The 288,358-nt window shown below is 41.4% G+C and overlaps 10 protein-coding genes across 14 annotated transcripts in view; 3 read left to right on the forward strand and 7 right to left on the reverse strand.

The window, feature by feature from the left end:
• The first annotated feature begins 5,094 nt into the window (after nt 1–5,094).
• On the forward strand, nt 5,095–191,346 carry LOC115401135 (cell adhesion molecule 2-like). Of its 3 annotated transcripts, XM_030109323.1 has the most exons (11): nt 5,095–5,646; nt 129,812–129,838; nt 155,072–155,221; nt 168,240–168,392; nt 170,268–170,405; nt 180,199–180,357; nt 180,702–180,792; nt 181,875–182,053; nt 188,505–188,531; nt 190,723–190,845; nt 190,934–191,346. In XM_030109323.1, the coding sequence occupies exons 1-11, from the start codon at nt 5,586–5,588 to the stop codon at nt 191,050–191,052; spliced, it is 1,227 nt and encodes a 408-aa protein (XP_029965183.1). In that variant the 5' UTR covers nt 5,095–5,585; the 3' UTR covers nt 191,053–191,346. The 3 variants fall into 3 exon arrangements, with proteins under 3 accessions (XP_029965183.1, XP_029965184.1, XP_029965185.1); XM_030109324.1 differs by lacking the exon at nt 188,505–188,531; XM_030109325.1 differs by lacking the exon at nt 129,812–129,838.
• Nucleotides 191,347–206,816: 15,470 nt separating this feature from the next.
• Nucleotides 206,817–210,201, reverse strand: rwdd2b (RWD domain containing 2B). The gene is made up of 4 exons (XM_030108609.1): nt 209,816–210,201; nt 209,653–209,723; nt 207,914–208,282; nt 206,817–207,847 (listed from the first exon to the last, which is right to left on the reverse strand). The coding sequence occupies exons 1-4, from the start codon at nt 210,014–210,016 to the stop codon at nt 207,595–207,597; spliced, it is 894 nt and encodes a 297-aa protein (XP_029964469.1). The 5' UTR covers nt 210,017–210,201; the 3' UTR covers nt 206,817–207,594.
• A 324-nt stretch (nt 210,202–210,525) lies between these two features.
• On the forward strand, nt 210,526–217,124 carry usp16 (ubiquitin specific peptidase 16). The gene is made up of 18 exons (XM_030109363.1): nt 210,526–210,734; nt 210,853–210,919; nt 210,999–211,183; nt 211,258–211,361; nt 211,514–211,626; nt 212,639–212,871; nt 212,948–213,037; nt 213,142–213,272; nt 213,363–213,450; nt 213,678–213,759; nt 214,004–214,095; nt 214,178–214,231; nt 214,304–214,465; nt 214,543–215,158; nt 215,274–215,365; nt 215,478–215,564; nt 216,587–216,734; nt 216,823–217,124. Exons 2-18 carry the CDS (start codon nt 210,859–210,861, stop codon nt 216,942–216,944), a joined length of 2,460 nt encoding a protein of 819 aa, XP_029965223.1. The 5' UTR covers nt 210,526–210,734; nt 210,853–210,858; the 3' UTR covers nt 216,945–217,124.
• Nucleotides 217,125–217,284: 160 nt separating this feature from the next.
• LOC115401076 (transcription regulator protein BACH1-like) lies at nt 217,285–223,871 on the forward strand. Its single transcript, XM_030109235.1, has 5 exons — nt 217,285–217,390; nt 219,810–220,067; nt 220,250–221,413; nt 221,501–221,707; nt 222,784–223,871. The coding sequence occupies exons 2-5, from the start codon at nt 219,828–219,830 to the stop codon at nt 223,123–223,125; spliced, it is 1,953 nt and encodes a 650-aa protein (XP_029965095.1). The 5' UTR covers nt 217,285–217,390; nt 219,810–219,827; the 3' UTR covers nt 223,126–223,871.
• Nucleotides 223,872–230,639: 6,768 nt separating this feature from the next.
• On the reverse strand, nt 230,640–264,905 carry LOC115400338 (glutamate receptor ionotropic, kainate 1). Of its 2 annotated transcripts, XM_030108145.1 has the most exons (16): nt 264,672–264,905; nt 256,083–256,250; nt 255,729–255,986; nt 244,691–244,872; nt 244,111–244,164; nt 243,570–243,743; nt 242,324–242,467; nt 236,507–236,614; nt 235,912–235,953; nt 235,473–235,586; nt 235,172–235,375; nt 234,873–235,096; nt 233,341–233,459; nt 233,024–233,241; nt 232,305–232,530; nt 230,640–231,000 (listed from the first exon to the last, which is right to left on the reverse strand). In XM_030108145.1, the coding sequence occupies exons 1-16, from the start codon at nt 264,760–264,762 to the stop codon at nt 230,711–230,713; spliced, it is 2,616 nt and encodes an 871-aa protein (XP_029964005.1). In that variant the 5' UTR covers nt 264,763–264,905; the 3' UTR covers nt 230,640–230,710. The 2 variants fall into 2 exon arrangements, with proteins under 2 accessions (XP_029964005.1, XP_029964006.1); XM_030108146.1 differs by lacking the exon at nt 235,912–235,953 and having other exon boundaries at nt 230,711–231,000.
• Nucleotides 264,906–265,049: 144 nt separating this feature from the next.
• LOC115400340 (claudin-8-like) lies at nt 265,050–268,048 on the reverse strand. Its single transcript, XM_030108148.1, has one exon. It carries the CDS (start codon nt 267,920–267,922, stop codon nt 266,873–266,875), a length of 1,050 nt encoding a protein of 349 aa, XP_029964008.1. The 5' UTR covers nt 267,923–268,048; the 3' UTR covers nt 265,050–266,872.
• A 140-nt stretch (nt 268,049–268,188) lies between these two features.
• On the reverse strand, nt 268,189–270,805 carry cldn8.1 (claudin 8.1). Its single transcript, XM_030108150.1, has one exon. The coding sequence runs from the start codon at nt 270,768–270,770 to the stop codon at nt 269,991–269,993; it is 780 nt and encodes a 259-aa protein (XP_029964010.1). The 5' UTR covers nt 270,771–270,805; the 3' UTR covers nt 268,189–269,990.
• Nucleotides 270,806–271,601: 796 nt separating this feature from the next.
• On the reverse strand, nt 271,602–272,996 carry LOC115400341 (claudin-8-like). The gene has a single exon (XM_030108149.1). The coding sequence runs from the start codon at nt 272,917–272,919 to the stop codon at nt 272,047–272,049; it is 873 nt and encodes a 290-aa protein (XP_029964009.1). The 5' UTR covers nt 272,920–272,996; the 3' UTR covers nt 271,602–272,046.
• Nucleotides 272,997–273,456: 460 nt separating this feature from the next.
• LOC115400343 (claudin-17-like) lies at nt 273,457–275,297 on the reverse strand. The gene has a single exon (XM_030108151.1). It carries the CDS (start codon nt 275,247–275,249, stop codon nt 274,563–274,565), a length of 687 nt encoding a protein of 228 aa, XP_029964011.1. The 5' UTR covers nt 275,250–275,297; the 3' UTR covers nt 273,457–274,562.
• Nucleotides 275,298–279,907: 4,610 nt separating this feature from the next.
• Nucleotides 279,908–288,358, reverse strand: part of LOC115400337 (T-lymphoma invasion and metastasis-inducing protein 1-like) — a 43,220-nt gene continuing 34,769 nt past the window's right edge. For both annotated transcript variants that reach the window (XM_030108142.1, XM_030108144.1), the window contains 12 exons: nt 288,093–288,278; nt 286,092–286,160; nt 285,628–285,753; nt 285,436–285,544; nt 284,337–284,516; nt 284,125–284,243; nt 283,919–284,027; nt 282,821–282,879; nt 282,288–282,393; nt 282,114–282,201; nt 281,867–282,039; nt 279,908–281,603 (listed from right to left, as the gene is read on the reverse strand). In XM_030108142.1, coding sequence (XP_029964002.1) covers nt 281,065–281,603; nt 281,867–282,039; nt 282,114–282,201; nt 282,288–282,393; nt 282,821–282,879; nt 283,919–284,027; nt 284,125–284,243; nt 284,337–284,516; nt 285,436–285,544; nt 285,628–285,753; nt 286,092–286,160; nt 288,093–288,278 — 1,863 coding nt within the window. In that variant the 3' untranslated portion in view covers nt 279,908–281,064. The remainder of the gene's footprint in view (nt 281,604–281,866; nt 282,040–282,113; nt 282,202–282,287; nt 282,394–282,820; nt 282,880–283,918; nt 284,028–284,124; nt 284,244–284,336; nt 284,517–285,435; nt 285,545–285,627; nt 285,754–286,091; nt 286,161–288,092; nt 288,279–288,358) is intronic.

Below are 288,358 nucleotides of genomic sequence, written 5' to 3' on the forward strand. Positions count from 1 at the left end.
GATCCAGCTTTGGTCGTTTGAGCGTTGCGGTGTCAATTGTTCCCTCCAGTAACAGTGCTCTTTCTCTTGCCATAAACAGCCACTGTGAGTGAGACATGCTTTTGATTCCCAATTTTAATATATTTTTTTTTCAAACACACCACATGTTGAGGACCATTGTATTGACTTGCTTTCATTTTTCCTCGAAAGCATTGCTTTTGACTTCTGTGCTGTGGGCCACGGCTCGGCTCAAATGATTATACCTGTGACCATCAGGAATTTAAGCGTTGGAGCTGTCAAGGAATGAAATCTTGAAATTTTTCAATTAATCCCACTTTTCTGCAAATTATGAACCTGTGGTGCTTGAATGAAAGGAAATATGCTTTTTGTGATGTCTAAAACAGGGGTGTCTAATACATGGCTTGTGGGGCAAAATCGGTCCGCAAGAGGATGAAATCCAGCCCGCCACACCACCAAGCAATATTAAAACATTTTAAAGAAAACACAGATTTTTCAACAAATATCTTAAGAGAAGAGAAGCAGACACGCACAACACTGAGACTCGAGCAGAGATGCTGATGCTGCCATGAAAGCTAGCTGCCTCGTTTGCTATCAAACTAGCCTCAAAGCCATGCTGTCAGGGTGAGTTTGTAAAAACATGCATAATGCAGCAGCAATAGGAGAAGTTTTCAGGACATTTCACTGAATTTTGCACCTGAAGGTTTCATTAAAATTGGCTTCAGGTTGAGATTGTCATCATTTTATGCAGTAATCGCCTGGTTTTGTGAAAATATAGACATTTTCAGCACATTTGCACTGCGCCAGTGTTAAAGAAAAACTTTAAAAGTTGAATTTTAAAGCTTGTTATTGCACTACTTTGCCGGCCCGGCCCGCTCAAGATAAAATTGGACTTTATGTGGCTTCTGAACTAAAATGTGTTTGATGCCACAGGTTTAAAATCTGCCCAGAATCATGAAATATTTGCCTGGGGCACAAGCGATCTTTAAATCCAATATTTTTACACAAACTGCCCCATGGACGAGCACAGCAGACTTAACCTGTGTGTGGTGATGATGAGTAGCAGAGGGGGATGCAGAGCAAAAAAAAAAAAAAAAAAAAAAAACAGAACTGAAGATGAACTAAATGTGTAAAAATACTATTATGGAATATAAACTGTAGCAGATAATTTTTGGAGTGACATTAAGTTGAACATAATCACAGGATCCTCAAAGTAAATTAGACTTTAAAAATGTTGATGAGAATGAGAAATGTTGATTTACACCTGCAGACTTCAGGTGATATCGCTTGTTTAATCTTTTTAATGAATTTCACCTGACAGATGAAATGTGATAAGCGGCAGGTTAACTCAATCTAAATTCATTCAGGGGCAGTTATCACCCAAGGAGGAAACAAAAACAGAAATGTAACTCCAGAAAAAAATCAATTAACCTTTCAAAAATAACACATTTTAAACACATTAAAGCAAAAACATATCAAGTGAATATTAACCCTCAATCAAGCAATTCGTCACATTTATCAAGGTCTGCAGTTGTTCTTGTTTCTTCTAAACTGATCATTCTTTGTAAATGACAATCATATCAGCATGTTGATGCTAAATATTGAATTTGGAACTTGCACATTATCTTTTATTCCCTTTAATTTCACCTGATTCATATATTTAACTTGCAAATATGAAGATTTCTTCATTGGTAGGAATAAGTATGAATTTGATCAATACAGAATTCAGTTTCCTATCACGTATCTAATCATGCATAAATGCAACACACACATTGAAATAGCAACACATCAACCTGTGGGGTTTAGTAATATCATGAAAATGAACACATCTCATCAGTTTTTCAATTGTAACACTCTAAACTTTAATTTAAATTCACAAAACTTTTCATCTTCCATCAATTGAAACATTGCTTTTTTTGAGAAATATAACAATAATAATTAATGCTCTCTTCAAAAATACATAAAATTTGAGCAGTGACTATTTATAGCGTTGAATTATAATAGAAATCTAATTTCTCTTCATCTCTGTGAGCCACATACAAAGTTCTGTTCCTTCTGATTTGACGTCTTTCCTTCTCCTGACTGATGTTTTGATGTGTTGTTTCAGCCTCATTTCGACAAATTACAATAATCCATCGTCAGTCTTTTAATAAAAACGTGCAACAGTGACACCGTACAGAACAGGAAATCTCAGCGATGTTTGAGTGACTGCTGCCGTTGCTTCGGAGAGCCGACTCGCATGTTGGTGGAGGAAACCCAGCATCAGAAGTAGAGGGTTCCCGGTGTCCCATCAATAAAGCAATAACCAGATGGAACTGTATTCCCAGCAGCGGTCAATAGCAAATATTCTAGAAAAAAAAAATCAGAGAGAACACAAAGCTCCCATTGTAGCACATTGTTTAAGTTCAAGCTGTACAAAGCTTGAGAGGACAGCTGTTATTTCCACAGAGAGCACTGACATGTAGAGAGAAACAGTCTATATGTATCTAACTCACCAGATTATACGTCTGTTTCATCCAAAATTGTCTATATTCTGTCAAGATTTTGGATTTTTTTGTTGGAGTTGGAACATATTGTCATCCAGAATGACCTCTGATCTTGCGTTGCTGACTGCTGCCGCTCGCGTCCGTCCTGAAATGACTGGATTATTTGTGCACAGAAGACTCAGTGCTGTCAGACAAGTCAGCGCATAACAAGGCAATTCATCTTCACTTCTTTGTTTTAATTTCTTTTGTGTGCCTTCAACTGGAATTAAAGCCTTTTTTTTTCCCCCTCCGAATGGTGTTCTGTAACATCAGAAGGTTGAATTGATTCAATGTAGCTGGTGACCTTGTTGAATCTGTCAATGCACACAATGGAGCATTTTAAATGATAAAGAGCATGGGGTGGTATGTAACATAATGCCCCCAGAGATGAATGCAAAAAGGGGAACATGCTCCTCTGCATTACAGATCTGTGTCAGCAACCCCCCCCCCCCCCCCCCCCCCCCCTCCTTCCCCCTCATGCTTTTCTGCTGAACCCACATGGTCAATACATTCCCGCTGTTTAAAAGGTGCATGAGTGGAATTCCACTCTCAAAGATCTAATGAAATGACGAGGAATTGACCTTCAGGAAACATGGGATTGATTCTTTACCACCACCCTCATGGTAATTGGCTTTGTATAGTTCTGCTCTGAATTATAAGTGAGTTGCATAGAGAGTGTATGTCACACAAGAGCACTCAGTCCTTCAAGGTTTACAGTTCAGGAAAGCGTTGATGGCTCCGTGGGGAGCGGAGATGTGCGTGGTTCCCAGCTGAAAGGCGAAAACGCAGCGTCAGCATCCAAAAAACACTGAGTGAGTGCACATCTGAGTAAAAAGGTTCCCATTCGACCCCTTTCTAATTAAAAGCTGTAATTGATTAGAACGAGCTGGAAAAAAACCCCATTAATTTCATGTTTGGCGAAGTAAATTAGTGATGCAACTGATTACTTGTTCAGATAATGAATTTTGGAGATTTATGTGTCATTGCGAGGGAAAAGTCAATGGTTTAAAAGCCTGAGCTGTATTTTATTTTATTTTTTTTTTTATTTTTCAGTATGGCAGTTTTTCTCAGGTGGGCCAGCACTTTGATTTGAAGTGGGAGTGGCGTGGAAGGCCACTGTGCAAAATTGAACCAAATTCGCCCAGCAGCATGTTAAACCATGTGTAAAATCCTTGCGATCGGCTTAGAAAACGATCCCCGGCTGGAGCTGCCACCCCCCCTCCGCCGACCCACCTCTGTCTTTAGGGATGGTCACACTCGCTTCTCTGCTCCACTCATACTAACCTTTGAAGGAAGGAGGATGTCCAGGAGCCCATTAACCTCCCCTGTGCCCGTGCACTGATTCCTGACACGCACCCAGACACCAGGTCGCAACCTCTGGGAAAAGCACGCCGCCTTTTTTTTTTCTTTTTTTTTTTTTTACACAACACGGGCAGATCCTTCTTTTGTTACTACACGCTGTAGCTGCACGTCATGTTCCAAATAAGACACTCATTGTGAATTGTAAACACCTCCGAGTGATAACAAGTGTCATTTTCGCAGCAGCGTTTACTCTGAGGTGCTGACATGCCTGCTCGGGCTGACATGTGTGAAACATATTTCAGGTTCAGACATTTCCAACATGACTGGAACAGCCATACCTTGAGTTTTCTAACAGGTGACTGGTGTTGGAGGAGGGAACTTTGATTGTGCCTGAAGTCTATAAATGCTCTCAGCATGTGTGGGTCATTATGCAATAAAGACATTTTGTGCCTAATGTACTCATGATTTGCAGCCTACTAAAGGAGGTGCAATGCTGAGATGCAGAAGCGGTCCATTTCAGCATTTTCAACACATAGCTGAAGTAGATAGCTTTTGGGTACATGTGCGAATAGCTGGACAACAGCAACAATGAGTCCTCCAGAGTATCATGACTCCCCGTCCATATTCTCCTGGGACTTGGTAGTTTTAGTCAAGTCACTGTATTAACAATCCCACTCGGTTGTAGTAGTTTTAAATGTTTGCTACTCACATCATAAACGTGGATAATGGCTCTCTCTGGTTTCATCACAAAAACAAACAACAGCCCCTACTAGTGGCCCTACAAGAAAACTACATTGCTTCCAGTGTTTCTGCTATTTCTCATTTTTTAAATGTCCTGTAAATTCAAACTCTTCTGACATGAAAATGTAAAAACAAAGTGTTTTCATTGGAAATGTCACCTTGTAAATGTGGCTGTTTGTTAGTTAACCCCATCAGTCCTGAGAGGAGCACATGGCACCCACAAAAACACCATCATCTTCATTCAATTCACAAAAAATGTGCATTTTATTGAAAATGATTCATTGTTTTAACCTTAAATGATGAGTCCCAAGCTCTCTGGTAGAGACAGCAGCTCTGCAACGCTTTTAATTCCCGATCCCTGCATGAATTTACAACCCGTTTTTCAAACATTAAGCATGCCAGTTGCCCATTCCTGACTCCTGGGGATCCCACCATGCTTCTTGAATCTTCACCACAGAGACTCATTGTTCACCTCCTCCTGATCACCAGGATTACCGATGTCCCCCTCTCTCCAGATGGGTGCGAGAAAGTGATCGCATTTGTTTTGACAGTTTCTGAGGGGATCGGGACTATTTCTAGGTGCTCTCCATTGGTGAAGCGTCTTCATTAGTCAAGAAGCGTGGGCGGGACTCTTGCTCTCTGCAGCGAGTCAAAGAGAAAGGCAATAAAGGGAGGCAGGAGCTGCACTTTGCCGACGAGCATCTCTGCCGTCCTGCTTCACTATACGGTGACCACTGTCCCCCACCCCCTCCCACAAAAAAGAAAAAAAAAAAAAGAAAGAAAGAGAAGAAAAAAAAGGAAAAGATCCGGGACTTCTCTGGAAAGGACAGAGTTCATCAATGTAACTCCGGTCAGTGCGAAACTGCGCCGTTCACCTGGATAAGTCCATCTTTGACAAGAGGAGAGATAAAGAGAGAGAGAGAGAGAGAGAGAGGAGGAGGAGAGAGAGAGAGAGAGGAAGACAAGAGTCCAACGCGAGTGGAGTGTTGACGTGAATCTGTGAAGGGAAAAGAGAAGAATATGATTTTCAAGCAGCACTTGATCTTCATCCTTTACAGCCTCTGCGCGAGCGTCTTTAAAGGTGAGCGCTGCGTGTTGTTGCTGTATAGACGGGCGTGGTGTGCGGGGAAGGTGGTGGCTGCGTAAAGTCCATACATCATGCGTGATCCCGCAAGTCTTCAATGCACAGGAGAGGTGGCGTGGCTGGCTTGCTGTGTTATCCCCCCCCCCCCCCCCCCCCCCCCCCCTCTCCTCCTGTATAATGTTGCGTGCTTGCAGTTTTGTGGCTGCAGGACGTGTGTCGGCGCGTGCCGCTGTCACAGCCGAGTGTGCAGGAATGCCTGGAAGTTGAATGGTGTTGCGGCTGCGATGTGAGGAGCAGAATGCGGCTGCACAAGTTTTTTTTTTTTTTTAATTATTATTTAATTTCTAATTTTTGCATCGCTGATAACTTGAATATTCCCCCTTTGAGATGAAGTGGCAGACGAGACATAACGCTGCGGATGAGTCGATTGCGCCCCCCCCCCCCCCCTTCCCTTCTCACCCCTCGTTACCCCCCACCACCCCGAGGCATCCTGGAGCTGACACCTAAAGGTTACAGCAGCCGTGCCGCCGCTGGTGCGTCTTTCTCCGCTCCGGTGTCATTGAGTGGATCATTTAGAAGTCACGCGGTCGGATTTCTTTCTTCGGGGAGTTTTAAGAACCACTTTGCATCCGTGACTTTGCATATAGGCGACAATCTCTCACATAGCAATGGCTGCGTCTCAGTTGAGCTTTTTTTGTCTTGCGTGCGCGCGGTGTTAAGTGTGTGCGTCCTTCACCGGAATGGATCTGGCACCGACTTTTGCCACCCTAAAAGCATGCAAACTTATAGCTTTCCTTCCGGACACGGGTGAGTTCGCGTGCGCGGTGTCTGCATGCGGCTCGGCATCACTGTCCCCTGGTGACAAGTGTCCAACTCCCCGCGGACCGTCCCGCTCTTGGACCTGCTGGCGCAGCCACCGCCCTGTAGGCGACCAGCACGCAGAACGCGTCCCGGGGGGGGGGGGGGGGGGGGGTCATGACAAACAATAACCTAATTACTATTACATTGTATTGCCCTTCATGTAGATATGTCACCCACCCCACCCATCCCAAAAACTCTTAACTTCGTGTCTCATGGAAGATGCTTCAGCAAATCTTTTTTTTTTTTTTAAGTATTTGCTATTTTAAAATGACACTGCATTTTAATTTATTCTAAATAAATCACATTTTTTTATACAGAATATTAGTTTTTTTAATACATGTGAACCACATCAAGATAAAAAAGGTGTTTCTTATAGGAAACTTATGGAAAGACTAATTTTCCAGATATAGAAATATTATTGAATGAAACAAGCAGGGTTTATATTGTCATTGTATTTCACTGTATGATCCAGGAACCACATCCTCACTTCAGATGTTTGCCACCATCACATCTTCCGAGGATAGTCGTCTTTCATGGATCCTGCCACGTTGCACCAATTATGGTCCATAATGTATAAATCGAACATGAGCTGGGGAATTTATCGAGACGACACTCATTCATATCGCAGTTTACGTTAAGCTTTTGTCTTCGGCACTGGCAGCATGCACACTATGATAACTTCAGCCACACTCGAGTGTGTGCACGCCCTCTATTTGAATGCATTTGGCAACCAAAGCCGCTCATGCAAATGGTGTAATCTAAGCAGTTTCTCAGCTTTACAGAAGATTGTCACCTCCAAGTCACATGTGGAGAGATGTGGAGCTGCAATGTTGCACCGATGTGCAAACTACTCACAGGATCTGTATAGACTCAAAGGATTTGGAATCACCATATAGATTCCGCAACATCTGAGTTATATTGAGAGAGGTCTGAACTGAGGCTCCTGGCTTCAGCAGAGATATGCAGATTAGTCTGTAATTCAGGTCATATTGCTCCAAACATTTAGCCAACAGAAGGAAATCAAAAACTGTGACTGGTCGTATTCTCCCTCGTCCTCCTCCCTCACTGATCATGTCTCATTTCTTCTTCTTCTTCTTCTTCTTCTTCTGCTTGCAGTAATTCCAGTAAAAATCCATGCTGAGCAGTATTTCTGAGCTTCAACTTCCACCTGTTCAGTGATAATCACTGTTGTTTGAGAATGAGGACAAGTGACATTGTCAACAATGAATACAAACATGGAAGATGCTGCAGCGTCACATAGTAACGTATAAACAGGGAACATTCAGATCACTGTGAGACTCAGGGCATATTTTCCACAGCTGGATTTATTTTGAAATGTAACATTTCATTTACATCAGTTTCTTCTGATGAGAAGAGAAAAGATTGATTAGAGTGTTTAATCATGTAGAAATACTTTTGTAAATTGTTGAATCCAGTACTTGACTCTGTGCCACCATTGTGTTAATTAGAGAAACATGTATGGAATACGAAGCCGTGTCCCTCTCTCCCTCCCGTGGCTCTCTTTGTGAGCATGTCTGCCTGATAGATATGTGTTTGTAATGCCATACTGTGAAAACTAAAACAGGCATGTGGTTACATGGATAGGCGGTCAGGTTGAATGCTAATTAATCCGCTGAAAATCCTGAGGTATGCACACTTCAGTTGGATCAGATTGGTCCTGGTTAAAAAGGGTGGTCTCCCAGTGTTTTTGAGCCCATCAGATAACACAAGTCAGATTTTTTCAAACTATTACGATTTTGTGTGCAGTTTCCCATGTGAAGCTTCAGGCATGGAAAATAAGTAAATCATGTAATACAGGCATCTGTTCTTGATGAGGCTCCGAACAAGGACAATTATTGGAGTTTCTGTTATGAAAGAAAAGCAGCAAGCATGATTAGGCCAATGACGCATCAATTCTGAATTCTGATTACTCAATAAGAGAGACTGGGCAAAAATGACCACGTAAACACACTGTGCAGATTCAAGCTCTGTTTACATTTTTCAACTGAAAACACGTCATTTTTGCATTTTCGTTTCAGAAAAGTTTCACATTTACGCAGTGACATTTTGAAAACGATGTCCGTTTACACAGAAATGAATGAAACTTGCAACAATGTAGTTTTCACGTAGTCCACTAGTGGGTGCTGTTGGTTGTAATGAAGCCACACTCGTATGCTCAGAGTACAATATTAACATTATCAGTGGTGAGTGCAAGAGCATTCATATATCAGTGTTTTCGGAAAGTTGCCTTTTCCCCATTTCCAGGGAGAAAGGTCACGTTTTCAGTGGCTTTGAGCTCCATGACCGTGACAACAGGCACCCAAAGCACAGAGAAAGCTTTGCGTTTTAGAAACCAATCACAGCTGACCAGGTTATTACACCTTCAACAGATCGCTCGTCTTTCACAAGGCAAACACAGAGTGACAGATGACCACACACACTCATATAAGAAAATTTAGAGTCACCACTAACTTCACAGGCATGTCTTTGGACTGTGGGGTGAAACTGGAAGACCTGGAGAAAACCCACACACATGCAGGGATAACTTGCAAATCTCAGCCCCCCTCAGCCTTCTCATGATCATCTAGTAATGTCTGAGCTGCGTCGTGACTCAACAGGATTATGAATTTGACTGTATTTTCACTGACAAAGATTAATGAAATAGTCCATTTTGTCCAGCTTTACAATCCTCATCATATTTTATTATATATGAATGGCATCAATTGGTGTGTGTGCGTTCAGGCTTTTGAACATATCACAAAACGACGGCCTTCAACAATAACACACATTTGTTTTCAAAAGTCACATTTTTTAGCAAGTGCTTAAAACATTTTTAAAGCTAACAATGATTAAGGGTTATTAACGCTTTACAGTGAAGATCCAAATGACAGCACACGTTTTCAGTGGCAGAGCATGTCATCATATTCATGAGAAACCTGCGGGTTTATCCTCCAGAGGCTCCGCTCGTATAATTTCCAGAAAAAAAAAAAAAAAAAAAAAAAAAAAAATCAGCTCTCAATCAGCTCCTATTTCAGTCTCCCGTTCTGTCGGGAACATCACCTCTTGCCACATGTCAAATATTTTTAGTGCAAGTGTCAGACCGTTCAGCGTTCAAGCGAACGCTCAGCCCAGCCTCGGTTTAGCTCCGATGCTGCACAGCGTAAATGGGTAAAATCTTGTGGGACCGACTTGCAATTTTCTCCTTAAATTACCAAGTATTTATCTATTTCGGATCAATGTTTGCCGTCTTTGAAATTCTTGCAGTGCTTTTACTTCAGCGAGTTTTCGGCTGCTCACATTTGCTTGGTGTCGGATGGAGATCCCATCGTGTGAATCTTAAAGATGTGATTGTGTTGACAGATCTGACCACGTTCAACCACTACCACGGCATTTTTCATATTTTAGAAAAAAGACATGCTTCTTTTTTCTGATAACTTTTCCATCGTGAGTTAATGTCAGTACGCTATAAATGCGATGCATAGAGCTTGCTTTTTCAAATGATTTCTCTCATTGTCACCTGGTGTTGCACCTGCAATCAACCGCCATTGTGAAAAACTTCCATTGATGGTGCGTTCAAGGATGCTCTGTTATTTGCAGCCTGACAATTGACCTCCAAAAGCCTTGCATTCACCAGCTATGCTGTAAGGCAATTGACATATCAATAAAAGTAAACATTGGCATTGGGTTAAAAGTACGTGAAAGTGAATTTGATTGCATCCTGTTTAAAGGTTGTTAGTGGCAGACCTTGAACGCCCCGGAATAGAGTTTTCCAGACAGCCCTTGCTTACAGAGTACTACAACATAATAAATAATAAGTAGAAAGATCGGATCAGGTGAAAAGTCATGTGAAGGTATAACTTTAAAAAGAGGACAATGAAATAAGTAATTTCTTTTTCAAATGAAGCGTGGTCAGAGAGCTTCAAGGGGGGCACAGCAGCAGTGATGGCAGTCGCAAACGACTTTATTAAATCAGTTAATCAAAGTTTATGTGTAGCACTTTGCAATAATCTAAAGCGCTTTACATCAATAAAGCAAATGTAGCATACAAAAAAACTGAACAAGAGATATAAAATAGGATATAATACTGCAACTGTACAATAGAAACACATGTAGATACAAAGGGAATTTCACAAATCTCTTACTGGTTTTTTAAAAATAAATACTACTTACTAGTAGAACAGTCATTCCTTTAATTGCCTATGCTTCCCAGCAAACATAGATATCTTATAATGGGAAATAATTTTATCCTGCCACTCCTATACTTTGCTCACATGACTGCGTTTCCAAGTAAAAATGGAAAACGTAATTTTTTCAGTGTCCGTTTACATGACAACTGTGCTCGGCACCACTGAAAATGCAGCTTTGTGAAAACAGTTCAAAACGGTGGAACGTTTTATTAATACTCTGATTTCTTCTCCGTGGAAAGAACACAACTTTTCAAAAACACTCCAACTCTATGTAAATGGTTGAAAACACAAACACGGCCGTGGTCGATCAAACCTCTGCACCAGCAGATGGACGGTAACAGCAGTGATGGCTTCCAGAGTGTCATGGCTCCCAGTTCAGATTCCCCTGGGAATTTTATGGTTGAGAATCCTCATATTAGCAATCCAACTTGGTCGCATGACGTCTCCATGGAAACTCCGTGGTTTTAAGCAATGGTGTGTAAACAGAAACTTTTTCTGAAACGCAAACACTAAAACAATAATAATAGTGCATTGGTTTTATATAGCGCTTCTCAGGACACTCAAAGATGCTTTACATTGCATTATTCATTCACACCATACTGGGTGATGGTAAGCTACTACTGTAGCCACAGCTGCCCTGGGGCAGCGAGGCTGCCAATCTGCACCATCGGCCCCTCCGACCACCACCAACCTTTCACTCTCACAACTTTCATACTAGGCAAGGTGGGTGAAGTGTCTTGCCCAAGGACACAACGACAGTTTTACGCCTGCGGGAGCAGGGATCGAACCACCAACCTTCTGGTTATAAGACGACCTGCTCTACCAACTGAGCTACTGTCGCCAGTTGAATATGGTGCATTTTCACTTGAAATGTTGTGTAAACAGGGCCTTAAAACCCCTGCATTCGTTTGTAATTGAGTAGCACAATAGCGTCTCCAAATTGGCAGTAGGTTAGAATTTGAATGTGTGTGTGTTTCTCTCTCTCTCTTTGTCTCTACACTGACTTTCAGCCACTGTCAGCCGGGATCGACCTCACACAACCCTCAGTTGGATAAAGTGGTATATATGGATTGTTAGTCATGTCTTCCTTACATAATTCAGAATGGACAAACCAGACATTGAATCTCCTCAGATCTTCTCGCTACCATAGGTTCAGAAACAGGAGATTTGTTTTGGGTTTGGAGTGTATTTTGAATCGATGCTGTAGGCTTTCAGCTCCCAAAAGATGTGCAAATGAGCCTAAACCCTGCTCCACGGCACAGCAGTCCTCTCCCACATGCTACAGCGATGTGGACCACAGATATTTAGTTTGCTAGCACCCTCTTGTCTGCTAGACCTTCTTCCCCTTGGTGATTTCAGAGGGAATCAATGATGATCAGCATTGATTGGCTCCAACTCTGATGTGAAATGTTCATTCAAAATGTCTGCTGCAGTTGTTTGAGGAAGAGCAGAAAGTATCCAGTCAACAATAAAGTAAGTGTACTGAAAAAACAAGCTTCGCCGCCCACTGGCATTTTGGTGGTTTAATTGTGGAACAACACACGCAGCTTTAGATACAAACAACGGGGGCACTTGTGAAGAGCTCCTGGTGGACTCGGGGTTGAAGCATAAACCTGCATGGTTGCTCAAAAGAGCATCGGAGAGGTCATTCACTGCAGTCTGCAGCCTCACTGTGAGGTCCCACTAAACCTTACACACTGAAATTAACAGAGACGGCTAAGAAAGAGGGAACTCCCTCTCAAATACACCTTATGGCATATTTTTGAAGAATGTTTTGGAGTATCTGTCTGCGAGTTGTGGTTAATAACTATGTGGGGAAACAGCTGCTGTTGCTGGTGTGAGCCAGTCTGGATGATTCGCCTCATAAATATTAAAAAAAAAATGTTTATATTTGAATGTCAAATGCAAATTATTGTGCTAAAAGTTGAATTATAATGCCAAAAGTCCGAACTGAAATATGCTGCTAATGCAGCTGGTTGTCTCTTAATGTGACAAGCAAAGTCAACTCAGCTAATTCCTTAACTTCATTCTTCTTTTTTTTTCCCAATCTCATGCTGTATATGATCACAGTTAACACCAATTCCACTTTTACAAAAGATGTGTGTTTTTACTATGAGTCTATGAGTCGCCAGTGCACTATCAGCCCCGAAACTAGCATCAGTATCGGTGCCTCCCTGATGAATTCCTTAATCAAGAGTTTGTAAATGTATTCACGTCAGTGTTTAATAATAGCAAACCATGTACCAGAGAGACAAACCAGCCCAGAGTTTGATCATCCTGTTCAAGAGGCCTTCTCTGGCAGTGGCCACTTCAAGGTCTACTTTAAACATTTATGAGCCAAAAGTTTAAAGCTTAAAAACCAAAGCGTGCCGCAGCAGGTGAGTCTGCACGGCCCCCCCGATTTGTTATTACAACGGTGAGAAATTTTTAATCTGCACTGGGAACAGAATCACATGCAAAATACACAGAGGTGACCAATTAAATTTGAATAATAGCAATGGTAGTTGCAAATATTTTGCAGTGTTAACAAGCGTGTCTTTCGAAGCAGAGCAGAGCAGAGCCAGTCCGAGACTTAACCTCGCAGTGCATTCCTCTGAAATCTACAGCCATTCAATTTGGAGATGTTGATATCGCGCTCACTTGACAGACAAACAAACAAACGGGACCGGAAAAACATAACCTCCTCGGCTGAGGTAATAAGGTGCAGCATCTCGCGTGTGATCACGGTCGGCCTAATCGACAGTTAAATTGCAGTGCGCCGCGTCGCACACTGCAGTGATTCTGTAGACAAGACTTCAGCCTCAGCAGCTCCGGCTCCATAACGCTGAGAGTCATTTCATGCAGACTCATCCTTCTCGGAACAAGCACACTATTAGTATTTAGCTTGAATGCATAGCTGCACCCCCCCTCAGCTGCAGCCGACGGAGCGCTGCACAGACGACAACAGAGGATATTGAGAGATACTGTAAATCCTTTCTGAGGTGCTGTTACGACGGCCCTTTGTGAGAGGCTGGCATCTCTTTCCACCCTCACAACATATTTCACTAAAGGCGGCTAATGAAGACACCAGGCAGACTTGTCACAGATAGTTATCAGGTACGATGGCAAGCGGGCTACATAGTAATGCTAATTAGCCATGTGCAGCGGCTATACTTAGTCTCGGAGCGGACCTGCGGGCTGCCGGTGTCACAGATGTAGGTTTCTATGATCTGCATTTTCCTTTGTCGGCCAGAGCTTCTCTGGTTCGGTCTGACATTCCCTTCTCTCAAGTGTTTCATCACTTTCCTTCTCGCGGAGCCCAAAAAGCTCCCGTACCACCAAGGGAACTTTTCTTTTGTTTGAGCGTGGAGCCTTTCATCATTTCTTATCTCGTCAGACATTTTGGCAAGTACAGCCTGCAGGTGACATTTGAGCGTCGGTGTGTGTTTGACCGTAATGTGTGGGGGCAGTAATGAGGGCAAAGCGGAGAATAATTGAAAGTGGCTCACTTTTTTTCTTTTTCTTTTTTTTTAATACATGCATTTAATCTAGTATCAAAACCACAGACATCAAAACTATAGAAGAGAGAGGACAAGGAGATCGGAGGCTCCAAATGAATAATTCCTTAAAAATGTAAATGAAAAATTTCATCTCTGATTAGAGGGGGGATTGAGGCTAGTCATTAAAAATGTAAAACTGTCTTGTAGTGTTTGATTTTTCTTTTAAATATTGGTGTAAGAGCAGAGCCATTAATTTCAGAGAGTTACAGACCCAGTTGTGAATTTGAAATTGTCCTTGTTATTATAATTTGCTAACGGTAGAACAGGATGTCACTTTATTTTCAGCTCAGTAATGACCAGAAAAATGAAAATAATAGAAAAATAAAATAGCTTTGCTGCCATGATGCATCATATTCCAGGTGTTGCTAAATATAAAGCCTTTCCAGCACACGTTAAGTAGAAGACGAATATCTAAATGCAGAGGTATTTAAATTGAAGATGATTTCCCATGTTTTATCATTTCAACTAGCAATTTAATATGTTGCAGAAAAAAACCTGTGCTGCTGTGCATTGTATTCTGCAATCTGAATGGCAATACAGTCTCGTCTAAGTTATAATTTTTTAGTTAGTACCAAGGATGTGTCTGTTTTCTTAATATAAGTGGAGATATTGCAGAATTTGTTATGTATTTTTGGCTCTAAAGACGGAGTCACTTAGGAAGTGAAAATGTAATGTATGTAATGTATTATTACAGTAATGCATTCAACTAGGCCTGCATTGTTATGCAAGCTTTAGCTTCTGTTTAAATCTCTTTTAATGTTCTAAAACAGGGGTGTCAAAGCTATGGCCCATGGGCCAGAATCGGCCCACCAGAGTCCAATCCTGCCCACAAAATGAAGTTTGTCAGCTGTGAGAAATGACAACATTAACTGCAACATACTTCCTGACCACCAGGGGTGCACTTTAGTCTGTATTGTGTGGTGAGTCAGTTCAGGTGATCAGGATCAAACAGATGTAGAAATGTGAACATTCAAGGTAATTTGGAGAATCTGACAAGTCCTAACATAAACTAACCTACTGATATATTATGACTTAGCTTTTCCCACTTGAGACTAAATGGCACTGTGTGTGGCCCCTGAAGTACAATGAGTGTAAAACATGCTTGGTGAACTTTCCCATCAGTATGCCTGAAGCAGTGTTGCACCCACTCATACTTGAATCTCTCTTAACAGAACTGTAACATGTTCCTCATGAGTGAAAACATAACCGAACACACGTGAGCATTTCAGAAAATTAGGAAGAAACCGAGCATCCGGCTGCATCCTTTGGCTTCTGGAAGAAGTGAGGACTGTGTTATTCACGGCACGCGTATGCATTTTAATGCATAAATTACATACTTTTCAAATCTTCTCATTTGCTCTTGTTTGCAAGGAAATTCCTGCAAACATGCCAAATAAATGAAGCTTTATCTCTTTAATCAGTCTGCTGTAATTCACTGACTTTCACTATAACAGAACTGTCGCATGTTCCTGATGCGTGGAAATGAAACTGAACACATATGAGAATTTGGGAAAATGAGGATTAAATCAAGCATTCATGCATTTCCTTTCTGCCTCGCAGTACTCTGTAAAGTTGTTTGGGATGCAGACCTGCAGAAGTCAGTGAGGAGTCGTCATTTCTACCATGAGGATGCTTGAATTCAGTGGGAGCCTGCAGCGCTCTGACAGTGGACATCGATATGAACGACCCCGCGCTGGATTTGTCATTTTGAGCGTGGCATAAGACGATAGTTGGTGCACCGCGTCTCATTTCTTTTCTTTTTTTTGTAAAAAAATTGAGTTCTGTTTCAGCTTGGATCTCAGCATATTGGAAAAATCTCTTGAGATGAATACATATTGGACCCGAGCAAAAAGTGGAACCCCAAAAAGACGTGGAGGGTGGCAGCGGGGGTGGAGGTGGGGGTGTGGGGGTGTGGGGGGGGGGGGGGGGGGGGGTCTGTGAGACTTACGCAAGGGTGCGTCTCCTGCGGGTCGGAATAATCAGCCAGCAGGAATAAGCCGGCTGAGCCGAAGGCGAGGTATACGGCAGAGGGACGGCGTTTTACATCGGAGGGGACCCCCATTCCCCGTCGTCGAGGGTTAGCTTATCCCCGCAGAAATGTGTCCCAGCTGCCAAGCGCCGCGCCGCATACCACTACAAATGATAATCCAGTAAAAAGGGGGACAGATGTGCTCCGAACAGCCGACGCCGGCCGGCCCGCCTGCTTCCTGTTGACAGATATACATCTGTAGGGATAAGCTTCACGCCACAGGCAAATGTGCTCAGACAAGTGGGGAAGGGGCTTTCAGATTAGCCGCCGGCTGCCTTAACTAGACGCCGCGCGCTGTCACTCTCCCTTCGCCATGCTCTTTGTCATGGCACTTTCACACGCCGTGCCCCCTCTGAGTGGGTATGAGCTCGGCAATGAAGTTGATAGTCAGCGAGGGCAATTACACCATTAAAGATTATTTTGACCCGTATTTGAACTAAAAAGGTTAAGAGATTTTTCCACCCGCCCGGAAGCCTGTCGCCAGATACTTCTGATAAGTTTAATGCCGCGATTGGTCACAGCGGAAAGTGGTTAAAGCAGTGAGTCTGAGCTCCTGAGGAGGCACCTCTGCTTCTTAAAGGGCTTTTCAATAGAAGTCAGTATTCATAGACTCTCATGATCTCAGACAGCCCGGGCAACGTGAACCAACCGCAACTTCAGACTTCCACTTCGAGAATTAGATGGATATTTTCCCAGCAATTTATAAGAGAATTTGAAGACTGTCCATTATTTCAGCAAAAACTCACATTGATTCATAACCGCTTTCATTTGGAGACCCCCAAATGCCCCCAGGACAGTCCGTGGTCCCCTCATGTGATCTGTGCTCACCCCACTGCCACAAAAATACAAAAACAGCAGACAGACTCTCGGGCCTTCTCCACGTTCTACAAAGTGTCTTTTTACGGTTTTCTTCAACATGGGAAAATCCAATTTTGAAAACCTCAGAGCAGGTAAAACCCCCCACTGTGATTTCAAAGCGCCCCCCGCCGAAGGGGGTCCTTGACCCCAGGCTGGGAACCGCTGGATTAGTTTACTGGTGGCAGATCTTTTCAGTGCTGCTCACAGAGTCCATTGCATAAGAGAGGTAATGAAAGCCGATCAAGAAAATGTGGCGGCCATAACAGCAGAGACGTTCATTCATTCAAGTGTCAATGCTTATGCCAGTGTGTTCTGTCTGCTACTCTTTAGACTTTAGAGCTTTAGAGCAGGAAATGATTATTTTTTTTGAAGCAACGCATATTAGAATAAAACATTTAATGTATCAAAAAGTTTTTCTTAAGACTCCATTATAAGTCACAGTTTTAAAAAGACTGTCCTATACCCTGCAGGTCTTGCTTTTTTCCAGCATATCATTTACACCCACTGAATATTGAGGGATTAACTCTTTTTGTCCCCCAAAGCTAATATGTGTTTGAATCCTAATGTTGCAACATTTTTTTTTTTTTTATTTTCACAATTTCTGCACTGCAAATGTATTTCATCATTAAACAGTTGAAGGTTGTCGGCTTGCAGCGAAACTCCACCGTTCCTCCTCTGCTTGTTTTGCTTCGTTTTCAGGTTCCATAACCCTTTTTTTTTTCATGACAAACCACATATTTCATTTGGTGGGAAAAAAGACAGAAAGAATTTTTGTCATCTTCAAAAAAATCTGGGAAAAAAAAGAGAAAAAAAACAGACGTGTCTTGAATAAATTCTGTGAAGAGTAGAATCAGAGGAATCCTCGCTGAATTTTTAATGAGTGAAACTCTGCTGCGCTGTTGAGAAGGTGGTGCGAGTGTGTTCTGACAGTAGTTTATGTATTCCCTACATTTCAGAATTGTGCCTGAAATAAAGCCTATACTTCATTTTATGCCCGTTTGCAGTGTTGACCTTTAGCGATCTCTCTTGGCCCTCATCTCTGTTGAAGTGGGCTCCGTGCCCGACTACGGATGAGCCTGTGAATCTCATTTACCCTGTGTGATGATCTTCCTTTTCTCTCCCTTTTTTTTTTTTTTTTTTTTAATGCAGTCTCTATGAACAAAGTTAATATTTTCGGGGCGTGTTTGGAAACGACCGCCACTCATCACACCGGCGTGTGATCTGTATCGCTAATATTTTCCGTGACCTTTGTTTGTTGTTGTTTTTATTTGATTCTTTTGCACAAAGTACAAGATGTATTTGCAAAAAAAAAAAAAAAAAAAAAAAAAAAAAAGTTGTCGCCCGCCTTGCTGACAAACCTTGAAAAAAAAAGGAGGGATCTAATGAAGCTGAGATATGTGCTGGATGCAGAGTGTCAACAAAGGAACGCGGCGAGCGTGGCTGCAATAATAAATGTGCCTTTCTGCTTCTGCTGGGGATGTTTGGGAGGCTTCCAAGAAGAGTGATTGACTGTCCGAGGTATCACACTGCAACCGAACACCTGGCAACCTGACCAGAAGTGACCGAGCTTGTTGGGAGTTCTGTCAGGGTCATTTTCACAAACAATGCGGACAATCAGCCGGGGAGGCTTTGTTTTGTGGCTGTGTGCATTTCGCTCAGATATAGCAACTGACACCTGTGTTTATTTCCGAGAAGCTTTTCTTCTCCGTGGTGTTGTTTGCATAAATTTTCAATATTAGAGAGCGGAAATCCAGGGGTGGATCCAGAGAATTTATTTTTGGGAGGGCTTCACATGAAATGAAAGTCGTTCTGCTTTTTGTACAATTGGTGTTGGCGATGAGTCACTTCAGCGGCTTCGCCTGGCGCGTTCAGAGTTTTGGTCCAGATCAGAACCTGCTGGTGCAACGTCCAGGTCCAGTTTATACAACAGTTTTCAAATGAAAACGCATAATTTCAACTTTAATGTTTATGCAGCAGCCTTTTGAGAACGATATGGAAATGGCAGATATGCTGCAAACAGTGTAATTAGCATGCCAGGCCACCAGTTGGTGCCATTGGCTGTTTTTTGTAATGAAACCACACACTCATATTAATAAACATTAACAATGGCGAGTACACAGATATTTGCATGCGCAGATAACCAAGCTGGATTTCTGTTGTCTGTGGTAGAATTTCTCAGGTGGAGCGCGAGATCATAATTCCACTTAAATATACTGTGTTTATAAACCAGATAGCGATGGGTGGTCTAAGTAGCGGCCATCTAACGGTGCTGGTTGGTTTGACTTGATGTCATTCATTTATATTGTTAATCACTGATGGGAGGAATCCCAAAAACCCACCTGTTCAGTTCGATTTTTTTGGAACATTTTTCCTGGATTGTCAGTTCATTATCATTTATTATGAGAGTTTATTTTGAATTTTTCTCTGTTTCTGACGACCAGGGGTGGAGGTGGGGGTGGGGGTGTCCGAGCGCCCTCTCTTGGCCAGCAGCCACTCTGGGTGACTCAACTATAAAACTACCAAGTCCCAGGAGAATCTGGGCCGGGAGTCATGCCATCGTTGTTATTGTCCATCTACTCACGCAGTGCAGAAGAGCGATCTGTCTCTGGCTACCAGAGGACGACAGCAGGGTACAGCCTGAGCCTGATCCTGGACTTTAATACCTCTGATTCGACACTTACTGTTCAAATTACATTCTGGGTTTTTTTGAGTTGTTTTTCCTTTTGGTAATAGAATGACAGGTGGAAACTGGAAGGAGGAACATCCTGACTCCCCGTTACCCATGGTAACCATGATGGAAAGTACCATCGAGAATTGATAGGTCTGATATTCGAATGTGGCGTTGTCTTGAATATTTCCATTGAAGATGTCAAGACTTGATCCTTTTAAACTCGTAATGCAATGTACATTTTCTTTCTTCCTCTTTTTTTTTCTTCATAACCTTGTTTATGTGCAGCAGTGAACTCCCTGAGGAATCCAACATCCGACGCAGGATCACTTTAATATGCAACTCTATATACATCATGTAAATCACCTGTGAGTAGGCAGATGTTTCCTACATACATAAATATAAAAGTATGTACAGAGCTGGAGATATATTAAAGTCTAAAATGCCCCCAGCCCCCCTCTTGACCCCCGGGTGGGATAAAGCCGCATTGGAGATGGATGAAACTCTGATGTGCAATTCTCGGCCCTTTCATTGTGATGTCTTAATTAGCTCATTGATCAGAAGAATTGATTATCTTCAAAGTGGACACGCAAGGACAGATTATTTTCCAATTTTGATGATCTGATAATAATAATCTCTGATTTGTTTCAATGCTTGATGTGCTCAAGGTTTAAAAATAATGAGGAGCAAAAACACGGTTTCTCAGAACTCCAGACGAGTGTTTGGTTTCCTTATTTCCTGTGATAAACAGTTCAAACTCAAAGATAATGATGTAAAAACAGAGAAAACAATCGAATCAAAAGCAGCAGCGAGTGATTGTTTTATTTATTTGTTTATTTATTTTTGCAAATAGCTGATTCAAATAATCATCCAAATAGCCGCAGGTTAATTTTTTTTTTCGTCAATCGCCTAATTAGTTTACTCACTAATCTCTTTATCCCCTGTTGTAGCTGTGAGGATTTTGCTTTCACACATCTTAAGACATGATATTTCTCTGGAATATGTATATCTTAAAAAGCAGAAAGGGAGTGTGAGGTGTAAAGATTTAACGTTTCAACACATTTTATCCACACAGGCCATCCATCAGCCTCACAGTCGATGGGATTTTGCATGAGTGAGTTGCTCATAAAGGCCCCTCAGTCAAGCCGTCTCAGCCTCAGATAAAGGACACTCTGTTGCTTCTTTGGAAATTTGATAGCAGCTCGAATAAGGGGGCGGATTTTCATAGACTTGCGTGCGGCGGAATTACAGCAAATGTAGGTATTTCCATCCAGAGTAATGTTTTTGTATTTTATGCTTTTTGTGGCGTGATATGGTTTGTTCACACACACACACACCAAAATTAAAGAGCGTGGAAAATAAACAGAAAACGCTGAAGAAGCAAAGCAGCTCGGAACCAGAATATTGACTTGCGAGACAGGTTTGTAAACATTTGTGGGGAGGAAAATGAAAAAGCCGTTCATACTGTGGCCCGTGCTGAATCCCTGGATGAGCCGAGGTCTGTTCCAGCTTCAGAGAGGAGACAGACAGGTGCGCCTGCTGCGTCTGTCTGCCGAACACTGACCGGCCATGATACTCATGACGCTGCCTTTTAAGCCTCCAAATCATTCAGGAGTCCTGAGGAGAAACATGCCACCGTAACCCCCGCACACGGCTAAAAACCAACAAAGAGGACTCTAATTAAAATGTCTTCATGTCAGGAAGGATTTCTTGACATTTCATTGTGTGTGTTCGCTTTTTTGCTTCTCCCTGGTGTTGTTGTTGTTGTTGTTGTTGTTGTTACTGCAAAATAAGTAAAACAGCTGTTTATATGCCTGAGAGCATCCTGAAGAAAGAAACCACACCAGTCCAACATGTTTATTTTCGTGCCGCAATTAATTGTGCCAGTTTTAACAGAGAAACTTGCAAGAAGTTCTGAGCAGATTAGCTCCATGTGAAGACAAAAAAATAACTGTTGCTTTGGTGATCAAGAAGTCTTTCAGTTCCATCCATCTGTCTTGGAAAGCGATTCAAGGTGCAGTTAGCTGGAGCCAGTCCAAGCTATCAGCGAAGGCAGGAGGTGCAAATTAGCTTCCAACATGTTTTTAGACTGGAGGAGGAAACCTGAAGGAAAACATGCAAACTCTATGCAGAAAGGCCTCGAGCCCAACCTTCATGAAAACCTCTGTTAAATAAGAGTACCAACAGAGAAAAAACAAAACAAAACACAGTTCTGTTCACGTATCTCACACACACAATATTGCCGTTGTCTAAATGAACCATGGGGTCAGTTTGAATCAAACAAGAAAGCAACCAGCCAACTAACCGACCCACCAAGCAACCAACCAATCAGCCAAACTTAGCATTAATCTAAAGAACTTCATACAAAGATTTATCATACAAACGTAACAAAACAAAACAGTTATGAGGGACCAAAAATACAAAACAAGACCATAAAATAAACATTGTAAAGATGCACTCAGTGAAGACTACAACTATTAAAACCCTTTTAAAAAAATGTCTAAATAAGATCAAATGTGCTAAGGACAAAAGTAACGTAAAACTAAAGTTAAGCTGTAAATCTAAAATAATACAAAATATGAAAAAACCATGAGTTAGGAGGAAAAATAGAACTTTTATCACCTCTGTTGGCTGAAGTGGTGTTGTTGGGTTTTTCTTTAGTGAAAGTTCCTGGAGATCACAGTGTTTTATTCAGCTCTGTATGAACAAAGTTGAAGTGAAGTGATTCTTTTTAAATAACTGAGACTGTATAAATTATAATAAATGACTAATCAGTAAAACTTGGATCAAATGAAAGCAAAGACATTTCAAGGTCGTTATGTAATGTATGGAATTAAACATTTATATATGCATTCGAAAACACACTGCCGTTCAGTTCAGAAGCGTGAACACCACTTGAGTGAAAACTGTCAAAATGTGAATTCACTGATGATGGTCAGATATGCACATTTGACCCAAAAAGTCAGAACACCGGCTGAGATATCAATTCACCTGTAAAAATCTATTTTCTTAAATTTGTTAATGAAATTTGGAATTTAAAAAAAAAAAAAAAAACAGCTTGTGAGAGTTTTATAATGATTTTGTTGCAAGACGATGCTTGAGTAAGACACCTTCCCCAAAACTCCTGAACACACACACACACACACACACAAATAAAAAGCACAAACCTAAGCTCATGCATGTTTATACCCTTTTATTGACTTCCTCTTTAAATGCTTCCCACAGGTCTCTAAAGCTGGAGTGTAGATACTGAATGTGGGCATATTTGCAAGTGAAGGTGGGGGATAAAAGCACTGAAACTCATGTCCTCATAAAGAGGGATCAGCAGTGTGAACGGGAGCTGCATACCGATGCAAGAGATGCCAGTGCTGAGAGCCAGAGAGCATGCTTTGCAGAAAGAAAAAAAAAAAAAAAGCCTTTAAGCTGCTAAGCTGAGAGCAAGAAGGGGAAAGGAAGAGAAAGTGTGAAGCAGGAAAGGCACACTAACGGTAAAAAGCGGAGAGAAGTGTCATTGTGTAAGATATATCTGCCATTTTCTTCACTTACTGTGGCTGAGAAATGTAAAAGGGGTTACCGCAGTCATGAAATGAAGGTTAAACCATTACATGTACCTTAATCGGGCGAATGGGTAATTCACAGATGAGCCTCTGATTTTTGGTGGAAATTCAGCATCAGTTCAAAGAACAGATTTAAAGACAGAACGTTTGGCTGAACGTCTGCTGTGAGGTACTGTCGTCTGCGTTAGCCCACCAGCACCTTCAGGAAACAAATACACAAAGCTAACAGTCTTCTAGCAGGAAAAATCTCAGCGTGGGGAGAAATGGAGCTTGTGGACATCTTACCGCCTTTTACCTACTTTGGAATCCGCAATTTGTTGTTTCGGTGGACCGGTATCGCTCTGATAGTCTGTCGCTTCCTGCTGCTTGTCGATTGGCTGTTAGCGGCTGTAGCTTGTAGCAGCAATCACACTAAAAGACGGCGCTAGTGAAATTTCTGACACTGTCTCAGGATTCAGGATGACCTCAGGTTTAAACCACCATCAGTTAGATTTGTCACGACGTCCCGTCTGTCCTCCGAGGAGGATGACATCGAACGCTGCATTGTTGCTTGAAGAGTGTAATGAGTGTTTTCAGTAAAAGTTGGAAATCAGTCCTTGATTACAGCTTTGAAAAGTACTTACTCCACAAGCTGCTGCCTATGTGAAGAGTTTGCTACGATATCTGAATATAGCTTATAGATAAGACACACCAGGCCCTGTTTCTGCGATAGTTGATTGCTGCTGACAGTGCTGCGTCACTATCAGTCACACGTTTCTTTCTAATGTTTCACAAAATGTTGATGTTTCAGAAAATACCGGAAAGATATGTCGCTTTAAAATTCCCAGAGTTGGCAGAAAGTTTTCAGTGAGAGTACCATAACTGCCGGAAAAGCTTTTTTAAAAGCAGAGACTATAATAATCACCACACTTAATGGAAGAGTAAATACTTAGAAACAGGGTGAGTAGCTAACAATGCCAAACAAAAGTCAATAGACTTCAGACAGTAGAAGCATCAGCAGAGGACAGCGTGAGGGGGCATCTGAGTCCGTTTACAGTGCCTGAACAGGTAAAGAGTCGTTCCTTTACATTCCCATCATCCACTGCAGCAGGATCAGGGTTTCATTGATCCTCTGATCCTGTGTGATTTAATATTGTCTTATTCCATGAGTGAATATCCAGCAACTTAAATTACCGTTTGTGATGTTGGACTACAAAGTGGACTCTGGCTGTACGTGCAGGGTAAAAATAACTTGGAAGCGGGGTGGGACGGCAGCAAATGTTTTACTAAATTAGCAATCATTGATCAGCGTGTCTTTAAAAAGAGAAGAAAGGCTAAATAGATTTCCAAAGACTCAGCTGCATTTGAGAATGATAATTATTCCTTAATATTACCTGAAAAGATGGAAATCTCTGGGGCGTAATCCTCTGTTAGGTTACTGATATACCGACGATGTGCATTGAATTAAAGAGTGAAGGGACGCCAATTAGTTCATTCTAATGTAGCAGTATAGCTCACTCAATTCAGTTAATTGTATATTCTCACTGAGAGTTCAGATATGTAAATGCTACCTGCTGATGTTTTGATCTGTGTGTGCACATGTAGATATTCTTTCTTTTTTTTTTCTTTCCATCACTAAGGGAGGGGGGCTCCCAGTATAATTGGTGATCAGGCAATTATATTAAGAGTCACAAGGTCTAATTTAAAAACAGATCATTGACCCTGTACTCTGAATGTATAAAATCCAAGCATACCTAGCTTTAGTAGGGTCATTAGCCTTTCATAACACTGCAAATTACATATTTTTTTTCCATTTTTGCATTTCTGCAATGATATGAACTGAGGATAACGACCAAATTACATAATAGGGTTCAACACCAAGTCATCAGGACATGTAAGGGGATTAAACTGTTGATCATGCTTTCACAACGTGGAGCTATAAAAGTGTACTCGTCCACAGAAATTAGCTTTTTTTCCCCCCTATTTATGCAGTGTTTACATGAAGAAACTGCATATATCGGCCCATATTGATCTCACTTTAATGGTGATGATATAGAAAATCATTAAAAAGCCGCCAGTGCGCCCGGTACGTTAAGATTAATTACCATCCAACCTAATCAGCTGGGATTACGTTCCACTGCTGGCATAAAATGCAAAAGCTGTTATTAAAAGTCTCTCGGTGGTTAATTATTTGTGGTTGTTCGTTGCAAACTAGCGCTCAAAGGGTATATTATTTCCACAATTAACCAATTAGGTTTTTATTAAAGAAAAATTAAAGTGATGTTAAAGTTCTTTTGAAACAATATTAAAACAAATTTTAGTCACATGAAGAAACGTATGCTATTGTTAATATTTGAATATTTTATCTTCAGGTTTGCAAGTAGTTAATGAATATACACTGATCAGCCACAACATTATAACCACTGACAGATAAAGTCAACCAATAAGACGAGGTGCTTGGTTAAATTTGTTCCCAAATATTGACTCAAATTTTTGCTGTAAAAGACCAAAAACTAACATTTTAGTGTCGTATAGGAAAGCTTCAAGCTTCGGGGGTCTCATGGGGGCCAGAGCTCAATGATTTAGACGTTTTCATCGGGTTTGACTTACAGAGGCACTGATAATATCAGACATTGCTGTGGGTGAAACTGAAGCTCTCGTTTATTTCCAAATAGCAAAAACTAAAAATCCCCCCCAACAAAAACAAAGAGCAAACATTTTTAACTTTGTTAGCTTTCTAAATAATTTGATATTTATTTGGTACACAAAAGAAAAAAAAAATTGCATGTTATTTGGTTTCAATAATAGAAAACAAGGACACAGACACACCATTCAGAACTGTAGATGCCGGATTGACCTAAAAGTACAGGTTTTAAGCTCAATAAGAGTCTTGCTTTCACTATAAGTAGGGTATTTCTGCTGTCTCTTGGAAAAACATAGGAAAAGGTGTTTTATTTGGGTTGGTAGCGCTGAAATAGGAGGATATGGAGCCGGGATAGACCCTACAATAGGTCCTGGTAATGGCTGGTCTGGATAGCCCCTGCCTTTATGGACCCAGAGATGATTATACATTTAGTATCCTCCAGTTCTGCTGGAGTGCGAGGACATCCGATGTGCACCGGGTGACCTTAACTATTGGCGCTGCAGCACCCCCCCGCCAGATAATGACCACTCTGAACCCCAGTCGCAGGCCTCATCACCTCATAAATACAGGGACCATATGGACTCTCGGCGGAAAGCTGCCGACGGTCACTTTTCAGATGGACGCATACTTGTAGGAGGCTTTAGTGCTGTGAAAAAAGACCCGGCTGGAATTCGCAGGTTCATGGAAACGTTGTTTTGTGGAGGCTGCAGTTCAGTTACAGCGGCCAAATGGCGCATGTCTGGAAAAAAATGTACTGCAGCTTTTGAGTGGTGGTCTCAACCACAAGAAAACGATGAGTCTTTACGGGTAGAAAATTGCCTGTCGGTGTGAAAGTGCTCCATCCAGGGTGGATTCAGGGGGTCAGCGTGGACTGAAAAATGTTGAGGTAACACATTCCCAAAGTTTTAACACTTTTTTTTTTTTTTTTTTTTTTTTTAAATGAGTGTTTTCTGTAATGCAAAAAAGTGTGAGGGAGGGCTGCAAATTATTGCTCGTTTTGCTTTCTGGTGAGTTGCTTTGAAATAATTAACTGATCTCTTGTAGATTATTAAAAATTTAGATTGCCTTTGTATAAAAGTGCTGTCTGTTTCAGTGTGGTTTTCTATCCTTTCAGCCCTGATTGAACTTTCACTCTGGAAGGTGTCTTGATGGAGAAGCAGGCAACATGGACACAATTGCTTTTTCTGGTGGAGACAGACCGACCGGTTCTGTGATGCAGAGCTACAGTCTTCATACCGTTCAGCCGAGAATTACCAATCAGCAGTCTGATGGTGCCACTTTGTTAAAAATGGAAGGAAAAAAAAAAGTGATACATTGAGTTTTGTGGATTTTTGATGAAACTTTCAACACTGTAATTAATCTGAAAACAACTCAAAAGGAAGGGAGCAAAGATGCCAGGGTCTCCAAGGCTAAAGTAGCAAATAAAACCCAAGTCTTTCCAAGCTCTGGCAGCCAGCAAAACATGAGAAAATGGGTTCGAATATGGTAGAAATCCACCAGGAGCTTCTTCACTAAGAGCTGTCAGAGACACCAATTAACATTTAAAATATAGGCATCCTGAGCTGTTGATATAAGAATTATGTTAGTGGGAAGAGATATCATATCTGCAATATCCTGCAGCTCCATATCCGTGTACGAACTGCTTTCTTCAAACCCCCATAACCTGAATCTCCAAATACACTTAAAATGTGATGACTCCACAATCATTGCTCCAATAATGAAAAACCACATGTTCACATCATCAATTATACATGAATATTTTGTTTACTGAGATAATTTTCATATCCTTTGACCGGCTAATGCTAAAATCCAATATCGCTCGCTGTCGTTTCTTTAGATTTTTGCTGCTTATCAGCATCTTTCATCCATTTCCCATCACGGCCACTCAGCTTTCTCCACGATTAAATTATGAAACTAACAAAGGGAGACTTGGTCTACAGTTTTCCAGTCATCCCTCTTCAGTCTGTTTATGACACAGAATCATCTGATTCAAGATTTAATATGGAGTTAACTTCACGGAAATTGATCCTCAGTTTGATCAGTGTAGAAAAGCACCATTCTTTCACATGTTTTGGTTTTGTCAAAAACTGAAATATTTTCTGATAAGTGTTTAAAATTTTTTTTTCCTTGATTTAAGGTTTTTCACAAAACTTTCTGCAGTTAATCAAATTATTTGCAAGTCATTAATATCAGTAACCAAACTGAATGTAGACTCGTGATGAGATGGCAGTTTTCTGCTTGTACTGGGTGCTGTTAGAGAATAGAAGAAGAGAAAAGGGTGCAACAAACAAGCAAACAGAGATGTCGACATCAGGCAGCGAGCCAATGCACACCCTGCAGAGCTGACGAGGGATTGAAGCAAAAATGACAAACGCCTAGTGAGAGATCCTGCGGGAAGCCACAGAGGGAGAGAGAGAGAAACGGTATTAGTGGCATGCATGGTGACCTTTTGATGCGTTGAGTCAGAGAGGGAGGGGTCGGTGCATTAAAGGTCTAAACCTAAAGCAGCGTAACTACAAAAATGCTCAAAGGTGACCTGAGTCGGTCTGAACTGAAAGCTCCCTCAAACAGCAAAGTTAGAAACCGGCTTTTAGAAGTAGCCTGTGTTCACCTCTTGAACTGAAAGTGCAAGCTGTTTGTACTTTCTGAGGGCTGCAGGGAGAACAGATGATGTCCAGGGTGGGCGGGGGCTCCTTTTAAAATACAGGTGGCCTCTCTTTTGATGTCAGCCGCTGTAGATGTCTTTAATGTATGATGCAAATCCAGCGGGTTGAATTCAGTGTGCGAGAACATCTGCAACGGTGTGTGTGTGTGTGTGTGTGTGTGTGTGTGTGTCCGTGTCCTTGTCAGAGTGTTGTTTCTTCAAGTGTGAGCAACCTGGATAACATCACAGCTGTAGCCAGGCGTCCATTATTGATGTAACCTTGTGCTCAACCGAACATAATGCAAACTGGATGCAACACGGCTCCAACTAAACTGTCCCTGACCTCGTTTATGCCCAATGTTAACACGCGATCCCTATCTCAGCGTATTTATTATCCGGCTAATATGATCTCATTGGGCGTCTTTGCGGCTCCTCGTGGCTTTAGGGCTGTGTTGGTATCGATCGCCTGCGCGTTGTGATGGGATCTCCATATTTAAATAATGTAGGTGGAAGCAAGTTGAACATGGCCCCAGTGCAGAACAGGTCATCTTAGCTGCTGTGCGGCGTTTGCTTGATAAAACTGGACGTGGTCAAGCTGCGTGGCCTTTCCGACTTCGGCGTCAGCCCATTTGCAAGACGTTCTGCGGCTGTTTCCGCCTTGCATTAACATGGCTTTTCCCTCATGCCGAGATAAGCTATCGCCGGGCAGATAACCCCGGTGTAAACAGGGTGTCTGTGTGAGGAACGGAGTGGAGGGTGAGGTTTGTCTCCTCATCACTTCCATCACTTTTTCATTTTAGTTTGCACTCAATAAAAAAAAAAAAAAAAAAAATCTGCTGCTTTTACAGAATCCACAGCCTTCCCACTGTATGCAGTGAACTTTTTCTGGGGGCGGATGAAGTCTCTTCCTCCTGGTGTAATTTTTTTGTTGCTGTTGTTGACGAAGCGTCAAAGGAGTTGTTGGAATGAGGATGCTCCACCTTCTGCTGTGTGTGTGTATGTGTAAGCTTTCAGTATGTGTGTAGGAGGAGTGCATTCATAACAATAGCGGGTTTTGATGAAAAAAAAAAAGCTGAAGAGCTGTAAGGCTCATCAGAGCAACTGACCATTAGTCATTTTTTTTTTCTCTGTCTGGCGCATAGGGATGCAGTGATACTACTCTTTTTGAAGTACAAGTACAAATCCCCGTACTTAGAAATGCAATAAAGGAAGACTACTTCATACTCCAGACGACGTGGAAAAGCTATGTGTTGCTGCGAACCACCTCCACACAGCCTCTGCGTCGACTTTACGTCCACCTCCAGCAGCCTTACAGCCTGCAGTCCACACAGGACAGTGTGTAGCGTCTATCTGTGCACTGGTCCGGGATCCAGACACCACGGGGGTCGAGCTTTATGCACACACACGCACACACACACTCCAGCTCACTGTGCATCAGTCACACTTTAATCATCTTTAGCATTTAGCATTGCTAGTGTGTGAGCCCCAAAAGACCCGATACCCGACGCTGGTATCGGCATCGGTGCATCCCTGATTGCACAGTGCTGCGGTTGATTTATTTAAAATAACAAATGCATTGCAAGTCGTGTTACCGTATGCACTTTCTATACGGCGGTTGCCTCTTTCATTAAATATCTATCTAAAAAAAAAACAAGTAGAAAATGGGAACTAAAACATTTCATCACCAGGTGGAAAAAGTAATAATGTGCACACTGCAGGTATAACGGATGATACTTGTAATTGTGTCTGACTTAAAACTATTGGGGCTGCTCCACTTTCCTTTTCTCTAAATAATCTCTGAAACCTAATCAGGATATTTTAAGATATTCCTTTCCAACACTGCACTGGGTTGATCCTGAATTACTTGCACTTTTGCCAGTGGCAGTGCAGGAGCAGTAACAAAAAAGTAGTTAAAAAAAATAAAACCCACACTAAAAAACATGGGTTTTCAAGATATTCTTAGCTTCTACAAAGTCTTTGTCAAATTGATCCCAGATTGACAGGCTCCAGTGGGGATTTTCACTTTCAGTTATAACACTAAAACTGTCACTTCTTCACTATAACACCAAAGTTACTGCAGAAAAGTTGTAAAGTCGATGCACATTTAATCAGTTGAGAATCAGAAAAGTTTACCTTTCAAAATCTATTACAGATACTGATCAGTTTGTTTTTCAGAGCAAAAACAAAACTGTGGCTTATCAAAGCTTGCTTAGATAAGTTATAAAGGGCTGAATCAGGAAATAAGGATTTTGATGATCAAATAGTGTGTCCTAAATTACAAAGATCCTAAAGTCATTGTATGCTAAATTTTATTCTCCACTCCCAGCCTTCAAGCATTTTACAGGTTATTTAAGTGACACACAGACAGAATAAATTCAAATGAGTGTTTTTGTGTGTCGTTAGTCCAATCAACGGAAAACTACTTTTCCACATTTGTGGAAGGACACAAAAACAAACCAGTGCATGCAAAGTTTTTTGAAGCATACAGTAAATACACATTTGACAAATGACCTGAAAGGAGAGTCTTGCAAAAGGCTGAGATTAAAACAAAAAACAGCTAAGAGAGAGAGGGAAAAGAGTACACAAGCATCAGATAATGATGGAACAGCAACAAATGAACTGGAAATGAACAAATGGGAAAGGAGGGAGTGACACAAACTGAACTCACTGTGTACCAACACAGTGGTACAATACAATACAATACGAGCCATTTAGGAAAGTTTGCAAGGCTTTAAGAACAGATACAACAATAATAAAGTCGACAGATAATAGTTGTGGGGAGCCAGTTGAGAAAATGACTGTCACCACAACAACTAGTGTGTCTGACAAGACTGTACCTCAGTCTCACATATATGAAAAACAAGCAGTGATGAAGAATGCAAATGGTTTCAAACACTGTAAATCACATTGTGCATGCTCATCTATAGTCATAAACTGTTGCAGCACTTTAGCAACACTCCTGATTTAATTTATTCATAAAGGTCATATTAACTCATATTCATATGCTAAATGAGCAATGAGGGATATTAAACTTCCCTTAACTTCTAAGGCCTCATTTCTATGACAAGGTTTTCAAGTGGAAAACTTTTGATGCATTTTATATGTCTGTTTACACGGTGGGTCAAGTGAAAATACAAAAACTGTGTTTTCACTTGTTGACATCAAGTTTAAACCCATTTTAAACACTCAGTCAGGCTTTGAGCCTGCAGCCATGTCAACTGTTTCTCTGAAAAGATGCAAATTACAAACGAAATGCAGTGAAAATAAAGGTTTAAATCCTATAAAAGATTTCTTTTCTAAAATTAGAAATCAAAAAGAAACAGTTTGGAATAGGATCCACTCGGATCCACTGATTTTCTCTGCTGCGCCTGTCTTCAAAAAATCCTGATGAAAAAGGTTGGAGGCTTCTTGGTCCTGTTATTGGTCTAGAAAAAGTCCTTGAATGCAGGATGACTCACCAGACAATTGTCAAACTTTTCGAAAAAGATAAAAAGAAGGAATTTGATGAAAAAAAACCCCCTCTAAAATAGCATTTCCTGCCAATTATTTGCTGCTGATGAAGAGAAAAGGGAACAAGAAGGTCATAGAAATAATAATTAAAAAAAACTGTAAAAATATATTTTCCAACTCATAGATTCTTTAAAAAAAAAAAAAAAAGAAAATGCTGCAAAAGTTCAAGTTGATGCTCTCATTAGAGGATTCGGACCGTAATGAGGCCGAGTGTTTGTAACCCATCTCGATATTGACCTGCTCTCCTCTGCACAGTTATTTGATATTCCTGGTAATGACGTGGCATTTCACCAGAGAATATTACATTTATTGCATGAAAAGTAACTAATTTTACCCCATAGTGTCAAATCGTGGGAAATGTGTGGCGTGGCATTCATTTTTTTCTTCATTTTTTTTTTCATTTTTATGGCCTTTGCAAATTATTAATAGCCTCCACGTTCTGTGCTTTAAGAGGAAATATGTTGATGCATTTTTGCCATGAATTAACAGAAACCATGGAAACAGTCCTCTCAATATGCTGCGATGAAGTCAAAGAGCACCGCTCTGAGAATCTTTTCCAATAATTGGCTTAATACTTCAACATTATAACTCGTCTCTCCACAGAACAGAGAACAGTGGCAGGAGCATGTAGCGCGCTTTAATCATTCTCTGTAACGCTTTTAATGTACACAGCGTGCACCGAGGTTTAAATCTCTCGTGTTCCAGTAATAGAAGACAAAAGGTGAAATGAAATTTACTTTTAAGTGATTCGCTAAGGAATAAAGGTCTGCGGAGAAGAAAGGACTCAGAAAAGAAAAAGAATAATAAAAAAAAAAAACATGCAGAGCTGCATAAAATCCACAGAGGTCATTCTCCTACACATCTTACAAGTATAGCATTATAATCATTACTTACACCTTCAAAAACCTCAAAAAGTGACATTAACCTTTAACGGGGTGAGCAACCATCACATTTCTTTTCATCTCTCCAAAGTGTTCTTCCAACTCCGAAAAGATCTGATCCCAAGCACAGAACAAATAAAACTAATAGAAGTGACATTATGCCAGTTTTCATGCTCATTTAGGGTCCCTTCTTGTAAATAATGTATCGCACTGTGGAACAGTAGTGCTTAATAGTATACAAACTTTGACAACAGCATAGAAAATGCTGAAAATAATTTACAATCATATTCCGGGGGTGTCAAACATAAGGCCTGTGAGCCAAAATGGATCCCGAAGAGGCTCCAGTCAGGTCCACCAAACCAACAAGCAAATTAAGAAAACACTGATTTTATAAGAATAGACACAACACTACACTGGTATTTAAATTAAAGATATTTAAATGTGTATGCTGTGCTTTTTTTTTACTCCATACAACAGATTTCTTTATAAATGAAGACCATGTCATTTTTCTTATCATGAATGACTTGAAAAAACACAAAAACACTAAAAAAAAAAAAAAAAAAAAAGCAGAGAATGCTCAGTTCCCATGTATTTAAAGGGACCTAAGCCAACTTTACAAAACTGACCTCAGTGCTGCTGCGATAGGCGCTGTGGGGAACTGCAGCCACCAGCCAAGGCAGCATGGGAGCGCGCACAAACGCTTTACAGACTGTCCGTCGGTCATAATTTTTTTTTTTTTGACTCACGAGATAACGCTGATAAAGTCCTTTTTTTCTTTGTGGCGACACTTTTTTGTGGGCTCTGAGTGGATGCAGGTCGTTTGATGGCTGCTGAAGAATCCATCGTATCCCAGCAGTGTTTGAGTCCGTGTCCACGGCGGCCATGTTCTTCCTGTTCCAGAGCTGTCGGCACCCCGCATACAGCGTCAATTTACGTCACATCCCCACGATTGCACCGGAAATTCGGATGCCGAACTGCAGCCAATTCTGTGGCACACAGCCTGTATAAGGCAACAGACAGATACGCGGATTGGCCTGTTATTTTAGGTTTTTAATGCTTCAGGGCCTCATTAGCATTGAATAAACTGGAAATGCATGTGTAGTTTTTTCTCAAATCTTGCCTTAAGTCCCTTTAATGATGGTCACCAATTTTTTACAGGGGTGTTGTTAAAAGATATTTTGTTCCCCGAGACTTTAAATTCATATTAAAGATACACCGTTACATGTCGGTGACAACGGAAGCTGACTTGATATTGATGAAATCCAAGCATATTTTCCCAATTTAGATTTTTATCAAAGTTTGCCAGTGCATTATTGATTGGTTCTATTCTACAGTTCATTGTGATTTTTGCAAATGAACACACAAAATCTAACTTACAATATATAATCTGTGTAGAAAAAAAAATGCCTGATCATTTTCATTTCTGGTGTAATGTGCATGTTCAAGCACGGTTGTTCACATTTATTCACATTTCCAAGGTAAATGTATCAATCAGGTGCTGCTTTTAGCACAGTATTTCTTATATCCTCATATTTTCTGCAATATAAAGTAATGACTTCATCATATTTTCTACTTGAGATGAAAACCACATGACAGAAATGAAACTTTTCACTTAAGAATGCTCTCTTTTTTTCTCTTCAAACGGACAGAATCTGCATTCAACAATGTAATCCATGTAAATGAGTTCCTTGCGACTACAGTATGATCTCTGAATTTATACACCACTCTGAGTTAAGTGTAGCAGCAGTGGGTCTGCCGGGCGCCGGGTCGCACATAATCACACTAAACTGGATTAATCACAGAAGTTTAGAAGGAGTGCCGAGCCTTTTCATACACTAACCAAACTATTCTTTTGACAAATGACTTTAATCAGCACTTGAAATGCGGCGCTCCTCTGAAAAAAGTCTCTTATGAAGAGTAAAATTTGGATCGCGTACAAGAAAGTATGAAGTCAAAATGTTTCACAAAGATGGTGTAAATAACTGAATGCACCACATGTATTATTTACGGATATCTGAATATATATAACTAATGCTGAATCAAGTGGTATACAATTTGAGTAAAATATAAATTATATTCTTGACAAAGTGGTACACAAACAGTGGGTGCATTATAGAAAAAAAATCTGTATACATTAAGAAATGAATAAAAGGCTCGGAATATATTATTTTAATCAAATGCACAAATTAAATACTGAATATATTGAACGTGTTGTGGAGAATTAGAGTAAATCACATCCATCTCAACTGCAACAGTTGCCAGTTGTCCTGAGACTTTATATGACAGATTCCTCGTGTGTGTGAACTGTTTCCTGATCTTGAAATGAGGGCTGTGTTGCTCTAATGCAGGTCTGCGTCTTCTTGAACCAGTAGTACCAAGGCTGTATATATGTGTGTGTATTTCTTATATTACTTTATTTCCAGCTGTTTTCGGTAGAGAAATCCCCTATCTGCAGGTTGACACGGTAAAAAAGAAACCTTAGAAAATATCCTAAATTCCTCTTGAGTTATTCTTTTTGAAATATATTAATTCCCAAAGCTTTTATTATCCTTGTCAGTATAAAGTACCAGCCCCATATGAGCCTCACCTGCTCTGATTACTGTATTTTGTCCTCTGTTAATAAAGACTTCTGTCTCCATTCGTTCTACACGTTGAAGTTTTATGTGTATATATGACAAGGCTTGTAAAACAACCATGAAACATAATAGGCATCGCAGATCCGCCCCTCCCATTGTAATGCATTAAAACAAATCTTGCATTACAGATAATAAATGCTTTGAGCCTGTTTGCCTGGTGGCTTGTATCTGCACTGTAAGAGGAGAAGTTCCCCTTCATCTTACATGATCAAATCAAATATGTATTTCCTTTACTGTGTTCTTAACGATCCTGCTGAGAGGGATTTATTTTCATATTTTCTTGGCAAGCGATCACATTACACCTCTCCTTCTATCCCTCTTCCATCAGAAACTTCAAAGCTAAGCTGATTTACCTGGAAGTGCCCCACGTTTTTTGAAATACATTTACAGTAATTCACTCTCCGGTGGATTACACATTTGTTTCACTCATCTGTCACCGAGAAAAGAGGAATTTCGTCACTTGCCGCAGAATTGATTCACAAATTAAACATGGGACTCAAAAGCGGCAGATGGAGGAAATCTTGTCTCCATATTTCAAGTCTGGTCTGCCAAAAAACAAAAAACCGCTGGATCGGTGCGCATAGCTGAAACTCTTGAGTTTTCAGTAACCTCCTGATCTCAACTTTTTCTTTTTACCTTTACACCAAGCCTCCCACGTGGAGCTGGAGGGAAATTTATTTTCTTATTGGCTTGTTTGGGGAGTAATCTCACAGTTAAACAAAAAGCCGTGAACATGCAGCACAGAAAAACAAAACAAAAAACAACCAAGAACAAAAAAACCCCGACATGGTGGTCGAGCGATGCTCCTGATGGAGGGTGGTAAAAGCTGAAGTTGCCACAGTTGTTGCATTATTCCGAAAACCGGGCTGTTTAAGTGCTTTATGCTCTGACTAAGTGTGTCTGAAAAGCTTCACAGTAACAGCCTTATCGGCCTGTTTGTGCTCGCCTCTTACGTAATTGGCCTGCATTCACTGGAGATTATAGTGGGGCGCTTGTTGCTCGGGGTTTTTCACTCGGCCTCAATGAAAAATGTATGTCATGCCTAGTTGTGAGCATTTCAACTAATAATGCTCCTAATCAAAACCGTATTTTACAAGGCACTCACAGATATACTGCAGAGTTATCCTGGAGGATCAAGGGAAGTGCTTTGTGCGTCACACTGTGGACGAGTCAAAGGTGCTTTTTGGATCTAATTATCTAATATAAATTAGAGTACCTGCCACCTCGTTGCTCCTGGAGATAAGATGGAGCAGATAATCAAAGATTATCAGACCACATCGACACCAAACATGAGGCTCAGCGTTGTTTCTGAGTCCAGATGATGTCGATGTCACATCATACAAACTGTCATTCATCCTGCAGTCAAACAAGAGTGTTTTCAGAAGTGAAATATACTCGAAATATTTGAAAAATCTCATGTTTGCTGCTTAAAACATGAACTGAATGTGAACAAAAAAAAGCAAATATATCAATGACAGTAAATGGGGGTAAATAAATCATTCAAATTAATGTGTTAAACTGAATAATATAAAAACAAAAGCATGACTTAAAACCAAAAAAAAAAAGCTAAAAACTTGATGGTGAAGAAAAAAAATATTTTCAATAATTTGACAAAATAAAAAAAATCAAAACTGGAGTACCGTAAAGTAAATAAGAATCATAATAATTTATTGGAGAAAATTATAGGAGCTTAAACATATTAAAACTAAAATATCAACCAAAGAAAACTCACTTTCAGCGTGATGTAAAAGAAACACAAATAAATGAATAAATATTTCAATAAGAAATAAGAAAATAAGAAATAAATCTTCATCAAATACATATTCAACATGAAACGAAGTTAAAGAAAACATACATTTTCTTTACATGGAAGAATCAACTCTCCCACTTCAGTTTCAGGATTAATCCTGTGTCCAGGAAAGTAATCCCCATGTTGGCAGACAATAACACTGGGACAGATTTAATCTGGCAGAGTTTGGGGTCGTAGAGAAGCTCAGAGTTTCTCAGCCCATGTCTGAACGCTCATTACTGCCACTGCTCTGAGCTTGAAGAGGGTGCTTATGCTTATCAAAGACGGAATTATCAAGCATGACATAAACAGACATAATTAGACCATCAATCAAGTAAATTAGTTATGGATTATCTCTCTGTAATTGACCCTTTTGTGTTTTGTTCAAAGTGAAACTTGGATAAAGATTTGAAAAGTGAGCCGGACGACTGCGATTTGTGTTTTTCCTTCCTGCTCCTTGTTGATACAGTGCAGGGCGGCTTTTGTATATGTTCATCAAATTCCAACAATTACAGTCCTTTTTCTGACTCATGCAGCTGTTGTTATGTTATGTATTGATGAGGACAGATCCCCTTTCAATGTGATGGGAAGCCTTGAAGACTTCTCTAAAGCGAGCAAATGTACACTCGCTTCCTATTTCCGTCCCCAGTATTCATGGTGAAATGTCCAGGAGTCAGTTTTCAGTGATGAATCAGAGGTTGCTGCTCGGTGGACGAGCGGCGGATGCCAGCAAGGCGCTCTCAGGACCCTCGAATGTAAACGCTCGCCCGCCGCCCTTCTCCGAGATCGCTAAACGAACTTGACGTACTGTATCCGAGGAGATAACAACAAAAGAGCTGCCAATGTGCGGAGGTGATTTGCATTGAGTCACTACTGGGCCTCCCGCTCTACCTGAGCGCCCTCTCAGACAGCTTTCCAGACACTTTGCGGTGAAGCGAGCGGCGAGCCGGCGGCTGTGACGTCCGGAGATGTTTACTGCAGAGCCGAGCGAGGGGTGGGGGGGGCGGGGCGGCCGGGCGTCTCATCTTCTGCTCAGCCCCACGAGGACGCGGCTGTTGCTCGAGAAAAATCACTTGACCAGAAAGTAGAGCGAGAGGGAGAGTTGAGTGAGCACTTTGAGATCTGTGCAGCGCTCATTCAAACAGCACTACAACTCCATGTGTAGTGTTGGGTTGGCTTTCTGGTTTATATACGTCACGCCTGCTCAGCAGTAAGAAAAGACACGCAGCATTAGAGACCGGAGCGAAAGGCCTCTGAAAGCATCTTTTCAAATCATTAATAAACACAAGAAACAATGTAGTTTTAACGTCGGTCACTAGTGGGCGTTGTTGTTTATTTTTCTAACGAAACCACACACTTGCGTGCCAAGAAAACGATCCTATAAATATTAACATTGGGAGTATGCGCACATTTATATGGACAGATGTTGAAGTTGGATAGTTATTCTGGGTGACTCTCAACTATAAAAGTACCAAGTCCAGGATAATATGGCCCGGGAGTCATGTCATGCTGCAATCTGCCATTGTTTTTTTTGCATATCTCCTCATGCATACGCAGTAGCATCATAAGTATTTTCAAAAAGTTCCTTTATTTCCTGTTTCCATGGAGCCAGAGTCAGGGCTTTTTTGAAAAGCTGTTTCCTCAGACATGGAGCCTTTTCAAAAAGTTGTATTTTCTGTGGCTTCTGAGGATTGTAGTTGTCCAAACCAACAATCAAAAGGCAACAAAAATGTAAATTTTATATTTTTCATTCTGGATTCTCACTCAGTCGTAGCAGCGCATGTTGAGCTTCGTGATTCAGCTGAAGACTTGAGCTTTCCATTAGAAATTAGAAAATTGCGACGTATTCATGGTTCAAGTCTGATCTTTTTCTGTTTTCTGTTTGTTTCAGCCTCTGTGCATGTGTTGGGAATTTGGGAATGTGGATGAACGATCACAGAAATTATTCTCAAAGAACAACACTTGAATATTGCATTTTCATCACTTTGTTAACAGAACAAATTCACACACATTCATACAAACTGCAACATCGACAGGTGATCACTCACCATAAGGGCCAGTTTCAGGGTCTGAATGACAATATTGGACTTGAAGTTTGAAAAGAAGACATGTCTTCAACATCTTCAGCAACTGCATGTTGCCCCAACTGGCTCGCCACGACTTTTATTTGTAGACTTTATCAACAAATATTTTCTTTATTGTGTAAATTTTAACATCGTGATCAATCGTTTTGCAGATCTTCATTTTAATTTTTACCAAATTCAGATGTACTTGCTGTAATGCAACAATATGTTTGGAAACTTTCTCCTCAAACACACCCGACGCCACATTTTTTTGCTCCATCCAATCTCTCCATGACAGACTCGAGCAAACAAACATGAAAATGAGGCCGTTTCCAGCAGATCATTCTTGCATAAACAAGATATAGTGAACACACACCCCTCACTTGAGTACTCTTTGTTTGTGTGTGATGTGTCAATTTTAGCAAAATTCGCTCAAAAATGACACAAACCGAAGCCACGATCTATTTACATGACTGTGTCGTTCAACACACTTCACGAACACTTAGTAAATCAGGCCTCATAGTCAACTGACATTGGCTCGACTCCTCTGCAGCCCAAAGTGGAATGAAGTGGTATAAAAGATGGATGAATGAATAAAAATAACTGCAAACATCAAGAATGCTCCCAGTCTAAAGCTGCTGGCTTTGGCCATGTGTCGGCGATGACAGGCTCCAGCCTCCATGAACCCTGCTCAGGATAAAACGGGAACATGATTCAAAATTTCTTTTTTTTTTTTTTTTTCTGGTCCTGTTTGAAGCTATTTTTGTATTTCACATTATAGATATACACAAGTAATTATTCTGAAATTGTTGTGTTTCTTTGCCTTGAACTGATTTCACACAATCTCTCAATGCCATTAAAAATAAAAACAGCTGCAGAGGGTTTCTGAGGTAAACAGCTGAACGTAATAGCAGCAGACACACGTCCGCACATGGAGCAGTTCTTATACATTAATATTATCTGCACACAAAGAAAGGAGCCACATTAGAAGAAGTTATTTCGAGCCAAACTTTTGAAAAAAACCAATAAACAAAGACGGGAGAGAAAACAAATGTGGCTGACTTTGTATCTCAGAGAGAAGTTGGAAGTTTTCCCACTTTTGCTTCAAAATGGTTTTCATTCAGAGCCAGCGTCTCGCAGCCATCAGGGCTCTGCATCTTAAGGCCCTTCCACATTCATTTCTACACTCCGCCATGCTTGTTGGCGCTCTGTACCCGGGTGGCATCTGTGGACCCTGGCATTTCGCTTTCTGTCCTTCCCTCAGTGACTGAGAGCTTCCAAAGCTCTGAAATATCTGTGCAAATTTTTCAGACTGCGTGCACTTTGCCATTTGTCGTTTTATTCCTTTCAGATGCCGTTGCTTTGTCGAAATTATTACCATCTTTTATAACTCTGTTCATTGTTTTACCGAGCCTGATGTGTAGAATGAGACCATTCACACACGCAGTCAGACTGCAGATTCCCGTCACGGTACAAAGAAGTCATTCTGTCAGAACTAGAGGATTTTTCATGGATGTACTTCCACCATTCCTGGTATATTTCAACTCGTCTATTTGCATTTTTCTAAGAATATGTCCTCTCTGTGGTCTACATGTCCTCCATATTGTTAAATTGTCATTGTTATTGCAGTGTGGAATTAGGGTTATACACCATTTAATAATCAGTTATAACCACTGAGCAATTACTTTACTATGTTTTTATCACAGTCTGAACAACACAGGTCAGATATTTTTTTTTCTCCATCCAGGCCATTTTGTTCACATTGCAAGCTGAAATTAAAATAAAATTCAGTCTACAAAACCTTGTGAAAGGAGACTGTGTCTTAAAGTCTGACTAATAGATGATAGTATCTTCTACTTCGTCATGATACACATATGAAAGGGGTTGATTGTTTGTTTGGTTGTTCTGTTAGTTGGCTGACTGGTTGGATGATTGCAAGAAAAACTGGCCGAGGCCATTTTGGATTTCTCACGACGTTGATAAAATGAGACAGGAGTCACAATGATTTGCCAGACGAGGCAAAATGTGGCAAGATTACATTCAAACAATGTATGAAACTTCTTGTGCACAAATATGGCCGCTACAGATCCCCAAAACTCCCATTTTGAAAGGATTTTTTTTTTCATAATTTTGTCTTTTTCCTCATCATTGAATCCTGTCTTTTCCACTCTGATTGTACAACTTCAAGACTGATAAACACAACTAACATCTGCAAGTATATATTTTTTAACTTGTTTTCTTAACGTCACTTATGTGAACACACTGTGAAGCGTTTGACGTCATTTTTCCTGCACAGTTGAGTCACTTCAAGACTGAAAGAACTGATCATTCGGACCAGCAGCCTCGTTCTCTGTCACACACCTGTACATTAACAATGGTCATTCATTTACTTCATGTTACATTTTTTCTCCTTCATATTTGCTTTTAAAGCAAATCATACTGTGATTATGTGACAGTAGCTGCAGGAGGAAAAGAGAATAAATGAAAGACTTTCATACAATGATTTTTTTTTGAGCCTTTCAGTGTCATAATGAAAATATTTGTGCTTTGCATTAATGCATCCTTGCAGTAAACTGTTCAAATCAGGACTTTTTAACCCTCAAATCAGCTCTGACAGACCCGATAAGGCACTTAGTGTATAACCGAGACGCTGATGTTACAAGCCAGATGATAAAGCAGCGTATTATTTTCATCTGTAGTGACACCACCCTTTTAGAAACGTACAGCTTTGAATAAATCAGGATAAGACGAAATAAATTAATAAAGAGAAGCTCACACTTAATGCACTCCACATCTGTTAAGACAGACGCACATTTTCGATTCCCTCTACGCAAAACTAGATAATGACTGATGACACTCCAGGAACCGGAGCACATTGTACTTTCTTGTTTGAAAGTGATAATTTCATGGTGTGACCTATTTTCTGTTTTTACCGTTGCGTTCAGAGCAACATAAGGTAATTGAGGAGCAGCAGTGTCTTCAGTATTGAATAACTGCTGTCCTGTTTTGCAGTTGTCAGAGAGGAGCTGGTGATGGTATGTCTGCGTGTGCGTGTGCATGTGCGTGTGTGTGAGCGTGCGCGCGTGTGTGTGTGTGTTTGTGCAGCAGCCTGCAGGGAAGGCACATGCTGCGGATATCTGTCACTCCACTATTCCAAAGAGCTTATCACAGAGGGAACACTTTCTGCTCCACCAGTTATTTGAATTGAGATTCTTTCTGTATGTCTCTGTAATACAGATTCTTACAGGAGGACATCGCTGGAATTAATGTGCAGCTCTGCACTGTAGAAGTATTAAATACCAAACGTATCCCCATTTAATGAAGGAATATCAAGCCGTTTTAATTTAATCGTGCAACGACTGCGAGCGTGAACGATGTCAGCCGACCTCAGAGACGCCAAAGTGTTTCTAATTTCGCACCATTTATGAAGATTGATTCTTTTTTTTTTTAAAGATTGCGTTTTTACGCGATTCGCGTCCGTCTCCATTCTTACCTTCGGTGTAATTGTGTCATAGCTGTGGGTGAAACGCCGTGTGTGTGGCGGTTCAGCGTTCTCACAGTAGGCATTAATGTCAAAGCCACGAGGCAGCAGATGGCAAGGAGGCGCCTCAAGTGAAAGTCCCCTTAAAGGCATCTGGTAATTGTTTTTGAAGACGAACACGAGTTGCTGCTGTATGCAGGAGCTGTTTCTGAGTGCGACATCCTCCTGAGTTTGATTCCATCCGACCGAACCTGCTTTCTGATCAACATCAATCACGCCTGCTACTTTGTGACGCAGCTTTGAACTGTTGCTTTGAGATCAGACCTGTTGGCAGAGTCGAGTAAATAATTGTGTTGCACGAAGGGAATGAAAGCAACAAATTACAAATAGTCACGCTAAAGTAATTAGGTAGTGTTTTTAAGTGTGTGATTTGCACTGTATAACATTTCTGCTTTCAAAAGCATGGGTTTCTTTCTTTGATGTCATTCTGGCCATAATTTGAGCTAACCTACTATATAATTGTTTGGTTTTTTTTTTTTCAATTCCAGCTTCATGTGACCAACTGTTGTATGAATCTGAATATGTGAATACTTTAAAATCCACTGTGATACGTATGTTGTAAAGCACATGTGAACGGAGGCTACTTTTGAAATTGCAGTTCTTTTATTCAAATTTCAGGTTTGTCCTGTGTCCGAGATGATAAATTAACACTAAAGACAGAAACTGTATTTTTGCTCCTAACTGAGTGCAATTCGAGCATTTTACTATGCAGTTGTACCCAAGTGCAAATTGTCAATCCTTTCTTGACCTGTTTGAGGTCCTGAGACCAGTTCAAAAATACAGCTGATACATGAGTATTATTTACTTAAACATGATAATTATATCTCTGGTTGAACAAGTTTGTTGTTGGAAAACAACAATGCATCAACAGCTCACACAGTGAATTCACTATAATATACATTATAAGGCAAATTAATAATAAACGATACATGTTTACTGTAGCTGAAATGTGGTTTTTTTTTCAATTAGTTACTCCCAATTTTTACTCACACACACACACACACATATTAAAAGGCTAATCTCAAAAAGTGGCATTGTGCCATTTCAATTATCCTTGCAGGATGTGCAAAATGTCTTCACGGGGGCTAAAAAGTAACATCAAAATGAAGTGACTGGGAACAATTAGTTGATGAAACTGTATTCCTGTTAAGACTAATAACAAAAACTCGGAGGAGCAGAGTGGTCATTTTTCGACTGCTCTCAGTGTGAACTAAAATAAATGAAGTTATGTAAACAAAGACAACACATATATAGGAAATAACTTAATTCAGTGTATTCATGGACTCTGATGGGCATCCTGCACACAAAAATCAGTTTTATTATGCAATGTTAATGATCTATGTTAAAAATTATGAGAAATATTATCAATAATAACATTGAAACCTAAAAGAAGGTGGCTTCTGAGTCAGACAGAGTCAAATAATCTGTCTCCTCCCAGCGTTCTGAGGTCTCCGACTGCATCCCAGCTGGTTAAACCAGCCTCCTGCAGACTGTAATCACATGGATCTGTGCAGGAGTGTCGCCGGAGCAAAAGGTTCAAAGTTCACCAGATCCGCACTTTGGAGGAAATGTCAAATTAAATTTGTCTATCAGTTTCTCATGATAAATGCGGGGTAAACGAAATTAAAGAAATACCAAATTACATCCTGACATTGGTAATAATTTTAATTTACTTCCCACTGCTCCTTGAATCCATTACCTGCCGCGCATTGATTCGGCCTCTGTATGCACAGGCGAGCCCCCATTGTAATTCACAGAGTAAGATATTCAGCCGTTGCCCTTTTTAACAGCCCAAAGTTTCCTGACCAACTTCACGTTAATAACCAATCGGCCCCAGAGTCGGACGTTGTGTTGTTGCCTGGAATTTATTTGTCCTCCCATAAATTATTCAGTATTTTGCATCGACTAACTGCCATACCTTTAAGGTTGTGGATCCAAGACATTGGCAGAGCTTGCATGTTAATTTGGCCGGACGCGCGAGGTGAGAGACGGTCCCAAAACGACCCGGGCTTCAGTGGAGTCATCCTCGGAGAAACAACTTTTGTCATGCCTTCTCAATAGTTGTCAACTTTCGCTTGCGTCCGGAGGTTTGTGTATTCATTTTACAGCCCGTCGCTGTGTGTCGTGCTCTAAGCCTGTTGCCGTTGTGAATGGCTCAGTAACAGCTTGTTGGGCAGAACATCAGATTATTGCTCGGTGGAAGGCTCCTTTGTTGTCGGGGCCAGCGTGGTGTGAGGTATTGTGGCCCGTCCCCGTCAGGATGTCTACGCAGATCCTCGGTCCATCTGTCTATAGACGTCCACTGTGAGGGCGCGTCCCATCCCCTCTGACACTCAGCGCAATTACAAGCGCCCGGCGGAGCCCGGTGGAGCCCGGCGGCCTGTAGCCGAGCGAAAACACGCTCACGACGAGCCATATTGCTTACATTCAACCTCTCTGCTCATCAGGAAATTAGGTTCGCAACATGACAGTTGTCTCATTCCTCAGGGCACTTCAGATGCAGCCACGCAGAATATCCTTCTATCGTCAGTCGAGTAACTCAACTTTTTAAAAATATAAGCTCTAACCTCTGTTTGCCAATACCAAGCACTAATATGAGTATTTTTTTTTAAATTGCTTAAATTTATACTCCACATGCAAATGATAAACAAAGGATTTGCATTAAAGTGAACCTCACAGCCTCTGCGTTGACGACGCTCTTTAGCATGTAGCATGTAGCACGGCTTGAAGCAAAACCCTCCAGTAACATCCAGTCAGCCGTGCTCCTCCAAATGTCTCTGCTGATTGAGTTTCACCTTCTCTTGATATTTTGGCAGAACATAATTTACAGTCTGCCGTATGTTTGCTTCACAATAAAAAAAAAAAATCTCCAAACCACTGACATCTCACGTCCTCTCCAGTCTACATGATGCTGACGTTAGGAATCTGTGCTCCGTGCAGCACCAGATATGATACTGGTGTCAATATCGTATCCAACAGAGACTTGTTTAAGAAAGACAAAAGACTCAAATTCTAATCCAAAACTCGATCATCACAGTTGGACATTTTTCCCCTTTCAACATCTGATCCAGTTCATCTACCTTTCACCGATGTCACTTTCAGATAATGAAAGACCTTGAAACTTTCCTTGAAAATTGGACAGGCTATCTGCTGCTTCCACCTGGGGTGACCACGGTGCGAGGTTTCCTACCGCTGCTCTTAAGTCAAGTAAAGACCGACAGATCAGCAGGTAATAAGCACTCTGGAGGACTTTTACACCTAAGCCCTGGTTGTAAATGTTCAGTGATGATGGAATAATCATCTGTGTATGTGTGTGTGTGTGTGAGAGAGAGAGAGCTGTGATTGCGGGTGTGCTCCAGGAAGGTGAGGTGATAAGAAGTAGTTGAGGGAAATCACACTCTCTTTAGGGAGAGCTCTGGTGTCTGCTTCACACTGTGACTCACGGCTCTCCTAAGTGAAGGCGTACAGAATGTTTCCTTGTTTTGTTTAATATACTTTGTTTTCTTTTGTCTTGGAACAATATTGTATTAGATGATTGAACAAATTCCTCCTTATTATCTTTTTCTTTACTCAGCTCGTTGCTCATAGTTTTATCCGCTTCTTTCCAGTATTTGACAAAGACACAGACATTATAGTTGGTGTTGGTGCTAAAGATGCTAAAAAGTACACCTTTTAAACAGTTCTGACTGTAAAGGGCATTAATAGTGTGAACATGGTTGTGTTGTTGTGACACATTAGCTGAGCTGTTAGCACTGTGACTCATTCATTCACTGAGTTGTATCACGTAGAACCTGATTTACTGTTTTAATTGTACTAAATTGCACGCTTATGCAAATAGATTGTACTTTCTTTCTGCTTTTTGCTATTCATCAACCAGTTGTGGTCTGTTGAAGTGTAATAAATATTGAAGTTCTCTGTAGGTGAGCGTCTACCTGTTCTTCTCTATGCAGCTGACTTTAAAAACCCACTCAGAAAAACAAGTTTGAATTCTTAGACACATTTACACTTAAAAAAAAGTAATGCAATAGTTACTTTTTTCAAGGTAACTAGTTACATTTATAATAGAATACCTCAGTTGCTAACTTTTTTACTTCCTTTTGAGGAGAAGTAATTGGCAACTATAACTAATTACTTTTTAAGTAAAGTGCCCGACACTGATAGAGTGACACGACATGGGTCCAGCACAAGCAGAGTCACGTCATAAAGTCAGCAAATAAAAGTGGTGGAGAGCCAGCTGAGAAATCACTCATTACAATAACAAGAGCACGTCTGCTAAAGGCCGGGCAGATTCACACAATCTTTTCAAGCAATTCAAACATTTTCATGATTTAATGGCAAATTGAATTACACCAAGACAGAAATGGTTTACTTTCCAGCAGAGTGTAAACATGTAAAAATGGGTGTCAAACATGAGGCCCTTGAGCCAAAACCAGTCCGCAAGAGCCTCTAATCTGGTCCACCAAATCACCAAGCCAATTATTAAAAAAAATGAAGACTGAAAATCAAGCTGAGGTGTTGGTGAAGCTGCTTCATTGTTGTCAAACTATCCTCGAAGCCATGCTGTCAGGGTGAGTTTATAAAAACATGCATCATGTAACACCCAAAGGAGACATTTTTGGACATTTGGCACTATTTCTCACCAGGAGGTTTCATCAGAATTTTCTTCATTGAGATTCTTGTTGTAATTGTTATGGTCTGTAAAAATATAGACACTTTCATCATTTACACTTTACGCAATAACAACGGTGGCGAAATCGAAATGGTTATTTTGGCACTGCTTTAACAGTCCGTCCCACTCAAGATAAACTTGAACTGCATGTGGCCATTGAACTGAAAAGGCTTTGACACACCTGATCTCGATCATACCAAACCTTCTGGATGGAAAAATCCCATCTGCTTGAGTTGATCATTCGGATCCTCGAATTTACATGTAACGTCTTCTGGTATGACAATGAAGAATATATTCATGTGAGCGAAAAGTGCAGAAATTGATTTTGAAATATTTTAAAACAGAATAAAATAATAAATCTTCAGCTGTATTTGTTTGCCCTGTGCCCTTTTATTCCTGCATGTGCCATGTGATCATCGCTAACAATGCTGCTGCTCCTCCAATAATCCCAAACAGGGCCGGCCCGGGCTTCAGAGGCGCCCTAGGCGAGCCCGACACGAGCGCCCCTTGGGAGCGCGTTTTTCGAGCGGTCCCGACATTTGTTGAGCGGGGGGGGGGGGGGGGGGGGTGCGCGCTGAGTAGCGATGCGATGCCGAACAATACCGATCAGTGTCGGCCAGGGCCGAGGACTAGGAGCGCAGTGCGTCGGACCGCTGCACAGAGGGGCACACAGAACACAGAGCGTCGTGGCGCCCCTTGTACGACCGCGGCGCCCCCCTCGGGACGTGGCGCCCTAGGCGGCCGTCTAGTTCGCCTATGCCTAGAGCCGGCCCTGATCCCAAATGAACTCGCACTCAGCATGTACTGTAAAACAGACCCCCTCCCCGAGAACTGGTCCAAAATATAACCTCTTAAACCTCCCAGAGGACTTCTCCTGGTATCTGTCTGACCATTTGCGGCTTCGCTCTGCTGACGTTAGCATCTTGTGCCTTTAAACCTTTTAGCTCAGGTATGCTGGTGCTGATGTGGTTTGCTGCAAGCAGGCCAGTTTTTTTTCCCCCCCTTTTTCTAAATGTATTCATGCCAGGATTGATCGTCACACAAGCTCATCTTCAGTCTCTCTGTTGCTCACATTCAAACTCAAAAGAGCTCCAGCCATCTCCTACCAGCGGCTGCGCAGCTGAAGGTTACGTGCCTTGCTTAAGGGCAGTTTTATTGTAATCATTAAGCTGATTTTCCCAGACGACACCTGGATTTGAACCACTGACCTTCTGTTCGTGAATCACAATTAGGTAACTGCTGTCCGTGGAGCTTCAAGGCTTTTATTCACTGTGCTGAATGTATTCTCTCATGAAAAGATTGGCAAAGTGCTGAATTCAGGTTAGTGGATTCAAATATTCTACATTTTAATGCAGCTGATTTTTCTTCTCTTTTTCTTAAATGGTTGCAACAATTTAGAGAGCTTGTTGACTGTTCCGCGTTGAACCGTCATTCTGGCCTTTAAGAAACATAAATTGTATTCATAGAGGATTTACATAGAGAAAGACTCAGTGGATTTTTTGGTCCAGAAAGAAACAGCAGAAGATTTCACATACTTGAACTATGGCTGTCAAAACGCGACCCCTCCAGCTGAAAGGTTGGAAAGATGTGTCGAATGCAAATAAAACCAAGAGGAGACTATTTACAATTTCCATACACCCACAATTTATTCACAATAGACAAAATATCAGATGCAGAGAGGAAGAACGCTTTAGAAAATAGTTGCTCTCTCAAAACGCGATGCCAGTAACTCACTGTCCGGACTCTTTTGGCATCTGTTGCGCCACCGGTGTTGAAAATAAGCTCATAAATCTGGTGAAATTTTCCTTCCGCATCTCATATGATGTCAGCGTTACAGTGGGAATGAAACTCGGGGTTTATGCCATTCGTAAATGGTTGCATCCTGTTTTACACGCCGTCCTAACCTCTTTGGAACGAGGTTTCCACGCTCTCAGTGTTTTCAGAACTACAAACAAAATCTGTTTAACCTCCACTGTATTGGGGTGACGGAAGACGTTTCAGCTTCATAAATGAATCTTGCAAATTTCCTTCCTCTTCACATAAAGCTGTTTTTAGTAACCTTACAGGTTTTTTTCTTTTCTTTTTTTGGCTTCCGAGGCTTCCAGGTATATATTCACAGTTTCTAATCCATCTTACCTGTGAGCGCTCACCTCTGCACGCCTCGCCAGCTCGTTAAACGTGCTAAACAAGATAACCGACGCAAATTTGCAAATAATCCTCATGTGGCACGAGAACTCGGCGATGAAGAGCACTTCTCCAGATAAAGGGAAGAGTCAGAGGAGACGACGAGTTTATCAATCCTGTCTAATCTCCCACGCTCCGTCTTTACAACAACACGTCGCCTGTGCATTTCTCATGTAAGAATCACTTAAATTCTGACTTTTTTTTTTTTTTGACAGTTCGGGGCAGTGAGACTCTCATTACAACAGATAAATATCCTGTGGAGTGTGACATTTTCTGCAATTAAGGACATGGCAGCCGCTTCAGAGGGCTGGAAATCAGTTGGTCTGACATTCGAGAGCTGAACGTGGGATCCAGATTTATGAACAATTCAGAGAACTTGAGAAACTAACTACTCTTTATACTTCTTCAACAAGTTCAGCTCTCATCTAAACACACTTATCCTTGCAAGGTTAAAAGCTTAATGGATTCAAACGCAGACAAATCGCTGCTTTTATTTCTCCTCACTGTAAGTTTGTCTCCATTATGCCGCGTTCGCTGTGAGCCTGCGCAGAACCCAGCCGAAGGTTGTTTGAACAAAGTGCCTTCAATATTCCAAGTGAAGGACGTTTTTTGAACAAACTAGACAGGTAATTATGTATTATTTCTACTGACAATTACGTGTCTTTGAGCCGAACTGAGTTCCAGACGTATGAGGGCTGACTTAGCTCTAAAGTGTTAATTAGACTTCTAGTATCAGGAAGCTGCGACTCCTATTGGGTCTCCGAGCTCAGAGAATTGGCCTAATCTTTCATTATTAATTTGCAGGTGCAGCATAGACCTCCTCTGATTACAACTTGTAGAACGTTTGAAAATTATCAAGCTCCTTTAATGCACTCAAATCTATTTTAAATCAGGGTAGCGGGGGATAGAAAATATTTATTTTTCATTTAAAACTGGCAGATAGCGAGGTCTGGAAATGGATGAAGAGGACAACTGCTGGATGAAAACTAGAAGAAAACACAGGAAGTATAGAGCAAAACATACAGATCAAAACTGGACGAGCACATGTTGTGAATGTGAAAGTTGGAAAATGAGCATTTACAACTGAACGTTGTAATGTTGACGAATCAGAAATGAAAAATGTATCAGTTATCATTTATAACACTTCCAGTCTGCATTAGTACAATTACTTGTGTCAGAGAAAGATTTAAATAAAGACAGCAGAATAAAAATTGTGTAAAAATAGGAAAGTAGATGTTCTGTGGCATGCTCAAGTACAATAAATCATGATACTTTTTTCACTTTAATGATTCATAAACCTTAATTTAATCATCTTGAAAAAATTTTAGCTTTGGATATTAACACACAATTTACACAGACAATTCAGAAATAATTACAAATAACACAGATCAGAATTTCTAATTTATGGTTAGAAAAAAAAATATTGAGTACTGAAAACCCAAATGTTCTGCCGTTGCCAATTAGTGAACATGTCAGTCAATACTGCATATAATAGACATTTGAAATCATTTAGTAACTTTTGCAAAATTTTTGTTCTATCAACTAAAAGAAATATGACTTTAATACCAGACTTGAATTTTTCAGTTCCACTTGTTTTTCCCAGTGAGATTTTACTATTAGGTCTTAATGCAGTGTAAATGACCTTCAACATTCAAAATGAATTAAAAACTTTTGTTGATCTAACTTATCATCTATTCTTGTTACCATCAGCTGCTTTGGTTTGCTTTATTTGTACAGTTGTTAGCATTTATGCGTTTATGCCTCACGAAGAGATCATCTTCTCTTCATCTCTGGGTTTCGATGCCAACCTGCAGTTTTCCTGCTTTCCGTGTTTCCTCCCACAGTCTTCAAAACATTCATTAGTAGGTGGATGAGTGAGACAGAGTTTTCATACGAAAGTGCAAAACAACATGCTTCTGAAATCGTCTGACCGTTGTGTAGAAACTGGATTGATGGCACTAATTTTCCTCTCTGTTTGTACATCGCTGGCCTGTTCTCATCTCCAGAAGTCTAAACGATTTGTTTCTACATGCGGGGAGTTAAAATCAAATTCTTCTTATTTATACTAGTAAAGCACAGCAAACTGTTTCATTTGCATGACATAATGCGCAAAGTAAAGAAACCCAAAAAGGAGCTGACTGGGATGACGCAGACCTCCACAAGCACACAAACAACTATTTTCCAAGCTGGCTTGCTCATTCTCCAAATATTTTCCATTCAGATTTTTTTCAAACTGTAGTTCCAGTTGGATCAGAGAGTCACTATGCATCAAGTCTACAAATTCAGGGGTGCACAAAATTTAATTTTCCACCGCTCCACTCACAGTGAAATTGTTGCAGGAGTGCTGCTATAGATGGACTGCGGTGGCTCGGCGTTGCTGCGGACTCTGTTTGCTTGATGCAGAAACAGACCGATCAGACTGCAAAGGGAAAATAATAAACCTGATTAATTCAACTTCGCCTCAATTACCAATGAGCGTTTATGTCGCTGATCATAGATTTCTCTCATGAAACCCAATAGAGAAACAGTGTTTCCTTCATAGTTTTGGGCTCAGACTTTAAGATTAATGGATATCATTTGAGACTTACTTTTAATTTCAAATCCCTCCTTCCTCCTACTTGCTTTAATATTTTTTTTTTTCCAGTAGCAGCTCTTTAATGTTTGAAGTGATAACTCAAAGTGGACTAAGTACTTTAAGTTTGCGCAGGAAGCTTTGTAGACGTGTTGCTTTAAAACAAAAGTGCAGTGCAAATTAGGTCTCATTAGCATTTTGATTTAATGTAAATGGAGTTATTTCCACATCTTACCGTGCATTATACATATCATATAATGTAATCAAACAACTTTAGTGCTGATGATGACTGACAGCGTTAAATTAAAAGGAAAGTTTTCATGTCTCTAAACACAATGTTATGGCAGGGTAATAAACATCAAATCAGCCCCGACGTGCTCAAGTATTTTAAATGTCAAAGAGCGCAGCGTTAAGTGCAGGAGCAGTCAGAAGTCCTTCTTGACTTTGAATGAAGAAATCCAGGTTTAAAATGCATAATTAGAGCCATACAGGAAGGACCGCATGTGGCGCATGTTATCATTAACCTTGCAGGAGGCGGCCGTGCAAATGAAGGCGAGAAAAATTAAGAAAGAGATATCAGATAATCTAGAAAACCTTGCGACTGATCCTTAGCAGTAAATGACTGAGATCTCGGATACACACCCTGTGGACCGGATGTGTCAAACACAGTTTAGTTCAGGGGTCACATACAGTCCGATTTGATCTTGACCTTTAAATTTCTCCAAATTAAGATTATTAAATGAGCATGCAAGTGTTAGGTTAAAATGTGGTCACCATCATTTGAAAAAGCAGATTTTCGTAGATTTTTGGAAATGTACTCACTAAACATGCAAAGCAAAGGGTAGGAGGTTGGATCATTTTGACCCAGGCCTTTACCTTGGACACTTTCTGTCACTTGGCACGGAGTTTATTCCACAGGAAGTAGATCTTGCAGTTTTCGGCTATACAACTAAACATGATACAAGTGAGGAAAGTTCAGTTTTTTGTTTGTTTTTTTTTAGAATCTTTGCCTCTTGTTAACAAACCTCAAACCATTGGAAAGTCTCTTGATTTGCTGAATAAATAACGCCAGATTTGAACGGGACATGCGTTCATGGCGGACCTTTGAACAAACGTTTCATAGTTCATAAAAATGCGTATGTTCCATGAACTCCAGTCGAGGTCTGGGTCAATATTCAGCTGCAGTTTGCACTTCTGACATTCATTTAACCTTCTCCAGACAGAGTTAAGAATTTCTGTGGCTTGCAGCTGTTTTGCAGCGGTCATATGATTATTGTGCACTATTTGAATGACATTTATGCAACGCAAATGAAAAAGAATCACCATAGAAATATTGTCAGGGGATAAAACCAGACCGGCTCTCTTTTTGCACGTTTTATTTCATGTTTGGCTGGAATTCAAAACACGTTTCTTAGACTGTTTTGCGGTAAAACATTTGCACCACAGTCATTCACACACAGAAATAAACTTAAACACAGATCTCCTTTCTTTTTGTGCCATTTCTAGTTTTTGAGTAAATTTACAGTGTGTTATCAGAGAAAGATAAACATAAAATGTTCCAAGTTTCAAATTATCCAATTTTTGATGAACAAAGTCCAAACCAGGAGAGAAGTATCTCCAATGACGGCATGAAGACTCAACTCGTGTTTTCAGGTATTCACTGACAGCAACGGATATCTCATCAAATATTAAACGATAGGATTCTGATTGGAAGGATGCTCTGTGTTGAATGTGCTGAAGCACCTGCATGAGGAGCCCGGCCCGTCGGGCTGGATGTGGTCCGGAGGTTTCCCAGCAGAGGAGGGAGCAGCTGCGCTCCTGCAGAGCTCTCGCAGCGCTTCCTGCACCGCCGGTCCGGGAGGGATTTCAGAGCTGTGCACCATGCAGCGGGGAAAAGTGATTGTGATTATACAAAATTTTGACAGATATGCTCTCTGGGCTGCAAAGTTTCAACTGGTGTGTTGTGTCTTTTTTTTTTTTGTGTGTGAAAACTTTCCACATTGCTTCTTAATATTAAACAGTCGTGTGTATTGAGAGTTCCTACAGTTTTCAAAAGAAACAGTGACTCACCAGCAGGGATTTGCAAAGTAAACACAAACTTATTTGAATATCTCACTGTAAATTGCAAAGACTGTCATAAAATAAACACATCATGAATAAATGATAACGCTGTTTTAAACGTAGACGATGCATGTTTCCACAGTTGAGCCCCCACACTTGACTCGTGATGCTCTCGTTCTGCTATCAAATAATTGGAGAGTAAACTAGATGCTAATAAACGCGATGTTTTTTTTTTTTTGTCTTCTTCTTCTCTTCAATCCGTCATGCTTCTTTCTGGTCAAAGTCAACTGAACTGTCAGGAACCTGTGAGCTCATTTCCATATTGTTTGCAGTTGTATAATGACTCAAAATTAGCTTCTAATTAAATCTGAGGAATTCACACTTGAGTGCAGACAGGGTGCGTGTGTGTTTTGTGATCCGCGTGTGTGTGTGTGTGTGTGTGGCGCGTGCGTCCATTGAAATTCATTCAGGAGTTCTTCACAGTGGAGGCAGAAAATAATGGGTGATACACTCAAGTGAGAAGACATCATCAAGGATCAAGTTTACTTTGAGTGAAAGTGAAACGTTGTTTGTGTCAGAAGTAGATTAAAGTTGCAAGAGTTGTATCATCTGCTTTTTTTTTTTTGTTGTTTGTTATTTCATTATCTGGTCTGATTAATCTAAACTTATAGACAACTCGGTGCTGCTACAGTGAGATTAATGCGTACGGCAGTGGTTTGTTTCCCGTTTTTCTGACAGGCCCCGTTCTCAGAAAGCCTTTAACATGTTTGACACAAAGAAATTGTGCAGCCTGGTTTTACTTGTATCGATCCTGTTATCCATGTTTCTACACCCCCGGCATCTCAAATGTGGTTTTCCTCCACTTTGCCTTATCCTGCCAGCCAGTGCGTGGTGCCTGGTCTGAAAAATCACTTATCAATAAATGCTATGTGTTGGCACATGCTATCCATCAACCAAACACAGACGCAGCAAACGAGGTACAGTGCAGCCATGGCTGTTGTTTTCTTCTCCTCTCAGGATTCCTCTGCCGAAGTCTGAACCACATTTATCATCACACAACTGGGATTTTTTAGGGTTCTTTTTTTTTTTTTTTTTTTATTATAAGCAAATATCACTTTTTGAAGTTTGGTAATTGCACTGTAAGCTCATCTAGGCAATTAGCTAATTTACTGCACAATGTAAGTGCATTCCTGTAAGAAGGCAGATGTTTCATTTGTATGTGGTCGTTAAACCACACAACCTCCTCGCTGATCGGTTATTTAAATTTGCATTTAAATGCGTTTGACCTTGAGACTTTGCACACGCTGCCTCCTCTTTGTTGCTTCACACCTTTAATTGGCTAATTATTTTGGGTTTTGTGCTCAGCCTGCTTCATTATACTTGGTGTGCTCTGTGTGTGTTTTTGCTTTCTCGCGTGTTGCTGGCGAGAGGTGATTAGGCAGAAGATTTGTAAGTGTTGGGCTTTTCTCACTAATTTTCTTTTGAAGGAATCCGTGTTATCTTCAAATTTGGGAACGGCCTGGCCCGTCCTGCTGTTTCGCTCCAAAATGATTTACTGATTTATTGTTTTCATTCATGCATCCAAACTTGTTTTGGTGAAATTCCTCATGGCTTCCGTGTCTGACAACGAGCGCACACTTGACTTCTCATGCATGTGGCTCACGTGGAAGCTGATCTGCTAACAGGATGCAACCATTTAATGCGATTGCTATGATGAATATGCATTATCGGACGTGTCTAACCAGACAGTGCAAATCACCAGGAGGAAAACACGCTGATGAATTAACAATACACAGCGTGGTCTACAATGCCCGAGAGCAGTTGTGCTGTTTGTGATTGAACATTGTCATTTAACATGTCTGACAAGGAGACGCTGTTGAAGTGAGAGGCGTTTCTTCAGCCGGCCCCCACACCACTTTTATCTGCAGATATTTAGGAGATCATGTTTTCTATTTCACTCTCGCCAATCTCTCGTATTTTCTTTCATGTTTTCCTTCAGCATTGCATGTGATACCAATCGTGTCCGTGATTGAATTTTGCAGAATCCAGATTGCTTTTATTGCTCTCAGAAAGTTGACAATATATCTTGAGAATTTTCATCCACCAACATTCTTTGTAACAGCTTTTAATGTTAAAAATGACTGAATGCATGAAAAACCTTCGTTTGTGGTTTCGATCTCACTCACAACATCTGCAGAAAAAACTCCTGAACACTGAAAGCACGATCAGTGTGAGTTTACATGCATCATTAGGGATCCTATTAAATCAGGCTGCTATTATAATCGCTGGATAGGTTTAGAGCAGATGTGTCCAAACTACAGCCCCAGTTCAGTTCTCAAGCAGTTCCAGCATAGCAGGAGAGGTGGAAGCATCCCGAACAAGTCAGTGATCCATCACCGAAAGAAACCGCAGTGATGAACACACAGAAAGACCGAGCAGAGAATCACACTGTCACAGATGGAGGGAGGACTAAAAATGCCGACAGTGCAGGTTGGAAGTTAAGGTCCTTTATGCAGTGCCACAAGGGAATTCAATGAACACAGGGAATCTAAAACTCAGTGACAGGGAGGAAACACAGTGACACAGAGAAACACAAACTGGCCCACAGGACAGAACTGAAGCCCAACTTATAGCTTTGTCACCAGGCGAAGACAATCAGACGTTCAGGCACAGACGAAACACATCAGGCCAGGGAGCAGCAATCAGACATGAGGAGGGGGGGTCAAGGAGCCTAAAACCAGAGACAGAATGATGACAGACAGTAAATGTGCACTGATACAACCTGGAGTCATCTCACTGTGAGACGAGCGAGTTCAGCAAAGCAAACCTTTTTTGACCAAAACAGATATTTTTTCCTCTTTCCACCATGAAAAATGTATCCGGAGCTGCAAAACCTGTTTAACCCCCGAAATACAGGATGCAGTTAAGTGAAATTCACAAAAACTAGCACTTAGTACTGTATCTTTTCTTTGGTGTGATAATTTCTCTCCACAAATTAAACCTCGTGAGTAAGTCTGTCTGTGCACATTGATGTTGTCTGTTAGTTTCCTTAAAGATTTGTCTTTATTTAGATAAATACATCTATGGTTAGTGGATTGAGGGGTGCTGCTTCAAACTTGTAATACAGTGAGATGTGACCTATAATTTAGACTCTGTTTACACGCTGTTCCAAGAGAAAACACATCGCTTTTGTGTTTCAAGTTTACAAGGCAACGTTATGAAAACCATGTCCATTTCCACAGAAACGACAGACATGCTGAAGTCTATTTAGTTTTCCTGTTGGGCCATGAGTGGGTGCTGTTTGTTGTTTTTGTTATGAAACACACACACATACGCTACTAACTCTATCAATGGAAGGACGTTCATACTGATAGATGACCAAGCTGGATTGATGCAAGTCCCAGGAGAATCTGGACTGGGAGTCAGTTCACTCTGGAGGAGAAGAGCCTCTTTGCAACTCAAGATAAATAATAATAATAATACAAAAAAAGAAAAAGAAACTAAATCTGTTTATTCATGCACAATTTAGTGAAACCAACATGGACCGTCTAGGGAGAGGCTAAAGAGCTGCATGTGGCCCCAGAGCCACGGGTTGAAATAGGATAAACAGCGTCTGAGCCGGGTCACGCCTGCAGTTGCCCCGCTGCACTCAGCACAAACATATACAGGTGGCAGGTAGCAATGAGAGCCAAGCCGGAAAGCGCTGTTTGAAATTAAATATTGGAGTGTTGTCGTCTGTGTTAACATAGGCTTTTGAAGCTTCGCAGGCTTAAGAGACTCAGCGGCAGAGGTACGGCGCTTGCTCATCAGCAACACAATAATTTCAATATTCTTGCATCTGTAAAGTGTTAGTCATGATAATTGACAGCCACTGACTCACACTCTATCCATTATGTGCTGTACCTCAACTATAGCTGGCGGATGATGACATTTGTTTTGTGTACCAGATAGACAGAATTGCCTGTGACAAATCCTGCAGGAGGAGACGGCGGTGGAAAAAAAAGAAAAAAAAGCTTTCCAAGTCTGCAAGGAAAAAAAAAAGAAAAAAGAAACGCCTCTTAACCTTAAAGCTCGGCATTACAGCATATCTTTCTGAGTAGAAAAGATGAAGCCATTTTAAGGGAGAACAAAGGTAGAGCCGGTGCTGTTTATCTGAGGCGCTGCGAAGCTGCACTGAATATCTCAGATTTAGTTTGATAAAAACCTGCAATTCCATTTTCCAGGTTTGTATTTTGTTTTGTCAGACTGTTATATAAAGACATTCACTGATGAAGGCTAACTTGCTGAATGGAGGAGAGGGGGGGGGCATTAGGCATTAATTTAGTTAAATAAAACACTCTGGCTGGGAAATAGATATACATAAATAACTAAGCTCACGGATACACCTGTTCTCTGCTACAAATGATCTTTTAATTCGCCATCACGCCAGTCTTTTCAGTCACCTTGGAAGTGCTCCGGTCGTTCCTATCGGGAACATTAGCATGCAGCGATGATCCCCGCAGCCTTATAAGCTTAATGCCAAAGAGCTGTCGCATCACAATAACAGTTTGTCATTTTGCTCAGCCAACCACCTGGGCACAAACCGCGGCCTCGCCGAGGACTGTTTATATCCCGGTAAGCCGCTGACACTGATAGGCAAAACCCTTGTTTGATGAGGAGGCGCATAAGCAATCGGGTTTGTTTTAGGTACCATAAATATTCGAAGCAGATGGAAATTGCACTCTTGAGGATCAATGACGAAAGCCCCTGCAATGGGCGAGAACTGCTCGGGAGGAATTGGTCTCTGTCAAATCATGTCCATCATTTCTGCCTCCCTCAGTAGATACGGGATAGCAACTCCCCCGAACGCTAGACGAGCTTTCATCTGAGCTAACTAGTTCTTGGTGGAGAGAAATAAAATACAAACAGATTCCTGTTTTGACTGTATTCTCGTGCGAACGGCACTGTGAAAATCAGCTCCTGTGCTTTTCCAGATACGGGTCCAGGTGTGTTTCTGCGTTTTGGAGGGAGACCACAGAGTGTGGACCAGACTGGTACATGCCAGTGTTTTTCTGAGTGAAGCCAGTAACACCAAACAGCTTTTGTAGCCTGTGTTTGCCGTGGCAGCCACATTCAAACAAAAGTCCGGTGTTGAGCACCTGCTTCAGACACCACCGTCAGATTGGTAACGTGCATTTAAACGTGGCGCTTTATGAGTGAAAACTGCTTTTTTTTAATGGATAAGTACGTGTTGGAATATCTCCCTATAATAATAATGGTTCCTTTCATGTCAATACAGTTCAGGGGCCGCATACAGTCTGATTCCATCTTTAGTGGGCTGAACCTATAAAAGAGTGGCCTTATAATTTTAAGATTCAAACTAAAGTTAAGATTTTATCTGCTGTAGTTTATGCGAGAGGAAAATGTCAAAAAAAAACAAACACATATTAACGCATGATAGCATGAATATAGGACATATATGGAAAGACTTGCATAGAATTACATTTTTTTTTACCTTTAAATATTCAATGGCTGCCCCTTAATGTATTAAATATAAATATTACTTTCACTCCAGTGACTGTTTACAATTGTTACTGAATAAACTGCAATGTGAAAGCCTTCTGTTGGTGGAAATTTACTGATAATAATTGATGCCATTTCTACCTTTCTGGCTTGTATTCTTGCAGAGTGACCATTACAAGCTCCACAGTTTTGTTGTTCCCTTTAACTTCTCTCTTTTTGCTTTCATTCCTCTGACTGCAAAAACATGCAGCATATGTTTTTAAGGCTTAATGTAACAGCCAAAAAAAAAAAAAGAAAAAATGTTATCATCAGGCCTAAGTGTCCCTTTGATAGAGCGGCCTGCATTCAGACCGAGCATTTTCATCTTGTTTACTCTCTGTGCTTTTTCAGTGTAGCAACTGTGAGCAAGACCATCTGGTTATGTGTCAGGAAGTGGAAACACTAACCGGCTTACTTTTCAGCCGCGCAAGATGATTCCAGGAGAAAATAATTACAGCTTTCTGAAATTAGTTTCCACAGACAGCTGACTTTCTGTTTTTTTTTCCCTCATAATTACACCAAAGACTTAACTGACATTTTTTACATCCTGAAATCCAATATTTGAGGTGGGTGACCTTCTAAACTTGTAATGCCGTCTTCGGAGTGGAGGTGCGAGCGTTTGGAGTGCAGGGGAAGATGGCATTTAGTGCTTTTAAAAGTGAGCTTTTCACATGAATAGCAGCGAGATCACGGCGAAGTTAAATAGAGGAGGTCGGAAAGCAGATACGTAAAAAATAAAGGAAATTTGATTTTGTTCAGCCGCGGTGATCGTTTGTTTTTTTTTGTTTTTTTCATTCTCATCCAGTGATATGAGTCATTACAGTTACTGCGCCCTGGAGCTGCCATGTTTAATAATATCACCAGTAATGAACATGCCTCAAAACAGACGTCAGATTGCTAAATGCTTCAGACTCTGCACCACTGGAAAGAAAAAGAATAACAAATGAATGATCGATGTAAGGCAGCCAGATAATGTAGTAATTTTACTGAGGAAAAAAAAGACCGTGCTTCTCTTTCAGCATCAATTTTCGGAGGGGTAAAAAAAAAAAAAAAAAAAAAAAAAAAAAATCTTCTGGAGCCCTTCCAAAATCCTGACAGTGGCCCTAATCTCATTAGAGTATGTTCTACCGTATTTTGGTTTGGTTGTCGTAGCATTTTAACAATAGAAAGTGCAAACCGTTTAACTGAACTAATGAAGCGGAGCGTGACCCTATTCTCAGGGGACTGTAAAGTCTCAAGATCAACAACATGAAAAAATAATGAATTCAGCTGGAAAAAACAGCAACCGCAGCAGAGTCACATAATGATGCAGGAGGTTGAGCCAAGTGTGTGTTCCTGTAGCGCTTTACGGCTTCTCCCTGCATCCCACTCCGCCGCTTCATTGAAATAAGCATGAATGATCGCGGTTGTGGAGTGATATCACAATATAGCACATCCTCGGATCCAGGCCGGAGTGAAATGTGAGAACAGAATGAAAAAAGAAAGTTGATATCTAGTGTTTTCTAATGTCGAGCACCGGTCTGGCCTCATGGTTGTGATTTTGTCTGAGTGCACGGCGCCGACGCCTCTTATGTTATTCTAAATTCCGCCTTTTACCCCTGAAGTTTGAATTTGGGTCGGATGAGAAAATTGTAGTAAATAGTAGCGTGCTGTTGTGCCGCTGTCACAATCTGAATACAGACGTATTTCCACCTTCTTTTTTGCATGTTCTGACACTAAAATAAGTCTTTTGGGACGCACACAGGAGTTCGGCAAGCTTCACCTCCTTCAAGATCTAAGTAGATTGTATGCATCAGTGAAGAAAGGGATAATTGCTTAAAGTACTTGTTTTTTGATTTATTATTTCAATTTCCAGGTAGCTGTGAGGTCTCGGTATTCTCCTGTGGAATTGTCAAACATACGGCCCATTAACTCCAATTTATCGATCTGACCACTAGGGGCACATTTTGGTTCACATTATGTGTTGATTACCACACAGATGTAGAAATGAGTCTACATGTCAGATAATTTTCATATTTGACAAGTTATTCTGACCATAATATGGGCTAACCACCTATATTTTTGAGTTCCATCTACATCTGGCTCAATGATTTTTATGCCTTTATAGTGTAAATAGTGTAATAAATACCCACTGTAAGCCATAAGGTACGCAATAAACTGAGAAAATTAATAGTTCTTTTATTAAAATTTCAGTTTTGTCATGTTGTAAAAGGATAGTTGGGATTATTTGCAGCAGGAAAACTGAAACGATCAGCAAAGTAAACATAAATAAAATTACTGTTATTACTATTGGGTACATTAAAGCCTTCTGCTGCTGTCCACATGTTGGTAGATCATCTCGGCTGTTTCGGTGCCACTTTCTTCTTTTCATCATTTATTAATTGTTTCTATTAGCAACAAGTGTTACACCCAGTCCCCCCCCCCCCCCACCCCCCCTTTTACCAGCAACAAACCACCTGCTGCTCAAACTACAGCGTCACTCGTAAACGTGACTTCTCCCAGTAATGATTTTTTCTTTCTTTTTAAGAAATGAATGAACTCCACAGAGTGACTCAGAGTATTCAGATGCTTTCTTAGCAACTCGCCCAATTCCAAACTTCCTGAATAATATTGTTTCAAATTGTGCTGTTTGTACTGACCGCTGTTTGTCGAACAAGCCCTGAGGGCTATTTTCAAAGTCTCCACGGGCGACCAGGTGCCAGCGGGCGCACGATGGCATCCCTTGATCTGGTGCAAACAGTTGGTAGCATCCTTATTGGCTGGAATATGATTCCCCTTTTTTTTTTTTTTTTTTTCTGATAGCATCCAGCATTGCTGTTGTCTGAAGTGAAAAACAGTCCAGTGTGTGAGGGCGAATATCAAAACCTGTGCAAAACACACACATGTTGCTGCAGTGTGGCTCAGATGAAATCAGGAATTTTCCAAAGACCTGACTTTGTTGTGAATATTGTACATCGGCTGCACGGGGAGATAAACCGAGTCTGTGCGGGACTATGATAGAACACCATTAGCACATATCCTCATTCCAACTGTGTCAAAAGCCTTGATCCTGAAAGTGTGATTGTACGGTTCAATACTTGTTTGCGATGTATTAATTACAGTATAATTACTTTTTAATATTAATGTGTTTGAACTGTTTTAGCCGTTATATTCACGTAAGATTTTAAAAGTAGATGCTCCCTAGTCATATTTCCATTTGCAACAAACTCTACAATTCCACTCGAGGAGGCAGAGCTGACAGTGGAGAAAGAAAGAATAAGGAAAAAAACTACCTTGAACAAGAAGGAGGCTGAAGCAGAACCGCACTCGGATGTGCTGGTCATCGCCTGTTAGGCAGTTTGGGGAAAGCGAGGGGAGGAAAGAACAGCAGCCAGAACAACAAACAACAAGTGAGCCGCAGACGGCGGCGACACGCTGCAGACTGATGGAGGTAAGAAGTGCAGATCACAAACTTTTAGCTTCACAGCCAGGGATCCCAGCGGGAGAGAGGACGGAGAGGAGAGAGCACAGACTGCAGGGAAGACACACACACACCAAGTATTGTAATGCAGCGCTGACAGATATGGAGATTGATGGAGATTAAAGGGAGGAAAGAAGCTCGGCGCATTGAATCAAATCACTCAACGGTCTAAACCTACAGCGGCCTCCAAAACAGCTCCAGTTTTGGAAATTGTGAAAGAAATTAGTGGGTTTAAAGGAGTTCAATCTGTTGTTGATTCTGACAATTACAGCCAAGAAAACTGACATATGAGCAACTTCATTTTTTGAGTTTTTTTGTTTCAAACATGACAGTGACTGCGGTTCAGTGTGTTTCCACCTTTTATAAAAGTGTAAATCCTTTCAATCATTTAGGATAATAGTTTATATTGAATGAGTTACAGAGCAAAGGGAGATGAGAACCTGATATAATCAGTTTGTGTGCTTGTGTGGTACGAGCGAGTTTATAGCTTTAGGGATAAGAGCACGAAATATATTAACTTTTTTTTTTTTTTTACAGTGAATAAATGGACATACATACATACATGATATAAATAGGTTTGAAAATGGTATGATTCCAAACATGTTATGAACTATATATCTCTGAAATTAAAAAAAAAAAAAAAAAATCCGTCATAATCAATATGGCTGAAAAAAAAAAACCCCTGCGCTGTGGTGTAATGTCAGCTTTCTCACTGAATCACAGCTCAGGTTTAATGCGTGTGTTTAGATGTTATCCCTGTAATTCACTTCAGATACTCCTGCGTCCTCTTAAAGTTCAATACCTTGCATTTATGTTCAGCTGGTGACTCTAAATAGGTGTGTGGTGGTCTGCCTGTCAGCGTAATCTGTTTTACTAAACGGGCTTAAGCCACAAACCAGATTTACTGAATTCCTGCGCAGAGCTGCATGCTCTCACAAACAGATCGAGTGTGTGTTCTGCAGCTGAGCCACAAAGAATAACACTGTGAGAGAATTAAGTTTAGCAACAGATCCAGGGTGTCAAACATTTGGCCCGTGGACCAAAATCGACCCTCAATATGCTCAAACGTGGCCCGCCAAGCCACCATGCAAATGGTAAAAAATGTAAAAAAGTTGCTAAAAAGATTTTTTTCTGTTTTCTTGCATTTAGCATGAAGTGGTTGACAAGAGCAATGAGAAATCACAATGGTACTAAATATTGATGAATTAGCATAAATTTCACACAGTATTTTTTTTTTAAAAACTGCTTAATGGTCAATCAGTCTATCGACAGTGCTATGTGTTAATATGTACATAAAGTTTCCACACATGTATCTATTCAATATAAAGCAGATATATAAGACAGATGGCTGATTGAAAAAAAGGAATTAATAACAAAAAAATGTGTTCCCTAATTCTCTATCAGACATCTTCGATCCAACTTGCTTTATTTCATCAAACTTTTTGTGCTTTTTCATTGGATATTTTATTGAGGCTTTGAAGACTGAATTTTAGTATCTTGATTCTTTCTTGTTACTTTTTATATCACTCCAAAATAGCAAAAAGTGTATTATTTCCCAATTCCTCATTTCCTTTTCCAGTATAGTCCACTTCAGTTAAAAAAAAAAAAAGAAAAAAGTCCACAGTGCAATGTATTTGTTTTGTTTGTGAAGTAGGCTCGGCCGTCATTGTTGAGAGTAAATTTCATCGTGCTGCAGTGTCAGAGGTTGATGGGAAGTCATTTCAGACCAGGTACAAATATGCTGAAAAATAAATTGGTTGTTGCTCGAACGAAAGGCGAAGGGAAGGTTTTCCCTCATTTTTTTTTTTTATCTTGAAGTTACTTTTCGTGGGACATTTCAAAGCCGGAAACGCAGACCTCCGTTCCCACTTGAATCATTCAGCCGGATTTATTTACACATTGCATGCACGTCATTGTTGATGGATGAGATCCACAAGTTAAAGTCTTATAGATTTTGTAGGGTTCGGCGATGTTATTTTAGCCAGCCTCTTCCGGCTTCCCCTGTTTTTTCTTTTTTCTTTTTTTTTTTTTTTTTGTGAGTAGACGGATGAAGGTAGGTATGGGCACAGTGAGGGCAATGGAGTGTGGCTTGCCTCAACCCTGTCACTTTGATAGAGTGAATACATTGTGAGAGATAATGGAAACTTTCTATTCAGCGAGGGCTGGAATAAAGAGAGCCTTCCTACTCATTCATCAACATTGATTACTGTACAGCCCGTGGCCTGGAAAGAGCATGGGAGCACTACTTCTCACAAAGACTCTGCTGAATTGCAGGTAGAGGAATCAGAAAACAACAAAAGTGCAATACTGGCCTTTTAAGAAACATCACCCCAATTTGTTTTAAGGTGAAGCCGTACAACATCTGATACACTGAGCTGCAGGGCCGCGAGGAAGCCGCTCTGCACAAACAACTTCTCCTGCTGGTACCGATAGTCTACCAAGGGAGCTAATCTTTTATTAAAAGTATACGTGCAGCACAAGAGACCAAAGTTACCGGCGCATTAAGAGGGATTTAACGTTGGACAGGTGTAACCTTGGAAGAGCAGTCCACCAGCGGGACTACCTGAAGCACCGAGGGCACACTCCGAAATGCTAGGAAAGAAGATATTGCAGCGTTTTGATGGTTCAGGGGTTTATGGCGCTTTTAGTTCTTCATTCAACAATTCAGAATTCAGAAATTCAGAAATAATGCAGAATTTGTTTACTTTTTTTTTTTAAAGATACCCAAGTTTTACATCATCTTAAGATTACATCTCAGAGAAACGCTTTTGAATGTTGAGGTGTTTGTAATATAAAATGTTTCAATACCAGGACTGTTATTTAGATCAATATTTATTAAAATTCAGTGACATTAGGAACAGCTATTGAAAATAGTTATGTATATTTCTGAAACAGTCAATTTAGTTATTTTACGTCCTGCAACGGACGATTGAGATTTTTGGTAGTCTTTTTTTGTTTTTTTGTTTGTTGGTCTCTTTTTTATTTCAACAAATGGAAAAAAACTATTAATCATTAATAATAGTTATGCTAATAATATTGATGATACTGCTATGACTATTATAACTTCTCATAATAATAATCATCATCATCATCATCATCATCATCATAACCTTTCTGGTCAATACAGATTTTTTATCCAATTGCATGTTTAAAAAACAGAGAAATCTTGTATTTATTTTTCCCCCTGCTTTTGTCCATTTTATTTAAAGCCAGTGGGCAGTTTTAGATGCACTTTCTTTCAAAAACCTCCACAAAACTTATTTTCATATTCTTTATTTTCAGCGTCTCCTCAGTACCTGCTTTCATTTTTCCTCTTAATGATCTTTTTATTAAATATATATTTCCCCCCTATTGCCTTCCTGCTTTTAAAACACCATTTAAAAAAAGATGCTCTATAAAGACAATGATGATGATTATTATATATTTTAAAATAACATCTCATAAAATATGTAAATGTTAAAGAATTACGGTTAGACAAACTCAGAGAAGTTCAGGGAAATTGTTTCACTCTGTGTCTTCTGGTCCCAGGAGATCCAGTTCTCGTCTTCAGTTGGTTTTCTGCCTGGACTGGCAGCCAGAGCATCACAGGACAAACAGAGAGACGGATAAACCAATGCATCCATGTTCAGTTCATCCTCAGTCACCTCGATTCAACAAGAATATAAAAACAACAAAACTGGCATATTACTAAAATTTAAATATAAATATATCTTGAAAAATGTTTGTTTTCATGAGTTAACAGAACTTCTTGTCAGCCAGTCTTCTTGCCTAATGAACCCAAAGCAGCAGCAATAAGTGTCCTTTTTCAGTGAACTGTTGAGCTGGCCTTGTCACGCTCCACCAGTGCTTGCTTGTCAATATTTCTCCTCCTCCTCCTCATATCGCTCACCTTATGGCAGAAGAGGGTTCAGAATCTGTTCTGTCAGCATTAGTCAGGTGTCACGTCCCATCATACGGCCGGTCGACCATCATCTTAAGCTAACCAGATCTGGTTTCCTCGTTCATTCGCTCGGGCCCGGGAGCAAGTGAACCCGCCTGCTGCCACGGCGTCGGCAGTCCCGCCGTCCCACAGGGCGATGCGTTGCAATCCACGCATTCTGGCGTCCGGTGGAACTGAAAACACACATTTACACAGGAAAACACAACACACACTTATCCCTATGAAGCCTCTGGAGACCGAGTCTTGAAACCAAACCGTAGTGAGCTGCACTGTAAGTAATAGGATATTTTCTTTGTTATCAATTGGTGTTTAGGTTGATAACAAGCCTTGGACGTAAGCTTGATTTAATCTCTCCACAGATGTCTGGCGTATAATGTAGTCTCTGCCTTGTCACAGTTTTATGACCAGAGGCCCGCGATGCATACCGAACAATTCTGAGAGAACCCTTATTGAATATAAACACAAGTTCTGGCGCTGTTATAATTAAAATCTCCTCTGACTTCTCAGCTACAATGGATGGTCTCTCACATGCATGTGGGCCTGTTTGATGAAACCAAGTCATTTCTCGTCAAATTGCTTCTTTATTACGACTCCAAGCTTTGTTTTGTGCTGACATTGTTTTTTTTTTTTTTTTTTGTCTTCTCTCTTTCTCTCACTTGTTCTTGAACAAACCGAATTACAGCACCGGTTTTATCAGTATAAACTGTAAAGGCCCCATTTTCTCTGCATTTAGAGTGCAGCGCTTTACCTCCACAGATATAATTACACACAGCAGACAGGAACAAAAATGGATAAAAGCTGGGGAAAAAAAAAAATGTTTCTCCACCTGTGATTCTCTGTATGCAGCCGTATTTTAAGGTCTGACACTCTCGAGGGGGGAAAGCTTTCTTGGTAGCTTGTCAGGAAAGTGATGCTCTCACTAAAGTTTGCAAGCACATCCAGAGCCGTGCGCGTTGCTGAGAACCAGTGCTTTATTCCGGTTTTGAAGGATTTCTTTAAAAGGTGGTGAAGTTACTTCACCGGTTTCAGTTTTGTTCCTAAACCGGGGTTTGAATCCCTCTCCAGAATCTGTGTGTTTGTCCGCCTGAAGCCTGGTTCTGCAGGTTTCTTCCTGTTAAAGGGAGTTTTTCCTGTCCTCCGTCTTCTCCGCTGAGCTCGTGCAGAATTGTTAGGTTTTCGTATGCAGAGTGTTATGAACTGACTGTGTTGTACTTGTTGTGTAAATTAGAAAATAAAATAAAATTGAATTGATAGATTGTAGTGTTTTTGTGACAAAGGAAGATGCTCAATTATCTGAATTAAATGGTTTTAAGAACAAATTACATCAAAGCATGAAAATCAGTAGAGTATAAATGTCATGTATAAATGGCTACAACTCACCATTGTTGAGTAGAAACCAGCAGGAAGAAATGCAGAGGTTTCCAAATATGACGACTTGTCTGGAAAATGGTGGAGAAATAGTTTGGTTGAACAATCACATAAATAAACAGGACAGAGCGAGATAGCTGCTCTGCAGCTATGCATGGTATGATGTAAGTATGATTAGTAAATTTCAAATTTCATGCTAACATAAGTGGTGTTTTTGGACTATGACAGGTCGCTTTGTATGGCGTCATCCTGTTCAATGAACTGCTGTGAACTCATTTACTTCTGGAACACTTAAATCTTCCAGTTTTTTCGGTTCTCTGGGCAAGTTTTATTTAAGCACATTGGTTAATCACGTGAAAAGTAAACTCATTAAATGGGAAGAAGATAATTGCACAGATTTGCTTTAGGAAGTGGAGAATTTCTTGATTAATATGTTGGAGAAAACGTCTCCCCTAAATTGTGGCGATCCGGCGCGAGTGCCTTCAGCAGGTAAACAAAAGAGGCTGGAAATGAGGAGCGGTCCGTGTTGCTACAGCTGCTGCTCGCGTACTGTACATGCTCTGGCCTGATTGGCTTGACTGTTTTGCATAATACAAGTGTTGCAAGGTGGCAACCCCCCCGAGGAGGGATTGTTTAAAGGAGGTAGCGACACAGATGTGTTTTACCAAGGATGCTCCAAATGTAGAAGATCCAGATGTGGGCTTGTATCAGATTTCTTGAGCGTGCAGACTTCCACGTGAACGCTAAGTAAAGGAACAGAGAAGTCAAAAGTTAATGAGCGACTGGTTTATGAGTAGCTGGATGCAGAAGAGGAAACTGCTCGATGAAAGATTAGTGGGGGAAGGGGTCCACTGTGAGTTATTAGGCAGAACAAATTCAAAAGCCTTTAATGTTTAGGAGCTGAGAAACACACCTCCTGTAAGTTGACGAGAAAATCTCCCTTTTTGTCTTCTGCTAAATCATCCCCGAATTCTCATTCAGCACCAGAATTGAGGTTTTTTTTTTTTTTTTCCCTTCCATCCCTGATGTGATATCCAGACACGGGGCCAGAGTGAGATATCTTGTTTCCTCCTCACACTGTGATGAACTCATGAAGTCTTATCTTCCTCACCAAGATATAGAGATCTGCTGGCAGACTCAGGCACAATAACACACAGGATTGTGTTTGACCCAGAAGGTGTCTAAATCTGACATGGAGTCAAATCCATTGTGTTCCCCCCCCCCCCCCCCCCCCGTGTGATTCAATATAGCAACTTGCTCAAAAAGTGTGCATTTGAAGTCTTATTTGCATTATCAGTGTAGGCAGATCCTGTCGTATCCACTGCTGGAAAATGTGATGCAGCTCCAGCAAGGTGTTTAATAAATAAATACATGAAAGTATATGCCGCAACACAAAGGGGTGTCACCAGCTGCCACACCCATCTCACTCATGGTCTTCTAACTATTATAACAAACACATAGCAGGGTGACCAAGTAATGAAAGAAACGCAAAAACTACAGTCTGTCCCACCTGACAGCTGCCGCTGCGTTATCATTGCTTTAAACGACGACGACGAGCTGCGTTCTCTCTAACAGCCTGGTAGAAGAGGTGTACCGCAGTCCCATCTCAACAGGCTCCCCTGTGTTTATTTAAAACGTGTTGGACACTGTTTGGGAAAACTAATATGTCCTTCACGCTGAGGATTAGATATTATCATTCCAGCATCTCTCAGCCCGTTCGGTGCAAACCTCAGGACTGCGCAGTGAAGCAAACATGGAGAGCCGGAGTCAGGCGTGGCCGCCGGGAGGCGAGGAAGAGCCGTGGCCGACAGGTCAGAAGGGCTGGAATTTACTCGTTTATCCAAATGAGTCTCCATTTTGCCTCCGATCTGTTTATTGGTCTGTGTGAAAGGAGGAAACTAAACTCTCTCAGATCATAGCTGTGTTTATTGATTAGCTCTTGGTTCCAGTGGATCACTGCTTAATTATTCAGTCAAACTGCCTCCTTCATTATGCACATGCTGCTGACATAATTTTCTGCAGAAACACTGGTTTGTGATTTAAATGGGCTCCAAGACGGAGTGAAAAAAAAAATTAATCTAGACAACAGAACTGAATGCATTGTTGAGCCTCTGCTTTAATTCTTTATCTGTGCAAATGTGTCGATGTGTTGATCTATGTGCTATAGGTTTATTTGTCTTCCAGTTGAGTGTCTCAAACATTAAGAAAAGGAACAAAAGAAAAAAGATTCTTTATCCCCGGCTAATTGCAACTATTTACGGACAAATGAGAGTCAATCTCACAGTGGATTTCCTGGAACTTGGTTGGCCTGGAAACGCGCTGCAGTAATTGATGGAGTAGGTCACGTTATCCCGGTAGCAAGCTGGGCTCATCTCCATAGATAGCCATATACGACAAGCGCACCGCAGAGCCGCTAATGGCATTTATTATCCGTAATGGAGGTTTCCCGTTGCCTGGTTGAGCATAGCTATTGTTCCGTCAGAGTTTGCAGGTGAGAGTTCAGCGGTCGCCGAGCTAATCCGTACGGGAGGACGGGGTGGGAGATGGTCTCAAAAGCTACACTCGGATCAAGGAGTGGAAGGATGAAAATCTTGTCTGCCGCAATCAGGAAGATTTATTTATTTTCAGTGTGACAGATGCTGTATTTTTCCATTTTTCTCATGAAAGAATAACCAAATGCAGGTCATATTGTATTGACGGTGGAGACCTACACTAAATGTATCCATACTGTTCTGTAATGCAAAAGTTAAGACTTGACCTCACCTGGAAAACTTCGCAGTTTGATGATGGGTTCGGAGGCCGTTTTGTGTGGATTTTGCACGTTCCTCCAGCACTCCTGTCCAAAGAAACCTGCACTTGAGCTTAGTCCGTGACCCTAAATTGCCTAAATTGTGTGTGTGGTTCTCCGTCTCTCTGTGTTTGTCCTCTAACGTCCTGCTGATCTGCCCAGTGTGACCTGCCTTCGCTGGATTAAGCGCTATACGGGAAGCCTATCGCATCGCTTGACTGATGGCGGTGCGTGGCCAACTCGTCATTAAACCTTACCGCAAGTTTACTACAGCATAAACAGCTTTGTTTCTGCAGGCGAAGCAGAAGGTGCACTGCAGCTCCTTCTCCTTTCTAATTAAGTTTTGTTTGTTGCACCGGGGTCTGGGGCTTTGCTCGTCATGCCCACCCACTGGAAATTAAACTTGTCATACTTTCTTCAATGCCACATTTACTTGATGCAATAAAAGAATAAAGAGCAGAATGCAAGCCCAAACACTCACTAAGCTGAATCTGCTTGAACTCTCCCATTATGTGCCAAGTGGGACGCAGAGATTAAATCTGCTGTTGACTTGTGGGTTTATCAGCAGTCACATTGCCCTTGGCGAGACCTCCTGTTGCTCGACTTAACCACCGCTTGTGGCCATGTTTGTCTTTCTTGAAAAAGATATTAGCCTTTATAATTGAGACGGGGGAGAGTTGGCATCCGGGCCCCTTGATGTCCCATTTCAAGGCTATTTCGTAGCACTCCACCAAGCAAATTAAGTTAATTTACATGACTGTAAGATTGCAGCTATGAGCATCATGGGCACTCAGCTCTCAATCTTTGTGTAAATACATAATCAAGTTGTCATGAAAATGAAAACCTTGCAGAAAAAAAACAGGCTATTACATACTAATTTATGATGAAATGACTACCGCTCCACCATTTAAACGCCTTTGTTTGTCAGTTTGCTGGAAGTTCAGAAAGCTATAGCGTTTGTGTCAACAGCCTCTGGATAAATATGGACACTGACAGATCCATTACACCCCAGAAACAAAAAAAAAAAAAAAAAAAAAGTATTATGAAGCGCTTTTGCATGATCAAGTTTTTCATATAGCTTGTTTTCGGTGAGTATAGTCACCTAATTGCTGAAGTGATTGTCCTTGATTAAAGTATAACCGTGATATTACTCTGTGATGACAAACAAGCGTTGATATCTATCTTAGCTGATTGTGGGAGGCTTATACAAATGACCTCATTATAATCAGGGAGATTGAACAAACTTTAGATTTGTGCTGCTGCTGAAAGCTTTCTCTATTAAGTGTGCGGTTTGACCTGAAAATCACAAAAATCATGCTTGGAGGGCTCTCAGACTCAACTCTGCATAACAGCTTACGCAATTTTAGGGAGGTATCCGGGCTGTAGAGGAGTTTTGTGGGTTTTATCAACAGATTTGAAAGGAACATGACTCCAGTCAGACAAGTACCCTAAAGCTGCTCTATTTTCTCATCTCTATTTAAGACTTGTATAATACTGACGGACATTCGGGCTTCTGAACTGCGGCATATTGCTTTTAATTGAACTACTGAATCTTTCACAGAGTTATTTCAGCTTGAACTGCTTTTATTTACCAGTAATTTGAGCAATGGAGTCCTTCCGATTCTACAGAAAGAGAAATATATTTATGTCCCACACCCTTCAACATTAAACTCATTCAGGAGGGAAGAGCGTTCAGCAATATGTTACAGAGATTAGCAGGATTAGTAGGTACAAGGTGTCTTTATTTAGGAGATTTTTTACATAGATTGCACATCTTTATGTTCCTGGAGAACAGTTTTTGATGAGTTACACACTTAGTTACGACAGCACCATTAAGTCCTCGTGACAGATTAATGGTGAGCATTTTGTCATGCAGTTGTGATGTAATTAAAACGCGTTTATGATGTGCTTACGCCTCTTAATCTCTTTGTCTTGAATGTTGATTACAGTGCTTTTACGCAGATCTTTAAGTAAATCATGGGGGAAAATTGCACAGTGCACTAAATCCTTTTTTATTTTCTTCAGCAGAATATTTTTGGCCTCATCTGAAGGAGGAATTAAGTTATTTTCATGCGCACAGTCTTGCTGTGGGAGTTTGCCATTCACTGATGGATTCTAAGGGAAAAATCAAAGATTTTGTGAAATATTGATGGAAATCAAGAAGAAAGTTGTTACAGTCGGAGCCGATTATTGGATATTTTGTTTTGTAACTCCAGACTCTTTTGTTACGGCCGGGAGAACAAGTCTTCTCTCCTCGCGTTAGATGAAGTATGACATTTAAGTTGTTGGGAGTTTGCCTGGTGCCTCGGTCTGAGATGAAAACACTCCGCGGAGCTCCACCACGTTCAGAATTACGTGCTCCAGCTTCTCCAGCATGACATTACCAAGGCGCGGTGGCTCCGGCCTGTAAGGCTGTGCTCTTTCGAGGGGGCTTATTATCTGTTTTTATCTATATTTTGCCAGTGTCCACGACTTGTGCCAGAGACAGCATCTGTCTCTGCCATTTCATATTTGATGCCAGAGGCTGGCGGTTTAGTTACAATGGCACTCGATCTGGCCAGAGTATCACTGCAGCCCCTTTTTCAGACTTGACAGATGGATGTGAGTCACAGGAAAACATTACCCCAACCAGTGGTCGGCGAAATGGCAGACGGATGAGGACTTGTAAAGCATCCCATTAGCTACGTGGTATAACTGTTATCTTCTTAATTACTTTTTCACTTTGGGATCATTAGAAGGTCACATTTTTTTTTCAAACTGAAGTGACTGCAGAAAAAAAAAAAGAGTGACTGCTCAGTACAGTGTCTTCTGTAAACGCCTCTTCACTTTTCACCGTCAGAGTTGCACTAACATCCTCACGGTCTAATAAATGAGTATATTACGTTTATCCAAAACGGGCATTCAGCTATATTAAATTAATAAATACAGTAATTCAGCTTACATGCACAATTAGTCTGCATTTAACTGATGCAATGTTGAAAAATCCTTTTGGCTTTCTTATTCAATTATGTCTGAATTGTCAGGGGCTACAGGGAAATGATAGTCCACTGATGTTGAATAATTAGATTAGGACAATAATAGGATTCAATATATTTCTTTGTCCTCTGTGGCAGATATTTTAATAGGAGTTGAGACCCTACCAGGCCATTAGCCAGATGGGTCAGAGCAACTTAATCTAAAAACAATGTCTTCAATGGAGCAAATGACCTAATTAGCTCCATAATACAGGACATACCACACAATGAGTTGCAAATTAAAAAAAGGTAATTGTAGTTCTCTATTAGGTGTAATTATACTGGTATTTTTTTTTAAAGTGGCAGCAGTGAAACAGACATGCTTGTGAGGCGCTCGGTGACACACCTTGTCAAGGAAAATACTCAAAAATATAATGAAGTCACTTTCAGTTAGGAGAAGTAATTGGTGTTCATTTTTCTTCTTATTAGTTTTTTACTGATGACCCCCTTTGACAATCTCAGATAGTCGAGGATGAAAGACGCCAAAATAAACCTTTTCTTCCAAACGTTCTGATAGATTTTAATATAGAAAACCTGATTAAGGGGTGAAAGTCTGCTCGGTTAACCTCCAGTCTCTTTGCTAAGTGATTTTGAAACAAGAATCTTCTTCATAAAGCATGTCAAGCCCCCACGGGGGCCATCATGGAGTTCTGCTCATCTGGCGGCGTAACATGGATCATTTGTTCTGAGATCCGACTGATTAGCTTTTATTTACCGAAAGTCAGTCTGTTTTGACAATCTGTGCTGCCGATGCAGGAAGTACAGTACAATAGGCTCGACACATGGTGGGCGGCGGAAGACAAAACGCGCCACCCCCGTGTGGTGACCTCAGCGATCGGGAGCTGGAGAGCAGATTGCAGGTCTGCCTGTGCATCGCGAGTCACGGCAAAAGAAATGCATTCCAGTAGATGCGAGGTGAGATGTATATTTTACGGTCAGATCCTCTGCAGCTCCGTTAGCATATTTATCCTTAAGCCAGAGGAATTAGAGGCAGCCGGAGCGGGCAGCCGGGTCTTTGTGTGAGTGTGTTTCTTTGTTTGCAGGTGTGTGGAGTGAACAGATTGAAAACATTTATAGAGAAAGGGTTTGAAATTAATGAAAAGGCAAAATGTATATTCAAACACGACAACATACATGCAATAAAACCACCACACAAATAAAAAAAAACTGTTTGCATAAAAATGTCACAATATGAAGACACAAGTAATAATCACATGTATGCAAAATGTAGCATAAACGCAGAAGCTACAATACAAACACAAGAATCACAATGTTAATGCAAAACTTACGACTTAAATGCACAAGCCACAACATGAATACAAATGATATTTGATGCAAAAGCCACAGCATAAAATGCAACTGTCAAAACATGAATACAAAAGCCGCAAAATGGATACAAGATCACTACATGAATGCAAATGTCACAACAATATTGCAAAAGTGAGAACATTAATATTAAAGCCACAGCATGAAAGCAAATCTCACGCCATGAATGCAAAAGCAACAATATGAATGAAAAGGCAGCAAAATGAATACACAAGTCACAATTTGAACACAAAAGCCACACCATAAAATGCAACCGTCAAAACATAAATTACTGAAAATATACACAATTACAAAATATGAATCAAAATGCCACAGCACAAATGTTGATGTTGACGCTTTTCAATTTTAGTGAAGCTGACTTGGCTTCCTCCCTCCTGCTGCTGTTTTCCCAGAGATATGAATTATAGAGAGGCTCTGTCAAACAATAAATATCACACCTCCTCAAACACAAATGAGGAACTTGGCGGAACTTCTGGATTATACCGTGATTTAACGTCAGCCGTCGCGCAGAGAGGGCGGCCTGTAATTCACCTGCAGTTATCCAATTATAACACTGGAGGTGCTGCGGTCTGCACATGTGGCGTAAATCTCACGGGTGCACAGGAACATAAAGAAAAAAATAACCAGTGGGAAAGTGTGTGTGTTTGTGTGTGTGTTTTCAGCTAATAAAGCAGCAGCAACACAATAGCAGCGGAACAGCAGTGATGCTGACTGACAGTGGCTATCTTTCCCATTTATGAGCGCGGGGTACAACTTCACACTCACCTAACAACCGCCCCGCAACTTTTGTTTGATATCACCTCGTGCGCCCAGTTATGAATGAATTGTGTTTAACTGGGGAAATGGTGGCTCCGCTCCCTGAAACATTTGTGGAGACGCATTATCGGGCCTGGTAGGCAACCTGGCAGTGCGCAGAGTGGGTGTCATTTCCAGTTTGAAGTGGCCATTGTGAGATGGTTTTATTGTGTCCCCCTGGCGGCTTTTGTGGTTCGCCTCGGCTTCGTCGCAATATAGAACGGCAACGGAAATATTTTTTTGAGCAAAAAAATAGGAGTTTTTCTGGTTCGCGATTGTAAATACTGAGCATATAAGAGAAGGAATGTGTGTGAGCCGTGGAAGCTTAAATGTAATTCTAACAGCTTCACTCAGATTTTGCTTTGAGTTGGGTTTTAAAGGTCAAGACGAGCTTTAATTTTTTTGAGTATGTGATGAAATGCAAGTGGTGCGTCACCATGAGGCAAATGTAATTCAGCTGGAAGATATAAATCAGTGAAAAAGAAGGTTTTCTCTTCTTTTTTGTCTTTGGGTTGCTTCCTTCAGCAGACCAACAGCAGACTGTCTGCCTCCGTCCTACCCTGAATCCTCTGCTGTCACCCAGAACACCTCCATGTCCTCCTGAAGTACAGGGGCGAAGAACAGGTTTTTTGAGATACGAATTTGACCAAAAGCTTATATAACGTGCAGCTTATTTATAGGGACACAATTATTTTTCCATTTATTATCCACTGTTGTGCTTTACTATATTTGGTATTTGAAGATAGAGAACAAATATAAAACCCTAAATAAAATCTCTTGCATGCATGGTGTAGTGGTTAGTGTGAAAGACTTTTGCTGTGTTGAGTTTCAAGTGAGCCGGACCGGTAAATAGTGGACTTATAAGCTAAAACTCTACATTTCTCTTTGTTTTCATGCAATGCATTAAGAAGTTCACATTTCATGAACTTTTCTTTCACAACACATGACCGCGTGCTTCACATCTTGCAGATCGCAGTGGATTTTATTGCACCGTTTGCATCTTAAAAGGCATAAAACTTTTGGCCTCATGTTGCCAGAACTCAGCTAGCTCATATTATTATCAGAGTACCTTCAGTTTCAGTATCTTTAAAAACATTGTTTAGGACATCAGGTGAGAAAGTTGTCAATTTTTCGAGATTTCATTTACTCAAAGTTGTGAAATATAATGCCATGTTTATTGACTTTCCAAAATATTGGCCATATAACTGTTTTAAATTATGTTTTTTTTTATTATTATTATTATTTATGCTGACTTGAAATAGCCTGCAGTCACACCCACTCAAGTGCTTTAATGATTGCCATATAAAGAGTTAAAGATAAGTGTGTGTCTTGTATGTTTGGGTTTTGTCCGGTGCCTGCTGACATGTGTTCGGGGTTGATTAATGGCCCACAAGAAACCTGTCAGTCTCTCTTTACTCACCCTGATAAGTAGAACTGGTGACCGGTGCAGGTTGAATCCTGCAGAACCTCCTTCACTAATATGGTGTTCACATCACATAACGATAGAATATACTAAAGGCTTTTTCCCACATTTTATATTCTAATGTATCAATCGGATGCATTGACTGCGAGGACAAAAAATACTGATAAAGCAGTTAAATGGAAGAAACCCCTCTCAGTTCTCACCTTTCTCACTGTTATTTATGTATTCTGATTCGTGGTTTTGAGTGCACACTGCATTAAAAACTTTGCTTCTGCTTTTGCTTTGGCGTTGCCTTTTTCAGTCAAGGTGACGTGGCGTTATGCGTTTCACACATATATTTCTGCGAAGCACAGGCGACTCACATCCGTTGCCCTCTGGCCCGACTGTAAGTGAATAATTGTTGAAAGCGTCTGATTAAGAGCGGAGCAGTCTGTTGTGCTTCCCCGCCTTTTGCTCGCTGCATGTCAGGGATTGTCTGTGTGACCCTGCATAGCAATAAGGAGGATGAATGAATTATTTATTTTATAATGTTCATTTTCCCATCTGATTGCGCCAGCTATAGACCGCGGCGCGTTTTGATGGCGCGTCGTTCTCGGGGTGAATGATGGGGCTTCCCTTTCAATCTCATTAGCCAAAGTCGATATGCGGAGCGTCCTCGGTTTGGCAAGCGAGCGTCTGCCTTTTGTCATCCTTCAGCTGTTGGACAGGGTCTCATGTCTGCTGCTGGTATGAAGTGGAAGCTCTCAGCCAGGAAAGCAGGACTTGGACTTGTGACTTCAGGCTGTGCAGAGTCTGAGCTCTTAAAGTTACGAGTGAGAGTCGCTTTCGCATTTTTTATGGCAGTCGTTCGCCAACTGTTTCGTCTAATCAGGGATTTGTCTCAGACATATTTCCATCCATCCATCAAACTTTATTTGTACCGCATCTCTTAGGCGGGTTCACAGACGGCTGACAGCCTGATACTGAGACCAAACAAACGGGGTTAAGAAACAGCGAATATTATGTAAACCTACTCTGTTAGTAAAGAAACTTTAGATTCTTTGTGTGAATTTTTTTTTTTTATCATTTTGCATGATTTAAATAAACATTTTGTTATTGATCTCATTGAATACATTTTGATAGACTTTCTCATTTATTTTATTTGCAGAGAGCATTTTGTGAAACAACATGTAAAAAAATCCCACACAAAACCAAACCCCTCTGATGTCTAGATTCATCAGGATTGTATGGGTTAAATGTGTGTGCGCAAGTATGTGTGTGTTTAAATTAATATTGTGCTATTATATACACTTAAATAATTCAAATAACATTATTAAATCATTGACTGAATGGAATCCATTTTTTTAAGATTTTGTTTAAGTATTATGTGTCTGTATTTGTATAACGATGTATTTCTTGATAGATGTGCATATACATGGATATGTGTGTGTGTGTGTGTGTGTGTGTGTGTGTGTTTGTGTGTGTGTGTCTTTCGTCATGTCTAGAAGACAAAGTGTGCTGAGAATCTGAATGAATTCTGGCTGAAGGATTCGATCATAATAAAGATCCCTCTCATCATGTTTTCATCCTTCTTCACTAAAAGCCGTTCAAAGTTATCGTCACCATTTGCTCCAGCAGCAGCCTCCTTATAGGTTTTGTTTGTTTACTCGTTTTATGTTTTCATAGTGTGATTTTGCATTTTGGTTTAATGCCATGATTTGTTCTGCCAGAAGCCATTTATGGTTTCCTCTTTTTGCCCGAAAGTAAAAAAAAAAAAAGAAAGAAAAAAAGCTCTAATTGTCATGCACATTTCTGTTGAGATTTCACAGCTCTTTGTCAATGTTCCTTTTTCATTTCATCCGTGGATCATAAGTTGTTTTTTTTTATTTATATACTTTGAAAACAAGATCCATTTGTTTTGACAGATGCTTGTTCTCGGGCTGCGGCCAAAGCTCAGCTTGATTTTCTGGACTGTCACACAAGACTTGTGGTTTCCACTTTGTTGTCAGACAAACAAAATTGTTCATTTGGCACGTCGGTGAATAATTATCTCTCTTCAAAAGGGGTGTAATTGTTGAACTTGTTGTGGTCGGAGAGGGGAGATGTTTGTCTGCCCAGATGTAGCTTTAAAACACCTTGGAAGGGCTGCTGCAGGGAATCTGAATGCGGGCCGGACCGCGGCGTGTTTGGAGGGTATAATCACGAGAATAACGGCAGACGTATTTTGAAGAATCGGGGAAGTTTGCCTTCGCTCCGGGCTCCGTGCTTTATGTGTCGCAGCCTCTGTGTTTTTGTTTTTTTGTTTTTTTTTGTTTCCCTTTCTCCCAGCAGGAGATTTAAGCCGTCCGATCAGCGGTCCCCGGAGACGGGACGAGTCGTGCCCTTCATGCAGCGGCTGTTAATTATGTGTTTAATCGTTTAGGATGTCTTTACTTTCAATCTTAATAACTCGCCCCTTCCCCTCGAGCACTTAGCAAACGCAGTGGATTAGCGGCCGTGTTTGAATGTATATCTGGAAAGGTGACGGCGGAGTCAGTTTTCAGTGGGCAGAGAGATTGTCGCCTTGCAGAGATCTTCGCCTGAGCTCATAATGGAATCGAAACGTCTCGCGACTCACAAAGCAAAACAGCAGAAATTGAAGGCACAGCTATTTACAGTCGCGCCGTCAGCCCCGAGTGATTAGATTTAATCCTTGCAGGTAGCTAATAAGCTTTTATCACAGAGGAGGTTTGTTCCTCTCTTTGTACAGGGACGGAGCCGTTAACAAACAGGCGGCTCTCTGCAGCGGCCGGGGCATGTTTGCTCAACTCTTTAACGCAATTCAAAGGTCCTCCCTGCTCTAAAAGCCTCTTTATGGTGCGACAATGCACAAACAATGTCAGCTTGATCGACAATGGGGTCTGCTTAATTCCTACAGTTTTTCTTTAATGAGCGGAGGCAGCAGAGGTGCTCAGAGCCTCATTGGCAGGAAGTGAAAAAAAGACTTATTTTCCTCATTAAAGAAAGTAGAAGTTCTTGAATGTTCTCAAGTAATCACGTGAACTTTGTGAATGTGCGTTTTGTATGCTGGGGTCATGGATCCACACACACACACATCCATCCATCCTTCATCCAGTTCACCAGTTCACAGGCTGTTGCATCTGCACCTGTGGCAATCTAGATTCACCAGTTAACTATAAATGCATGTTTCTTAATTGTGGGAGGAAACTGCACGTTCTCCCTGTGCGTGCATGGATTTCCTCCAAACACTTCTCACTATGAGATACAACATCACAATATAGCATTGAATGAAAGCTATTGGCAAATATTTATTCTCTGGCTTTGTTTTACAACTAACTAACTGACTAACTAAATAAATAACTAAATAACTAAATATTTTGACGTTGTGATGCTATCAGCATGGATTCACCAGCTTAATAATTAAGTCATGACATGGTTCACGAGTCCAATATCGTATTTTTGAGTGAAAAACTGAAATATTTTCTACAGATAAGCAGGTTAAAACCCACATGGACTTGATATATGTTATTCTATTCAAAACTATTATTATAAACTGCAAAAGTTTCAGCACTCGGCTGTTATTGATGTGACTTGATTTACAATTTGATGCTTCATTTTGCTTCAGCGTGGATAACACTGTTGTAAATTAATCATCTTAGCAGATGTTAAAACAAGGAATGAGACTTTTTTTTTCAAGGAAAAAGAGCAGGTATTTGTGTGTAGAAGGAGAGATTAAAAGTGGAGAGTTGTCAGAAAAACATACCGTGTTTTATTTCTATAGATTTGAGAAAGTGAATTAAATACAGTAATAAAGCCTAAATACTGTGGTGTTTGCCACCTGTGCCAGTGAAGACTGTTCCTGGGTGTCTCATAAAAAGGAAGATATGCGTAATTCACTCGGAGCGTTTATCTTCTCTACAGCTGAGAGTCAAAAATAAACTGCAACATTACCTCGGAGGACACCCAGATTTCTCTTCTTTCCAGATATAAATGTTGCTTCATCCCTCAAGCTTTGATAATGTTGAATGGTAGCAAAGCTTTTTATCCACACAGATGTTTGCCGGTATCGGCCGGCAGTTAGCGGCTCGCCCCGGCAGCTGGCGCTACCTCTGAGGACCGCTTCGATCACGGGAGGTTTTCACGTGTCGGAGAGTCCGAACGCCGACCTCTGCGACTCGCCGGAGATGTGTTCTGCAGGTTGCGGCGCTAATCTGGGCTGAAGTCTAAACAGGGAATTTATTAGCGGCGCTGTGCGTACACGCATAGCAAAATCCCATCTCAGCCACATTTTAAAAAGCTTTTGAGTATTCCGGAGATGTCGGCAAGGATATTTGGAGGTGAGTTTAATTAGAGCACAAGTCCCCCTCTGCAGCGCTGGCAAAAGAATACATAATAGCTGGAAGACACAAGAAAGCTGCTTTATAAGCTTGTCATGGTTTTAATTTCTTTACTCAAAGTCTTCAATCGAGTTTGCCTGCTCAAAATCGGCGCTGTTATTTACGAGCAAACAATGCCGGTTCACGCAGGATGATGTTTTATGGTTTCCGAACTGAATAACTTTCGGTTGCGATCGAGATGAATGTTATGGTTTATTAACCTTTTCTCTCTGGATTTTGATGTACTGCAAGTTAACGACTGACAAAGAAACGTCTCTTTCTCTCTCTCTCCGTGTGTGTGTGTGTGTGTGTGCGTGCGCGCGTATGTAAATGCAGTGTTCAAATATGAGGCAAAGTAATTGATTTTTCTCTTCCGTTGGGACGGAGCCAGGCGATTCTGCAGCATGACAACACAAAGGAAGGGTAATTATTGGTCACGTATATCTTGGCCAAATGTTGGCTCCTCAAACATCACAGTAAGTAATGGAAGTGGGCCAAAGAATAACTCATTACCATGCTGTAGCCAAAGCCATTCAAGCTATGACCTTATTTAAAAAAAAAAAAAAAAATCAGCACTGGACTTTGTATCAAGGATCAAACCACAATGACAGAAATCAAAGCTAATTCGCAAATATTTTAGGAATTTGGTGTAAATCTGGGTGTGGAGTGAGTAAGCAGGTGATTATTGGAGCGTTCCCCCTCCATTTAAAGTTGATAAGTGGGTTAATAGAGTCTTAACGTGATCACCTTGGCGAATTTAGGGAAAAATGGAGCCCACCTGTGAGAGCCCGTTTGGAGAGAGAACGACAGCCTTTTTCCCAGATTAGTCAGCGAGGATTAGAAGCCATGAGCTCTCCCTTGTCGCTCAAATACGCGGCGTGTCGGTACGCAAGAGCAGCCTATTTCCGCACCTTTTATCAAGATCCGGGGCAACATGTGAGAGCTCTTTGACACCATCCGCATGGTGTATGCCTTCAGAAGCGCTGTTTAAAGAATCAACCTGCCAGAGTTTTATAATGCAGGCGATCAAGGCGACGCGATTATTTCACAAATTAATGAGATATTACATTCAAGGACGTCACTTTTGTTCCCCCGCTGCCCTTGTTTTATAAGATTCAAAGGTGCAGTAAGTACTATTTTGAAGTTCTGTGGCACGAAATGGCCTCAATAGTTAATGTCTTCAGGGCAAGTTAACAAAATCTGAACGTGTGTCTCTGTGAGAAATTTCTGAGATTTGTGACTTTGGTACAATTACAAGGAGAGGTCAGTAAAACTGAATATAAAAAAAAAAAAAGCTTTAAGCTGTCAGGGCAAAAATTCATTTGACTCTATCAAACTAGGTTAACAAGAACAAAGATGTGAGCAATTCTGCAAGAGTTTAAATGAGTAGGCAAGTAAATGAATAAATAAACATGATAAAATATGAGTACAATTAGTTAGTTTGAACATTTGGAGACCATAACTGAAGATTTGTTGTAGTCTCTGTAGATATATTGTGAAAATGTAAACATTTTCATCATTAAAGCTCGTGTCCGGAGTTTCCGTTCGTTTCCAAACGTATGTATCATTTTTCAACAGAGCTTAAATGTGTCAGTCTGGTTCGATACTACAACATAATATTAGCATAAAGCAACATAAAAATTTATTGATGAGCTCCGCCTTCGTCTCATAGACCCCCATGTTATCCGAAAAAGCGCCGTCAGCTTCAGCCAATAGAGTTCGAGCTTCCGCTTTGTCATGCTGTCAATCAACGCGTGGAGCAGCCAGAGAGCAGCGCACTCGCCCAGGCACAGGTGAGTTAGCTACGCAGCAGCCGCCCCGCTTACCTCCATGGTCTGCTGAACATCCACCGGAAACAGCTAAACATGTAGGATGCTGTGGGACTCGGAGGCTCTCAATTTTACCTTACGGGTGATGCGCATGCACAATTAAAGGGGCGTGGCTTGGTCGCTCATGAAAGCAGAGGGAGGGCAGAACCTCGAGACGTTGGATTAAAACAACCTCTCTCTTTCAAAACTCCGGACACGAGCTTTAATGTTCTGTACCACAACAAGGGAAAACTTTAACATTTAACTTTTGAAATTTTGAAATTATTGGATTGGCTTTATTAAACAAATAACATAATTTTCCTTTCTTAGTAAGCTTTTACAATTATGCTTATTCACGAGTGTTACACACTCAAACATATATCTGGATTTTCACTAATACTGCAAAAACAAGTGTGGTGCATAAATGTAATAGTTATTACAGTTTCACATGATTTTTAATGCTACACCAACAGAGGAACAAATTACCATTAATGGACTACAGTGTTGGCTCAAATATTTTCCTACACTATTGACAAGTCATTACATTATTGACTCTATTTAATTTAAAATATCTCACATTATCACTTTATTGGCCCCTAAAGCCGATGCTGCTGCAGGAGAACATTAGGGCATAAACTCTCCTGTTTGTAGGAGAGACACATTAAAAAAAAAAAATCCAAGTAAGCACATTAAAATTTAATAAAACTAGTGTTGAAGCAGATCAATGTAAAAATATTTCTTCTGGGGTACTCTGATGGGGTCAGAGGTTGAGATGTATGGGGATGAACAGCATGCAGCTCTGAAAACAAGGACATTGACTATTTTGAAATATGTGGAGAAAGAATAAGAAATGACTTTTTGGTTTTGATGCATTTTATTACAGACACACTTTTACTCCAGTTTTGTTGCAGTGGTTTAGCCTTGGTCTGCCTCAGTCCTCAGACGCACTGATTGAAATGTTTGAAACATGTTTGCGGACCGTGCGTTTAGCCCCACAGAGTTATGTTGTTGAAAATCCATCACCACAGCTATTCAGACTAAGTTCTGTTTCGATCCTTTGAGCCGACGTTGACTGTGAAAACGGACGAGGGAACAAACTTTTCCCTTTATCTTTAGTCCTGCCTGCTGCAAATACCACCAAGTATGATGTTTATTGTCGCTTCCAAAATAAATTTTGCTTTGTTTGGACACAATGAGCTTTAGAGCATTGTGTCGTTGTCGTATCTGTGTTGGTGATATCTGCTTCGTGTTTGGATGAAAATCGCTCTTCTACTTGACGGATCTTATTCACAGATTTATTTTTTGGGGTGGCGGGGACGAGGATACGCAGACATTTCCATCCCCCATTTTCCCGTATGTGTAGACTGTCATAAAGCATTACGAACAGAGTGTTTTTGAGTGAGTTTGACACTGAGGGAGCTGTTCGGCTGGGTTGGAGCGATTCCAAACCTGCAGCTCTGGTGGGGTTTTCCAGCCTGCAGTGGTCAGTATCTATCAAAAAATAATCCAAGGAAGGAAAAGTGATGAACTGGCAAAAGGGTCAGGAGTAGCCAAGGCTTATTGATGCATGTGGGGAACAAAAACCGGCCGATGTGATTCGATGACTGTAGCTCAAAGTGCTGCAAAACACAGCGTTCTGAACGAGACTGCGGAAGCAGACGCACTTAATATCAGTTATGATGTTATGATTCAGTTGATTTTTGCCAGAATTCTTGCCCCGAGTCTTTTCGTGTTAGAGAATTCTCAAGACGGCGAGGTGGAAGTGACATAGAGACGGAGCGGCGGGACGACCTCTCTCTGCTCGGGTGTGAATCAGACGGCTGATCACGGACGCCGTCAGCCTCAGAACTTCTCCAGCAGTCCAGGTTAATCGCTGACCGCTTCCAAGCAAGATTGATGCCTGGGCGGCGCTGAAGGATTGCTCTCCGGTGCAGTCACTGGGCACAGAGATTGAGGCTCACCCATGGCAGAGCAATGGCGATATGACTCATCAGCAGAGAATTATACAGAGGCGAGAAATACAAGGGCCCCAAGTCAATCAATCCTGTTTACTGGAAACGAGGAATAGGGGGGGGTTACAGTAAAAAGAGGAAGCCTGGAAGCTGACTGGCTTTTTAATTGTGCTGCAGCTTGTTCAACAGCAAAATTCCTTCCTTTCTTTTCTTTTTTAACTGCACATTACTTGACGTGCTGAGTAGCACAGCGTCCCGGTGGCTCACAAACAAACCAACAAAAGAATTGGCTGAATAAAAAGCACTCCAGACATTTTCAAAAGATCATGATGCGTTTCAACGTTTCGCACAAAATGAGAGCTCAGGAAAAAGAAGGTTCTGTGCAGGGATGAGGCTCGGTTCTGAATACACGGTTCTGTTTGAGACAAGAAGCCCATTCACAAAGCATGGTTCGTACGGATGTCACGGTGCCGTGGAGAAAATGTCAAATGATGTGCTCAAACTTGACTATTATCAGGCTGGGATAAAAGGATGAACTTTTCTTCTTCTTCTTCTTGGTTAAAAAACAATATTGTCAATGCGTTAAACCTTACCAGCAGCATGGATCCAAAATCAAATCACTGTTTTTGAAATGTAAGTAAAGCTGTTACTGTTGCGTGCGTTGTATCATTACATTGATTTCTTCTTCATACACGTGCAGCCATGAAGCTGTGTTCTGGATATAGCTCCTTTATCTGCTTTCTTTCACATATCCCCCCCCCCCCCCCCCCCCCCCCCCCCCCCCCCCCCCCCCCCCCCCGTTCTCATAACAAATCACATCCTGGTTATGGAGCATCCATTACACTGCTCTTGATAAGAAAGCATTTGTATTCTCGTTCTCGGATGGATACAGCATTAGTATTGAGAATTTTATTCAATACCCGTACGTCATGAAAGATAAAAGCATTGTCATTTTGTATAGATTGCAAAATATCCCCTCTCTTTTCTCCATGTGTTGTTTTGGTGGCGCATCGTTCATCGCTTTGATCCTAATTCTTTAACTTGACTTCATAAAAAGTGACTCACTCCCAATGATTTTCTTTTCCTTATGTATAGATTGGCTCCTCAGACAATCATTTATGTATAGATGGGCTTTCGAGACAATCATTTTACCGGCGTGAACGATTAGCTCTCTAAACAAATTCCTCTACCTATTCCCATCAAGGAGGCCTGAAGGTCATCCATCTGTCTGGCTCTATTTTTCCTGTGCTTTGTTGTTGAGTTGCTTTTCCAATATGTGAGGAGAGTCATTCCGCTCAATACACCGCCTGCCTCGGCACTCCTGCTCGGCACAGTGATAAATCACAACACAGAGAAACAGAACTTTATTTGCATTCAGCTTCCATCCACTTTTGAAGCTGCAGATTTGGAATTGAATTTTTTTTCCTCCCTCCCTCCCCCTCCTACCACTCTCCTTCTCTTCAGTAAGAGGCTATGATCTCAGAGCTCTGAGCTATCTACCTTGTTTTTCCAGGGAAACCTGATTCAGACTGAATCTGTTAAAGCACAGCCCGCATTTGCATACTCATATACATGCCTCTTGCTGGTTTACCGTGTAAAAAAAAAAAAAAACACGGGGGCCAAAATCAGTTTTAGTGCAAAAACATTAGAAAGCGCCTGGTCGTTTATGTCACCATAAGTTATGGTGATTATGGTGAGAGGAGAGAGCGACGGGGGCAGGCCCAGAGGACGCGACCCGCCACCAGATTTTGGAAGATAAACAGCGGGGCATGTGGCAGGATGTTGACTGGCTCCCTCCTGGCTTCGTGGGCTGCAAAGGGGGAATCTATCACGTCAAAGAGGCCATAGCCTCCAGCACACTCCAGATTGCACCCTCTGTATATGTGCACACACACACACACACACACTCACACAAGCCTGCCCGCTCAAGGGCTGGCCCCTTCCACTTGACCGCTCTCGGTGGCAGAGAGGGTATATACTCCCCCTGACAGTGGCACTCTGTTGTCCTCCTGGAGATGGAGCCCGGCCCCTCCGTCCTGTCTGGCTGCCGAGAGCTGGCCCGCGCCGAGCCGCGTGTGCCGTGACCTTCATGTCCTACAAGCAGAGGTGAAACGCAGAGCCGTCCTGGAAACGGCGCCTTCCATCCGGCCCGATGCCGGACGGCGCTTCGTCTGTTTGCTCGTTCCGAACGAATTAGAGATAATTTTGTATTCATCTGTGAGTCAAATGAGTCAACAGTGTCGCCGGTGTAGAGCCAGGCTAATCTGCTTTGCTCACTGCTGTTTGAAAATTACTGACAGAGTGCTGATAAAGCCCAAACAAATTCAAAGCTCAAGCCACTGTTTCATTGGAAGATGCCAAGAGATTGTTCCCCCAGGACTGCATTTTGGTTTGAGCAGCCCAATCCGAACACGGGAAACCGCTGCGATCTCACAGCTTTCATTTTCATCCATCATTATGTTGTCTCTTTTTTTTTTTTCATTGTACACAGAATTTCATGCTACTGTATGTACACATCCAAAATTAGCACAATTCATCATCCACACTATCCAAAAACAAACCCTGTGTTAATTATGAATAACTTCATTCATACAAGTTTTAAAAGTGTTGCCATGAGACAACTGGTCTGTACATTTTCATGTGCATTGTAGGAGTTTCAAGCTGAATACAAAATTGGGACTTTCTCAGGAGAATCAAAGCTTTTAATAATAAAATTCTGAGTTTATGTAACATCATCCATCAAAAAAAAGAACCAAAGATTTCAGTTTTTGTTCTCACTGTATTTTGTAGTAACACATTTATGGCAGTTTATATTCAAAATTCCAATGCGCTCATTCATATTTCATAGAAACACTTAAATCTCTGGGAATGTATTTATTAATGTGGAACATTTGGTTCAAAGACGTTGTGCATGTCATTGCATCACGTCAGAGAACAACTGGAATCTGCTAAAATTCAAACACAAATACTTTTTCAAACACGCTGAGAAAACTTACCAGCCTCGTCCACTGAGACTAACTTTATTCCCACAAGCACATTTTATTCAGTGAAACAAATGAAAATTAATGTGAACATGTGACTCAAGCAAAGCCGCTATATTTAGTTATTTCATATTCCAAATAATTTTGAACGCCAACGCCGTTTTGATGTTTATAGTTTAACAGTTTCACCTTGTCGTAACAGCATGTGAACAAACATATAAAAACAATTTAACAAGTAAGTTTTTCTTCTTTTTCCCCCTCAAGAATACCCTGCAGAGCAATGTCTCTGTGTTGTTTGCATCTTGAGTAAGCACACAGAATGCATGCTTGAGCAAGCCGCTTTGTAGAAGGTCTGCTGGTGGTAATGTGCCCCCAAAAAAAGGCAAGGCAGCGATGCATCAGAAAAGGCAGAAACAAGCTGTGTCGGCTGCAGAATTGCAGCTTGTTTTATACTAAATGCTCTGCATCGACGCCCTCTTGATTGAAGACTTGTTCATATTTTTGTCAGGCTCACTTGTGCTTTCAAGCTTTGCAGCGACACTGCGTCACGTAACGTTTCCTACAGATTTATCTCTGCCAGAACTACTACTTGATACAAACTGACCATTACCCAGCTGTACCTGTAACGTTTGTCCCGACAAGAATGTAAATTTACCATAACGTAACTCAGGAGCAAGTGTGCAGGTTACTCTGCACATTAGCCTGCAAACAGAAGATTATTCTGCTGGAAAATGTATCGTTTCCCTGTTTGATTACTTGTGTTTTACATGGAGCTGTTAGAGGAGATTGGAGGTAAAAAAAGAAAAAACCCTAACCACGATATGCAAGATAATCCATCAGAAAGTCACAGCATGTGGGAAAAAGAGGTTCAATAGAAAAGTCATCAGGGCCAGTTAGGGAAATGCCTTTCACCACAATTACAGTACACAATTACAGTGTCTCCGTCGGTCTGTGAGCTAAAGACAGCCTGCAAGAGCCTCCAATCCGGCCCGTCAAACCACCAGGCAAGTTGTAAAAATTTCAAAGAAGGATGGCTTTGTAGATTTTCTTTTTTTTTTAAACAAATTTCTTAACAGTAGAAGACGCAACTCAACACTGAGACTCAAGCTGAGGTATCGGTGATCACCTCACTGCTATGTTGTCAGGGTTTGGAAAAAAAATAACCATAATGCAGCAACTGCAGGTAAAGTTTTTTTGGAGGGATATTTCACTGTATTTTGTACAGCCAGGTTTCATTAAAATTGGCTTTTTGTTGAGATTATACATCATTAGATCAGGTCCTTAATGTTACAGGTTCAGTGAAGTCTGAGCCCTCCAGAGACCTGGATTCCAGCAGAGATCACTTTTGATTTCATGAAACAATATTAAATTAACACCTACTTCACCCTGCTAGGAGCAGACCTGTAGTTTAACTGATGGAGGGAAGCGTACAGTATAATTAACACCCGGAAAACTTTCTTAATAGGATTCCTCAGTGTAACAGCAGAGGGTATAGGATTTTCAGAGGAGTCACAAGTTACTTTAGTCATTAACATCAACACCTTCATATACATGCTTTTATGCACTGCTGACCTTAGCACCATTAAATACATTAAGCACGCTCTGATTAGATCTTGAGTGAAGGCATTATGTGAGGAATTGATTTGATCCTTTGAATAATCATTCCAGACCTCCTTAGATTTAGTCAATACAGTTTGCAGTAATGAGTAGCATGTAAGACTGCATTAGCGGGTCCCAGATTGCTTCGGGCCCTGACATCCATCCTCCCTCGGCCTAATGAAGCATCGTGCACTCCTGTGGCATACTACTTAATCCCTCCTCCATGGCCGCATTGTTCGGGAAGAAATCCTGTGACGGGAGGTTGGAGGTGTGAGCCCAGCTTCCCACTGTGAGTTCACAGAGCTGACATAAGGTGCCATCTGCTGAGGTGCTACAGCTACTTCCAGGTTCAGTCACACTCATTGACAGAGCGTCGTACGATTTTTCGGCTTTGATTGTCCAATTACTCAAGTGGTTTTCAAATATGAGGTCGTGACATCGATAAAAAAAAACTGAATTTGTTCGCTGCTGCTTCTTTTACTTGTGACTGTAGTTTATAAAGCATAAAGCGACGGAAAGCCATTGAAAAACACAGAGCATTTCATAGGAGTTCCTTCAAGGTAAAACTTGTTCATCATAAATATGTCAGTGGCTCTCAGTGTTACAGGTGCCAAATACAATAGTGCATTGGGTTGCGGTACCCAGCTTGTTTTCACACACAAAAAAAAAAAAATCATAAAGCCACTGCAGACAAATGTGCTGCAGTGTACAAAGTGTGCATGTAGCATACTGGATGTGGCACCGACCTTTAACACCAAGCTTCTCGTTTCCAAAAAAGAAACACTGTTGTGTGGAATCAGAGGAAGCAGACACAGTTGCTTAGTCACAGTAGCATTACCTGTAGGAGGACCCAGCATGAGCCAAGTTAGAGCAGGGTGAGTGTTTGCAGCACAGCAGATTACTACACATACATGCACCTGCATAAAAATAATGCAGGTCTGAGGTGACTGAGACTGCACAATTCCTTTTCAACGGTCGATAAGGAAGTGGTTGCCCTCAACACATGAAGTTTCCATGCCGAGAAGATGTATTTGGTTCTTATTTATTAGAGAAAAACAATACTTGCATTGCAGTACTATTAAATATGGAGATATTTAAATGTGTTGCATTTGAATATTTGGGTGTGGCTCAGTCTGCATAGCAAATTGTTACAACTCGAAGTTTGTTGGTCTGCAATCTCAACCCTCAAATGTCGAAATGTCCCTGAGAAAGACACTGAACCCCAAACTGCTCTCAGTGCAGCTTGAGCACCTTGCATGGTATCTGTCCCCATTGGTGCATGAGTGTGTGAAATGAGGCAAAATGCATTTACCATCTCTTTTTGCTACTTCACGGTATCATTGGGGAATCACTCATTTTCATGACAGAATGTATTTTGTCACATATATACAAAAGCAACATAGAGGAATGATAGAATGCATCTCATTTCAATGCAGATGTTGAGAATTTTGTGGCCAAGAAGATATGTTTGCAGACAAATAGACAAGTAGTGCTCCATCAGCACTGCAAGATTTGAGATATTTGTCATATTTCAATATTAATTTAGCTATTTGTGTAGTGCAATATCCATGATGTAGAAATAGGCCGAATATATCATAATTTCATAGTTTCTTGTGAACCTGTTCCCATGTGGCATGTTTCCAGCTGACTTGTAGAGGAGAAGAAGATGGAAATGTTAGTGAGACGCTACGAATCAAATACAGAGACTATATTTAGCTTTAGCACAACAGTAGGTTTGGTATCATGATTACGATAACTTGAAAATTTGATCATTTTGAGTGTACAGTGAAAATAATCTGGTTATATCAGATGTCAGACTTTTCCAGGAAAGCACTGTTCCTTCATTGAGAATTATCGCAGTGGATTATGCTTTTATCATATTTCAGCATCATACGTTGTTCATTCCTCTATCTTTTAACTAAATTCCTTTTTTAAAAAAAAAATCCAAATCAGGGTCAGTTTTTCTCACATACTATATATATATCATATAATGTTACACGTAAAGTTGTTTTATGAATGATGTTCAGCTAATGGCCACTTCCTGACTTAATCAGTTTTTTGTGCTGCCTGAAGAATGTCAAATATTCCCGTCATTAATGCTCCCTCATGATCCGGGGATCTCTTTTGTTGTCAGATGTGAGGTTGTGTTGGTTCCATACAGCAGCGGTTTTTCCCAGGAGCCCCAGTTTGTGCTAAAGAGAGACTCTTTTCTCTTTACAGTTGTCCTGGAGAGTCAAACTCTTAAATAAAGTCTCCTTCCAAACAAAGACTTCGTTGTTCAGAGATTTTGTTGGACATTATGTGGGTATACAGAGGCTATTGGCTCGAAACTTGCAAGGGTGCTAGTGAAAGGTTTTTTTTTGTTTGTTTTTTTACATTCTTGTATTAAGAATGAAATTTATCATCTGGATTTGCCTGCTCTATACTTTAATTTTTACAAACAAAGCCTCCACTTACATAGATGGGAGTCTTTGTTTCCAGTTTCTGAGCAGCAGAATCCAACAGAGCATACACACGTCTCTTGAGTGTAAAAAATAAGAAGCGACTGTCTGCCGTATGTAAAGGCATGAAAGCGCTCAGATGTTCATGTATGCCACCTTTGGAGTCGGTGGGCATTACCGCACTGCACTGTTGTGTTATAGGAATGTTTTCCGGTATCGCACTGAAGACAATGCATCTGGAAAACTATTAAAGTGTCTGAGATATGGAAGGCGATTGAGGAGTTGGCGGCGCTGCCACTTGCAGCGCTGTTTGCTTGATGGCTGCTGCGTACAGAGAAAAGGACTTTGTGTCAGCGGGTATCACTGCTTGTTGGATCTCCTCGCTTGCCTCAGTTCAGCCACATTAGAAACCAGTAGCACGCGCGCAGAAGGAAAGTTTGACAGCTTCTTTGCGGCTGGAAATGCCGGCGTCCTCCGACGCGCCGAGCGACGCCCGGCTCCTCTTCTTTACGATTATGGAGTCAACGAGTGCTTCACCAGATGTCATCACGCTGCTCTGTTTATGTTGGCATGTTGAGGAGTGAAACATTGTTATAGAAATGCATTACCACCCTTCATTAAACTGAGACCGGTCGCAGGCAGGATTATGTAAATGAACTCTGATATGAGAATCAGTATGGCCAGGACAGAGAGGCAGCGGTGCCAAGAAGAGCTGGCTGGGAAGCTCTCACTCAGAGCCAAGAGTCTCTGGCTCCAGCAGTGGAGAACATGTGTTGGTCTCGATGTTGGAGTTACTTTGCATTTTCGCTCCTGACAGTCTTCATCATCTGTTTGGAAATCGGGGAGGTAATTGGGGAATATGTCAGCAGATAAAAAGGTAGTCATTAACGCTTCATGGGGAGAGGGTTTTCTTTCCCCCCTCCACTCTTTCTATTGTTCTGCAAATTCAATGTAATGGAGCAGTTTTTTTTAAGAAAAATCACAATGCAAATCAATCAAGTAATGGCCACAGCCATCTGTTCATCTCCTCATTCTTTTATCACATCAGACTGGATGCTTACAATCTGGCACGCGAGCACAGCCACATACATTCAGACTGGGAGAGGGAGGGCGACACCCAGTCATTAGCGGCATATTTTTGGAGAAACTGCGTCTGTGCTGTTGTCGGAGCTTTTGTAATTAATCTACACGGCTTGTTATTTCACAAAGAAGCCGGAGTCTCCGCGATAAGACAGCCCGCATATTCTCTGTCGAAACGAAGGAAGGGATAAATTAAATTGATACTCTTCGACGTAAAAGTCCAAGACAATCGAAACGGCCTAATTCAGCATTTTACAATCACATTAAGTGGTCTCTGCAGAGGCGGGCTAATCCCGTCAGCTCGGGGAGGGAGAGCCGTACCTGCGCATTAACTCCAAGTATCTGCTCGATCGTGTCCCCACACAATAAAGGCAGACGTCTTCCCAAGCGGCCACCACCAGGCACATTTTTAATATTCTCGCCATAAGGAGGAGCCTTCATAAGGAGCATCAGCATCTCTGAGTGTGTGGCTGTCCGGGAAAGCGAAGCTCCACAGGGCTGGAGGTAATGGCCATATTGCCTGCAGCTCTACCAGGGGAGGGATGAGTGTTGCCGGAGGCCACTGTCAGGAGAGGAGGGCTGAGCGCGGTATTTGTCACGGCTTCTGTATAAGAACCACTTTGAGATCCCTCCCCAAGCAGAGAGCTTCCCCAAGAATCGGCGGAGTGAAATCCTGCTGATATTAACCGTTGCTGTAACAAAGCTCTGATGTCTTCTCCGTGAAATGATGATTAGATGACAGCAGCTGGAGGCATGCTCCGGTTTGAAAATTACACCATATCAATTATTCAAAGATTCACCTGGCTTCTTTCTGCACTTCCTGGCCCCAAGATTCTGTGACGATCATTACAATTCGCTTTGGGATGTTCAGAGTGTGGCAGGAGAAGCCGGTATGGATAGCTGTGTAAAACAAGAACAACATTAACGCTGACTGATGTCCCACGTATTCATAATTAAACCGAACATCCTCCCCTGGGCTAGATATATACCAGGAAAAGATGAGTCAGGCTCCCAGCCCGTGGAACAGGATGAAATAAAGCCCTCGGCTGTGAGCAATTGGTCGTGGAGGTACTGCTCACAATATGCAGACCCCCGTGGCACCGCAGACCACCAGTGGGCAGCGGACATGACAAAATGGCCAGCGGTTCCACTGTAATATGGAGTTTACCCTTGGGATGTGCTCCATAGTCAGAAGAGCTATTTGTCTTTCATGGTCAGCCTGGCAGTGATATATTGTACATAACTCAAAATGAGCGGAAATGTGTGGTTTTCTTTAATAGCCTTTAGCATCTCGCAGCGCCGACTGTTGGTTTACTGATGTCTTTTTAAGTGCTCGAGCCCTTTTAGCTCCTTTGATATCACACTGTATGTTTGCAGGATTGTGATGAAAGGCAACGTGGATCACAGAACTTTTCCTTTTTTTTTCTCCTCCTCACTGTAATGGTTCTGTATGTTCAACGTATTTAGGTCGTGCGCAGGTTCACAGTCTGTCTTTTCTGGCTGGGGACAAACACCTTGCCTCCTGTATAAGAGAGCGAGGAAAAAAAAATGGGTTTGATGGACACATCACTGAGAGCTGCAGAGCACGGCGTAAGCTCTCTGTGAGGGATTATACAAAGGTTAGTGTAAGAGGGGCTTCTCACTTCAGCTAAGCACTTATGAGACCAGGCAAATGTTGTAAGATATTGTATGTACAGTACAAGAGCAGTGATATGAGCTCAAATTGGCCTTTTTGGGGGTTTTTTCTACTGTTATGCGGTCTTTGTTAAAGCACTCGCTTATTCGGTTTCAATAAAAGTGCTATAGTTTGCAAAGCCCCGGGGTTCTGCCATTTATAGATGTCTCGCCCCCTCTGCATAATCAGTAAACTGAGGCATTTGGCATTCAAAATGACAGAGAAATCTTAGCACAAACCGAAAAAGAAAGAGGGAGGCTGTGAGTTTGGTACAGTTGGACAATGAGACTGGATGCCAGCATATCGGGCAGCTCTGGTTGCTCTTTCTGGAAGCCTCCTGGGCCCCTCCGGGACCACGAACATGGTCAGATTTATAGGGCAACAGCTGCCACCTCACTTTCTTCAAGCCACTTGGCTGTGGGGGGATTTGTTCATATTCACTCTCATCACTGATAATCTGATAACCAATTCTGACAGAGCGGTATAATGATGATAATTCTTAAGAGTGTCAGCTTATCCCTGACTGCTTCAGTAGACCAGTTAATTCAAGACTGTGGCTTCCTGCCCCGGCACAATAGACGGGTGCACAGTGTGTGTGACGGTATGGATGTTCCTGACGAAGCCGCAGGATTTGAGTGGAGGGAGGCCCTGAAGTGGGGGTCACACACCGTTGGCTTCCTGATGCACATTGATCTGTCTAAAGAAGTACATTGACTGTACAAGCTGTGGTTTTTCAAACGCTCTCAAAGTGCAAATGTAAACCTCAACAGTGTTTTTTCTCTCAGTCAATCCATTTACCTTTTTCAGTGCCTTCCTCCCGCCTTTTCTTTTGGAATAACCGGCACTCAGGCTTGTCAAATCCTCCGCTTGAAGAAAAACTTTCCTCACTGTTGATGGGTGCTTGCTCGGGATTTTAACAGGCATTGATTGTTTTTTTTTTTTGTTTTTTTTTTTACTCCGTTGTTTGTTCTGTATTTTAATGAAGGTTTTATCCATTAGTTTTCTTATTCACTTCTTTTGTTGCACACACAGTGTTTCCTTTTCTAGTTAGAGTTCTCAGGAAGAGCATTTGATAGAAATTTAAACTTTGTTAAAATACCCTCACTGTTATATTTTTAAATGTGAAAATGCATTACATTCTTTTCAATGTTAAATTATTTTCTGCTTTTATATTTGAATGTATTGTTATGAACTTGTGAATTGCAACATAGATTGAAGTCAATGTGCGATTGGAGTAAATAACACCTCTCTACGCATAATAAGTATTAGAAGCAGTTTTCTTTTTTAAATATATAGCCACAAAAATGATGCAGTTAAAACTAAATACAGGAGCTCACACCTCCAGCGGTATTTCGCTGCATGTGGTTCAGTGGAAGTGTGCCAAGAAGAGAGAGAGAGAAAAAAAAAACAAGCTTCAGGAAAAGCACCTACTTTGAAAAGATTCTCCAAAAATAATAAACTTTTATTTCTGCTTTTCTAAAGAATAAATAACAGTTGCATTTCACCTTGTTACATCAAAGCTTCAGCAGAATTCTTCTATGTAAAGGTGGCAACTGTACAGAAAGTAGTGAATTTTCTGAGCTGGCTGACCGAATTGGAGCCTTTTGCAGGGTCGGTTTTGGCCCACGGACCTTATGTTTGACACCCCTGTCCTTTACAATAGAATTAAATCTCTTTCCTCTAAAGCAGGCATTACTGAAAGGACATTTTATTTATATTTATCAGTCAAAAATAAAATGTCGGCTGATGCCAGAATCATGTATGCAGCCGTCTTACTGCATGATCCAAGTACCAGTATCTCACATGCTTACAGCCCTCTGTAGTCTCTAGCAGACACTTTCAGTTTGTAAATCTCAAATCCTCGTTTTAAAACCAGGTTTTGGAGTCATGAGACAAAGGGATTTATCTCCCGCAGTGTGCAGGTAAGCGAACACGTGGTGTAATTAAATGGCCTCAATTCGCACATCCAGCCACATGTGCAAGTCTGTCCTGGTTTAGGAAGGTTTTTTTGGGGGGGGATTCCTTCTCCACCATTACCTTCATGTGAACAACGTTGTGAAATGACACCTTACAGCTCGCTGTCACAGGATGATACCGCTCCACATAAAGTTTAGCTTGTAGCATCTCAAATATCATCTCTTAGAATATTACATTTTTACTGCAATGCTTTGTGATTCAGTATCATTTATTGATTTCTTAGTGTGTTGCTGGGACTCAATAGAAATCATTTTGGTCTACCAAGTTATTAAAGGATGTGCTCAACAAATAAAATAGTCTGTAACTTGATGGTCCAGATACATTTATATCGTTTATTACTTTTCAGAGAACAAACATGAAAAGTATTTATCAGTTTTAAAATTGAGAGAAATCACTCCTTTCTCAATTTCTTTAGTAACAGCTATCTTGTAGCTGACGAACAACTGAACTGGTGTTTCTTTAAACCACTATTATTTATTCTAGACATATCAAAAGATGAATAAATATATAAATAAATAAATATTTCATGAAATTAAATAATCTATATCCAAGTATATACACACCAAGAAATATATGTTAAATGCATACACACAAATATCTCAAATCTAATTCATTATGTCTGAAAGGGGTAGGAAGTTAATTGAAGTGTTTCCAAATGATACAATAATTAAAAAGATTAACTCTTTCTACAATATTCAGTTCTCCTACATGCAATCAGTATTCACGGCAAGAGTGATGCTCCCATCCTGTTTAGTGTTGCAAGACCATATTTTATAGCATTTTGCTCACCTTCAGATTTATCATGCACAAATCGCTGCAGTGGCCACCGGGTTGAGATCCACTGACTCATCCGGAACTCTTCGTAGTGGTTCCACATGGTGATAGAACAAGGACGGGACGGCGTCGGGATCCAGCTGTGAACAATAACCCATCTGCTAATACAAAGGATGGTGTCAGATACACAGAGAAGATCTGACAGACGCCTCCATCGCGTACGTAGTGTGAGTTGAAGAAATGTAGGAGTTGCTCCAGTGAGTCACCGCTGTGAGTTTGGTGAAGTCAAGGCTGGATAGTTCCAGTGACGGAGACCGTTCCTGCTGAGCCGATGATACAGTCTACTGGAACTCCAGCAATTTTTGAGCCTGTCTTCTTGGTGTACTTCCCCACTAAAATTGGATCCTATCCTCCTGTCAAGATTCACTGGTTTTCTTCAAGACGTGAAACCGGTTCAGTCTGGCTGCTTGTCGGTGTTTTTTTACCATTAGTTACTCTTTAAGTGTCTTTTTGGTACCTCAGATGTTTTGCAATCGGTTTTTATTGTCCCCGTGTCTGTACGACGACAATCAAAGCTTTATTTATTTATCTTTTGTCTTCTCTCTCATCCAGCCATCCATCTTCTACAGCACATCATCCAACTTGACGTTGCAGAGATTGGATCTGATTCCAGCTGATTCTGGGCAGAGGCAGTGTGCACCATTGACAGGCTGCCAGCCCATCACAAAGCAAACTGAGACAGTCACACACACTCTCATTCACACCCTTTTATAAGGTCACTAATTAACCTCAAATGCATGTTTTTGGACTGTGGAACTGGAGTACCTGGAGAAAACCCACTCATGCACAGGAAAAAACATGTAAATTTCACACAGAAAGACCCCCAAGCCGCTCTGATCATGTCTCATCTTGTATTGTTTTGTCTCGTCTTAGCTCATCTTACTCTGGCAGAGTAAATATATGATTGATGTGCTTTGTTTCAGAGCACAGGGAAGCTTGATTTTACCAATCAACCTGTCAGTATGAGCAGACAAGTGGAAAGAGGCACGTATCGGGGAAGGGTTACAGATATTGTTTTACCAAGACAGCAGATGCCGGAGGTCTTTTGTTTCCCAAAATGTTCAAATGAACAGCAATAAATATTTCAAAGGTTTATATTATTTTCAGGATATGGTGATTTTTTTTCATTAACCTGACAAACTGACACTATTAGACATAACATAATGCGTCATTACAATGAGTTATATGGATTTCAGCATCCAAGTTCAGGTCATATTGGGGATAAAACTTTGATTTTGTTATTTTAATTCCTTCATACCTGTTAAAATACCTGGTGATAAACTAATTTCACTCATGTCATTTTACATCCTAATGAGGGTAGATGAAAAGGTTCTTACCAGTTATAATGCAGTGATGCATAATGTTAAATACAAGCCAGACATTTTTATTGTGTTTTCACTTGAAATGCAAATGGAGTCTCAGAGTCTTAGCTTCTTAAACACAAACTTAAAATGACACCTAAAACATTCAACAACATCCCAAATAGCCAAATCCACAGACATGAAGTGGTGGCATTAACTTTTAAGTGGGAATCGTAGCAAACAAAATAGCAGTTGGTGTATTCCTGAGCTGTCAGCTTTTATGCTGACTTGACACTCGCATCCACGCACGCCGAAGAAGTGATCTTTCCTCAGTCCGGGAGCCTTCCCACCGTCAAGGAGAAATAGCAGGCAGGACTCTCAAGCACGACTCAGAGATTCAAGGAGTAAAAGTAGAAGGGCTCATGAGCAGAAACAGCAGGCGGGAAGCAGAGTCCATGGGCAGACTGTAGTGAGCAACAGGTGAGTGGAAAAACAGGCAAAGAGGTTTACAGAGCCGGGCGAGTGCAAACATCCAAACAGACAGGAAAGGTTCAGACGAGGAGAAAAAAAAGAAAAAAAATCAGACAACGCAGGCACTGACATGTAAAACAAAGATTAAAAATCCCTTCACACAATATGATTTGTACATTCTGGTGACTCCTGCAGCAATATCCTGAGCTGAGCTGACACAGTTTGACTCCTGGTAGGACTGCCAAGCCAACATTTCATTAACTATTTGACATACACAATTATTGTTGTTGCACAGTTTGGGGCTGCGGAGGAAAGACTGAGGGGGTTAAATACTGCTGGACTGATTAGGGACGGGGACGCAGAGAGGAGGACGTCAGGTTTTTCCGGTAAGGAGGAACAGTGGGAAAGCAGAAGTAATGGGTGTGGTGGGGACTAAAATGAAAAGGCTCTCAGTGACGGAGGAAAACAGCGGGCAGATGCAATGAATGAAAACAGAGAACACCTACAGAACTCATTAGACTCTAGTTAGTTCCTTTTTCACTGAGGATCCTGGCCCAGATGCTTATCCCATAGCAGTTCTGTCAGGCCAAGCTGCTGGTGTCAAAAATAATGGCACTGTAGGTGTATGGCTGAGGAAAATACAATGAGTGCACTTTTTCTTTTCTCCTTCAAAAGAGGAATAATGAAGTACATGGTATGTGTTCCCCCATGGGAGGTGTAATTTTGTTTCCACACCTGACAGTCTGTGATGTGCATTCCTTTCCTCGGGAGCACAGAGAACATGATTTATTTGCTCTGCTATTTTTGTCTGACCTAATTGGACATTATCCACCTCGCGTCAATGACAGGTGTAGATGTACCCGAGGAATAGGTACCCAAGTAAAAAAAAAAAAAAGTAAATATTATTCCCTAAAGACTGAAAATGGAGATGTTAAGGCTTTTACACCGGAGCATGAAATCCCTCTGCTGGCTGTCCCCGCTTCGTGTTGTTCAAACTCCGTCAGCCGAACAACACAGAATTATCAATTTACAGTGAGACCACGACAGAGAAGAGAGCACGGCGGAGTCTCATCCTTTCTCCTTTCCTCCGGCTCCGTTGAACACAGTGCGCGTGACCAGTGGCGTCCAGATAAACCGGCGCGCTGTCACCCGTGTCAACAAATCATTAGAAATTTGCGGCTCACTTTTGATGATCCTGCTGCTGTTCTAACCTTCACTTTTACTGCAGTTCATGTGTAAAATGTTGTTTGGGCTGCAATCTGTGGCTCAATATCAGCCGCCCCTGTAAAACTGGAGCAATCTCTTTGCTCCGGTCTGTTAAATGACATTCATCTCACGACAGATGTGTTGGTAATGCAGCACAAATAGTGGCTGTGTTGACACTAAAGGCTGGCAGTACATAAACTGAAGCCTTCAAAGTTGTGTTGAGCTGCATTAGGGAGATCATATGTGACCAGAAACCTTTCAGATATAATTTAGCTGAAGATATCGAATCACTCTAGACTCGCTGTTTGTCTGAATGTACATTTTAGAGCCTTCCGACACTTAAAAACAAAAAGCAAACACTGCATTTTTGAGGAATTTTCGACCAACTTCGCAGTCACAGTAGTTGAAGCGGATGCACTTGGATGTGATGCAAAGCAGTAGCTTGAATTAGGCCATGGCTGAAGTACCAACGTCCATTAGCTTTACAGATCTTCTCTTGTGGTCACAGAGTCTCAGAAGTGTCTTTTAGCCTCATTAGCTGCTGAGAGCGGAATAAAATTTTAGAGTTTTCCCCAACGGGTGTATACATTCACCATATGGCGAGATTTTGCACTTCTGAATAAGTGCCTCATTTAGGATCCGAAACATGAGTGTGCAAGGATACTTTCTGATTTAAACTGGGGGAAAGTTTCTGTCTCAGTATGTGGAATTTTATGCAAATGCTCCCAACAAAAAGACACAGATGTTCTGATTTATTGTCAGAGCCTATGAACAAGGCCTCTTTACAGTTGTTTTCTCTTGTTTTTATATTTGTGGTTGTTTCAGAAGACCACATGATAAAATGACAATGTAAATGGCTTTTCCCACTCATACTCTCAGAGCATTTGCAGAAAGACTCCTGTGGTGTGTTCGATGCTGGGAAACATTTATTAATATTCTTCTGTCATTACAGAAACTAAACATCCAAATTGTTGAAATAAAGCTTACAAGCTGTGTTTTTTTTTTATCACAAGTCATATTTTTAGCTGTTGAAACTCATCACAAATGCAGATAAATCACATAAATTTATTGTGCAACACCAGTCTCAGTATAAATTGTGTCTATGACCCAGACTAAGAACAGCAAATACTGATGTCTTACAGGTAATCACAGAAATCCCCATCATTCTTCATCAAATATTAATAAATATCATATTATATTTAGCTTCCAAATTGCAATAACAGTAACCCTGTTTGGTAGATAACATTCCCCTGGCTGATTTAAATACACCTGATGAATCATGGTTAATCTAATTTATGTACTACAATCTGGCCTGATTGGAAGTACTACCTCCATTAATTATTTTGTATTTTGATTGTTTTTGCTAATTCAAATCTACATGTAATACCCCCTCAACTGACATGAAATTTTTAACAGAATCAGTATTCAGCGTCATCAATATTGCAGCAGCGTCTGCATCTGAATGCCTTTGATGTCGGGTATTTTGGATATTAGCCGTCTTGAGTTGCTCCCGTGTTTCCAGGTGCAGAGTCTATGTTGTCTGCACATGTTCAGGAAGCTGAAACGTGATCGTGATTGCTCCGCTGAAGATGTGAATGCATGCAGAAGGAATCCATTAGTAACATAACAGACTATCAGAAATGAGCCCATAATCAAGGTATTAATTATGTGATGCAGGTGGCATGAATCTCAAGCAGGTGGAACTTAACCTGTTTGTCTGAATCAAGGTCGATACCAAAGCTAACTGGTTCTGCTGAGTAAAGTAACTTGCATCTGAAAGTTATCTGGGACAATATAGTTTTTGAACTGCGTGCATGCAAATAATCAATATCCATGGCATGTAATGCACAGGAATCCAACAGAAATTTCCAAAAAATTCTTGCTGTTGCATTATTAATAATAGATGGGCAATTCATTGGTGTGTATTTAGCATATTATTCTTTGTAAACCCTAACCAAAGAAAGGTAGTCCAGAAGTCTCTATCTCTGGTCATTTCTTCATGTCTGTGGGGAACCGCAATGTTCAAAGGCACAAAAGGATGTCTAATCCTTCCAGCACAGCTTGTGTCTGCCGTGTGGTCTCATCTCGGTTGGACCTGCCCAAGCCACCTCTCTAGGGGGGCTTCATGATCAATATCTGAACCACCGGCTTTTAATACGAAGGAGAGTCCGTTCTACTCGATTCTCTCTTCCAATGTGTTTGATTCTCATCCTGTTCCTCAGCCGGCTGAGACCAGAGAATGTGTGTGCTTCATATGTGCAATGTCATCTGTTCTGTAGGCACACTGACACATGAGAACTGACAGTAAAATCTCCTTTGTGGTTCAGCTCTGCACTGTCTGTACAATTGGAGCTCTTATCTCCTTATTGATCACAAACTCCTATAGGCCATTATCTGTTAGGAACAACACAAGAAGCTTGATCATTTTCGACTTATACCCCTCTGCACTGAGCAAGTTCATATTTTTCTGTTACGGCAGCATGCCTCCGCAGTAGGAGGTGCTGTCACACGTCCCAGCAGCTTCACAGCGGCAAACCGCGCCAGAACACACTAAAGGTCACAGGCATAGGGCCATATCGTCTGCAAAAAGCAGGGATGCAACCTGATGTCAACAAACTGGACAAAACATCCACAGGTGTGTTTTCATCACTTCAAGAGACTTCACACTGATTGGTGTCCTGAAGATTTACTAATCATTAACTAGTTCTTACCTCGACTAACCAAAACTCTTAACCCACATCATCTGGAGATATCGACCAATCCCGCAGCTGGCAGTTTGATCAACCACTTCTCCCTGTGTGTGTGTGTGTGTGTGTGTGTGTGTGTGTGTGTGTGCGTGTGTGTATGACTTAAAGCCCATTGAGTTATTTGAAGCTATAAAAGTGCAATGTGAGAAAAGTCCAATTACTCCTGCTGTTTAAATTCATGACCACTGTCAGAAGTTGGTTCAATCTTAAAACTTATATTCTCTTGAGAATTTTGTGATTTTCTTTGTGTCAGTGTGCTGCTTGGCATTACAAATATGTAAAATCCTACATATTGTGTCAAGAAATGTAGGTCCTTATAGTAGTAATAATTAAAAAAAAAAAACACACACACACACACACACACACACACACACACACACACATAATGTGCTTTCCTGTGCCAATGCATTCACCTACCTCCATTTCCCTTATGGCTGTTTGACCGAGACAAACCCTATCTATGACCTCAAACTGACCTTAAGACATGTATCAATTAAGAAAAAAATCCTAATTTTAATGGATATGTCAGAACAGGTTGTGATACTACAACACTGGGATTTTGCACACAAACACACACACACACACTCACACACACACACAGCTTCTGGAGAGGTATTTACACAGCATTGATTTTGATTTTATGCCTCCAGTATTTTAGCCTCGGTACCTTAAATGTTCTAATTACCCTGCCTATTAGATGTTCTCAATATATCAAAACTGCCTTGGACACAGAGAGAACCTTACATTTCCAAGCTCACAAGGTTAATCTCTCCCAACGGCCAACTGCGGGTAATCAATCTCCTCGGAGGAAGAGCATTCTCTCTGTCCATCTTGTGAGAAGTGTGATGGAGGGCTCAGCCAGGGACATCACTTAGCTAACACCCCACCCGAGCTCTCCCCTCTCTCCAGGGACTGAAATGATACTTCACCAGCGGTGTGTGAACAGCCTCTTCCCACCCCGTGCATCCATCACCACAGACACATAGCAATCCAGACACATTACCCCCAAGGTGATTTTATTTTAATTGCAAAAAATTGTGCTTAGAAAATGGGCCAATAAAAGCAGGGTAAACGCCAGTGCGCGCCTTCCCTTTGTGGCACGGAGTAAACAAACACATGAATAATAGCCTACACCAAAAATGCTTTTTGTAGTCAAGGGCATTCAGTGGCTGGCTAGACTGGGATGACTGCTGAACTGACAATGCTGATAAAATTGAAGATCTTGTTTTTCTGTCAACATGGGGACATGAGCAAATCTGATGATTGTTAGTCTATGAAAGGGACTATCAGCAAGACTGTCATAGATATCAGTTATGACAGTGCAAAATTACACACAGCACCGGAGGCAGGGAAGCGAGTGAAAGAGACACTTGTTTGGACAGGGGGGGCTGAGATCAGAACATGCTGAAGTCGTTGTATTGAGAATGCGAGAGGCTCGGCCTGGCAAGAGCAGTCAATAGTTATGTATTTCCTCTTTCCTCTGGAGTAAAGAGTAAATCCATGAATACATAATTGAACAAAGGCAAAATAGTCCCGTACAAACAGCAACCCCTGAAAGACCCATTAGTATGAGCTGCTTGGGCTGAACAAAAAGTAATTCCACTTTTTTCTACAGTGTGGCCACATGGGGGGGGGGGGGGGGGGGGGGGGGGGAAGAACTTGTGGCAACATGAAAAGCAAGTTACAGAAATTTGTCTTAGAATATACGATGGATTAAATTTCTAACCACTAAAAAGGAACTGCTCCTATGTGATTGCAATAATGAACATACTGAGCGTTATCTTGAAGCAGTGTCTTCACCCTTAGACCCTGGCAATTGGTGGATTAGAGAGCTATAATTATCGAACATGGTGTGAGAAAATGGTATTTATTGGCATTATCTCAGTTCATGATGTCAGCCTGACTCGATTAACTCCTCCAGTGAAGAGTGAATGAGGTTACAGGCCTTATCAGGTGGGATTGTGCCTGTGAGCTGTTTGCCTGTTTGCCTGTTTGCCTTTGTCAGTCATGAAGACCTTCTTATTGATGGCCGGGGTCCAGCAGGCTAAAGCGATATTACAGTTTTTAATGGCAGCCGTGCAGATACTGTGCTCCCCTTACAGCGTCGTGAAACCTTTGTTCTTCCTGCCTCAAAGCAAACACGCCTTTAATCAACTTCTAGACCTTGTGCTGAGGAGTTGCTTTAAAGATATGTTAATGAATGCAACCCAGAAGCACATCCTCTATGTTCATAGTCGGGGGCTGACTGTTCGACACACTGTGGAAGCTTCTTTCTGAAGCTATCAACCCTAACAAGTTGCTCCCTCTTGTTTTCCTGGCGTAGATTTAGCCCAGGCCTCATCTGAGATGGACAGGATGAAATGATGCCCTGAAGACAGATGAGGTGTTTGTTCTTGGCTCACGATATTTGTAGCAATCTAGAGGAAAAACAGCAGATTAAAGGATAGATGAGCGAGTGACTTTGAGAGCAGGCTCCAAAAATTGTAATGAAAACAATTCTGGCTTCCAGGATTGAGCACAAATCCAACTATTACATTGAAAAAAGACGGGATGTACCTTTTGTATTGTAACGGCACAATATTACCATGCAGGTAAACATAAGGAAGGAAATCAAAAGATTACTAAGACATCCAATCATCTTCTATACTTGCTTTATGGGACCGAGGAGAGAAAGTAGCACCGATTTACAGTCAGCACATAACCTAACAGTAAAAAGTACTTCAAAGACAAAGGGATTCTTTCTTGATTTGGATTATGAAGGCATGGCCAGCCCTTTGTTAGCTTCCTGTAAACAAGTGGACTCAGCCGTTTGATGCCACTCGTCATCTTCATACATATGAATCGCTCTCCTGCTTTTAAGAACACTTTCCTCGCTCGTCCGAATCATTGTCAGCTCTTCTTTTCCATGATTAGAACAGTTTTGCTTCTTCTTGGAAATTGGAGAAAGCTTACGTTAGTGTGCGACTACATGGTTTGAATAAATACATATTTATCAGAAAAAAAAAAAAAAGGAAAAAAAAAAATTGAACAGGGATGTGCCCTCATACTTAGCCAAAGAGAATTAACATTCATATAGAGGCATGGTTTATTCAAAACCATATCCTCTTTGAGCTCCACTATTCCTTTCAAAGGGTTTTCGGTGACGGCTCGCTGTGGATTGCTGCAGTCTCAAGGTGAACGCGTTTTGTTTCTCTTTCTTTGCGCTGTGACATGTTGCAGAAAGACTGGATGCCCTCGGAGCACAACTTTGAAGATCGCTTGTGATGGGCTGCCCAGGTGCGAGAATAACATTAGACCTGCTGGACAGGTGGCAGTGTGAGGGAGGAGGGCTGGGAGGCTCAATAATGAGGGGTCTGCCAGCTAGACCCCCATCTGTTGCCATGCACAGAACTCTGATCCATTAAATTGCGGCACGCTCAAGTTTTGTCACAGATGAGGAAATGTCTGCTCCTGCGAAGCGTACTCGCAGGGTGTCTATTAGCTCCGAGCCCTTCTTAAGTTATCTGCTAACGCACCTGTTTTAATGGGGCAATGTTTGCACCGGCAGACTTTGTTTTCTTGAAGAACGCCTGGTTTTTTTGGAGACAGACCAGCTACACATTGTTCTTTTCCACTCTTCATATTCTCCTACCTGCACTGTACTTTCTCTACTTTTCTGGGCTAATTTACAAGGAAGCTATTTTTAAAATGCTCAGTCAGCCTGTGTACTCACTAATTAGAATATGTGGCAGAGCTCAGAGAAAGATGTCTCATAGGCAGTGAAATGCAGTGAAGCTGGAGATAAGGACTCCTTAAAACAGTTAATAAAACAGGTAGACCTTTTTCTTCAACCTGTTTTTCTTCGCACAGGGCCATTTCACCCAAATTACAAGGAGACATATGTTCTCACCTTCCTTGGTGGTATTCGAGCAGCCATAGTTAAAACCCAAACGGTTCTCACCACCTCAGAGTGTACAGATGAAGAAAATTTAGGTTTTATGCTCATTTTCATTGCTGTTTTTAATTAATTAATTTATTTATTTTTACTTTTCGGTGATAGTAGTAATCAGAAATTGTGTTTTTAAAGTGCTGCCACTGACTCAACTACACAGCCATTCATTTAAATCCCTTTATTTTTCTCCATGATTTGCTAATTTGCATGCTCACACAAACAGAATGCAGTTTGTGTGCATTATGCAAACTATTCAATTTATGGTTTTGCATGCATTAGAACCGGTTTACATGACAAAACAATAAAAACACAAACATATGTCATGAAGGAAAACATGCTAAATCCATAGCGTGCATCATTTCGTGTGTCAGCTGTGATCTTCTGGGCATTCCATGTGTGTGTTTGAGTGGATACAATATCATATATAAGCTTTTGATGGATGTTCTCCCTGTGAGGTGAAGGCTCTCTCCACTGAAGCCTCGTACAGCCTCATATATATCATTATTACTCCAGTAATTACTGTCTCCAATCAAATTTGCTCGGCAGTACATAAAAAACCACCTGTTCCTGCTCCGGAGGAAGCTTGAAACAACGCCAGCCACCTCACCTGAAGTGCCTCCCTGGAGGCGCAATGATGTGTGTAGGTCATTGTGGGAGATTTGGCACACCTTGTAAATAAATCTTTGAGTGCATGTACACAATCTGCATTCTGTTATTGTCAGTTGAAAAAAAAAAGAGAGAGAAAGAAAAAAAATCTGCCTCGACAATTACACAGTGATGGTGTCATAAATAATCCACCATATCCATAGCGATGAATGTGGATAAGCGCTGCCTTGTTTGAACCCTAAAAATCTCCTCCTTGAGCTATCTTCTTTCTGTGCCACGCTCATTTCTCTCCCTGCCTGTGCCTGTCTGCCTCCCTCCCGAAAACCTTGTCCTCTATTGCAGTAAATCCAACAGGAAGCAGAATAAGCCCGCTAAAGCCAAACATGTTATGTTTTCCCTCTCTTGTGGCTTCGCTTAGATATTCTGCATTGTCTTAGAAAGGAAAGGGAGAGTCTTTTAGGGATTATGAGTAAATTATGGCACTGGGAACTGAGCTACTGGGAATGACCCCGGATCCAAGGATGTTTGTGTGGAGAACGGGTTTCTCTGGATTCTACACTGACAGCCAAGCGGCTGCTGCGTTGCCAGAAACTGTGGCGTGCCTGTCGTCAGGGGACGGCAAATTCCCACTTCCCCCTGCCTCAGAGCCGGTCTGGGGACCGGCTGCTGGCTCGCTTCCAGGAGACACTCCGCCTCGTCCACAGCAGGGCGTGTCTCTGAGACTCGTCCCGTCTCACCTGCGGGGCCTCGCCCGCCGAGGTCCGGAGGGCTCCGGACCTCGGCGGACGGAGGAAAGCAGGCGGTTAGTTTGTTACGAAAACAGTGACTTCACGTCCCGAGCATTAGAATCAGAAGGCCCGATAACAGAGCAGCCACAACAACACAGTGTGAACAATTATACGCAGAGTGGATGTGAGGATCTATCCCCCTGTGAGATTGATGCATCTCCTCTTCTACTCAATTATCTCTATGAAATAGAGGGCACCGGATGAGACACGTCGAACAACTGCTTTATAAAATCACAGCAACGCCGGCGCTCACAGTGAGAGAGAAACTTGCGCTGTAATGTTTAAGACGATTCCCAGCTTATACTGTATGGAGATTCACATTAATTAGCAAACTCTGGGTTATGCTCAACTTCCTCAGAAATTTCTCATTGAAAGATTTTGTCTGATCCTCCTTTTATTAGATCTTCATTGCATTGCAGTCATTTAACCTGCATGCATGCATCTCAGTGAAGCTGGAGGTTTTCTGTTTTGTCTCTAATACATTTCATTCACTAAACTGTATGATTCATGCAAGAAATGTGAGGAAATAAATATTTCTTTGTATTTTATTTCCCCCACAAATCTAAAGGAATTTGTAAATATAAAAGTGAAATGCCACAACAAAGATACGGAACCAAAACTCCCACCACAAAAGGTTTGTTCCCTGACCGGCTAAAATGGATTTTACATCCCCATTAAAGATGAAAAGTCTGCTGAATGCCCAAATCATTTTTGTTTTCTCAGCAGACACCCTGACCAGCTGGCATTGAGCGGTCCTGTCAGGAGCCAAAAAAACTTTTTCTTTTTTTTTTTTTTTCTTTTAATTCAAAAAGCTTGATTCAGGCATGCTGGTTCATTTTTATATGACTACGGATTTCTGACAGAACTCAGCAGTAAATATTCAGACATGAAGTTAAAAAAATGACAATCAAACTCTTATTTATGACATTATATATACAAGAGTGTTAAACAACTATTCTGTTAAGGTAACTTTAAGAAGCTTTCCCCTCTCCAGTCCAGTGAAGGGCGTTCGAACCCCACAACCTTCTTTAGCATCGACAGGCTTGTTATCCACCAATAGCTCATGGAAGAGTATGAAATAACATTCAATTATAATAATATCAAATATAGATGGTTGCACCATAACCATGACTAATGGATTTTCGACTGGGGCCACAGTAGCTGTTAATTGCATTACTTAGACTAATGCTGTAAAGCATCGACATGAATGAAGCTATTAGTTTCATTAGGATCATTTGTTTTGATGGTGTTGAGGAATACAATTTATTAGATATGTGGGAATTTAGACAAGCATTGCAGCTCCAGCGGCTGACCATCACGGTTTAATTTGTTCTCAGAAATTGAAATAATCAGAATTAATAGGAATGTGTGACATCTGTCTAATTTCTGTCTTATGCTGCTGATTTCTTTCCATCAGACTGACTCCAAACAGCCATAGAAATTTGTGATGACTCTATTAGATCTAGTTAAGGCATTTTTGTAGCAGCATTACAGAGGAATTCTTGAAAAAACAGCACTTTTCCTCTTATCAATCCACCTTACCAATATGGTGGAGGACAATTTTAACCAAAATTTCCCTTATAGTAATAAAATATTAAATTATAATGTAAAAAAACAGCCAATCAGATATTATTAAATAGCAGATTAATCTTAAATGAAAGTTTTTGGGCGTGGCAAGATTGTGTCTTTTATGGGTTTATTGCACATTTTAAGTGATAAACATCTGTTTTCACAAAGTATAATGCACATAGACATGGAAATAAAACAGTAGTTTTGCAGAATTATATGTATTATGGGTTGTGTTTGAGAAAATAATCAAACACTCATGTTCAATATTTACACAGAAGGTATTTTTACCACTGTGAAATGTGAAATTATGAGTTTTTTATTATGAGTTTGATGATGTCTATCTTAATTTTTGTGTTTATGTCTCAGATGTAGCTTTTTTCCAACACTATAGTAAAGAATTTTTTCAATATTCAATGCCATCAAGTGTTACATGTTTTGCAATTAAAAAAAACAAACAAACATAACTTAATCTTTTAAATGTGCACTTATACTTCTGTTCAAGTGATTTCTTTCGCCTTTTTGCAATATGAATGAAGGAAGCACCGACACCAATACCAGTATTGGTTCTCAGGTCAGACTCCTCATGCTCATTTAAAATTTATTTATACAAGACGATGTGTATTACGTGACGAAATCTGTCAGCAGCAGGTAGACAAGAGAGCAAGAGTGATGCCAGCAGCTTGGAAAATCCTTAAAATTAATCAGACTGGCAAAAAGTAAGACTGTAAATTATGTTCTCTCAAAATATCAAGAGGAAATGAAAGATAGTTCATACAGCAATAGCTACTCAACCAGCAGAGGTTTACATTCCAATGTTTTGTTTTGATCCTTCTAATTTGTGGAGTAATATAAGATCTTTCCATGATAAGGGGCAACGTTTATTTAATGTGACTCTTATTTGAGTTTCTGTTTTATTTCTGGGATGAACCCACATCCTGTTTTTGTTCCCTCTTCTGGCCGTTTCCCGGTTCAGCTGCAGCTGAGCGTTATTGCGGCCAGATGAGATCAGGTAATAGGTGCTTTGGATCCAACCATCCTCTTCCAGCAGCGGCTATTGAAGGATGAGCAAAGGGACCCCAAGTAGAAACAAAATGAGGCAAATAATGAAGATCCAGTGTTTGCCAAATACTGGTCACATCTGTCTTCACACGGCGAAAGTAAAAGTGAATCTGGCCAGTTTCTAATGACACGAGAGAATATTTCCCTAAAATTAAACTTTTCTCTGACTGAAATTGGCTGTAGCTCTCTTTTCTCTCTTTTCTTTTTTAATCAGTGTAGTATTCAGATGTTGACATCATGGCTGATGTGCAACTTTATGAACAAACTTCAGCCATAATGCAATAACATCCTATAACATGTGAGGAGATCTGACATAATTGTGATTAGAGCTCACATCTCAACACATTTAAACCTAAATTGCATTAAAGGAAATCATCTGTTATCCAGACAGTGTTTCTGGTTGTTTATATGCACACTGGTTCTTTTACACGTGAAGAGCTGAGAGGCTCCGAGTTGAGATTAGGGATTTGAAAGAGAGATAAGAGATTATTGGTGTCTGATAAATATTTCCCCCTCTGCCAGACTGTTTATAAACTCAAAACAATTTGAGAAAGTGTGATGGCAATAAAAAATTTGGAATTGCTGTTAACAATTCTTCAAGGGTTCATAGAAATGAATGTTGAGTAGCAGCAGACTTGGGGGGGAATTGGGTTTTGCTTTGCTGCAAGACTGCTCCTGGTCAGCCAGTCAGCCTCCTTCCGGCCTCCACCACCTGCACGGCACTTCTGTCGGTATCCATACTCGTTTCCAAGAGACTCTCGGACTGTCCTCCTGCAGCGGCGGTGAATGGCGTGCGGCCTTCATGCTCAAATCCAGCTCCATGAAAGAAGAGTGAGCACTCTGAAAAGAAGTTAAATAAAATATCGAAATCCTGAAGGTGGAGTTACTTGAGCCTTAGATGGGTGAAATTTCAAGAGTCAGGCTTCCTGGAAGTTGTTGAGAGCGGAGAAGCAGCAGGTTAACTCTCACAAGAGTGACCCTGACACCGATAAATGGACCACAACACTGAGCACTGGATAATAAGGGTCACGAGTACAAATCTCAGTAACACTGAAACCTTGAGTGGCTCTTTATGCCAGAACCAGATAAGTCATTGACTGGGAAGGTGGAAAAGGAACATGACAAAGACAGATTTTTATTTCTTTTTTTTTTTCATCTTTCTTCCATTAATGTGGCTAATCATAGAAATATGTTCGAACAAGCTGATTTTAACAGGAGATGGCTTCTAAGATCCATGACCTTTGACATACACAATAACAATGGCTTTGTTAATGTCGGAACACGAGCAGCTTCCAAGTTTTTTGAGGAGGACAAAGAAAGCAAAGATAAAAAAGTGAGAATTAAAATCCAGAGTAGGTGTGAACAGAAGAATAAGATCAGAAACACTGTTAATAATTACAAGTTTCAGGCCCCGCAGACGAGTAAATGCTGCCTCTGTGCGTGAACACCACGGTCATCATAAATAGTTTTCCTGTACATGTGAGAGTAGACAAACCACAGCAATAATGGTGGCCTCTAGAGTGGCATGGCTTCCAGTTCATGTTCTCCTGGGACTTGCTGGTTTTCTAGTTGAATCACCAGCTATAGTAATCTTAGTTGGTTGTCTTTCTATACAATGTCTGTCTACTTGCCATTATAGCGTGTTGTTCTTTACACACACGTGTCAGTGATTTTATCACAAAAGCATAGAACAGCACCCACCATAACTATATTACTACATTTCTGCCGTTGCCATATAAACAAGCATGACTTTCCAAATGTTACTGTGTAAATGTGAACCTTTTCTGGAACAAAATTGCTAAATCACCCGTTTCCACTTGAAACTTCATGTAAACAGGTCCTCAGATCAACCTCTGATAATTAAACATCTCGATCTGCATCTGCTTGATTTGCTTTGGCGTATTAAATCTTGGACAGTTCGATGCTAAAGAGACAATACTTCTGTACTTGTGGCCCAGGAGATTTCTGAAGACTTTGTTCCTCAGACTGTCCTGCAGGAGATGCACTGGAAATCTGTGTTATTCCATGTGAAATCCGACTCCTTTGTATTACATTAACACTACCACGTGTGTGTTGTGTCCACTTGTGTGTGAGGTTTATCGACTGGGTGTCAAGATAGAGCCAAGGTCAAGGCAGGCGTCCGGTAAAAGACAGCGGTGGCGCTTTGGCACTGCAGGAGTACAATCATTTCCCTGGAATAAGACCCCCTCTACAGGAAAAGATGATAAACCCTCTTCAAGTTAAGGAGGAAACCCACCTCTAGTTGGTCGAATTTAAAAATCTTAAGGTCTTATGAGTGATTTGAAGAAGTATCCTACAATTGGCTTCAGCCTGGGGCAGATTGCGAAGGTAATTGCAGTCACTCCAGAACTATTGTTGAAAAGAGGGAGCTGAGCTGTGAGGCAGAGAGTCTGTTTTACTTCTTCGGCTACATCCTCACCTTCCACCTTCTGTCAGGAGTTTTAGGTCACGGCTGAAAGAATAAGATCACAGATTCAAGTGGCTGAAATTATCTTTGGCTGCGGGGTGCAGAGTTCAGCTCTCCTAGAGGAACCCCAAGTAGAGCCACCACTCCTCGACCTTCAGAGGAACTAGTTTAGTTAGTTTGGGAATCTGATTGTCGCGCAACTCTGTCGCCTCGAGTCGAAGGTGTAGCGGGCGTCAGCGACCGAGGTGAGGCCCCAAAGTCGTTCAAGGAGCTGCTGGACAGATAAAATATCTTTGTTGGCCAGGGGAGGAATGAGCTTGAAGATGTTGAGTGAAATGTGGTGTCTGGGTTTATCTTCTCTCACATGCATTAAATACAGAATTGAATAAACAGTAATGTTGCCAGTTTTTTCCCATCTTCTTCTCAAATATCAATACCACTTTTCCTTTTTTCTGTGTTAAATTTCATCTTGACAGCCAAATGCAAAAATGACTTTGCTGCGATGTCAGGCTGGATTTTCTTCTTGAACCTTGGGGGGAGTTAAGTGGCCCTCGGTGGAACATCTTCAACACCTGCACTGCGATGCTCAAGAAGTTTCCAATTCAGGACGATTTGTCGCAATACACAGCAATCTTTGGCAAGCCCAGGTGATTTATGAAGCATCTATTGCATATCGAGACGGAAGGTTTTAAGCGTGGCACTTGTGTGAAAGTGAACAGATTCATCAAAATGGATTATCTTTGCTGGCAGGAGTGCTCTCCAAAGATTGACCTTCTTTAGAATTCCATCACTGGGACAAGGAACACAAGTAGGAGTGTGTTTTGAAAGATAAGGGAGCGATATACCAGCGGGGTGATGAAGTGTGTGTGCGTGTGTGTGTGTGTGTGTGTGTGTGTGTGTGCATCCCACATGTAGGCATGAATGACGCATGATTCACAGTGGAGAACATTTGTATGAACCTCCTGAAGCGATTACCATCAAAGCCAATGTGCCCTTGTCCATTTTCCAGGCGCACGATGACCTTAAGAACATCAGCTCATCCTCTCCTCCGTTTATTCTTCCGCTGTCCCTCATAATGAGGGGAGAGAGACGTATGCTGACCTCGCAAACTGAGGGAGTTTAACTCAAATGTTCATTCGGCGGCGCGTTCAGTTTCCCCCGTGATTCCCGGGAATCTAAGCTCTGAAGTGTGTTTGCAGCAGAAAAACCAGCTGGAAGCCTACCTTTAGACAACAAATGTGTTGACAGTGTTTTTACAGAGCAAAAATAAATCAAATTCTGGGCTTGAGGTAATTAGAGGATGTCGTACATGAGTTTAATTTTATCCAAACATCCCAAACAGCTTCCCAGTCACATCAAGAGAACCGCAGACACTCTATGAATCCGTGTTCGTCTTTTATTTCTGTGAAAAGCATAAAGTAGTGGGGAAACATAACTCAGAGAAACTGCAGTATTTTCTGCAGTTTGTCACTCCCCCCTGCTGCTCATCACATCTCTTTTGAGACGGCTTTTTCCTAAACATTACGTTGGATTGTGAATATAAATGGTCTCCCGCAGAAACCCGTTTTTGCTGCTCTTGGGGTGTCATTTCTGTATTTGTAGTCATCAAGCAAATAAAGCAAGCAGCATATTCCAATCAATGCAATCTTCGGTGCTAGTTCAGAAGGTATTAACTTGTATTCCCTTTATGTTTCACTGATATGATGTTTTAGTCAAGATATAAATCAGCTGCTTTGGATAGAGGGAAAACATTTATTTTCAACAGGTTTGGAATGTTATTAAATCAAATAATAAGTGCATTTTTTTTAAACCTTATTCCCTTTCTTATTGTTGAAATATTCACAAAATTGGGGTTTGTAGCTGCACATTTCATGAAGATATGAAGTCTGACAGTGTGACCATCATGCTGGAAAGCAGGAACCAGAGGAGAGTGGCGGGGTGCATGGCTGCCATTATCCTGGGGGCTGGCAGATAAAGACTGAGGAGGTTTGAGTCCTGGATTGCCTAAAGCGAGGCCCCTCATCTGTATGCACGGGGCTTCCGCAAAGCATGGCTGCAGCCACATAATGTCAAGCAATTTTCTTTAACGGGGGGGGGGGGGGATTTGATTTGTAGCAGAGCTGCGAGTAAAGATAGACCCTCCAAAATCACAATGAAACATCTCTGTTTATATTAAATACAGCTCAGAAGTGTGGCCTCGTGACCTGGCATCATGAACCTCACGGAATACAGAAAAACAGGAAACTAAGTAATGAGACAAACTGCAGGACTTGTGCTTGTCTTTTTAGTATTTTTTTGTACCAAATACAGCCGTTGTTTAGTTCTACTGAAAGGTTTCTGCAGACCACATGGTTTGATTGGAAGAGGTTCTGCCATGCTTCTGCCAGACTGAAGTCAGCATGTCGTTTTACAAAAAAATCATTCATGTTACTGCATTGAAACCATCTTAAAACCTCTGTCAAATAAAAGGGCAATTTTGCATTGAATTGGTCATTGAAATGGTAAAGTTTAAAGGTTATGCCTGAGGCAAAAGCAAGGACTTGATTTGAGTGCTATAGGCTGCTGGGGACAAAATAAAAAGAGAAGCAGGATAATAACAGTCAGAGTCCAAGGCCGACACGTCGGTCCATCTTTGCTCTACCACGAAAAAGATAACTTCTGCTGTTAACATTATGAGTAAAAACTCTGGTCATTAATGAAAAAAAAGGTCAGGATTTGCACTGTTAGAGTCAAAAATGATAATTTCTGTGGTGAATAGAGTTTATATTTCAATTTAAACCTAAAAATGCACATTGTAGTGACAACTGGTGATAACAATGGCAAATCTTGTACTTAAAATGTGACATTGTGTTCTCATTTTAAATATTCTATCCATTTTTCTGATGTTCCTACAAATGTGCCCCTTTGAAGTTCACGATATCTTCCCATCTGCATCACTATAATCTCACGGGAACTCAGATTTATCATCTCACTAGAACAAAAACAGCATCTACATGATGATAATAGAATGCAGGACTCATATGAAATTTTTCCATTTTCATTTTCCTACTTCTCATCAAAAATGTAGATTGTCCTGGGACCGAGGCTTCAAAGTCACACTTGATGCTTTTGCTAAATTAGTTCTTTTGTTTTAAATCTAAAAACTAAACTCCAAATCTGAAAATGCTCCAGTACAGTGTGTTTAGCGATCTCAAAAGTATTATCCACTTCGTCTCGTCACAAGATAAATTAACTTTAATAATATCTTCATCATCTGATGGTATTTTTTGTACTACGTTATGTGAGTGACTTTAATAAACGTGGTCCATAGTTTAACCTGTTCATGAAACTGCAGATCATGATTTCACTTCTGCAACATGTTATGTTTCATTTCTGTTGGTTGTTGGCGGTCAAAGCTCCCAGCAGCTGCGATTCTGCAAGTGTGTGATTGTAAACAGCACTGAAACATAGTGACGTTATCTATCAAATGAAACAGGAAAAAAAAAAAAATTCTGCTCTTTTCAACATGCTCCAAACAGCAATGACCAACTTACCAAAAAGCAAAACTTATGTGTCACTTCGTCAACCTGTTTGTCACACTTCAAACAGGAGTGCTCTGACACTTCCTGCCAAACAAACGGAAGTAAAAAAAACTCATAGGGGGGGAATAAAAAGTTATATCATTTTTAAATAAAAGTCTAAGATATGAATATTAGTTTCAAGGGTTAAGCAATCACACATAACTACTTGCTTTTATTAGTTCTGTTTAAAATCCTATTTCTGATGCTTTTCTGATAGTGTGTCTTCCTAATGAGAGCAAATAAGTGATTAACGGTCTGTTCTGTAGGAGTATTTTCAGGATTTATTTAAAATTATTTTACAAAAGCGAGTCTAAAATATCTGACAAAGAAGATGATATTGTGTGTTGTGAGGACCATGGCTACCTCCATCCACTAACCAGCACTGAGCGATGTGAGATCACCGTCTTTAAGCCATCAGATTTTGTGGTTTCTCTCTCCCACAACTGGTGGGAACAGTCGGAGATTCAACCAGTGATGTCGTGAAATATGCATGTAGCTATTTTTATACATTTGTATTTTCTTTTCCGAGCGCTCATTAAAATGCTTGAAAATGCAAAAAAAAATGCAACACTAGGCTGTTGATGAGGGATGCTGTTAACACTGATTGTATCTATTCTGTGCATGTTATTATATATATATATATATATATATATATATATATATATATATATATATATATATATATATATATATATATATATGTATATATATACACATAAATTTATAACACATGCGTTGTGCAAAAAGTCTCACATGATTAAATATGATTTCTTCTTTTTTGTATTGTTGTTTTTCACATTTCCAAATTAAAATCTTGATTCTGATCACTGAACCGAACAAAAGAGTCAGAAACTGTGCTTGTGCTTTCAGAATCCTCATTGAGTTTTTGTTATTCTTATCAATATAAACGACTCTCCAAAGCCTGGACATCGCTGATCCTCTCCTGTCTATCTGCTGCTGATGGTTGACATTACGGTGCTTAATATTCATAGTTTTCACCCTTTTGTATTCAGGTTTAATTTAATAGAAAAGGCAAATTTTTTGGCCTATAACTTTTTTTTTTTTTAATTCATTCTGCACAAATCAAACAGTGTTAGATTTTGGAACTTTTTAGTATTTTCACACTTTTGGGAAACTGCAGTAAGTCCTGCCGCATTTCTCTAAAAATATCCACCAAGTGACCTTTGCAAGTTTCACTTTTTTGAAAGAGCTGCCCTGCTCTGATGCCGAATCACCTCCGAAAAACTGACGAAATTAAATGTTTATGTTCAGCTGGGTGGCTGTCAGTCCCCGCGATCGTGCAGCGGGATTATTTGTGGCATTTACTCTGGCAATAACGGTGTGACATGGAAAGATGAGTGGGTCTTATTCATCCCAAAGTGGCTCCACCTCAACACAACTGTGTGAAATCAAGTTTTCTCGATTACTCCGGCTCACCTCGCCCGGCGCGTGTCGCTCTAACTGGAGGGACACTCGCAGGCTTTTGTTACATGAAGTGCCTCAATTGAAACACAGTAGAGACAAGATGAGAAATTGAAAGAAGAAATTGGTTCGGGGCGTTGTCAGGAGGTTACAATCCGCGTGGCTGTAATGCTACCTTTCAGTGTTTGAGAAGTGTGTTTAAATTGTGGTGTTTTTCTGGGACTGAGATGCACGGTTACGCCGGAGCGTGTGCTGCCTGGGGAAAGCAGAGAGAGAGAGAGAGAGAGAAAAAAACATGGCTGTGCCGGTCTAAAGGAAGGCCCCGCTATTTATGAAGGAGACTCTTTTAATCGAGTACTTCATTTGGTATTATCATTTCAAAAAGCTGAAGGCGCTGACCATTTGTTACTGTTCAACCTCACTGATAATCCACCAAAAGCTGAATTATTCACAAAACTCAGGGCAGCAGGGAAAAGATGCTGAACTTCACCATCTGTGTTATATCGTTTCCAATAGATCGCAGTGTTTTTACTTTGTCGTTTGCGACTCCAAGCTTTGTATTGATCATCCGGAACTAGCTCTAAGACATACAGTAAATCCTCCCACAAAAAAAAAAAAAAAAAAACAATAGACAGACAGATCTTCAATCAAGAGCTGCACTCTGCTGTAAAATGCTGTTTTATTCTCCTCTGTGTGCATTATTACGTCAATTATTACAATCAGTTATGCTAATGCACCCTAAATGAGCTCATTTGTCCAGTATAGTTCACCTCAATCAGGGACCGGACCCCTTGATTGGTTCAATCAGTCCATTTATAACTGATATCTTTAAATTGTGAAAACCATTCTGTAAATGAAACATCGTCCCCACATCTTCTGTAAAATAACGATTCGGTCCCGACAAGAGCATTTTTGCATTTCTGTTTCAGGAAAGTTTCGTGATTATGAGACAATGTGTTGTAAATGATGTCCGTGAAAACCAATGTAGCGAGCATGTTTGGTTGAGTTGATGCTGTTGGTTGTTGTTTTTTTTTTTTTTTTAATGGATCCACACAAAAATGCAGGCCCATTTTGGTCCATGGGCCTTATGTTTGACACCCCCAAGCCTTAGATTTCCATTAGCTGTCTTTGTCACCGACGTGCGCGGCGAGCTGGCGCGGGTATTAAAACCGTCCTGTGATTGCACTGGTGGGTGTGTGCATGCGAGCTGGATGAGATGAAGTGCTTCCCTGTCGGAGGGTCGGTAACGGCCACATGGCTCCGGGAGGGTTTGTTTTGTGACACCGGCGGGGGGAGGGCGGTGACCCCGGGACAGGCGCCGGCTCCCGCTGCGTGAGAAGACGGACCTCTCAGCGGTTGGTTAAAGCCGTCGCCGCATGGAATCGGCAGCCATCGCTTTGTCACGAGCCCGCATCCAATCCTCAGAAATGAGTCTGACAGATAAATGAACAGACTTTGCTCCGACGCGATGCAAATACATCAAGCAGGCTCCAAATTCCTGCCTCGTGCGGCTAAACTGGCCAAAGTCCCATCTTTCTGCCTTGTTATGTTTCTCTTTTTCCTTGTAGCTTCCTTATCTCATTGTCATTGACATGCTATTATCCATTTCATTGCTTTGTTCTGGCACATCCTGCGTTCCCCCGTCTGGTGTGGGATCCCTGTTCATCCTGCACATGCTCTCAGTCATTTCTCCCCTGGTCTTCTCTCAGATTGTTATGTAAAGCTAGGTAAGCTGGGGGGTTTTTTTTGCACTGCCTTGTCTTTTTGAAGAGTGCTTTGCATTGTCCTCATTTGTTCATCATTAAATAAGATTATTTTAGGCTCACTCTCTGATATATATACCGGCGCGCGTATGGAGCATCCCTGAATAAACATCAGTCACGTATATTTGCCGGAGTCTTGTTAGGACTCTTTCATCTTGAAAGCACCCTCTCGTGTTATTTCAAGGGTTATTTTCCAAACCACAGTTATTTTGCCATTTTCCTATTCAGGTCATAAGGACAAACAGATTTTTAAACCCCGCTGAGGAGGCACTGGAGCAGAGAAATCAAGCATGGGTGTACATTTTCTGGAGGGGAAAAGAAAATCACTGAGTATTATAACAATCCCAGACACGTTTGGATGTTTGGTTTAATACTGATCATATTGGATCAGTTTTGATCATTTTGCAACATTTAACTCTCTCTATGCCTTTCTGAATCATGTTCCAGTCACACTGCTTCAGAATCATATTAACTCGAAAGCTTTAACCCAAAAGACGACAAAATATCTCCTTATGTATTTTATGACAGTCATCGCTTTATAATTACAGGTTTGAAGAAAAAAAGAAACAGCCAAATATTATTACTTGCCCTATCAAAGGTTGAAAATGTACTATGATCCCCAATCTGTGCAAAGTCCATCCATCCAGTATTTTCTCAGCACTTTATTCAGTTCGAGGCCACTCGAGGCGCCTGGCAGGTCACCAGTCAAACAGAGACGCAGACAAACAGTCGCTTAAGGTCACGAGTGAACCTCAAGACTTTGGATTATAGAAGGAAAAACAGACACAGAAAAGCATCTGCTCAGAATAAAACTCGATTATTTTCTCACTTTGATATCTAGACACAGATTCACAGTGATTCTCATCACTGTTTTTTTTTTTCCTTCTTGCAACTGTATTTTTAGCAAATAAATGAGAAAACAGAGCAGAGGTGGCAAAAGTCCCCCCATCCTCCAGCGAAGTAGGTCAAATGACACATGCAATTTTACATTTCCCACTTTAATCGAACTGGGAAATTCTCACTGTGAGCCAAGCGTGCCCGCCGCTACCACACCACGCCATCCTGCCTGTGGAAAAAAAAGTAATCTCATGTTGATGACGGCGCTCTCTGTTTTGTAATTGACACATTTGAAATGCAAAACTGATAATCCCTCCGTTTACAGCGGATCAGACGCAAAGCTTCAGTCTTACTTTATTACAAGTGTGCGTTTTGAGAAAGCTCATTATCATCCAGCTTATTATCGCCTTCACAAACTATACGGCGACCCGAGTGGACTCATGTAAACGTGTTCGGGTCGTTTGAGCTCGATGAAGCAGAGGCAGTCGGGTGTTTTCAGTAAATCCATCCATACGCTGTGAAGTCGGGTTTAAAAATACACTCATGCATTTAAACATAAGTGTACTAAATACACTGATTTGCAACAGAGGAGTGTGCTGTGATGTGCTCTGCTATTGATTTTTAGCGAGAGCCCTCTTATGAATGTCAAAGTGCTACACTTTTCAGAGGGAATATATTGATATGCTTGCCATGTGCTTGCAAACATTTCCAGTTCACGGCAAGGAGAATCTCATCATGGTGTCTGACTTTGTCAACACTATTAAATTTGGAGGGAGTCGGAGATTAATAACTTCCACGTAGGGGGAAAATAGGAAGTAGCACAGACTCGGAGGCTTGTGGAAAGATTAATGAGTGTCAAAAACAATGAATTTTCCATTAGATAGCAGAGTGGCTTATGTTAGTTGCATGATCCTCTCAGTTTCCTTCTCAGATAACAGTTTGTTCATGGATCACTAAGAAGTGACCCATTTTCTTTGGATAAACATTTTGTCCTTCTTGCAAACTTCAGATTTACTCTGACCTATTTTTGATGTCAGACGCAGAACTTTTTTGAAGGAATAGTGGCACATAGAGATGACCAACCCACCTCTGTAATGCCTCGTGCGACCCTACACATTCGTTATGACTTATGTTCCATTTGGAAATTATTTACATTCAGGTTTTTAAATAGGGAGTTTATTATTTCAGTGTATTTCTGTATGTTTTTTGCTCTGAAAACCAATTACTTAGCTTAGAAATCTCATGGTTTTGATATGAGTCACACTTATTGATACATTCAGTTACTATTCCATTAAGGTTCTAAACACAAACCATGACCCCAACTGGAACTTCACCTAATTGTTTTTGTTTTAAAATCTCATGTTCAAACATTGTTAAATCTCATGGAAAACACTGAGCAGTGCTACATTTCTGTTCCATAGTGTTAGAACAGACCTCACAAGTCTCCCAGTTTCGGGACCCCACAAAGTCGCTTATATAAGACCACACAGACAAACACGTGCAATAAGAAAAGAATATAAATCATGGAAATACGGCTGCAGATTTCCATGAAATGCGCAGAATTACCTCAGGAGGAGTATTTATAGCATGCAGCATTAGCAGCAGATGTTTCACATCAGCGAAACAGAGAATTACATTAAAAAAGAACGAGAAGGTGAACGTGCCTGCTAATCCCTTGATATTGTACTAGATGTTGTTGATTAGCTGTTTAAATCTGACTTCGCTTCAACTTGTATCATTATCTAAAAATACATTTAAGAAAAGAAATGTATATTTACACGTGAAATATTGTGCATTTTTAAGTTGAACGGAACTATTTCTGTGCATTACTGTTCTCAAAGACACCTTTGCAGACGAAACAATGTCTTCGTCTTCACTTTTCCTTTTCCACATGCGATTGTTTTAAGGTTTTTCAGGTATTGCTGTCTTTTGAAAGTACTGTGTGTGTTGCTTCTAGTTGGGTCTGGATGAGTCCAATTTCTTGATACCCGAATATTCATTTTATTATTAAATTGAGTTTAATAAATGTGCGACTCTGAAGGCAAACATTGCTGTTATTGTCTATCTATTTGTGCATGACTGGTTTTCTGTGTTTGTTTATATCCTTGTAAAGCAGTCATTACAGTACATTGAAGCACATTGATACGATTAAAAAAAATTAATTGTGGGAAATATGGAATTCATTTATCTTCAAACAACAAAACTTCCCCATCAACAGCTGATCCATGAACTGTTGATAACATGAGCTGAGGAAAAACAATCAGTCGCTAAAAGTTGGGTTAGAAACACCAGTAAAGTATGTCTTCTAGGAATTCCAGCTGTTTTTATATTCATGTGGTTCATGCTTTGTGTGTGTACCTAAATGCACCGTTGCTGTGGTTAAAGGTGATCATTTTTAGTCGCCACAGACACAAAACCTAATATTCAGATTATGATGGATGCAAATCAAGAACAGTCTCTTATTGCTTGTTGCTAGTTGAAGTTATCGCTCAGGTCTCCTTCTTTCTGACTGGCCCTCCCCATGCTGCACATGAATAAAGTCATTACTGTCAATAAGACCCTTTTTCAATCATATTATTCTTCATGTTGCGGTTGTTGTGGCGTGTGTTTTTCTTCTAACAGAGGCTCGGCCTTGCTCTGTTGTTTGTTCTCTGTGAATGAAGCTTTAGAAGAAAGCTGGCGGCGAAGCCAGACAGGAGGTTTCCCGGTGAAAGTCCTTCCTAAATCTGCTCTGACTGGAGGTCACATAAAGTGCTGTTTCTTTGTGGACACAGGGGTTGACTGACAAAAGCACTTTTTAACTCGCAGAGAAAGAGGCTCCACTTGTGGGTTTTACCTCTCCTCCACCTCTGGTCCACAAATACACGGCGTGCTGACACATCCTGTCTATTGTCGGGAGCGTCTCGCAGCTAACGGGCCGCCGTCCCTCTCCAGCTGGAGGAGCCGGCGGCATTGTTCGCACCGCGCACACACCGTTCGATTCTCCTGTTGTCAAGTATAATTTCTGACTTCTCATCATCACTCCGTTGCTCAGAGTTGCATCTGTATTCAACGTGCTCATCAGTGCCGCGTTGGTGTGTTTACCCGCTGCTGATATTTGATAACTGCTGGGCATCCATCCTAACAATAATGACATGTTTGCAGAGAAAGCTGTTTGAGAGGCATGACTTTGTGTGTGTGTGTGTGTGTGTGTGTGTGTGTGTGTGTGTGTGGGGCTCAGTGTTACCCGTGTTGTGAGGACGTCAATCTGCATGCGCAATCACACAGTGGAGAAGTAAAATCAAGTTGACGCTGGCTGCCTACATATTTCCTTTCTGCTGAAATGATTTTTAGGTCTTATATACGTGGCGGTTCGAGCAGCAAACAGGAGGAACGCTGACGTTTCCGTCGCCTCTTCCTGTTTTCCTTTTACAACTTGTAAGAAGAAAGCTTGATTTCATGAAGAAGTGAAGGGGAAATTATAGTGGTTAGAATCTGTGACCAGAGTCTCGAACTTTGGGGTGAAGTGGACGGCCCGGAGGTGTTTCAGGTTCACATGTTTGAATCCCACAGGTGAGCCCTTCACTCCTTCCGCTCACAGAAATTAGATAAAATTGCAGAGAAATTATTTTCCCAAGAGGAATCAATAAAGTATTCTTTACAAATTAGGCTTAATATAGTCGCTGTAGTCCGACAGGCGTGCCTTGAAGGCTAATACAGACACCTCCTTCATGTTTTAAAATAATAGTTACAATCCAAACAATAACATTTGTTTGTTAGTTTCAATTTGAACGTCACGGACTGAAACTGCTACGCTTCTGACTGTACTGACTTCTTCTAAAACTAGAATTTGCAGGTAATTGTGAGCATCTCTGAGACACATCGTATCTCTATTTATTTATTTATTTGCTCTAACTTACTATCCTTTACTGAATGATCTGGTCGAGCTTATTGGTGGTTCAGGTGAATTTTTTTGTAAATTTGTGAAGATATCCTTTTATTGTTGTTCAAAATTGTTTGTTGGGGGAGGAGTGAAAAGGAAATAAGAGTAAACACATTGTGTACAGAAAATATATGAGTGTGTCTGCTGCATGTAGTACAGGAAATTATGTCCCTTATATCTAAACTAGAAGTTACATTAATTGTATAGTTTGCGTTTGTTTTTTCTCAGACATGATTTCTTCTAAAAAAGAGGAAGGGTTAATATCAAACTCACTAAACGCTGTTCAGCCAATTTTGTAAAATGTAGAATTACTCCCACCTTCAAAAACAAACATCTAGTGTGTTTGTTTGTTTGTTTTAATTGTGCATGTTCAGTTGTATCCTGGCGTTTTGTCAGTGATCAACACTGACGTTTCCCTCTGTGTGTCAGATGCTTGGAGAGCCGCTGGAGATATCTCAGAGGAAATACTCTGAAAAAATGCACCATATTAACATAAATGGCAAGAAGTTAAATAGTCCTTTTTTAATTTGAATATACATGATGAACGGCCTTGGTGTCATATTTGTTTGCGATTTGCAGGTTAACAGTTTCCTTGTAAGACCCAGGCGCCTCTGGTACTCCAGGCCTCACATATTCTCTTCCAGTGAACTTACTTTCTGCAACAGGAGATACTGCGTGGCAGGATTGCCAAACATAAGGTTCGTGGGCCAAAACCGGCCCATGAGAGGCTCCAATCCCACCCACCGAACCACCCAGTAAATTAAACTAGTCTCAAAGTCATGCTGCAGCAGTTTTGAAAACCATGCATAATGCAACAGCTACAGGAGAAGCTTATGGTGCATTTCACTTTATTTTACACCAGAAGGTGTTAAAATGTGAGATTTTTATCAGAAATTGTTCATTTTATGTTAAAACATCGATATATTTATCATATGCATTCTGCACCACAGCAAAGAACAACTTTAAAGTGAGGTTTGCATGTTTCTCCTTTGTTTTCGTCACAGTTCAAAAACATACATTTGAGGCTAATTCGTGATTATAAACTGCATAGTGTGTGTGTATGTATGTATATTTCTGTTGTTGGTGGTCTCCAGAAGCTCTGGGGCCACATGCAGCTCTTCAGGGCCTCCTTGAAGTTATAAAGAAGCCATTATTCTATATTTTTTCCGCATTCAACAGAAAACGCTGAGAGAAACTCTTGACATGCAATCAGAGGCAGTGAATGTAACACTCAAGTATTCTAATATCTTGTCAGTGGATATAAATAAGGTCATCTTACTGGCACCTCTTGCATAGAAAGACTTTAATTAAATGTGGACAGACATACATAAGACAAGAGTTCTGCCGTACACAGTGAAGCTACACCGCCATTCTGAAGGTTTGAGAGGTTTCCTGGTTCCACTACAACTGTGGAGGGCAGGGACGACTCTCAAAGTTTCCAGACCCCTCGATCAGAATGAATACCTGGATCTTACTCTGTGCTGCTTTGTTCCATGTAGCATGAAGAGCTGCTTTAGCACTGTTCCCTGTGAGCCATTTTCAAAAACCTAGTGTTGATTTGTTGTAGTCTGAAGCATTTTGATAACAACACTCAGGCCTCATTACCGGAGAGACAGCTCAGCATCTCTCGTTACGTAACCCCAACAAAGTGCTGGTCTCTGGAGTGATGATGAAAAGAAACTGTTTACCGACCTGCCAGCTTATCTGGAGTAATTGGCACTGAAGGTGAAAGTTGAACGTCATTGAGCGGGAACCTTTCTCAGGAACTGTTACTAAAGAATGACTTCTTTGTGTGTTGGATTAACTATTTTGCCGCTCTTGTTGACGATCATTTATCCATGCATGCATACTGGAATAATCTTGATCCAAAAAGGCTTCGCATTTGTTGGTCATTATCCAGAAAACATTGATAATTTTCCATTTCTTGATGGAAAGCTAATTACAAAGTACACCTTTTACACAAGTCCCCGCCCTTTTTTCCCTCACAAAGCTGCTGTGTTTTCTCTAAATATTTAATTTACCATTTTCTGTGATGGTTTGACTTTTGACAGACCTTCTGTATTTATCGCTGACTTCTGATTTTTCTATTCATCGGTTGTATTTTGTCCTTGTTTTGTATTGGACTACTTTGACCTGCAATTCTCCTGATGAGCAAAATATTCATTCTCCTCTGTACTTAAAATGCAGAGAATAATTGGTAATCTAACCACGCTGTTCTCATGTGTTCACATCTTTTTTGTTTTTTAGAATGATTGAATCGCATTTAAATGTGTCAAAGGAGAATCCCTACTATTACGGCTCATTCACATATTTGTACCAAAATCATTTCATTTCTGTTTTCCTGTCCCTCTGTGTGAGAAAATAATCTTATACTTAGCCCAAATTTGAAAAAACGTACTGCCTCTGTAGCTCATTTTAATACTCAAAGCAGGGAGGGGAAGATCCAGAGAGGCGTCTGGCACTATTTAGTCGGCTAAGTGGAAAAAAGAAATGATATTGAAGCTTGTTATGAGGTGAGACATGTCCCTCTGGTTGCATTGTCGTCTTTGACATCTGTTTCTTCAGTGTCAGTGAGCGATTTAAGAAAACCCTGGGCAGGTTCATGATGCAGAGTGAGAACAACGATAAATCTTAACAATTTTTCAAATGGCTAATGTCGATACTGTCGCTGACCTTGGCCTGACCTTGCTCTCCTGGTGTGGTCATGTTTCTCACATGTTTTCGAGATTTCTAAAAAGTATAAATTTCACCACCGAAGCAATCTGAGAAAACAAAAGGAAAATATTTATAGTCTGCGTTTATTTCCCCGTTTGAACGCGGATGACATTTGTTTGTCTGTAATAATTACAACACATTTAGATTCTTCCATTTATGGATCGGTTTCGAAGCGAGCGGCGCCGTTTAGGTCACCGCAGAAAAGAATACGGGGGAATTTGCAGCAATTTAATTGGCGTTCTATGACTTTTGCTCTAAGTGCCGAGTAAATAACTGTAATTATTACGTGAACCAGCAGCTACAGATGCATGTTTTGATGAAGAATTAATGATACGACTGAGTTTGTTTTTGAGCTGAAAGTGATTAAACTGTGATATTGGTATTCATGTCTTTTCTGTTGCTAAAGTTGTATTGATGTTAAGTTCTAACACTCCACATGTCACAAGGCTGTGTTGTAAATTAATACTGACTGTACGACTCCCATTTCCACATTCAAAGCATTTAATGTTATACCTCCTGTCACGGCTTTTAAGGCAAATTATCATCAAGCTATCAGTGCTGCTCCTTCTAACTTGCTGTCTCCTTGCTTTACCCCTTCATGCTATCAGTGGCTGGGACAAAAAGCAAAGCGAAAGGTGAGTTATTGCCTCCATTTTCTTGCTACATGATTTATGTTGCACACGGTTTCCAATAAACAATGTTTGGAACACCCTTTTATCTCCCCCTCGAGCCGGCATGCATTAACATACACGGCTCCTTCTGAAGATTTTTGTTTTTTTATTTTTTAACCTTCCGTTCTTTCACGAGAGCCTTGCAGATGCTTTTCCTCTCCCGCAACCTGCCTCACATATGTAGAGACGCACACCGGGGAGGCCGCCTGCCTCACCCGGCCATGCTTTCCTGTAGCCTCTGAGCAGCAGCTGGGGGGTTGTTCCTGGTTCAAGGACGCCTCGGCAGTGGATGAATCAGGCCACGGCGTTTCTCATTTGCTTCCGTTACCCAGAATTTTTTTTTTTTTGCAGGCGTGCCGCACGCCGGAGCTGCAGACCTCCCGGTCATACATCTGTTTTTCATACTTTATTTTCCCTCCGCCCTTCACTATTTAAGGCTGCAGGTAGTCATTGGCATTGATCCTGTTCTATAACCTAATGAATAATCATTTTCATGTCAAATATTGACTGGGAGCAGAAAATCTTGGCTGTTTCCACCTTTCGGTGATGTTGCACCGGCTTTCGCTCTCACATTGCATATACATTATTTGTTGGAGCTCATGTTTTTTCTGGCTCACTATCCAAACATCAATACCCGAGCGTCTCCGCCAGTGTAGTTATTGCTGCCATTGTTAGTGTCGCTATTGATGGATCCAGTAAAAAAAAAAATAAATAAATAAATAAATACAGAAAATAGAAGATGAATAAGAAAAATAAGCTTGTTCTGACTTGTTTGCTTCGGGTGTACATATGACCAGTTTGAGATTGGAGCAGGACTGTTGTCGTTCCCATATTGCACAGTGAAATGCAATACCAACAAGCTTTCATGCATCACACGCTCGAGTGTTATTTAGCCTCAAGTTTTTGTTTTGTTTGCACATCACTTCAACCGAACCTATTGATTAATGTGGTTAATTTTCCTGAGTGAATGCCAATTGTTTGTTTCTGTTTAGTTTTTTTTCTTTTAATTTTTTTTTTGGAGGAAATGCAGTGTTTTCTAATTACAGAAGTAATTAAAGGGCTGGTTTTTAATTAACAGAAGTTTTGCATTCAGCATTTACACCTCTGAAATGTAGTTCGACGTCAGGCCCGTTCAGCAGACTAATTATGGTCTGACTATTGATTCACGCATCTTGTCTGTTGTGTTGCACTTTGTGGGTTAACTGTTAGAAAGACCATCCTCGTCATTTTAATGGAAAATACGCCTTTGGGTTTATTCACTGATTTATAAAATAATGAATAGATTTATCTGCTCTCTGTGCGACGCTTTGACCAGTGTTGGCAATGGAAGAGAAGAAAATCATTTACTGAAGTGTAAACACTGCGTCAATAAAATAAACTTCCCCATGGTCATCCCAAACTTTTTTAAACTCAATTTTTGCACCAGATTCAGCTCGGCTGCTTTTTTATTTTTATTTCTTTTTCCTTTTGTTGAGCAAAGTGGATAAAAAATAAAAAATGCAGCTACTCTGCTGGTAGTGAAAGCAGTAAAACACCAGGCTGAAATAATGGCGCTTGTTTTATTTTTTTCTTCTTTTTTTTTGAGGTGTCTTATGTAACCATTATGAAAGGCAGGTTGAATGCGAATTTAACAGCATTTCAAATAAAATGGCTCTGATGGAGGTTGTGTTACATCAAAGAGGACAGGGTGACAATTCTTCATTTGACAACATTTTATCGAGCTCCGAAAAGAGCAGCGTTTTTTTTTTTTCCTCGCTGCATTTTTAAGCAGGGCTTTTGTGGAGATGGACGAGGGAATGTGTGTATCGCGCAGCACAGTTGATCGGCGATGTTTGAGTTCGTCCGCAGCCTCATTAAGTCCTACTTAGCGGCCACTCAACACCACGAGAAAGTTCAAGGGAAAAAGTTGGTCCATAACTGAGAAATTCTCAGTGGTATTGACTGAAAGTGACATAAACAGAGCTTCTATGTTTGTTTTTTTTTCTTTTTTAATGTTGAATTACAGTCTTGTTAAATCCATCCGGACACACGAAACCTTGGACGTTTGTTTCCTATTGCAGCTGCAGTTTTCTGGCTAATGCTGCATTCATGCCCGTTCTGAACAGCTCATTCATCAAATTGGGAAGTTGGGAGTTCTCCTTCAGACGCTGGTTCATTCACATGTCTTTATTCTGCGGAGCATGCTATAAAAAGACACGTTGTGTTTGTGTAATCACAGTGTTTAAGCTCCGCTCTCACAGTAGGCATTTATGTGAAGATTCGAGCCATTCATGTGAATTTCCCCATTCAGTTAATCTGTCGTCTGACTCTTTACATTGGATTCTCATGGTGGAATCTCATGATCCATTCAGCGAATCAGCGCCGCTCCCCTCACTGTGAGGCAAAGCAAAATCACTCCATTGCTTATCACTGATTTCACTTCTTTACCTGAGAAAAAATAAACAATCCAGTTTCAGTACAAGTCCTGAAATCTACAAGTACAATTTTTTTTTTTTTTTTTTGGCAATCCCATGTAGAAGTTAGAATCATTTATCTAAGACATGAGTGTCAATACAAGGCCTGTGGACCAAAACCAGGCCGGTATAGGCCCAAATCCATTGATTCCTTCAACAGATTTCTTTAGAATAGTGGACTCAACAAAACACTGAAACCCGAGCTGACACATCAGTGATGCTGCCGTTAAAGACTGATACTTCAGCTCACATGGTCATGGTGGCTTAAATTTGTAAACTGACATTGACTTTTAAAACATATAGTCACAACAAAGAAAAACTTTAATGTCTAAATTTACGGATTATTATGGCACTATTTTACTCATCCATCTTCTTTTCTGTTCGTGACCGCTGAACTGAAATGAGTTTGTCACCCATGACTTGAAAGTTTCCCCATTTCTCACAAAAACCCAAAGCTGAAAGATTTTAATCAAAAATCACATCACAGCATAAAGCTTCTATCTCACTAGTTTGTGAAGAAGCGCAATCAGAGGTATTCAAATGAGGGTTATTTTGTTTGCTTTCAATCCTGTTTACAGGAGAATAATCTGCTGGAAATGGTTGTTTTCATGTTTGCTTGCATTGAACACAGAGGGACAGTATGGAGCAGTGAACAGCCACAAGCAACAAATGTGGAGTTGGGCACTCGTGAGCTACTGTCACGAGTGGAGGACGGACTCAAAATAGCCAGGAAGAGCAGGTGTTGGGACTCGATTAGACTAGATTAAATAACAGGCAACGCAGGAAATCCAAGAACACAGGAACACAGGGAACATGGCAACGCAGAGATCACAGAAAACAGACCAACTGGCACAAGGCGGCCAGCAGAGGCCCAAAATATACAGCTGTCACCAGGTGAAGACAATCACACACTCAGGCGCAGGTGAAAGACATCAGGAGCAGGCATGAGGAGGGAAGTGAAGGATCCTGAAACCAGAGGCAGAATGAGAACTTTCCATTTTCACAATTACAGCTTATTCTGAGGCAACACTGTCAGGGGATATTTTAGGATATTTTGCACATTTCAGTTGAAAACGGATGTACAAAAGAAAAAATATCACATCATAAAATCAACAAACAAAAAGTTGTGGTGAGCCAGTTGAGGAAAATGCAACAACTTTACATTTGCTCCCGTTAAATACGTGCAAACCTGCAGTAGCTCAGGCTCCATGCGGCCAGATGCATCAAACTTGTGTCAAATCCTTTGCAAGTTAGAAATGTAACCGAAAGAAATGAGGCATCAGTGTGTCAGTCTGGAGAGACAGACCTTTAATTTGGAGGGTCGAAAATTCTCAGCCACATCACAAATGTGCATGTGTTGGAATGCACGGTTTGTAGTTTGCAATTTTATCTTTCATGAGACTTATCTTTCCACCAAACTCCAGGTGAATCCATGGAATCATACATTTTGAGACAATTGTCTGCGCCTTGTTTGGAGATTGTTGACATTTTAAAGCAACATTTTAACAATTCCAAGCTGAAATTGTTGCTAATTTGTATATTTTCTGTAACTGTATGGTGAGTTGTCACAACCCTGTCAAAAAAAAAGAGGACTTACCATTAGGTACTGTAACTTAGCTTTTATTTTAAACCAAACTTGAAACATATAATCACTAGCCCAATAAAGGGCGAAATGAATATCATGATTCAATTAAATGTAAATCCAGTAATTGAATAAAATTGGAAATATATTATTGAGCCACACATTAAGATTTCAAGGTCTGCATAAGACCTGCAGGCTGCCCCCTTGGTTCAATAGCTGTCACATGTGTCACATGTACAATAATCGTTGGGCTCATTAAAGGGCTACTCTTACAGCCAGAAAGCTAATTATAATATGCATTCATTTCCTTTGACATTTGCTGTCAATATGTCCATTTTTTTCTTACACTGATTGCAGCACAAAGGCACAAAGCTCTGAAATACCAGTATGTATGTGTACATGTACATATATATATATATATATATATATATATATATATATATATATATATATATATATATATATCCCAGAGTTAATTTAAGGTGCATCAAATGTCCACTTTGGTGAGTAACACCATTTAAAGGTGTAATTTCCTGCTTCACCTGGAGAAACCGCTGCGTTTCTGACCCACTTTCTGAAGCTGATGTATTGCCACTTTCCCCTTTACTTTTTTTTTTTTTTTTTTTCTTGCACAGCAGAAAAAAACACAGCTAAGAGTTTCCCCCAGCAGGGATATTTATTGCCAGTTCTGTGGATTGTCCACCCCCTCGGCCCCCCCGCCTCCCCCCACTGTGGTAAATCACAGGGGAGGACGGCGCTCAGTACCACCTCTGTGTCAGGAGAGCTTCACTTTTGCTCAGGTGCTCCTCAGTAACAGGCACCAAATGTTCTTTTTGATGGAGGGAGAGGCTGACGGACGGCTCTCTCCATCCTGGTTTATTTCCCGTCTGGAGGACTTCATCGGCTCGATCTGGCGGCGTTTAAGACCGGGCTGCGGATGCAGGGCATGAACACAATGCAGAGCGGATACACACACATGTTGTGTGCAGCGAGGTTATCTCCATATTGTGGTGTTGGCAGTTCAGATAAAGGACACATGCATTGTAATGTTTCCCGATAAGATTCTGCACAGTCATTTAATGGAAACAAGATATTTGCTGCCATTTCATTGTATTTAAATCCATTTTATATCCAAGTGACCTGAGTGCATACTGCAAACTGTTCCTTTCCATTAAATTAGATGTCAAAGAGAGTGAATAAAGTAGATTATTAATCTGGGCTCCAGTATTAAGAGTAATTTCTATCAAAAATGGTTGTTATTCAACATGAAAAAGGGAATGTTTATCCAGTAGGTTCCGTTTCTTTTTGTTCCTTTTTAAAAGAAGCAATTACATTCCTTAATTAATCAATTAATTATTGAATTTATTTATTTGATTGTTCTATTGTTTGTGTGTTTTTAACCTCAGTATCACATTGAAGCTCTGAATTTTTGGGATTAGCCAGTGATTGCTCGTTATGTTCCGGCTGATATTTCCAGTTATATTGTGATTTAGAACATTTGTGTTGACAAAGACACTTTTTAATACAAATTTAACCTGCTAATAACTTTTTCTTTTTAGTATTTTTTGTAGGAAAAAGAAAACAATTACAACTAATTTTGCCAAAAATAAAACAAACATTTTGGTTTTCATGTGTTTAGCGTTGTAAATGCACAATAACAAAAGGGTAAAAAATTAATTAGAAAAACATAGATGTGACAACATTTTTAGTCAATATTCCTTCTGGTGGAGAAACAGTGGAAAAATTCTGTTGACTGGAAGCAAAAAGGCTGTTATGAAAAAATGGCTTAAACCTTCGTCGGCCTGCTATTGTGACTGGTTTAACCTCATATATGAAATGTATGTGATAGAAAGACCAGAGGAAGAGATTTTACAAAATCTGGACAAAATGGATTATACCAAAGCTACACAGCTGATTTAGATGTTTAAATGTTGACTGACTGCTAAATCAATCTTTTTTTGATTGAGAAATACACAGTTCATTCCAAAACTTTTTTAGAACGGTAACATTAGATGAAAAAACAACTATCTATATTTATTCTGCTGAAGCAAACATGAGTGCTTGAGTTGTTTTTTTTTCTTCTGTATTACACTACACTGCTGTAGTACATTCTTATCCCACTGCTGCACATCAAGAACAGTCAAATTTCAAACGTTTCCTCTTGATTTTAGTTGGTGACATTACCAGAGTTCGCCGCATGCATCACCTCTGACATGTAATGAGCAGATTAGCCTCAGTTAATGGCCCAGGTTTGGATTTATTGCTAATTAGCAGCTAGCCGTCCTGGAATAGTTGCTCAAAGCTCCCCAATCTACTCCGCTGATAGCTTTTAAAATGGCCTCGCTCGCCGAGTGCCTGAGATCAGCAGGTTTACCGTCAACATGGGACGTATTTCTGTTGATGTCCAACCAACAGGCTTTAAATTACGCTGTCAGTGTGAATGATTGTTTTTGGTGACAGACGTGACCTTTGTGTCAGGAATAAATTAGATGAAATATGTTTTTGCCCATGTTTTTCCTGTTCAGGAAAGGTCACTCTAGGTGAAAACCATCAGATACGACGGAGGTTGGTCTACAAGCTGCCTGATAAAAGTGCCTAGTCTTATCTTTCTCCCCATAACCGTTCACTTTAAAAGCCTTTCTTTTATCAACACTCGCAGTTGAGTGTAGTTAATGAGGGTGCAACAAGAATAATATATTCTAATAATATTCAAATGACGGATGTTGTCGGATTTATCACGCTGTTTGCGATTGCCTCTCCATTTAATGCTTTCCCGTGCATAGATATGGCTCGGATATTCATGTTAATGGATTAGTCTGCTGCACCTAGCTTCTGTTTTAGGATGAATCTGCACTTCTTCAACACACTTATCTGTCCCTATAAGACTGCAGAGTCTTTGGCACAGAAACATCCGATGTTACAGCTGCGCTCTGCTCTCCCAGTTCGGAGGTTCCTGATACTCCTATCGATTTGACTCAAATGAGACTGGATTTCTTCCAGATAGCTTATCATGTCATATTCATTGATAGGGGTGGTTATAGATACCTGATGAAAACAGTGAGTACAGTCACTGTTTTGGATCTCAGTGTTCGCTGTAATATAATCAGGGTTCGATTGGACATAAACAGCATGAAGTCCCTTCAGAGTACAGTAAATATGGCACAAAGCAAAAGATACTTTTAGCCTCTGGCGAGACCCAAACTCAGCTGCACAGCACTTTATCTCCCTTTTTCTGTTTGTCATTGAGGTTAAAGTTTAGAATCACATTTTCACTGAGAAATGAATACATTATTAAAGTATTGGTAAACAATAATCAGAAAATTGAATAATTAAGATTGTTAAAATGTCTAACAATAGCTAAGGATAAGGATAGCTAAGGATAATAAGGAAAGCTAAAACTGCAAGGACGAAAAGAACAAAATTGAAGAAAAAAACATGAAATGATTAAAGTTTTAAAAATGGTGAATTTTCTTTCCCCAAATTTCCAAAACAGCTTAATTCACTAAAATAAGTAGACAACTTTTCAGGATATAAAAAAAAAGGAAGAAGGACAAACAGAGTGAAAATGGAAAAAGGATAAAAGTTCTTCAAACTCATAAACACATCTTAAAAAAATAAAAATGCAACATTTCACAATTTTTGGAGATGTATCAAAACTACGACTGTATCGCCTGCGTTATCATCGTTTAAAATATTGTGGCGTCGAGCGGCGACTTGAAGGCAGGAGACGAGGAGGCTGCTGCTCTTTCACTCAACCAAAGCTTTTATTGTCACAACAACTAAAGCAATGGCTACATTTCACACGCCACACAGAGACAATTATGGCCACCTCGCAGGCCCCCAGCAACCCCCCAGCAACCCCCCAGCCCACGGTCCGACACATAATAAACAAAACAACACAAAAGTGGCAACAGCACACAGGAACACAAATGCAAAACATTTTTATGGGAGGATTTTGGACTATAAAGACAAAACTAAGCATCATTACGAGCCTCCGCACAGAGCGGACGGCTCTTGAAGCCGCTCCTGTGTGTTGCAGTTGTGAGGCTACAGTGCAAACCGCTCTACCATGATGTGTCATCACTGTTTAAGCTCCTTAGCTGCTGCGGGTCAAAAATCTATATTATAAGATACGATATTTCCTCTCTGATGTGCGTCAAAGTGGGTGTTAGTGCCCTGAAGTGACACACAGCATGGAATACAAATGTGCAAATAAACACAGTTTCTAAGCGATTAGCTCAAAGCTTACAGCAGAAGCTATTGTTCCTTTTATCATGAAGACTTCTCGTGGCAGATGTTAATATGATTATTTCCACATGAAACCTTTTTTTTTTTTTGTACTTTGTTTTACAGATTCAAAAGTGACATCTCAGTGGATTAGTTGAGCAGAAATCTCTGTGAAGTGATTTAAGTGTTTTGGATGATGGGTTGTGTGTGCGCTCACTTTCAATAGGCCTTGGCAGAGCGGTCAGCCTTCATTTAATCCATTCCATTCAGTTTGAGGGAGAGGTGTTGTTAGTTCTGGCAGGAAGACCACATAAATGCTATACTAAGCAATAATATCAATACTGCAGTGGAGGATCATGTGACAGGCAGCCATTATCCAGACAGCCTCAGACAGACACTCTCAGGCCTGATTACATCTCTCTGAGTTGAGACTATCACTCCTGAATCCAGTGTGTCTCTGTGGCACGGCACATGTCTGACCATGCCCCACGCCGAATCAGAGCGAAGGGCTCAGCACAGCCTTCATTTTTCACTTTTTTTTATTTTAATTCTTTTTCCTGTAAGTACTCGTGAAGTTCGGGGAAACAAAAGAGTGATGTGGAGCAGAGTACGACCACCGCCGACTTGGGGAAGGTTTTATCGAGTGAGACACAATGGTGTGCAGAACCCCGAGCACCGGCAGGCGTTTGATCAGCCCACAAAATTCACTCTGCAGCATGACAATAACATACAGAGGGAGAGGTTTCTCAAGGAACAGGGAGCCGCACAACAGATGGCCCCACAGAGTCCTTATCTCAACATCATTGAGCGAGTCTCTGCGCGAAGAGACAGAAGCAAAGAGAGCGCCTAAACCCACAGAAGAACTGTAAAGTTCTCAAACCAATCCACCTGCCAAGTGCTGGGAGGAATCTGCAGACGAGCTGCCGGGGAGGACTGGAGCGGTGTTAAAAATGAGAGACGGTCTTCACAAATTGTGATTTGTTTTGGATTTCGATCACGTTTGCTTGAATGTGATTGTCCTCTCATGGGTGTGTGATTGTGAAATTTTACAAGAACAAAGCCCTGAAATGCTGTCAGTCATAATTACTGACAGAAATTCAGTTTTATTCTGAACAGTCAAATGTATTGAAAGTAAAGGTATTCCTGGTTCACAGCTTACGTCACTCAGTGTTTGCGGCGACAACCTTCGGTTTGGACTCAGAAGGTTTTATTTATAGCAAGCTATCTGCTGGATGGCGAAGCACAAACGACAGGAATGCCTTTTAATATTTTTGTAAGAAAGGCAGAATGCGTTGCCTTGAAGGAAAACCACTGGACGCCTCTGGCAGACTGTGTAATGAGCACTTTATGGGCCTGGTTTTCCACGCTCCTGCATAAACTGTGCTAAATTGCATGCAAATAGATTGCACTTGCGGTTTGCATATGCTTTGCATGTGCACGACTCGGTAATATCGTATGTAATGTCATGTGCAAACCGCAGGGTTTTGTGTGCATTATTGCTCGTTTTAGCTGTGGAGTGTGTGGATGGAAAGCACAAAATGAATTGCATGGAGATGAACGCGTCGACGGAGGAAGCTATCGAACAGAAAATCAAGACGGCAGATGATTTCTCACAATGTAAAATGTTCACCTTTGACCTGTCATCCATCTCAGCAGATCCATAAAAAGAAAAACATGAATTAATGAAATGGAAACATGAAGCCAAGCTCTCATTGACACTACAACATATACTGGATAATTTTTGGTATGATTATCATAACAATAGTAATGAAATTAAAAATAATTCAGATCATCATCTGATCTGGAATTCAGCACGGGTTCATCATTTTTATTAGCAATTTGAACTGTTTTTTCACAAACTCTGTCCAGAAAATATAATCAAGTAAACAAAATGTCAAAATAATACATAAATCAATGAAATTATTTAACTCCTCATACTTACTGGAAATCATTTCCCTTCAATCTAACATTTCAGCTTATTCACAGGTCAGACAATAGATTCTTCAGCAGATGAAGATTATAGAAAATCTGTATGTACATCTATAGTTAGCACGAGTGCTTTCAGTGCATGAAGTTGAATAATTTGGGTTTTCTATGATTTCCAAATAATCTCATGACAACTTTTTATTCATGACAACATTACACACGTGCCACTCAAAGACAATAGTAAAAAAAAAAAAAAGAACAACAAGATAGTTTTGAAAATAAATTCAGGAAATTTAAATCCATCTATTTAAAAAAATGTGTCTTCAGCGTGTTTTTTGTAAGAACTGGAAATATATAAAAAGTTGTCCCTGATAGCATAATGTACTGTTGTCAGTGTCTCTACATGTAGTGAAATCAAAAGGTTTTACTGAAGTAAAGTTGGATTTTCATCAGACACACACAAAATGATAGTGTGAATGTGCTTTCCCTCCTCATCTTCCCCTTCCAGCTCCCCTTCTATTAAATTCAGCATCTTTCCTCTGCTACAGCTCCCGGGTCGCTAAAATAAAAAAGATTGTATCGCAGATTCACCTGGATTTCATTACAACTTTAGCATACTCTTATATTATATCTCCTATATTAAACTTCCTGAGTCTTGCAGGGACGGTGGTTCTGCAGTAAGTGGACAACCGGGCCGCGCGCCGAAGCCATTTCTATACTAGATTCATGTAAATTCTCTCTCTTCTGCTCACTCTCTCGGCCCCACTTTATGATATTGCTGAAACATTCAAGCAGAAAGCAGCGAAGAAAGGCTGAATGAAGCATTAAATTTTTCTCCATGACACATTTACAGTCCGGCTGTATGCGGTACGGCGGAGCGGCTCTGCCTCACGCCGTTGCTTTTTTTTCCCCACTGAATGCTATAATAGTAGTGGTGTTAGTACAAGAAAACGCAATTCATGAACATGGATCTTAACAACGCGAGTTAACGTGATTCCAAAACAGCCGATACGAACGTAGAAACAGTGCAGAATGTCTTTTCTTTTCAAAAGAATGGTCTTGATTTAGCGGTGTGAGGCTGTGTGACAGGACATTTGCTGGCGTCGGTGTCCTGACAGAGAAATCCTGCCATCTTTCATCTTGAGCCCGGATTTAGCAGCAGCAGCCCGGAGCCTCACCCGCGGTGCCAGAGCCGCACTCAGATTCATCAGGGGCCAAAAGGTCAGCGAAAATAGCTGAGGGCAAGGCCTCGCCGTAAAAGTTAGCAATGCTACCATGTCATCAGTTAAAAAAATAAATGGTGGCCAACATGGCAATAATAAGGCTCCCTTGGCAAGTCGTAGCCCAGAGCCTCGCTGGGCGCTCAAACCTATACGATCATCTGTTCTCGACAACTGATAAAGATGAAGAAAAGCTCTCTTTCTTTTCTCGGAGCTTTATCCAACATTTAAAGTCCCACTGAAGGTCATACAATGCTTTTCATAAGCGCATGGTAAATATGGCAGGAAAGTCAGGTTTTCCAAATATTAATTTAGTTTTTTTTTTAAATCTTCAGATTTCTTTCTTCTAAATAATTGCATTTTATTACAGCTGAGTAGCAACAGCGGGCAATCTTTGAAATGAAAGAAAAGGCAAAAACATGACATGTAAACTGTGTTTCAATAAGATACAGATTGAGCATGCACAGTGAAACATACGTTTCAGTTTATATAATTTCAGTTTATATCATATCATATTTCTCAGATTGTTCTCTTGTCTTATACAACATGGCCACACAGAAAGAATCCTGTTCAAACGGTCAAATACAGAATTATTTAATGAATATTCCTGCATAAAACAGACTTAATTGCATGCTCATACAAACAGATAGCTCTCTCAGCTAGCATGCTTTTTGCAGGTGATTAGGAATCAATTAGGATCAGCTGGAAACACTTTGGTTTGCGTGACTTGTTGGAGCGACTGGATGGAGCCCCATCCTCTCTTTTTCAAACTGTTAAAACAGATGTAGTCAAAAATCCCGATACTCAGCATTCATCTGATGGCATTAACTCCTCCCAGTGTTTAGCTTGATGGGCGACACGCCTGATATTCCATGTTCATGAAGGCAAACATGCTAAATGGAAGATAAATGTTTGGCAGGCTCTTAGTGCATCACATTGGTACATCAGCTCCTCTGTGTGTGTCCAATATCATATTTATCTACATGCAAGCTGTTAGGAGATGAAATGTGCTTTGTTTGGTAAATTCCACATTTACTACCACCTTTTCTTCCCTTTATGTCAGAGGAGTTTGCATGCACTTTGCACTTTGTGATTAAAAAAAAAGAAGAGGGAGCATTTGTGAAAACAGATTGGATCAAAAAGCACTAAACTGATTTCAGAGTGTAGAAAATTTGTAATAATAGTGATGTAACTAAAACACAATGGCGTACAACTTCATGTTTGCATGAAAGCTATGTCTTTATGTGCATTAGTAGCTGTCTTAAAATACAGGTAATATTGTTATTTAGTTTTTAATTGATTTGATGTTTTTCATATATATATATATATATATATATATATATATATATATATATATATATATGTATGTATGTGTGTGTGTGTGTGTGTGTGTGTGTATGTATATCCCTCCCATCCCCTGCAGCAAATCACACCCTGGCTGTGTATAGTCCAATAAGGACTTATCGGCATGTTGAATGTAATATGAGAGAAAGCGTCATCGCTCGCTCCCTCGAAGGATCCCGCAGCATATCAGAAGGGCGTATTGTGTAAGAACAGCTGCTGGGTAACAAATTAGTTGTGACTGTGTAGCACAAAATGATCTGCCGTCAGAGCTCCACCAATCCCGCTCCGGTGTAAACGGTAAATATCGACTGTCACGCGGCGATGTTTCCACCCGTACCTGTAGGTGTGGTCGATCCGAGGTCGCCCAGAGAAAAGATTCTGTGGTTCTGTTTGTGTTTCTATTTGCAGCGCTCCCAGAGAAACCACCTTTTCATCTCCACACGCTGTCATGTGAAATGATTCATAACTTTGAGTGGGATGTTTCCAGTGGTGGTGGGGGGGGAGAAGAAAGACAGAAAAAAACAAAACTTACTGAAAATTTTCAAATGTCTTTCCTTGATGTTTATGGAAACACACACCAGAGCAGAACGTCTTCATTCGGCGGCACTCGGCGTTGCCTTGAAGTGCTTTTCCTCCAGAATCATTGCAATAAAGGCGAGGGGAGTGAGGAATGCTGAATCGATGCGGCGTTTCTTCGGCGGTGGCCAGACCGGATCGTAAAATATTGGACACGACCATTAGCGCGGGGGGTTATTTACGGCAGAGAATGTGTTTGGTGTTACTACCTGTATGACCTCTTTGAAGAATTTAGCTGTAATGTCTGCTACACTGGCGGACATGTCATACGTGATGAAGTGTTTATTGATTCTTCACGAGAAAGTAACCGAGTTAAGGATGATAAGTTTTCTCAACACAAGTAAAACACTGAAGATGCGAGCTGAATTTACAGCCCGGCGGAGGTAAATCTTTCACCAGGACTTCACGCTAACTCGCACCAGAAAGCTGCCCATATTGGTCTGTTTTTAGAAAAGCACCGCTCCATACCAGGAATGCACACCTCAAGAGGTCTCAAATTTTAATTAAAAGGAATATTTATCCTTTTTTTTTCCCCCTCTCAACATGCTGGCAAATAGGCCACACAGAGTTAACAAATTAATTACAATTTAGTCAAGTTCCAACAATTGGGGTAATTACTGATGATGTTCCTGAGAGAATATTGTCAGTTTAATTACAATGTCACACAAAATTTCAGATTCGCTTTTGTTCAGATGTGTTGATTTGATTATTTATCGATGATCATTCTTGAATCTTGTTGTGCACGGTAGAAAAGCAATGCTAATTTTTATTCCAAATTTGCATGTTCTCTCTGTGTCTACACTGATTTATCCGAGTCAGGGCTGCAGGGGGCTGCAGCCAATCAGAGCAGGCCATGTGGGACGACAGGGTACATCCTGTTCTGGGAAAACACAGATCGGCAGTCACACTCACTCACATTTACACCAGTTCAACACAGATGCATGTTATAATCCTGACCAGGAGGAACCAGAGTAGTCTTGAGAAAACCATAGATATCTTATAGAACATCAGATGCCTCGTCGCCGCTGCTGGCCAATGAAGTCAGACGTCAGCAGTGGTCGGCCATCTTTGTACGGGAATCTGGCTCGCTCATAACATTGTGTTGATGAGACATGAACTGTTTAACACGCTATGACTTGCTCAAATTTTAACCGATTTTCAAACGGTTTGGTTTGTAATAAACATCAAATCTCTGTTAATGACATGACATATGTTTGATGAGCATGACATGCCCTAAATATATATATATATATATATATATATATATATATATATATATATATATATATATATATATATATATATATATATAATACGAGTTACTAAATATATCTTATCGTAAATATATATCATATCCTGAATATTCATAATATTCTTCATATTAGGCTCCATGTTCAAATCCTTACACTGAGATATATTTATAGCACTTATGAATAATTTAGACAAATCATACATGTCCATATGTTTAGCTTTGTATGAAAATATTTTAAGATGTGGCAGGGCTGCAGTGGAGGCTGAAGATAAACAATTTACCCACCTGAAAATTCTGAAATGCTTAAATCTCATGAACCTCATTATATTGCATATATTATATTTATTAATATATAACATTAAACAGTAACCTTCCACATTATTAAATCTATTGTGAATGTACAATGTCCCCCCATAGATTATTTAAACATGAAATAGTGAGTGCCCCAGAAAACACATAGTTAAAAAAATATTGAATTAGGCTTTGTAAAAAATTATAAAAGGAGCTCAGAAAGTCTCAAGTCAAATAATGGAATTACTGTCACAATATAATTAAGTAAACAAATAAAAGGCAACTGAGTGAATCTCTTGATCAATCAATTTTTATATAACTCAGAGTCACAACAGCCATTGCCTTATAGTGCTTTAAGCACTATAAGGCATAAAATTTTCAGCGAAATAAGAGTATAAACGTCTGTACAGATCACCAGCCTTACATTGCGTTCCACAGAAACTCTCTAAGGTTTCCCGTAGAAAGATGGCCGACCTCTGCGGACGTCGTGGACTCTGCCGTAAGGCATCTAGTGTTCTATAAGATATCTATGGAGAAAACCCACACACACACACACACAGGGACAAACTCCGCCCTCAAACCGGAATTGACTTCATTGCACGTATATGATCGTGTTTTCACTTGAAACATGTAAACGGGCCCTGACGGCCTTCTCAAACCAGATGTCTTAAAGATTCTCTTCACCAATTCCACAAGGAAGAAGAGGTAATTATTCCAATCAGCAGGAAATGCTATTTAGAAAGTGTAATACCTTTATATTATTTTTCTAAATCAGCTAAAATGTAAATATCTATACTTTCAGTGCCATCATATCCACAGTCAGCTATGATAATGTATGGCTTCATGCCACTCAAATATCATTTTATGTTTATGTAACTAAGCCACTTTTTTAAATCTGTCAAAAAAAAAAACAGTAAAAATATTGCTTGAAATGTGCCCTACTGCTCATCTTGTAATTTGCTTTTCTTGTTTTATACCTTTAGTGGCATAATTTGAATAAAACTTCCTAATATGATTTATTTTTATTCTCATATTAAGGGCCTTTTTTTTCAAGATTTCTTAGTATATAATTCTCATTTATAAAGACAAATTTGCCTGTTTGCCTGCAGTTTTCTAAAACCATCTGCTTACTAACAGCTAAAAAAACATCCAGGCGTACCTTGGTGGGGAATAGCTTCGACTTTAAGCGCTCTCTGGACGAATACATGTGATTTGTGCAGACATGTCCTCACATGGAATTTTATCACTGGCAGCCTCAGTATGAAGTTACTATCCCTCATTGGTATGCAGGGGGGAGCTCGGCACCTCCAACACCTCTATTTGCAAAGAAGCTCTTGTAAAATCAAGCACCAGAGGTGAACTTGTGGTTTGATGACTGCCTGCTATTCATTTTATATGAAAATTAATAATCATTATTATTCCCTAATGAACGAAGGCGTTTTTGTGAGTCTTTCTGGTTTTATTGGGGTTTTTTTTTTTATTGTATGAGTTGTTTGTTTTCTTTTTATCCTGCCTGCAGTTTATAGTTTATTCTGCAGTGGTGTGCTTGACTGCTCTCCAGCCATTCATCAAGGCACTGCTTTCCATTATTTGGTGCAGTCAGCTGAAACTGAGAAAGGCTTTTGGGTGGTATGGCTCATTCTTCCTGCACTAACTCTCTGTTCTCCCCGACAGAGACGTCCCTCGTCTTTTTTTTTTTTTTTTTTTTCGCCTCACGCCCCGGATCGGTAGTTATTAGATGAATCATTGAAATTGTATATTCAACACGTTAATGATCTGGTCTCTGTTCCTGGTTTTCTGGCATGTTTTTTTTCTTTTTCTTTTTTTTTTTTTTCCAGGAGTGTCATATCAGAGGAGAGCCAAAAGATTTCCGCATCAGCAATAGTGATAAAGCACTCGATTTGCATTCATCAGCTAACCCCTCTTAATCCTCCCCTTTAAGCACAGTCACAAAGATTTCTATCTTCCTCATATTCACATTTTCGAGATACCCACCCGAAACCACAAGACTCACAAAATCAATAACCTAAGTATCATATTCTTGGCTTCTAATATTGTCAGACTCCAGATTCCATCAGGCTAAGGTCTGAGCTGCATTCTGATAACAGCATGAAAAGAGGCTGGCTGAGATGAAATGAAAGAGTTTATTGCTAATGTACACTCAACAGCCAGCCCCTCCGAACATCTGTATTCATATTCATGCTCCACACCTGGCGAACAGACCTCTACCCCCCTACCCGCTCACCGGGACAGGGGAAGAATCCACGCCGACGCTGTGTTTTAGCAGACATCTGTTCCCCGTGCTTCGCCTTTAAAATCTCATCATCAAATATTTGTGTTTACAGCGAGGATGCCATCCTCTCCACCAATTTACATTTCTACCTAATTTTAGCCGTGCATGTAAATATTTGATTCATGAGGCGGCGGCGGCGGCGGCGCTCGCCTCCCCGTGTGAAAGTTAATGCCACGGTTGCAGAGATGTGTCAGCAGCATCCTGACTGTGTGAAGCACAGCAAACAACTTGACTAATCTGGTGTGTGCTGACATTGTGACTGATGAGCGGTGTGCTGCTGGACCACCTGAATGTGGACCATAATCTTCCAGCTCAGGGTGATATTGCCAGTTTCAGCCTTTTACTGGTTGCTTTTGCCTCGACACTAAAAAAAAAAATATATATATATATATAAAATAAAATATAAGAGCTTTGAGATCTGTGTGATTGTCATGTGAAGGGAGGAGGGAACCACTGCCAGGGGACCAATTACAGCTTTAAGAGTTTGGTCCATTTAAGCTGGTGGTGGAAGTGTTTTTGACTTGAAACGAGGGGCAAAACAAAACAATAAAACCTTGAATTTTAACAGATTAATTTAAAATTTAATGTGAATCGGGTTCGTCTGGAGTTCAGGTTTTTAATCGTTTCATGGTTGCAATCCTCACCTCCCCTTTGCCGTGAGAGGGGAGGCTGGCTGTGAGAGTCATGATATGCGATTTCTCTCCCTTCACTTCATGATACTCACATATTAAAGAGAGAGTCGGCGGTGTGGAAAAGAAGCAAACATTAATGGTATTCATGTCTCAGTGGGCAGCGGCTTCTTTCATCAAGACATCTCAGGTTACTCAGTCCTCGCCTATTCAGTGTTGAGGCGGGCAGGTTGCATGCTGTCTACTCTCAATATGTGCAAGCTGCCAACCTTCGGCTACAATTGCCTGAGAATAAGCTGCTCCCTCTCTTTCAGTATTATACACCTAAGCGCCTTCAAAAAGGATGCCGCAATGGCCGGTATTGAAGTTCTTAAGGGTGTAGAGCTGAAACGCTTTGTGTTTAAGGGATGGCCTATCCTCCCCTACAGCGCCTTGCAAAAGTGCAGGTTTATTCCTCATTTCATCACTGCACTTCACCGAGGCGTCTTGGATCATCAGCGTACCAGACAACCTTCATACCGCTATTATTTTTACAGTTTGTTCCCTTTCGCTGGGTTTGCTTTTATAGGAGAAACACTGCCGTAACTCAAAACAATCTTGCTTTTATCCCAACTCCGGCTCCGCTCCCCTCTTCCTATGGTACTTGTAATTGTTTATTTAATGCTAAAGCCACAGCGGTGCAGAGGATTTTGCTTTCCGCGTCTTTATTTTGGTCGAGAGATGAATTAGAAGACTTCAAGCTAATGCAATCTAAGAAAGGAGTGTTTAAATCCCACAGAGAACGTCTTTCTTTTTATGAGTTTTCAAGTGTCTCTTATTCAGAAATGTCTCATCCGAGCTTCAACACAACAAATTACATCTAAGCAAATTATGAAAATAATAAAAAAAAAGGATGCCATTTTAGTGGTAACGAGGCCTTGTGGGGTTTGATCTTTTGGGGTTAAGACATTTTTAAGTTATAAAGGCAATGCAAAATGAGACTAACATATTTTTATTTAATTTTTTGGTGTAACTTTTAAGTTATTTCTGTTAAAACAAAATACTTTATCAGCATCTTCAGCACCAATTTTGTTCCATTTTTTTTCTGAGAGCCTCAGCATTTTGAAAAAGCTGGTCAGTGATCACTTTAATCTTTAGCAGGGACCTGCTGTATGGAATCAGAGACAGAAATGCACACAACCAGAATCACTGTGTCTCACTCCCCATATATAAGCTTGGAAGTCATTGCTGTCATTTTATACTTTCAAATCCAGCCTGTAATCATTTCCTTTTTCATGAAATGTTCTATTCTGATCTATTCTATTCTGCTTTAAAACACACAGCGATTTCCAGTACAGGGCTGTACACGGTGAAGTGGTAGCTCTCTTGCCTCACACAAGACAATACCTTGTTCAAGCCCGGTTTGGGGCCTTTCTGTGTGGAGTTTGCACATTCTCCCTATGTGTGGGTTTAAATGTTCACCATAAGGTTTGAATGTGGGATTGTGTGTACAAACTAACCGTGCAATTATGGCTATTAGATTTATTCTGAAACATACATAGAATCGGTGGCATATTCATCATATTCACTGATTAAAAATACTTACAAAGAAACACTCATTTACTATTATTAATGTTTTTAATATTATTATAATTATGTTATTCTAATATACTATTAGTTATTGGTCTTTATTAGATGATGAATTGCCACAGTCCTTTCTGGCTGTTCTTCTCTTTTGGGCTCCAGTCCCTCGAGACCTCGGTGGGATAAAGCAGTATTGAAGATGAATGAATGGATGAATTTACAGCACAATTCTCTGTCCCACTTTGAAGATCTTTGGACTCTTCTATTGTTCTTGATTTGAAGCCTTGTCAGTCCGTGCAGCACAAAAATCATTTCTCAGATTTTCACCCTCATTTTCAACTAATCCTTCAGTTTGTTATATAATAATATGAACCCAGTGCTCTGTGTACACAGCTTCTAATTATATTTTTAGCTTTCTCAACACTGTTTTTTATTCTCACACATCCATATCTTCTACACCTTTCTCCATAGCACACACTGATCCCAGCGTTTGCATTAAGCGGCTGCACATATAGCACTTAAAGTCAGCAGAGCACCTCCAGTCACTGTCGATGATGGTGTGGAAATGAAAAAAAAAATTGAAAATGACTCCATAGGTCAGTTTCACTTCATTCCTAGTAACTGAACGCTTTAAAGTTTTAAAGAGGATTAAGTGAAACACAGCATATCTGTCTCATCCTATCACACAATGCCCTTTGTGTCAGTTCTTCATCTTTTGAGAAAACAAACATGTTTATCTATTGAGATTCACCTGAGATGTATTGAGTCTCCTCTAAACTCTCCTCATGAGCTCTCGTCTGCTACATGGTACATACTGCCCTATATCCAAGCAGCTTGTACTTTACTTAGATTACTCACAGTGAACCCATGTGCATGACGTCTGGGTTCTCAGGAAGATGTTCAATTAGGTGTACATCTGTTCGCGTTAGCTCTCTTCACAATGGACTTTTAGAATGCCATGCATACACACACAGGCGGTTTCACTTAATGTAACTAGTTAAAGCTCAGCTCTGGATGAAGCAGACTGGATTTACTTGATTCACTTTTGGGTTAAGGGCAGCGTGTCGTATGTTTTGTTACTTTATTTCCATACTGTGGCACTAATTTGGATGAAGAAAAGATCTTTAGTAGCAAAGCAAATCTGTGTTTTATAGTTATTTTGACATGTAATTGATCCACAAGTGGACAAGTAACAGTATTTGTGTTTGTAATACTGTACTGGGAAAAAAAAAACAAAAGACAACAGCAAAGTTAAGTATTTGTACTTGTAATCAATATTGGGCAAGTTACTTATAAAAAAGTAATTACTAACGCTGTTTATTTTAATGCCCATCACTGGTCTTCACGATAAAGCTAAGTTAAATAAGCAGGTATGCAAATTAGATGATGATGTCATTTAGAACTTTCCTGATTGAGGAATTGGCAACAACGTATCGGGTTTAAATAACATCATCATCTAATTTGACCTGGATATGCAATTCAGCAGCTATGCAAATTAGATAATGATGTCATTTAAAACCGATGTGTTCTGACTGAGGAGTTGGCAACAGTGCATCGGTTTTAAAGCAATATTTTTTTTTTTTTTTACAAAACACAATAAAGTGCATTATATTTATTTAAATTATTAAGCATATAATGTAAATGTTATCATTATTTCACATGGCTGAAAATTTGTGTTTCAGCTTGAGAAGTGCAAACACCTTTTAAATGGAAGTCTTGGGGCGTAAGCTGGTTAAAAACTTCAGTGTATAAAAATGGGCACAATCAACATATTACACAAATACACGTTACATCTGGCAGACTCACAAAATGAAATAAACAATCCATTTAGCACATATATCGGTATGAAGGTGAAACATGGTACGTCTCCCAGGTCAAGTAAAATACCTGGAGGAGATTATGCAAGACGTGATAATGTCTGAAAACATACTTTTTCGAATGTTATTGTTTTTCATTTGTTTTAAAAGGGGGAGAAAACTGAGACTGTATTCGATTTTTTTTCTGTTGTATCTCAAACTGTGACATTAACATCTTTCTTTTCTCAGATCTATTTACTGAAATGCTCAGAAATGTTTATTTTGTTTCTGCAACATGGCCGTCTCAATGATATAACTGTAATTGTGCTCGTGTTGGTATAATGCTCCATCCAATCGCAAGCAGTCAAACACAGAAGATGCCTCTCCTGTAAAAATGGTGGAAAGCAGGTGAAATTAAATACTCCTGTGTGTGGGGGATGCCACTCACTAAGTCCCAAAACAAACAGAGACTGAAATTGCCTTTGGTATAATTAGAACCCTTTATACAGAATCTTAGTAAATCAGCCCATATAGTGTTTCATATGAAATCAAACCAGGTTATTAAACCTGGAAATCACCTGAAAATTACCTGAAATTTTACATAACTCAAAACTCTTCAAGTTATAACCTAACCTTTGCTAGTGATTAATAAGCATGTTGCAACCATAATTTGAGTGTGCACATGTGTATACAAGTACATTTGTGTATCACCTCCCACACCACAACCACTAAAAAAAAAAGGTGTATCGACAAATTCAAAATCAACTTTCTACCTTTGTGTTTGAATGGATTTCAAAACCTTTGCTTTCTGTATTTTCTCCTACTAAGTGGAATAAACTGAATCTCAGTGAAAGTGTGCTGATTTTCCTGAGCTTAGAAATAAAGATAAATGTAAAAATCTGAAAAAGAAGACGCCTACACAATCAAATGTATCTTGTTGAAAAATAGAATGTTAACAAATACATGTTAATCACATTTTAAGAAAATCCCAACTATATTATAATCTTAGTATAAATAAACAAAAATAATTTAAACTTTATCAGCAGTTAACAGTAATTGCGAGCAGCACTGAGATGTGGCGATCATCTTCAGTTGAGTACAGGAGTACTTTCAGCAGCTCAAGTAGAAACAAAGCACGGGTGTGACTAAAAACATTAAAAATGACTCTGTTTTGTCTCAGTGGGCTGTGAGGGTGCAGCTCAGCCAGAACACAAAGTCCCAGAAAACTGGAATTGAGGCAGCAGCTATGGAGTTCAGCCATCTTTTATTTTATTATTTAAGGCGGTGGTTCTTCTGCTGTCAAAATATTGTCTTGTGATGAAGGCCCAGAGGTTGAGACAGGTATTGATCAGCAGTCTGTGCATGGCTGCACAGTTTTAAAGGAGATCTAAACAGGTTATAGTGTCTGTGTGGCTTCTCTGTAATCATGACCTTCATTTCTGACCCACATTTGATTTATTTTTGTCACCTTGTTGTTAAAAGATCACAACAACTTTATACTGAGTTCAACAAGTTTCCACAGTGCCCTTTTCTGTACAAAACACTCCACAGGGGTCTAAACATTGAATTAAATATGATGTGGAATATTTCTGTTTGTACTACTAACATATGCATCTTTAAAGATTAGTGCGCAGGGTCACTCGGCGCAGCGTGGCATCCTTGGAGTGGTTTCGTGATTTACTGACTTTTTCAGAATATTGTTTGGCGCTGCAGAGCCGGAGCAGAGCCGAGTGGCCTCCAATCATCGTTTCAGAAAGAAAGCAATGCACTCTGGAGCCGGGGATTGTGTTTCCTTGGAAAGAACAGCGTTTTCACACTCAACACTCCTCCAGAGTGTTAAGATTGGGGAATTTCATGAATGTAGTAGGAAAAGATCAGTTAGCTGCAGTGCTCTCCAATCAGGCTCTGTTTAAACCAACACAACACAGACACACTTCTGATACCGTGTGTCGCCTCTACCCAAATGGAAACTCAAAATAAGCTGGAATTTTGCATTTTTTTCCCCTCCATTTTAAAACAGCCATACCTGCCCCAGCCGGGCTGAAACTTTCTGGATTGAGAGAGTTATATTCATTACTGTTTGGGTTTCGTCTGTTTTCAATGCATTTCTGGGACTAGTGAAGAGTATACACAGGAGACAGACAGCAAAGGCAGCAGGGAGATGACAAGCGGAGGGGAGGATGAGAAATGCAGGAGCTGACAACAACACCTCCACTACACACACACACACACACACACACACACACACCTACACACACACACACACACACACTTCCTCATCCATTATTTTTAATATAATGACATGCATAACTGGTTTTATTGAAGCACCTGGCTGACAGCACCCAGCTGAATCTGAAATATTGTCATGATGGAGAAACGATGTGATGTCTAACAATAATAATAATAATAATAATAATAATGATTATAATAATTAAATCTACTTTCCTCACACTGAGTAGTACATTTTAGTTAAATCTGAGATTTCCTCGCACTCCTAAGTACTTCAAAAACCTAAAACTTTGATGTTTTCAGTCTGTGTGCATGTGCTGCACCTCTAATATTCATTATGCTCTAGCATTTTCTTACCCTATATCATTATTTTTATTTATTTTAAAGTTTTAATGAAGTCTTTAAGATCGTTATTGTAATAATAGAATGCTGATATCATTACTTATTGCTATTTTATCAGACGTTCTTCAATTTCACCCTTTCGTCACTTGCCCACGTCAAGGCAACAGCGGCAAATAAACTCAAACATGCGTCAATATAAGCAAGCTGTAAGAAGTATTAGTGTTTAAAAAGTGTTTAAAAAGTGAACTAATATAAAGTCAAACTCTTACAGAGGTGATATAAGTGTGGAGAAATGAGTGAAACCTGGTGACTGAGATCGAATATACTGCACATCTATATAATATCACCATGACTATTAATAGTGAACCTGGCCTTCACCTGCAGCTGACAATGGGCTGCATGAGGACAATGGAGGTCAAGGAAGGTCCACGGACCTTTGGCTGTCCCAGCCTCCTCTGCTCCCCCGTGCAAGCCCGACTAATGAGGCAGACAGCTGCTCCCTGAGTTGAAATGTCCCTGTGGTGAACTGTACCTGGGTGAAGCATAATACAATGTCACCTTCAAATTCAGCCACATTACTGTACAAGTGGGAACCAAAGCGGACCTGTAAAATCAAGAGAAAAGCGTCTACAAAGAGAAGCTGGCGGGCAGCGAAATGCTTCCAGGCAAATAAAGCGCATTCAGCTTCAAGCATGAACTGGAGAGCTAACAGCTGTTGTTTACTGTCGTCCTTAAAGGGGCCAGTCTGGCCAGGCTCATATTAGCCTACACTTTGTCTTATCACAATTCCCTTCAAAGGAATATTGGTTTTCGACATCTGTTTCCAAAGCTTGGCAGAGTTCAGTAAAACACAGGCAGGATAGAAATGCCTCTTTTCTATGTAATTAGGGGACTTTGCCGAGATGACAAGTACAAATGTGGAATAAGAAGGTAAAAATCCAGCAAGGCTGGGTGATTAGGCCTCATTTGGGTGTCTTCCGCACACTGTGACGAGCGCCTGTTTCAGGGCACTGCAGTGGCTCGGATCGAAGGCCCACAGTGTCTGGGATTATGTGTCAATTTACCACCCAGCTGCAGCTCTACACTCCACACCAGAACATGACTACCTCTAATTAGGCCATGCTACCAATTAGGGCCCTGCAATAAGGCAGCAAGGGAGGCACTCTGGGAGAGTAAAACCCCGTCATTCTTTCCACCACATCGGGGGGAAAAAATTCTATATATATATATAAGAACTTCTTGCTCCAACAGCTGCTGAAGGCTGGACACCAGGCTCCCTGTTAAGCCATATTTCATTTGCAGGACATTCATGTAATTGAGCGCTATAATGACGGAATATTACCTTCTTAAGATGTCCAGGTCTGAGCCGCCGCGTGAACGTGATTCAGTGAAAAGGACGAGTCACAAGCGGTCCAAAGCTGCAATCTATTCATGTCACGGCCATGACCTGAAACTCTGCTTTCTAATCCCGCAGGTAGCCAGGGTCAGTTCCCCATAACTCAGAATGTGACGGTGGTGGAGGGGGGCACAGCCAACATGACCTGCCGTGTGGATTACAATGATAACACTTCCCTCCAGTGGTCAAACCCTGCACAACAGACCCTGTTCTTTGGGGACAAGAAAGGTAAGTAATATCCCGGAGGATAATGGCCGTAATGATGAAATGACGAGATGTGATAAAGATGTCTCGGGTAGATTATATTACCACAGGAGTCTCGTTCATGCATTTTTAAAACTTGCAAAATTCTAAATTGTCCCTGCCTGTCTGCGAGCGCACTGTTTGACTGTGAATACAGGAAGAACGTGGGGAAAAAAAAGGGAACGATAAGAATGAAATAAATGCATTCCCCGTAATGTCAAAGCAGACTTTCAATGAAGTCATGTCTCCAGTGATGTCCCAGGGCACAGAAAAGAAGAAGAGGAAAAAAAAACAAACCGGTGGAGTGTTTTTGAATTGTACTTTTGTAATCATGAAACACTGACAGTGTTGTTTACAGCGCCGCAACGCCTGTGGATTGTGCCATGATTGGGCTTAATTAGTATTTTAGCTTGCCCTACATTTGTATAGCTGTTTGGATGTCACTCTGAAAAGGAAGTGCGCTGTTGCAACCTCATGAAACAAGGCCCGGCGCCAGAATGAATTATGATGTGCTCTCGCCAGCCAAATTCAATTTAAAGGTGACAAAAGTCTGGAGTTGATAAATTGGAAGTGGGGTGAAAGGGAGTATAACAGTGGACTGGTCTTGTAAGGGTGGGGTGGGGGGGGGGGGGTGAAGATATTCATCGTTCACTGTTTCTCGCAGCATATTATCCATTTCATTTATGCTGTAGCTGCTAATACAATATCATTGGCTCTGTGATTGAAGATGAACTTTTCCTTTGAATAACAAGTGATGAGAGAGAGAGAGAGAGAGAGAGAGAGAGAGAGAGAGAGAGAGAGAGAGAGAGAGAGATGCCAGCAGAGGAAAGCAGAGGAATCTGGAGTCGCTGGCTTGTTTGAAGAAATACTTTTTTACCTCGCGACTGATTGGATTTTGTAATGAGGTCTAAGGTGTTTTATTAGATGAAATTACGTCCAAATACAATTAAATGAAAGTTAACTCAATCTTAAATAGATACTCTTGTATGAATGGTGTGGATGTGCCCAAAGGATTGGAATTCAAACAGAAGTCACTGAACCAAATCCTTTCTTTTTATGGTTATTTTTTTCCTTGAATTTTCTCATGTACAATGGATCCAGCTTCTTTTAATATTTGACTTTGCAAAGCCAGTTCCTATCTGCTTTCATTGCTTTATATCTTAAAGAGATGTTACATGTAATGAATTTAATCTTCTCCTTCTTTCTGGCGCGAATCGGGCCAGTTCGCCGGGCTCCGTTTGTGTTTCCCTGTCTCCTGTGAATACCAAGGAATTGTAAATACGGGGCCGCTTTAAATGTGTAAGGAGAGCTTGGAGAGCGCGGTACGCATGAGCCGCTCTGCCCTTCGCGGGTAACCATTTATATTGCATGACAGAATCCTTTTCCTGAGCAATAAGGATGACAAAATGAATGTAGTCCACTCAGCAGAGGTTGCCAGGGCTAAGTGTGGGAACGCTTCCTCTGCGTCTCCTGCAGCCAAATGAAAAGCTTTATTGGCACGGCCGATACGAGGCCTGCGAGGCCATCAGGAGGAACGGGGAGGCGTGGAACAACACGGGCTTCATATGAAGAACAGGGTGGGACACCTGGGAAGAAATCTCCGCTGTGCCAAATCACCAGTTAATTGCTTGGCAGAAGGCTGCGACTGTCCTTCTCCTTCCTGTTTGTTGTGCTTTCTGGTGGAGCCAATGAAAAATGTTTGCCTCAACCTTATGTTGCCTCTCAGTTCGGCTCGAGCCGCAGACTGTCTGAGCTCGGGGCGGCCCGTTTGCTCCAGCCCGACGACTCGTGTCAATGATCCGATCCCATTAATTCAGACACGTTGCACTTTTCTCATTTTACGTGCTCGGATTTTTCCAAATCTGCGGTTTGTGTGGTTGTTTACTCCTCCCTGTGCTCGCTGTCTCTGTTGTCCACCTCTCTGTGTACTACAACCCTCCTGGGAGTGGATGACAGCGTGGCCATATGTTAACGTTTGATGCACGCCCGAGTTTCTCCGGCTCTCCGCCGTGTGGGTAGTTTGTCATTGTGCATGTGTAATCCAGAGATTCCACATTTAAAATGTTTATGTGTGAGTCCAGATGCTCGACACATACAAATAATGGCGCTGTGAGGCATTTTTTTCTCTTTAAAATCTACTCTCACTCGATCCCGCAAGCTTGGTATTAAAGATAAGGGCATTTGTCTGGATGTGTTTAGAGGTTGATATAAAATAGAGTGGCAGGGGAAGGAGTATTAAAATGACCTTTTAAATTCCTTTGAGGAGCTATAGTAAAGAGAAACATCTTTGAAAAAAAAAAAAGAAAAAAGAAATAGCGTAGCATATTATATCAGCTGAGTTTTACCGCTGCTGGGTAAAGTAAGACAAAATCTGATCTTTTGCCCCGACTATAATTTGTTCCATTTTAATTCAGGACTGTCAAATGAGAACATAAAAAAAAGAGAAGCTATTACAGCCAAGGAGAAAGAGAAAGTCGCTCACCGAGAAGGAATATCATAAGTTTTCTTCAGGATAACAGGGACTTTTGTAGTTTTAAATATATATTTATTTGTTTATTTTTTGCTGTGGTAGGATGACGGTTTACACTGTCAACTCACACCCGGAGGACATAGGTTCGATTCCTTCAGGCTATCTTTGGGTAAAATGTGCATGTTTGGGTAATTTTTATCTCTAAATTGTCTGTTGGTGTGCGTCATTCTGTGTATTCTCCTTTCCGGCTGATATAAGCTCCACTTCCCTCTGACCCTCACCTGGATTAAGCTTCTCTACAGGAAGGATTGATGGACTATTTTATGGATTGCTGTAATTTTTCTCCTAACAGACATTTCTTGCCCCTGACCAATGAGCCTTGAGGCATTAAAGCTGGATGAAGTTGGTTAAAAAAAAAGATTTATTGGTAGATCAAACATTATTCAGAAAGTGTAACCTTGAAGCGAATTATCTGTGCTTCTGTTTAAAAATCTCTCTTCTCTTTCATTCCACATTGGTTAAGTCTGTGACACCTTTAAGATCATGTTGTTCCACTCTTTCCAGCCTGTGTAGGGGTCAGTCTGTATCTGCCATCCATACAAAAACCAGATGACGCCTCCAAAGGCTGCTGAGCAAGGCACATTTACTGACAGCACCGCTGTTATTAAGAGTGATGCAGTGCTGCCATGCTTCATTTACACTGTTGTGAATGGCACATTTTAAAGTAACGTGCTCCGGTATTGCTTCTACTTTTAGCAACAGTGGGGAAGCAGCTGATTTCTGTCATGAAACTGGTGAAGCGGTTAGAAATACTGAAATTTTCTGTGGGATTATAACTCCTGTAAAAGAAAGCCGTCATACATACAGCTGCAGTGCTGTTTGTTTTTCTGTCCTCTTTACCAAACAGACCTTTAGCATTAGCATTAAATCCAAGCTGTGCTCGTTACTTTCGTGAAATCAGTTGGAGAGTTGCGGTCTCTCTAATCAAATTTACTCTGAGCACTCAGTGATAGCAATCCAATTTGTTCATCTGTCCATACTATGTCCGTGCGCTCCCATTGTTAATGTTTACAGCCGCATGCTTGCGTGTGTGGTTTCATTACAAAACAAAAAACAACAGCTCCCATTCGTGGCCCAAAAAGTGACATGCTGTGTAAACACGAAGCTTTTCTGAAATGAAAACTCAAAAACAATACGTTTTCACTTGAAATGTTGTCTTGTGAATGGGGGCCTAAGTCTTTCTGGAACCAGCATAAAAGAGGCCCAGCTATACGTAACATCAGCCAAAGCACCGATACCTGCGGCCCGTGAGCCATAATTACTAATGTATTGATGATGATAATCGTTTCAAACCTATTCGAATCAAATATCAGCTGTGTCACTGCTGAACATACTAAATGTGTGCATGTTGATTGAAATAAAGACTTACAATCACTTTCTTCTTTATATTAGTTTCCATTATTCCTTTAAATTCACAGCCTGTATTGATTTGAGGTTTAGTAGTGAGGATGAGCATCATTGCAGACCTCCACAACCATCAGAGTCACCAAACTAATGTTGTGGTGACATTAATGGGAATGTCCAAACTAGAGCCAGTCTTCATATGCTGTATTTAGTAATAAAGCTTCACTACTTTTGTAACCCGTCATTCATACAATACTGCAGCACATCTGATGGAGTTACAGCTGGGAATTGTCAGAGCAAGTAAAACTAACTTAATTTTTTAAGATCCAATTATTATAGCACTTTCTCATTTAGTGGTTGATTGGATCGAATTAAAGAGCTGTTTTTTTTTAATTGCAATATTTCCAAATCTCATTCTGACCTGCTTCTGAAGACAAGAAGACAGGTTGTATTTCAAAACACTCAGGAGAGTCTTTTTACCCCCCTTAGAGGCTAAGTTTGTTCATTTTGGTGCTACAGTTGTTGTGCTGTTACTGACCTAATTTAGGGATGTTTTCTCAGGTGGAAATTAAAAAGAAAAAGTGGAAGAGGAAAGAAAATGAAAGCAAAATGCTGAGGGGCTTTAAAGAGACAAACAGCTGTAATGAGACCGAGCATGAACTGCAGTCTCCGGTGTCGGCGTGCAGCTCGTATGCCTCGCCGCTAAATCTTCCTTTTTCTCCTTTCGCCGTTTCATTTAAGACATTTTAACACACAATTGATGCAATTTGTTATTGTACGTTCAGTGTCCATTAATAACAACACTACCCCCGCTGACCTTCTGTTGACTTAATTGCAACATGCAGCAGACGCGGGGTCACAGCGGTGCTTTATTAGTTTATAAATCTACAGGGAGTCAGCAGGTACAGAAGATAATTCCAGCAGAGCATCAGAGCATGTTGTGATCTATAATTTGTCCACACAGCAATGTCCTGTCCCACGGCTAAAACCCACAAGGAGGATAAAAGATGAGGTTGCAGGCTATAAGGAGATAGTAAGGAGAAGAAAACTTTGGAATAACGTATTGTTGGCGAGGCTGTAAGCGACACCTCGTCGTATCCTGTTAGAGGCTCAGTTAAATCTTGTGGATCTCCAAGAGATTGTTAACCTTCGCGGATTCCCACATCCGATCCATATGGGTTGGACTGTCTCTGCATATTTGTCTAAAGCTGAGCACAGGCCTCTTCTTATATCGTGCCAGCTGGCTCTTTGGCACGCTCGTCCTCATTCATTATGTATATCTGAGTCTTGGTTGATTGTTGCCACCTCAGAGGCTTCAGACTACACTACGGCAAACACCAGCATTCGGATCTGCACGCACTACTGCCGCAGACCTGCCTCAACAAAGATTGATCTCCTCTAATAGCCAGGCCAGCACGTCCTTCATACATTAGCTCAATTAGCGCGCTCTGCTCTGTGGTGAGCTGCCATGAAAAAAATTGATTCAGACCATATGTCTTTTGTAAAATTGTCCCTTTTATATGTAGCTGGTGTTAAGAATCATTATTACTGAGCATCACAAATGAGAGCAGAGCTGTCCTTCTGCTGTCTTCATTAAGATTTACTTCACTGATGGCTTCTGTGGGAAACGGACAAGATGTATGTCGTGAGGTTGCAGAGAATTATAATGACATTCATGGAGCCATGCAGGAGGGAAGGAGGCTCCTTTGTCCAATATAGTGAATATGAATAATGCAATTAATGGAGAGCATCCGCAGGTTGCATGTCAAAGGCAGACAAATTGTTCAGTTGATCTACAGCATGCACTGCGATATAGAGACCTGTGCGACATGTAGCATACATCCCACAGCAGATTGTACATCACTTTTCCCCATTTCAGCTTCGTCTCCCGGAAGGGCATGGTTCATCATTTATGACATTTAATTGGGACATTCTGCCTGGATCATAAAGGTCACAAAGCAAAATTGATCTTAATTGGCTTGTAGTAATCAAAATGCTGTTATGTGCTAAATGAATGCTCTAATGTGAGCATTAAAACATTCATTAGCTTGAGAGAATGAAGGATAATTACCAAGGATGCAATTACTGGAGTGAGTACCAATGAAAGCACATTTAAACCTCCATTCGAGTAAACACACAACATTTGACAGTGGGTCTCCAATAATCAAAGTTGATAGTTACCTGAACCTTGTCTGAAATGCATGTGTGTGTGTCGATCTTCATACTGAAATTAACTTTTTCTGTTTGTTTACCTTCGTTTGCGTGACTTAAATTAGAGAAATACTAAAATAAAACTTGAGCGATTGAGGTGCCACACACATAAACAAGGACGGATTCAACAAAAAAAAGGAAAATATGAAAGACTGAACATGATTTGACAAATTGAAACATCAGATGATGGGGTAAGGACTTCTCACAGGTGACAAGCCACAAATTCGTACCGGCAAATAGTGTTTACTTTTGAGCAACAGAATGTAGAAAGGGTCTCATGGCCACAGCTAATGTTTTTCTTTGGGAACTAATGGGCTTTTAAGTGTATTGGTTTACCTCCACCTTCACTGAAATGTGTATGTACCGTAACGTTGCTATATACTTGGCTATTACCGCTAATGTGAAGAGCCGCTCCTTGTATGTGCCATATAAAGCTCCGCACGAAGCGCACATGTATTATTTATAAGAGCTCTTTAAAATAACGAAGAAAGTGTTGCGTTTGAATCCCTTTAGAAGTGCAAGGCCCACCTGAAAAATGTTTGGTTTCTTTTTACCGCAGCTAAGTCATTGTTATGCGTATGCCTTCACATACCCCTAAGACTGAGTTGTAAGCCAACAGAATTATGTAACCCTACATGGTACTTGTTTAAGAAAAAAATTAATTTAGAGAATTCATATGAAACTTGTCCCAGAGCCAGAAAAAAATCCCACGGTGTACAATCATGCTTGGCTGAGAAATGGATGGACAAAAATACACCCGGTCTCATTTTTTTACTGCTTTAAAAGGAGGTACGTAATGTAGCTGCTGGGAGACTTCCTTCTTCTTTTCTCCCGTCCTTCAAGCGCTGAAAATTAGTCCAATTTGAGAAGCATCTGCTCTGTGGGATCTCTGAGAGCGCGGGCAGTGACAATGGCCCTCTGGAACAAGGCTCTTTCCTTCTCTTAATTGCAGCCACATGTGTGGTGGGAAAGAGCCCCCTGCCTGCACCACTATAGACCTGGAACACATCCAGAATCGCCCACACAGTGACTGAGCGAGCACAGCCAGCAGCAAACACACTCTAATTGCAAAGAGTGGAGCCCATGGCTGGAGAGAGGGGGCGACGAGGGGGAGGGGGTGTGCCAGGATCCTGTGTTCTCACTGAAGGATGGCTAATGCTTTCACATTTCACCACCAGCTCCAAGTGCTTACAGGCCATGCAAAAAATGGCCAACTTGGGGGCGGGGGGGTGCTGGATGAGGGGGAGCACACTGCAGATGTAACATATTTTGGCTGAACTCAGGAGCCACCAGCTTGTCTCCAAGACTAATGGATAAATGTGAAATGTCCTTTTCTATCTCGGCTGTCAGAATCATCGTTTTGGACTGGAAACATTGGTTAACATCTGTCTGCTGCTCAGTGGAGTGTAAAAGTGAATGCCATGTGATAATTGCACTTCCACTTCCTCTGCTTCCAGTTTTATTTGATGACAGGGCTAATGTAGCTTCTAACCAGATTGTCAGCTCTTCCTCTACGTGTCAAAACTGTGCACCATATTAGAGTAAGTCATTTTAACTGCAGTTCCATATGTTAGGACCGACTTCCTGCACATGGCACGCCGAGACAAATTTCTGCAAAGCTGGACTGGATTGTGGAAACCTAATCTGACACCGTTCTGTCTTGGGAGACCTCGGTGCGCTCTTCCACTGACATGGTTGGTGGCACAAAGGACTGTCAGTGAAACAAGGCAAACATTACTTTGCATCAAAGGGCCATAGCGGCGGCACCCCTTGCCCCGAGGGGGGAACCGGGGTGTCAGTTTTACTGATTTGAGACAGCCTTGGTAATGCCTCCATCACACGAGATGTACTGCTGCCATGCTATTAAGCTGCCAGGCTGCAAGGCTGCAGCATGCACAAGGTCAGGGTGCAGATTTATGTTTCTGCCTAAGCAGAATGAACAGCGCAAGAGCTATCTAGGGTTTGGGGGAAATGAACCTTTTCATCACATTGATTTCCTAAAGCACCTGGAAAAAAGCTTTGTCAGCCGTTGGCATTTGGGTCTGATTGTGACGGATCTGGCCACAATCTGGGCCTCTAGCCTGGATTGGATTCTAGTTTCCTGGCCATATGCTGTTTGAGTAATAGATAACACTTGTCTTTGGGTTATTCAAACCTTTGTACATCTCATTCTATCAATGTGTCATTGACCCACGTGCTGTGTAACGCCTGTGGCCGTGTGACAAAATCCCATCAGTCAAAACCATCTTTTAACTATAGGTTGTTTCTCACTCTCTACTTGGCTTCATTTCATCAACCTCACTTTATCAGCTCCCGACATTTAGATGTATTTCAGTTTTAAATGGTAATGTGGTGTTGAGGAGACACTGCCTCCTACTTGCTCACTTGAATTGATCACTGGTCTGTCCGGTATCGTTTGGTATTCAAAGCAGAACCCAGATCTTGTGAGCAGGAAGCACTGTTGGCGATATGAGAAATCAAGAAGGTCTTAGTTTTGAGCTTTTAATGGGTTCTAATGGCCAGTCAGTTCAAAAGAATGAAATACCATCACATTCAATTCAATTCAATTCAATTCAATGATTTGTTTTCAGCTTGAATTCAACCCAGTTCAGTTTTTCATTATAATATACACGTTTCTGTATGCACATATTCGGTAGTTCTATATTATTTGGTTTCATAAAAATAGTTTTGTTTCTCATTCTATTCTCCTGGCTATTACAGTTAAATTCTCAATTCAAATAAGCTCAGTTCAGCTGAACACTTTTGAATTCCATTGCAATCAGTTTTTTCCCACCTTTTTTATTTGTGTGTTGTTGTTTGGAAGTTGCATATACTCCAGGTTCATTCAATTCTTTTTTTTCTCACCTTAGAGTTGACAGTGTTTCTGTTTTTATTCTCAGGGTGTTGAAGTATGTGTCACGGTTGACGTCTTGTCCTGTGTGTTTTGTGGTTTCCTGACATTGTCCCTCGTTTCAGGCTCTGCAACTCCTCTCCTCATGTCTGATTGCTGTTTCCTGCCCTGATATCTCTCACCTGTGCCTGAGTGTGTGATTGCAGTCACCTGGTGCCTCGGGTCTATGAGGGGCTGTCCTTCTGTGCTCTGGGTGACGGTTCGCCTGCGTTGTGCGCTCAGTCTCTGTGTTTACCTGATGGGACACATGCGGAAGATATTCCAGAGCTCTAGGTGCAAGCTGAACAAAAGGCCGTCTCTAAACATTCAGTGATAGTTTCGTCTATTGCCGTCTGACCTATGGTTTATTAACACGGAGATTTGATCCCAACTAAGCGAAGCCCCAGAAGCCGTGTCCACACTTTGTATACTGTACGCATCTGCACGGGCTACGTCCAATCGGGTACGGCCTGCCGGGCCGTGTCTTATCAGACTGCATCCCCGTGGGAGTAACCCGATCGGTGTATTTTGGATCTGGACCCCAAATCCCTGGTGGACTCCTCTTTTTGCTGTGGATGATAAGATGGGTCTTTTAAGTCTTTAATTGTATGTGTAGGAGCCATAGTATAGGGTGTGTATGTGTCACTGGGTGTTTAAGGTTTCCATGGTAATGCACGGGTGCTTGGTCACGTGACGCATGCGGTGGTGGGCAGTCACTGTCCGGTAGTTATTAAAAGGTGTGTTCACCTGCAGGCAGATGGAGAGAGGAGAGCGGGGTCGCCATAATTTTTGTTGACCGTTTGCTGTGTTTTGGCCCGTTTTCATTGATGCACGTTCACACAAAGAGGTCATTGGAGGTGCAGCCGACAGTGTGTGCTGACCGATGTGAATTAAACAATTTGAACTGCACTTACGTCATCGTGTGCTATCTGGAGGACGCGGCAGCGCGTCGGACAAACAGGAACCCTCACCTTTCCTCTCAGGGCGACAAGGTTGGCTTGGAGTCGCCGATACAGTATGAATTCCCATTGTCTTCAATTATGTTCAGTTCTTTTCCTTTCATTTCAGACTGCTTTCATTAAATCAATGACAGCAATCAAATGATAATTGAACTATTTCCCCGAATAAAATCCCCCCCAAAAAATAACTGGTCTGTTAACGTTCAACGTTAACTAGACCGATATTACCCGTTGAATGATGATTTCACTTTACAAAAAGAGGCCTGATTCCTCCCCGTTTACTAAACGGTGGGTGAAAGCGAGGGAGCTTTCTGAGAGCATCAAAATTGCTGCCGCCGTCAAGAGAAACAACAATTTCAATGTCTGCCAGGACAGTTGCAAAAGATCCTGAATTCTGTGCTTCAGTAAATTGTCAGGCCTTAAAATAACAGCTTCATGGAGGTGAAGCTTTAAAACTTGTTGCAACCCAAACCAAACATCCAGGAGCTCAATTAAACACAGATGAGTCTGAACTCAATCCAACTCAAAACCTTTGGAATCTCAAGTAAATATGTCTGAATTGCAAATATGGTTTATTTGCATTTATGTGTGAAGATATTTGAAACTCCTTACTCTCAAATTAGGTGTACCAGTAACTCTGAGTAGGATTTTAAAACACTATGCTCAGTGTGTGTTCCCAAACAGACATAATTTTTTTTGGCATATAAGTGCTATGAAGCTCTGATGTAAGCCATAGTTTGCTCATTTTAATAAAAGTAACCAAACACTGAGTGGAGGATTACGCAACAGTAACTTGGCAAGTTTGTACGAACATTTTAATCCTTCTTGTCAACATCAAGTCCGCTCCGGCAGACATCAAATTGAGCAGATCACAGCTGCTGGAGTGAACATGTTCATTTTTAACGCTATCAGATTTTGGACGTACTGTCACTTTAACCATGAGACGTCAAGTTCCCTCAGCAGGCAAATCCCTTTTACAAACCCGAAACGAAACACTTATCAGCATCTCAGAGGTGTTTGTGCTTCGAGGAACAAGTCTGTTGAGGAGAAGAAAAAAGTTGGCCTGTCTCTTCCTGTCTTTCCCTCCATGCATTGCAGAGATAGAGGGATGTGGGCCATGGGAAGTGTGGTATGTCATCTTGTCCAATGCTTTGATCCTCCCAGTCTGTACTTCCACATCTCAGTTCCCGTACAATGTTTGCTCAGACCCCATCACCTCGCCAATGCAGCCATCCACCAAAGGGTTTTGCGGTTTTCTGCCAGAGCCTCTGGGCATTTCCCGGCTCTGTTGTGAGGATGCTTAACTACAAAGAACACCAGGCAGCTTTGTTTCAGGATGCTGTTTGCTACAGTAAGACTATCAAATGTTTGTATTAAGCCCCCTAGCACATAATAAGCTGGCTGTCTGATGGCACAGCTGGTTATTAAATTTTAATTCAGGCTTGAGTTTTGTTTTTTTTTTAAATATAGCTTATATGTATACCATATATACACTCTTTATTCTTAGATAAATTCTTTGTGCTACGTCACTTTACGCCAGCATCAGTCTTTTTTTATTTATAGAATCATATTGGGAAAACTATTATTTTGTACCATTCCTTGTCAAAACTAGAGTTCAGACTGTCAACTATAAAACCACCAAGTCCCAGGTGAACATGGAGTGGGATCATCACACTCTGGAGGCTGCCATTATTGTTGCCGTCATGTGGCAGCATTTCCACTGTTTGCATGGAGACAGGATCTAAGCATTTTCAAAAAGTTCTACCATGCAAGTCGTTTTGAAAAAGTTGGATTTTCAGTGGCTCTGAGCACCATTGTTGTGTAAACAGGCACCTAAAACACAATGAAAGTTTTACGAATCCCATATCCCCGTTTTAAGCAGCACAGTAATGTTTTCCCTGTGCATGTATGAGTTTTCTCCATGTGCCTCTGTTTCATCCCACAGTCCAAAAGCCATGCATTTGAGATTAATTGATGAGTGTATATTTGTATATTAAATAGTGTTTGTTGTACTGGCGACCTTTACCATAGTCAGCTGTGATCGGCTCCAGCACCCTGTGACCACAAGTTGGACAAAATGATAAAGAAGATGGACAGATGGATGGAAACAACTGAGTGATGAGCAATTTTCATTCCTCTCTCCACCGTTTTATCTGACATCCTTACCTTGGCTGCAGCAATTAAAACGTAATTAGCAGCGACTCCTGCTGCATTTTGCCAGATTTTTTCCCTCTGTAGTGCGATTCAATAGAGTTCAAATTACTCCAGATGAAAGGGGGCCCTGAGAGAACGCTGGCCAGGCCTTCAGGGACCGAGGATTAAGAATGAGTAATTTATTCAACGAGGAGCACTTTTCTCGCTGCCCTCTGCTGTGGGGAGGTTCTGCATTTAAAAACTGTACAGTATAAGAGATGACAGGTACAAGATGACCTTTTCAACTCCGTTACGTGGTTTTAAAAGGTTTATGGACACATACGGATGAGCACTCCTGAAGGGGTCTGGCAAGTTAAAGACACTTCAACACGGTTTATTTCACTTTATGAGTGTATCAGTTGTGTATGTAGTGGTTAACCCTGTGATGGTGTGGACACCTGCATTGTTTTTAATTTCTTTTGACTTTATAACTGGAGAATCGTCAAAACATTTTGAATTTACTCAGTTTTTTATGACAATTTATTGCCAAAAAATTTGGTATGCACATATTATCTAGTCATACGATCAATATGGAATGCAGGTGGTTACCTAAATAACTATAATAATCCAGGACTGACAGTTTTTTCCTGCTCTTTTGCTCTGCCGTGTGCCACTAATGCCTTCTGCATCCTTCCTGACTCTGCCAGCCCAGAATGCAAATGTAAAGAAAGCGTTTCAGACCAGTGGTCACAATATGTGTTCGCAGCATTTTGACAAGCATTTGCAATAACGGCGAGCTCAGAGCAGTCGGCCTCGTTATGGTAAAGGTCAGCTGAGGCGCTCTCTGTTCTGGAAGTTAGCTGCCGTCGCTGCATTCAGACCGAGTTTGTCCATTAGTGAACTTTCTGTCTCGACTCTTGTCCTTTTCCGTTGCAGCTCTGAGGGATCACAGAATCGAGCTGGTGCGGGCCACGTCGCAGGAGCTCACCATCAGGATCGGTGACGTCAGCCTGTCAGACGAGGGCCTGTACACCTGCTCGCTCTTCACCATGCCTGTCAAGACCACCAAGGCCTTTCTCACCGTTCTGGGTGAGCGTGCCAACTGCTCTACATCCTTCACAGCCCAATTTTTTTCCCCTGGCTAATTAGTCCCAACCTGACACCTGGATGTTAGGACTCTTTGCTTCTGGCGCCAAGAACTCAAACTTTCGGCATTGTGTTTTAAATTAATCTGGCAGGATTTCATGTAACTTGTATTTATGGTACTGTTCCAGCAGGTTTGCAAAATTCAAAGCTCAAAGCATTTATAGACTGGCTCATCAGTTATGACGATTTTAGTGGAAGAAACTGAAATGAAAGTTACTAAATATGGTCACTTGCCCATTAAGGGGATTATTAACCATAAACATTAAAAAAAATGTAGAATCAAAGTAAATACTGTTATTCATCTTTTGGCTGCTCCATTCAGGAGTCGCCCCAGCGGATCATCTGCCTCCATCTCCTCCTAGCCCCCTGCCGCCTCTACTGTTACACCAACCATCCCCAGTTCCTCCTTCACTACATTCATGAATCTCCTCCGAGGCCTCCAACATCCTTTGTCCCATATATCCACTATCTCTCTTCAGCACACGGCGAAATCATCTTAACCTCTCCAACTTTATCTGTAAACTGCTCAACCTTAGTTGTCCTTCTGATCTCTTCATTTTTAATCCACCTGGCTCACTCCCAACGAAAATCTCAGCACCTTCATCTCGGCCACCTTCAGCTCAGTCTCATTTGAGATCCGCTTTCTTAGAATTGATCTTTTCCTTTAGCTGCGGATTAAATTGAGGAATGAAGAATTTTCAAGCACATTTGAACCAAGTATTAAATGTGATTGGTCTTTACTAAGCTGTGTGACATTTATTTTAGGTAATATCAATTATCTGACCATTGATTTACTTACAATCACCTCTTTCCATTAAATTAGCGAGTTTAACATGGGTTTGAAGGAGAAGTTCTGGTGAAAAGTAACTCCCAGGTTCCTCAAAGTGATACTGGAGGTCAAAGTGACACCAACCAGTAACACCATCCAGTGTTACTCTGTTTAGATCATTTCTCTCTCTGTTTTGGGCCAAATATGATATAATTATGACTCATCCCGACTTCCATGTCTGTAAGACAAGCTTCTAGTTTGACAAGTTCACCAGTATCATCCGGTTTCATACAGAAATAGGTTTGAGTATCATCTGGATAACAGTGGAAATTAATGAAGTATTTCCTGCCGGAAGCACTTAAAAGGTCAAGGGTATAGATCCTAAGACAGAATCCCGTCAAACTCCATGTTTAACTTCAGTCTGAGCTGAAGCGTCGTTGTTACCATGAACGACATAGAACCTGTCTGATAAATATGATTTCATGCAGCTTAGCGCTGTACCTTTAATCCCGATGATATATTCCAGTCTCTGTGTCAGGATGTTCTGATTGACATTATCAAATGCAGCACTGAGATCTGACAGGACCAGCGCAGAGACCAGTCGTCTGACTGAGGCCATGAGATCATTAGTAACTTTGACCAGATCAGTTTCTGTGCTATGATGAGCTCCAGATAATGACTGACCACCAAATTCTTCCAAAGTTGAGATAAGAGCCACCAAAAAAATCAGATCAGTGATCTTTAGGAATTTTCTGAACTCAAATCAGTAATGGTTTAAATCACTTCCTTGTACATTGAACTTTGTGAACTGCTTTTGTGTCTTTGTAAAAAAAAAATACAGTAAATGTTGACTCTGACTGTCTCTCTGAGGAGAATCAGCTCACAAATCAGTTTCCTCTAGTGAGCATCTTATGTTTTCTGGTTTTCCTGTTTTCTTTTTTTCATTATTTTTTGTGAGAGGGAAACAACTGGCATCCCTCACTGTGTTGTTCCTTCACACACACACACACGAGATATGTTCCTTAGACTTTCCTCTTCATGCACCGCAGGAGTGCCAACAAGGCCAGAAATCACAGGATTTACCAAGCCGGCCATGGAGAGGGACGTAATCACCCTGACGTGCACCACATCAGGCAGCAAACCAGCCGCCATCATCCGGTGGTTCCGAAATGACAAGGAGGTCCAAGGTAAGCACGCGGTGTGGATTCAGCGGTGGCGTCCTGCTGCTGCCCCCGGCGCCCTCGGGGGGGACGTCCTTACTGTCAAATCGTTCAGCGTCTCTGCGCTCATCTTCATGCATTGTTCCACTGACCGGTGAGGTGAAGCGGGGCCATGATTCACATGGCTCGCAGCCACCGCTGCCGCCGCCGCCGCCGCCCTTGCAGGCTGTCAGAGGATGCCGGACTGCTCGTACCTGGTCAAGGTGAAGACGCAGAGGACCGCATCTTGCTGAATTTAATTAGAGAGCGAAGTGCAGCATAAACAGCAAGATCTGAAATAACTCTTGGTGGGGCTTAGCACTGATCTACTCAGCAGATTCGCCACAAAAAAGCTTCCCAAGCATTCGTCTTCTTCGTCTTCTGTACTGCTTTATCTCGCTCAGGGTCACGCAGCGCTGGAGCTGCAGTCAGCTGACTGCGAGCAGAGGATGGGTGGTGGACCTGTGGCTGTGGACCCGGTCACCAGGGAAAACACAGACAGACCCACAATCACACCTTTCAGAGACTCAAGCTCAAATGCTCCAAACTGGAAAACTGGAGTGAGAACATGAAAACGCCACACAGGAAGACTCCAGATGTTCTTACTTGTACTACTAAACTCGCTTAACGCTGATTATTAGAAATGATGGTTAAGAGTCAAACCCCTGATGAAAACAAAATGAAAATGAAAGTTTGGGAGATTTTAAAGCAAATGAATTGAAAGTTACTGAATAATAGATGCTAGATTAGCTGAATCAATACTTTAATATTCATTGGAAGCTGGCGCAATGAAATAGCGATTATCAGCATTCTCATCTCACAGTGAGTTTGGGTCTGATGTACCAACAGGACACACTGAAGCTGCATGTATGTCTGACGCTAAATACACAGGAACGAACGGAGACTTGTGTTCTTCTGCGCTCGTTACATGTAGAATTTGGTTTGTTTCAGGGAGCTCATATTTATTTGTGTAAAATCTGCATATCTTTTATGGGTTGTTAGTAAATCAGGCCCTCTGTGTGGAGTTTTCATGTTTTCCCCTGGTACTCCAGTGTCAACAGTGAATTTGTGCCTGTGCTATAGTCAGTGATGGAGTGCTGTATCCTGCCTTTCGCCTGTTGTCAGCTTTGATCGGACTCCAGCCCCTGGTGACTCCTAAGGTGTTAAAAGCAGAAAGAAGATGGATGGATTGAGTTAATTGACTTTTCATTGAACAGACTTGCCTGTCATGTCAAGCTGGAGATGCTAAACAATCCATTACAGGTTCATTTTAAGGATAAGAGCAGAACAGTCCAGCCTCCGTGAGCCATGTTACAAATTCAGTTTGCATGTGCGGAGTTGCTGCTGCTGCTGCTGCTGCTGCTGCTGCACTTCTCATTTGTTCTTGTCAGCCACCGTATCAAAGCTCTCTCCAAACCGAGGTCTTTACTTATTTATTTATTTACGTATCGAACAACAGCAATTAGATTAGCGAAACAAGTCATGGAGGACAGGAGAATGCACAAGAATGCAAACATGGAGAGGCCAGATAACTAGTCTCACCCAGCCTGAGATGACGCATTAGGCTGCAGATTGAGCACTGCTCCGTGAGCTGATCAGTAAAAAACCCCCCCCCACAAAACGGCAGAAGTTTTCTCTGGTTATTCAGTGTGTCTTACAAGCTTTCACTTTCGTGTATTCCACTCTCCAAACTGTCTGAAGCTCAGCACTTTGTATTTTCTTAGCTTTTATCAGCATCATATTTCTGCTTTAAAAAAAAAAAAAAGACAAAAACATTATTTCTTTTTTAAAGGAAAGGAATGTTTTTCCTCAATTTGATGGCAGAGGTATGCTGCACGGAGCTCTTTAATGTAACAGAGCCTGCTGCGGAGGCTCAGTGTGACAGTTGCTCCTTATTGAAGATTTGCACCAGAGAGCTTTTCTTGGTGGTTCTGTCTGTGTCTGCCCAACATGGCACGATGATTGATGGCAGAGGGGCCGGGATATGAAGTTTTCTTGTTGAAATGACGTGCACGTATCTTCCTGAAAGGCCAGTCGGAGAGCCGGCACACAGCATTACAACCAGACTCGCTGTCCATCTCGAGAGGCATTGAGATGATCTCTTTTGTGCTTTATTTTCTTGGAAATACACTTTAGAAGTGAATCTTTAAAGCTTAAAAACAAGTTTCCAACATTCATATGGAATGAAACCCAAATGTCAAATGCCATCTAGTAGAGTTTAAGAGGCGGTGCAGTTCTCTAAGTGTGTTGTGGTAACGATCCGCGGATATACACCGTGTTCTCTGGGTTGAAGCCATATGGCAGCATGATACACTGGACCGGGTAGCATTATCAACAAATGAGAGCGGATGCTGCGGGTATTTTCTAGATAAACACAGCTAATGGCTTTTTATTCCACAACATGTTTTATAGAGACACTTCCAAGTCAGTAACCCCAATGATGTAAGTGGTGCACAATCAATAGATTTTGTCTCCAGTCATTATTGGACACACACACACACTCACACACATACACTCATAAATATATGTATATATCAGAATTGCGCTTCAGCAATAGGCTCACATTCATCTTCATTACATCAGAACTTGATTACCGTCTCCCTTTGTTGCTCCTCTCTCTAATGTGCAAATAACAGTATTATTGTGGTGTTTCTGTGTCTCGTTGATTGAGTCGTCACCATTGTGTGCATCAGTTTAAGCCCAGAATCAATTAAAAAAACACAACTAAATGTGATGAAAATCTGTGAGTTAGTTGAAGCTAATGAGGCACTCCCCCTCCTGTAAACAGGAGTTTAGTGACATAGTCACCATGATGACAATATATTACTACTTTCATGTTTAACAGACACAAATGTAACTTATGACAAGTTGTGCAGCCCAAAATGATGGAAATTAGAAGTATTTTCCGGCAGGTTAAGCAGAGTCTGTGTCTCTGTGTCTCTGGTGGGACGTGACGACTCCCCACGTTCAGAAAAGGCACGACTGGGTTCGCCGAGTCTCCCCCAACTGTGCTTTTATTAGCTCCACTTACGTACAGTGGGTTTTATTGAGCCACTTGGGCAAACAGAGCCGGCGCGATGCACCTCGAACTTAAAGCGAGATGAAGAACGTAGCAGAGACTGGAGGGCTCGACTTAAAAACTTCATTTCCATGTCAAAGTGTCAGAGAGGGGGAATGTCAATCAGCGCCGCGAACTTGGGCTTTTTGTAGGTGCCGCTTTAAAGCGTTCTTTAGTGCGTATGTGCTGGGAGCAGCATGTTTTGCCATTGGTTCTTTTGTGGAAGATCATTGCCGCCAGTGTCTGCTGTCAGTCAAATCTATCCCCACAGGGGGACCAGGCTACAAAGCTGGGAGACGACAGCAGGTGTAATAGCAAAAAACATGTCATATTTATTTCATGCTCTGATGATTTGTTTTTCAACAATTTATATTAGAAGCACGCAGCATTACAAACCTCAAAATGCAACTGTCATCTAGTGTCAAGTAATTTGTTTACAGAGTATAGAGCCGTACAAATTACTTGTGTCGGTGAATGACAGCCAGGCTTCAAATTGTAATCTATTGAGGAAAAAAAAAAAATCCACCCACAGTCACTCTCTCTTTGCATACATAAAGTGGCCTATATTTCCTTTTCACAGGGGCACAAAGGCACATTCAAATCTTCTACTCAGCTTTAGTTGAGATATCAAAACATTTAAATCCAGACGACAAAGAGATATATTATTTTTAGCGTAATTTTGATATTAAACCTGTGTCCTCGGCAGGCAGAGGAAAAAGTTGAAATACCAGCAGATATGCTCCCGTATTTTACACTAACATTACACGGCTACCTTAACTTCCTACTTCATGACTCTTGAAGAAACTTTTCGCTGTGAGATGTGAATAGCAACAATTTGTGCTTGTCGGGGGGAAAACAGATTAAAACATGCTGCTGCCACAGACTGTGGAAACAACCCTGAATGTTTGCATTGCACGCTTTTCCAGACCTCTCGATCACAGTGTTTCCTCACACTCAATCCAATGTAACTATTCATGTACTAATATTCATTTTAATTAGTACTTTCTTGCATTTAAGAATCTCTACTTTTACCTTTATCAAAGTAAATGAGATTAAGGTGGTTTTATCTTTACGAAAGTTCTGTTCACGCAAGTGTTTTTATCCTATTTTCTGTTCCTTCTTCATTTTGGGTCTTCCAAAGTGAAGCATTTTATTAAATACGATCAGATGTAAAACTGATAACCTATACATAATATATTTCTTCCATTTTTGATAAGGAATTTCCAAATGACCAAATCACAAACAATACTGGTCCTGACGGCTCTTCTATTCCCTCATAAAACAATATTTTCATATTTAAATCAGGTTTATGTAACCTTCAATGTGGGAAACATGATGGGAAAGCTGGAACATATCTGAAAATTAAAAAAAATAGAAAAAAAAATAGGCCACAGCGATTAAATACAGCTGCTCATATTGTAGAACCCCGAAAGATTTTTCTTCCTCACATTTATTGCCTGAGAAGATGGGTTTGAGCTATTTTTAGACTGTGTTTACTTTTTTCACAGCAAGCCCGGCTTCAATGCAAACTAATCTCCCTCTCCTTTAAACATTAAACATTTATAAACCAATAAAATTTAACTCCCTGCAAGTTGTGGAGAAAGTTGAGGGGCTTGATGGGCTTTTATATGTGACCAGATGTAGGATGAAGCTCATTTTCAGGCACAAATCGGGACAGCAAAATAGATGTGTTTGGATACAAACAGCTACATTTAAAGGTTGATTTTATTTGGTGTCATTACACCTCTTAATTAATCACATTCATTTTGCTTTCAAGGGCAGTGCTTTCATTTAGGAACTGATTTGCAGCAACTTTCGACTCCAGTGTCATGACTCGGCGCAGCGCGGCTCCACTCTGCTTTTATTAGTTGGTGATTTCTCATTTTCAGTCATTTGTAATACCGAGCAGTTTGACTTCATTTCAGTGAGGGGAGAACAAAATAAACAATGCTTTTCAAATTGGCTCCAAATGGATGCTATGGTTTTAAAGTCTCGTGGCTCAGAAGCAACATTTTACAGCAATGATGGAGATGAAGGGAGTTAAAGGCGGGATCTTATCACTGCTGGTGATGCAGCAGTTTTACTGATAGGAGAGTTGGAGAGAACTGAAGACGGTGACAACCGTGATGGACTAAATGCATTTCACTAGCAAATGCCTGGCAAGAGCAAATGCGTTTGGAAATGTGAAGGAACATCAAAACAAACCATGGATGAGGACAAAATACAACAGAGAATGGACATAGATATTAAAATGTAACGCAAGAGTTTAAGATAATCTAAATACTAAATGAATACTTGCTTTATTGGGGTCAACAAAAATGCCTCAATTTGAGAAGAAATCGGAGTCGGAGGCTTACTTCAGTTTCCAATGTAAGCCTGTGTATCGTCTGCATATGATGGCACATTTTGTTGCTATCTAAAGTCTGACCCGGTGGGTGCATGTAGATGTGAAATAATGTTGTTGTGAGGCATCAGCGGAGCTGCCAGCTCTGTGTGGGTCAGCCTAATGACTGATTCATTCATTAAATTCGGCTGAAGTTACATCATTTCGTGGGAGGAAGATGATTTTTAATCTCGAAAGCAGCGGTTAACTGAAGTAAAAAGATTGGAGAAGTAAAAACAACCAAGAATGGGAACAAAACAGCTGAGATACACTACAAATAACAGTCAGGTCACGCAAAATGAAGCAGATGTTCTTGTACCGCTGCTTATACAGTCCAACGATACAAGTCAATTGTTGTTGACAGCAGGACTCAGTTCAAGCTAAATGAAGCTCATCATGTAAATACAAGTTTTGTTAAATAGTTGCAATAGTGATAAATGTGTTCTTCTATTTCTTGATTCTTTAATTGAGAAAGAAAAGCTTGAATTAATTATCTTTCCCTGTTAGCCTGTCATAATGGTGTGTGCACAGCTGTATTATTGTATTGTTCGTGCAACGCATTGTCTGAGCTGTCGGGACTGCGAGGGTCACTTTAATGACTCATTGTATTCAGTTAGAGGGAGAAAGATGCTCTTTACTCTTAAAAGATTCAGAAAGTGAAGACGGCAAAAAACAAAACAAAAAAAAAAGCTGCAACATAACATCATCCCATGGTTATGTAATCTGAGACTGTCACTGGCCCTGTGGATGCAGGTTTATGCTCATTTTTCTCACAGTTTAACATGTATTAATGGGGTGTTACCTGAGTTTTGACCAATAATAAATGTTGCTAAAAGTCAATGCTAACTGTTAGCCACTCACATTTTAACTCAGGGTTTTCACTGTCTGACATCCACTTCAAACCTTTTTTCTTCCTCACTGTCTCACCCTGACAATACCAGCAGCCTTTCACTCACAATAGGAGGACATCCTCATGATCGCTCTGTCCTACATTAGAGATGCATCTTTCCTTCATTAGCTCATGCAATATGTGATAAGGATGTGAATATACAGGACAAATCATGAGCTTAAAACACAACTATGCAATGATTCAGTGCAAACATTTTGCAATTAAACATATACAAACCGGGATGATATTTTTTTTAATTCCTAATTTATATTTCTAAAAATTTAAGAAAGTTAGGCGAATAAGGTTTCTACACATGATGGAGAATTGTAGAAAATGCACTGTTAATTTCAGTTGCGTATTTTAAAAGAATGTAAAGTTGGATCCCACATAAAAATACTCTTCTTTAGGTGAATTGAAACTTTTATGGTGATTATATGTACAATTTTGCCACTGTTTCACACATTAAAGTTACATTTTGATTCATTTTTATGTGTAATGTTGTGCCTAAATATTCAAACAGTTGATACATTGTATGAGAGATATTTGTTACATATACTGCAAACCTCTGAACAATTGATGTTCTAACCATCCAATTTGATATAAAATAAGTCTGGAGATGTGAAATCATTAAAGGATTGTAACATCCAAAATCACATAGCAGATATTTTAGGCTCCCACAGTAACCCAGCTACAGATTACCCAGAAGAAAATATGTTTCATCAATACGCTAAATATGCTAGATTGTTCATTAAGGGTGAACAAATTCTTGTGTGAAATTAAGCACCCCGAAAAAAGACCCCAACAAATACAGCTAAAATATTTAACTTTTGTGGAAATGAGTTCATACTTAATGAGATTTCAGTGGCAAATGAACTGGAGAAATTAGGTCAAAACACTGAAAGGAGTGAAGGGAAAAAAAAAAGATTCTCAAAACATTTTAGGCTGCCGTTAATAGTCAGTCAGCGGTAGGCTGCACGCCGCGGTGAGTGGGAGGTTCTCCTCTTAAAAGAGACACAGCTTGACACCACTGCATGGGTTACGCATTAAATTTGCTCGAAAGGTACAACCTGAAACACTTTAATAAAATAAGAAAAGGCTTTAATTGATATGGACTTATTTCCATAACTTGACAGATTGACCCAGTGAACATTAAACAATAACACGCAGGAGTTTAGTGTTCTGCTATTCTAGCGTTGCATTTATTAAGCTCTGAGAAATCAGAAAAGCTCACTTCCCATCAGACTGCCCGGTTCCCTGCCTGCGGACCGGCCGGCCTCTTGAGGTTTTTTTGCTTCAAAGCCGCTGCACCTGAACAGATCCTCGTTGCTGCGTGCGCGTTCTGTCGGCGATGCTCGCAGCTGCCTTGAAACAGACTGACAGCCTCTCTGTTGCAGCTCCGCCGCTGCAGGCGACTTAACGAATGAGAGAAGAAGCTGGAGAGATTTGTGTGTAATGCCACAGAGGCACTTCTTATTCCCCCTCCTGCACTCCGGGGCAGAATTCAAGGCTTTTGACTCTTGAATGCAAGGCCTCCGACTTCACTGTTTGTTCGAATGATGCGTCAGTTTGAAATATTTTATGTCATTTATGGTAATTTGCTGAGTTTTTGTGGCTGTTGTTACTTTTAGTTTTGAAGTTTGGCTTCGTGCTGTGCATACAAAGGCAAGAGACTTGAATAATTAATATGAACAGTTCTCGAAACTATTGTGTGCGCACATTTACATACACGGTCTAAATATATACTTGAAACTATCATGTCTGCTAAACAATTAAAATGTTTATTGTGGCATTCGTGGGAAGAGAAGCACATTTTATGCATTTGAGCATGTATAGCGCTCCCTGTGATAAACACCCTCATCAGCAGGGATTTACGGTGTGGGAGGAATGAGTTCGGATCGCATTGCACCCCACCTCCCAAAACATTCACACCACACATGCTTCGTCTCACACCAAGTAGTAATATTTGGTCCACTGCCGAACTTTTTCTCGTTTTTCACATTATATGATATTAACAATCGTCTGGAATCATATAGGCAATAACAAGCAGAACTCTTGTAGTGCTAGTTAGATGTGTTTAATTGGAAATATCAGCTTTATCTTTTTACAAACAACAACAAAACTTGTCATATCTGTTTTCTAATGTAATAATAAGAGTTACCAATCACATTATAGGTCAGGGGCCAATAACCTACAGCACAAAAACAATAAAACTAGAACTAAATATTTATTAATCTTCCTTTCAGGGGAATGTTTAATCACTCTTGAACACCAAAATCAAACCATCTCTCTCACTTTGTGTCATCTATACTCTGAAATACATTCAAAAGCTACTGAGGCGTCTCATAAACGAGTTGACACCAGTAATTATTGCAGTACGTACAGGAAAAAAAAAGCGGTCATTCCGAAACTGTAGCAGCTGTAATAGTAATATCAGGTCCAATAAAAAATTAATTCCCTCGCACACGACAATATCAAAGAGAATCGGTGGAGGGGAACAAATGGAACCGATCAGCCCAAAATGATGATGATAGGGGTGATCGGGGTTTCATTGCTGAGGGGCTTTTAGTATTTAATAGACCGAGGGAATTTTGTGCTGTTTGTGTGTGTGTGTGTGTGTGTGTGTGTGTGTGTGTGTGTGTGTAAGCGCGCAGGGAGCGCTCATATGTATGTGTTGATTAAAGTGGTTTTGCGGCGGATGGCAGGCAAGAGGAGCAGTGTGAGGAGGATGAGACGGGAGGCATCTCTAAAGATAAATCCTTCCGAGGCCACTGTCAGGTAGCGTCTTATTCAGATCCGATAGCCTCGTGCAGCTGCGCCACACTGAGTGCGGACAGCCGAGCAGATGAAGAAAAGCGTCCAATTATCTCCTAACGAAGGCAGCATCACACGCCGGGCAGAAAGCAAACACAAATCAGGATCTGAGGCGGCGTAAAGGCTGGATGTTTGGGCACCGAAAGTACCACAGAAGTATGGAAAAGTGCGACGAAAGCTATGGAAATCCAGCCCATCCCCGCTGCAGGGGGAGAGTGTGTGGCTGTTTGTGTTGACTGGGATGTTTGAGAGATGGTCCTGGAGGAGCAAACACACCCAACCAACCGAGTCAACGCTCGCATTGCTCTCCCTTCACCATTCACTCTACTTTGACTTGACTTTCAAAGGCCAAGGATTCTCTCCCTCAAAGGAGTTGCAGAGGAAAAACAACAACAACAACAACAACACCGCGGCTGTCTGTGTCAGAAAAGCAATGTCTTGAAATGCAATTTCATGTTTCTCATTTCTTTTTTTCTTTTTTTTCTTTTTCTTACATTTACAAGCTGTATTTTTTTTCCCCCACTCTGTTCCAGAAATAATTTTTTTTTGGGGGGGGTAAGAAACCCAAAAATCCGAAAACTGCTTCTCCCCAAAATATTAAAAATGTATAAGTACACTGTGTGCCGCTCTGACTCCGCAGGCACGAAGGAAGTGAACGCCACGGGAAAGTCTTTCACGGTGAGGAGCAGCCTCCAGTTCCAGGTGGATCGGCGGGACGACGGCGTGGCCTACACCTGCAGCGTGGAGCACGTGTCTCTATCCAGTCCCTACATGACAACCGAGGTGCTGGAGGTCCACTGTGAGTGCCGTCACGCCCCGCAAAGCTGGATTAGGCTGTAAGATTAGCATTCAGGAAAAAAAGAAGAAGAAAAAAAAATACAAGGATTGAGATTACATTTATGTCTGCAGGTTTAGCTTTGCATTTGTTCTGGATTAGTGTAGGATTAGTTTGCAGGTAAGGGATTAGCACAAAAGCGGAGCAGGGATATGGGCTGGAGCTAAGAGCTGCCCAGTGGGTAAAGAGCTAACTACTGTTGTACTTTGTCAGCGTGAAAGTTAAAGCCTCGAACACACAGTGTCGCCACAGCTTTGGATTTTTTTCCTCTCTCTTTTTTTTTTTCTTTTTTTGTCTTGTCTTCGCAGATGCTCCCCATCTGGATATCGCACATTCGCAGATTATTCCACAGGAGGGGCAGTACTTCAAACTGGAGTGTGTTTCAATAGGGAACCCCATGTAGGTTGGAATTTATTCACAACTCCCATTTTAAGGTCGATGATATCTCACACACACACACACACGTGTGTCACCTGTACTGCTGTCTCAACAGTCATCATGCATAACACCAAATAATCTCTCTTCACCTTGAATGAGCATAAACACACCAGCTCTGTTGTTTTCAATGCTGTTAAAGCTTACATCAATCCCAAAAAGTGAGAAACCATTGGAGCATCGACGATTAGTTATCAGTGCCTGGTGTGTGTTGTTACAAGAGGGTCCGAGAACAGAATGAAGCACTGTTTCCAGTCCATCCAGTTCATTAATGAGACCCACTGACAAACCTGCAAAGCAAAACAAATGATTGGAAAAGACTGACAGAGCCAGAAATGATTCAGGCTGTAAAATACATTCGTTTTGATCATTGTTCGTGGATGGATCAGATCAGATGGATATAATGGTGCTTCCATGCAGCTGGGAACTTGAGAGAAGTCCTTATATAAACATAAGAAGTCATGATACACATGATCTAAAAAATTCCTGCATTTTTAAGCTAGCTTATTGAAGTTTGGCTATTTTCACTCAGACTGTGCCAAGATCGGGTTATTAAAGTGCATAATAGAGATTTACTATTCTTCATGCGGATAAACAACACTGCCAGGATATCAGATCTGCAGCTTTCTGAAATTTCCCACACCACCAGTGGAGAGTTCCCAGTCTGATGGCGTTCAGAGGTGTTATTCCCCAGCTGCGAGCAGCTGTGGCTCAGATGGCAGAGCTTGAAATCTTCCAACTCCAAGTTTGTCGATTTTTATCCCCACCGCTGTCTGTCAATGTCTCCAAGTGTCCTTGGGCAAGACACTGAATCCAAAGTTTCTTCCAGTGGAGAGTGAGCACTTTTTTTCTGTCACCACTGGAGTGTGTGTCTAAACTTTCCATTTCCTGGGTACAAATGAGTGCAGCATCATTTCTGTGTTTCCCATAGTATCTTATCCCTTTGCTCATATTCATTTCGGACTCTGCAGTGTTTCCCTTGTTTCTAAGCATCTGGCTCGTCACACATTATAGCATAGAGCTGTTGTTTTTATCCTCCCCTCCAGACCTGAACCGGTGCTTTGGTCTAAAGATGGAGGAGAGCTACCGGACATCGAGCGCATGATAGTGGAGGGGAGGGAGCTCACCATCACCACGCTAAACAAAACGGACAACGGCACGTACCGCTGCGAGGCCAGCAACCACCTGGGGACCAGCAGTGCTGAATACGTCCTGTTTGTATACGGTGGGTGCTTCACTGATGGCCATGGTCTCTCTATGGGTGATCATTTTCTTTATTATTTGTTTTAAGTATTGTTATTATTATTATTTGCTGCTGTTTTTCTCACTCTCACGGCTTTGCAGCCCACTGTGTGCTCACTCAAACATGGTTGGTGTTTATCACAAAGATTAAAAGACCATCTGAGCCAAAAAAGGAGAGTCAGGGTACAACAGACAATGAGGCAAAAGCAGAGCAATATATTTATATATATATATATATATATATATATATATATATATATATATATATATATATATATATATATATATATATATATATTATATTTACAGCAGAAATGCTTCACAAACAACCACATTTCCAGAAATTTTAGTGTTTTTTTTTTAATCATATGATTTGCCAATCATCACAACTGTTGGAGACGCGCGTCATGCCAGCTTTATCTCACAGTTTTTGAAGTCCCATCTGTTTAATATTAACCAATAATAAGAGCATCACAGCCAAAGCTGACAGATAATGAATAAATATTCTGGAAAGCACAATTTTCTGAGTCTGGTTCATCAAAGAACCACTGATTACTTCATAACCAACTTCATTATTGGTTTCTCCATGAGGAGCAGTGGACAGTTTTTGGTCTTAATATTTAACCATCTCCTCGTTTTCTTTCTTTCTTTCTTTTTTAAACTGCAATTTTAGAATCATCAGTGTGTTTTTGGTCCAATTACTTGAAGGCAGTGGCCATTTCATTATCATCCGTCGGACTCCATTCTCCATAAAATAAATTCAAATTAGTAAAATGGAACATTTTTATTGATTTAATCAATTTTTGGAACTTAAACATTTTAAAACCCTTACCTCATTTGTGTTTTTTGTGCATCAAGATTATAAAAGTCTTAAAACTGAAAACTCTTGCCATTTGTTATGTGATACGTCTTCATTTTAACACTTTCTCATACGAGATGGGGGGGATGCCTTACACCAAAGTGCTTTTATGCTATTCATAGCCACCTAACAGCATCAACCGGTATGTAAATAGTTTATATCTTGAACTAAGTTGTGAGTTACTGTTTTAGTTTGTGTGTCGATCTTAGGATTGAGTACGACAAGATGATGACTTCAAGTCAAACTGCAGGTAAAACTCTAGTTATTGTCTGAAACAACACAGAATTACAGTCAAACAGCAGATCAGAGGAATACAAAATCCCAAACAAGCACAGATCAAAAACCAGACATGACAGGACAACACTGAATTAAAGCCGAGATGAAACAGACAAATCTGTTGTTTTCTGACTCATATTTATTTCTTTCAGTGACCAGTTTTTACCTAAAAAAAAACATCAACTGCAGACGTCAGTAATTACTACATGCCACTTAGGCTTTTTGTTCAAATGGCTGACATATCATCAGAGTGTCTTAGAATTTTATTTGTTTATTTATTGTTTATGGGGATGACTTAGCAGAGATTTTAGTTTTAGCCTGATTTCATGGCAGGAGTCCACAAACCATCAACTGTGCTGCAACCTGGGCAGCATTGACAAGGCCTAAAACCTTATTCCCTTTTTTTAAACATCTTCTAGTGATGAGATGTAAAATGTTTTCTTTTTTCCACATTGTGTGCATTTTTTTTAAATATAAAATCTTCATAGTGCCCAGTTTTTATTGATTTTCAAGGGACTGTTATGCACATATTAATGTTGACTTACCACAGAATAATAATGCACTTTATTTCATGTAGCATAATTTCAGTAGTTATTTCAAGTGTTGGAAGTGTCCTTTTTTAATTGGAAATTAAATAAGGTCACTTTAATTCAAAGTTAACATGGAAACCAGTAACTGTCCTGTCTCCATCCCACAATCTCTGGGCCTTAATAAGGGAAGAAATGACTGACTGAGACAAACTGGCACCAGTGTTCGTACAGGAACATCACTTTATAAAGCTGGACCGGACACAAGTGGAGACAAACAGGAAGAAGGAAAGTGCTGCAGATACTTTGAGTGACGAGACCACTTAAAAAGTAGAGAAGAGTTCCTGCACAAAACAAGAAAATGGTCGATAAATGAAACATAAACCTGAACTCCACCAAATAGTCAAGATTGATATATTGATGAACGAGGGATGCACTAATGCCAGTGTGCCAGCCTTCATACACATCATATTAATGTCTTTAAAATCTGATATGAATCTCTGCATCCAGCAATTCTGCAACGTTTGTTCTTTCTTCATTGCATTCCTTGTTCATTTGCTGAAACATTAATTTAAGACTCACGTTTCATGTATTTGCCATTTTCTTCTCTTGTGCATGAACTCTCCTCTCTTTTTAAGTGGTTTTGTCGCTCAGAACATCTGCAGCACTTTTCTTCCTCCTGATCATCTCCGGTTGTGTCCGGTCCAACTTTGCACTCCCTGCTTCATAAAGTGATTCCTCTTGTAACGATGTCGGTGCCAGTTCGTCCCATTCCATCAGACCTTCTCCATCTGTTAGAATCGTTTCATTTCTGCAATATGGAAAACAGGGACAGGTATTTGACAGAAATGTGTGAATAAAGCTTGTGAGTTGAATTTTAATCCTTAATAAATGTGTGCAAATTCAGAGTTCAAACATGTAACTCCTCTCTGTACGACCAGTGCTTAAGCACAGCGCAGAGATGTGTCGCCCCGCTGCTCCGCTGACCACATGCCGACGGATCCCCTATCAAAACCCGCTTTAGCACGCTGCAGGATCGCCCGCTTTATCTCGCTACATATCACAACATGGCTTTAGCTTCTGGACTCTTCCTGTGAGGAAACAGGGAAAAAAAAGTGTTAAGGATGCAGAATTTAGATTCCGACCACCGCCTGGAGGAGAGATAAGTTAATCCCGAGACAGTGGATGGGGCTGAGAAAATAAAAACGACATGGTGCAGAAATGGATCATTAGGGCCTCTGCAGCCCATGTGTAGAACATTTATCAAACACAACCGTGAATCGGGGAAAAAGTGAAGATACAAGCGAACATGGACACAATGTTAAAAATTCAACACGGATTTATTTGTTTCCCCTTTTCTTTTTTTGCCAATTAAGCCGTGCCACACCAGAGTGCAGTTTGTTTAGCAGCGACTGATCAGGCAGGCTGGACTCATTCCACTCTCAGGCAGTCGGTGGATCCACGGCGGGTTCTTTGTCGTGGTTTTCCAGGGTAGAGAAATTATTTCATTGGGGAAAAAAGAGGGAAAAAAAAGTGAAGCGAGAGGCGGATGACACATTCGCCCTGACAGTTTTTGTTATCTCAGTCTCTTCTTTTAGCATGCTCATTGAACAGCGCCGGGCAGCGATGTCAGGCTAGTCTGTATCGTCCTGTTATATCTACACACCGCGTACCGGACCCGAGCTTTCTTCTTCACATTTCACAGCCAACAAGCTCACTTTTTTTTTTTTTAATAGACTAAAAAGAAACCTATTCAATTAACCTGTGTTGCTGGACTTATGTGGACCCGGAGGCTGTTTGTCACTCTTTGTGAGGTTGACTGATAACGCCTCAGCCGTCCTTTCACACCCGACACAAAAGTCCCGGGCTGCAGGGAAAGTTCAGCGGGAAAAATGGAGTGGAAGCAGGGAAAGGATGTGAGAGACAGGCTCATTTCCACCCATGATGACAGTCATTCTTCACAGCTACATTGTGTCTGGCTGAATACTTTCCAGGTCTCTTTGGATCATCTCAGCCTCTAAAACCTAATTTGCTAATGACAAGAGAGCTGAGGAGCTGTAAATGTCATTGGTCCGCGCAATTTATTACTGTCTGCAATTATGCACTGTATTAAGGAGGCGCTCTGTGTGAGACGTTACAGAGGTAGTGGTGGATCGTGGTTTAATTAAATACAGCTGATAAAAAAAAAAAATTAAAAAAATCTGAAGCTGTAGCCCCCCTCCTGACCTCTTCCCCTCACATCTCACTATTACTGAGAGTACATTTTCAACTCAACAAGCATGACATGCTGCAAGTTTTTACAGCCAGCATGTGCATGCGTGTGCGTGCACGTGCGTGCCCACAGCCTATTTACGAACCAATCATCAGTGTTTTAAAAACTTGCCAGAAGTCAAAAAAAGTTCCTCATGCATGACTCATCTGCTGCTGGGAGGATTTTATACATTCATAGCTTGAGTCGCTGCGCATCCCCCATTTTCTACCGTCATTTTCATTATTTTGCGGCGCGCTCGCCGAGAATTAACCTGCATCAGCCCCGCGCGCCGTAATTGATTTGTGCCGTTTGATTCTCCTGTAAGTTTCCTCATGTGGAGCCTGCACCCTGTGGAGAGGTTTGTTTTTGCTCCCCGTCGTTCCTGTTTTCATTTTAGCAAGACGTCACCACGTCGGCGCCTCCGTCTCCACCCCGCCCCGCCTCCCTCCCCCCCACCTTCATCCCTCCAGCCCGCCGGTGCCGACGCAGCTGCGTGCGCCTGCACCCCCTCCGCGCCCCCGCCCCGGTGCTCCATACACTCACAAACATGACACCGAGCGCGGCGCCGATGATTGATGAGCTAACTGAGCTCTGCGCTCGAAAATCACATTGTTTTACTCCATGAATTCAAGCCTCTTGTTTTCCTCCTTTGTCGTTCTTTTTTTTTCCAACTCACCCTTCATTTTCATTTTCATCTTACTTTAAAATATGCAGATTTTACAGGCATAAGATGCTACAACCGATGTAAATCTCTGCGAAACAGAAAACAAGAGTGTTTTACTGCACTTTTGTTCCTCAGCTGAATGAGGTTTTTTTTTTACCCAACAGTAGGAGCACATGCACTTAAGTTGAAATGATGTTTACCACAAGAAAGCCACGTGCTCCATGTGTACACTTCTCCCCGTCTCTCTTAATGGAATTAGTGCCGCAGTGTTTGTGTGTCATACTGAGCCTCAAGAGCACTCTGCAGGTAAAACACGCTAAATGGTAGCTTCGGCGGTGAAAGTAGATCGGCTAACGCGATAGGGGAAAACGCCGGTGTTGCTCAGAGTTGGGAAACGCTTCAATTTGAAAATCAAGCCGTAAGCCTTGAAGGTGCCCTCTGAAATCCGCTTGTAAACAAACGTGTGTATGGATTATTTTACAACCTAGCACTTTGTGCCTATCCTTGAGAGATAGCAAACTGATTTTCTACCCCCCCCCCCCCCCCCCCCTTAAAAAAATAAAGCATAGCTTGAATTTTTTCAGCTCTTATATATAGGCTCTTGGTGGAAAAAAAAAAAGTAGTTAATATCAACTAATTTGGTCCACAGATATTTTAACCAGCATTCTGAAAATGATGCCCGTTTACTCGCCACTAGCAGAAACACTGGAAATGATGATGATGAAAATAAACACAATGAAAGTTTTGCATTTTCACTTGAAGGCATCGTCTGTTCTCGGTCCAAACGCTACTTATTCTTGATCATTCAGTCTGCAAACTGCTGCTTCTTCTCTCATTGCCCTGATCTGCCAATGTCTTGTATGTTTTTTGTTGTTTTTTTCTAAAAAAAAAAAAAAAAGAAAAGAAAAGAAAAGCTTCAAATGTTGATTTACTAAGGGTATGCACTGAGATTTGCATCTGAGGAACTCCGGACACAGCTGCCAGTGTTTGTTTAGTGTGATCGGCTTCATGAATGTGGAATATCAGGCATGTCTACCGGCGGCACACTGGGAGTGCTTAATGCTCATAGATTAATTATTTATGCATTTAAACCGTTTGAAAGTAATGGAAGGGAAAGAACTGGACCTTCCTACACCAGAGAGTACTGCTTTCATGATGCTGAGATATATTCCCTCAACTGGCCCGCGCCAGCTGTATTTGCAGAAGTTTCATTATAATATCATATATTTCCAGTTTTATATCTCTGGGGATCTCGCCATCTTCTTCTTGTTTTTTTTTTTTTTTTTTTTTGCGTCAACGCAAAATACGTTTGCTAGCTTCCTTCACCCACACTTCCAACTCAGTGTTCTCACATTTTACTTGACACTTGCGGCTCATCCAAAGTTTTTACTGCGGACACAAGCAGAATGTCGAAGCTCCTGGAAGCTCACTGAAAACGCAACCTTTTTAGAACAGCTCCCACTTTTTGAAAACACTCCAAATCCGTCTCCATAGAAACAGAAATGTGAAACATTTGCATATTCATATTTACAGTGAACAGGGAGTTCAGGATTATGTTTGCACAGAGCAGTTTCACTTACCAGGAATCTGAATACTGTATTTCTGCCTCTGTTCTTCATCTTACTGCCATCAGTGTGTGTTGTGCAAACATCTCCTGGAAAGCATGTGTTTGCCTCTGACAGCAACGCTTCGCTCACCATCGCTCCTGCTCTCTGTCAAAGTGAAAACTTGAGACCATGCCAATTTTCCTGTCTTTCTTTTTTTTTTCCTTTGAATCTGTATGGTCACCTGTTTTATCACGGTGTTGTTCCCCTCGTCTTTCCTTACTGCTGTCACTGTCTCCAACCATGGCAACAGCCAAAGACTTTCCAGGGCCTACAACAGGTAAATATCCCCAGTAGGTGGTCATTGCAAGCCAGATTTGGAGTGCTGAGATGCTGGATCTGGCTCTGGGTCAGGACACATCATGGCCTCACCCAGCATGAGCCAAGTCATCACCATGCATGGACGCTCACTCTGCTGACGCCAGTCACTCCCCCTCCAGCCATGTCACACGCCGCATAAGTGGTCGCACTGTACGTTTCTGTTCTATTTACACAGTGAAGAGATGCCTCTGTTTGACCGAAGGTGGTATTTTACTCATTCTCAGAGGGAAAAAAAGGAAATTCTCTCCTTCAAATATCGGACTGTAATTTTCAGAAAAATGTGAGGTTACATTTTCCAAGAGGGTCCATGGGTTGGGTTGGTCGAAAGAATTTGTCTGCAGTAGTTTAGTTTGATGTTTTGTAAGAGTTTTTAGAGTTTAACAAGCCCCGGGTTTGTGTCAGGACATGTTTATAGTTCCTGTGTAAAAATTCTGAATCAGCGGTGTCCTCGATTCTGCAGAGATGGGTAGATATCCACTTTTCAGTGCATGTGTGAACAGTGATTTTGATTTTAACTTAATTTTACCTTGTGTAATGTTAGGCATTCAAATATTGGCTAAAAGTCCAGATTGAACAATAATGTTTTCGGTAAGTGTGTGTTCGCCCTGTGGATATTCAGTGACATGAAGATTGCTTATTCTCTTTGCTGACATTCGATCATTCTTCTCATTGTCATGTAACCAAAATGAAAACAACACATCTGTCGTACCTGAGCAGTTATCGCTTCAAAGTCTCCTGTGCCTGTTTGTCCACGTCTTCAAGTGAAAACGCAAAACTTCTGTTGGTTTTTGAGCGTCACTTTACAGGACAGCTCTGAGGGTGGAACTTTTCAAAAATGTTCCCCCTCCGTTGCCATAGAAACAGGGCAAAATACAAGTATTTGAGAACAGTCAGACGGCCTCCAGAGTGTCAAGACTCCCAGTTCTTCATCTTCTGGTTATTTGGTAGTTTTATTGTTGAGGGTCACCTGGAATAGCGATCTAGCTTGGTCTTCTGTCCATGCGAATGTCCGTGTTCTTGCTATTGTTAACGTTTATAGTGTGTGTGTGTGTGTGTGTGTGTGTGTGTGTGTGTGTGTGTGTGTGTGTGTGTGTGTGTGTGTGTGTGTGTACGGTGTTGTCACAAAAGCAAACAAAAGCACCCACTAGTGGCCCAACATGAGAACTACACCATTTTCAGCTTTCCCGCCATTTCCATAGAAACAGACATCGTTTTCAAAATGTTGTCGTGTAAAAGCAAAAAAAGCTTTTCTGAAGCAAAAACACTAAAACGCTGCGTTTTCACTTGAAACATAGGTGAGTATCCTGATTAAAACAAAACAAAAAACAAAAAAACACAATTGTGGTGGGTCTGGTCTGCATGGAGATAAACAAACTGCATGTTACACCCCTTCATCTTGTTCTTCTTTCATCACTATTATTTTTAATGCCCCCACACAATTTGGGCTTCTGTAAATGAGGGTTGCATTCTGTTAACAGTGGAGTTTTGTAAAAGAAAAAAAAAAAAATACAGCATTCCCGCCGTCATTTCCCAGGGTCACTTTGCAAAAGTGAGCACAAGCCATGGTCATTCATCAGCTTGAGATAATGAGAGCGCATGAGGTGCACAGTGAAGACACCGCCGCTCACAGTTTATTAGAGTACAGACACAAAGGGAGGCCTCGGCTCGCTCTCTGCCCAGAGGATGCCTCCTGTTAAATAACACTTATTTAAAAAAAAAAAATAATAATAAATAAAACGGATCCAGAGAAGCAGGGAAGTGTGGCAGGGAGCAAGGAGAAACATTAAAGATAGTGTGTGTACAAGCTCTGGAGAAGAAAAAACTGTACCCTAAAGCATCAGTCAGAGCTGTTTTCCTTTCTTTTTTTTGAAGCTCATTTCTGCTGCTAATGCCACATTTTCCGAATTGTGTAGAGTTTTGTGGTATTTTCTGTGATTGCTGCTTTTATATCATGGTTCAGACACTTCAAAGCAGCGATGTCAGGCTGCTCCAAACGAACGACGCGAGCTCAGTTGGGATTGTTGCGCTTTGTAAACGCTGCATCTGGATTATTTTCAGGCGCTAGATCTGTTTTTAGTAAATTCCTACAGCTGTGTTAAATATCTTACTGACGTTTGATGTTTCCCCCCCACCGTCTCGTCGCATTTCAGATCCGAACGCGGTGGGACCTCACGGGCCTGACCACGCTTTGATCGGCGGCGTTGTTGCAGTCGTGGTCTTCATCACCCTGTGCTTGATAATCGTTCTTGGCCGATATCTGGCCAGACATAAAGGTAAATCGGGACCCTTCCGAATAAGCCGGCGTCGAGCACTTTTCAGCAGCAGGCGGGCGACTGGAATCGACTGTCAATGTCTCCGCAGGGACGTATCTAACGCACGAGGCCAAAGGAGCGGAGGACGCCCCCGACGCAGACACGGCCATCATCAACGCCGAGGGAAACCACGTGCACGCAGAGGAGAAGAAGGAATACTTCATTTAGACTTCCTCTCCCGCTCGCTTCATTTCCTGACAGACAGTTTCCGGCTGCCTTGTCGTCGCTTCGTTGAATTTCAGTTGTCCTTCTTTTCCAGATAAGCTTGGATGTGCTCATTCTCAAAAGCGTTTTGCAGAAAAAAACAGCCTTCTCTTTTTTGTAATCACGATAAAACCATGTCCAAATGGGTCGTTTTGGGTTCGACGGTGCCTAAACGCTGTACACTTTAATGCTTTTCCTCCACTGCCTGCATTGAATTTAACTTTTTTTGTTTCTTCTTGTACAACTTTTAGCAGATTTTTAAAAATTCAAAAGCAAAAAGTAAAATGTCCTTCCCCTGGAGTTAGAGTCGAGTTTTAGCTTTTCAAACAGTTTCAAGAGCAGAATATGTTCCAGTTTTATCAGACATTAGCATCTGTTGACTGGTTGTTAGATTTGGCCTGGAGTTCGCCGCAGCTGCAGTCGGTTAAATTCACCAGAAAACACACCAGAAACCTTTCTACACAACAAACGCTGTGGAAGCACAAACAGCGTGGTTCTACCGATAGGATTTCCTCTCCGCTCCGGCACTCTTATCTGTATATTCCCACGCTTGTTTTCAGTTTGTTGCTCGCACCGTTTGATTCACAGCAACGGAGAACAAGTTAGAAAATTAAAGCACAAAGTCTGAGGACTAACATGGAGGGAGAACACGTCAGCTGCTCCTCGTCTCAGGATTCGATACGAGTCTAGATGGAGTCAGACGCGCGACGCCGAGTTCAGCTCGCTCACAGCTCTTAGTCGTGTACGGGAAAAGATTTTTCATTTCGCTACTTGTGGTGAGATCCGGACTGAATGAATGGGGTTCACTATTTATGTTGACTTTTATTGAACAACTATGCTCAATGTGTGGATATTGCTGTAAAATACTTTGCTAACGTGAATATTGGTGAATAATGTTGACTCTTGGGATCCCTGACACATTCACAGTTTGTATATTAGCATATACAGTATTTAAAGCATTTCACTTCTTCTTTTTTTTTTTTTGTTTTTTTGTTTTCCCATTTATCTGATAAGAGTTGGTTTCGCCAGAAGACGTGTAAATACTATGTAAGTATTCGATTTTAGTAAAAGAAAGACCGGGAATAGCTTTTTAATTTAATCCTGTCGTTTTTGATCAGAGTGATCACACTTTTGAAAATTTATCCAAACAGGGATTCATATAATTTGCTTAAAACATTCAAGAAAAGAAAAAAAAGAAAAATGGCCAAAATATGTGTACTCATTATTCTGATTGATTGACATTTATTATATAAAGCTATATTGATTGATATTATTGCTGTTATTACTGAAGTAGTTGTCGGACATTACCTTTTCCATTTTTTAATTATCATTTTAAAAAACAAAAGGAAAAAAAAAACAGTACAAGGATCACCGTTATGGCCTTTGAGTTTGCTGCAAACATTTCTAATGACATGTTGAGGCATTGGTGAATCAGACGTCCCCTCACTGTACATAACCACTGTATCAAAGACATCCCGACACATCGCCAATGCTCATACATGTTATTTTGTTAGTTCAGTATGATGCTATAAATAACTCATTTTGTACAAAGATTGAATCGCTGTAATTAATTTGCTTTTTATGGGGGATGTGTGAGGTTTGCTTTTATTCTCAGTATTGAATATTCATTTTTCAACTATGCCACTGTAAAAAAAGAAAAAGGAAAAAAAAGAAGAAGAAGAAGAAAAGAAAAATGAGAGACAAAGTGTGGATTAAAATATGAACAACTCAAAAAAATGCCATTTTTGTTGTGACTATTTGTATTTTGAAATGAATTGGGTGCAGAAGGAAAGTGATGGGCAGCGCTGCACTGCAATAGTTATTCCGTGCAACCATTACGTATTACTCAACCTTTAGCATTAATAATATATGCAAAGTGTCTAACTTGTAGAAAGATTAAAAAACCATGAAGCTCCTCAGGAAGATTGCCCGAGGCTTCGGAGCGCTGCTCATGATTTGTGCATTAATACGGGGCGACAAAAGGAAGGCTCCAGTCTCCCTGAATTCATTCCCATTTCACTGGAGTGGCTGCGAGGATCTGCCCACAGATGTCAACGCAGCACACTGCCGGCTTTTTTTTTTTTTTTTACAAAGTCATGCAGGGAAAAGCAGGTTGTGTGAGGAGAACTGGGGAGTTTCTGATTTCACCTCATGTTTCAGGGATACAGCTTCACTTAAAAAAGCACAATTCTAACATTTAGAATGAGTTTTAATGATCCCTAATGAGAAATTTGGAGGGAAGCACACTGATGCACCATCCCTATGTAGATTCATTTTGCTTTTATTTTATTTTACTTGTAATTTTCATGACATCCATGCATTTTATTTCATTCTTTACACTTCATCCAGCTTGGTGAACCCATACCAGCTACACCGACACACAGTATCAGCCCCTTCATTTAGCTGTGGGTTAAAAATAGACTATACAAGTGGGAAAACCCATGCATGCACAGGGAGAACATGCAAACTCCACACAGAAACCTGGACTTGGTGTTTGCATGTTCCACATGCGTTTTCCTAGTGCATAACCCAAGTTGCAGATGTCAGTGATGATTGCTGGATGGGGGAGTAAAATACACCTCTGCCTTCTATTCTATTCTATTGTATTCTATTGTATTCTACCCTCCTTTATCATAGCATTCACAGGTCTGTCAAACACCTGAGATTACGCTCTCTTTTTTTAACCTTTATCCATCCAGGTGATCTTAATGAGACCATGGTCTCGTTCTTAAATGAATCATGTTATTACAATTTTACTTAACGGCATGACAAGCGTCACAGTTTAAAACCCCACTGACACACCAATAACAGTGTTTTGGGTGTCAATTTACATTATTATATTGCTCAGAGTCACTAAAAATGCAATTTTTCATGGTAGAATGTTTTGAAAGGCCACTGATTTGTAACAAAAAAATTCCAAAACACTCTTACTGTGCAGTGCAATGTAACTTGGTCGTCTGTCCATAGGAATGTCCGTGTACAGCGCATTGTTGTCTGCATATGTGTGTGTTTTCTTTACAAACACAGCACTAACTCTCGACCATTATCGCTAACTACACCTTATTTCGCGTTTCTACGGCTTCGTTGTAAGCAGACAGGGTTTTGAAAACGTTGCCATGAAAACATAAAACCTTTCTGAAAAGAAAACGTGACAACAATGAGTTTTCACTTGAAACATAAAGTCATAAACTCAGAGCTAAATCACATTTTAGATTAAAACAACACAGAAAAGACAGAAAAGCTCAGCATGTCTCAAAAGATTTTTTTTTTTTTTATTTGAACATACTGGACTTCCTGTATTCTCACAATAAAAACTAAACTTAAAAGCTGTTTTTGGAAAAAAAAAAAAGACGACTTCAAAAAGTCATATTTGTCTTTCTACAGAGACACACAACTATCTGAACAGTACTACTTTTTTTTCTACAAAGAAAACCTAAATATTACCAATGTTAATGCCTCTTTAAAGATTTATATAATGTCTGAGTGACGTTTGGTAAAAACAAAATGAAGGGGACGTTTTCCAGATTTGACACAGACACATAAGTGAAACAACTTTTTCCAGCTGGAGATGGTTTCAGAAGAATGAGCTGCTGTTGGTGCGGAGAAGACGAGGCTGTAGCTACATCACGGCGGTAAGTGAGGCTCGGAAAGTCGAGCAGGCTTCCTATTGGACGACACTGTTTTACATGTAGTTACAAAAGCCAGTTGAGGTGAAAATGCAACAAAAAGCAAATTTTCTGAGACTCATTGGGGTGTGAATTTCGAGATAAATACAAGCTGGAGGAATATCTTATTAACAGAAAGGCGCTATACAAAGGAAAAACGGTGTAAACAGCATCAGACATGGTGCTTTGGAAATGTGGAGGTTGAAAAAAAAATACCAATACTCCAACTAAAACTCAGGTTTGTTTTTGGATCAATTTTTATATTATGATATTGATATTTACACTGCAATCGCTATTCCACAGAAACATGCAGTTTTTTTGTTCGATTTGATGGTTATTATGCCATTTATGTTCTTTTTGCTGCCGTTAGTCCAAAACTGTTATATTTGGAGCAGAGATAAAGAATAAGACAGAGTTGTGTTTGCCTTGGGGTGTTTTTAAGCTAAATAATTGCAAAGAGGTAAAATAGCTCCTTTATTTTGCCTCTAAAGCTCAAATTCACCCCCATACATTAAGGTTTTGTTAAAAGTATGAGTATCTTACAATACCAGCATTGGCTTGACTTGGTATTAGAGATCGGGAGTGTCACACATCATTATATTATGAGGGACATATGGGGAGACTCGAGATAAGTGTCTGTTTTAGCCTACACTGTTTAAATGACGTATTGCCGTAAAGTGTAATGACCTACAGACGAGCACTGAAACAACACATTATCCAATTTGCATCTGGCTTAAGCAAATGTTAATTTTAGTGTCCTACATTTATGGATAGCACATGCACTCTAAACTACGACAATCGAGGAAGCCTTTCACGGTCCATTATCGCCGCCTCAGTGACACGGATTAACTTTTGCAAACGTGAGGATGGATATATTAACCTTGCACGTATTAAATATCGCCGTGTCCTTAAAGGGAGATCTCTTTCCAAGACTCGGCGCTGGAGTCATTACGATGCTCCATTCTTCAGCCCCCATTGACCTTGAGCATAATGTTGCTTCCCAGCAGACTAATGTTGCCATTATCAACACACTGTCCAGCCAACCATCTGCCTCCGCCCCCCTCCCCTCCGTCTCCACCCCCCTCTGCTCTCCTCTCCTCTCTCTCTGACTGCTCCCAGCTCACTTCATAATCATTACCACCAAAAAGCCCAGCCAGTTCAAATAAACATCATCTCCCACTGTCGCGCTCTTCTCCGCGTTATTAAAAGCTCCGTGCTTCGTTAGGCTATGTAAATGGAGATAGACTGTCTTGAATAATGCCTGGCGGAAAATAATGTTTCTCAAAAAATAGATAAATAAATGAATAAAAATAGTAACCGGATATTGATTGTGGAACATTTACATGTAATCGTAAATAGAGATTGAGAAAATGGATTTTTTTTTTCTCTTTACCCTTGAAATGTGAGAACCCCACCCCGGGCAGTGCAACAATCACAGCGCGACCTCTGCCGAGGCCCTGTAAGTCTCACCAAAGTGACGAACCGGATCCCCACTGTACCCTGCAGGGTCCGTATCAGTCCTCCAGCTCACAATGAGCTCTTATCACGGCAGAACAGAAGTCTGACAAAACTCTTCAGGGACAAATTGATATCTACCGGAAAGAAAAGTCACTATAACGCTTGAACACATTATGACTGCAGCACAATTCTGATTCGGAAATGTTAAACATTAATTCTCCAGTTAATAGTCCTTACAAGTAGTTTTACATCCTGAACTCCAGTAGAGTTACATGGCCACACTTCATGAGTGTTAAGCCTTTTTGTCTTTTAGATTTAATTGTATTTTTGGAAGATTTAGGAAAAAGTACACAAAAAAAAACACAACCTGAATCAGCAAAGAGGTAGATTAACGGCATCTGAAGGAGCCACAGTGATTTGGAGTGTTGCAAAAAGTCCTCCAACCCTCACAAAAACAGTGGCCCCTTCGCTTGGATTAACACTATGACATTTTATTAAAAAAAAAAAAAAAAAAAAAACAACAACAACTAATTCCGCTTGTTTTCACTATCCAAGCATGTAAATTGCCTCTTGTAATTCACTGGCAGATTTGCGTGGGAAGCAAAAGGATAAAAAGGATTTTAGAGATGAAGCGGGATGCAGTGAGCTTAATGGAAGTGTTTGTGAGGTGGGGTTTGTCCTCTCCTTCAGGTTTTTATTTACCGATTTATCGGCATTTCTGGAAATAACATGTTATATAAAGACTATAATGAAATTAATGAAGCAGCTACTGTTGCTGAGGTTTTATTGCTTTTGTTGCAGATAAACCAGAACTTCAGACATTTTGAAATTACTGTTATGTGCAGATATGAACGGATCAATATTTGTGATGGAGAAATTCTCACGGTAAACCATTTGCATTGTAATTTTCGTCTAAAGCTAATAATCTATTGAGATCCTGGTACAATACTGTTTCAAGTGAAAATGCTGAATTTTTTCATTTTCGTTGAAGAAGAACGTCAAATTTTCATGGCAACATTTTGAAAATCTGTTTTAAAATCTGTTCGGATAGTAAAAGGCTACAATCATACAATATTGCACGCCCCAGCTGCCGAACAGGACAAGGGGAAAAAAAAAAAAAAAAAAAGAAAACTGTCTGTTGCTACAACAGAAACACTGAAAATAATGTAGCTAGCATACCAGATCACTACTGGGTGCTGCTGTTTATTTCTGCAATGAAACCACGTGTGCATGAAGAACAATACACTATAGACATTAACAACGGTAAGTACACAGAGATTCAAATGGCAAAACTACCAGGTCCCAGGAGAATCTGGACTGGGAGTCATGACACTCTGGAGGTCGCCATTGTTGTTGTTGTCCATGTGTCAAAGAACTGTTTACTACTGCCGTGGTTCTCATGCACAGAAGCAGTGTTTCAGAAAAGTTGTCATTTCCCCAGAGACAGTCAGACCATGTTCGAATAGTTGAAAATGTTGTTAGAACTCAACATCCCTCCGTCAAACTGAAATGAGTTCAGATAACGGCTGATGGCTAATTAATGCATTTTTATTATTACAAGGCTTGAGGTTGTCCTCACACATTAGTTTTATTGGTTTGTATCAATTTCATTGGAAAGTGTGGTAACACTTTACTTGAAGCGCCCGGTATAACACATTATAAGTAGTTATAAACACTCATAAATGATCACAATGCTTTAAAACCATACAGCATAGGGTTAGGGTTAGGTTTAGGTCCTGGGATTGTGATCATATAAGTGTTTATAACTATAGCTGCACATGCTGTAATGGCATTACAATGCTTTAGAAATGTACTTATAATGTGTTATACCGGGTGCTTCAAGTAAAGTGTTACCGAAAGTGTAAAACTATGATTAGTTGACATACTGTATATAATGAACTCATTTTAGCACATATATCATCTGACTGTCATGACCTTAGAATGGTTTATTTTGAAGAAAAAGTGCATATGGTTCCTTGGATAACAAACACATCATTACCCTTTGAAGACATCCAAAATATTCAATCCAAACATTTAAATCGTTTATTTTTCTTATTTAATAAAATAATCTACTCATAATGGTCTTTATTTTCTGCTAAAACCTTCAGACCTTCAGATCTTCTCACAAAAAACTTGATAGTTCCAACAATCCACCTTTTGTTTTCTGTCAGATTCTACTAATATTGTGTCATCCTTCATATTTCCTGCCGGGAACGGCAAATATTTTGGAAGAGTTAACTTATAATCATGGCCCTCCCCCAAGAGAGGCGAGCAGAGAAGAGAAGAGAAGATGAAATTCACAATTTTTCAATAACCTCCTTTTCATTTCCACAACTTTGTGTAGTTAGTCTGTTATCAATGCCCCGAGAAGCCCCCGTCTTGCATTGTTTGTGCAAATGGATTTGTCTTTGATTGACAGCTCATTCGGATGGAGAATAGAGGGGAAGAATAACAGTGTGCGCTTCCACCCTGGAATAAAATCTCACAGATACCGACTGAAGTTAATCTCTCGGATTTGTCCAAATGCCCACAGCTGTGTAATTCCATACATGCATTGAGGATACACACGTTTCCGTCGCCTCCGAGATCGTCTGCAGCCTCATTTGACTTATATCTGCAACATTCACACCTCGTGTGTCTCTCCTGCAGGATATTATCCTGAGATGTGCTTTGCCTAATCATATTTGATGAGATTAAACAGATCACTCACACTTCCACTTGTGACAGCGCCGAGCGCATCTTGGAAGGAGTCAAATGATCTGGAACAAAGAACATGAGCTTGTGTATCCCCCCAGATGCATCACCATGCCATTAGTCGAGATGAATGTGTACAGTCAGATACAATTCCCTTGTTTGCTGCATGAGGGCTTCCGCTCTGCGAGGCGGCGGCGGCTCTGCCGGTCTAATCGGGCCACATGCAGGCCTCTGGATTGATGACTGAAACGGGGGCTGCCCACTGTACTTTCAAGCGATTCATCCACAGAGGCTCACATTCTTTAAATAGCCTTCCCTGGGATCGTCTGTCCAACTTTTGATTTATTCTATATGGTATTTTTAGACCTAATTAAAGCAAATGCTTCCTGTGAATTGTTTGGGTGAATCTTGAATCACGCCGACTCGGGAGAATACACAAAGGCAAGGCTCGTCTTGGTAATTCTTGTGGGGGGAGGCGGGGGGAAATCTTGTTGTGTACCTGTGGCATAAGGTGCGCAATAAATAGTCCGCCATCTGTTTGGATTCGAGCACTTGAGATTCTTCCAAGGAACTCACCAGAGACTCAATTAAAACTGGAGTATTAGTGAGAGGGAGACTGATGTTTCTCCAATAAAATGACAGCCAGCAGAAATCCTAGCAGTTTGTTAAAAGATATACATCTTTGCTTTCATGCAAAGAGGCCACTGCACTTTATTTCATAATGTTTATCTGTCTTCACTCTGCCAGCAGAGTCTTTTAATGCGTTCTGCAAGGAATAATTTTCATCAATCATGTTAACCCAGCTAACATGAACACGAATGAAAACATGAAATGATAGAATTCTTAAATGGGCGTTTTGCAGAAATCAGTCAAAGATTCAACTTCTTATCATTATCTGAGGATATTTGGTCCCAATCTGCATTTCGTGCCATATAAAATGAAACTTTGAAATAACAATTACTCATTTGAAAAACAAATTAAAATACAGGAGAAAATTAACTACTATGTGATGTACAGTATGTACATATATTAAAAGAAAATAAAAATATATTTGTAGAGAACAAATTAAGTATATTCTGAATTAAATTGAATTATTAAATCTGTTTATCCAACAATCAGACACCTCATCAGCCAACAGACCAAAAAAAAAAAAAATACAAAAAATACAAAAACAAAGACACAGTTCCCATACATGCATACTGTTTTTAAAACAGAAGACAAACCCATGGTCCGTTCACACCACAATGATTTCAAGTGAAAATGCAAAATGTTTGTTACATTTTGTGTGTCTGCTGACGTGACAGCGGTGCTCAGAGACACTGAAAACACAACTGTTTGAAAAAAGCTTCCAAGGTGGAACTTCTTCCTGGAAATACTTGGCTCCATCCCAACTAGAGGGTGGAAGAGTGAAAACGTTTTCACTGAAACCCTGAACTGGGTCTCAGACTGGGAGCTGAGCAGGAGTCTTTATAAAGAGCAGGCAGGTGGATTCCTGATCAGCTTGACGGACAGCAGGTGTGCAATGGAGGGAGTGGAGACAGAAGGAGGAACAGCAGAGGGAGAGTGTCCTGTGGCCCCTGTAGCAAGGGAGAAACAAACCCAGACAAGGGAGAAAGACAAGAAAACCTCAGAGGAGGGAAGGAGGAGGCAGGAAAGTCCTGGAAGATCTAAAAACATGAGTTTTGATTAACTGCTCACTCGGTGTGAATTTCTGGTTCTGTTTACCCTGTTAGCTTCACCTGAGATTGGCTCTAGTCCCCTTTAACCCTATACTGATCAAACTGTTACAGAACATGGATGAAGTGATATGAAAGTGGCTGCATGAAGTCTTTGCTCAGATTCTTAAAGACAGGAGTGTCAAACATAAGGTCCATCAGCCAAAAATGCTCATAATGCAACAGCTTTTGGATTTTTTTTTTTTTTTACATTTGACAGGATTTGGCACCAGATGGTATCACTGAATTTGACTTCTCGTTGACATTGTACTCATTATTTTATGTATCCCATTTTCATCACATTTACTTTGTGCAACAACACAGAAAAACTTTAAGCTTAATTTAAAGGTTAATATTGTATTATTTTACCAGTCCAGCCCACTAAAGATGAAACTGGGCTGAACTGAAGCGTGTTTGATCCCCCACTTTAAGATAACGTGCCTCTCCTTCAGCGTCTCTGTTAAACTGAACTCCAGATGTACACATGTGAATAAAACTCTCCCCTGAAAGTTGGATCCAGATGATCAATTAAATACGCTCCCCAGAACAATGCTGCTAAGCTTCTTTTGTCTGCTGCTCGTTGTCAAAGTTGTCATGTTCATAAAAGCTGAGGTTCAATCATTCGTAACTGCTCTCGCAATGCTGCGCCACCGAGGCTGGAGGAAGCCTGTTCGCCAAGACAAGAGGATGATTGTGAGGTTTACGTTAAATTAACCGCTCGTCGTCACCCAACAACTGGAAGTCTCGGGGCTGTTAGTCCAGGCTGCTGCAAGGATTTAAGGATTTAAAAGTAAACAACTACAACAACATATTTCCAAGAAAAAAATAAATAAATAACAACCATCGCACCGGTTCTCTGGTGTAATCCGTCGTGGGAACTTTCCTCACAGATAGCCGGCACCTTCTAAAGCAAACGGTATATGAATGTGTACCCAGAGTATTAACGAGGTTCTGATGCCCGCCGGACGCCAGCTGTCTGGATGAGGGCGGACATCAGGTGTTGGCATCAGCCTCATTATCATCAAAGTGCTCCTTGAACCTCCTCTGGATGCTTTCTCTTTGTTCCTGACTTGAAGAGCAGCGGCAGAAGACAACATCACATTTAATCAAGTCGATGCTCTGCTAAACGGACGCTTTGTCTCGAGTGTTCCTAATGAGGGGAGCGACTGTGACGGCTCCCATCAGCGTCTCACGGCTTTCTTAAGCTAATGCCTTCAAATTTTCAAACAAACAGGGAATGTGTGTTTTCAGTCTTAAAGGCAGGACAGGTCACACTGTCAAATTACAATTTATCATTTAAAATGCTGTTAGATATTTGTCTTTTCTTGATTATTGTTGTTGTTTTCTTTGTCTGTCTACATTGTAAAACCTGACAATTTCATAGAAAGTAATTTCAGAAAAATTTCCATTCAGATAGAGCGATAGATATGTGATGTTTGGCAAAGGTTTCCTGAGTCACAGCAGGTGTGACATCCATTTCTATCTGAAAAATGTTCGAAAAGAGAGAAATAATCCCAGAAAATAAAATAAGAAAAATCTGCACTGATCTGATTACACACAAAACGGATTTTCACAAATCCTTGTATAAATCTGTGTCTGAATTAAAGCACTTAGCAGTGATAAGTAATAGAAAAGTAGTTGAAGTCGGTCAAGGGGTGACGCAGCACATTACAAGCGCGGACCAGAGCCGCTCTTGGTTTACTGGGTTGTCGGTGCGAAAGAGCTCATACAAAAAGGCGGGGAAGGACCAATGGGATCGCCGAGGCTTAAATCCTTCCGGAGCGGCGTGCCAGTCGTCTTTATGATGCCAGTCAGTGTGGTGGTGTCGGGCCTGGGGGATTACTCCAGACAGACAGCCCACTAAGACAACTGATTAAATACTAGTGAGAAGAGAGAAAATGTTTAATTCAGTCATATTTAGTATTCATGGGATGGAGAGTCATACAAGAGTTGACCTTGAGGGGTCATCAGGAGAGAAGGTCCAGAATCCCAAAGAGCGGCCGGGCCAAGTTTCCACACAAGACTTGGAAACGCCACTGATTGTGTTTTTAATTGCTTTGATTATCAAGTTTGCTTTGGCTGAATTGAAAATGGGAATGCAACGTGCGTTTGGCTGGCAGACTGATACGCCGTGAAAAGATGTTCTTGTTCTGACATTGTGATGGATTTATCTGAACGATCAACTCTGAAAACTCCAACTTCAGATGGAAAATGTTTGCCTATAAGGCCTTGGTCTTATTTATGGAGCGTGCGTGACGACAATCAATGACAATCTTAAAGATGACGCATTAAGGATAAAAGTGTGGGAAAAAAATCTTGTTATTTTTCAATATTTTCAGAAGCCATCATGATATCAGATATGCATATAGTGCTAAAACAGAAGAGTATAACTACGCCGCATCTCCGACGACCGTTACTCTTGACCGAAACAATCGCCAGTCAGAATGCGTGCCGACGCCGTGGATGTGTGCGAGACCAGGCCGCCCTGCCTCCTCATGGCTCTGAATATTTCTCAGCGTAAGTCTGACGCCTCATTGTGTTCCCCTGAAAAGCCTCTGTTCGCTGTTTGCGGCTCCCAGTAATTCAAAACAATGCTGTTTATATTAGCTTGGCTGTGTGAGCGAGTGCCAGCTATAGAGACGTGATGAAATCCCTATGTTAAAATACCTCACCATGACATTCAGAACTAATTCAATTATATGCATGATCAGTTCAATAGACCTACAGAATTAGGTTATTGTCTGGAATTATGAAAAAAAGGAAAACACCAGTAAATCATGTGTGAATGAAGTGTAATGTGGAAATGAATTTCACGAGGAGTTGCCAAAATGAGCTTCAAGAACAAGGGATAACAGATGATTTCTGCAGCCGTCTTCCCAGCTATTTACCCGCCATCAGCTGGATGCTCAGAGGAATGTCATCGTCGCCATTGTGTCTTTCATGGTGGTAAAATTGTGCAAAGCAATTTAAAAAAAGTCAACAACAAAAGGGTGGAATAGGTTCACAGCATGGTGAAAATTTAATTGCAGTCTGGCCTATAGGCAAGCACTGCTGTGAAGGAAGAAAAATTCCAAATATGTTCGGTATTATTGCTTCTTATACCGTGTAAGCTTGCTCATTAAATCAAGGCTACATACGTATGTGTTTTGATCGATGGCTCATTGCATGAACCGTGTGCTGTGAATACATCTGTGGAAGGTCAGTACAGGCGATCAGCTTCATGATGAGAACCAGGAGATTCCTCGAATTTCAGCATCCAACTTCTATTTCACTTCGTTTTCTTCCTCTCTCCCTCTCACTCCTTCTCGAGTTCAGCTTTTCCAGTGTCACCTCAGTAAAAAAACAAAAGTGCACAACAGGCTCGCTAACAATGTTAGCCGTTTAGTTACAGCCCGGCTCCCCGCTTTCATTTAATGTGAAAATATTAATATGTCACAGAACAATGAAACGCTGTGAGGCAAGTCGAGGAGGGAAATGAATGCTCGCGTTGCCCCAACCTTCACCCCCTGCACTATCTGGTGTCTGCAGTTTTGTGCTAATGATGCTGGAGTCGCAGAGTCCCTCGAGAAAGCAAAGCACCCCATAAAACTCCAGATCTGCCAAACCTTTCGCTGCTGAATCAACGAGGAGCCCAAATTCTCAAAACTTATCATCCAAAACCCAAAGAAATATCAGTGTAGGGACACTTTCTGATGCGTTGGTCCTGGACCACAAATTAAAGAAAAAAGACACAAGTTTGGAGAAGTTTAGAAGTTAGAATGATTGAAAACTTTTCTACAAGTTAAACGATTACGTGAACTTATGACACTTCAAATTGGAAGCAACAAAAAAGCGACTGAAACATCTGTGAATGTAACTGTTAGTCTCTTCATAGTAAGAATATGAGTTCCTCTCATGTTGCTGTTTAAAACCACAACTCTATAGGAAAACTCTGTCCTCACGGGCACATTTAGGTCCTTAATGTTATTTAATGAGGCCCACAACAGTTAAAAATACATGTGATTGTCCTAAACATACAGCTGTTCTGTATGAAGTGGTTATAAACTGCGTTTTATTGTCTGTGCTTTGATTGACTGACACGGGTCTAAATGAAGGTATGTGTTTGTGATATATATGACTTCATAGGAGAGAAAAGTTGTGAACTGTGAATTAAAAAAAGAGCTAATTTAACTTTGCATTCTGATGAAAAGTAACATTAGGAACTTACACATCAGCCGAGTCTGAAGCACAGAGGAAGCTCTGCAATGGAGACACTGACAATAGAGCTTATAAATCCCTCCATGATTAATTACAGTTGTACCGTCATGGAGTGAGCAAGTGGCTGTACGCTTACATTTTACCCTTCTCTTTACATATTTATATCACAAGGTGTGATTTCATTGCGAACTCATACAGAGCTGCTGTCAGTCTCGTCAGTATTATGTCAGGATCTGATGCTGGAGCCGCCATAAGTGCTTTTCATCCGTACATCTACTCAGGAAGTGAGGTCCAGTCACAGCGATGGAAGACTGAGAAGAATCACCAGAAAGGAAGCGAATCAATGAAGCATCTGGAAAACCGCTCATGCGTTGAATTCAAAGAGAAGAAAAATGAAGGAGGGTTTCTATACAAGCAACTAATTAAATTCCCGATCAAATTAAACAATGTGCTGAAGCTGATATGACAACAATCATTCAGTCCGCAAACACACAAGTCAGGAGTTTTGTGATGGAGTAAATTTGAAGACGGCAGAAAGTCGTACAGGCAGTGATAAAAGGCTCATCTGCCTGATCCAGCTTAGAGACTCCTCTGTCGAAACTTGAGAGGTTATTAGACCCAGTGTTGCAGAGTGAGGGGTCGGGAGGGGTCACGCATCTCCATTTGAAGTATTAAGCCGTGAGGGACGAGCCGAACTCGTGTCGAGCTCTTCTCCTGCAAAGTGAAAAGCTCTCCGTCGAGACGTCTGAAGGCGCAGGTCAGAGGTCCTTCCACTCCGTCCATTAGGCGTCGGACTGGAGGGAGCAGCGGCTCTCCGAGAGGAGGGCAAACGGCGAGGACATCGTGGAACCGTCGACCGACCGGACGCCTCCCAAGTCAACAGAAACCAGCTCGTGGCTCAAACCCGGATCTGCTCATCTCCGCCAACAAACGCTAGCTGTTTGGAGATAACATGAGCTGACACATGCAGGGTGCAGCATTTTCAGTTTTGCATAAACAGACCCTGCTTCATACCAAGCAGTAACTTTAGGTTGAGTTAATGGAGGCCAGTTAGAGGCAACTCACATCAAAATGTCCCTCTTTAACTTTCATTTTTTGTGACGACTCTAAATAATTTCCTCATCCGTCATAAGAGTCCAAAATGCAGTCAATCACCTTTTCCACTACGGAATTATGTGGCTGCTAATTTACAGAGCAAATATCAGGTGCATGCCTGTAAAGAAAAAAAAAATCACAAACATGCATGTATTATAAGGTTTTTCCTTAAAATGCTTTCACTAATATCATGATTACAACTGATATTTTTTCAATTAGTTTTTTCCATGGTCATTTGTCAGATTTTATTCAAATCATGGCTACAGTTTCCTTTAACTAGACGTTTTTAGATGAAAAATTTTGCACATTTGTGATCGGTTGGGACCAGTGCAGCCTCCTAAAATCACAGATGACATCTGTGGTTGGCATGTTTGCCAAATTTGATTATGTAATGCTGCCATCTGCTGGTCAATGAATCCCATTCTAGTTTACAAGTAAATTAAATCCACTCCAACCCGCAGCTTTGCAGTCAGCTCATCATGGGCTGTATTGTTGTGATTTATAGAAATTATACAATTTAAATAGTTCTCAGGTACATGGTTGGTACAATTCTAGTGTCAATGTCATTATGAAAAGGGCAAAAAACATCCCATCAGTTAATATTTCACAGTGTGAACTCCATGGCTCTTAATCTGGGTTCAAACTCCTTTGACAAGATCATTTTCACTGCTCTTCAAACTGATATGAATTGCAAAAGATGTGTTAAATCGGCGCTTCCTGCAAGTAAGAGCTGCACTTTGAAAGCTCTCTCAGGAAAATAAAAACCTCAACACTACTTGATTTGACCCCCAAAGGTGTAAAATCATCATAAAAATCAATGAAGAAGCTGAATTGAGATGCATGCTCGATACCCGGCACACTGTAATTGCCAGAGTGTGATCAGCAAATCTGAGCAATTTATCAAATGACTAATCATCGACAGAAAATTAGAAAAGTACTTTTCACAGTTGTGTTATCTATTATTCACATGAAGCAAATCAACAGATTTGGAAAGCAGATACGCAGCGTATTGTTGACTGTGTTGTTCAATTAGTGAAGTATTATCAGACCTCAGGATCCCGTAATGGCCTGGAATTACTGCTATCTGAGGAGCCAAACACCTGGGGCAAGGTGTGATCCGCAGCACGAGGATGAGGAATTAAAATTGCAAATATAATTGAGGTCCTTGAGAAATCTGAGATAACCATCGTTTTAATGTTTATGTGACTTAAGTCAACAGAGTGGGAGCGCGGTGTTTATCAAATCAGAGAAATGTTCTTTAAAGCCTTTTATCGCAGCGAGGTCCCAGATGAAGATCACAGTCATTTATTTTCATTTAGAACTGCTACATGTTGCCCATATGAATCAATTAAACCACTTATCAAAATTACACAATTAGTTTCGCTGTACAACTTTACACCACAAGGCGGCGTATTGAGTCACTCGAAGAGCCTGGAGGCAAAGTTATGGAATAAAAGATGAATCTTTTGGTTTTTATACTGTGGTGTTGTCATATTTACATAATTTACTCACAAAACTGTCATCAACTCCAAAGGAAAAGAGCGAAAGCAGTCAAACTGAAATCCAGACGAATGAACAAAGTGACTCAATACTGCCACCTACTGTGTGACTCAAACTCTACAAAGTGTCATTTCAAGAACAAACAGCTTTGAGAGTGTAATATTTCTGTTGTACCTCAGTCTTTATCTTCCTTCAATACCAAAATATATCTGAAAGATGTCACAACAGCCTTTCTCATTCAGGAAGTGGTAGAGCTGGCCCAGGTCCATGTGATTCCCTCTGTTCCCGTGTGGGTCGAACATCGCTTCTTCAAAACCCGTGAATTTTCTCAGGGAATCTATACTTTGACCAGTCCCACTGCCGTCGCCCTCCTGATCGAGGCGAACATCTTCTCTGTGTCGAATCATGATCTTCTTCCAGGTCAGAACCTTCACTCTGAAACAAAGGGAGAGGAGTTGAGATGTATAATGGAGCTGGTATGTGAGTGCTCTCTCGCTCTACCTGGACCAGAACTCCTCGCAGGCCGACTGCGGACCCTCCACGCACACGATCCCGGGCTTCCCGGGCATGCTGAACCCAGACAGGCCCAGCTCTTTGGACCACTCCAGGATGTTCTTCCTCTTTGACTTGTTGTAGATGTGGTGGCTGTAGATCCACAGTCGGCTGAACGCTTCCTGCGGCCGCGGAGAGCCGGGCGTCTTCTGAGCGGCCGGCGCCGCCGATGAGCTTTTACCAAGGAAGTCCTGCAGGTTTTCCTTCAGCCAGTCCACGGCGGCCAGCACACACACCTCCCCCTGGCAGCTCTCCGTCAGGTAGGCGCCGAGACGCGAGTGCAGCTCCGTCTGCTGGGCCCTGCTGAGTCCACAGCACCTGCAGGACCAACCGAGAAGGCTTCAGAGGACACCGAAGGTCGCTTGGAGCTTTCTGCCAGGGAAACTGCTGCGTGGTCGAGAAAAATGATCGGTTTGGATACACACCAGCAAAAAGCAATAACAGACGTAGATGAACGGTAGTTTTTCAGTTAGCGCTGAATCATTTTCATTTTAATAATAGATTTTAAGATTATACGGCAAGCAAATGTCAGGTCAAGGTCAAAGTTCTTCAGTTAGAGAGAAAATGGGTTTGGATTGAGGTTATCGGTCTCTAAATTGGCCACAGGAGTGAATTAGTGTGTGTGTGTGTGTGTGTGTGTGTGTGTGTGTGTGTGTGTGTGTGTGTGTGTGTGTGTAGTGTGATAAACTGGTGACCTGCTCAGGTCTATCCTGCCATTGTCAGGTGGGATAAAGGTTTAGAGAAGATTTAAGGCTGAATCTGGACTCATTACATTTTAGACCGTTTCCTCTTTAATGCTTCAAGTTGCAACCTGACATTTTTAGCAAAGGCTCTGCTTTTAATCCCGTCAAAGTTTACAAAAGAAAGAAAAAATCTGGCGGATGAGGCCTTTTCTGCAGCAGCCTCTCTGATGATGTCAGACTTATAAGTTGTTCCTTTCCTTTAAATCACTTGAAAATGTGCATTAATGTCTTTGCAGATTCTGCCCTTCGAATGATTTTGTCCCTTCAATCCAAAAACACACACAAGAGGACAATTATTTACACTAAACTGCCTATAGGTGTGACTCACTCTCTGTTTGCCCTGTGATGACAGATCATAAACGTGTGCACTTTGCCTTGACAAATCATTAGCTGTCATCAGGTCCAGCACACTATGTTAGATGAAGAAGACAGATGGTAACGGGTTTCCTCTGGGTACTTCCATTTCCTCCCACAGTGCAAAAACATGCATGTGGGGTTAATTGGAGCGCCTCCTGTGAATGTGAGTGTGTGATTGTCTGTTTCTGTGTTCGTCCTGTGATGGACTGGAGGTCTGTGCAGGCGTAGCTGGGATTGGTTCTGTTACCCTGAACAGGTTAAAGGGGTATTGAAGAAGGATGTTTACTTCAGCTTACCTGTGAACATATTTTAAGAGCATTTTCTTTTCATATATACGTATGTCTGCTTTCATCTACTTTTTAAAGGCAATCTGTAAATTTTTTTAGATGAATTATGGATTTATTTTCAAGTTTTTCTAAATCACTGTGAAAATTCTTGGTTCTGAATGATGCCACATAAATAAGTATAGTAAAGAAGCTCTCCGTTAACTTTAAATTGTCATAAAAATTATAAATTACTGTAATTATTATACATTTACAGGATGAGTTAGTAATAAATAGCTAATAACTTTATAACACGTCTGCTTACCTGACTGTTATTTCTGGGAGCACAACATTGGGATAATCTGATGGGTAGCAACAGCATACTAAGAAATCCACCTGAATGGGAAAAAAAGAAGACAAAACCACAGCATGTTAAAACTTTTAGGAGCTGAAACAGAAGCCCATAATGACAGGTGACAGTCTGTTACCCCCTCCAGCTTCTGTTTGATGGTGAATTGGGGTCTGGATGGAGGAGGGTGGTCTGCTGGAGCCGATCCCTCCACGTAGTCCCTGAGCTCGGCCAGAGCCAGCTGGTCTGTGATCTCCAGCTCCTCCACGGTGGGAAACATGCTGGTGAGCAGGTCGATCTCTGCCAGCTGAGCCTCAGCACACTCCAGGTGAGAAGACATGCTGGTGGAGGCAAAGGTAAGGCACACCTCACCACCGATCAGACGAACAGCATCAACGCTTTAGATGACATTTTGCATCAGTCCGCAAGAAAATATCATCATGATGCATGTATATGAAACACGAAAACAAAAGTTTAGGTAAGTGAAAACCCCTTCACACACACGGGTGAGTCAACCATTTCTCGTGTCGAGTCGGACTCATTTGAGCGACGCACACACTGGAAACACGGGGCTCGGTGTTACGGATTATCTGGTTTCCCTGTTATCGATCACCCACTTCCGCTAACTTCCGCTCCTTCCTCCAGTAAAATCACGCAGATATTAAAAACCCTTCAAAATCCTTGCTTACCCTAGTGAACTCACTTTATTCGCATTTTAAATAAAGTTTTAAAGAGTTGGGCCTTTTGTGAGTTTGAGTTTAGCATCCATTGTTACTCGCGGCGACAACGCTCGAGGAAGTTATCACCAGTCAACAAGGAAACCAGTTAATCTGAAACACCGGACTGCGGACACACGTTCCGCCACATTTTGTGTGTCATCTAGGATTTTATTCCTGGATTTATTTCTGCCTGATCAGCGGTTCTGTCCTTTTCACATTCAAAACTTCCCTGAAAGTTCACATTTTGAGGCTTCGTATCAAGTTATTCATGTCAGGTTTGAGGAAACCATCCAGCACTGAGTAAATGAAACCTGGATGTTTTAGGTTCCGTTTGAAACTGTAAGTTGATCCCGATTCTGTCCAAATTCTTTTAATGTTTGCAACTTTGCACTCATTTCTTTTGATGTTGCCAAATCTGATGTTATCAACATGTCAATAATTGTGTAATCGTGCTCAGGTGAAGATGGGGAAGAAAAGAGGAAAAGACAAAAGCTTTAAAGAAGATGATGACTTCGATCTGGCAGGTAAGTAATCATCTCCACACACCTGTAGAAAGCCTAATGTGACCTTTTTTTAATGGTAACTTTGTCTTTGTCCTCACAGTGCGATCCTGCAGACACATCATGAAGGGAACAGACAAAACTCTCCTCAAGAAACTTGCCTCCATCTCTGATTGGACGAGCTGTCAGGACTGTAAGCATGAAGAGGATAAAGAAAACATCAGCACGGATCAGCCTGAGGACTCTGAAACAGCAGGGATGTGGATGTGCTTGAAATGTGGCCACAGAGTGAGTCTATCTCATTCATGTATCACTCAGGATATGAAATGACTGTTGATCTAACTCATGGCTTCTTCTTCCAGGGATGTGGGAGGAATTCGGAGAACCGGCACGCCATCCAGCATTTTGAAACTCCTCGATCAGAACCGCACTGCTTGGTGGTCAGTTTGGACAGCTGGAGTGTGTGGTGAGTGTGTTTGAAAAGGGGTGAAAGCTTCTTCCTGACTCCATGTCATTCAGGACATCACATCAAACCAGAAAATGTTTTGGCGTCTGAACACAGAAATACATTTTACCTCGCCTTGTCTTGCGTTCTCTGAACTGTCCTCAACCTTCCAGGTGTTACATCTGTGACGACGAAGTCCAGTACTCCAGAACGGGATATCTGGCTCAGCTGGTGACCAACCTCAAGAAGCAGACCTCTTCAGAGTCAGTAAAGAAACAAGACAAAAGTAGGTTTCATTCCAGACGGAGCACAGCTCGTTTAATTTCACAGTTTTAAGATAGTTTTATGCCAGTGGAAGAATTATAATCTAGCGAGAGACAACCATTAATGTAAGTTTTATTTTACCATTCTAGATGTACTAAAGCCAATAATAACTTGCCAGTATTGTATACATTATATATAATTTTCATGTGATTTAACGTTTCCCAGCGACACCGTCAGTTCTGGTTATGCAGAGGCAAAGGGCCACCTGTAAATATGGAGACATGAAACAAACAGAAATGCCTTTTTTACGAATTTTAAAAATGAGCAGAGACACAAAGAACGAACATTAAAACATAAAATGACCACACAGATACAAAAAAGGAAAGAAAAATAGCAGTGCATTCATGCAAAACTTGTCAAATGAGGCAGAAATGAACTCATTCAAACAACCAAAAGGACACAAAAAAAATTAAAAAGGATTGAAATGGTGGAAAAATGTGAACATTTCAATAAAAGAGATCAACATGAGACCAGAAAAGTTCCAAAAATCACCAGAGTTATACAAAAACCTCCATCTGTTCTTTACTAATTCAAAAAGGTTTTAAAACCTTTGAATATCGTAAATGTCACCTCTTAAAATCATACTGGTTTAGCTGCGCACGTTGTCAAAAAGGCAGAATTCCAAGGAATCTATTTAGAAGTCGCTGGAGTTAGGCAGACTTTCTCAGTCTCAGCTGTCACTCACGGTGTACAGATCAAGCCTTTATGTTTCACTTTTTTGTCTTTTAAATTCACACACAGGTCGTACAATACAGCCATACTGTGTGAGCTGCCCTATAAAAACACATCATTATCTCTGCACTGCTTCTAATATTCCAGCAAACTTTCATCAATGATTGCAAATCATCAGTTTGAAAATGCTGCTGCAATTTGATTTTGCATCTATTTTTCCATGCATATGTTGCTTTTTGCTAAAATATACGTTTGTGAGAGACTGTCTGGATACTGACTACCAGCCACGCTTGTTTGTTCAGGAGTGAAAGAGGAAGATGACTTATTAGAAGCCGAACAAAAAGCCGAGGCTGTAGCAGCAGAGGAAGGCGAGAACAAGGAGAACAAAGAAAACAGGGAGCCTCAAAAGAGAACCAGCAAAAGAGAGGCAGCTGGGAAATCACTGAAGTCTGACACAACTGAGGGAAGCGGCGGCGTTTCCGTTAAAGGCCTGAGCAACCTGGGAAACACTTGCTTCTTTAATGCAGTCATTCAGGTGAGATTGTGAACGACGGGATTCCGGTCCTCCCTCGCTCCTCACTTGAAAGACTCATTCTGATTGTTTTCTCCAGAATCTCTCTCAAACGCAGCTTCTGAGACAAACTCTGAATAAAGTCACAGAGGAGGAAACCAGTCTGGACATCAAACCCTGTCTGGATCTGGTATGTTGTGATTTAAATGTGTTCCTAAACTGTGACGACGGCACATATATCTCACTAAAATACACTGTTTACTGCTGAAAACCCGTCTTTTGTCGTCATTGTAGGCGCCGATAGCGGTGGAATTAGATCGGCCCGGCTCCCTGACCGTGGCCATGTGTCAGCTCCTCAATGAGATCCGGGAGACGAAGAAAGGCGTGGTGACCCCGAGGGAGCTGTTCACACAAGTCTGTAAAAAGTGAGTTCGGCGGGTGGAAGCGGACCTGAAACGCGCCTCGGAGCAGCGGCGTGTTGACGTGTTGTTGATCGTTTCGCCTCCTCTCTGCAGAGCTGCCAGGTTCAAAGGGTTCCAGCAGCAGGACAGTCAGGAGCTGCTGCGCTACCTGCTGGACGGGATGCGGGCCGAGGAGCTGAAGGTGTGCACCGAGAGTCAGGGAAAAGTTTGAATGTGCAGAAAGAAGATTGCAGGTTTTTTCTATAATAACCTCAGATTCTGCTGCTTGAAAAGATGATTTGAACAAAGCAGTCGTTTCATAAGAGTCCAACTGAAGCTTTTAAACCGAGGAAGTGTGCTGTAATCTTTATTTCACAGATTATGAAGGGTCATGTTTGGTTTTTTTACATCCGGCGCTTGTCTCTGCAGAGGGTGAGCTCGGGAATCATGAAGGCATTGAAAGAATCTAGAAAAGACGCAGATGGAGAGGAGCTGAAATCACTGGTAAAAGGTGAGCAGCTTTTTATTGAAATAGCTTTTAAAATGGCTTTGCACATCACACATAATCAGTCGCTTCACAACAGTAGGAGTTATTTTTGCATCAAAATGTCCCCAAAATGAGATTCTTGACAATTACTTAGTACAGATCAAGACTGAAACCATACTGGGACTTTTAACATCTTGTACCTTGTCAAATGAGCAACAATATCAGAGTCGTCTCCAGCAGAGTAACGAATGCGGCTTTCTTGTTTCAGAGTATGAGAAAAATGGATCTCCCAAGAATTTCGTCGACCAGGTGTTTGGTGGGGAAATGACCAGCACTATAATGTGTCAGCAGTGTAAAACGGTGCGTACTGCGGCTAAAACGAAATCCTTCCAGCTGCACACGGTTTATGAGACGCTAAAAGTTCCCACTGCGTCTTTCACAGGTCTCTGTAGTGAGAGAGATGTTTTTGGATCTGTCCCTTCCTGTAGCAGATGAGGTAAAACATTTGATTTTCTGAGCAATTTTCATTTTATTTGTGTCTTATCCTCATGTTATGTCATTCTTAAAGGCTTACAGGAAGAAAAACCAGAAAAAAGTAGTTCAGAAGGCGAGTGCGACGAGCCAAGACGGCCGCAGCAGCCCCGCCTCGGCCAGCGGGAACGACGACGTCCCCGCTGGCAGCAAGTACCAGCACAAGAAAGCCAAGAAGCAGGCAAAGAAGCAAGCAAAGGTACCACAGCAGTGGAGTACGAAGGTAGTTTAAACAAAGCAGTACGAGCTGACTGATCTATCCTCATCTGCCTCCAGCAACAAAGAAGACAGCAGAAGCTGGACGGGAGAGTCACGCTGGACAGCCTCACGTCGCCCAGCCCCACGCCGAACCAACGCGCGGACGACAACGAAGCAACCTCAACAAGTGAACAAAACCCCGCAGAAGGAGCCGAGTCCGAGCAGAGCCCGGCGGCCCTCGACCCGGTGGAGGACGAGCAGGACAAACAGGAAGACAGAGAATCGGTGGGAGACTGCAGCTCGTCATCCAGCAACCGCTTCAGCGCCTTGTCAGAGGGGCAGCAAGCGAAGGGCGACGCCCCCAGCGCGGACGAGGACGGCGAGGAGGACTCGCTGCTGGCGGAGGAAATGGAGAAAGTCAACCTGGACGACGCCTTCATGGAGGATACGGACGCTGTGGAGCAGAGCATGGAGAGCGAAGAGGATCCGCAGGAGGCCAAAGAGTACACCGTCGTCAACCAAGACCCCGAGCTGGCCTTCCGCACGCTCGCCACCAGGACGACCCCGGACAAGCAGGAGTGCTCCGTCCAGTCGTGCCTCTTCCAGTTCACAGAGGTGGAAACGCTCTCGCAAAACAACAGCCTGCTCTGTGTCACGTGCACCAAACGGCACCGGAAGGACGGCAAGGCTGCAGGTAAAGAACTCAAGCTACAGCTGAAGGAATGGAGGAGTCCTGCCGGTGCTTTCATCTCAGCAATTTAAACTCCACTTTTCTCAGAGTTCATGACCTGTGTTTGTGTTTTGATTAGAGTCCAAGAACGTCTACACAGATGCCTTGAAGCAGATGCTGATTTCCTCCCCGCCGCCGGTCCTCACCCTTCATTTAAAGAGGTTTCAGCAGGTAGGACAGTGGAAGGAGAGTTTTTAGTCTTTTTTTTAAATCCAGTCAGATATGCTGCTTCCCATTAAAAACATTTCCTATTTGTAATTTGACTGTCTTTTCTTTACTCTAGAGTGGATACAGTATTTGTAAAGTAAACAGACACGTCCAGTTCCCTCTGGTTCTGGATCTCGCTCCCTTTTGTGCAGTCAAGTGCAAAGTAAGTATAGAAAATAACGGCCTCTGTTAATGAATGCAGTGTTGTTGTTGTTGTTGTTGTTGTTGTTTTCAAAAAGCAGATCAGGGTGATGACTTTTTGAGAAGAAATCGTGATGAAAAAAAGTAGTCGATTAAACTTCAATTTATCAAACTAGGATTTTAGAGCTCAATACATTGTAAGTGCAAAAGGCAAAAACTCAAACTTGGTCAACTTTCTGTGCAAAACCAGAATTTTGTAGAGCTGTAGATCAGTGGTGGGGAATCCTGGTCCTGGCGGGCCGCAAACCTGCATGTTTTCCATGTCTCCCTGCTTCAACACACCTGAATCGAATCAAGATTCATGGCCAAGTCCAGCAGAAAGCCAGATAACGAGCCTCATTGCACTCAGCTGTGTTGAAGCAGGGAGACATGGAAAACATGAAGGGCTGCGGCCCTCCAGGACCAGGGTTCCCCACCCCTGCTGTAGATGATACATGAAGACATATCAGATTAATAATAATAATAATAATACATTTTATTTGTATAGCGCTTTTCAAGATACTCAAAGTCGCTTCACAATACAGCAAATTAAATTAAAAACAACAGCATAAAATCAACAGCAGTAAAAAAAAAAAAAAAAAGCATCAAATTGAAAGCATCAAATTAGAACTTAATAAATCATGTTGACCAGGGGTGGGAAAAAAACTTCAGGGAAGTCTGGAAGAATTTCTTTGGTTATTGGTTAAAATATGGCACATTTGAGCAAAGTGACGTGACTATTTACAGTTATCTTGAGGTTCTAACTAAAGAATTAAAATGAGCTTTAGTAGAAAATACTAAGTCTAGTAATTGCAAGATGTGCAATATGTAAGACTTCCAGACATCTCATTCTAAAAACATTTACAGATTTGCTCCTATTGCTTCAGGATCTCAAAAACTATCAATAATATTTTGGATTTTTGAAAATACGCATAACATGTGACACGACAGTTGAAGGAGCGTCTCATGTAAAATAAACACTAACCAGCAGTTGTTCCCTAACAGGACACAGCAGAAGAAGACACTCAGGTTTTGTACAGTTTGTACGGTATCGTGGAACACAGCGGAACAATGAGGTCCGGTCATTACACAGCTTACGTGAAAGTCCGCCCCGACTGTCCCAAACCCTCATCCAATGGGATCGCTGCTGAAGGTGGGTGTACCGGAATGTGACAGTTGGATAATAACTGGGTCTCAGGGATTTAATTGATCCTCATTATTTCCTCTCACTTTCTGTTCAGGAGCTGCAGAAGCGCCGAGAGCATCCTGGTTCCACATCAGTGACACCAGCGTCCAGCCCGTCAGCGAGAGCAAAGTCCAGGGCTGCCAGGCTTACCTCCTCTTCTACGAAAGGATCAAGTGATTCAAAGCATGCCTCAATACTCAGGAAATCCAAATCAACCTGCTGCTTCAGATACACTTCAGTGGAGAGATGTTTCTCACCTGTAACAATAAAGATTGGAGATGAGTGGCAGTTTGGGAACAATTTTCTGCTGGAGAAAGTCTATTTTTAATCAATTTGTTGTAAATAAATAATTTTAAATGAGAAGTCCTGCTTGCTCTTGTTTTTTTTTTTTTTTTTTTTTTTTTTTTTGAATAAAATTCTCATCGCTGAATCCATCCTTAGTATAAAGTTAATACCTGCTGGTTCTTTCTGACTCCGGCTCTGAGCATGAGCAGTAGGCACGCAGCTCTTCCTGGACCCTGTGGTCACATGACCTGGTAGAAAAGTGAGTCTCCGGACCACAACCACCGAATCAAGCCCCAAAAAAACCCCTCCAGGACACTGTAACACGGCTAACATGGCAGGTCAGTCACCGTTTCGTCTTTTGAAATGAATATGGGGGGTTTAGCGTGAGTGTTTGGGAAAGTCTGTTATTCCGCTGACAGCGAGTGTGGAGATGTGCTGACTCGTGCTAACGGATCGGCCTCTCGTCAAGATTTAATAATCTGGCCAACATTTTCACCCTCTCTGCTTATCATGCAACCAATATGGCATTATTTGCCAATATTAAAGACTTCGTCGTGACTTATGGAGGCTCGTTTCGCCGCTCCGTCAGGCCTCAATGAGTAACTAACTAAACATGAGTCAGCATTTTTGCGTAAAACTTGAGTTGAAATTTAACTCACTTTGTACACAGATGTGAACAGTTTACTAACTTATTCTGCACGAGATCATCAGAAGAAGGTTTGTCTGCTTTAACACAGTAAACAGAACCATAAACACAACTTAGTGTTTTTGGTCATAACAATCACATTTTCTCTACCGGAAGTAGAAATACTGGCTCAAGTTGCCCCTAAATGCAGACATAAATGTACCGAAGGTTGTGATAAAATCGTTCAGTTAGTTTGTGATCCTTTATAAGTGGCAGAAAAAAAGAGCAGACTCATGATGAGCTGTCATGAATCACAATGATTCATTTTCTTTGTGTACCAATGGGATCACTGAATGAAATCAGGTTGACGAGGCAGAGTTGGAACAGAATGTTTGCATGAGTTGCATAACTATAAAACTTCCCTGTTACATGTCTGCAGTGGTTTGGTAATGCTGTGAGGAACACAGAATGATCTCAAAGTGTAGGACAGAGGTGTCTGTCAAACAGATTTCAGGGTCCACATAAAGTCCAGTTTCATCTGGAGTGGGCCGACCTTTAAATTTCAACTTTAAATGTTTTTCTTTGTTGTGGCTCCAAGCATACATGATGAAGATATCTGGATTTTTACAGAGTAAGTAACTACAAGCTCAAAAGTGTCTTGTAAACCTGTGTAAATTAGATATTTTTTTATTGTATGAGCTCTCATAAGTGGGGCAGGGCGATATGGCCCAAAATTCTTATCTGGATTTTTTTTCTCAAAATGGCAATATATGAAATAAACTTGTTATATATTTTTCTAAAGTGCAACACAGGCACTTATATGAACCACAAGAATTAGCTGTACAAAATAGATATGTGAATTCTCTAGAAAAAAATGTTTAAAAAAGTGTCGTTCATTCAGAAAAATTATGTGTTTATTGGGTTTTAAACCAGCTGTGTCAAACTGATTGTAGTTCAGGGTGAAACTCACACCAGTGAAATGACAGCACAACAATGAACAAACATCCTCGAATCTAAATATTTTAGTGTAAATTAATTGAAAATATGCATGAAATTGTAATTTCTTCGAAATAAGTATAATTTCAACATCGTGCCAGTTGTGAACTCTGTGTTCCGGGTGCAAAATACAGTGACGTGTGCAATTGGTAGTTTGTACTCATCCCCAAAGCAGCAGACACCTCCTCTTCAACTTTTTCATCATTTTTGTATGCTGTTGAGAGGATCTGAGAGTAAAGTTTGGAGGATGCAAACCAAGAAAAAAACTCTCACCTCAATCGTATAAGCTACAAGCAGGAAGTGAAGAGACGCTGAAGACAAGGCAAATCGAATTCAATTTATTATCGAGGCTTCAACGTCTTGAAGGAAACCAGTGAAAATTGTTTTGGAATAGTCCAGATGAGAAACATTGTGTGCATCAACTTATGAGTTTCCTATTCAGATGGACGAAAGCGATCTCAGCAAAACTGGGAATTTGTGGAGTAAACCTCTGGACAGTTTCTCCGAATGTCACCTCTATATCAAAATAATAATACTAAATAGTCAGCATAAAATTATTTGACCATGTAGTGACCATCTTCAACATGTTTTGCTTTGAAATAATATTGACTGAAATTAGTGCGATGAAGCCGCCAAATAAAAACAGAGAACACATTTCTCATGGGATCATCAGTGTAATGAGGGTTTACTTTGTCAAGGTAGCAAAATCCACATGGATTACAATTAAGTTTTGTCTCGATCGTGCTTGTGTTCTTCGTTCAATATCAGCAAAATGGTGAAGGTGGGCTAAATAAGCTTTGGCTTCAGCCCGAAACCTTTTCAATCTGATAATATGTTCGCCATATATACATAAATGTCTTTGTACTTTTCTGTTTGTTATAGACTATGACCGAAATAAAATCTAAAATCTACACAAATCATCATCTGACCTATAAAATCTTTGTTGCGAGATCTTTTGTCAATCAAAAATATCTCTCGGCGCTAACAGCTAGATTATATAAGTTTACCATTTTAAAGGTTAATCCTGTTTTTTCTACAATTAGTCATGTTTTTCTTCTTGAATTTCTTCTTTTGTGAACAGTGATAAATTTGTGCAGTGTGGTGACCGTGGTGTTTTCCTCCATCCTGTCACGCAGGCTGACCTCCGAGGAACCATGACGCTCCAGGCCCCCCGCGTATCGGCGTTCACCTTCGAGTCGGCGGTGCACAGCACCCACGTCCTGCAGTGCCTGAACGAGCAGAGGCAGCAGGACGTGCTGTGCGACGTGACGGTGTTGGTGGAGAGCAGGAGCTTCCGGGCCCACTGCTCCGTCCTGGCCGCCTGCAGCGAATACTTCCACAGCAGGGTCACTAATGTGTCCAGACACAATCCCGTCATCACCCTGCCCGATGAGGTGGGCGCTCCCGCCGCACTCACGTCTTCTTTCAGCTTTGTTTAATGTGTTGTTGTATACATTTTCATCCTTTTCAACCCAGATGTTACGCTTTTAAAACTTTTTGATCATTGTGATGTTTCACAGGTGCATAATTTCTATTATGTCTCAACAATTTGTCGTCCACCTCTTTCCCCACACAGGTGACGGCGGATGGATTTGAACCCCTGCTTCAGTTTGCCTACACATCAAAGCTGCTTTTCACCAAAGAAAACATCCATGCCATCCACAGCTGCGCTGAGTTTTTAGGATTTCACAATTTGGAGTCAGCATGCTTTGATTTTCTCATCCCAAAGTTTTCCGAGGGCAAGAGAACCTCACAGGAGGTCAGGCAGCGAGCCTGCTGCCAAAGCCGGGATCCCAGCGCCAGTTTTGGCTCCGGCTCAAAGAGTGGCCGACCAGAATCATTTCAGTCACACAGCTCAGTGCCTTCAGGAGATGATGAACAAACAAACTTCCCGTCACAGTGTTCTCAGAGCACACTGGGTCAGATCCACGGCAGGGAGGAACACTTCTGTTTGGACAACTGCGGACCACAAATGGCCCCTTTATCTCTGGATTTAACCGCGAGCGGCGTGTGCCCCATGTTGTCCCTGCCATGCTCAGACTCTGACAAAACATATCATTCCTCTGAGTTTTCCGAAGGAGACATTCTGGAGATGGGGAACGAGTGTAATCAGAGCGGGATGAGTCTGGCAGATTGCAGCTTACCCTGCGCGCTGCCAGCCCCCGAGGAGGTGAATCCACCGGAACTCATAGAGTCAGCAGACACAGATATAAAACAGTCTATTGCGACTCTCGTGGCTGAAACCAACTGTAAACCCGGCTCGTGCCCGCTCCAGATGCCGGGGGGAGAAGACTGCGGCGCGCTGCTCCAGGAGGGCCAGCCCGGCCTCGGAGGGGGCATGGACGATCTGACGGACCAGACGCTGAGCGCGGTGAGCCACGAGGACGGCTTTGGGGAGCGGAGTCGCGAGGAGCGGGAAGTTGCAGAACATCTGGCGAAGGGGTTTTGGCCCGACCTCTGCCCGGCTCAGGCCCCGCCTCTCCCGCTGGATCCCACGGACCAAAACAATCTGGCGAAAGCATCAGACTTCCACTGGCTGAAGCAGCTGGATCTGAGCTCCAGTACAGGAGACTGTCCCTTCCTCAGGGGCCTCGGGACGGGCGATGAACCTGCAGCACACAATGACAGTTTGTCCCAAGCAGAGAAGAGCCCCTACATGTCGTCCTCATTCAACTCTGGGGACGATTCAGACCTGGACACGGATGGAGATGCTGAGGCCAACAAAAGAAGAGCAGCAGAGGTCATTTAAAATCACAATTTATGTCTCTCCTGTTCAATTTGAAAGCACGAGGCTGATAAATCTGATTTATAAACCTCTAATTTCCAGATTGACCTCCCATTCCCAGTGGAGCAGATCTCAGCATTGAACCGGAGCGCTTTCCAGCAGCTTCTGAGACACCACAGCCTGACCCCCGATCAGCTGGAATTCGTCCACGACGTTCGGCGGCGGAGTAAAAACCGCATGGCTGCGCGACGCTGCCGGAAGAGGAAGCTGGACAGCATTCACCAGCTGGAATGTGAAATCAAAAAACTAGTAAGTTTACTCTAGAATGTTGCTGATAATCCATCCTCTGGCTGTGGGTCACCAGTCAACGGTGGCCTCCATAGTGTCATCACTCCCAGTCTTTATTCATATATTTTATAGTTGAGTCACAGGAATTGCAATCCAACTTGGTCGTCCCTTTGAACGTCAGTGTTTTTGCGTTGTTGTTTAGGCAAGGCACGTTTATTTATATAGCACTGTTCATACACAAGGCAGTTTAAAGTGATTCACAAAAGCAAAAAAAAAAAAATACACAAAACTACATTAAAATCATTGAAACAATGCAAGATGTCAAGAAAATAAAAGCTGAATTCATTGTGTCTTGTTCTCTATACATATAAACATACACAATCAACAGCACCAAATCATGACCCAGCATACTGACTATATGGTTTTCAAAACGTTGGCATGTAAACACGAAATGTTTCTAAAGTGAGAACTCAAGAACGATGCGCATTCAACTAGAATGTTGTTAGTTTTTAGCCCTGAAACATTTTTCATTTCTTGTTCATTCGACACATTAAAACATTTTTTTATATTTTTGCAGGCACCTGTAAGTGTGGTAAAAGTACCATAATTGAAATTACCACATATTTATGAGATGCCTATGAACTGCCTTTCTAACAAAATGTACAGTGGTTTGCAAAAGCTTTGATCGACCCTTGAACCTTTCCGTTCAGTCTGACTGAGCTTCAGATATGTTTCAAAGAACAACTTCAGTCTGTAGATGTGAAGAGAGCAAAAGCTGAGAGATACAAACCCCAGAAGACTTGCAGATAAAAGTTACTCTACGAAGTATTGACTCAGGGAGGAAGACTTTTGGACATCACACTACTTTGGTTTTTTTATTTGTTAAAAACAAAGAAAAAAATATTGTGTTGATTATTCACATTAAATCCCAATAAAAATATGTTCTTATGTGTGGTTGGAATGTTAGAAAATGTGGAAAAGACCATATTGGTCATTAGATTGTGGGACTGATCCACTGGATTAATTTCATGTCACGGACTATGAAGTGATGAAGGTTGTGGGAGTGATTTCACTTTCCCGTTTCACTCTTCACACAGAAAAGTGAGAAGGAGCGTCTGATGCAGGAGCAAACCGAGCTGGAGCAGAACCTGGAAGACATGAAGCAGAGCCTGTGCGGTCTGTGCAAGAGCGTGAGCATCGAGTGTGGCTCCGACCCCCCGCTGGACGCCATGCAGCTCCTCGCCAAACTCTCCCCGCAAAACTCAGACTCCGTCAAGACGGAGGAGCCGCAGATCACCGTCCAGATGGTGAGTTGTTCCCCGGAGGCGGAGCGAGACTCGGCTCAGATCCCCCCCTCGCAGGCCGGCTCAGAGGAGCCCGCCTGCCCCGTTCCTGCAAATTTGCTCGATGCCTGTCTGGACATGAACGACAGCATATGATTGGACTCCAGACGGTTTATGCAGAAGCACAGGAGAAAGGTGGACGGAGACTGTATACTGTAATCCTCTTTTGGGATAGACACGCTTTTCCTGTGTATTTTACTGAATAATTTTCTGCCCGGTAGAGATATCACCAGTTCCTCAATAGTTGTATTTCTACTCTGTATTTCAATATACAAGACACACAGTTCAGTATTCGTCATATTGATGGTGCAGGAAATGTTCAGGTAATTCTCAAAAGTTTCCATCTCCTAAAATTATGTTTGTTTTTCTCAGGAAAACTCACAAGCAGACTGTGTTTTAGATCCCACTCATGCAAAAACAGTTATGGAAATGAAATCTTATTTGTGTTTTAGCCTAATTGTTCTGCTTCTATGTACTGTATCCAAATCACTTTACTACTATGCTGTTTTTTTATAATCATGCATTAACAGAACAAATTACAGTAGATTACTAGAAAAGTGTCACTGCTAACATTAATCCATAATTTCATTTGAAAGCTAGTTTAAAAACCTGCCGGCCTCCGTCTGACAGATGGTACTAGTTTATCTGATATTGTAACAGAGAAACTTCAGAGAGTTTGTCGTTTGATGCAAAATGTGCCTTATGCAGTAGTAAAGTGTAAGTTGAGAAGGCTAAAAGAAATCTTTGTTTTTGTCTAGAGCACTGTTGCACATAAACTCAGAGCTGATATCGAAGGCATTCATGCATGTCTAGTATTTTCTATCCGATGCTTTCATGAATTACAGATTTAAATAAATAGCATTTTTGTTACCTTTCTGTGTTTTTTTTGTTTTTTTTTTTTGTTTTTTTTTTTGGACGGATAAGCGTGTCTGTGTGCAGCAACAGAGTCTGACCAGTAGGTGGCAGTATGGCCCCACCAATACCAGCTTCCCCCAACTTTAATACAGTTAACTGCCCCTGTTCAGTTTCTGCTGAGATTTGTTTTGGATTTATATGTAAAAGAAATCCCCAACACACACACAAATCTAGTTTTGCTGATTCTAGAAAAAAGTTTGAGATTATTTGGCTAACCAAGAGAAAAAAAAAACCTTAAACTCAGCTTCTGCAGGAAATAATGATTAGAGAGGCTGCAGAGGAGAGCAAGCAAGGTCCTGAAACTGCAGGCAGCTGACATTAAGCTGACAAATGACTCAAACTAAGTAAAGAGTGAAGGTGTCCGAGACTGAGCAGCAGGAAATGAAGAAAGTGAGACTTTACACCGCTTTCTGTAGCTGGGAAGAGTCATGTCCTATTTTTTTTGTTGTCAGTTGTTCCTACACTCACATAAACTAAAATGCCTCAAGCTTTTTCTATAATTCTTATTTTAATACTGATGATTATGGCCTTCAGTTAAAAAAATAAAATAAAAAATAACAACAGATGTGGTACAAAACTTGGAGGTTTCACTGTTTGATTTAAATAAATACTTATTAAGATGCACTCATTAGAAAAAAAACATAGTTAGCCAGTTGGGAAATGTATATCTTATAGCTGTGATCAGTGAAAACATTAATACCACTGATGATTTATTTATCGGGTGTCTTCCAGGAGGTGGGATGTGTTAGGTAGTAGGTGAATATTTAGTAAAGATTTGAGGAAACTCTCTTAACCCCATGTGCAAAACCTCTAGTGGATCAAGGAAGGACAAATGGTGGGTCATTACTCGTAAAGCCTCAGTGTATTAATAAAGACCAATAAGACCCTATTCTGACCTCTGACCTCTGCTGCGAACACCACCAATGACCTCCTGATCATCACAACTGATGAAATAAGACGAACCGTTCTGATGAATTATCAGTGCTTACCTGGATCATACAAGTCAATAGAATTGGAAGAGGCCAATTTTAGTGTTTTCTATTTCTGGTAAACAAAACACGTCAATATATTTATATTGGTACGTCCCAGATGGACCATGAAGAGAGTGTGAGTCTTGAAAAGTTAAATATCTGTCGCTGTTACAGTGATTGCTATCAGCATTTTGGCAAACCATGAACACGCTTTCTAATTTGAGAAGCATAATTCATTTGAAGCATTGACTTGTCTTCAATCCAGGGATTTAGTGATATCCAGCAGGGTTCTGGGATCTGGTTCCTGGAGCCAGATCCAGCAGCACCCCTCCAGGACGCCCTGCGGAGCCCAACAGGTTTGACCTGCTGTGGTGGCAGAAGATAGAAAAACAGAAACAGGACAATATCAGGCAGGTGGTCATAATGTAGTGGCTGATCGGGACACGGCTCAGTGTCCACAGTCGGTCCACAGTCGACAAGCTGACTGTAGAGGTTTGTTCTTCAAGTTGCACACTGCTTCTCAGCGTGTTCGTTTTCCCTCCAACAACCCTTCAGTCACTGCTGTCTCATCCTCATAGTTCCACATTACTTACTGATAATAGTTGCAGTGTGTGTGTGTGTGTGTGTGTGTGTGTGTGAGAACTGTCATTTAGTTCTGCCACAGCAGCCCGGTTCTCACACAGACTCCACAGCGTTTGAGCGTATGACTGGATTTTAGAGTCACTTCAGGTCAGAGCTCCAGAAAGCCAGAATAAACCAAACCGTGCCGCCTTGTTTTTTTTGTTTTTTTTTCTCACAAACAACTGCCTAGTTTATGTAGATTTAATTGCCGCGGTAGATCCACAGCTTCAGAAGGAAAACACCATAAACACTATTAATTTTGTCAGCTTGGTGTTCGCTCTCTGCAGACTCAGGCTGTCAATATCCATCCCCATAAGGAATGTGGGATAAACATTTGTTAAGGTTTGAAGCTCTGCGAAGCCCTAATGTGCGCTGACACCGCTCCAAGTGCTCCCTCTCATTTCAGAGTGGAGAGAATCTCATAATAGACTTGGTCAAACACACTGGTATTAAATAGAAAACCCATTTCAGAGGAGGTCTCGCAGAGTTGAAGAAGTAATCTAGTCAAGCCGTTTGCGGCCCTCTGATATGAATTGGCGTTTTGTGTCTTTTAGAGGAAGCTACTGTTGCACTTTGGGACAATGAACGGGAAAGCAATTTCATCTTGTTTTCGTCAGAAAAGAATCCTCAAGGTTAAAGTGGTAATTATGGCGGCGGCCCCGAAGCATGCTCATGAAAACCCACACCTGCCTCTGAGAGGCGAACTCTCCGCCGCGCGCCGAGCCGCGGCTCCGGACTCGACGAGGAGCGGCGCGTCTAAAAGTCAGAGGGATTAGGAGATGATAATACTGCAGACATCAGATATGATCTGTGCTGCCGTGACACACATCTGCAGGAAATCCTCAAGGCAAAACAGGTAAACACAAAAAGAATTATGAGATCCGTTCAGAAATTCTCCCCCCCACCACCCTTCAAAAATTAGGATTCTTCCCCGGGGTTTGTGTCTTTTTTACACACAGTTTAGAATTTGGAGCATTGTAGTGCAAAAGTAAGATTATCCTCTTTTGCGAGCGACACAGGACGAAGAGACTTGATTTGAGGAGGAAGCAGCTGTGCGGCATGGCAAGGTCAGAGGCCCGTAATCCGCGGCCTCATTCATGCGAGATTAAAAACCTGCTCCGAGTTCTGATTAAGAACGCAGGGTTAGAAGATTAAAGACCAGCAAACAAAATGAAAGCAGTTAAAGCCCAATCCTGGAATTCATCAGAATACCAAAACCTTAAACTGTCATAACGTGAGATTAATGCAAAGCCCCCTTGAACTCTGTATCTGTCTTGATATATCTTCTGTGTCAGAGCCTATATTTTCTCTTTCAACCCCCCCAAAAAAATACAATAAAAACTGTGGTTGGGAATCTTTCACTTAGTGCTGTCATTTGTCTTCATTCATATCTTTACATCATTTTCTCTTTAATCACCTTCTAAGGACAGCACCAGCCAGCATACATTTTATGATGCTTTGTTTGCTTTTATCACACCATAAGAGTCCTTTTAAATAAACTTTATAAAACTAATGTTTCCTGCCGTTATCCTCCGAGACATGACTTCACTTAGGTAGCAGGGATTAGGAGGCGGAGAGGGGAAAAACAGGGATTAGAAATCAAAACATCTGGGAAGTTAGCTTGCTTACAGAATGGAAGCAGTGAGCGCGAGCATGCGCATGTGGACATTTCTGTTTCTATCCAGATCTCAAGGTGTACTGTCAGCATCGATGGATGGATGTTATCTACTAGGTCTCGTCAAGTAAACAGTACAATTTTAAGCTCAATTACAGGATTATAGTTTAAAAAAAAACTCAAACAACCCACCAGTCCAAAAAATCCAAATCCATGTTGTATTTTTCTTCACCACTTCATCGGTTATCTCTCAGATTTTGTCCTTTTTTACAGCAGTGCCAGCGCCGTATGTCTCCACAACATGGGTGGAAATCCTGGAGAACACAATACTTGTAATCAATCCCTGCATGAGGTCCATGACCTTCTAGCAGCACACCATAAGTCTTATAAGCCGCTGAGCGACTATATCCCTACTGATTACAGAACAAGTTACTGTGAACTTCATTTTGGGGGGCAGTGCAGGAAAGGGGACCGTATAGCATTGACGAGATTATATAAACGAGGGCCGTAATGCTGTAATCTGACGGAGAAATGAGAGGAAGACGTCGCCCACCAGCTATACGGCTGACTGTACAGTGAGAGATTACACTCACACTTGTTTTGTTTGTTTCAGTCTCCTCTGTGTTGCACTCGAAAGGAGAGATTCGCAGTGGGAGAGAAGAACATGAAGCGCCTTTCCGGACAAATTCGCTCAAAAGAACAGGCTCCGTATCAGAGGATTCGTTAACCAGTCATGGGGAAATTGTCAGAACTCATCAGTGTCGAGAGCCAAGTGGAAAAAAGAAAAAAAAAAAAAAACCCATGCCTGTGATTCTGTCTGTTGCATTGCTTTTTAATTAACTTTGCCATCGTGAGGGTTAGATCCAGTAGTGAGTCACTTGTTCAGCTTAGCGGTGCAGAAAAAAAAAATCCACATAAGCTTAAAGGAAGCGATCATTCTCTGAACAGCGTCCCGCAGTGTTGGTTATTCATGCGTTTGAGGAATGTGTGTCGAGCGCTATAAGAATGAAAAGTTTCCATTGTTTGCCCACATTACCACTGACAGACACTCTGCACTGACGCTCAGATCCTTTTAGATCCTCACATCCCAGCTCAACAGCGCTTGACTTGTTATTGAACATTTTCTCACTACTGATCACTAATTAAAAAATAAAAAGAAAAGAAAAAACTTTGATAACCAGTAAAAAAAAGATAATTCATTCAGTGCAATCATTCAATTCAATTCAGCTTTATCATCATTGTGCTCTTCATCAGTCATTTCAACGTGTTACTTGACTTTTCTGCCTGGTTTCTTTACATTATTGGAATTAGTCTTCAAAGCGTCCAGTGAGAATATCTTCAGTGTCGAGACAGTGTTCGGAGTGCAGTGTGTTTTCCCTGTATGTGTATTTATGAACCTTCTGCTTGTACTTCAGTATCCTCCTACAGTATAAAAACATTCATTTGAGGTTATTTGGTGACTGAAATTGCCTCTGGATGTAAATGCTTGTGATCGTATAAAGCGGTACAGATAATCAATGGATGACTTTATATTTGTGCCCCACCATTTGACTGGTTGTCTTTTCTTTTCTCCCTATTGTTGCTTCACACCTACAAAATCTACCCAGCTCCTTTATAACGCCACTAAAAATCAGCAAAGAAACAGAACGACCTATTGAACACCCTGTAAACCAGCAGTATTGATCAAAATGCAGCTCGGAAGAACGACTTAAATCCAAACTGCCAACATACAGTTTTAGATGATTGAAGCACTTCTATCCTACGTGGACCTTGGGAATCCTGTATTTATTTGCAGTTTTACACCATAAAAACACACAGTTATGTGTCCAGCGACTACGGCCAAGATTTATCAACACTGAAAGCTGTTCTCCATCATTATGTGTAGATTGAAAATAAATGCAACACTTGCATGAGATGCTCATTAAATATTTGTGTATTCGCTTCCATATGAGCATCATTTATGGAGGCGCTGTCTGCCGTGCGCCTTCGCGGTGGTTTTTTTATGATGCGGCGTCAGATAAACACGCTGTGATTTCGATAAACTGAGATAATGATTGACTGAAACGTCTGTGCCTTCCTGAATATGACACAAATCCCCGAATTATAGAGACAGAATCAACAATCCGGTTGTCGCCTGTCAGGAGCATAAAAATAATTTCCTGTGAATGATTTTCTGTCTTCTGTCACAGGGCCGAGAGTTTGCCTTTAGCCCGCAGTCAGCTGCTCACCCCAGGTCTGGATCGTCCTGGTTTACACTCCCAATACACAGAATCCAGTCCTTAATGAGAATTTAAAAACTTAAGCCTGATTGAGGTGAGAGCAGGTTTTAGCCGACTAAGCGAAACTTGTCCGCGGGTTACGACGAGCCGCCGTTGAAGCCGCTGAAATGTGTCTTCGGAGGAGCTGGATTTGACGATCATCCACTTTAATGCAGAATTCAAAAGCCGTTTCTCTCCACTTTACATTCTGTGCATTGGTAATCCGTTCTCACCAATGGTTTTTAAATGCATGAATAACAATCCTGCATTGCATTATGGGGATGTTTCTGCAGTCTAAGTGGTTTGCAAATGCATAGCAGTTTGTCAAAAGTATAAATGTACAGTTTAGTGTTTAAGTAGGTTTTCTGTAATGGCAGTCAACAACAGGGACATTTTCTTCTGAGGTTACTGACCTATTGAGCTGAAAACGCTTCATTTAGACAACATGTGTGTTGTATCGTAATGAAATGACTAAACAAATCTATGAATGGAGATTCGAAAGAGTCATAAAAACCACAGCCACCCCCCTCCAAAAAAAATAATGCTGATGGATGTAATATTTCCACATAATTTTAGTCATTCTGAAACAATTCCAACATGACAAAACTTATATATGCATGTTCATAAACTTCATATAATACAAAAAGCCGAGAGAAAAAAAAAAAAGTACAGACATTGAGCAACTTGATGTTTAAAATCTTGAAGGGAGCACGCATTCATAAACAAACTGGAAACGACTGTCACTGAATAAATCAAAATATTTTCCTGTGAAATACATGACTACATACAAAAGTGGTAAGTAGTGCAGTTATAGCAAAGTCTGTGTGCGCTGTAAAGATGAACGTGGCAGACATTTCATACCAGAACCCCCCTTCAGACGTATTGCAGGTGTTCAAATCGACACGAGAAGACGCCGCAGGTCATCAGGTGCCCCGGATATCACGGTATGACGACGATGTTTCTTTCACACAAAACAATGTTACAAAGTTTTTGCAAAAAAACTTCAAGGCCAAGATGGTCAAGTGTCACGATCCCAGAAGTCAGCAACCATCCGTCGTCATAGAAAGGGTTTTCTAAAGTATTCTTCCCATCAGGACTAGAAAGTTTCTGTGTGCTACATAAAACCTACCGGAAAACACAGAACTTTGCGTTTAAAAATCTATTTGTTTTGATTGTAACAGTGCAGTTCAACACATTCAGACTTGAGATTTTTACTGGCCCAGCGATCACTGTAGTCCTGCAAAGACGACGACGACACAAAGTAGGTTCCCGCCGGTCCTCCGCCGAGTCCCCTCGCTCCGTTAATACTTGTTGTGCCACTCGCACTGGCCCACGCTCACCTCCTCTATGTCCAAGTTTTTCCTGGATTTGTAAATAAACTCCCCGATTGCTACAAAAACTGAGAGCACGAGTCCGGCGGCCAGCACGATGAAGATTCCCCCGATGTTCTCCACGCCCAAAGCGCTGGCCTCCTTGCTGTCCTCCTCCGGGCAGCCGTTCCCTCGCCACCACTTCTCCTTCATCATGTGCAGCTTCCCTTCCTCCTGCAGCTGCAGGATGGCGATGGTGACCTTGTCTCTGTAGGGGGAGCCTACGAGACCAAACACCCAGATTACAGTCACATCATGTATTGATTAGCCACTTAAAACTGTGTGCATGTGAGTCACTCCGACAGTTGAGTCCCATTTGAGTTGTGGTGTAATTTGAAAATGGGAAAAATCAAAATCCAACATCTCATTCTACACAGTTGACGGTGCTCTATTATAAAACACAACCATAAGTACACAGGCCTCATTAATTTCAATAAAAGTTGAAATTTGACTGCGATAGTGTGTTGTGTAAGTAATAGAAATCAGTTGTTGATTAATTCTCTGACATTATTTCTAATGCCTGCCAACTTGTATTATTGTAATCTAAAAGGTTGAGGAAAAAATCAAGTCTTTTGGTGGTTGGTTTCCACAATTAAGGTGCTTTAAAAATGGCGTCCAAAGTGGAACTTTCTCAAAACATTCTGACTCGTCTCCATGTAGAAACACTGTGCATGTGCATGCACACCACGGCCATCATAAGTAGTTCCTCTGCACTTGAAAACCAATTTGTTTTCACTATTTTCTGCATTCATGTGAAAATAGACATAGTTTCCAAAACACTGCCACAAAATGTGAAACTTTTATGAAACGAAAACGATTCATTTTGACTTGAAACGTCTTAAATGGGACCTAAAAGGAGCAGGTTCAATACCACTTTTCAATTTAACCCTGCCCTCTCTGTTACTCAGTAAAATGGAACAACGACGACTGTGAAACACATTGTGTTTAAATGCTTAAACAAATATTTTTCTGAGGATAAACCTTCTACAGAAAGCAAGTTTGGAATTTTAGTAAATCCATGAACAAATTCTTCCATGTGGCAGCTTGCAGTTCATCACATTATTATAACTTTTACTTCAAAAATGTTCAACCTGCTACATCTTGACACCTGTTTTTCCTGCTGTGTGTTTTTAACACTGAGAATAAATTAATCCAATAAATCAATCAGTCAAAAAAGGCCATGAAACTGGGCCGAGAACATGATGAAAAATCCTGACAGCATAATATCATAAACTGAATTACTCAACTTCATACTTTGTTTTGCTATTATTTAACAGGGAGTAATAAAATGGTCACATCTCAGTTTGCATGTTTACCTTAGTGTGTTCTTTTACCTCCCATATTCTAGTAACATGAATTTAATTGGTGACTTTAAATATATGAGTCTAACTGTGTTTGAGTGTGTGTCGCTGTGTGTTTGCAACTCATCTGGGATTGACTCCAGAGCCTTGACTCAATAAAACTTCTCACAATCAAACCAGACTGAATATTATGAATGACCCATTTATGGATGAGTGTCCGGTACCTATCGGTGTTCCCACGCCGTAGCCCTTTGAGTCTATCAGGCCTCCGATCTGTGTGAGGTTGCAGTTGCGCTGGCTGATGTACTCGATGCTGGTGGACTCCATCAGGAGGGCGTAATCTGTGGTGAGGACCCTCTGAATCCCCTCGCGGTTGTTCTTCACCAGCGCCGTGTTTTTCCGGCTGCTCATGAAGGCCCACATTTTCTCATAAGTCGAGATCTTAGATTTCTGCCGAGGCGGGATCGGGATTTGTGGGAGATTAAGACAATGTTTCTTGATGAATAACAACGGCTCCAACGGCGAGTTTCAGACAGAACAGATAATATTGACACATCTGACATTTGTTTGTGGCCTGTGATTTATTCTGTTTAGCACTTGCAGACAAACTGCTGACTGTAGCTATTATTCTGAGGCGTGGCAGCGGATGGGATGTGACAAGCCAGTGCAAATCTGTTCAAGTTTATTCAATTTCTCAACATAAATCCAGATAAACTGCTGGTTGGGCGACGGGTGAAACAATAAATCCTTTGAATCTTTATGGAATAACAGTGTGCGCACTGATCTATAGGAACAGGCACAAACTTTTATCCTTAGCATTCCTACTCAAAACACCTCCTGCACTGATGGATCCAAGCTGAACACCAAGAGGCTCCACTTGATGCTATTTTGTTTGAATCCTTCCTTCTAAGCTGTATTTACTGTAATGTGGACAGAAGGTTACCTTAAAAAAGGTCATGGTGGAGCCATCTCTCACAGCGCCGTACTCGATTTTGGTCTGTTTGGCCAGGTCGTCTGCAGAGTCGATGGGTGAGTCCATCCTCTCCACGGTGAGGAAGGCAGCCAGGTTGGCAGTGTAAGAGGAGATTATGATCAGTGTGAAAAACCACCAGATCCCACCCACAATCCTCGTGGACAGGGCTTTAGGCATCAGTTCAGATCCTGTGAGGTGTATCGCAGATTAGATCAGCAAATAAATCCTCTGAAAATGGTATTTGAACTGTGTTACAGCGGCCATAAAATATTTTTGGATTAGCATACCTTGCTGCATGAGAGCTCCCACTCCAAACCAAACGCTGTTTATCAGAGTGAAGTTGTTTTCCACCACGTCTGAGTCTGGATTGCATGGGTGAGGGTTGTACCACTCATAAGGGGTGAACCTGAAAGAGATCAAGTCAACTGTCAGAAATGAGTAAATAAATAGTAAACACATATCTTAGTATATTCGTTTAGCCTTATCCTGAAACTTACTCAGAAACGTGTGCTTTTCACCTCTATTTTCGCTTGTTAATGACATTTTGGCTGTGGAAAACCAGAAATCCACAGCCTGTTTATTTAAACTTGTATTTTTTGAACTTGTATTCACTTTCTCTCACTAAATAGAACAAAAGACAAAAAAAGAAATAGGAGAATAAAAGAAAAAACTAGCAAATAATAATCTATAAAATTAAATGTGGGTAAATAATTCAATTAAATAATAAATAATAATTTAAATAATAAATGATATATAATCAAATAGTATTAATGAAAAATTAAAATAGAGTGCAAACTATTTAATTAATAATCAACAAAAAAATGTAAAATGGGCCTGATGTATAAAGATACATAAATTAATTGAAAATTTCAAATGAGGAATGCAACATGAACTAGACAGGAGCCTCAGAGACATTTTAGTTCAGGGTCCAAATCTGGAGTGGGCTGGATTGGTGAAAGACAAGATATCTAATCGTTCAAAGTCAAATGTCTATATTTTCACAAAACCAAACAATTCCGACTAAAAATGATGACAGTCTCAACATGTATTCCATATCACAAGTGGTGACTCCTAAAGACAAATGTAAACAGGCACCAAAGCGCTTTCACTCAAACCACATCCTGAGGTGGTTCAACACATCGGACCACATGGGCTTTGTATTTCAATCATGAGTCGCGAATCCGCTCCAGGTGAGTGGCATAGCAGAAAAATACATAAATGTCTTCCGTTTTCATTTAAGAGAACGCGCCGTTCTGAGAATCAGTTTTTCCAACCTTTCAAAGAAGCTACAGAAAATAACATCATCGTCTGTAACTGGAGCTCTGCAGACACACTGTTCCTTATAGCCACCTGGGCAGAGAGAGACCGTCCTAGCCTGATGTAATAACTGTGCGCAGAGCCCTTCGCCCTTTGACCTTTTAGCTGAAGTGACATAGCGGTAGCTGTACAGTCCAAACTCAAGTGGTCAGCCTGAAATGCTTGATATGGACAAGTATAAACAGTCTGCGTGAAGACTTCCCACATGTGATCTGATCAACTGAAATGCATGTTAATGCCTGGTGTGAACGGGCCCTGGACAGCATGGCTTTGAGGCTAGCTTGATAGCAATGACTTAGCAGTTAGCAATCTTTCATGGCAGCATCAGATATGAGATATGGTCTCAGTGTCATGTTCTATCTGCTGCTCTTAATACATTTAGAAAGAGAAAAGTCTATGTTTTGTGGCCAGGTAAACCAGAACTGGTTCTCAATTGACCTACCAAGCAAAAATAAGTTTCCAGTGAAGTGGATAACATCAAACTGAATGGTTGAACTTTCACCTGGCGATGACGAACAGGACGCAGCTGACGCCGAGGCAGGCCAGCAGCACATACATCCAGATGTCAGGGGACAGCGGGTTGAGGAAGGAGAACACCCCCGGGTTGGTGCCGTTGGGTTTGTGGTAGAGGATGCTGATTCCCAGCGTCATGAAGGGCTTGGAGAAGTCGATCACCTTCTCCCTCACATACGTGATCGTCAGCGGGGCGACAGCAAGGTCAGCGACCTGACGCGGGACAGAACCGCGGTGAGCCCGGACTGTGGGTCACTGCTACAGGTATACTTATCGATCGGTACTCACGTGGTCGATGAGCTCTCGCACCATTCCGTTCCACTCCCCCTTGTCATTCTGAGCGCCGTATTTGCCGTCGGACACCAGTTTGACCTCGTAGGAGAAGCCCAGGATGTTGGAGAGCTCTTTGAGCAAGTCGAGGCAGTAACCCTCGAAGCGGTCGTTTCCATACAGCGGCTTGTCGGACTTCTTGTACATGACGTATGGATTTTCCTAAAAAAAGAAAAGGTTTATTGTTGTAGCTCATTAGAATTCAAACGTATCTTCTTCATTGCTCACTGACGATGACTTTCTTTACTTTGATTCATACCAGAATAGTCGTGACTATGAGGGTCCTATTGGCCATTGAGTCTGTGACGTTTGTAGACGAATCTTTGTTGATTTCTGATAAATTGAGGCCCGTTTGGGAGTTCCACACGCCGATCTGTGGAGAACCAAACATGCATTTAACAGCACTGATTGGACAAGAAGCATCTGAGGTTACCTTTACACCATCAAGAGAAGAAATGCAGAGAAAGGAAATCTAAGACTAAGGAAGCACGAGGAGGCAAATTTGCAATGGAAGACCAAACAGATGAGAGATATATGAAAGGAAAAAAGAAAAAGAGGAAAAGAGCACAAGCACAAGATCTTTCTTCCCACCGGTACCCGAAACCCATTTTAATGAAAAAAGGGAGAAGACATCAGGTGGAGCAAATTAGCAAGTGTCAGTGTTCCTTCAGTCTGCCGAGGCAGCTCAAAGTACAGACCTTTTTCCACACTTTATTCAGGCGGTTGTTGCCCGCGATTGTCTTGCAAAAATAATAAAGAGAAAGCATTTTAATCACAGCCCTGGATTTAGATGTAGCTTCAGCATTGATGACGAACGCTCGCTTCCAGGCAAACACGGACAAAAAAAAAAAAAAAAACTTCAACTCTTATTCACTTTTAATTTCAACTTTTACTTCCAGCCATGTTAACTCAAATTTAATTTCTTTGTAGTGATGATGGCATGAACAGATAACAGGCTTCTTAATGACCTGCCAAAACCGAACGCAGCATTGTCAATGTGATTAAAGAAACACCCGCTAACTTATGAGCGGAAAAAAAGACAGTTACAACTTATCTGAAAGAGCAATGTGTCAAAAACGGTTCGAAAAGTTCCTTCTTTTGAGGCATAATTAGGACACTACATATCAGGGGTTCTGTATTTCTCAAGGAAATTATTCTGGATATTGTCAACTTCCTGCAACTTAAGGACAGAATGAGTTTGCAGTGACCTCGTTTGACTGAACTCATCCTGCCCGACCCTGCACTGTGTGAATGTCCGCTGTTCAGGCGTAGAAGGGGGGTCTGATGGTTCACCTTCTCCAAGCCGTCCTCCTTCAGGCTGATGACGTCTAAATCGAATTCTTTCCTCAGGCCGTCCGTCTTGTTTATAATTATTTGTCCCGTCAGGCCGTTCCATTGTGCCTGTGGCAGCGAGAGGGCAGAAAACACAAGCAGAGAATCCGTTTATATTGTCATATACATGAATGCAAAATCAAGCAGAGGCCTGGAAAACATGAAAACATCTCCTAAAAGATGAATTATTGATGAGTTCTCTATCGAGCAAGAATGCCGACAAAGGCTCCCTGCATCTTAATGGACATTTTTGCATTTGCCCGACCCTCGGTGGAGGTATTAAGTGTCTCTGAGAGTGTATGGTGGAGGATGCTGATGTAAATGGAGCAGGCAGGCCCGGCCTCGTGGAGCCGTGGAGCAGTGGGTGGGCAGTGGCGCTCAGAGACATCTCAAACCGGCTCATAATGAAGTGAGCCCAGCTGAAGAACACTCCGGCGAAATCTCTATTACACAGAGCTCAGGCAAATGAAGGACCTCAGAAACCAGTCTCAACATCCAGGATATGGTTTCAGATTTTTTGGACTCCAAATTACATCTAATATTACAAATCGGTCAGAGTCTTCTCTGAAATGGAGACATTAAATTCAGGAGCTCTTCTGAGACTGCTGCATCACAATCAAACAATAAATAAAGTCCCATTAATAAAAGAAAGGCTTCCATTACAACTAAAAGCATGCCGCTTCTAACTGATATATTATCACCGAAAGCTGGATCACTTAGGATAATCCACATAAATACTTTCCTACTCTGCTTCTGATCACAGCTCAGTTATGTGGTAAATAACATGTGGCATGAAGACAGAAAAGTGTGGACTTTTACTAATGCGACAGTGCGGTGGATCAATGTTTGTTTGCTCGTATGATTAAAGGCATCTGTCAGGATACAAGTCCCAAAGCACAGCAAGACACAATGAAAGCGTCATCCTTCTTCCATCCCACTTTATCAAGCTGGAGCCAGTTCCAGCTTGAAGAGGGGTGAAATCACCTCAAACATGTTTTTGGACTGTGGGAGGAAACTGGAGTACCTGGAGGAAACCCACACACACAGGAAGAACACACAAATCCCACACAGACAGTCTCCCAAGCCTTGACTCAAACCAGGAATATTGTAGATTCATAGCGAGAAGGCTAACCACTGCACCACTGTCCGTGCTAGAAACTGTGGTCGAGGAAGGCGTAGAGCTCGCTGCAGCGACCAATAATCTGATAACTTTGGCCTTTCTGAATGGAATAAAGCCATCGAACGGTAAATGGATTTCACTTCACACGTCGGATTTTTCCACTGCTTGAGCAGCTCCCAGAGCGCTTCACACTGTCAGTGTCATTCACACACCGATGGAGGTGGCTGCCGCTGCGGGGCGCTCACTCCAAAAGGAATAAAGGAAGCAAGTCGGAGTTCGGTGTCTTGCTCAAGGGCACTATGACATGGTGGCAGGAGGATATGGGGAATCAAACCTGAAAACTTCTGACTGAAAGGCAACCACTATCCATCCACAGCCGCCATACAGCTAACATGACCGCTTGTCAATAATGTACTGACTTTCCCATCCACGACACCTATTTATAATGAACAAATGACACCGATCCTGCAAAAATAAACTTCTATTTCCAACAAAAACTGTCTTAAGTATACATTTTTATGGTATTACCAGCCTTTCTTAAATATTGAAAGGATTTTTCTTTTAAATGCTACTTCTGTCATATGCTATCTTATCACATTACTGGCAAAATGTTAATTTGATAATGGATCAAATATCATCTTACATTATGGGCTTTATTACACTGAAAAAGGCCAAAATTGTGACATTTTACCAGGTATTCCCTTCCTGAAAACAAGAAGGTCCAGGTTCCCTTCTTTCCTGTATTCTGTTTGCAAATTCTCCCTGGGTCCCTAAATTGCTAAAATCCTAAGAGTGACTGTGTCTCTCTCTGTAAATCAGCCTTGTGATGGTCTGGTAGCCCGTGCTTGTTGAACTCTGCCCTTCACTGAATGTCAGCCGGGACAGACTCGGCTCGGATAAATCAGGTAGAAAGATGAGAGGACGGATAATCTGTGTAACTAATTCATTCATTACACAATACTCTGGGCCAATGGTTTTCAGTGTGTGGGGCAGGCCTGCTTTGGTCAAAGAGTTACAAATGGAGATAAAACAGCAAGAAGTAGAACTCTGTGTTTCTCTGTGTTGTGCTTTTTATTTCCTCTGTAGCCCAATAGCTATTGTGAATGAAATACCACGAAAGATACCCTGTTGCTATCAAACTAGTCTCAAAGCCATGCTGTCAGGGTAAGTGTGTAAAAATAATCCAACTATAGGAGAATTTTTTAGATATTTCACTGTATTTTGCACCAAGAAATTAAATAAAAATGGACTCCATGTTGAGACTGTGGTCATTTTCTCTAGTTATTGTTTGGTTTTGTGGATTTATCATTTCATTTTCATCGCATATGCTTTTTGCTACAACACTCAAGATGAAATTTTTCTGTATGTGGCCCCTGATCTGAACTGGGTTTTACATCCCTGGTTTAAAATCTAAATTCTACATATATTATAGTCTTTTTTTTATTGTTATTAAATCACAAGTGCACTGAAAGCAAACAAAACAAACCTGTATGGTCATATTAAGTCGATCTTTCAGTTCGAAAACAGAAAGTTACATCAGAAAGCGTGCAAGTGAGAAATAATTCTATTAAACGCATCCCGAGCCATCGTATGAGCAGTAAGCAATAAACTTGATTGAAACCAAATTGAATCTGATGTCATTTTAAGTAAAGTTCTGGACTGCTTCACTCAGGTTATAGAACACTTTATCAAAAAAAGAACACATGTTCAGAAATTGAAACGCAGCTGCTAGTAGAGAACAGGCCAGTATACGATTCCAGATTAAACCCAACCACATTTCTTTCTAATGTAAAGATCTCTGGAGGGTTAAAGGGTATCACTTGTTGAAGTCACTGTTTGATTAGACTGCTTCACAGTCTTACTGCGAGACCTGCTTGACCCCTGAGCCCAGATTGATTCTTCTCATTAAATCTCCTTTCAAATCCTCACCAATCAAAAGTGTCCCCGTCTCCAGCATGTGTCAGAAACATTACTGTGCATGCAGCGGGGGACATGGATCTTCCCCGATTGGAAAATCCAGATGATGTAAAGGATAAGAGTGAGATTTAAACACTGACGGACTGAAACCACGGTGCGACTGAAAATCAATAAACGCAAGAAGAAACGTCCACTCTGTCCTCTCTCTGCAATCAACAGCTTTACAAACGGATCCTCGGCGTTCAGACCCCGGCCACTTCGTTTCATTCATCTGAGCTCTTCCAGGAGCTTCAACTCGGCAGATATCTGACATTTCAGCGATTGCTGCAGGCGATTGCGCACGTTCACCGCTCCGCCCCCACAGAAGCAGAGCGCGTACAGGCTGAGCCACAATGGAGTCAGTGTCCTGCTCAAGGGCACTTCATGTAACAGTTCGATCAGAGCTACACAAACAGTCCCGAAGGAACGGATGATAGTTTCACCAAAAATGTAAAGCCGGTGTTTTGCTGTTTTGTCAATGTGTTTTTCACCTCACGTGAGGTGGGATAATCAGATTCACTTTAAAGATGTGTGCACTGTGCTCTGTGTGTGAGGCCTGCCAAACAAGTCAAGATCAAAAACAGAAATAAACAGTGGTGAAATAAAGAAATATGAAATGAAAGAAGTTGAAAAAAAGTCCGATCAAGCCTTGTCAAATCAAACATCTCTTCACTACAATCAAACATTTTCTCATTGAACTACACTGAATGTATTGATCATATCCTTGAGTTTAAATAGTGCATTGTATAATTTATAGACTCACTTGTACGCCTCATGAATGTATATGCACCATAGGGAAAGTCATTCATATGCTAAAAGAGTCATGATCAAATAAGTAAGCACTGCACATAAATTAAAAAAAACTAACAATCAGCATCTGGTCAACAATGCTGCTTAATGACAAATGTTATGCAGAGAAAAGACTTGTTTTAACCACCAGTTGGGAAGTTGTTGAAATATTAGCTTCCATTTATTTATCGATATAGATACACAGAATTTGCTGCTCATCCAGCAAATCAGCAAATGCAGCAAATGCATGGAACGTCTTAAAAGAGAACAAATAAACAGCCCTTGAAATAGTATAAATTATTTACAGCTCCAACAGCCCCAACACCCCCCCCACACACACACACACACACACACCTGAGCATATAATTATAAAGAGATCACGTTTTTATGTATTTACGCATAGAATTATTCAAATAAAATCATCCCTTATTGAATTGTCTCCATACACATGAGCATTTGTGTCTAATATCAGTCATTGCAATGATGAATTGAGACATTTGATATTAAAAATTCTCAACAGTATTAGAATGCAATTGCAGATTATACGAACACATCCACAGGAGAATTCACAGAAGCAAACATCTTCATCTTGGTGGCAGAACGAGTTGAAGCCATTTTTCATCTTTTTGCTTCCTCTGTTTAAATGCAATGTTTTTTCTTTTTTGCAAGCTTTTTTCTTATCTCCATTCTTTCAGCCTTCTTTTCCTCTGTAGGTTCACCCTGCAGCTCCTTTTTATAGCCCGTTCTAAATCACCTGATTACCCAAGCACCAAGTCAACTTCCTCTGTATTTACGCAAACACACACACCATCTCCCTCACCTCCCTGCTTTATTCTGTGCATTGTTACTGATGACCACCTCAAAAACTATAGAATATGAGAAATAAAAACACTGGCTGGGAGCATAATGTATATATTATTTGCTGTGAATGTGCCGAGCGTGGAGAGAAACCACAAGTACAGCCCTTTTAAATTAATGCACGGCAATAAAAACAATGCACAAGATGATATAGGGTGTCATGTTTATCGAGTGGAAGACCGACTGTGGAACAACGCACAGTTAATCACCACTGTAAAAGAAAATCACGCTTCAAACCCCAACATGTTTATGTAAAAATACTGATGTAATTACAGCCAATATCTGCTGGGGCTGTGCAGCTGAGAGGCACATTTATTCGCACTCAGCTCTCTGGGTTCCTCTGGCTTTGCTGAAGTTTTGTCAATAGTCCTCACTCCCAATGGAAAAGCTCATTGGTCAAATAAACCATTTAATTAGAGTCCGCAAATCTAGTGAGAAAAGCAATTAAAGTTACATTAATATATCTAAGTGCAGATGAGGAAATCACTTTCCAAAGTTAAAAGGAGGCAATTACTGCTGGACAGACAGCTTGAGCAGCTGGCTGCAGACTGAGAGCGATGAAGTCTGGAAATCTATAACGGTGGTCAACAACATGACGAAAGCTGCTGGTTTGGTTTTCTGACAGTGTCGCTTGTTGTGTTTATGTATCCGCAGCTGTCAGAGTCATCATTCTTGAGGAAACTTTGTTTGGCATGTATGGAGTTGACATATCCTCCCTATTCATACTCTGCTTTCCTTTCACAAGAAAATCTGTATGAAGGTCATTTGTGGCTGTGAATTGCCCCTAGGTGTGAATGCATGTGTGTGTGATTGTATTTTTCTTTGTGTTTACCCTGTTGAATGGAATATACGGTGCCCCCTGCCTCGGGCAACTATTTCAATAATGAAACATGATGAAAAATGTATGGATAGGTTGAAATTTATCTTATGCATAAATGGTTAGATCTCAACAGCATCCAGTCTTACAAGCAGCTGGCACATAGACTGCACGTTTCCCACAGATGGATGGATGGAGGACACACGCGCTTTGTTGCACGTCACTGAAGCAAACTCACGTCTTTGAGCATGTTCATGAAGCGTGATCCGAAGCGCCAGGGTTTGTGTCGGTGGCACTGAAGGGAGCTGACAGTGATCTGGGAGGTGCGCTGCGAGGCGGCGGCCACCATGTAGACGGCGTCGTACATCAGAGCCGCCTCGGTCTGGAACACAAACACGGCCATTATCGCCCGTCACCGGGGGATCACAGATCTCATGCCATGCACTTATCACATCGACGCATCCACCAACGCACCATGTGCAGTCTTAAAGGACGCCAGGGAAAATGCATTTTCCATTTCGTAAACTCCATAGAGACCAATCAGGCAGGAAATCATAATCAGTCACACTGTGCACAATTTGGGGTGCAATTTTATTGAAAGCAGCTTTCTGATTGTACACAAAATCAGAGGGAAACATGACGGATCGCTTAATGCTGACTCAAGTGCTTGCAGTGAGACATAATTTGTGTGAACGTCTTTTGCAACATACTGAAATAATATTTTCTTTATGTACAGGGTTTTACTTAAAGCACCATGTAAAAAAGGCAAACAGTGTCCAGTGTTCCAGCTAATATAGAAACAATACAATTACAAAACGTAAAAAAAATTAAACTACAATAATAGCTTTGTCATCTTGGTTATCAGTACTGGTAATACTTTCTCTCTTCTTTTTCTTGTTAAATAATTCAGAATTGAAAGTTTCACTTTGACTGTATTTAAATTCCAAGCATCTAAAGTTGCTGGAAGCTAATCATCATGTAAATCTTTTTTGTGTGTGCATTTGTATAATTTGAAGCTTTATAAATATGGAATAATTTATAGAGAAATTAGTGAGTAGCACCCACTTCTCATTCAATTTATTATTTTGTTTTGTTTTGTTTTTGTTTTTTGTTTTTTTGTTGTTTGTTTTTTTGGAAAAAACTCCTACTGGTACTGCAGACAAGTGTAACTGATGCAACAAAAGGCCTCCAACTTGCACACTTCATCAAGTGCTTTTGGTTGTATATGGATCCAAACATCTGTAATCAACATTATCACTTTATATAAAACACACCAGCATTCAGTCCAATGTTGCTATTTGGTCTGAGGCTAAAGGCTGAATATCAATAATGAAATGAGAAAATTCTAAACTGGCTTCTTGACCACACTTACAGAAGAAGCCAAACTTTTTCCTTTCCCCCTTGAAGCCCCCCTCGATAGACTGACTGTAGACTCTTTTTCTTATCTCTCACTTGTTAACAAACTGTAACTCAGGTACACTCACCGTCATCATCCCCTCCATCATCCCAGTCTCGGCTTTCGAAGGAGCCTGCAGCCGCTCCATGGCCCACCGCTCCACCACTGAGGCCACCTGAGGACTGTCGATGTTGAGCAGCCTGAACCCCGTCATGTTGACCCCGCTGTAGCGGTACGGCTCCAGGTCAAGGGCGAAAAGGTCCTTCGGGGATTCAAGAGTAATACCATCAGTGCAAATTAGAGGGATTGTGCTCGGAGGCAGCCAGGGTAGAGGGGACACTTGATTAAAACTGCAGAACAATATACCATGGAACACCATGGAGTCGTGCCAAGGGCACTGAACACATCCAGCAGTCTTATTATGAAACAAACCACAGATGTTTGAGATTATCTGCTTAATCTTCGCTTAACCGAATTTCCAGGTGAACACACACAAACACACACACACAAACACACACACATTAATTAATTAAGGCAATGTAAAGTAAATTATGTGACAAATTTGTTTCTTTGGATCTTCCACAAGAGCTTTAAGACCAAAATAAATAATGGAGTGTTTGTTTTCTTACCAGTGTGGTGAAAAAGAAGTGATAATATTCCGTCATCATTCCCATGGACAAGATCTAGACAGGATGAGAGACACAAGTTTAGAGTTTTCGGAGTTTCACTGCAGCCAGAATAACTAATCTCTTTCCAGACGACTAGCCAACCAGATCTACATCCACACTCCGGGACTCGTGCAAATCAGACATCCCATCCATTTAGCGAATTCTCCCATTTTATATTGTTTGCATGGCTTGCTTTAACAAGCACCCGAGCAAATATATGTCAGTTTGCCCATGTTAGCGTAGTGTCTCCAATTAATCTTCTGTGCAGCTTTTGATTCTGAATGTGTACGTCTGGCTCGGAAAATGGGCTCTGCTTGGATTTGGGAATGAACATAGGATTTCTGAAGGGGATGGAATTTGACTAATCTTGCACGTAGTGAATATTAAAACCGAAAGCAATGCAAACCAAAATAACATGGAGACGATTTCCTTTTTGAGAAATCCAAATTGGATTTTCAGAGACAGTATTACATTTTCTTAAGGTGTCAAATTTAAAATTAAACCTGAAGGACAAGGACTTGCGTTTGGCTGTGAGGGTCACCTGTTTGAGAACATCAGCTGACGTCTGGTAGGAGCAGTCGAAGATGACATAAAATTCCTTCCCCTTCTTCATCTCTTTCAGCAACGGGCGGGCGTCTTTACTTCCTGTAGGCAGCTGGCGGATCTTGATCTTGATGCTGTATCTGGACGGAGCTTTGATCAGCTCCTGCAGACGAATCAGCCCTTCAGTGTGAAGAAGAGAAAATAACCATGAGGAAGTGTGACTCCTTCAATAACTCTATGTTCAGCATGTTTTTTTAACTGGTTGATCATGTATCCACTTATGATGACTTTTATAAAACCTGTTGCCAATTAATATATGAAATACTAGTGAGTTCAACTTAATGGCAGGTAGCTGGCTTTTCAAGACTATGATCATTATCTCTATGCTATTACAAGTACCCAGAAGTTATTGTCGTGTTCTGCCCCCTTTTTCTCTATTTTTCCACCTCTGATGACTTTCGCTGGGCTTCACTCGGAATGAATCAGGACTTCAATTTCCTTTTACCATCTTTAATTCCAACAGGTGAAAAACCTTCAACACACAACACAAACATTCACAGTCATTTAAAATTCATAATTCACAATTCCATCAAATTCATACATTACGATTCATTATTTTAATACCATTAAAACAGTATTATCAAGAATAACATCACAAAATAATTTCATTTTTATCACTCCTAATATACTCTAAAATAATTTCATTATGCAGTTCCACCCAACTTCCCAGTCCGAAACTTATTTCCCCACTGTTCATTATTTACGGGCGCTGTTAAATGTGCCCGCGTTTCCGAAGCGCTCCTGAACGCACCGCTCCTCACATGAGGGAGCGGATGTAAACAGCAGAAAGAACGCAGCGGATCGACTCACCGGCAGTCAGCCTCAGTTTCGTTTTGGTGAGTAGAGACCTAGGGCAGTTCCACGGTGACTTCTTGGTCCCAAGCCGTTCTCTCAGCTCTGCCTCTCCGCGTTCACGACTGGCGAGTGCTTCGCATCTGCACACCTGCCTCACCCTCACTGATTACACGGACGGCACACCTGGCGCTTCGCAGCGCAGGCCAATAACAGGAGGCCGGGTGAGTGACGTTCGCCGCAACACCTCCCACTCAACCTTTTTGCAGGCACAACAAAAGGTTGCAGAACTTGGAGGCGAACATGAGTTACTGCGGGTTGGGTACTTGCTCCTCTATAGGCAGCAGGATGACGAGCCGCCTGACATCCCTCCTCAACACAACACCAGGGGATCTTCCCTTCTGATCTTTAGACAAGGACGTCTGGGTTGCTGGCTTTGACTGATAGATAGGGACGCAGTGGCCTGGTGTGACTAGGACTTCAACATCCCTTACAATACCCTTTGCATCTGAAGCCACAGCAACAACTCTCCCGAGCCTAAACTGGCCTCGCAAGGCATTTTGGTCACACAGCCAAACGACATCCCCCACGGCAACATTCCTTTCAGCTGTATGCCACTTGGGCCGGATGAACAGATTTGGGCCGGCTAGCTGGCACCACGCTTTCCAGAAGCTGTTAACTTGAGCTTGAATTTCCTGAAGGCGCTTGAAGGAATAGTTGGTGAAATCAAAAGTTTTAACATCACCTCCTTGTGATGCCCTCCCCAACAGGAGAGAGTTTGGTGTCACATACTGAATGCGATCCTCTCGGCTCTGGACCCTTGCATCAATAGGCCGCTCATTGGCCAAATTTGCGGCAAGCTGAAGTGCTGTGAGAAACTCCGTAAAAGTAAGGTTTGATGACTTGTCCAAACTTTGCAGAGCCCTCTTCGCCACTCGCACAGCAGCTTCAGCCGCCCCATTTCGATGTGGAGAATCAGCAGGGAGCACTTTCCATGTCCAGGAGGTTCCACTTTTTGCCGCATACCCCTCCAGTCCTTCTGTGTCTTGACTTTGTAGAAAGGCATACAGGTCCTTGAGAACAGATCTGGCGCCAATAAAGTTAGTTCCTGGGTCTGACCATATTTTGAGAGGGTGACCTCTGATGGAAACAAATCTCTGATAGGCCATTAGGAAACTTCCTGTGGACATACTACTGGCCAGTTCTACATGAAGGGCTCTGCTCACCATGCAGCTGAAAACCACTCCCCAGACCTTCATGGACACTCGTCTTTTCACATCATCCTTCACCAAGTATGGCCCAAACAGGTCAACAGAAGTGAACTGGAAGGGTGCAGCAGGCCTTGATCGCTCCACAGGTAAGTCGCCCATCACTTGCTGGCACACTCGAGCCTTGGCCTTCTTGCAGAGAATGCATTGATTCACCACTTCTTGAGCCAACCTTCTCCCTTGCACAACCCAAGCTTTCAAGCGCATTCTTAACATAGTTCCGGCTACCCCTTCATGTCCTTCTTGATGGCTTTGCCGTGCCACGAGGGTCCCTAGCCAGTTGCCAACTGGAATTAGCGGAACAGAACGGCAGTCGTCTTTAAAATATTGAACCCTGCCACCACACAGCATCAACCCACTGGCTTGATCTCTATACACAACAAGCCGGTTGATCGTAGTGCTAGGGAAAGTGGCTCCTTCTTGAGCTGCTAGGCAAAGATCTCGGAACGCGTCCTCTCTCTCGACAACGGTAATAACACCTGCTGATTGGACTGCTTCCCACTTTGACCTCTCCCTTGACTTCACACTCAGGAACCTTTTCGCTGCTCTCCAGACCCACGCCAGAACATTTATTAGGTGTGCTAATCTACTGAACCGCCCGATATCCAGCAGTTCTGCGACCATGGCGCCGGCTGGTGATCTGTGAGGGTCCACTGAGTTCAGAGGCATGTCCATCGTTGCATTTTCCTTTGCTCCAGCGCGGGTGAGAGCAGCAACAAAGGCCTTCTTCTGGATCCGAGTGATGTTCTCTCGTGCTTCAACAGCAACATCTTTAGCAGACTTTATTGGCCATTCACTCTCTGAGAGACGCAAGAACGGTGGGCCGGCCTGCCATTCGGAGCCCTCACCCAGGTCTTCAGGCCTCGCCCCTCTTGAGATGATGTCTGCTATATTTAGTGGTCCAGGGATCCACCACCAATCTTGGACGTTCGTGCTGCCTTGAATTTCACCAATCCTGTTAGCGAAGAAAGTTTGATAGCCATAACTCTCTCTTTGAATCGCTCCCAGGACTGTCTGGCTATCAACCAGGTGATACCATCTCTCCACTTGAATCCTGCAGTGTTTCTGGAAATGCTTTTTCAAACGGGAGGCGTAGACCGCGCCACATACTTCAGCCTTGACAGCATCACCTCTGTGATCCAATGGCGTCAACTTAGCCTTAGACTCGACCAGCCGTATGGACACATCATGATGGCATTCCCACCGCAGGTACATCACTGCACCATATGAGTGTTCACTACCATCAGAGAATGTGATGCCACAGGGTTCTGCGCTGACGTCAGGAGGTGTCAGGGATCTACTGAATCTCACCTGGTTGAGCTCAGTATAGTCCTCCATTAGGCAGATGGCATCTTCTCGAAGACCCTCAGACAGCGGCGTGTCCCATGTATCCTCAGTTGTGCCGAACTTTACTTTTGCTTCTTGAAAGGCTCTTCTTACCAAAATTGCCCCCTTCTGCTTGACTGGCGTTGCAAGGCCAAGGGGATCGTACAGCCCCGAGACTTGGCTGAGCAGCTCTCTACGGGTAAGTGGATTCGGAGCTTGCGTTCTTACGTCCTCTCTTGTGAGATTTTCCCCCAACCTCATCTTCCTTCTCTTTTTAGAAAAGTTCACAGCCACCATTAAATGCAGCTTGTCATCTCCGGGATCGTAACCGAGACCAAGTGCTTTGTTGCTTTCTTCAGAGAGCTGGTTAGGGAGGATCAGTGCTGGGGTTCCATCCCTCCTCCAATCTTCACCTTTCAGCCTCCCACTTTGGCCTGAGTAGACCCACGGCTTCATATGGAAACCACCGGCCCCTAGGATCCGCTGAACATTGGCTGTTACAACTTTGAGATGGCTTAGATCATTATGCGAGGTGAGGATATCATCCACATATGCATCTTGCTCCAATATACGGCGTTCCTCTTCAAGGTGGTCAAACATCGGTAAGTTTGCAGTTTCTCTCATAGCAACCTGGGCAATGCAGCCCGCTGGTTTGTCACCAATATTTACCCTTGTTATTGCATATTCCTGAATGTCCTCATCCTCAGAATCTCTCCACAGGAACCGATGCAGATGAACTTCCTGGTCTTCGAGCCACACAGAATTATACATCTTTTTGATGTCCCCAAGGGCTGCGAAAAGACCCTGTCGGAATCGTAGAAGGACTGCACGGATGTTGTTGAGGACATCAGGGCCCTTAATCAGTAGGTCATTAAGACTTTGGCCTCTGAATTTTTGACTACTGTTCCACACAAGACGAACTGGAGTGGTCAGTGAGTGAGGGTTTGGAGCGATTAGGTGACTAACATACCACACTGGCCCGGTCCAGCCTTCCAACATTTCCTTTGAGAGCTTAACTGCCGCCTTTCTTTCAAGCATGTCGTGGACTTGTGCTTTATAAGCTCCCCTCCATTCTGGCTCCTTCGCCAACTGCTTCTCAGTCCTGATAAATGTTGCTTCAACTGCTCTTCTGTTATTGGGCAATGCTGCCGGATCCACCCTCCAAGGGTACCTTGCATGCCAGTGTGGTTCTTCACAGTGGTGATCTTCAGCAACGTACGTTAATCCATTTCTTATCTGTTCCAACTCACGCTCCTCAGAAAGTGACATTTCTTTCCCTCCAGGTTGACAGTTACCACACCTACAGCCGCCACACTTGGGCTCACAGGCCGCCCCAATACTGTCCCACTTCCACCATTCTATAAAGTCTCTACTGGTCACTGACGTAGCAGCCAGGGTAATTTCAAGTGGCAGGACCCTGCTCTTGCAGGTCACTTCTCTGTATTCGACAGCTGCTGTTCGCATAGAGCGTGCAAAATGTGTCCTGGAATCGTGAGCGGTCACAGTAGCTTCCTCAGAGAGATTTGGGTGGGAACCGCCTACTGTTTTCCCGAGAGGACCGTCCCACAAGACGAGGTCCCCAACAGAACACACTTTTTGAGGAACAAGCTGGCCCTCCTTGTGACTTATGAGGAGCTTAATTTGTGTGGGTCGGACTAGTTCATGGAGGGGAACATCAGGGAATATTTCCTGCAGCTTCTTCGGAGACACGTGACGATTCACCTCAGCAATACTATCAAGTCCATAACAAATGAGCTGATGAGATCTCAAGGTGCCCTTTGAGGTTGTAACACGGATTTTTAGGAGGTATCGCTTGGTGTCTACAGTAACCTGCATTCCCCCAACACCATGCACTACGAGTGTCACATCTTCGCTCCTCAAATTTAACTCACTCGCAGCCTCGTGTGTGATGTAATTTGTGTCGGACGCCAGGTCTATCAAAGTTCCAATTTTTTGCCCAGCATTTGCAGTGACCTCCAGAATCATCATCAAAACCGGGTGCTCATGGAGGCCACTCTCTGCCAGCAAGCCTGTCTCGGGTAGCAATGTGTTAAATGTCTTTGAAACTGAGTTGCAGAACACATTCCGACACTGTTGGGCTATTTCAGGGGGTAACTTTGCCAGGAGCTCTTCCTGGGCCTCCGTATATTTTTTCCCTTCATTTGCCCCTCCATTAGGCTTTGGCCTCCTGTCCCCACTCTTGACCCCTGGCTTGGGGCAGAGGTAGTAATGATGAACTGGGTTATGAGGATTTGAAAAACATCCCTCATTTTTACACAGGAATGTTGTCTTGCACTCTCCATCATCATTATGTACCTCTAAACATCTTACACAAGCTCCCAGTTTCCTCACAGCTTCTTTCTTTTCCGCTACCTTGAGTGTCTTGAACTTTTTACAGAAGTACAACTTTTTCCTGTGCCCGCTTTCCCCACAGACAATACAACCTTGGGGCCCAGACGACTTGGTGGCTTTTGTGCGAGCAAGTTTCTGCGGGGCCTTTGCCTCCCTCCTGCTGGATTCATCACCTCTTAGTTGTTCCAACTGCTCATAAATCCTTTCCTGCTTTCTCAAGAACTGCAGGAGCTTATCAAATCTGTCGTCGGGTGATGCTGCCTCCTCCTCTTCAGAGATATAAATCAGCCACTCTTTCTTTAAGCCATCTGGCAACTTACTCTCCAATGATTTTGTGACAAGTGGGTTTTTCAAGGCTCCAGTATTCCCCAGTTCACTAAGGTCCTGTAAAGCTTTCTCAAGCACCTGTATGAATTCCACAATCTTCCTGGGTTGGTGATCTTTCGCTGGTGGAAGCGCCTGCAATTCCTCAACGATTTCTAAAGCGATTGTTGTTTTGTTTCCAAAACGATTCTCGAGGACCCGGAAAATTTCATCTGCGGTTCCATAAGTTGACAAGCGTAGATCCCTTGCCACCTTTTCATCGAAACTCTCCAACAGCTGGAACTTCCTCACCTCCTTGGAACCGGAGGGTTCTCCTTGCCTTTGGAGTGCCTCCCAGTCCTTCCTCCAGGAATAGAAATTCCGCTTGTTCCCATCAAATCTTGGGAGTGCCGTTGGTCTCAACTTGATGGCGCGTGACTGGAGACAGGGGGTTTCCTCTATTATCCCCACCTGCTCTACTTTAGCTTGCATCAAAGCAGCTTTTCCTGACACCAAGTCCGGTAAGCAGGCTTCAAGCTCCCTCATTCGCTGCTGCAAGTCACTTCTCTCATCATCTGGCAGCCAGCGGTTCCATTTTCTAAGTGTTTCTTTGGCCGTTTTAATCAGCTTCTCCAGACTATTAAGCATAAAGTCATACACTTCCAACTTCATGTTAGGTTGGGCTGCTGAGATGCGCCTGCTTTCTCTTTCAGCTGCTTCTAACGCCAGAGTCAGTTCAGAGCTACCAAAATTCCCCCACAGGACTTTCTGGATAGTTCTTTCGACTTCTTCAAGTCTCTGCTCACATTCATCCACAGTCCGCTTAATATCTGCATCCAAACCCTCTTTTTGTTCAGTTTCCTCGTCTTCTCTTGTCTCGGCATATAAGGCTTCTAATTCATCATTTATTTCCATCACCTTATCTGCTTCTAGTGAGATCTTACTGAAGGATTCCAATATTTCTTCTGCTGACATTTTCCGACATGATTTTGCTAATGTGTTCACCAGTCGAGTAAATCGTTGTTTTGCGGTTGTTCTTTCCCGCTTCAACTGCTGCAGAGATTTTGACTCGGCCATCTTGACTTTTTATTAGAACTTCAGCTAAAGCCGGGGGCGGACAGGAGTGTTAAACAAGAGCATTGAGCTGGAGCGCCGGGCAAGAGCGTCGAGCTGGAGTGATAGGCAGGAGCGTTGAGCTGGAGTGCCGGGCAGGAGCGTTGAGCCAGAGCGCTGGACTGGAGCGTTGACCAGGAGTGCTGGACCGGAGCGTTGACCTGGGGCACCAGGCCCGGAGCGCTGGACTGGAGCGTTGACCAGGCGATGCCAGGCAGGAGCGATGTCTTGTTGGGAGCAGCTTTTTTAACCAGCTGTCGTCGGTTTTTCACTGTCGTGTTCTGCCCCCTTTTTCTCTATTTTTCCACCTCTGATGACTTTCGCTGGGCTTCACTCGGAATGAATCAGGACTTCAATTTCCTTTTACCATCTTTAATTCCAACAGGTGAAAAACCTTCAACACACAACACAAACATTCACAGTCATTTAAAATTCATAATTCACAATTCCATCAAATTCATACATTACGATTCATTATTTTAATACCATTAAAACAGTATTATCAAGAATAACATCACAAAATAATTTCATTTTTATCACTCCTAATATACTCTAAAATAATTTCATTATGCAGTTCCACCCAACTTCCCAGTCCGAAACTTATTTCCCCACTGTTCATTATTTACGGGCGCTGTTAAATGTGCCCGCGTTTCCGAAGCGCTCCTGAACGCACCGCTCCTCACATGAGGGAGCGGATGTAAACAGCAGAAAGAACGCAGCGGATCGACTCACCGGCAGTCAGCCTCAGTTTCGTTTTGGTGAGTAGAGACCTAGGGCAGTTCCACGGTGACTTCTTGGTCCCAAGCCGTTCTCTCAGCTCTGCCTCTCCGCGTTCACGACTGGCGAGTGCTTCGCATCTGCACACCTGCCTCACCCTCACTGATTACACGGACGGCACACCTGGCGCTTCGCAGCGCAGGCCAATAACAGGAGGCCGGGTGAGTGACGTTCGCCGCAACAGTTATAACTGCAGCTCATTTTTATTCTTTAAATGCAACATTCGATATATTTCTCCACAAACACCTAATCTCATTGCTTTAAATTCAATTTAAATTTAATTTACAGCACTTTGCAGCATTTAATCTGCTTCCTGTTCATGAGTGTGTGTCTCTGCCAGCGTTTGACTTCTCTATGATGCTTTGGCGAATCAGACGTTCTTCTCGTGAGTCTTTCCTCTTTCTTGAAGAGGCACAGTGTGTATTGACCCAAGCAGAAAAAGGTCAGGAGCAACTGGTCTATGCCAGACCTGAGCGCCAAGGCCCAGCGGCTGTATGTGACCCTTTAGCACTGCTTGACCGGCCCTCGGAGAGTCACTGAGTAATACTCAGTCAAAGAAAAATTACTATTATTAGCTTTGTTACATCTAAGAAGATCACATTTTTTCATGTTATTGAAAATTATTATCCAGCGCCTTGACTAGCAGTGCAAACAATGTTTGCTTTATAAAATTTGTGTTTCACAGTGGGAAGAAATATGGTTGATTAAAAAAAAAATACAGTTTTCATTTTACCTAACTCAAAACTGAGAAAAATTCATGATTCAAAGACAAAGACTACGAAAGACAGAAACAGTGAAGCAGAGCAATAGTAGCTCATAGAAATTGTTTGACAAAGTTACTTATTAATAATTATTGAGCAAATCAGGTTGACTTATGTCTCCGCCCTCAATAGTAGTGCTAATTTTTCAGGTGTCCCTTTGGGAAAAAATAAAAGAGTAGCTGTAAACAGGTTTACAAAAAACTGGTATGTCTGGTGTGAAACATTAGGTTTCAAAGTGCCTATAACAGAAAGCATGACTACAACACTTCCTAAAACCTAAAAGCAATAATTTTACCATTTCTGTCCAGTCTATATCCAAATCATCCAAAACCACCTTTTTCCTGGAGTTGGTTCAGCCTGTTTTTGGAATTATTAAGTTTAAAATAATAATTTCAACCTACAACTTTCAAATTACATTTATAGTATATTATGTTAACAAGTTGTTTTTCTGATTAGCATCCATTTATTTCATCCTCGGCTGAGATTTATGCCCCCTACTGCTCACGTTGAGAAACTACAATCGTCTAGCACGTGTTTCTTCAAACATTTAATTGAACGCGCGTGCAGATGGAAAGGTGTGTAAAGATCTTTCTAAATGATTAATATAAATATCAGGAGGTCATTGTGGCTTGAAACTTTGGTTTTTCACGGAAGTCATCATCAAAAGACAAAGAGGTTCTTTATTTATTTATTTATTTTTTATATTTTCCATTTTTTTTTACTGACTAAACCTTCAGACACGCGGTTCTGCTAAAGGTAAGAGATCTTCGACTTTGCCTGCGTGCTGTATGTTTATTTCTGATAATCAGCTTGATAAATTAATGGAAATAATGCTCTCAGTCTGCCTGAGCAGCGGGTGGTAATAAGATGATTATCTCCACTGTTGAGTGCAGTCAGTCATAATGAGGAAATCTGTGGTGCTTCATTAGGAAATCTGTGGCGGTCTTGTGCTCAGACAGTATTCTTCTCCCTTCTTATTTAATGAAATGACACACTGGTCACTGACTAATGAGGATGATTTTATATAATCTGAAGTGACATTTATGTAATTTACTGAAAGTATGGATGACTGCACTGGAAATGTCAAACTGAATTACCACAAAAAAAAAAAAAAAAAAAACAGGAGAGATGCTGATTCTGATATACTTACATGTTTATTTTATTTATGGGCCTGAGCCCTACTGTGAGTGTGTTTTATTTAACAAATTGTGTGTGTCTGTGTGTGTATTTATTATAGCATGCAGACTTGTGTTTGTGGTTCCCACATTATACATTCACAGATAATCTTCGACATACTTTTTGTTTGGTACTTCCTTGATGACATTTTAAACATAAACGCAGAGAGATTTGACTAAAATTCTCACTGTGAATATTATAATTGGTTTAATTTAGTAAGTGTTCATATTGTTGTGCCATCTACAAACTTTTAAATCCAGCCAAAGAGCTTTGAATCTGTGGTTTTGGTTTCCAGTGAGAAAACAATGAAAAGTAGAGTTTTAACATTTGAAAAGTCAATTTTACAAAATCCTTCATGAATTCCCATGAGCCATGAGTTATTACTGCTGTTGGGGACACATTTCAAAAAGTTCATAATCCATGAATGAAGTGCTAATAAAAAAAGGGTAATCTTTATTTATTATCACTTATATTTTATTCAAAGACAGAAAATCATGAGATTCCATAATTACAAAGTCTGACTGAAAAATGTTTAAAATGTAAACATAATTTTGTGACTCAAACGTTGAATCTAATCTTTCTTTTTGCCTCATTAAGATGATTCGGATAGTTTTAATGAACAAAGTTAGAGAATCATCACTCTGCTGTCAGCTTGTGTTTAAAGCGTACTGTGTATCAGTTACTATATTAACAGCTTTCTCTGTGGTAAATTCACTTAATGTCTGTACTTGGCAGCTGTCAGTGACACTTAAGGTAAAATGAAGGTAAATTTTGCGCCCCAGCCTGTTCAGATTAAGGACATCTCATCCAGTCACAAAAAAAAATGCTTCTCACATCCTCAAAGATAACTGTGAGAATGAATTTAAAACAACACAATCACATCATATTAATCTTCATGAAGGCTGATTGTAGAATGAAGACTTTAATTAACTAAATTTCCACTATGAAGAGATACAAACATGCCAATCACCACTTTTTTTATGCGTGCAGGATATCCAGTGCCCCCACTGCTGACGTGCAGCTGTCTGTGTTTTCACACTTTATTGAATTTTCTAAAAATTGATTCCCTGGCTGGCTGCAGATGTTATTAAATCTCCTCTCCGCTCACCAGTGGCGTCCTCGTAGACCACAGTGACCGTCTTCCACTTGTAGTACTGCACGATGTCCAGCACGGCTCTGCTTATAGAGGCATATTCGGGGTAGAGGTTGATGTAGAAGCTGTCTTTGTTGTCCACCGACGGGTGTTTCCAGCGTGTCTGGATGTGAGGGACTTCCAGAGCGTTACAAATAGACTGGACCGCACTGACGGAGGAGCTGTGAGAGGGGCCGAACACGGCGCCCACGCCCAGAGCCAGCTGGTCGCAGGCTGCAGGGGAAACACAGGGCCAAGCAGCAGATTAGAAGCTGAGAAAAAAAAAATCACCTTAAATTAACCTTAAAAGGTGGCTGAGACAGGGTTTACCTCTTCTTGAGGCTTCAAAACTGTCAAACAGGTTTATTCTCTGGATGTCGTAGGTCAATGTGGTGTTTGGCATTAAGGTCCGGTTCCTGTTTATGTTGGTTACAGCAAATTTAAAGGCCAGTTCTTCAACGCTAATGGGGTCATTCTCCAGCGTCTCAAAGATGCCCCCTGTGAGAGGACGGGAAACACACAGAGCAGAATATCACTGGGGGAACGAGGTGAAGTTCATTCATCTGTCCTGGTTTCTGTTGGTGGCTACTGGAGCCAATCACAGAACACTTTGTGCTGAGAATCACATAATCTGCATCATGCAGTTTTACTTTATATCATCAATGTATGATAGTTTCTTTTAATGTGTTGGAAGATTTCATGATTCACCTTTATTAGGGATGAAAAAAATAAATACAAGAACTTGATTGATGCAGAAAAGTCACACTTTAAAACCATCTATTAAAATTATATGAGGTATAATGTGCAGAACTAAGTGAATTTTATGTGTTCAATAAAGCATTAACTATTAACCCCTTCACAAAGACGTTTTTCACTAATACCCAGAGAAACCCCACAGGGAGAACATGCAGCTTCCACTCATAAAGACCCTGTCTTATAGTCATTTAATTTTTTAAAGTGTGAACAACACAGCTAATCAGCCTGCAGCCTGCAAATATTCACATTTGATTTGAAAAAAAAAAAATTATGCTTTCTCTATTTCAAAACACAGTTGAATCCTCACTTACATAATACATTTGAATACCACCTGCAGGCCATTAAGCCACTAAAAGAGCCAGATTAAGGTGACAGGATCTAATCTAATTCTAATAAAAGCTTAATATGTCTTGACTTTCACCTGAATTTTACAAGCGGGGCCCGGAATGTAACATCAAGGCAGCTTTCACCTTATTTGAGGTGAGCTTGTAATAGAACATGTACAGAGTAACAACATATCCGGGTCATTATGACAGACATGTACACTGCAGCGTGCAGCTCATACTGTTGTGAAAAACAGTCAGCTTTAATTAGAACGTACTCCAATGCGTGACGTGATCCATTGAAAATAATCATGATCGACTTTTGAGCTGAAGGTTTGGTTTTTCTGTCCAGGTTTGAAAAGGCATACCTCATGCGAAAGACTGTTGTGTTTTATTATCTTCTTCAGGTTGAAAACTTTTGGTGCAACTTTGGTGCAATAAAAGTACCAGAAGCTGCAGTTTGTTAACTCCATCAGCTGCTTTTCTGCTATTTAATGCAACATTTTTAATGCCTTTTCACCATTCCGTGTGGCTTTTACACCGCTTTGTGTAAAACAAAGAAGTGTGTAAAACCTCTACCAGCTGGGGTCCTCAATAAAAACTGAAGGGAAATGCAAAGTTAACCTCCAAGGTGTCGTAAGCAATGCGGGAAAAGAGACTCTCTCAAGCTGAATGATGTCGAGGTGGATTAACGGAAACCTCTGTTGGCGTGTAGAAACTGTAGATTGTGCATTTTTCATTTGCTAAAATGTGTCTAATCCTCAGTCATGCAACGCATCATGTACTGTGCATCATTTTGCACCTGAAAGGACTTAAACCAGGTTTAATGTTCAACATTATACTTATTCATCTCAAGTGCACGTTCTTTTCATCGTTTTGTGACCTCATGCACTACAGCAAGCATGCACAAATCTCACCTCCACACTACTATGTGGTGCAGTTTTGTGCTTAATATGTTCTTCCTTCCTTTAATCATTACTTTCGATCAGGAGCTGAACAGATAAACAAATATTAACTTTGCATGCAAAGAGTTGTGTGGATTTGTGATGAATGCACTTAAGCTTCTCTACAACATAGAATCACCAAATATCAACTGCCCCCCCCCCCCCCAATAAGGTTGCAGATACATATAGTTTCACCTGTGGAGAATCTGAGTGACTGTTTCCAAATCCCAGAAAAGATGAAAAACTAAATCTGAGCACAGCTGTCAAAAGATGCGCTTCTCCTTTAAAAAGCAGTCCCTTTTCAGCCACAGCGGCCGTGGCCGCCAGTCCCTTCAGAGAGGAGGGGATTGTTCCAGAGTTGAGAAGATCATACTGAAAAACATCCAACTCTTAATCCGTCGCGCTGCTCCAGAAAGATGGCGGGGGGCTAGCATGCCACAGCTGGCAATATGGACTTACTCCAGCCAGGCACGAGCGCCACACACACTCTTTAACATGTCACTTACATAAAGCCCAGCATGAGAGACATTAGGATTAAGTCCCGGGAAATGCTGGGATTGTCACTGGATTGTTACCACCTGCGTATATATAGGGCGGGCGGGCGCGTGTGAGAGTCAGTGACCTTATCCCAGCTCCCAGCGCTCTTCACTTTCACTCCAGCCTTTCAAATGTAAATAGTTTAAAACATCTGGGCCTTCGGAGATAGGATTACTGAAAGAATACATTCAGGGTTAAATGTTTGCTCTTACTGCATTGACATTCACACGTGTGGACACAGTAAACTGTTAAATTCTGAATTATTGATTATTTCGACCATTGTTTAGCACTTTTCATCATATTTTCTTACTTTTAATCTGCACATTCTGAGTTTCTTTGAAAAGTCTCAAGAGTAATTAAGTATCTAAGTAAATATCATCAATGGGTTTATAAATTTCCATTTCAAATCATGATCCAGAAGTTTGCGAATGACCTGGTTTCAACACGGAGGCTCCAGATGGCAATAGGTCACTGCACTCCCTACAAGTCTTTGAAGAATTGCCTGTGAAATTGTGATTGATTTGGAAGGAGAAAAGGCCTTTAAAAAGCCCCCCTTGAGACCTTGATTGTGAATGACCTTTTTCTTTGGTGTAGCATAGCCTCAAACCCCAAACTGAGAGAGCCTTGTCCGGACTCCCTGGTCACTAAAAGCATGCTTGAAAGTGCCAATCCTAATTATGGTTACCAAGCGAGAGCGAGCAGCTGCTGGGACCTGTTAAAGTCCTTAATTCTACCCAGCGGAATATCAAATTCTCAGGCAAAAAACAACAACAAAACAACAAAGATGAATTCCTCCCCGAAAAATACATTCAGTCTTGCGTCCTTGATTTGACACTTCCAATGAATGTGTGTGTGTGTGTTTTTTTTTTTAAATTCTTTATTTTTTTTGTTAAATAAACTAGAATAAATGTCAGTGCTGACCCGGTCGATTTGAGGGCTGTTTGCTGAACGTGCAGAAACTGCAGCAGATTTTTTTGTGCATTTCCTTGTAGTTGTCTTAATCTTTCAATGTAATGTAACTAAATCTGCATCTCTTAATGAAATCTACAAACAAATATAATGTTGAACTACAGAAATCAGTAAAAACTCATGTTTCAAATATAAATCTAATGTCTAACAGTAGTTTTAGATCATAACAGCTTATTTGTACACCTCATGTTACAGTATGTACTTCTAATAACAGCCTCATTCGTCATGCAGTATAACCGTATTAATTACGTTCATTGGGTTGGTGCTGTATTTTCTTTTCACTGAGTATGAATTATCAACATTTGTGCGAATGAACCCAAATGACAGTTATATCTATGTTGATATTTTGTTCATTCTTCATTTCCTGTTTCAAGCTTGATGGGAAACATAAAGACAGAAAAAAAAAGATCTTAATTTCCACCTGGGATAAGATCTTAAATTCTTGTTTGAATCATAATGACTTTCTCATTGTTCACATAACGTATTTGTCTGCATATGAGCTGGAAAATGTTTATGCTCTGTGTTAGGGGTTGGTAGGTTTTTGAGGGGTCCATTCATCCCATCTGGTGAAACCGAATCACATTCATCAACGCCGGGAGTAATTAAAGCTTCGTCGCTAACAGGAAAAAGTCAATAAAAGTAAATTACACCTGTCACACATTAAGGTTGAAACTTTTGTGATTAAATCTGAACTCGGCCAGCTACACACTGTGAAGACTGAATGTTTTTAGATGAAATTGATCATTTTAACAGACCGACACATCGGGGATGACCGATGTCTGCCGACAGGTGGAGTCAGTCTCTGCAGCATTCATCATGTCATCTCCTCAACATTACCTCACTGCATTTTTTCATTTAATGTTCTACTGAAACTCAGGCTTTGTGTTTTACTCTAATTCATATTATTCATCCTCGATGTACTTTTTGCTCTTTTATCTGATTCCCTCTCGAACCCTTGACCACCATCAACCATCCAGACCACTGCTGCGAAGCTACTCTTCTCCTCCTCATTTTTCTTTTCCCCAAATTTCTTTCAAATTAAGTTATATATTCATGCAGTTAAAAACTGGGTCAACTTCTTTTTTTTCCCAGTTACAAGGCTGTGCAAAACACAATGTGCATATCACTAGAAAAATAATTATCCTTGTCTCAGTGGCAGACTCCGGCCGCCGTGCTTCAGTCAGATCAAGTCTGCGTCAACGTGCCGGACGATATTTAATAAGTGCCCCCGCCTCGTGTGCAGGGTTAGATTCACAAACGCTGTCCTCGAATTTCTGGGAATCAATGCGGCTCAGTAATATTTAATCTAAATCTGTTCCTCACAAACAGCCTGGTCAGTAGCGATATTAATGTTTGAAAGTTTTAATTCAGAAAACGGCTCTCAGTGGTTTGGGTCAATATGAGAGATAAGACTTTTTTTTAGGATCCCTGCAAAAAAAAAATTATTGCAATAAAAATATGATGAATGGGACATTTCTTAGCTAAAAAGAACTCTGGATTCTTTTTTTGATGCTCTTTGTAACACCGAGAGATCTGTTTGTGAATTGAAATGATTCTGCCAATTAACTGATTTGATTGTGTAAGACTCAATAAGAGTAGGTGTGTGGATCAGATTAATGGGTATCTGTGAGGACGTGGCTGTAAACAAACCTGCGTCTTTGCCGTGCTGGCTTGTTTCTTTTCAATCCACCTCTGAACTGGGTCATGGGATCGGGGCTCACTGACTCCGCACATCTACATTTCATGGATTATAACAATTGTCCACTTTCAATTGAATCCATTTTCAACAGTAACAGAAGAAGAATTCTGCTGGCTCTGGTTGACCGTGCCACATTGATAAGTGCACTTATTGAAAAAGATTATTTATGCAGAAATAAAGATAAATTAATGTAGTTTCTCCTGAGGGAAGTACACCTCTCCATGTTCAGATTAAACATTAAAGAGAAAAGTTGATTTGACAAAACAGGTTTTTTTTTAATAAAATCAAAGTCCTTAAACAGGAAATTAAAGCCATTTTGTGAATTAATATAAATGAACCATTTATCAAACAGTAACCATCTTTGAAAACTTTTTGTTCCTTCAAAATCCATAAAGATAAATTTGATGACTGTTCAAAATGAGATTAGAAAGGAGGTGCTTGCTCCCAGTCTGGGTACCTTATTGATTTCTTTAAGACTACATAAGATAAGATTCCAAATGTGCAGTTTTACAGCAAATAAAGGCAATGCAGTGCAAATAATGACAAGTTAAAAGCTATCACAACAACACTAAGGTCAGTCGGTACAAGTCATCTCTTAATCTGAAAGATTGTGACGTGAAATTGGACCGTAGGCTCTGACAACTTTCAAATTTAATCTGATGTAACGTTCATGCCACATGTATCAGATTTAAAGTCAATTTCACTTTGCACATAGTGAAATATGTGTGATTTTGGTCATTTTTAACACAGAGTATCTTAATAAATCAGTAACTCAGCATCACTCTAAGGTTGAGAGTATTTATTTGTGGGTAAAAATGGATGCCTTATCACAAATTAGGGTTGTTTTTAAGGAAAAAGCCTTTTTTCTTCATACATGTTGAAATTTCAGTGATTTTGGTCATTGTTAAAAACTTTTCAACATATTTTCTAACATTCAAACTGCACAATCTGACGATTGTTCAGAGTTTCTTTAAAAATGTCACAAATGTAAAAAAAGTATATTAGTACATATCTAAGTAAATGTCATTCAGTGTTTTTTATGGGGTTGTAAATTTCCATTTCTGGCTATTTCAGTGTGTTGCTTATAATTGGTTTGGGTCATTTTTAAGAAAATCTCTTTATTCCTTCATATGTCATGTTCAAACTCCACAGAGTGTGGCTGTTACAGACGACATATAGTGAAAATAATGCTCAAGAAATGAATATAAGCTCTTCTTATAGATAGTATTAATTAATTTCTGATATAATTTTGAGAATCGTTGAATTTCCATCTGTGTTTTTTAATAGGGCAGACGATGCTGTGGGGTAATGCATGCTAGGAGGTCACAAAAGCAAAATATTCTGCTCGTGCTGCAGGCGAATGCTGATAAACCTTCAGGCTGAGCTTTTTATAGACTTCTGCTTCTTCCTTCAGTGCCGGGAACAGGAAATACATCATGGCTCACATTTAAGAAGCTGTGCGGACCTTTAATAATCCAGAAACGTGAAAGTTAACGTGAGAGCGATGGTTGTATTTAATCTGTTTTTGTGACTCTGTTGCACTTATCACATGAAGGAGAGTCTTTTAAGGCAGAGGGACACAATGACGTAGTGTTGTTGCTTTCTCCCAGCCCCCCCATCCTGGGCCAGGACCCAATAAGACCTCCCACCCCCACCCCCACCCCGACAGCACCACCAGCAGCACTCCACGCTGGGAGCGAGCCAGACTGTGAATGAATGAGGAGGGTCTCACCAGTCTACTATGTTCGTTTGATGTGGAGCACTGAGGTTTCTCTGTTCGGGAGGATGGCTGCTTGTGAACCAACACCAAAACATTAAGACTGTGAACTCGTAGGGTTTTTTTTTTTTCTTTTTTTTCTGTAATAATGTCAGGAAAATCCAACTAATTCACTAAATAAGCAATGCAGAGCTACTAAAGTGGGGAGGATGGCTGATTTCACATCACATGCTCGCTGGGTAAACATTATTTTAATTAATCATCAGTTCTAAACAACACACAGGCAAGAGAAAGGGACATTTAAAAAAAGAAAAGAAAGAAAAAAAAAAGCAAATTATAGCAGAAGCCAAGCCACAAGCTGTTGCCTCTGTGCTCTCCCCAATGATGAGATTTGGTCCGAGCCTAAGTACCATATTTGGGGAAGAGACTTTTCTGCATAAAGAAGATTAGTGTTAGTTGTTTAAGGGCTTCGGGGAGAAGATTTACCATTATTACTGACCCCAGTGAAAAGAGTGGGAAGCCAGTCTGATCGCAATCTGATGCCAACACTTGCCAAGACAGAGAAATGTTAATTGAGCCAAGCCACACACCATATGGAGGAGATTATGATGTGTGCGGGTCATGAGGAGAATGACAAAGATTAGGTGGCCTCGGAGAGTGATAGATGATTGAGAGAGATTAACAATATAGAGCACGGATCGGGACGGCTGAAACCCGGTGGCGGCACTGGCCTATTAGCCCTAAAAGTTATGCAACGGCTCATTTATTAAACTGTTAAAAAAGGAGAAAAAAAAAAAAGCCAAGTGAAGACGTTCCAGAAAATTACAGACCTGCCCTGGGCATTAAGCAGAGCAGAGTCCTCCGGGTTTAATTTAAAAAAGTCATTTTTATGATGCAACTTATGAGAGGAGCAGCGGCGAGCCAATGACAGAGGAGCAGAGAGGCAGGGAGCTTTAATTTGCTCGCAAACACCGTCTCATTGTTGCAGAGTTACATCAGCGATCAAAGGAGGGATGGTTGGAGCTCCAGCTCTGTTTAATTACACCAGCAGAAGGAGAAGTTCTCGTCAGCTCTGGACTCAGATCAGCAATCACGGACGTCACAGTTCATCAGCGAGCATCACGTTTAAAAAGTTGTCTCAAAGGGGAGAAGCTCGATATCTCAAAGTTTCACCCAGCCTGCCCACTCTGTATTCTTCCCCGCAGTATTTCTTTCACGTTGCGTGTGCCGGAGACGCCATTGTGCCAACTGTATGTGCTCTCAGATGCAGCTGTAGGCCAAGTTAATCGCCCGTCTCCGCCTGGCCTGAGCTGTCAACATGGAAGGAAGAGACTCAGGCAAAGTGGATTAACATGAATTTGATTTAAAATCGGTCGAACAGCCCGCCACACACTTTGTCCTCAGTGTTTCCCTGATGGGACGAATGAAAAAGCCAAAGAAAATCTGATACTTCCAAAAACATCACTTTACACAAACAAAACAAGAAATGAGGGGAGAGTCTTTGACAGGACGACAGTATTATAAACCCAATAAGCTCCAGCATCAGAATCATAGTGACTGCTGTGCTTTATTACTCAGGACTACTCGGTGACTCTCTATAATACCATTTAAATAATTTGATTGAAACATTTGTTCGAGGCATCAGAAGTTAAATGCTATTCTGTATGCAGGGATGTACCTACAGCAGCTTGGCTGCACAGTCACAGTGAATAGACATCGTTGCTTTGCATGCACACATAATACAATCTTATTTATTACCCTGTCTTTACTTAAATGCAATTGTTATCGATTTAATTTTACAGGAGAGTAAAGTGAGATGTGCTGTTATGACATTGAAATAATGCAGAAAGTCATATTTCATTGCTTTCTTAAATACAAGTGCAAGAAAAGATACAAGCCTGCCCTAGCAAAGTAAAAAAAGAAAAAAAAAAAGCCAATTAGGGATAACATGAATGAAAAAAGGACATTTCTTACCAATTCTCAGGACTTGCTGTGAAGCGAGCCAAAACTCTGCCATGAAGTACAGCAGTGAAAATAACAGTCCGTTCCTTTTCACCATGGTCATTCCTCCCGATTCCAATTTAACATTTATATCAATTTTATCTCCCCTCAGTAATTCATGCTGATAACTTGCCAGTCCTTGTATCCATAACGAAAATAAACTGGCATCCGACCCACATCCATTCCTCACACATTGTGATGAGAAGAAGACAAAAGAAGAAGAAGAAGAAGAAGACCAAACTCCACTGGTAACTGATCAGAAAACCTCCAGTTTTTCCATTCTACAATCCTTCATGTGCCAGAAAGGTTTTGCTTCCCATATTCACAGTCCTTCTTATCATGTGTTTTTTTTCCCGGTGCACACTTGAATTGGAGGCTGCAGCTGAGGAGGAGGAGGAGGACCAGCTCTGGAGTCCTGCTGTCAGGTGAGCAAGCACATCTCACAACTTCCTCTGTCGCCCTTCAGAATAAGAGGCGGGACGTTGGAAACGACAGCAGTGGAAAAAACAGGTTTCCTGAGAAATTTCAGCCAAAACTTGCAGTTTTTCTTAAAAACAATGAACAGCAAGTGCCTTAAATGTGACACATGCGATCCCATGATACATGCTTCTTGCTTATTGGAATTCCTGGTGTCAATCTAAGCTGCAAATGGATCTGAAATCATCCCCTGCTGCTCCAGCATGATTCCTCTTATACTGAAATCCACCCCTCCTCATATCCTGCATCAGCTGCAGCGTCCTCTGCTGGCTTGACGTCGGCTGAGCGTCCCTCCCGTACAGGCGCTCAATTGAGGGCACAGCCAAGCCGCTGATCCGCAAACATGGATACGTCCTGAAGATTAACTTCAAATCTGGCAACATTCGACCTCGACAACGTCTTTGCTTTGGTACACCGAGGAATGATTAAATCTTTGCTCCAGTCCTGATGGAAACGCAAATCTAATCTTCAAACTGGTTGGTGATGCTCCCTTGAAGATTAACTACCTCAGACCATTCATCTGACACAGTCTTGTGGTTAAATAAAAATGTGTTCACGTTACCTTAAACCCACTTTGCTTTATACCTTGAAACAGAGAGACCTGGGACGGAAGTACTGATGCTCCGAACCAAGGAAAAGAAATCGGGTGTTTTCTGAAAGGTTGCTTTTTGTTCCTCTGTGTCCTTTCATTAATTTAAACATTTTGTGCAGTTTACTTTCTCCTAACCTCATATTTCTGAAACTCCAGGTGGGAGAATTGAAGATTTCAGTCTCTCCAGCTTGTTCATAATAATTCTAAATGGCCTGGAGCATTAACCAGGTGGTCATGTTTTCAAATTATTCCTTTTATTTGAAGTTTAGTGTTATATTAAACATTTATCTGGTGAATCTGACAGCTCATAAAACTCAATGGAAAGAGGAAATTATTCTTCCAACACCTGCTGTGACAGCAGGAACTGTTTCACAAGCTGTCCACATTTCAGCAGACTCATCGTGTCCTCTGGGGCCATCTAGTGGTGCAAAATGAAAGCATCAGGAGTTTGTTCTGGTTAATGTCAAAAGCAACACAGAAAGTTGTTTTTCTCATGCAAATCACTCGATAATGATCAAAGTTCACAAAATTTGCCTGTTATTTTTTCTGGGTCCTGCAGTCAACATGAGAACAAGTGTGTGTGGACTTTCACAACGTGTTTCCACGTCGTTTTCAAGATCTATGAGTCTGTCTTAACTTTTAAGAGCTCTTCAACAGATAAGTCCACAAAATTTTATTATTACCACAAATTAACTTAAATAGTAGGGATTTAAGAAGTTAGTTGATTATACTGGACTGGTGGTTAATATAGTTTAATAGTCAACAATAGTAAAATACCCCAAAAAAGAAACAAAAGAAAACCCTGTCACATAAAACCATGAAGAACTGATGAACAGATGTTCCAGAGTTGCTCAACATCGGGCTCTGATGTGTCAAAAACATAATTTTCCACAAATTGGTATTCAGGGAAAGTCATTCAGGGTAATGATTCGTCTCCCAGTCATATACAGGCTGTTCACATGTCATTTAAATGATTTTACAGAATGTAAATAGAAAATCTGAAAGTAAAAACAAGCAACGTTATTCATACCGAGTATCAAAATAATCCGAATATTAGCAGAAGCCTTTTCATTTCACAGTTTTCTCCTCAATCTCCAGGTTGTCTTTATATGTATACACCAGGCCTGATCCCGCTGTGAGCCTCTGGTTCTGCTCTCGATTCCTTATATCCTATAAAAATGGGAGTGTGTGGAACCGGGTGGAAGCTGGACTGGTAGGATGCAGACGGATTGCCTGTGTAAGTCAGAGAAAAGGGTGTGGTGGTCGGGCTGATGTACAGCGAGTTCCCTGGAGTGTACATGCTTCCTCCGTGATGGGAGCTCTGCACTGAAGGACGGTGGCTGTGTTGGTACAACAGCGAGGCGTTTTCAGGAGGGCCGGGGTTGTAGAGCAGCACTCCGTCGTTCGTCATTGCTTGAGGGACGCCTTGCAGCGGCACTGGGAGTTGTTGTCCCATGTAAGTCTGAGCAGAGTTGTGGAGGCTGGAAACCGTAGACAGAGGATGGTACCGCATCAGCGTTGGTTTAGCGGGCGTCGGCTTGTAGCCGAGTAGCTGAGGTGGTTGGTAAACGTCGAACGAGCCTTTGTCCGAAGGCATCCGCCGGCAAACAAACAGCAGGCCAGAGGCGAAAAGAAAGGCTCCAGTCACCCAGCCGATGTAGAGCGCCTCGCCCAGCTCCCTCCTCTGGGCATCAATCAGCAAGGGATTGTAAAAATCCCTAATGATCGCATGACCCGTCCACGACACGGGGATGAAGACAGAAAAGGAAGCCATGAACTGCATCCCGCCCGCCACCATGAGGATGATGGTCTTAGCCCGCTCGTTGCCCTGAAAACAGGAAGTGCATCGCATCCCGGCCATACCCACGAGCAGCCCGAGCCCCGACAAGGCCAGAGAGCAGCACATGAGGCCCCGGGCGGCCTGCAGCTCCGGCGGCAGGAACAGCAGGGAGTCGTACACCTTGCACTGCATCCTGATGTTGGCTTGTCTGAAGCAGTTCATCCACAGGCCCTCCCAGCGCGTCTCCATCACGATGATGTTCTCCCCGATGAACGCCGTCACCTTCCACATGGGCATCCCGGTAGCGGCGGCCGCCCCGATCAGCCCGATCAGGCCGACGCACATCGCGGCGATCTCAGAAACACCTTGAACCATTGCTCAGTGTCCAACTATCCACCAAGTAGCGCACGTCCACTCTGGAGGGTGAATCAGTGACTTGTCCGACGCAGTCAGGATCTCATCTGAAACAAGCTGTTTCTGCAGACGGTCGTCTGTTATGGGAAGGATGGTTTGCAGACACCTGGTTGGCTCAGAGGGATCCAGCCTTGTTTTGTGTTTACAGTCTCTCCGACAATGGCGGTAGTAAATATCAGTGCCAACAGTTTCACACACAAGGCCACACCAGGCAAACTGCTCAAGGATTCAGAAAACTTTTTAATCGCTTAAACTGTTTTTAATCATCCTCCCTCTTTTTGTATTACAAATTCAGAAGCAAACAGTGAAAACACCAAAGGGCCGCTCCTGCAGTTCTTTCACTGCCCACCGGGGAGCAGAGATGACCTTCAAGGTAATGAAATGAGAGGGAGCGCATGTCAACACACTCCACTTCCAGCTCAGTCGGTAATGAGTTCCACATACTGTACAGATTGTCATTCTGTACCAAAACTGAAGTGTTATACAAAAAAGCCCAGCCAGTAACATAGGTGATGTTAAAATCTGAAGGTCAGTGAACACATTTCATTCAAGACTTTATCTATTTCTAAATATGATCCTTAAAAACATGTAAAATGACAATAGATAAATTGAAACTTTCTTTCAAACTTAAAACATAACAGGTTAAAAAAGTAAAATAACGTAAAAATGCAATGAAGTGATCAGAAAATCATAAACATATGAACTTGAGACCAAGATAAGTACATTTTATATGATATAAAAGTGAAATAGTTGAAATAGGTCAGATACATTGGATTAAAACAATCATGATACCTGCAGAAACAGTTTCCCAACAAGACCAACACATCATTATTCATGTACGGTGCACACACAGGCCTGCTCACACTGTGAAACTCTGCCTTGTTTCTATTTCATGAACATATTCTGGAGAACCAGATGGAAACTTGACACAGAGGGATTATTAGTGCAAGAATAGCTCCAAATGCTCAGTGATAAACTCTCAGTTTAACCTAGAAGTGCAATAAGAATCAACACCAAATGTTTCCAGACCATAAAGAAATGAGTTTCATTGACAGATAATTCCAGCTGCTGTTCATTTGAATGATATAAAAGTGCGATAAAGTGACCACAGTGTGAGAGCTGATGAACTCACTCTGAGGAAATGTTCTGCTCTAAAGCGCTCCGCATGGAAATGTGGAGCGACTTTCAAATGTGCATCACATGATCACAGTGTCAGGTTGTTTTCTCTGAGTCCACGCCTTTAACAAGCAGTCCTAACCCTGCATGTCACGAAGAATCAGTCGACCCGAGAACTACAGAAATTCAGGAAATGACACAATGCAGAAACTAAAAGTAAATATGTATGTAAACGTGAATCATGTGTCTTAAATTGACTAAGATGATGCTGAACTTTCTTTGAGGTTTGTTTTTTCTTCCACAGTAACATTACCTGTACTTTCTGATTTGACAAAATAACTGTCATAATTGCTGCTGTTCATTTAAAGGTAAATTGGAAAGTCAGGTAACTCCATTTGAGAAAGAAAATAAGAAGGACAGGTTCACGAAACACGGCTGTGTTTGTGCTTTTTTTGCTAACATAGTTGCATAACTATCCTAACTGTGAAATTCACATGGAAATTGGTTCAAAAGTAAAAAAAACAAAAAACAAACATATGTATCGACTCAATATGTACTAAAAACATTTTTTACAGTGAAAGCAAACATTCTTGCTATTTACAGCATGCTCACACACACAAACACACACACATACACACATACACACACACACACACACCCCAAAAAATGCTGATATTATAAAATTCTATCATTGTAATGCATTGATTCACACTGGTAAGATTGGGAATGTGTTGTTAGTTCTTTGGAGCATCACATTAAAAATAATATGTATAATAAGGACATTGATCTGAAAAACCTGCATTCATATGAAAAGTACTTATTTCAAACAGATTTTATTACAGTCCTGGTTGAAATGACAGGTTCTTACATGTGGAGACCGGCTGATCCCCGTTATTTCAGTCATCTCCGGTGTTCAGAGGTAGGCGACCCCGCTGCGGACCGAGGGGTACCTGCTGTGATAGCTGTAATTAGTCGATGGGTGTCTTGACAGCACCGGCTGAGGCTGAGGCTGAGGCTGGGGAATGAGCACCAGCTGCTGAGGCTGCAGCTGCTGCAGAGGCTGCGGAGGATAAGCCGTGTAGGCCGAGTTCCTGCTGTACACGTACCGCTCCGAGCCTTTCTCGTCAGACTGCAGGTTGCAACAGAGAAACATGCATCCTCCGGCGAACAGGAAAGCCGAGGCCACCCAGCCGATGTAGAGCGCCTCGCCCAGCTCCCTGCGCTGGGCGTCGATCAGCAGCGGGTTGTAGAAGTCCCTGATGATGACGTGACCCGTCCAGGACACGGGGATCAGGACGCAGATGCAGGCCATGATGACCATGCAGCCCGAGATGATGAGCACCACCCGCTTGGCTCGGTCGTTGTTTTGAATGCACGACGTGCACTGCATCCCCAGCAAACTGATGAGCAGGCCCAGGCCGCCCAGCGCCAGGGCGCAGCACATGAGGCCCCTCGCCGCCTGCAGGTCGGGCGACAGGGCCAGGAGCGAGTCGTACACCTTACACTGCATCCTGATGTCGGCCTGCCGGAAGCAGTTCATCCACAGCCCCTCGTATCGGGTCTCGAACACGATGATGTTCTCCCCGATGAAGGCCGTGACTCTCCACATGGGCATCCCCGTGCTGGCCGCCGCCCCGATCAGCCCGATGAGGGTCAGCAACAGGCCCACGATCTCCAGCGCCGAGTTGGCCATCTCGTCTCCTCGCACAGAAGGAGCAGCCGATTTCCTCTACGAACTGAAGGTTTTTGCATCCAAATGGAGGAGGAGCAGCTGGATGTGGAGCGGCCACCTCCCTGTGGACATTTTGCTGGGGAGGGAGGGGGGTTCAGGCTGCAACCTGTTGCTGGGAAACTAAATCCCGCAGGCTTTTGTACACACACTCCAAGTACAGCTGCGAGCTTCCCTTTTTGTTTATTCAAAAGTATCGATTTACATTGTTATGTCTGAGTTCACACACAAACGTCCCTGAAACTTAGTTTCTAACATGTTTAAGATTAACTGATTCATTAATGTGTAACTAGTGGAGTTATCAAAGAAATCCATCTGTTCTGTTTAAACAGTCGTTTTTTTTTTCTCCATTTTGCCATATTTCACTTCAGGGGATGATGTTTTCTGACAGGTTATTCTGAAAAACACCAAACAGCTACAGAACAAACTCTGTTGCACGTTTCTATTTCTTGTCTGTGTGTTTTTCAGTAGATGGAGGTGTGAATCTTGTGTGTTGCTGTCAGTATTGGATTTCTGGTGTCGACTCTCTCTTGTATCAGGAAGCAGCAGTGTTTGGCTCGGTTGAAATAAAATCTCTCAGTAGGTTTGCATTGTGGGTGGACCTGCTCCAGCAGCCTGGTTTTACCAGTTTAGGCACATTTCCACTGACAATAGAGATAGCATAACAGCCTCTCACTTACACGTCACTGAAACAGGCCTCCTTTCACATTCAGGAAATGAACACTAAAATGTTCAAACTTTTACCTCTCCATTGGTTTTGTCTCTCTTAATAAGAAAAGCAAGATTCTCTCTCTCTTTTTTTTTTTAATCAGCTTTATCACTTTATTCGTAACCACAATTGACCTTAATTTAGGTCAGCATTTTGGAAAACTATGTACATTGATAAGAAATAGACCTCAGCAGTGAACAAACATCATCTGGAGGTTTATAACTTAAATAAAATCCCAGTGCATCGTTTGTTTAATCAAAAGCGAAACAAAAAAAAGTTTTCAATATGTAAATGTCACGTTACTGAGCTTGTCAAATATTCTGTGAGACTGTGGCTCTGTGGGAAAAGGCATGAGGAAACAAAGCATGCAGTGATTCATCACACAGTAACGTCTTACAACATCAAGCACTCGTCCAACTTTGTAAAAAGAAATGTCCATTTCATTTTAACCGCCATGGGACTTTTTATGAGTAATCATCCTCATTCAGACGTGCAAAATCGTGGCGGTTTTCTTCACTAGTCCTAGCTTGTCTAGTATTGCGTCGGTGTGTATGCTACAGATCCGGGTGGTGGTACGGAGTAGGGGGGCTGGTAGGTGTATGCGGGCTGGTAGGTGTACGGCTGGTAGGTGTACGCCGGCTGGTAGATGCTTCCCCCGGGGTTGTAGACGATCCTCTCCTCCGGGTCCTGGGTCCTCGGAGCGTGGCGGCACAGCAGGATCACCCCGGCGGAGAAGAGCAGGGCCGAGGTCACCCAGCCGATGTAGAGCGCCTCGCCCAGCTCCCTGCGCTGGGCGTCGATCAGCAGCGGGTTGTAGAAGTCCCTGATGATGACGTGACCCGTCCAGGACACGGGGATGAGCGTCGTGACGCAGCCCATGAGGAACAGGCAGCCTCCGGCCACCAGCACGATGTGCTTGGTGCGCGCCCGGTGGTCCACCACCTTGGTGCACTTCATCCCCACCGCTGACACGATCAGGGCGAAGGAGGTGAGCGCCACCGAGGCGCACATCAGCCCCCTGGCGGCCTGCAGGTCCGGCGGCAGGAACAGCAGGGAGTCGTACACCTTGCACTGCATCCTGATGTTGGCTTGTCTGAAGCAGTTCATCCACAGGCCCTCCCAGCGGGTCTCCATCACGATGATGTTCTCCTCGATGAAGGCCGTCACCTTCCACATGGGCAGCCCCGTCACGGCCGCCACTCCGATCAGGCCGATGAAGCCGATGACCAGCGCCACCACCTCACAGCAGATGGCGTTCCGGCGTTTCCTCTTCTCCAGCTTCTTTTTCTCCTCGTACACCGAGTCCTGGTAGTCCGCGTAGGTCTGCGGCGCCTTCTCGTCGTAGTAAGACCCCACGTAGGACTGGGGCGGCTTGGTGTAGCCGCTGTAGGCGGTGTAGGCCATTTCGGCTGAAGCAGAGAGCCACGGCAAGGCGGACCTCTGGCTGCTCTCTCACGGCTCAAAAACAAGTCTGAGGAGAGGAACAAGTCGACGAACTTATACACCCACAAAAATATGCTAATGCTGCAATGCGGCCTTACTGGTTGGGCAGCTTTACGGCCGTCTGAAAGTCATCAAGAAGATCTGCTTGTTTTGAATAGATGAATAAAGGCTACCAGCATTCACTAGGAGATTAAGTAATCACATTTAATCCAAAACAACAAACATTGAGGATCGAAGTATATATACCCTTACTTTTAGAGTTTAAAAGAGGCAATCAACACATTTCAAGTTCTACTTTTTTGTTTTTAATATTTATTAGAACAAAGAATCTGAGAAAAACAGGAAGCATTCTACAAAATATTTCATAAATATGAAAATGTTCTTGCTTTTGCCAGCTGTAATCCACAGTAATGTGCTGCATTCACATCACAATAAAAATGCTCTTTTAACAAGATGAATTTATATTTAAAAACAAACAATTCTCTTTAGCTTTCAGAATTAGCCAACTCTGCATTAGAAAAATTTTAATGCCCTTTACTGTCACTGTTCAGTAAAATTAAGTGTGAAAACACAAACTGAATTTTGCACCCCGTTTGTTTTCCACACTGTGGGTGTTGCTGTAGAGCACGACAGGCGTCAGCAGCATGTTTAAAGGTACAAAATGCAGTTTAAAGACAGAAATCAGCTTAAGAAGACATGAGCAAGAAAATCAGTTGTCAGAGAAACAAAGATAAAAACTTTTTAATTATGAAAAAGTAATATGTCTCTTAATTAATTTTGGTAAGAAAATGAAAATATTTAGCATTTGGAACATACATTTTATTAATGATTTGTAAATATGATACAAATGTTCATTTGAGTTTTAAAATACTGTGTTTTATTCATCATTGTTCGTTAAACTGATGATTGAACTAAAAATTTCTGTCCCACAGCCTGAAAGCCGATGGAAGATCACAGACGTTAAAGCGCCTGCTCTTCTCTTAGTAACCTGAGCTGATGAAAAGGTGTCGCAGACAGAAACTTGAGGAGGATCGGTTTCATTTATGAGCCTGAACAGCTCAGTTTCCAGCAGCTCTGCTGAAGGTGACTGTATCTGAACACTTGAAAACATCGTTCGTTACGAGTCTTTCTGTGCATTTTACTTGACGGAGCAGGAAGAATGACTCTGGAATTGCAGGATATTAGTTTTATTTTTGAGGTTGGGATTGTATTATTGTAGAAATAAAATTATACAAGAACAAACATTTATGCAAACCTTCTTTGAAGTTGAAGTGTTCACTTGGTTATCCAATAATTATGATGAAGAACAAAATGACAGATAGTTGTCAGACAAAATTACATTAAAAATGTCAAAAAAAAAAGTTAATTTCTCTTTCGTTATAATACAGCCACAGTCTTCAGTTGCCAGACGTTGATGAAAATTTATGCAAATGATTATAGCTGAAACACTGAAACATGTTTGCGTGATACAGATGATGAGATCAGGATTGCAAAACGCAAAGTCATTTTTTTAAATTCATACTTCATTCAGTTTCAACCTTTCAGAGATGGTATTTTAACCCTTTAGGGATATTTAACATGCAGTCCGTCCTCTGAAGGAGAGTTTACACATATTCTTGAATCTTATGGAAGCTTGACGCTGTCCTTGGCAGGTAGATGCTGTCCTCTTTCTTCACATCCTTCTCCGTCATGAGATGCTCTCCAGTGAAGACCTGTTCTTTTGACGTGCGCTTGCTGTATTGGAACAGGAGGATGACGCCTGTGATCAGCAGGAGGGCAGAAGTGGCCCAGCCGATAAAGAGAGCGTCTCCGAGCTCCCGTTTCTGAGCGTCCACCACGGCGGGGTTGTAAAAGTTTCTGACGACGGTGTGCGCCACCCAGCTGACGGGGATGAGCGTGGCCAGGGAGGAGAGCAGGAACAGGCTTCCCCCGAGAGCCAGGGCCACGTTCTTCATCCTCACATCGTCGCTGCAGCAAATGCTCTTCTGGGTCCCGCAGCCGGTGACGAGCAAGGAGACGACGACCAGAGCTATGGAGACGCACGTGAGTGCCCGGGCCGCCCGCAGCTCCGGGGGCAGGGCCAGCAGAGAGTCGTACGCTTTGCACTGCATGTTGACGTCGATTTGTCTGTAGCAGGTCATCCACAGACCCTCCCAGAGCTCCTCCATCACGATCAGATTGGCGCCGATGAAGGCCGAGACCCTCCAGGTGGGCAGCGCGGCGATGGCCACGGTCCCCATCAGGCCGACGGAGCCCAGGACCAGAGCCAGGACCTCCAGCTTGGCCCGCATGGTTCAGGCCGAGCGGCGCAGCCTCGTCTGCCGTCTGGCCGATGAAGCGAAAGCACAAAAATCTCAAGATAGAATCGCTGTGCCTGTAATGTCATCTTACTGGTTCAGCTTGACCTTGAGCCCAAACCACAGTCAGAAACAGTGATTAATCTGGCGTGAATTATTTGTTTTCACTCGGCGAATAGAAAAACCTGCAAGTTCAGTGGAAATGACTTTGAAGTTTGAGTGATTTCTTTGTAGTTTCTCACCCGAAATGACAAGATTGATGTTTTCTGACAAGATCTGTTCCTACTCCGAGTTTACGTACCTGAATAACCCTTATTTAAAACGTTTTCATGTTCCTGAATAAACCATTTCATACCCAGGGTTTGGGTGAAGTTGATTCACATCTTCCAAATGGAGAGCTACGAGGCTTTCTTCTAATAGAATAGAATAGAATCATTAATCATTCATTAATCCCAGAGGGAAATTCTTTGATGGTGTTGTTCCACACACAAGAGATTTTAGTAAAGAGAATGTTAAAGATAAGATAAAATAGAAATGTAATTAAATAAGCCAATATTAATTATTAAATATTAATATGTATAAGGTGTAAGAAGTGAATGTGCAAAAGGGGCTTGTATAAGCATTTACATGTTATTTTCAACTCATTGAAGGAAACATGAAATATTCAGAAAGTTTTCACTCTGAGACTGAATTACAATCAGTTACCACGATACATACCTGTAACTTGGCTGTGTCTCTGTAACATCAGCATGAGAGGACTGTGTTGTATTCAGTGGTATAAAAATAATGTTCTATTTAATTTGAGGTGAAAAACACTTTCACAGATTAATTGGAATCATGAGAACAAACCTTTTGTTTGTTTGCCGGACATTTGTGTTACATTCACTTTCTGAGTACTTTATAACCTGATAAATGATTACAGAGAATTTGGCTGAAGTCATGGAAGAAGTTCAGTCTCTCAACGGCATGTCTGGGTTTTTATGTAATCAATTTAAACTATGTGGAAGTTTTTAATTGTATTATTTATGTGGTTTTAGCCCTGTATCCTTATTTTGCTTCAAATATTGTCAGATGACATTAACCTTGAGTAGTTTTAGATGGCAAAAGCTTTGATTTCTTAAATGCTGTTTACAGGACGAGCCCTTCCTTTTAACAAGTGGAGAGTTACTGTTATGTATTATTATTTTTTATTTATTATTTTACACATTCACTTTGGAACCCAATATTCTTTACTTTCTCCTTTTACATTAGTCAGACTTGCTTTAGCCTCCGATGATTAAGTAACAGTAAAAGAAAGCAGATCACAGAAACGAATGATGAATTTAAAAAAGTTCACTAGAAAACTTAAATCAGTAGCTAATATCTGGATAAAAGCTTTTCGTGTTTAGATTGGGAAAATTTAAGTGTGAAAAACTACAGTGTTTTGTATAAAGTCCAGACAGGTTCATATCATTTTTTTTTTTTAAGAAAATGAGTCAGTTAATGAATCAAATGACAATAAAGATGTATTAGAACTCTTTATATAGAGTTAAAGATGTTTGTTTTACTTTTTACATGTACACTTCAATACACTTCTGAAAATGTACAGCATTTTACTTATCTACTTTTACTAAAATAAAATAAGTTTAATTTGCTCTGTGATGCTTTATTTGAAACAGGGATCTCTATTTCTACTTTAATATTTGAGCACTTTTATGACCTCTTTGCATCACTCAATAAGCACAAGTTTGATGATAATGCCTGGAACTTTCCATCTGACAGCTAAAAGAAAGCTACTTGTCATTTCTGATGTTATCAGACAGCCTGGATTTGTCTGCTGTCATGAAGTAACTATTACTCTTTATTTTTTTAACGTGATCAAAGAAGAAATTCAGATTGAAAAAAGTGATTCCACGGATGTGAAAACAGCCACTCAGACCTCGTTGTGTGTGTGGAAGGAAGCATCCTGCTGGTTTCCCTGCTCAGTATGCGAGGCAGCAGCAGGGAGGTGGATGTACAGGAACAGAAACTGCGGAGCCTGTTGAGCAGGTTTTTTCTCTTTCTCACTGATACCATTGTCACATCCTCAGCTGCTTTGAATGTCAACAAACCGACTCACGCTGGGAAACCTGTCGCCGTGAAGACAAACACACCAGAGCTGCTTTTGTGGACTAATTTCTGTCGATGCGCGTGTGAATTTTGATGTGTGACGGATTTTGGAGAAGAGATGAATGATCAAGGATGAAATCTGAGTGTGTTTGATGTGTGAGGGCCGCAGAACTGCAACAAGCAGTGTGTGCCACCTGCTGCATGCTGATATGACTACACACACACACACACACCTGGCTCGCAGTAGGATTGTTGAAGCATTTTGCATTGTTTTACATATATATATATTTATTTATCTTCTTTTAGGGCAAAGCACACACAGTCACAGTTTTATCTGCCTTGAGAGGCGAGGACGTTAACAGGAGGAAGCTGCGCTGCTTTGCCGCTCACGGCAGACGGCCTGATGTGATCTCTCCCCTCTGTCTGAGGGGCCGCCGCAGCTTTTGTGGCGGGGGCCGGTGATTGACAAGAATGAGACGGGGCGGTGAGAGGGCGGTGACGGCTTGTCCACAGAGCTGGGGGATCTAAAAGGAGGAGATAAGACTGTGAGAGCTATTGATTACAGTGTCTGTCGTGCAGCCGCGCTTTCACATGTCAGTTCCTACATGCTGAGGGAATCATTTGGTTTCCAGGTCCAAGATCCATGTTTGATTCCTGCATGTCTTCCTTCAGTTCAAGGGTTTTGTGCATGGCCTTTTGGGAAATGTCTGCAGCTCTCTGTGACTTCAAGTTGAATACTTCAGGTATAGAAAACGAACCACTAGTTTCCCAGCTCATGAAAGATAATTGTTTTGCACTGCAGCACCACTAGAGGGCATAGAGATTAGACTCTTATCAGTATGTGTCAAACTCAGTCTCTCATCCTGATTCTCTTCATTTCCCACATTATCGTCCTATTTAATGTCAGATCAGGGTTTAAATCCCAGTTTCATCACCAAGGGCATCCAGCCCCAGGTCTGTGGTGTAAGTTGACTTTTCAGGATGACACCTGTACAAGGCAGCAGCCAAATAGACTGCTCCTGGCAATACAGAATAGAAATATTTTATTAATCTCAGAAGGAAATTCCTTCATAGGACTCCAGGCAAGTAAACCAAGAAAAAAGTTCCTCAAAACGCCTCATCTCTAATAACTATGAAAATAATTAAATGACTTATCCGTACATATTTGTTGTCTTTTGCATGCAACCATTACTGCAACCATTAATCCATTCAGAAAGGTTTTTTTCTTTAAGCTATTGCTGCTGCAGAAAATATACATCAGTTTCGTCAAATTGAAGGATTGCATGATGCATCCTTTATATCTTGAATTATCTAAAAGTTAAAGACTAATTTAAAAAGAGGGTATGGTTGATATGTATTTTAGTACTTTGTGTCACTAAAGCCCCTGAGGAAAATAAAACAATGTAGTGAATGATTTTGGATTTGATAAGGATGGTTTTGCAGCATTGTGATTAAAAATCCCAGTTAAGTGTCTTTCATTGATCACCATTTATCTTCCCTGCAGGCAGCTTTCTGTCTGCAAAGCACCCTGATTCTTTTGGGTAGCATCATCTTTTAGTGTTAAAAATCATATGGATCCATATTACATAGTGTTAAAATTGTGGAATTTCAGAGAGAGAGAGAATTTAAGCAAAAAAGAAAACAAAAAGCCTGTCATGCTCACTGAAACACATCTAATAAGTTGTGGTTGGTGCTTGAATCAAAAAATTAGAAAAAAAAATCTGCAATTCATGCAAGTTTTTCTTTTTTTGTTGTTGTTGCTCTTACTCACATTTGGACTGACTGAGGTTTTATTTTTAGATTATTTTAAAACCAGGGGCACATGCAAACCATGTATCATATTTTACTATTGCTCATTTTTTAATTCAAATATGTATTTCAGAATTTTAAATTTTTTTTTTTTTTTTTGTCTTTTATCTGCATAATTTTTTTATTATGTTTTTATTGCCTGAAAATACAACTTGTCAAGTGGAACCAGATAACTGTGTTTTTCCATGAGTATCTGTAGTATATTGGTGTGTGTGCACTGAAAATAGATTTATTTACAAACGTGTATATGTCTATCGATCAAGCTATAGATTCCCCAAAAGACGCCCAGATCTGGTCTCAAACTGTGGATTCTCTCAGAGAGTACTGACCACTGGAGCACTGTGCCGCAGCCCCAGATGAGAGCAGATATCTGAAAATGCGTGTGAACGTTTCGCTGCCGTTTCCTGAAAGAGAAGTTTTGGCTTCTCTAAAGCGAAAAGCTCCACACTAACCAGTCACTGCTTTATCCTCTCAGGGATAACACGAGTTTTAGCTCCTTCACCTCCATTCAAACACTTACACAGCAGCAGCGCATAAACTCTCAAAGTGATTTAACGTTTTTCAAGGTTTCCCCTCGTTTCTTGTGCATCTGTCGTCTCTGGGTTCCTCCGCCGCCCGGCTGCTTCGCTCTGCTGTTGAGTGAGTCTGAGCACATTTCCATTGTGTTTTTCTCCCATCACAATTGTTTTTCAGGGTGAGAAATCAAGCTGCCGGACTGAAGCCAGAGCAACCACTGAAACACTCCAGGCAAGGGCTTGAATTTTAAGTAGGAAACAACTGTATTTATTATGATATCAATACATTTTCTATATACACACAGTAATAAAAATGCAGTCTTAGTAGCACAATGAGTTGTGTACAATTATGACTTCTTCCACTCTTCAGGCATACTACAAGTCTTTCTCCCTTGATTGCTTGAGCAAATTTGGACTTTCTTGGTGGGAAAAAAAAAATGTTTATTTTAGCAGTTTGATGCTAAGAAATTATGATACAAATGAATAAATAAAATTACCATTACCAGTGAACAGTGTTTCTGCACATGACGATTCTTCTAATGCAGCTGATGTGTAAATTATCTACAATATAGAGTGTATATATGTGTGTGGAGAGTTACTGAATGAGTAGCAATACTGAAAAAGCAAATCTAAAATGTTTTCACAGTAAACAAAAGACGCATGAAACAGCAAATATAAATTCAAGTAAAACAGGATTACGTTAAATTAAAACAAATTAAAAATCCCCCCCCCCCTGCTTCTGAGAGGCTATTACATAAATCAATAATAAGAGAATAAACAAAATATCTTACAGACTAAAAACACATGTATTTAGTCTTTAAAACAAGAGATACAAATCATATATTGTACATACTAAGCAAATCTGTTCCCAAACATGTCACTGTATATCCATGTGAAGATGTACAAGTAAACTATGCAAGACAAAACTGTCCTTTTGCAATTAATTATTCTATTTAAGGACAAATAATATACAGCCCTTAACTATGATAATATCTCTGAGTCACACAGACGAAAAAAAAACAAAACAAATATTAATGTTCTTACAATACCCAAATTTGGCAACAGCAGGCAGGACTATAGTATGCTGCCCAAATGTGCAAACCATGCCAATCAAAGCAAACTGATTAGACTCCATGATTGTACCATTAGTTCCTCACTCCAAGCTCACACTCCACCTCTGTCACAGCATTTGATTTGGGACGAAGCTCCCTCGCTCTGGATTCCTGTATTGCTCCACTAACCTGTACAGAAAGCATTCAGCATAAGTACGTTAAAGAGGGATATATCTTCTACTAGCTGTGCGATATACATCAATGCCCATGCATTGTTGGTGATGACTGATCGTAATGGAGCTCGTGTAAAGCTGTCGAAGCCTGATCCGACTTCCTCCTCAGCTCTTACGTGGAACCTGATTGCTCCCGTCGCACCCAGATCTCATCCTTCCCCGTCTGATTGTGATCTTCCTCGGTGTCGTCGGCCGCGGCGCCCTGCAGCTCCGTGTCGGACAGCTTCATCTCGTCAGGAGTCTCGCTGACTGACGGCGACTTAAGGCTCTCGCTCTCCTCCGTCTCCGCCCCCTCCAAGGACAGGGCCATGATGGGGGACTCCAGGCCGGCCTCGGAGGACGACGCCCTGGGCGTCTGGCAGAACTCGTCGTCTTCGTCGCTGAGGATGTCCGTCTCTTTCACCTCCTCGGGGTCTTCGTACTCTTCCAGGTCGAACTGTTCCTCCACCCAGCGGTCCGTGTCGCCCGACAGCTCCGACTGCTGCTGCTGCTCGTCCGGGTCGGCCTCCGTCTGCGGCCGCTTGGAGTCGGGCTCCTGTGGAGAAGCCGGATCCTGCTGGTCCGGCTCCCCGTCGAAGACGATGTCGGTGTCGATGGTGAAGCGGTTGCGCACCAGCTTCCTCCTGCCCAGTGTCCTGGTCGGGGCGGATGCTGCAGAAACACAGTCACACAAATGAGTTTCCTTTTCCCATCAAGTAAAGATAGGATGAAGGGATGGTACAGTTGTACCACTGGTCACCTCTGGGGGCAGTGTTGTGCTTTATACATATGTCACCTAAGACAACAGAAGTGAGACCGCTTTGACTGAAAATGAGAAGAAAAAGCACCACTCTGCTGTTGATGCAGTCACTCTTGTATGAATCTACAACCAGTCGTGTGCGGTGGGGTGAACGCAGCCACATCCTGACATTTACCTGCTCTATTTATGACGGGCCGGGCTCCCTTCAGAGCGCAGAGCCGCTTCCCTCCAAAGGGCACGTACTGCTGGCTGAGGGGCAAACTCTCCGTTTTCAGAAGCTGCCGGCGATGCTTCTCCCTTAAGATTGAGTGGACCGTCTTCAGGAAATCCTTTCTGCTCTCTGGGGAGCTGGGCGGAGATGGAGGCGTCACGTTATCACTCTGTGAGATTACTGATGGGACTCAGGCTGTCAGCCTCCTCACCTGCAGCACAGGTGGAACGTCCTCTCAGGCCTGCCCTCCGACTCTGATTTGGTGTGGACGATCTCACACACCGAGGAGCCCTCGCCGTCTGAGGGAGGAATCGGCGCTCACGTGTGATTACATTCACAGAGCAATCAGGAGGGATTTACAGAAAGAGCAGTGTTTATAATTTACCCGCATTGGCCATGGATCTGATCTGAAGGGCATCGGTTGGGATCATGTGACGGAATCGGAAAGGATCTTTATCTTCTGAAGAAATGGAGACGCGATGGGAGCCACCCTTTAAATCAATCAAGACAGTTATGTTAGTTTCCCTACAATAAAGCAATAATTCTGTCCTTTACTGCATTGGAAATTAATAACCCTGAGAATATTTCTATACTTGGATGAAATGTTATGTAAAATGCATATGTTCAAGAGCAATTTATAAGAGATGTTAAAGCAAAGAGGCCAAACATTAAAAATTAAATTGCATTATATGAAATACTGTAAAACTAACACATTCAGCTGCTCCTATATGCCAATATTTCCTTCAATTCACCGTTATTAATTAAATTCTGAGAAAACACAAACAGATATACATTTCCAATTTAGGGTCAATTTCTCAATAAAGGTTTAAATGCTGTTTTTACAGATAATTTACTGAGAATATTCTTAAGTTCAATGTTTTTATAGCAGTTTGGAACAGTTGATGGCTTCCTGCTTACCATCTTCTTCTTCTGCTTGGATCCCTCTTTGCAAACAAACACCACTGCTGTTTTGAACACTAAAAAGAAAAAACATCGGGAGAATAACACAACGTGTCTTCACTGAGGACTTCAGACAAATTCATCATCATGCATCACTTTGTGTTTCTACAAGGCAGCATTTTGAAAACAATGTCTGTTTATACGACTGAAACACTGAGAACAATGTAGTTAGCATGTTGACCAGTCCTAAGGCCACATGCCGTGTGTGTGGAGACGGAGCCCGAGCATTTTCAAAAAATTCCACTTTGAGAGCTGTCTTCAAAAAGTTGTGTTTTCAGTGACTCTGATCATTGCTGTCATGTAAACGGAACACGAAACACAACGAAAGTTTTCAAATTTCACTTGAAAATGTGTAAATTTGTAGTTGACCTGATTGTAAATGCCTGAAGTTAACTGTAGAACCTTGGAAGGATCTCCTCAACACATTGAAATAGTAGAACAATATCACCATTTAGAGACCAGGAGAGTGTTTTAAGCGTTCTACATGTTAAAATTCAAATGAATGAATGACATCAGGACGTCATGAAGCTTTATCATTTCTGCAATTTACATTTTTAAAGATTTTTCTTGAGCATTGTCATTAAAAATAAATAAATCCAATTAAAAATGGAATTAATAAATAAAATAAGAACACGTGGATGTGCAAAATGAGATTATTGTGCAGCGGCTCTGGTTTGCACTTTTTCTGTTTTTCCAACTCGCGAATAGAGAACGCCATTGTTGTCTGAAATGCTGCGCTCTGTTCACATGAGTGGGCCGGGGTCAGAGTGCTGGGTTGTTTGCTGCTCAGCTGGTCTTGATTGTTTACGTTCAGAGTTCAGCACTCAGCTGCATGTTTGTCACTGCAGTGAAACATTTAATCCATATTGTGCCTAAAAGACTCGATTTCATGAAATTAGTGGATGCTGTGAACACCACATCTGTCAGCAAGGTAAATTTTTCCAGAAATGCAATTAACTAACATAATTGGGATTAATAAATTCTGTTTGAAAGAACATAAAAAATGCAATTCATGTTCTTTCATCCAGCTACTCATGAAATCTATATCTTACATACCGAATGTCGCCATCTGAGGCTCTTTCTTCCATTTTCCTAAGGAGGCAGGCGGGTTGATCCAGGTCACAGTGTTGTGGAGGAGCAGGTCTCCCATCGACAGATCAGCAACCTTTTAATTTCCAGAGATAAACAGAATGAAACCCTGACAGTCGCTCCACGTGTCCTCTTTAGCCGTCAGCCCAGAGCTGAGCGTTTCTCCTCCCCACCTCTTTCTTCTCGCTGCTCTGCTCGGTGATGAGCTGATCGAACACGGCTCCGAACTCCTCGTGGATCTTCTGCATCTCGTTGATGTGGCTGGCGACTTTGTTCATGGCTTTCATGGCAACTGAAGGAAAGATAGAAAAAGAAAAATCAAGCTGAGCGTTTAACCTGAGTGAAAAGGTCAGTCCTCTCGGCTGGACCTGTGACCGGGTCTCACCGTCCAGATGGTAGTGCTCCTCGCTGTCTGGGTCTGTGAGCGAGTAGAGCTCCTTCAGGAGGAGGGGATACTTCAGCACCCTCTGGATGGGTTTGATCAGGTACGACTCCAGGGTGGAGGAGTGCTGCTGCTTGGGGTTCCTCTCATCCAGGAAAGCCTTGAAATTGGGGTCAGTTTTAGCTGGAATGGCCAAAGAAACCCAGTTAGTCCACATTATTGAAGTCTGAAAATCATTGTTTGTTTTCAAATGTGGAATGAATTCGGTATTAGTTCGATTTTGCAAGAGGAAAAACATTAAAACTGGCAGAAAAATCAGTTTAAACCAGCTTTAATCAACTAACACATCGCTAAACCTTATGGATGTTGGCTCACTCAGTGTAAACGCCACATACCATGACATCCTCTCATGTTTTAAAGGAGGTGGGCGAACGGACGGCTTGTTCAGCACAGCCCCATTATCTACATCATGCAAAGTCAGCGGCCTTGAGTCCTGTGAGGCTCCAGCTTGAAAGTATGCAGGAGTCAGATGGACAACACCGTGACTGATAACTCCACGGAGCGCATTGACGGAGTCCTGCGGCGTACGGCAGATGGTTGGCGGATAAATACGCCCTCTCCCTTGAGCCAAGGAAGGAAGTGGATTCAGGAGCGGGGATGTTCCTGGCAACTAATTCCTCGCTCGATTGAATAAAGGCTTTAATAAAAACCAGGCTACTAGTTTGAAAAACAAAAACAGTCTGCCCTGATGAGCTGTGTCGTCTTTGCAGACTGGAGGAGATTATTTCCAGTGTGTTTGGGTAAACTGTGTCATATTAGCCTGAGAGCGGCCAACACTGTTCCATGCAGGTTCATATTCAAATGCTGGAGTTGAACGTGGGAGTGCATGGCTCAAGTGGAATGATTATATGTCTTTTTTTTTTTTTTTTTTTTTTTTCCACACAGCCTACATGCTACCTTGTTTTTCTTGGATCTCCCACCAGCTACCTGATTACCGCTGTAGCTCCAGGTAGTAGATGGATGCATGACAGTTCTGCAACCCTTGATGTACTTTACTGAAAATAACTGGTTTAAACAACAAATCAGAGGAATTCCCGCTCACCCTTCACGAGGACCTTAGGGACTTTGGTGTGGCTGGCACAGAAGGCGCTGTAGATCTTAAAACGGTCTGCATAGTAGAGGAAGGAGCCTCCCAGGGAGAAGAGGATTTTCTGTGGAGAGGAGTTACGCAACCGGTAGTTAGAAAGAGTTCGCTGGTGTCCAATCCGGCCCAACAGACCACCGAGCGTTGTACCTTAAACTGATCCACGCTCTCCAGCTTCTCCAGATCCGGCACCAGGCGGGTTCCGTCTTCCAGCGTCTTGAGAAACTCCACTTGGAACTCCACCATTTCTGGCAAGTTTCCAAACAGCACATCCAGCTGAAGAAAACAAGGATTTCAACAAAATGGAAAAACACAGTCAAGAACCTTTTCCTCACTGCAAAGCATTTTATAATGCTCCAGTATTTTAGCCTTTGCGGTAGTTAGGCCATTCAGGCTCGCACACGGTAATACAACCAAATGAAATTCATTATTCCAAGTGGATATGAACCATCTCTTTACTTTCAAATCCTCCTCTCCTCTCTCTCATCACCCACCCCTCTCGTCCTCGTGCTGCTACACTTCACACCCTTACATAACCCACTTTCCTCGGAACGTTTTAGTGCTAGCATTCAGGAGCCAGAACGACCCCTCTGTGGGGCAAAAATCCGACATACCTCATCCTGAGTGAGGAAGGGTTCTTTCTGCAGGGGGGTTAAATATCTTCCAATGAGGCAGTTGAGATCCTGTAAGATGACAGTGAGATGTGTGTTATTGTGTGACAGATGCACCGTTTTTGACAAAAAAGCGAGCGCGCCTGTCGCAGCCAAACAGGTGGACGGGCAATCTGAGAGGGCAGGAACAATAACCCGCCTCTTTCTGCATGCATTTCAAAGAAGGAGCCACATGGAGGCCCAATTAAATAAATGACCGTAGCAACAGTTCCTAAGATGAACCAGAGAAAGCCGATCCAGATCACCCAGTCACGTAATGAGAGACTCCAATTGCACAAACAACCAAGTGCATAGTGAGGTTTTAGAAGGTTTTGTCTGAATCATAACAGATATTGGGAATAAAGTGCATAACAAACACCAGCGAAGTAGCATGAAATAAACATACAAATTCAGGATGAATTGGAGAAAACCTGAAATCATATGCAATGAATAGAGAATATAATAATATAGGTTTCAATAAAGCACAAAACTTTGCAAATTCAGGCTTTAGTTGAACATGATTAACATCATATCTGACAAAATACCAAATAGGCAAATAAAAATGAAAAAAAAAAAGACTTCAATGTCTGAAAGTAGAAAGTTAAAAACTTCTTATTAAAATAAAGAATTTAATATATTTTGTATGTCTTATTTTATATATCATGTAGTTGTAAATCATTACATGCGATTACTAAATATTCATTCATGAGCTATAAAATTCATGTTATACACTAGATATGCGTATAACTACACTTTAGAATTTTATTTTCATGTTATACACAAATGCCATCGACATTCATGAGCAGCAGGTATGAAACCAAGACAGCAGTGATATCTGATTAATGCCGTTATTCTAGTTCATTCAGGTCACAGTGATTCATCATGTCGGTTTTCTAGATTAGTTTGAATTTTTGACTCCTGTTGTTTCTCAATCTCCTTTAATTGATACACTTGATTTTCAGTTGTTTGCCTGATTGGCTGCTTGGTTTCCATTATTTTTGATAAACTTTGGCAACTGTGAAGAAAGGGTTGGTTATTCACTCTGTATATGAATTAAATTCAAATTAAAAAAAAATCGTTGAATGCAACAATGTAAAGCAGCCAAAGTGAAATTACATATGATATTTAATGTTACACATAGGCCAGATGCATTAACTTTCCAAAGTCATTAACCAGCGTCCGAGATTTCTAATCAGTGACCAAATACAAAACTTAATCTTTCATGTTGGAAACAAATCATCATTGAACCAAGACTTTGATGCTCTTTTGTGGTAAAACTGCCACGTAGACTGGAGGGAGTGGTAAATCCATTCTTCATTCCTCCCATCCAATCACACACTGGACAGATCGGAGCGCTGCCTGCAGTGCTGGGCTATTATGACCAAGTTAAATAATTTATTACTTAATTCAAAATTCATTCCCAGTCATTTGCTTCATTGCATTCACAATTGAGTTGCAAGTCGGACCAGTGGAGCAAAAAACAAATAAAGAAAAAAAATAAATGCCCCCAAGTCTACTTGGGCAATTAGAACAAATTGTCCTGCCAAAAAGCTATCTCTTTAAAGGGCACAATGCACCATCAATCACGCTCGATGTGATTTATATAATGAGTATATTCTTTGGCCCCTGTAATGAGGTATAACATTTTAGAAAGCCGTGGCATTATCGCATTATGTTCCATCACTAACCCAGTTATCCCACTGAGCCATATTTATACCGGCCAGAAAAAAATGAGGTAATATCCAGACAAGGGCACAGCTGTGTCCCTGCGCACATCACCTGGGACACAGATATAAATATGGATCGCTCATGTGTAAAAAGTAACACACACACACACACACACACACACACACACACACACACACACACACACACACACACACACTCAGACACAGGGACAACGAGAGGAGCATGCACACACACAAACACCATCTGCCCCGTACAAGTAAAAGCGGCAGTACTGACTTTGACATAGGTGCGTTCGGTTTCCACCAGTTCACAGATGACTTTGCGGAGCTTGTCGGCGTCGGAAAGCTGCCGGAGAGCGGCGGGCGGCGGGAACGGGGAGTCCGGGCTGGGCGAGGAGGACACGCACTCCGAAGGGTTCATGTCATGGAGACTGCGGCAGAAAGCGGCGACCTGCTCCGTACTCTGAAACAGAAGTGACGAGAGAGACAGATAAGTGGTCGGCTTCGGCGGGATTGTGTAACTCCCTCCTGAAGTCACAATCT

This window comes from Salarias fasciatus, chromosome 14 (assembly GCF_902148845.1).
Source record: "Salarias fasciatus chromosome 14, fSalaFa1.1, whole genome shotgun sequence".
Classification (NCBI taxonomy): domain Eukaryota; kingdom Metazoa; phylum Chordata; class Actinopteri; order Blenniiformes; family Blenniidae; genus Salarias; species Salarias fasciatus.

Bases quoted from the DNA above. Each gene is read 5' to 3' on its own strand.
- rwdd2b (XM_030108609.1), bottom strand. From the start codon at position 210,016: ATGTCTTCTCACCTGGAGTGTGCTGAGGCTCAGCTGGCAGAGATCGAC. The intron at 208,283-209,652 runs GTAAGCAGACGT...TTGGTCCTGCAG, and splicing joins CTCCCAGAAATAACAGTCAG to GTGCTGTGGACTCAGCAGGG. The intron at 207,848-207,913 runs GTAGAGCGAGAG...CCTTTGTTTCAG, and splicing joins TGCGAGGAGTTCTGGTCCAG to AGTGAAGGTTCTGACCTGGA.
- LOC115401135 (XM_030109323.1), top strand. From the start codon at position 5,586: ATGATTTTCAAGCAGCACTTGATCTTCATCCTTTACAGCCTCTGCGCG. The intron at 170,406-180,198 runs GTAAGCACGCGG...CTGACTCCGCAG, and splicing joins AAATGACAAGGAGGTCCAAG to GCACGAAGGAAGTGAACGCC. The intron at 180,793-181,874 runs GTAGGTTGGAAT...CCTCCCCTCCAG, and splicing joins GTTTCAATAGGGAACCCCAT to ACCTGAACCGGTGCTTTGGT.
- LOC115400341 (XM_030108149.1), bottom strand. From the start codon at position 272,919: ATGGCCTACACCGCCTACAGCGGCTACACCAAGCCGCCCCAGTCCTAC.
- usp16 (XM_030109363.1), top strand. From the start codon at position 210,859: ATGGGGAAGAAAAGAGGAAAAGACAAAAGCTTTAAAGAAGATGATGAC. The intron at 213,038-213,141 runs GTATGTTGTGAT...TCGTCATTGTAG, and splicing joins TCAAACCCTGTCTGGATCTG to GCGCCGATAGCGGTGGAATT. The intron at 216,735-216,822 runs GTGGGTGTACCG...CTTTCTGTTCAG, and splicing joins CAATGGGATCGCTGCTGAAG to GAGCTGCAGAAGCGCCGAGA.
- LOC115400338 (XM_030108145.1), bottom strand. From the start codon at position 264,762: ATGACCATGGTGAAAAGGAACGGACTGTTATTTTCACTGCTGTACTTC. The intron at 244,873-255,728 runs GTGAGCGGAGAG...TTCACACTGAAG, and splicing joins GGTCTACGAGGACGCCACTG to GGCTGATTCGTCTGCAGGAG. The intron at 231,001-232,304 runs GTACCGGACACT...TTGGTCTCGTAG, and splicing joins CGGCGTGGGAACACCGATAG to GCTCCCCCTACAGAGACAAG.
- LOC115401076 (XM_030109235.1), top strand. From the start codon at position 219,828: ATGACGCTCCAGGCCCCCCGCGTATCGGCGTTCACCTTCGAGTCGGCG. The intron at 220,068-220,249 runs GTGGGCGCTCCC...TTCCCCACACAG, and splicing joins TCATCACCCTGCCCGATGAG to GTGACGGCGGATGGATTTGA. The intron at 221,414-221,500 runs GTCATTTAAAAT...TCTAATTTCCAG, and splicing joins ACAAAAGAAGAGCAGCAGAG to ATTGACCTCCCATTCCCAGT.
- LOC115400343 (XM_030108151.1), bottom strand. From the start codon at position 275,249: ATGCGGGCCAAGCTGGAGGTCCTGGCTCTGGTCCTGGGCTCCGTCGGC.
- LOC115400340 (XM_030108148.1), bottom strand. From the start codon at position 267,922: ATGGTTCAAGGTGTTTCTGAGATCGCCGCGATGTGCGTCGGCCTGATC.
- cldn8.1 (XM_030108150.1), bottom strand. From the start codon at position 270,770: ATGGCCAACTCGGCGCTGGAGATCGTGGGCCTGTTGCTGACCCTCATC.